General features: G+C 51.4%; 5 protein-coding genes, 1 long non-coding RNA gene, 2 other non-coding genes and 1 pseudogene across 24 annotated transcripts; 4 read left to right on the top strand and 5 right to left on the bottom strand.

Moving 5' to 3' along the window:
- Positions 1-44,701: 44,701 nt before the first annotated feature.
- Positions 44,702-54,228, top strand: ANKRD9 (ankyrin repeat domain 9). Of its 4 annotated transcripts, none has more exons than XR_007153269.1 (4): positions 45,226-45,362; positions 48,533-48,604; positions 49,066-51,235; positions 53,549-54,228. XR_007153269.1 is itself a non-coding variant. In XM_047864008.1 (3 exons), exons 1-3 carry the CDS (start codon positions 45,326-45,328, stop codon positions 50,091-50,093), a joined length of 1,137 nt encoding a protein of 378 aa, XP_047719964.1. In that variant the 5' UTR covers positions 44,702-45,325; the 3' UTR covers positions 50,094-50,191. The 4 variants fall into 4 exon arrangements, 2 of the variants coding, with proteins under 2 accessions (XP_047719964.1, XP_047719965.1); XR_007153268.1 differs by having other exon boundaries at positions 53,546-54,228; XM_047864008.1 differs by lacking the exon at positions 53,549-54,228 and having other exon boundaries at positions 44,702-45,362; positions 49,066-50,191.
- Positions 54,229-56,008: 1,780 nt separating this feature from the next.
- TECPR2 (tectonin beta-propeller repeat containing 2) lies at positions 56,009-164,266 on the bottom strand. Of its 8 annotated transcripts, none has more exons than XM_047864000.1 (20): positions 164,135-164,266; positions 149,743-150,033; positions 134,443-134,571; positions 133,929-134,060; positions 130,587-130,744; positions 121,023-121,335; positions 119,086-119,218; positions 115,822-116,136; positions 114,064-115,046; positions 112,318-112,501; positions 109,329-109,502; positions 107,003-107,183; positions 105,719-105,860; positions 102,868-103,108; positions 102,049-102,138; positions 100,261-100,494; positions 92,196-92,344; positions 58,708-58,849; positions 58,153-58,302; positions 56,009-57,827 (listed from the first exon to the last, which is right to left on the bottom strand). In XM_047864000.1, the coding sequence occupies exons 2-20, from the start codon at positions 149,959-149,961 to the stop codon at positions 57,676-57,678; spliced, it is 4,221 nt and encodes a 1,406-aa protein (XP_047719956.1). In that variant the 5' UTR covers positions 149,962-150,033; positions 164,135-164,266; the 3' UTR covers positions 56,009-57,675. The 8 variants fall into 8 exon arrangements, with proteins under 8 accessions (XP_047719956.1, XP_047719955.1, XP_047719957.1 ...); XM_047863999.1 differs by lacking the exon at positions 164,135-164,266 and adding an exon at positions 163,603-163,714; XM_047864001.1 differs by lacking the exon at positions 164,135-164,266 and adding an exon at positions 151,651-151,745.
- Positions 61,583-62,590, top strand: LOC125168728 (uncharacterized). The gene is made up of 3 exons (XR_007153270.1): positions 61,583-61,635; positions 61,809-61,879; positions 62,509-62,590. It is a non-coding gene; the product is annotated as an uncharacterized LOC125168728 (long non-coding RNA).
- TRNAQ-CUG (transfer RNA glutamine (anticodon CUG)) lies at positions 90,101-90,173 on the bottom strand. Its single transcript has one exon. It is a non-coding gene; the product is annotated as a tRNA-Gln (tRNA).
- On the top strand, positions 164,243-187,618 carry CINP (cyclin dependent kinase 2 interacting protein). Its single transcript, XM_047864010.1, has 5 exons — positions 164,243-164,397; positions 175,381-175,549; positions 178,441-178,570; positions 185,584-185,713; positions 187,134-187,618. The coding sequence occupies exons 1-5, from the start codon at positions 164,391-164,393 to the stop codon at positions 187,334-187,336; spliced, it is 639 nt and encodes a 212-aa protein (XP_047719966.1). The 5' UTR covers positions 164,243-164,390; the 3' UTR covers positions 187,337-187,618.
- Positions 187,619-191,304: 3,686 nt separating this feature from the next.
- ZNF839 (zinc finger protein 839) lies at positions 191,305-208,268 on the bottom strand. The gene is made up of 8 exons (XM_047864160.1): positions 207,920-208,268; positions 201,531-202,334; positions 198,615-198,854; positions 196,847-196,939; positions 196,047-196,196; positions 193,194-193,340; positions 192,964-193,057; positions 191,305-192,271 (listed from the first exon to the last, which is right to left on the bottom strand). The coding sequence occupies exons 1-8, from the start codon at positions 208,220-208,222 to the stop codon at positions 191,403-191,405; spliced, it is 2,700 nt and encodes an 899-aa protein (XP_047720116.1). The 5' UTR covers positions 208,223-208,268; the 3' UTR covers positions 191,305-191,402.
- Positions 208,269-211,550: 3,282 nt separating this feature from the next.
- Positions 211,551-211,624, bottom strand: TRNAI-AAU (transfer RNA isoleucine (anticodon AAU)). Its single transcript has one exon. It is a non-coding gene; the product is annotated as a tRNA-Ile (tRNA).
- Positions 211,625-219,968: 8,344 nt separating this feature from the next.
- Positions 219,969-221,656, bottom strand: LOC125168806 (60S ribosomal protein L26-like; annotated as a pseudogene).
- Positions 221,657-221,826: 170 nt separating this feature from the next.
- Positions 221,827-282,523, top strand: MOK (MOK protein kinase). Of its 7 annotated transcripts, XM_047864180.1 has the most exons (12): positions 221,827-221,998; positions 245,449-245,563; positions 258,651-258,740; positions 260,291-260,361; positions 269,870-269,948; positions 270,075-270,123; positions 276,676-276,854; positions 278,380-278,481; positions 279,469-279,642; positions 280,165-280,279; positions 281,687-281,887; positions 281,972-282,523. In XM_047864180.1, the coding sequence occupies exons 1-12, from the start codon at positions 221,992-221,994 to the stop codon at positions 282,050-282,052; spliced, it is 1,263 nt and encodes a 420-aa protein (XP_047720136.1). In that variant the 5' UTR covers positions 221,827-221,991; the 3' UTR covers positions 282,053-282,523. The 7 variants fall into 7 exon arrangements, with proteins under 7 accessions (XP_047720136.1, XP_047720140.1, XP_047720137.1 ...); XM_047864181.1 differs by lacking the exon at positions 221,827-221,998 and having other exon boundaries at positions 245,479-245,563; positions 258,626-258,740; XM_047864182.1 differs by lacking the exons at positions 221,827-221,998; positions 260,291-260,361 and having other exon boundaries at positions 245,479-245,563; positions 258,626-258,740.
- Positions 282,524-283,000: the final 477 nt, after the last annotated feature.

The raw sequence follows: 283,000 nt of genomic DNA, 5'->3' as shown, positions 1-283,000 counted from the left end.
CTCTAGGAGAAAAGAGTTCTCCAGTTGAGTAAGTCTGGGCTGCTCTGTCTGCTGCATCCCACTCCCCCCCCCAGAACGGGACAGTGAACCACAGCACAGTAAAGGCACTGAGAAGTCCTGCAGGAAAGAACATCATTTCACTCCTATGAGTCATTAAGAGTGTTTACTCCTTGCAGACACATGGGAGGATTGCACATGTCCTTGGAGCTAGGTAGGCTGGGAGACTCCTTTTGCCACTGAAACGTGAGTGGAAGTGACACGCATCATCTCTGGGTGGAGCTCTAAGAGCAGGTGACTTAACCCTTCCTCTTTCTCTCCCCCCTTGCATGGCAACCAGTGAAGCCACATCCGCCTGAATCCTGGAGTAAGAGGAGAGACCCAGCCATGGTAGACACAGAGCGAGAGCAAGAAAATGACCCTTAGTTATTTCACCATTAAAAAATGCATGGTAACGGGGCGCCTGGGTGGCTCAGTCGGTTGAGTGTCCGACTTCAGCTCAGGTCATGATCTCACAGTTCATGGGTTCAAGCCCCGCGTCGGGCTCTGTGCTGACAGCTCGGAGCCTGGAGCCTGCTTCGGATTTTGTGTTCCCCTCTCTCTCTGCCCCTCCCCCGCTCATGCTCTGTCTCTGTCTCTCAAAAATAAATAAACATTGAAAAAAAAATTTTTTTTAAGTGATGGGTTGGGGAGGGGCACTGGGCTGGCTCAGTTGGTGGAGAGTGTGCCTCTTTTTTTAAATTTTTTTTTTAATGTTTATTTATTTCTGAGAGAGACAGAGACAGAACGCAAGCGGGTTGGGGCAGAGAGAGAGGAAGGCATAGAATCCGAAGCAGGCTCCACCTCTGAGCTGCCAGCACAGAGCCTGACGCGGGGCTCGAACCCACAAGCCGCGAGATCATGACCTGAGCCGAGGTCGGACGCTCAACTGACTGCAGCGCCCAGGCGTCCCGAGAGTGTGACTCTTGATCTCCGGGTTGTGAGTTCACACCCCATGTTGGATGCAGAGATTACTTAAAAATAAAATCTTAAAAAAAAAAAAAAAAAGCATATGCCACAATCTATTTTTTTTAACACGGGCACCTGGGTGCCTCAGTTGAGCATCTGACTCTTGATTTTGGCTCAGGTCATGATCCCAGGCTTATGGGATTGAGCCCTACACCCAGGTCAGTGCTGAGCATGGAGCCTGCTTAGAAATTTCCCCCCCACCTTCTCTCTCTTTGCCCCTTTCCCCTGTTCTGTCTCATAAGCGCACTCTCTCTCTCTCTCTCTCTCTAAAAAGAAATCTTAAAAAAAAAAGTGAAACAGAGTTACCATAAGACCCAGAAATTTTCCTCCTAGGTATACCCTCTAGAGGAATGAAAACATGTCCAGGGGCGCCTGGGGGGGGGGGGGGGGGCTCAGTCCGTTAAAGGACTGACACTTGGTTTTGGCTCAGGTCATGATGTCATGATTCGTGGGTTCAAGCCCCGCATCGGACTCTGTGCTGACAGTGCAGAGCCTGTTTGGGATTCTCTCTCTCTGCCCCTCCCCCGCTTGATCTCTCTCTCTCTCTCTCTCTCTCTCTCTCTCTCAAAATAAATTAATAAATTACAAAAAAAAAAAGGAAACTCGGGCGCCTGGGTAGTTCAGTCGGTTAAGCGTCCAACTTTGGCTCAGGTCATGATCTCCTGGTTTGTGAGTTCAAGCCAGGCATCGGGCTGTGGTAACAGCTCAGAGCCTAGAGACTGCTTCGGATTCTGTGTCTCCCTCTCTCTCTGCCCCTCCTCAGTTTGCGCTCTGTCTCTTTCTCTCAAAAATAAATAAACATTAAAAAAAAAAGAAACTCAGAATCTATTTTAAAAAAGAGAGAAGACATATGTTCACATAACATTTATATGTGTTTACACTGTATATATGTGTGTATGTAACTTGTATGCAAATAGTCATAACAGCATTTTTCATAATAACTAAAAAATAGAAATAACTGAATGTGCCTCAACTCACAAATGGATGAAGACAATGTGGTCTATTCATATGATGGCACATCATTCGATCATGAAAAGAGACAAAGCATTGATACAGGCTATAGAGTGGTTGAACTTGAAAACATTACACTAAGGAAGTCAGTCAGAGGAAGACAAATATTGTATGATTTCACTCAGGTGGAATTTAAGAAACAAAACACATGAACATAGGGGAAGGGAAGGAAAAATAAGATTAAAAGAGAGAGGGAGACAAACCATAAGAGACTCTTAAATACGGAGAACAAACTGAGGGTTGCTGGAGGGGAGGTGGGGGGGGGCTGGGCTAAGTGGGTGCCGGGCACCAAGGAGGGCACCTGTTGGGATGCAAGTGATGAATCACTGGGTTCTATTCCGAGACCAATACTACACTATATGCTAACTAACTTGGATTTAAATAAAATTAAAAACAAACAAATTAATTAATTAATTAAAAAAATTTTTAAATAAAACATTATGCTAAGGGAAAGCGTTTAGTCACAAACAGCCATGTATGATTGCATTTATATGAAGTGTCCAGAATAGACAAATCTATACAGGCAGGAGGACTGGTGCTTGCTGGGGGCTGGGGGAGTAGGGAAAATAGACAGTGATTGCTAATGGGTACAACGATTCTTTCTGATGATGAAAATGTTCTCAAATGGTGATGGCTGCCCAGCCACTGGATCATACATTTTATTTATTTATTTATTTTTAATTTATTTTTAATGCTTATTCATATTTGAGAGACAGAAAGAAACAGAGTGTGAGTGGGGGAGGGGCAGAGAGAGAGGGGGACACAGAATCCCAAGCAGGCTCCAGGCTCCCAGCTGTCAGCACAGAGCCCGACGCGGGGCTCGAACCCACGAACCGTGAGATCATGACCTGAGCCGAAGTCAGACCCTTAACCGCCTGAGCCACCCAGATGCTCCTGTATCATACATTTTAAACGGGTGGATTTTATGGTATGTAAATTATATCTCAATAAAGCTATTATATAAAAAAAAAAATCTGTAGGCAATAGTTTAAAAACAGATTCTGGGGGCACCTGGCTGGCTCAGTCAGTAGAGCATGGAACTCTTTTTTTATTTTATTATAAACCAGATTCGTTATTTCTTTTTTCTTTTTCTTTTTTTAATACATTGAAGTTGGTTAACATACAGTGTAGTCTTGGTTTTAGCAACTCTGGATTTCAGGGTTGTAAGTTTGAACCCCACACTGGGTATAGAGATTACTTAAAAATAAAATCTTAAAAAAAAAAAAAAAAGATTCTGAGCCTGTTACTGTCACGTATCCTAGCCCAGGCTACGTGACGTTACTTAGAAAGAGGAAGTGCTTGCCCAGACCACACAGATCACAGGGAGCAGGGCTGGCCGCTGGTCCCTGGCCTCATTCCCCGCTTGGTGGGTCCTGGGCCCCGAGTTGCCCAGTGCTCTGAGAGAGCTTCCGAGTGAGTGGGCAGGCAGCCCCCCTGTACCCCACCTGTCCCTCCCTGGAGGACAGCTGTGGCTTCTGAGAGAAACTGCCTGGCAGTTGCTACGCAGGGGACAGCTGAATCCCTAAACACAATTGCAGCCTTGATCGAATCCAGATGATCTCCCAGTGGACCAAAGACACGGAGCCCCCCTCCCTCAGGCTGTGGGAATCTGGGGCTGTGGGAATCTGAGCCCCACCCCCAGAGCCCCTCCTGAGGCACTTTCGCCGGGACAGGTGGGCCCACCTCCCTGGTGGCCCCAGTCCTGAGCTCAGGCCTCCTGCTCTCTTCCATTCGTTCACTCGTCCATTCATTTGTTCCTTCATCAAGTGGCTGCTCCGTGCAATCCCGGGCTGGGGGCCGGGGCCAGCGCTGCATTGACCCGCAAACCCGCTGGTCCCGGAGGCCCCTGCGCCACTCACTCACCTTCCAGCAGACCCTCCAGTCCAGCCCCCAAGTTAGGCGACAAGGGTCCACCTCCGCTCCCAACATTCCATGACTCGGACTCCCGGCCACTTCTAGACTCCTCTGCCGGACACTGGAGGCCCCGCCGGGTTCTCCTACGTGCGCCTGGAGCTCCTGAAAAAGGAACCTGATCCCAATTGTTCCCAGAACGGGCCCTGCACCAGCCCACACAGTCCTGTCTCTTTTTGGGTTCACTGCATTCCCCCAGCTAGTCCTGCTGGTTGGTCCAAGCCCTGACTGCTGGGGGGTAGGCAAGGGTGGGGAGGGGAGAGCAGAGAGGCCCCTGGCTCTGCCTCTGCCTCTGCCTCTGCCTCTGCCTCTGCCTCTGCCTCTGCCTCTGCCTCTGCCTCTGCCTCTGCCTCTGGCTGGGGCGGGGCGGGCTGAGAGGAAGTCAAGGTGGTAACCAAGGCTCTCCAGGCGGAGGGGCCCGCCCAGCTGAGCACTTGCTAAGTGCTTCCATGGATAACCCACTGAGCCCATGGGGCATCACCCGGGCCTGACCGGCTTTGTGCAGAGGAGTGACCTGAACCCAGAGGGAGAAGTGACCCGCTTAGGGTCCCAGGGTGACAAAGCGGCAGAGCAGGGACTCGAACCTAGGGCGCCAAGACCCTAGAGCTGCCCTACTGACTCTCAGAACCACCCTCCCTCACCTGGGGGACCGCTCCGGCTGAGGCCCCAGCTCTGGTGGCACCAGAGGCCTCGGGACCCATCATTTACCACCGCAGGGCCTCAGTCTCCCCTGTGCACAACGGGGAGGATGAACTTGGGCTTTTTTCTATGCAGACGACCCTCCCTATTGATTGTTCTGCAAATATGCCAGGCCAGGGTCACCTGTGCCAGCCAGCCTGAGCATTGGGACCTAGGACACAGACACAGTTCCCAACCAGAATGTCCTCTACAGGCTGTCGGGGGAAACAGACCAGTAAAGAGACAGTGCCAGTGAGGCGGGTAAGGGTGCTGTTGGTCAGCACAGGGACTGGAGGAGGGGACAAGTGAACTGAAAGGTAAAGCACAACTAGAGGTTTGCCAGACAGATGAGAGGGAAGGGCATTCCAGGCGCTGGAAGAGCGTGCGCAAAGCCTCTGGCCTCGGACACCCTGCAGCAGAGAGAGGCACGCCCACTCTCGGTCTCCAGGGCAGCATTGCCAATGACCTGCCGGTGGGTTCCTGAGTTCCTGAGACCCGGAAGAGCCGGGTTAGCCTGGGCACAGAGGTCCAACTGGACACCCTGGGATCACACAGCAGGCAGGGCCCCGCAGGTGTCCGCCCAGCTCACAGCTGTTTCTAATCTGTTCCCAGCAGTCCTTCCACGGAAAACACGTGCTGCCTGAGGTTTAGAACACAAGTTCATTAGAGGGCTTCTTCCTGGGAATAAGTGTGAGTCTCCTAATTGCCCGACATACTCCCCTGGATCGGCCCATTCTCCTTTTATGCCTTGCCTGCCGGGAGACTCATAGCTACTTCTGAGGCCCAGTTACCTATCATTAATGCCCAGGGATTGGTAAACGCATGTCTCCCCACATTCTTGATTGTTCAATATTATCTATTCCAATTGTTACGAGTTGATTGCTTCTGACTTTCTGTAGGTTGTTGCTAATTCTCTCTGGAAGAGAGAGTGGTTTAAATCACAGATTAGGCAGAAGGGAAACCCAGCATATACTTGACCCCTGTGAACGGATCCTGGGAGGTGTGGCTGCGCAGGAAGGAGGGGGTGCTGGAGGCCCCCCGCCACCCTTGCCATCGTCCCGTTGAGTCCGCCGGCCTCAGTCCTGGGAACTTAGCAAAGTCTGTCTCGGGGAGACCTATCTCCCTGCCACTGGCGAGAGGTGGAGGCCCGCTTGCTGGGCCTGTGCTCCTGGCTGGGTGCCCTCCTGCTGCTTCAATCCTGGCTGGAGAACACTCTCACCACAGAGCCCTCCCCGACCACCAGGGCCTAGTGTGAGCGGGGCGGGCAGGGCCGCACTGTGGGTATGTCCTGAACGTCCACAGTGATTCCAAAGCGAGGTCTCCTTCACAACTGGCACCAGAGCGTGTGGACCTTTTAGCCTCGGTACGTGCAGGGCAGCTGGCCTTACTGGTAGGGCAGGGCTTGGGGGCCCAGGGCTGCCCCCAGTGAGGAAGAGAACCCCCATCCCAGGAAAATCGGGCTAAGGATCTCTGAACTGTAAGGAGGGGTTGGCTGGAGCACATTGCAGGGCCCTCCTCTTCCCCAGCAGGCCCTGCCCCCCGCCCCCACACGCACCCCATGCGCTGGGTGAGGCTCTTTGATGAGCTGACCCATCCCTGGCAGGGCTGCCCCCAAAGCCCCCCGCGCCTCCTGCCCCTGGGTTGGGCGGGAGTGTGGCGTCCAAGGGGCCCCCAGAGCCTCACAGTCAGCTCCTCGCACATTGCAAGCAGCGTTCGGGGCGGGATAGGATGTGAAGGAACTTGGAACGACAAGCCAGGACGCAGGGGGCCCGAGGGCTGCGAGCTGGGGGGCATCGAAGGGCAGGAGGGCACTCGCCGTCCAACACAGTTTGTCTACATCTTGGGCCGCTACAGCTGGCTGTGCTTCCTGGGCAGAGCATACAGCCTGGGCAGGACCTAGCTCAGGTCGCTCGCAGGGAGGACGTCACCTCTGGCAGAGCGCCCGGTGCTCTCGCTGAGCCCATCCGTTCCCTGAGCAGGGCTGGCTGGGCCTTCGTTATCACCCCCAAGTGACCGGTCACTTTTCCCTACCCTGTTAGGAACGGCCTCTCCTCTCCCCTTCGGTCCCCATCCCCCTCACTCAGAATCCCCACACACTGGGAGGAGATGGGATCGCCCCTGAGTGTCTGTCCAGTAAGGAGATCACTCCCTGGGGAGCTGGCTGACCCTGGACCTGGCTTGCTTTTCTTGGTCCTGGGACTGTGGGCTCTGGGGTCCCAACCCTCACGGTGACCTGGCCCCTGCCTTGGAGTCTGGCCCAACGAGGCTGAGCACAGAAGGACAGTACTTTCCACCTGCAGACACTCCTCAGGTACCTGAGGCACAGCCCCAGGGGGGACCCAGGGTCCCATGGCACCTCCGACCAGGTGACGGTGGCTGGACCGACGTCTTGGAGATCCTAGGGCTGGGGGAGGCTGGAGTCTAAACCTCTGTTCATCCTCTTTTACAGATGGGGAAACTGAGGCCAAGCTTGTGGTAGAGGGATGACGGTGTCCCCCAGCCTGTGACTGCAGATGAACCGGGCTCTTGGGAAGGAGGTGGGTGGCCAGGCAGGGCCTTGCCTACCCACCAGGAGGGGAGGGCAGTGAGGGCTTCTTCCACCATGACTTTATCGCCTGGTCCTGTCGGGGACGCTTGGGTTGTGGCAGATCCCAGAAGCAGAGCCAGACCAAGAGAGGGGCATCATCCCCGTCACTCCCCAGCGCGCCCCCCCCCCCCCGAAGCCTGGCCCCAACCTGGAAGGGGCCACCCTGGGCCTCAGCAGGTGCCAGGTGACCCTCCCACCCTTCCCCATCAGCCAGGCCTTTGTCTGGAGGGAGGAGCCTGGGCCCCTCAGAAGTCAGCACACGCCCCAGGCCCCCCACTTGCTAGGACCTTCAGATCTATTTTTGCTGAGAGAAGAGGAGAAAGGAAAGAAAAGAACAGGCACACCCAGCAAGAAATCAAGAAGCTATTGCAGCTCCTGGGACCCTGCCCCATTGTCCAGATAAGGAAACTGAGGCCCAGAGAGAGAGAGGGCCAAGGCCACCGGAAGGCCAGGGCTCACAGTGAGGCTTCCATGGGGTCCCTCCCCAGGCTACTTTGCCGGTGTCCTTTGTCTCCCATGGTCACCATGGCTACAGCTCCCTGCTGGTGCTGATGGTGGAATTCTGGGAGGGATTTCTCCGCTGGGCAGCAAGGCAGGTGGGAAGTCGCTGCCAGCAGAGTGAGAGCGTCCGTTCTAAGGTCACCTGCAGGCCAGGCTCAGTCTCCCAGCCAGGCAAATGGGCACACTGCAAAGGAACAGCTGAGAATGTACCTCGGGTGGAGATCCCTGGTGGGGGTGAGAACAGGACTCAGGCCCAGGTGGCTGAGTGTCCTTGGGCTGGGCCGTCCCCCGCCTTTCCCCACCCCATTCCCCCGCCCAGGGCACGGGAGTGTGATTCCAACTACTTGCTAGCGACTGTCATTATTCTGAATAAAACGTGGTGACGTGGTTTGAGTTGATTCATTCATCCGATGCCCCAGGAGCGGGTGTGTGGGGGGCAGGCCGGGGCAGGGCCAGGCCGAGGTCCGACTAGACTAGACAGAGGCGGCCCACCCCAGCTGAGCTTGTAGGAAGCTGCTGGAAGAACATTTCCCGCCCACCCCCACCGAGCAGCATGGTGGGGGGGGCGTCTGGAGGCCAGGAGTCTGGCACCCTCTGCCTGGCTGAGAGAAAGCCCTCTCTCAGGATGACCCTGCAGAGCAGCCCAGCCGCGGGCCGGGCTGCAGCCTCCAGGAAGCCCACCGGCCTCGGTTTAATGCTCCGCTGTTGCCAACGTGAAATTACTAATTTTTTTTTTAATTTTTTTTTTTAATGTTTATTTATTTTTGAGGCAGAGAGAGACAGAGCATGAACGGGGGAGGGTCAGAGAGAGAGGGAGACACAGAATCGGAAACAGGCTCCAGGCTCTGAGCTGTCAGCACAGAGCTCGACGCGGGGCTCGAACTCATGGACCGCGAGATCGTGACCTGAGCCGAAGTCGGACGCTTAACTGACTGAGCCACCCAGGCGCCCCTGAAATTACTAATTTTTAAAAATGTTTATTTTGAAAGAGAGAGAGAGAGAGAGAGAGAGAGTACAGGCATGTGAGTGGGCAGGAGCAGGGGGAGGGGGAGAGGGAGGGGGAGGGGGAGCTGAAGAGGGACAGGGACAGGGCCAGGGGGAGGGACAGGGGGAGGGAGAGGGAATCCCAAGCAGGCTTTGTGCTGACAGTCCCTCCCCCAACACGGGCTCCAACTCAGGAACCCTGAGATCCTGACCTGAACGGAAATCAAGAGTCCCACGCTTAACTGACTGAGCTACCCGGGAGCCCCAATTCCTCACTTCTGGACAAGGAGACCTGAAATTTCATCTTACGTTGGGCCCCACAAATTATGTAGCTGGGCCTGCCACAGAGCAACACAGGGTTTGTTGCTTAATCCTGTTTTTGGGTTGTGTTAAAAATATACATAAAATTTACCATTTTATTATTTGTTTTTAATTTTAAGTTTTATTTATTTATTTTGAGAAAGACACAGACAGCTTGAGCAGGGGAGGGGCAGAGAGAGAGAGGGAGAGAGAGAGAATCCCAAGCAGGCTCCACGCTGCCAGCACGGAGCCAGACTCAGAGCTCGAACCCGTGAACCGTGAGATCATGACCTGAGCCGAAGTTGGCTGCTTCACCGCCTGAGCCACCCAGGCACCCCATTTATTTATTTATTTGAGCCCTGATTCGGGGCTTAAACTCAGAAGCCGAGACCATGACCTGAGCCAAAGTCAGACACAACCCACTGAGCCACCCAGGCGCCCCTGACATTCTCTCCTCTTAAACAGCAACTCCCCAGCTCCCTCACCCCCAGCCCTCGGTACCCATCACTCCACTTTCTGTCTTTAAGAATTTGACCACTCCAGCGATCACACATTTGTCCTTTTGCGACTGGCTTATTTCAATTAGTGTAATATCCTTAAGGCCCATCCATGTAGTAGCACCTGTCAGAATTCCCTTCTTTGTTAAGGCTGAATAGATTCCACCGTGTGGATAGACCACATGTTGTTTATCCAATGATGTGTCGATGGACATTTGGGTTGTTTCCATCTTGAGGCTGCTGTGAATAATGCTATGAACACGGGTGTGCAAACACCTGTTCATGTCCCTGCTTTCAATTCTTTTGGGTGCATACCCAGAAACGGGATTTCTGGGTCATACAGGTTTCTAACGGAAGGAGGGTTTTCTGTAGAGAATGCTTTGGTCCGATGGGGCAGTCAAGACACTCGCTGGCTGGGTGGCCCCATAGTTGGAGCAGGGACTGGGGACGGAAGTCCAGCTGTGAACTCAGGCCTGCCACGTGCTGGCTTCAGACTGGGGAGCCATCACTCAGTACTTCGTGACCTCAGGTGTAAATGGGGACGACTGTACCAGAACTCGCACACTAACTAGTGTGCCAGACCCTGGGGCAGTGCACGGTAAGGGTGCAATGGTCGTTATTGTTAGCCCTGGAGAGGCGCCTTCGGGAAAGAGACGCTGCAGCCTTGAGGAGCTCGCGCGCTCGGAACCGGGAAGCGGCTGCCGGGTGGTCCTCCATCGGGAAGGGGATGGGGCCTCCCCTCCCCCAACCCCCAAGCCCTCTCCCCTTCCAGGCTCACCTAGCGCAGTGCCCGCTCGGGGAGCTCTCTCTCTCTGGCCCACGTAAGCACTCGGTTTTCAAAACTGGGGACACCTGCAAGCATCCCCTCAACACCTCCCTCCAGAATCCGGCATGAAAAGCTGCTGGGGACACGGCTGATGCACAAGGGGGTGGCAGATCGGGGGGTACAGCAGCGCTGCCCCCTCTTGCAGAACCAGAAAGCAAAACTGTGAGCACAGGGTTAACAGGCGGTTGGGGGGGGGGGGGGAGGGTGGCTGTTGGGTGCCACGTGGGCGGCGGTGGCCCCTCAGTGCCAGGCCCGTGAGTTTTATTTGCTCCACTCTGCTTTCTGCATATGGAAGACCTCACAGCCGTTCACGATGTCCACTCCGCTCAAGGGGAGATGGGGGCAGGAGGAGACGGCTGCAGAGGTGGCCGTGGGAGTGACCTCAGCTCCAGGACGAGGGAGCCTTCATTGAACGAGTCAGGAACAGGGCGTCAGCCAATCAGCGGGAAGGATTTCTGAGCCCACCGATGGGATCAGGAGACTCCCCAGCGCGCTTCTGGGCAGTTCTGGCCCTTCCAGACTTGCTCAGGAGGGCTTTTCCGGGAGAAAGCCAGCGGACTACCCTTCACAGCCTGGAGCCCAGCCCCAGCCTCAGCTGACACTACCCTCCCTTGCCCTCAGCATTAATTCTTCTCACTCATTCATTCAGTGGAAATCTACGAGGCGTCAGGCATGGGGGTACATCACGGAACAAGACGGGTGGGCAAAGAGCTCACCTCCAGAGGCACTCAGGCCACAAGGGCCCCAGTTCTCCCGGAGCACCTCATGACCCTCCTACCTGAGTCCTTGCTCCTGGAATTGTCTCCCTCACCTCTTTTGTTACCTTCTGTCACCCTCACCACCAAACTTCCGCAAAGCGGTCTCCCCGCCTCGCCAGCGTGGTGGGGTTCTCTTTGCAGACATCTGTATTTTCCTGCCCCTCTTCTCCACAGATGTGAGCACAGTCAGGATAGTGGGCCGCTGATTCACTAAGTAGGCCGCGAAATCAATTGTTGGAACAACCGGCATTTTCTTCCCTTTGTGCAAAATTAGCAGGCAGCGCGACGCCCCCACTTAGAGTATCTGGTTCTATACGTTTTGACCAACGCACGCCTCAGTCACCACATAGAGCATTTCCGTGGCTCCCAAATGTGCCTGAGGCCCCTCCCTGTCAGTCCCCCCCGCTGCAGGCAACCGCCGATTCGCTTTCTGTCGCCAGAGATTAACTCCGCCTGTTCTAGGACTTCGCGTAAATGGAATCATCCGGTGTGCCTTGGTTGAACGCGGATCCTGTCACTCCGTGTGCTGTCTCTGAAGTTCATGCCCGGTGCCGTGCGTGTCTGTAGCCTGTGCATTTTCACTGCATGGCGGGTTCCCTCTTACAAATGCAGCCCACGTGAAAAAAAAAATTAAAAAAAAAAGAAAACTGACTTCAGCCAGGTCACGATCTCGAGGTCCATGAGTTCGAGCCCCGCGTCGGGCTCTGGGCTGATGGCTCAGAGCCTGGAGCCTGTTTCCGATTCTGTGTCTCCCTCTCTCTCTGCCCCTCCCCCGTTCATGCTCTGTCTCTCTCTGTCCCAAAAATAAATAAACGTTGAAAAAAAAAATTTTTTTAAAAACAAATGCAGCCCACGTGTTTATCCAGTCACCAGGTGTTGGCCGATCGGGTTGTTTCCAGCTGGGGGCAATCACGAAGGAGGCAACCAGCGCCTTAAAAAATGAAATAAGTTACTCTAGACTGTGGTGTTTTTCTTTTAATTTTACTTGTATTTGAGAGAGAGAGAGAGAGAGAAAGAGAGAGAGCACACACACACGTACCCACGAGCGGGGGAGGGGCAGAGAGAGAGGGAGAAAACGCTAAGTAGGTCCCAAGCCCAGCGTGGAGTCCGATGTGGGGCTCGATCTCACGACAGTGAGACCATGACCTCAGCTGAAACCAAGAGTCAGACACGTAGCCGACTGAGTCACCCAGGCGCCCCCAGACCGTGGTATTTTGTAAGAGGAAGCGCTATTCGTGTTGTAATTGAATGTGTGTATCCAGGATGCCAGACAGAATGCAGTCCTTCCCGACGCCCCGGTGGGCATGCTCCGGGAGGCCAGGGGTACCAGGTGACGCTGGTCTAGGGTGTGTGGGGATCTGCACGAGAGCCCAGCTGGCCAAGAGTGGGAGTGGGTATGGTGGTCCATGCCTAGAAAGAGACACGATCTCACAGTTTGTGAATTCGAGCCCCCCATCGGGCTCTGCGCTGACAGCAAGGAGCCTGCTTGGGATTCTCTCTCCCCCTCTCTCTGTGCCTCCCTGCCCCCTCAAAATAAATAATAAAAAAAATTTTTAACAAACTTAAAAAAAAAAAAAACGAAAGGAAGAGGTGAAGGGCTCCAGGAAGGAGCCCAGATACCCACTAAGGCATCAGACTTGGTGTCACCCCTTGTCCCTGGAAACACACCCGTGTCAAAATCAGGTTCCCCAACAGAATAGCAAACGGGACGTCCCCAAGAAGAGGAGAGGGCACTTGGCCTGGGCCATCCCAGAGCTGAGGAAGCTCCCAGGCATGCAAGGCAGGAATGAGCCAAGTTATTAGTTAACAGCCATGTCCCTCCAAAGTGGGGGCTGCCAGGCCCATTATTTGGTTGAGGAAACTGAGGCTTGGAGGTCAGGCCCTGCCACAGGAGGGGCTGGAGCCACGGGGTAGGCAGCCCAGACCCAAATTTTGCCCCACACCCCCCTCTGCTTCCCTTCATAGTCCAGCGTAGTCACCCCTCCTCTGGGAGGGCCCCCAACTGCTCTGTCCTCCCCAGCTGTCCCCTGCCCCCTCTCCTGTGATAGGTGGGCTGAAGTCAGCTCCATATTGCAGATAAGGAAACTGAGGCCCAGAGGGGTTAAACAAGTTGCCCAAGGCCACTTAAAAAAAATTTTTTTTAATGTTTCTTTACTTTTGAGAGAAAGAGGGACAGAGTGTGAGCAGGGGAGGGGCAGCAAGAGAGAGGGAGACACAGAATCCCAAGCAGGCTCCAGGCTCTAAGCTGTCAGCACAGAGCCTGACGCGGGGCTCGAACTCACGGACCGCGAGATCCTGACCTGAGCCGAAGTCGGACACTTCACTGACTGAGCCCCTCAGGTGCCCCGGGCCACTCTAAAGTATGTGCAAGGAGGAAGTGGTAAAGCCAGAGTCACCCTCCAGCCTCTGTGCTCTAGGCAGTGTCTCGTCCGGTGCCCAGCCCCAGACGCAGCCCTGCCCTTAGTGGTTGCCAAGCACTGAGGAACCCCCAGAAATCCTTTCTACCCCCACCCCTCACTGCCCGTCCTCTTCCCCACCTCCCTCCACTACACCCTCCTCAAGCATTCGGGCCACTCTCCTGCTGGGCCTGGGACTCTAGCCTGTGACAGGCGTTCCTAGCTGGACCCGGGCTCCCAGGGCAGGCTCCTCCCCGACAAGGGGGGCACAAGAAAGCCTGGCACGGTGCGCAGAGGTGTCCCATCTGCAGCTGAGCTAATAAGAGCAAAACCCTACACCCAGTCTGGACACCCACCCCTGGGTACCGGGGGCACCCAGTGGGGCTGTCCAGGCACCGCTGGGCCTCCTGGGAAAGGAGTCAGATGGCTCTCCCTGCGTGCCTCGGCCAAGGAAAGAGGGCCCAGACAGGTGCCTAAGTGAATGAAGCAGGATGCAGACCTTGGGTCTGGAGTGAGAGAGACCTCTGTGTGGGAGAGATGGAGGGGGCCGGACGGGGGAGGAGCCAGGTCAACAGGGGCCAGAAGGACAGGAGCAGAGGTCGCTGTTGCTGGGTGATGCTTTCCCAAGACATCTCATGCCTCCACCCCAGCCCCGTTTTTACCAGAAGCATTTATTCCTCAGATAAAAACAAATTCTACAAAATCTCCTGAATTTAAAACCAAACCAGACCGCCCTGAAGCCTTCAGCATCTTTCCAAGCCACGTCTCTGGAGAGGTGGGGTAGGGGGCATCTCTCACGGGCCTGTGGTTCCTCCCCCATCCCTCAGCTGGGATCCCGAACCCCCCCCCCAAACCAGGGTCTTCCTCAATCCTCCCTGCCCCTCCAGTTCTGGGCTTCCGCATCCCCAACAGTCACCTGTTACTGGATTCTCCCTGGGCAGCTCTGGTTACCACATTCCCTCCTCAGTGGGTGTTCCCCCCTGGATCCCTGGGGCCCCTTCCCCCAGGGTAAGGAGAGGCTCAGGAGAGCTCAGGACCCAGGGGACTTCGCTCTTCACTCTTAGGGATTTTTTTCCCCCTCCACCCTTATCTCCTTCTCTTTTCATTAATTAATGTGCATTTTTATCCAAGCAACTTAACAGTACCAAGTATATGCACATGATATGCACAGAACTTGAAAAGATAAACAGGCCTAATAAAGATCGGCAGCCCCTCCCCAACAGCCCCACGCCCCGTCCTCCCCCCCAACAACCACACTCAACTCTTCTGGCTTTTTCTGGATTTTATCTCCATGTTTATAAACAACGCGCTTGTGCTGCTGTTACTTGATTTACCAGTTTGAACCATTATCTCTTGACTCCCTTTTACAGAAGATAAGGGTGTAGCTCTCTCAGAGCCCTCCCTGCAAGGCACCCACAAGCATGCTCTCCCTGTGTCCCCTCCCATTACCAACGTGTAACAATTGGCGAAACCGGTATTGAGTTGTCTCATATAACGATTATGTAAATATCATTTGCTACTAAGCCGAGTAATGTACTGCGGTATGTTTCCTTTCTCGTTTAACTTTTAGTTTTTCGTGAAGTTAATAATTAGCTTTCTTTAAGCCACTTCAAAAATAGCCCCCAAAGATCCCACCATCACGTGCTCACACCCTTTTGTAGCCACACTGGGGGTGGTCTCTGCTGAGAGGCCCACGTGGCAAGGAGGACACGTGGCCTCTGGTAGCTGGGGGCAGCCACTGGTCAATAGTCAGCAAGAAACTGAAGACAGCAGTTGACTGCAGTCCCAGACTGAAGTCCCAGGCAGCAGGGATCTGAATTCCAGCAACAATTTCAGTGAGCTTGGATATAGCTCCTTCCCCAGTCGAGCCTCAGATAAGACTGCAGTCCCAGCAGGCACCCAGCAGGCACCCAGCAGCCTTGTGAGATCCTAAACGGAGGACCCAGAGAAGTCATGCCCAGACTCCTGGCCCACACAAACTGTAAGATAAATTAATCAGCAATAGATAATTAATAGCTTTCTTTGTATCCATCTCTAAGATCTCCCAGGGCTTCAACAATCTCCAGGTGCTGTCGACCGCTCATCCCAGAATCTGTCCTCACCCCTGTCCCAAGGCTTCCTCCCCAGGAACCCCCCTCCCGCAGCAATCCATGCTGGGACATTCTCTGGGGCCTGCAACACAGCTAGTGTTGACCTGGGTTTCCCCTTTGCCTCTTTCTTCCATCGGATCCCCATCTCCAGGATCCCACGTCTTTCTCTTTCTCAGTTTCCTTGTTTTGCTAGGGAACGTCCTCCGGCAGCTTGGTGCCTGGAAGATTGATGGGTACAATCTCTGCACACCTGAAAAGCTCTTCATCCAACCTCATGTTTTGTGATGGCTTAGTTAGGTACAGAATTTCAAGTTGCACGCGGCCTTTCACACCTCTCCTCCCAGGACCCCTGGACTTGCACTGTAGCACTCCTGGGCTCATCCTCTACGTGGGTTGGTTTCTTCTTTTCCTGTCTTCTATTTCTTTGTCATTCAAGTCTCCTCTTCAGGGGATTTCCCCCTTTTTCCCCCACCCTTTATTTTGACTATCAACTTTTACATTTCACAAGCTCTTTGCTCCATTAAAACAAATATCATTCTAGGGGCACCAGGGTGACTCAATGGGTTAAGCATCCGAGTCTTGATTTCAGCTCAGGTTGTGATCTCACAGTTCGTGGGTCTGAGTCCCGTGTTGGGCTCTGTGTTGACAGCACAAAGCCTGCTTGGGATTCTGTCCCTCTCTGCCTCTCTCTCTCTCTCTCTCAGAAATCAATAAATAAACATTCTATATATATATATATATATATATATATATATACACACACACACATATACTTCTGGCATGTATATATATATTTTTGAATGTTTATTTTACGTGTGTGTGTGTGTGTGTGTGTGTGCGCGCATGTGTGTGTGTGTGTAAAATTCTGGTTTAATGTCCTCTCTGAGGAATTGGGGTTTATTTGACATTTGCTGCTGCTCCCAGAATCAGCTTTTTTCATCCCACTTCTTTTTCTCTTTGTTTTGGTCTCTGTCCTTCCCACTGGAGGGGTTTCTCTCCTGCTTGGTGAGCCTTGGCTGCCACTAACACCAGAGTGGGGCATTGGACAGGCCAGTCGGAATTCCTGTGTGTGAAAGAACTCCCTGTTGAGTTGTCAGGCATCCAGGCAGCTTTTCTGATGGGTGTACCAGTCAGCTTTGCTAAATTATGCTGCAGTAACAAACAGCCCCCAAATCCCAGGGGCACGCACAACAAAGGCTTATTTTCACTTGTTATATGATGTCTGCAGGCATCTCCGGCTCTGCTCCGTGTGCCATTTGTGTCCTGGGACGTAGGCTCAAAGAAGTGCCTGCATCCAGGACGCACTCTTCTGAGGCAGAGGGAAAAGGGTAAAGGTGGGGCCACATGTCACTTCCACTCTATTTTCATTCGCCAAAGGAAGTTACGTGGCCTTTACAGCCGGGGGTAGTGAGTCATCTGGAAACTTCCAAGGGTGATGCTATTGGGTCTTCCTAGAAGTCCCATCCAGTCTTTTGCCTGGGGATGCGTGAGTGGTTCTTGGAGCAGGAGTGTTCCAGGAGCAGGGCAGGGAAGAGATGGGTTACTCCAGCACCTTTTCCTGCCCCACACTCATGCCTGCCTCTGCCATACCTGATGCCCTGATTCTGGAATCTCACAACAGGAGGATGGGTGGAAACAGGAAGCAGATGACCTACCCGGCTGAGCAGCTGGAGGACTGGGGAGCGTATTCGTTCTCTATGCTGTATAACAAATCACCCCAAATCAGGCACCCTAAAACAGCACACACTTATTATTTCATAGTCCAACTGAGATGGTCCTCAGTTCGGGGTCTCACGTGGCTGGGGTCAAGGTGCCATCACATGCTCATCTGGAGGGTCAGCCGGGGAAAAATCTGCATCTAACCTCATTTGGCTGCTGGAGCAGGATTTATGTCCCCGTGGCTGTGTGACCGAGGGCCCTGGCTTCTTGCCAACAGGAGACTCTCAGTCGTATCTTAGACAGAGGCATGACAGCTCATCACCTGTGCCATATTCTGTTGGTTGAAGACAAATCCCAGGTCCTGCCTACACTCGGGGGGAGGGATTCACGTGTGCGTGTGCGTGTGTGTGTGAACATCGAAGGCAGGAAATCACTGAGGTTACCTTGGGGTCTGGCTACCACGGGGGCTGTCTTCTGACCCCACCTGGCCTCCCACAGTGTCCAGCCCCAGCCCCATCGGTTTCCGCTGGTACGTGGGTGTTTTTCTCGCGCCCGGGGAGGCCCAGCGCTGCTTCCTCTCCTCTGCTGAGTCCGGCCAGTTTCTGTCTTCCTCATCCATGGTCATCTCTTCTCTCATTGATGCCTCTTTTTATTCTTTGCCATCATTTTTATGAAGTTTCCAGAGGAAACAGACATAAGCCCAAGGTTGATTCGCCTCTTTTAACCTCTCACTCTGTCCCCCCCCCCCCCCCCCGCCCCAGCTAGCCCACCCCGCACCCCTGCCAACAGCCTCAGCTTTGATGTGGTCTTCCCTGCCCCTCCCCCGCCCATCCTCCACCCTCGCCTCCTGCAACCACCACGTACACGCAAACACTGGAGCCTCTCTGCTCCTCGTCTGCACCTTAGCAGGCTCAGAGAGAGACAGACAGACAGATGGGCAGACAGACTCCAGATTCTCTATACTCAAGTTCTGATCAGGGGATCCCAGGCACACTGTGCTCTTTCCTGACTCTGTGCCTTTGCACATGCTGTTCCCTCTCTCTCTGAAACTCCTCCAGCCCCCAGCCCTGCCTCCTGGCATGTTCTCTGGCGGTGCCTACTCCTCTGCAGCCTGGGAGCCCTCCCCTGGGAAGCCCCGTCTAAGTGGTACAGGCAGAACTGGTGCCCTTTGTCCCGTTCTGTCCGCCACAGCCAGGATCTTACTGCCGTCTACAAACATCTGCAAAATGGGTGTTGCACCGGTTCCCCTCACCAGCGTCCCCTCGCGTCCCCAAAGCCACACCGGGCTGCGAAGGCATCCTTGAAGTGTTGCAGGATGAAGCAAAAAACTCTTTCCTTCCCAAGCTGGCAGAGCCCTGGGAAGGCACCGAGGTCAGAGGGATCCGCTAAAATCCTAATGGCCACACTTTTCCCCCAGCTTAAAACCCATGCATGGCTGCTCAGTGCTGCTGGGCTAAAATCCAAAGGCCTGCGTGACCCACAATGCTCCGTGGGACTCAGTCTCTGCTCTAGGCCCCCACCTCATTCTTCTTTCAAGGGAGCCAGAGTCTCCCCGGCGTCCAGACTAATTGCTTAGCACGCTTTTCTTTCTCTCCACCTGCAGCCCCTTCACATATCCTGGCACCTCGCAGGTCTGTCAGTGGCTCCTTCTCAGGGACTCTCTGTGATATGCCCCTCCCCTGAGTTCTGTGGCACGGATCACCTCTGTGAGGTATGTCATCCCTCGCGGGGCAGGGCTGTGTCTGTGTCATCCCAGGACATGTCCTGAGGCTATCTCAGAGAATAGGTGCTGAATGAATGAAGGACTCTGAAAACTGTGATGGCAGTACCCACCCTTCAGGTTTAGGGTAAACAGACAAACTGAGTCAGGTGAGGACCTGACGACCCTAACCAGCCAGAAGCCAAAAAGCCAAGGGGAGATAAGTCAAGTAAGGACCCAGCCTCAGACCCAACCCCGGGACTGTGACACCAGGCTGCTCACCCCTCCCTTTTCCATCCCCCGCCCCCCCCCCCCATGAGCTCCCGGACAGAGGCAGCTGCAGGGTCATCAGGACCCCTTCCCCCCCACTGCTGGGCGGAGTGCTTTCCCCAAACCAGTAGAGGAGATGCTGATTTCCAGGCTCAGAGCGGGGAGAATAATGGACCACTCACCGCGCGGGAAGCCTGCAGGGTGGCTGGGTGGGTTCCCCTCCCGGGAAACCAGGCCCCTCCTATCTGAAGACGGGTGGAAGTGGGCAGAGGAGGCCTCGGGATGAACCCAGTGGAGCAGGAGAAGCCCTCGGGCCCGGGAGGTCCAGGCCCGGAGAGCTCTCACAGGCCACTGAGCCCGGAGCGCGGGTGCCAAAGAAATCGAGGCTGCAGGCCTGCCGTGCTCCACGCCCCTCAGTGGTCCAGCCCAGGCAGCGGGGCTGGGGACCCGGAGAATGGAGCGGTCAGGAGTAGGCCCTCCCCATCGTGTGGCCAGGGCATTGAACAGAGGACCCACTCCCGGCTGGGCGGTGAGTCACTAAGAGGAGAGAAGGTTTCCGGAGAAGGTGGGCCTCTCGACCCCCAAGAGTGTGTGGGGAGGGAGGGCGGGAGAGGAGGGGAACCACATGCACAGGAAACGACACTGGAAGTCAGGCTCCTGGTCGTGGCACTGCCTGACCCCATTTGCCGCCCGTTGAATGGGCCAACAGTCCTCCTCCCCAACTGGCCAGGGGGCAGTTGCAGGAAGAGTTGGAGGCCAGCCAGAGAGAGGGGGCGGGCAGCCTGGCTGCGGGAGGAGTTTACAGGGCGAGGCCAGGGTTTGAAAAGCAATCGGATTAATCCTCTCCATCAGGGTTCAGGGGCAGGGTTCAAAGTTCCCACTTAATCTCCTGGGGTGGGAGGAGGTGGGGGGGGCGCACGCTCAATGGGCTGGGGGAGCCCGATGCCCGCGGGTCCCCGAAGGCGCAGAGCCTTAAGTCCACAGACTGCGCCTGCGCACACGACACCCTCACCCGCAAGCCAAGGGGGCGTCGAAACCGGCAGCCCGGTCCCTCGGCTGTGCGGCATTGTCCCCCAGGCCAGGCTGGAGCAGGTGACGCGATGGCGGGCGTCCTTACGGAGGAAAACCCCTTGGGGGGAGGGCGACCGAGGGCCCCCGGGCCTGGGTTCGAAGACCTCGGAGGCCGCTGAGCCGCGCTGAGCCTCCCTCCCTTGGAGGAGACCCGGGACGATGATGACACCTGCTGCGCCCGGCCCCGCGGTAGTGGCTCTGGGGGTGGAGTCCAGGCTCCAGAAATCTTTGGGGATTTGTCTCGGTCCGTTTGGTTGTGTTTTCTGAGTTTTCCCCGCGACTGCGTAGCTGTTACTATGGGACCACAGAGCGCCCTCGCCAGGCCCGCGGCCGGGACTCGGCCCGCGGGCGCCGCGATCGGCCCATTTCCCCGACGCCAGAACCGAGGCTCGCGGAGGGGGGAGGGGGGCGGGGCTCGGCTGCGCGCCCGCTGCGCAGTGGGGACCCCCGTGGCGGGGAGGGAGCCCCGCGGCTTCCGATTTCTCTCCGCCCCCTTCCCCCAGCGCCGCGCAGACGTTCTCCCGCGGGGTCTCCCGGGCCTAGTTTCAGGGGCCCTTGGCGGGTTCCAGGGAGCCGGCATGGGCCGCCCGCGGCGCCGTCAGCACCCGGCGAGGTTAGCGAGCAGCGGGCCGGGCTGGGCGGATGGGCCAGGAGGGCCTCGAGGCTCGGTGGGGAGAGGGGGGGGCTTATGCCAGGCGCCCCTACAGGCCGCGCCTCTGCCCTCCTCCCAGCCCCCGCCGCAAAGCACAGAGCCGCTTCCTGTTCCAACCCGGGAAACTGAGGCCCAGAGAGGTTACGTTGCTTTTTCAAGCCCAGCAAGCAGGCTTTGAGCCGAGCCTTGAAAGCTGGGAGAGACGTGGGCATTTGGAAGAGGGGAGGGCTGCTTGGTGGGCAGGGGAACGACTTGGGCATGGCCTGGAGGTGGCCAGGGTGCAGGGGGTGCAGGGGGCTGCGCAGTGAGCGGGGTCCGGCCGGATGGTGAGGGCCCAGCAGACGATTCCATCTGCCCAAGGGTCCTGGAGATTTAGCCGAGCCTCTGGATCGCTGGATGGTCAGGTGGAATCGAGGAGAGCAGCGAGGAGGATGCCCAGTGTTTGCTGGAGATTTTGAGGCTGGTCAGGAGGCGCCGGGAGGACCCCCCGGGAGGAGGCCAGGCCTCCCGGAGGCCGCGGCGCCTGGCGAGTGCTGGGAAGTGGGTTTGGGGGAGAAATGAAATATCTGTATTTGATGGGGGCGGGGGAGGGGAGCTGGATTCTTGCAGCTGTGTCTGCACAAATCCCTCAACGGCGCGCTCGAAAGGGCTGGGAATGGTTAGGAGGCGTGGTGGGCTCCCTGCAGGAGGAGGTGACTGGCAGGGTGACAGCGCGGCCTGAGGGGCTGGGTCGCTCCCCGGAAGCCGGGCGGCAGGGGCTCAGGACTGAGGACCGCCAGCAGGACGCCGGGCAAACGGGTTGGACCGGCCGAGGAGGGGACACAGCCCCTGGGTGTGGCAAGCTTGAGGAGCTCCGGACTCGCCGCCTCGGGGCTGGTGACCTGGGAGGCCACATCCGGGGCGTCAGCCTGGGCGGGGTCTGGGGCGGTGCCGGCCCCCGCTGGGAGGGCAGGGGGCGTGGCCACAGCCGGGCCCCGGGCCCCACCCCACCCCCCACCCAGCCGTCCCAAAAGGAAACCTTGGCCCCCTCCGTCAGCCTTTGTCCCCACGCCCCCTCAACAACTGTCCCGTCCCCTCTGCCTTTCCACAGCCGCGCTGCTCCCCAGCGATGCCCCCCCCCCGTCCCCGCGGCAGCCTCTCTTGGGGGGTCTCCCTCATCCTCACTCTGCCCTCTCCTCCCGTGCTTCCCCACCGCCCCAATGAAGCAGAGGCCACCGTGGCCACGTTGGCCACCCTTAGCCACCCTTGCACAGAGCCCTCTGTCTGCAGCCACTGTTCCTGGAGGTGAGCTCCCCTCCCCATGATTCATCAGTGCCCTCCCCATGCCAGGCGAAGGGCACCCAGAGTGCCGGTTCTGACCCCTCTGCTTCCTGAACTTCAGCCCCAAACCTCCGCTGCGGGGGGGGGGGGGGGGGGGGGGGAGGGGCTTGTTGCCTACGTCTTGCGGCTCCTCTGGCACACGGTGCCCAACCCAGATGCCCAGCCCCGCCTCCTCCTTGGGCTCAAACCATGTGGATTTGAATCCCAGCCAGCTCCAGCTCTTACTGGCTGTGGGATTTGAGAATAACCTACTTTCCCTCGACGTGCCCCATAAAGTGGGGATAATAGCAGTGCCCACCTCCTAGGGTGGCATTGAGTCAACGGACAGTTCTTGGAACGGTGCCTGGCACAGCGTCAGCGTTCAGCCACCAGTGTGTTTCATTCTAAGGAGAAGACCCCTTCCTTCCCCGGCTCAATCCCGGCGTCCCTGGGAGGTGGCGGTAGGCAGGCTCCAAGGAGGCCCTCCGCCGCCCCTGCCATCCCACCTCCGGTATTCACACCCTGGTGTGATCCGTGCCCTTTGAGTGTGGCTGGGAAGTGATATCTGTGGCTGGTGGACAGAAAACGGCTGCAGCGATGGAACTGTCACTTCTAAGACTAGGTTATAAAAAGACGGGCATGGGGGGGGGGGCTCGCTGTCCCTCTCGCTCTGGTTCTGGGGAGAGCCAGCCATGCCCTGAGCAGCCCTACGGAGAGGACCTGAGGCCACCAGCAGCCGGTGGGTGAGCATGGAGGCATATCTGAGCTTCAGGAGCCTTCCGGAATGTTCCGTGTTTCCCTGAGTCTACAATCGTCTCGTCTATACTAAACTCAACAGCAATTTTTCGAATGGATTTACTTTTAACAAACATTTCCAAAACCTCAACTTAGTGTTCATGGACACGGTGACCATCTGGCACTCATATTTTGGCAGTTTGTGTACTAGTCAGTTAAAGGACCCCCATTAATATGTTTGACGATATAAAGAGGTTGGGGAACAAGCAATGGGTAGAGCAGAAGCCAGCAGGCATGGTTGGGGGGGGTTCCTGGCTTGGAGTGAGGTGGAGGAGAGGCTTAAAGGTTCCAGGAGCTCCTTGAAAGTGTACCCACTTTGGTGTGCCTGGGTGGCTCAGTCTGTTGAGCCTCTGACTCTTGATCTCAGCTCAGGTCATGATCTCAGGGTTTGTAGGTTTGAGCACCCCCCCCCCCCCCCCCCCCGGTCAGGCTGCGTCTGGCAGCGCAGAGCCTGCTTGAGATTCTCTCCCTCCCTCTCTCTGTCCCTCCCCTGCTCCCTCTGTCTCTTAAAATAAATAAACCTAAGAAAGAAAGAAAAGAAGGAAGAAAAGGAAGGAAGGAAGGAAGGGAAAGAGAAGAAAGAAAGAAAGGAAGAAAGAAAAGAGTATCCCCTCCATTGGCACGGATGGGTACGTCTGGGTTGTGCAAAGGGTCAGTAGCACCTGTCGGACATTTTCCCATGTGCTTTACAGATTGCATGGAGTGGCCTTGATCAGTGGTCCCATAAGTACCACTGGGCTAAGAAAGCTTCTGCTGCACTGTCAGTGTTTAACTACCTACAGGTGCTATGGTCTTTCCAGTTTCGGGGCCTTTAATGGCTAAATGTGGAGACTATCCCTGCCAACCCCACCCCACCCCCTTTGCCTCCTCTCCCATCAGTCACCAAGTCTCCTCGGCTGTGCCTCCTAGATGTCTCCTGGGTCCCTTCCCCCCCCCCCCCACGCCCCCAGGAGCTCTGTGCCTCCCAGCTCTGCTCCTGTGGGAAGGCCAGCCCGAAGTGGACTGTCCCTACCCCCTGGGCAGCCGGAGAGTGTCTCCTGCTCCCCCTCTCCATGCACCCCTGCCCCCCACTTCTCACCAAAAAGCCCCCTCCTGCCCTTTGAAGTCCCACCTTCCCACCTCACCTGGGCCCCCCCCACCTCCGGGTGCCTTTCCAAGCCAGGCCCTTGCTTGCCACCTGCTCCCTATCAGTCAGACCGCTCAGAGCCCGGGGCTCTGCTCCTACCAGTCAGACCGCTCGCTCGTCCTCTGCGTCCTCTTGTCCTAGTTGTAGAAAGGGGACAGCGATGGCTGTCCTTGCCCTGCCCTGGATTGTTGGCAGGATCGGAGAAGAGAGATGAAAGGACTGTGTGATGAACTCATCATCTTTGTTATTATTTATTATCGTTGTTGTTATAACCACTTAGAAACAGGATGCTCAGGACCACAGAATGGCTATTAAGAGAGGCCAGAAATGGGCAAAAAGTCACCTGGCCCTTCTCCAGAGTGGCAGGGAGGGGTGCAGTGGCCTGGGGTTCAAGGCCCTGCCGGTCAGCTTCCGGTGGGAGGAGGCTGCGGGGCCAACTCTCCCTTCTCAGACCCAGCAGACACAGTGCCTAAGGCCACCATACTTTTAGAGGCCCGTGAAATGCTTCCATTTTGTTTAAAATCAGGAAGAAATGGAAATTTTAGGGTGAAGAAAATGTTTTATTCATCTTTATACCAATGCGATCATAAAATAAAACTTTCATACATTAAGAAAAACTTTTTTTAATGTTTATTTATTTTTGAGAGAGACACAGCATGAGCAGGGGAGGGGAGGAAGAGAGACACAGAATCTGAAGCAGGCTCCAGGCTCAGAGCCTGATGCGAGGCTCACGAACTCACAAACTCACGAACAGTGAGATCATGACCTGAGCTGAAGTCGGACGCTTAACCGACTGAGCCACCCAGGCGCCCCTCACACATTTTTTAAAGTTTGTTTATTTTGAGAGAGAAAGAGCGAGCCTGTGGGCGTGTGAACACAGAAGGGGGGAGGAGCAGAGAGAGAGAGAGAGAGAGATAATCCCAAGCAGGCTCCACGGTATCAGTGCAGAGCCTGACTCGGGGCTGGATCTCATGGCGATGAGATCATGATCTGAGCTGAAATCAAGAGTTGGATGCTTAGCCGACTGAGCCACCCAGATGCCCCAGGACTTTTGTATTTTTCATGGAGGAAGGAGCCCAGGAAGGTAAAATGCCTTGGGCACATGAAAGTCAAATGCAGCCCGGGTCCTGGGTCCTTGGTCCTGGGTTCCAGACAAGGTTTTCATATTGTGAGCCTCAGTTTGCTCACCGCCAGAGTGGGTGTGATTATACAAGCCATGTGAGAATCGGTGAGCGGATGAAGGCTGGGTGCTGGGCTCGGGGTTCCTCCATCCATTGTCTAGTGGGGTCTCTGTTCTGCACTTGAGACAGCATAAGAGAGGCAGGCAAGGTCTAGGCCTCGTGCAGCTTAAAGGGGGCAAAAGGAACGTAGGGTGAGAGGCAGCCGATACAAGGAAACGTTTGAAGAAGACAAGACTGGCTGAAGACACCCTTTTCTTCCTTTTCCGCTGGGGAAACAGAAGTTGGGGAGCTCCGGCGCCCCCAGTGGGGCAAGCTGCCCAGGAAGGAGCAGAGAGGGGCGAGGGAGAGGAGCCTCCCCAAATCCTATCAGCAGCCCCGCGGCCTGGGCTGAGCGCTTTCCCTGCATCTCTGTGATGTGGGGGCAGGTAACCCACCTGCCTTGGGTGGAGTGGGGGGGGGGGGGGGAGCTGGCGCCCAGAGAGGGAAGGTGGTGGGTGAGGGGCTCCATGCGAGGACTGCCTTCCAGGCTGGGACGCGGCCCCTCCCTCTCAGGGCGTGTGTGGCTCCACCCGGAAGATGCTCGGAGGAATTTCAGACACCCTGATGAAAGGGGCGTGGGGATATTAGGAGCAGGTTTCCAGGTATCCTGGTGTGTGTGTGTGTGTGTGTGTGTGTGAGTGACAGAGATTTTTTCATCCAGGGGAACATCTCCAGCTCACGCCCTGCCCTCCCCACCCCCCCCCTCACGCCCCAGACAGATGCACAAATACGCCCTAGCAGTTGTCACCCAAGACGACCCACCGACATGCGGGCATACACTTAGGCCCCGCCCGGTGACACGCGTACACGACCCGTGGACAGACGCATGGCCGGTGGAACGAATGCTCCAACCCTCTCGTTTTTGGCCTCCTCCATTCTGAATTCGGACACCACCCGCCTGAGCGCCGCAGCCACCCCCAGCCCCCAGTCCCTCCTCAGTGCAGCCTGGGAGTGTGCAGGGGACAGGACCTTCGGGGCAGCCCTGCACCCCTCTGGGCCCTAGCGCCCTTCCTAGTCTGTGGGGAGAGTCGTGGTATGGATGGTGGGGGGGGGTGAGAGGTGGGCCGAGGGGGCATTAGGAGGGAGCACCGGTGACCTCCGAGGAGGACGGGACCCCGGCCAACCACCGCTGCGGGCTCCCTTCACGCTAATGGTTGAAAAGAAGGTGGCGGGGAGACCTTGCTGAAGTACAGTCTCCAAAGTGTGTCTGGAAACTCTTTCAGGCCCTCAGATGCCAGGGGTGCGGAGTGGGGGCGGGGGGGGGGGCGGCTGAATGCCTCTGGGCCTCAGTTTCTCCCAGGAAGACAGGCCAGAGGAGCTTTGAGGACGAGGGTGGGGTCAGGCGTGTGCTTCCCTGCCTGGCCCCTGGGCTGTGGGCGTTCTTGGCAGGAGCCGTGGCTCTGGAGGAGGAGCCAGATGGGGGAGGGAAGCAGCCAGCTCGGGGGAAGGAGGAGAACCAGCCCATCCTCCCAACGCAGGGAGGCCGGACCCACGTGGAGCCTGCTCATCACTGATGGAAGAGGGAATGGGGTGGTCTCAGGTCTCGGGTGGTGGCCTACCCCTCTCTGGCCTCCGTGGCCCCTCCTGGGACAGATCGCCCCCCATCTCTCAAAGGCCTGGGCCTGTCTCCACTTCAGTAAATGGAGGGGCTTCTGATCCCACCCACCAGCTGGGGGCACTTGGGTCCACTGGTCTCCAGAGGCCGCCCCTCCAGCCACTACTCTCACCTCCTCCCCGGGTCGCCAGAGGGGTTGCCAAGACCCTGGACCCGGCAAGGCCAGGCGGAAGGGAGCATCTTCCCAAGGAATCTTGGGTTTCCTTCCCTGGGACCTCCCAGTCTCCAGCCCTGGGTGAGTCCTGCCATCCGCGGGGGCTGAACCCCATCCTGGAGTCTCCTTTCGTTGCCTTGTGACGTCACCAGGAGGGAGGGACGTCCCCATCTATGGATGAGGAAATGGAGCCCCACAAGCTCACCCACCCAGCCGTCTCAGAACAGGACGGTAGACTCCTTGGGGATACCCGGGCCTGGGGCCCCATGAATCGTCTGCCCCAGGCGGAGGCAGGCAGGGTCCTTGGCGGCCCAGGACCCAGGCCTCTGGGGCTGCCCTGGGTCCGGTTTGCTCACTGCTCCAGCCCCCTCATGCTCAGTGGCTGCTGAGGCCGATGGAAGGAGACATCCCCACCCCCACCCCTCTGGGCTGTGTGAGAAGCCGGGCCAGGAACCCTGTACACACCTCGGCTGGGGCACCTGGGGAACTGGCACATGCCCAGCCTCCAGACAGCCACGGTCACGGGCAATAGCACACGCCCAGGGCCCGTGCCGGGCCAGAGCGGGTGCTGCACCCCAGATGTCTCTGTAGGCCCTGGGAGGAGCTTCCTTGACTAGAGCGTTGTGATATCCTAACTGATCCTGGACCCCACAGAGCCTCGATGAGCCCCAAATTGGGGCTGAGGCCCGTCCCAGAGGAGGGGATCTGAGCCCCCAGGGACGGGCCTCACTAGGCTGGAGTAGTCCCACCCTGGGGCCTGGGGGTCTACACGACATAAGATTGGGGAACCGAGGAAGCCCCAGCATTTTACAAGTCCCCAAGGCCCAGTCTCCAGACTATGTTGGGGACCAGCTGACACCAGCCTGGTGTGTGTGGCCTGCCCAGGCCCTCCTTCCCCGCAGAGGCCAGGTGGCCTTGGGAGTGTGGAGGAGAGAATTTGGCTGGAGCCAAGAAATTCAAAGGGGTGGGGCTGGAGGCTGGCATTTAAACATCTGGAACCTTCTGCAAAATCGAGCTCCACTGGTGCACCGGGCTCTGGGAACTAGCCCTCCCACCCCCAGTGGCCGGACCCGAGGGCAGGTCCTGCCCATGGCCTGTTTCTTCATGGGTGTCCTGAGGGCTCCACATTGGCCCGGATGGCCCAAGGTCGCCCTGGACCCCACCTGACCTCCTGGGCCAGTCCCTCCCCACAGCCCATTCCTCCGGGCCCAGACTCCTTCTGTCCCCCCCACCAGCCAGGTCCTGCACACCGCCCCACCTCCACGTATTCACACGTCCTGGCTTCGTGGGGGCTCTGCCGGCTGCCAGCCAGCAAGGCTCTGCCTCCCCGTCCTGCCCCCCACCCCCATCCGTCCTTCAGATTTCCTCCCACATTACGGCCTGGTATCCATAGCAGCCAGAGCTATGGGTCCCGACCGCCTGTCACCTGCCATCTCCCCCACTGAAGCGGGCACCCCCTGAGGGCCAGGCAGGCCCTAGAAGCTCCCCTCTGGGAGCTGAGGACGTGGCACCAGGGGCTGCCCAGCGAGTGCTTGTGGAAAGCAGGAAAGCCTGAACGGACAGAAACACACAAATCAACAGATGTCATTCACAGCCTCACAAGAATCCCAGTTATCCCCGGTTTACCGATGAAGTGAGCTCAGAAAGGGTGAGTGACTTGTCCAAAGCTGCACAGCCTGGAAATGGCAGAACTGATTTGAAGCCCGGTCGATGGGCCTTGAGCCCTGGGCCTCCCTCCGTGGACCCCCTGGGGCCCTGACAAGATGCAGGTGGAGACACTGTGGCCCTCACAGCCAGCCTGACACAGAGAGGAACAGAGAGACGCCGGGTCCTGCCCTGGGAGGAGGGCAGCCGGGCTGCTTCCTCTCCCGCCTGAGGGAGGAAGTCGTCCTCATCAGGAACCCATGGAGAGAGGGGTTCAGATACCAAGAGAGCAGACTGGGCCTGGGCCTGGGCGCGCTGAGACCGTGGAGGCCCCTGAGGGTCTCGGTCCGGGGCCGGCCGGGGGCAGGAGTGGACGGTGGCCCCAGGCCTGGCAGCCCCAAGAGGAGGACTGTGTTGGCTTCCCGGTGCTCGTGCCCCAAGCAGCGCCCTGAGGCGTTCCAGTGTTTACTCCGGCCCTGGAGGCTCTCCACAGCAGTTGAGGCTTCAGGGATCAGAGGGACCCCAGAAGCCTGGGGCCAGCCCCGCCCCCCTCAGGGCTTGGGCTCGGTACCGGTACCACGGGGAGGGTGGGGGGGATGCCAGAGGGCAGGAAGGCCGGGCGGGGCCTTCTAAACAAGCCTCACCACCCCACCCTCTGCCGTCTCTGCCTCGCCAGGAGAAGCCAAGGCTGTCTGCCCTGTGGCCCGTGCCCTCAGCCATAAAGCAAGAATCCCTCATATTTCCTGTCATTGTCACTGATCATACTCAGTGCCGATCACACTGATCGCCTTCACTGAGCACTTACTTCGGCTGCCCTGAGGCCTGTTATAAAGCCTCTCGCTTCACCTCACAACTCCTGGTTTTGCAGATAAGGAATATGAGGCCCAGAGAGGTTATGCGACGCGTTGGTGGTCACACAGCTGGTAGGTGTGAGACTCGGATTTGAGCAAAGCTTGTCTGACCCAGAATCCTGCGCTTCACCACTAAGGACACATGTGTTTTGTATGAAACAGCTTGAGCCCCATCTCGAAATAGACTGTCCTTCTTGCCCCCTGGCTCAGTCCTCCAGTAAAAGCAGGCCCCCCATGGGGGCTTCCTCAGGCCGGGAGAAAGACGGGGAAATCCGCTCTGTCACAGGCACACACTTCCCTGCTGCCTGACTGCTGGGGCCACTTCACAGAGGTGGGGGCCGAAGGGACAGGAAGGGAGCGGGGTGGGGACCTCACGTGCTGACTGCCTGTATATGCCCTTTGCTTCCAGACACGTTCCCCCGCGCCCAGCCCCAGGCCTGGATCACAGCAGGGAAAAGAAAGCCATAGAAGGAGTTTCGAGGAAAAGCAACATGCTATCCTCTCCTCCCTGTCCCTGTCCCTCTCCACCAGGCCTCCATGTCCCTTCCCCATAGAATCCACCCCCGGTTTGGGTGCCCTATCCTTGCCACCTCTGTGGCCTTTGTGTCTGTCGCCTCAGCTGCCTCTCGTCTCAGAGGACCTGGGCCACCCCCTGCAGGCCCCTGTCACCTCGTCCTCCTCCCAGCCCGCCCACCCTGTCTCCGGGACTGCTTCTCTTCTTTGTCTGTTAGGTTCCAGGCACATTCCAGCTCATCTTGTGGACACTTCCAGGCTGTGACAGTCAGCTTGCAGGTGGAAAATCAATCATCACGTCGAACGCTCGTGGCGATCTGTAAACCTGGGAACCAGCAACTTTAAAACAGGATCATCTTCTGTCCTTGGTTTTAGCCTCCCTGGGCTCCCTGCTGCAAGGTCACAAAATGTCCGGGCACGGAGACATGCCTTCCTGTACCCCCATGGGAGACACCACCCTACACCCCCAGACAGGAGCTCAGAGAGGTGAAGGGACTTGCCCAAGGGCACACAGCTCGTTGGTGGTTGTAGCAGAGACTGCTCACTGTCCTCCAGGTTCCTGTCCCCCCCCCCACCACCTCCCGTGGTCCAAGGGATTAGAACCCCTGCTACGTTACCTGGGCATTTGCTGCTTGGAATCAAGATACCTCCCAGTCTCCATTATACTTAGGTGTGACCATGTGACTAAATTTTGGCCTGGATGTAAAAATAGTGTTTGACATTAGGAAAGGTTCTTAAAGGGCAAGACACACCCTACTCCCCTTTCTCCTTCTGCTGCCTGTAATGCAGATCTAATGGCAGGAGCGTTAGCAGCCATTTTGGACCATGAGGTGATGATGTTGGAAATGAAGACTGCACAGCAGAGCCACAGTATACAAGGAGCTCAGGGTCCTGGCACCGTGACACTGCTTGCCGCACGAGCCCCGGCCACCTGTAAACGTCTTGAGAGTGCAAGAAAACGAAACTTTCATCTTTCTCAGCCACTGTTGTTTGGGGTTTTCTTCCGGGTCTGTTTGACTTAGTCCAATGCTCTTCTGTCTCAAGGGGCCTTCTGTAAGGAGGCCCAAAGAGGAACGATTAGGTCTTGGTGCAGTGCAGCCCTGGGGGTCATGACTGGACACCTCATGGGGGGGGGCCTCAAATGGTTTTTAGTAGCTTAATCGCTCGTCAGGGGGAGTCTTACTGAGGAGCCCAACAACAGCCCTCCTTAGAGAAGAAGGGAGTCCCACCTGCTCAGCCTCCCCTGTGGGTCCTAGAGCCCCTGAGCACACAGAGCGTCTGCCAGGGCTATGCTCTCAGAAGCACCTTCCTGTCCCCCTCACCCTGGGGTGGCCGGGTCCCCGTGTGTCAGATGGACAGACTGATGGAAGGGTGCAGGGACTCAGCCTGGGAGGCACAAAGGACCACTACCCCCAGGGGCCGGGGCGGTGCCTCTGTCATCCCTGGGGCGCCCCAGGCTCCAGCGCCTCAGGGTGCTGCTGCACCCCTCTTTAGGCCCTCTCCCCGCCGGGGCAAGTGAGAGAAGCAGCGGGCGTTCTCTCTCCCAGACACTGCCTGGTGATGGCTAGGTGGCCGGGATCAGGGTCAAGTCCAGAGAAGCAGGAGGCGCCGGGGCCACAGGGCACCCCCCCTTAATGCAGGCTGGCTGGGTCTGAGGACCCAGAGGGGGTCTCACGGAACCAAACAAGAGGGTTTGATGTCACAGGAGTGACATCAAATTCGGGCCAGCAGGTGAGAGTGGAGTTTCTTGCAGACACAGAGTGCAGGGACAGACCGTGTCTGGGAGACTCGGAAAGGAGAGAGAGTCTTTGCTTGGACTCTGGGGTTTTTACTGAGGACTGTGGTCCTGTGCACGTCTTCTCAGGCATCCAGGAACAAAGGCGAGTGTTTAGAGGTCCTCTGTAAGGCACTAATGCCCCGGAGCCAGGGGTCTCGGTGGCTCAGTGGTCTTGGGAATGATGCCCAACCTGGTCACTCCTTAGATGTTATCTGTTGTGCTGGAAAATTCCAAAGAAATCATTAACTCCTTGACCTTTCTAAGGAAGACCTATATTATCTGTCCTAAAAGGCATGTATAAGGCAGGGTGTGGGTCCCAGCCAGAATAGAGGCAGCAAAGGGCGTCTGGGTGGCTCAGTCGGTTAAGCATCTGACTCTTAGATATCTCAGTGTAAGTCTTGATCTCAGTGTTGTGAATCCAAGCCGCGCGTTGGGCTCTGCAGTGGGCGTGAAGTATACCTAAAAAATGGAGGCACAAAAAAGCAGTCTTTTCGGGGGTCTCTTCACTTTTCCTGTGTCACACTTACTACTTCCCCCCTTTTCGTTCTGTGCATACGGGCCCCTGGCCTCTCTGGGCTTCAGCTCTGCCTCTGCCACGTGGGCACACGGCTCCCTGCCCTGCCTGCCCCCTCCCACCCTGCTGTGACTCAGATAACAAATGAGCGGGACCTTGGGGCGTTCATATTGCCAACCTGGGGGGCTTGGGAGGCAGCCACAGAGGACACGCGTGCCGACCTGTTCCAGCGGACTTATCCTTTCATTTGGTGAGTCGTCGTGAAGCACGTCACAAGATGGGGTGGTACTTTCTCCCCAAAGTGGCAGATGGAACATAACCTTCTCGAACTTTTCCACCAGTGTTTCCTTAATTGTGGGGGCCAGGGAACTCAGAAGATGGGACGGATGCCAGCCCGAAGTCCCTGGGTTTACTGAAGAATCCATACGGGTGTTGTGCTCTGCCCCTTTACTATGGGGATGAGGTAATGAAGTTGAGTAATGAAGACGTAAGATTTTATCCATTGGCTTGCTTCCCCACCTCCCACCCCAGATGTCTGAGTAAACCTAATGCTCTGGGGGCTGATCCACGTCTGTCTTGGGGCTCCTCTCCACACACTCACTCACCCACTCCTAGTTGAGAAACACAGTTGTAGGAGAGTGTGAGTTTTGTGGTCAGAGTGACTGGTTTCCGGTCCTGGCTCTGAGGTTATCAGCTGTGTGACCCTGAGCATGTCACTTAACCTCTCTGAGCCTCCTTTTCCTTTCTGCTTTCACTCTCTAGTGAGGCCACGGTGGGGATGGGGTAGGGCCAGTGGTCGGGATGCTGTGTCCTCCCCTGGGACAGAGCAGACCCCCCAAGAACCTTAAAGAGGATCTGTTGGAGGGCTTTGCACTGCACAGGGGCACCGTGTCTGTCCGAAGCCGTCTCGGGCAGACTTGGGAATCTGGAAAAGCAGCGTCACTGTGGCTACAGTGAACAGCCCCTGCCCTCTACTCCCTGCTTCCGGGAAGAGGAGCCTCTGGGAGGCCACTAGGAGGGGGTACTGCCCGGCTGTGAGGCTTCTCTCCAGGAGGCCATGGAACATTCAGGTCCTCTCCCCACCTCCTGTGGCCCTGAATTCCAAGCCCGTAACGCCCCGCAGGACAGTTTGCCCGGCCACTCGAGTCTTGAGCGTTCCCACTGGCCACTGTGATGTCTCTTTGCAGGTAAGTGAAGTGCCCAGATTTCACTCACTGGCCTCAAGGCCCAGCTGCATGAGGCTATTCTGGCCAGGCCCACGCAAGCCCGCCCAGGAGACAAATACTTCTGGTCGGAAGGTGCAGGGGCCTTCCAGGTAGTCTTGGTGTGTAGATCCCCGTGCAGGATGAGCTCTTGGGTGCATGGAGGCATTTCGGTTTTCTTTTTGTTTTTTGTTTTTTTAAATCGTGGCAAAATGCACAAACATAAAATTTACCATTCAGCCATTTTTAGGTGCACAGTTCTGTGGTATTCATTACATTCACGCTGTCGTGCAACCACCTCCAACACTTTTTCATCCTCCCAAACCGAAAGTCCGTCCTCATTAAATAAGAACTCGGCTGTCCCCCTCCCCCCAGCCCTTCCCCCCCCCCCCCAACCCATTCTGCTTTGTGTCTCTGAATTTGACGATCTCCTATGAGTGAATGACACGGTACTTGTCCTTCTGTGACTGGCCGGTTGCACTCAGCATCCTGTCCTCGAGGCCCTTGCTGTAGCAGGTGTCAGCGTTTTCTTCCTTGTTAAGACTGAGTGATGTTCCACTGTATGGACAGACCACGTTTTGTTTGCTGATGGACCCCTGGGTTTTCCACCTTCTGCCAGGAACGTGAGTGTGCAGATGAGGACCACGATCTTGATGGCGGAGACTTCAGGTTACACGGACTGGAGCAAACAGCGCGTGCACCACCACACGTCACGAGCGTCTGTGCTCAGTGCGCAGCGGAAGTGATACGGGCGACACCGGTCCAGGTGGACGGTGGACGGCCGTGTGGGTTTGAGAAAGTCTGAACCGGGTCAGGTGGACGCCCGCGCCAGGCCTCCCTCCCGGCCTCTCCCCCTCCCAGGCCCGGGGGCCTCATCCCGGCTCGCCCTCCTCCGGGTCCCCAGCCAGGGCTGCCGGAAGCCAGCCCACGCAAGGCCCAGTGTGGCATCTGACTGGCTCCGTTCTCACCAGGCCATTCCTGATTGGTCTCTGCTCAGCCTATGGATGGGCTCAGCTTGGTCAGGTGTCCATACGTGGTCCAATCAGCGTCGGGGAGGCCAGGCCTTCCCTGGGCGGGGGCTGTGGCTCTCCCTGGAGTTCAACCGGTGTCCTGGGGCTTTTCCAGGTGGAACCTGGGCACCTGCTGCTTTAACAACCTACGCTAGTGTTGTGTTAGGGGCTGCCGGGAGGGGCCTGGAGGATGAAGGTCAAGGTCTGAGCCGACTGACCTTTGAACCCCAAGCTTGAGTCTAACCAACGGGCGTCGGTGTGGCGGCGGAGCAGTCCCGTCCCTGGGCCGAGCCCCACAGGCGTCCCGTCCAACAAGGCATCTGAGTCTTGGCGCTCGCGGAGTTGGTTGGTGTGGGATGGGAGTGGGGGTGTGTTTTGGGGGGTCCCAGGAGCTCCCCAGGCTCTGCTCTTCTGCTGGGCAGCCTGTGCCCTCCTGCCAGCGCCTCTTTTCTCAGGGATTCCCGACAGTGAGGACTACAGCTCCTGTGCTTCTTTTGACCTCTGGTCAAAAGAGGGGTGTCCTCTTTGGGGTCTAGGACTCTCTGCACCGACTCTTCGGTGAGTGTCTGCGAACAGGGGCCTGTGTTTGCTTCCAGGCTCAAGTCGGTGCGACCCTGTCCCCACACGGGGCGGGGGAGGAGGGAGAGGGGGCGGGGCCTGGGGAGGCCGTTCCCGCCCCACCCCCAGGCCCACAGTCTGCCTACCTCTCCCAGCCGGATCTTCCCTCCCCCGAAGTGTGTGCCAGGGGGCTGAGCCCCCACCCCAGAAGAGGAGCGGCCCCTAATTGTGCATGACTAATTGCCCGCTTCACCTGTGCAGCTGGGCGGCCCCCCCCTCCCCTGGGCCCTGAGCTTGTTGGTGGAAGGAAAACGGATTTCCCCAGTTCGGCAGACTTGGGGGGGGGAGTGAACCTACTGTGGTTTGGAGCATTTATCATTCACAACAGGCCTCATTCCCTCAAGGAGGGTTTTCGGTGAACAACTCAGAAGACACTCCTCCTACTCAGCCGGGGCTCCTGCCCTAAGGGAAGCAGCTACACTGGGCCCCAGGGTTTGGGGCAGAAACCTGGAAAGGCTCAGGTCGCCTGCCCCCAGCACCAGCAGGCGCTCAGCTGAGCCACAGGCCACTCCCTAGGCCCAGCCAGCCCTCCATCCTTTTTCTAAGAACTATATTGGCGTATAATTCATACACCATGAAATCCCCCCAGGTGTAAGGGCACATCTCAGTGCTTTTCAGTAAGTTTATGGACTTGGGCTCCCCCACCCACCCCAGCACAATCCAGGTGTAGACCATTTCCATCAGCCGCACAAAACTCCTTGTGCCTCTTTGAGGTCAGTCCCTGCTCCCATCTCCAGCCCCAGGCAACCACCCATCTATTCTCCTTGCTTGTAGATTTGCTTTCCATACACTTCCTGTCAATGGAACCTTACAACATGTAGTCTTTTGTGTTTGGTTTCTTGCTTCTTAAAAAACTTGATTTTGGGGCGCCTGGGTGGCGCAGTCAGTTAAGCCTCCGACTTCAGCCAGGTCACGATCTCGCGGTCCGTGAGTTCGAGCCCCGCGTCGGGCTCTGGGCTGATGGCTCAGAGCCTGGAGCCTGTTTCCGATTCTGTGTCTCCCTCTCTCTCTGCCCCTCCCCCGTTCATGCTCTGTCTCTCTCTGTCCCAAAAATCAATAAACGTTGAAAAAAAAATTAAAAAAACAACAACAACTTGATTTTATGGTCATAAGAACACCCCCTTAACACAATTTTCCGTGTAAGATGCATTATTGCGGACTATAGGTGCGTTTGGTTTCTTTTCCTTCCCATCATGTTCCTGAGGTTTCTCTACGTGGCACGGATCAGTCGCTCGTTCCTTTTTATTGCTGACTAATTTTTCATTGTGTGGACGGGCCACAGTTTATTGATCGGTTCAACGTGAACGTGTGTTTCCATTTTTTTTTTTTTTTCTCTTAAGACTACTGCTGCTATGAATGTGTACAGATCTGTGTGTGGGCCTGTTTTCATTTCTCTCGGGCGGATACGCAGCAGTGGGACTGCCGTGTCTTACAGTAGTAAGTGTGAGAAACTGCTTTCCAGCGTGGCCACACCATTTACAGTCCCACCTACGGTGTGTGAGCGGCCCGTGCTCCACCTCCCCGCCACTGATTGGGTGTGGTCGGTCTTTTTATTGTTGGACTCCCTCATAGGTGTGTGGTGGTGTTTCATTGTGGCTTTAACTTGCATTTCCTAACGACCGGAGCCTCCTTTCATGTTGGCCTGTTGGTCTTCTGTGTATCTTCCTTGGTGATGTGTCTTTTCAAATCTTTTCCCCTTTTAAAAAATTGGGTCATGGGGGCGCCTGGCTGGCTCAGTCAGTAGAGCGTGTGGTTCTTGATCTTGGTGTCATGAGTTCGAGCCCCCATTGGGTGTAGAGATTACTTAAAAATAAAATATTGGTGTTCCTGGATGGCTCAGTTGGTTGAGCATTCAACTCTTGATTATGGCCCGGGTCATGATCTCACAGTTTGTGAGTTCGAGCCCCGAGTTGGGGTCTGCACTGACAGCATGGCACCCGCTTGGGGTTCTCTCTCTCCCTCTCTCTCTCTCTGCCCCTCCCCTCTCTCTCTCTCTAAGTAAATAAACATTTAAACAAATAAACAAGATCTTAAAAAAAAAATGGGTCTTGTGTCTCATTAAGTTCCAAGAATTCTTGATATATTCTGGATAAATAGATGATTTGCAACTGTTCTATTCAGTTTGTGGTATCATCAATGGTATCTTTTGAAGTGCAAATGTTTCAATTTTTATAAAGTCCCATTTGTCAGTTTTTTTCTTTTATAGAAAAATAAGACCTCTTTGCCTACCACCAAAGTCATGGAGATGGTCTCCCAAATTCCTGACTTTCCCTTAGTTTCCCTCTCTCCCCTCCCCTTGCTTCTTAGGTCTGACAATGCCACTTCCTTGGTTTTTTCCTCTCCCTCTCAGGCACCCCCCTTTCGTCCCCCTCTCACCCCGCTTCGTCCCCTTTTAGCAGTGTTTTGTTTTGCTTGTTAATTCTTAAATCAGGTCATACTCCCCAAGGACAGGGATGTTTCTCTGTTCATTGCGGAGTCCCAAGTGCCTAGAACGGTGCCTGGCATACGGTAGGTACTCAGTAGATCGATGTAGGATTCAGTCATATTGTTCCTCGGGAGAAAAGTCCAACCGTATTGTCCAGGCCTAGAAGGCCCAACGTGACCTGGCCCTGTGCCCCCTGCCCCCCCCCCCCCAGTCTTCTCTCTAATCCTCAAGTGTGCCAAGCTCACTCCCAAATCAAGGCCTCTGCTACAATTGTTCCCTCTGCCTGGAATTCATTTCCCTCTGCCTTCCTCAAGGCTGACTCCTTCTGTCCATCAGAGGTCAGCCTAAATGTCACCTTCTCTGAGAAGTCCTCCCTGACCACCTCATCTAAAGCAGCTGCCCCATCTGCCACGTTGCATCACACTATCCCATCACCCTGCTTTCATTGTCCACGGAGCATCATCTCCAACGAAACAATTTCCCAGTTACTATTTTTACATAGTGGTTGGTTATTCTCCAGTCTCTGTGGGTCCCAGGACAGAAGCAGGGAGGAGAACAGAGTTCCTGCCCTGTTTTGGTCAAGCCCTTCCTCCTCCGGGATCCTTACTTGGTTATTCTGGCCCCTGAAGGTTCACTGCCTCCTGTGTCTTCACTATGTTCCCACTGGTGACTTTGGTGGCCCCTTGCAACATCTCATTCCACATTAACTCTGGGCTTGGCCATGTCACTTGTTCCGGCCAATGAAATGTTAGCAGCTGTGATGGAAGTAGAGGGTGGATAAGTCTTGCATGTTGGGGCTTGTTCTCTGTGGAACCTAGTTGCCATGATGTGAGGAAGGCTATGATAGCCACGTGGAGTGGCCAAGTAGAGGAGAGCCAAAGAATCTGGGAGGACAGCCCACGCTGGCAGCAAGCTGAGCTCCTAGCCGACAGCTCACATCAGCTGCAGCCATGTAGGTGAAGCCACCTTGGATGTTTTGCCCAAGTTGAGCCTCCAGCTAATTGTAGCTGTATAAACGACTCAGCTGATGGCACATAAAGCAAAAGAACGATCCAGTCAGAGAATTGTGAGAAACAAGAAATCATTGTTGTTTCAAGCCACTGTTGTGGGATTGTTTGTTACACAGCAGTAGATAGCTGATACACTTGTGCAAGTCTCATTTGTCTCTCAGGGTTCACTGGCCTAACTGCAGCCCACTCTCCTTCCCCACCCCCAGTCCATCATTCTTGGAGACGGGCCGTTCTCCCAATCACCTCCCTCTTTGGGGCCAGGAAGCCCCTCCCAGATATTACTGAGCTGTCACCTCACCAGTCCAGTTCTGTGTTCCCTCCATAATGGGCATCAAGAAAAGCCTAGGGCTTTAGTGACACTTGGCAAGGCCCTCCCCACTCTCAGGGACTGCAGCTTCCCATTGGGCAAAGGGTGGCAGAGTAAGGGAAGACTCCCTGGGGATCCCTGATCTCCCCGTGCAGACAGCACTAGACCCTCAGTGGGCTCCCCCCAGTCGTGTCCTTGGGGGGGGGGGAGGGTCCCCGCAGTGGGATCAGAGAACAGGCTTGGGGCACAGTGACATGAGGGGTGGCCCACCAGCGGATGGCTGGGTTCCCTGCCAGCGGCTTCCCAGCTGTGCGTCCTGTGGCCAGGGACTCAGACCTCTCTGGTCTCGGTGTGTGCATCTATCACAGGGGCCGGGTATGTTGAACCCTGGGCCGGTCTGGCACTCGGGAGACCCATAAAAGTGCACCTGGGAAGGGCAGGGAAAGGGGCCAGGGACGGGAATCGCGGGAGCCCCTGGAGGGCGTAGTCCGGCCGCTGGCTAGGTGGACGACATTCCCGGTGGAGGGAACAGCCAATGCGAAGGTGTGTTCCCTGCGGGGCAGGTGAGGCTGTGCCTGCAGGCCGCAGGAGCTCAGAAGCCGGGCTGAGGACCTCGAGGCTGTCTCCCGGGAGGGAAAGGGGGCAGGGGGCAGGGGACAGCGCTCGTCCCCACTCCCCAGACCCGGAAACCGCAGCGCCGCCCGGCCTCTTCCGCTCCGGGAGGGCCGCCCTCCTCACGCGGCCCCCCGCGGGGTCCACGGGCTCCAGGCTGGGGGAGGCGCGGGGAGAGGAAACCGGCCCGCCCCACCCCCCGCCCAGCCGCTTCTGGCCCCTCCTCTCCCGATCCGCCCCGCCCCCCACGCCCCGGGACTTCCGATTGGCGGGTCAGGGCACCCTCCCCCCCGAGCCCCGCCCTGCAGGGGCTACCCTGAAGGGCGGGGCGGGGCAGCCGCGCGGGCGCCCGAGGGGCAGCTCCGGGTGTGGAGTGGGCAGGATCGCGGCTATTTTACGGCGAAGACTGAGGCCCAGAATGGAAAGAGGCTTGCGGAGGCCACATAGCGAATGGCGAGCGGGGTGAGGTGTCGGGGGTGGAGACCCAAGCCCGTGGACCCCGCCGCCGGGTAAGGGCGCTCAGACGTCCTTGCGCCCGGGCGACCTGGCCCCACACCCTGGCTGGGCCTGGACCGGCTTCAGGCTGCGAAGACGCGCGCGGCCGCCAGGGGACGGTGTCGGCCCGCGCTGGGCGCTGGGGGGCGCCGGTAGGGCGGGACCGCACCGGGGCCTGCTCTGGTCCCCTGCTCCGACAGGGAAACTGAGGCGGAGCCCACACTGGCTCCGGCTGGTGCCTGGCCCCCTCCTCAGGGCCGCAGAGCGGGGTCCGGTGGGGGACTCACCTTTTCAAGCTCTGCGGCCAGTGGGTGCAGCGAAACAAGTCACCGTCCCCTCCCTCCATACACCTGCTTTGGCGCCTTGCCGAGTGGCTCCGCTTCCCCGAATTTGTTTCCTTTTCGAGGCACCGGAGAGAAAAGGTTTCTTTGGACGGATCCAGGCCCCCACGGCTGGAGGGGTCTTGGGAAGGTGGGGAGTGTTCCCAGGCTCTGCTGGCACACAAGGGCCGCTGTTAAGACAGCTGTGTGACCTGGGCCAGGCCTGGCGCTGGGGCCTCAGTATCCCCTTCTCCCTCACTTCACTGCAAGCCAGAACTCTTTTTATTATTATTATTATTATTATTTTAATGTTTGTTTTTGAGACGGAGACAGAATGTGAGCAGGGGGCAGGGGCAGAGAGAGAGGGAGACACAGAATCCGAAGCAGGCTCCGGGCTCCATGCTCTCAGCACAGAGCCCCACGCTGGGCTCAAACCCATAGACGGAGAGATCATGACCTGAGCCAAAGTCAGATGCTTAACTGACTGAACCACTCAGGTGCCCCCCCCCCCCCTTTTAATGTTCTATGGGGAGGGGCAGAGAGAGAGAGAGAGAATCCCAGAATCCCAAGCCGGCTCCACACCATCAGAGCAAAACCCCGTCACGAGGGGCTGGATCCCACCAACCATGAAATCATGACCTGAGCTGAAACCATGAGCCAAAACCAAGAGTCAGACACTTAACCCACTGAGCCAACCAGGCACCCCGCAAGCCAGAACTCTCTACCCAAGAGGGATGGTGGGGGGGCTGTCTTAGCCTGGTCCACTTTGGCTGTGCTTGTCCCCATGGCCCTGGGTGTTCAGCTTGCTGCCACTTCCCAGGGCGGCCCAGAGGGCTTAGCCACATACTTCTTGGCCCTTAGGGGGCACTGTCGCTTCCCAAGGTCACACAGCCTGGCAGCTGTCCTGTGCCCTTGCACTGGCGGGGGAGGGAGGACAAGCTTGGCCTTCTGCCTTCCCCACTGCTTTCTGTGCCTGCCAACCTCCCCTCCTGCCACTTTTGCTGTCCCCAGGGCAGCTGGAGGAGGCCTCCATCTGAGGAGCGTGGTCTGTGTCCCACGGTCTGCACTTGGGCTGGGCCTCTCTGTTGAGTCTCCCCCTTGTGCTTAGGGCTTCCTAGTGGCCAGGACTCTGGTGCAGCCCAGATGAATCACGGACTTCCTGCTCCCAGCCCTCCAGGGCACCTCAGGCATCACTCCCCACAGCCAACCAGGCTAGGCTCCCACCCCTGCCTGCTCCCCCCACTGTGGGGTGTCCTGACCTCATCCACCCACCTAACTCCTTCTCCACTTAGTCATCAGCATTTATGGGGCACCCACCGCCCTCCTGCAGGGGCAGGCGGGCCCCTCCCTGTGGTCTGACAGAGGAGAAGCCCCCAGGAGTGCAGGACAGTGAGGTAGGCACCCAAAGAGGCTGGGGGGGGGGGGCTCCTTTAGTCAGGTGACACCTGAAATGGGTCCACATGGACTTCTGGGGACTGGCCATCCAGGCCAGAGGGAACAGCATGAGCAAGGGCTGGAGTTGGGACTGCAGCCTGGAGTGGGGTGGGCAGCCTGACCTGGGAGGTGGGCTGGAGCAGTGCAGACGCATGGGGTCAGAGTGGACACCGGCCCTTGGGACTTGACTGATGACGCAAGAGGGTACAGGTGACTCCTCCCGGAAGCCTCTCCTGCCCACTCACGTCTGGTCCTCAGAACAGGCTCTAAGGGCCCGTTTGTTGGATAAACTAATGAGTGAAGCTGCTTAGAAGTGCTGGCTGACTGCCCGACTCCCCTGGCCAGGGATGGAGGGCCCCTGACCCACCACCCCAACCTGCATCTGAGGCCTCCCATTCTGTGAGTGGGAGAGACTTCTAGGAGGAGGGGGCCGCAGCCTCATCAGCCTGGAACTCATGAAACCAAAGCCTTCTCTTCTTGGGACAACACAAAGCTTATAGGTTCCATCTCTGTGGGCAAAGCTCTGTCCCCTTGAGCCTCAGTTTCCCCACCTGCAAAGTGGGCTGCTGATCCAACCTACCTTGCTGGGTAAGTCAATGAGATAATGGCCATGAGATAGCAGTTTGCCAATGGAAACTGCCTCTCTAAAAACTTAGCTTGGGGTGCCTGGCTAGCCCAGCCAGTAGAGTGTGTGACTCTGGACCTCAGGGTTGTGAGTTCAAGCCCCTCGTTGGGCTTAGAGGATATTTAAAGAAATTAAATAAATAAATAAATAAATAAATAAATAAATAAATAAAACTTACCTTAATTGCACAAATGATATCTGAATATGTGCCCCTCATGAAAGATTCAAACCACAAAGAAGGTCCTGAGAATAAGAACTAAAAGGGTCCCTTCCTCCTTCTTGCCGATTCTCTCCCCAAGAGACACTACTGGCAAGAGATCAATGTGTGGCTTCCAGCACTTTCCAAACAATATGTATGCTTTTTCTTTTAACATTTTTGTGTTGAAATATTTACAAAGGAATCCTAACAGCTCAGTTTTGGAGGCTAACTCGGTGCCAGGCAGAGCTGTGTCCTATGAGAGCTCCATACCCCTCAGGACGGCTCTCTGTGGCAGATTCTCTCCACTTGACGAATGAGGAGCTCAGGCTCTTTGCTCTTGACTGTGGCTGCGTGGTACTGACATGTGCATTAGTCATATGGTAGCCGTGTGATTAACCTTCGAAACCAGGACCTGTTGACAGAGAAGGCGACACTTATAATTATGCTGGTATGACAGCTACTGTCCCAGGTAAGTAAAGAGTCAGGACTTTCTCAAGTGCTGGGCCCTGCCTCCAACTGGCCTGTGCCAAAGAGAGAATTTACCAGCTCATTTAATGTGAAAGCTCAAAATCCAGCATGGCCAGATCCAGAGATCCTACAAAGACCCAGGGATGCCACAGAAACTGTCTCCCTGGGGATGGAGAGAGGAAGAGTGAAGTCTGGGGCATGTGAGGGAGTTGGTCCCTAGGCCCCAGGCTCACACAATCCTTTCCACAAGCCCAGCAGAAGAGCAGGGACCAGCTGCTGTGTGGCAGAAACCAGAGCTGGGAAGGGTACATCATGATTATTTTAGCCATTCCCTTTTGGACACTTAGGTGTTTTCCAGGTTTTCATTGTTAAAAATGCAGCAGGCACCCTACCTTCTTGTTACTTGGTAGTCACCTGTATTCTCTCCCAAGATGTACCTCTGAAATAGACATAAGATATAAAATTAAGGCTAAATTCTTTCATAAGACTTTAAAGAAGTAAGCAAGTGAACAAAACCCACAGTAGTGGAACTTGTTGGCGTGTGGGCAAGTACTTACCTGGGATAAGATAGCTAACCAAAAGATTGCTGGACCCAAGTGCCTTTGGAGTGCCCTCCCCACCTCTGCATGAGAGTGAAGGCCTGATTCTTCACCCTGACAATATAGGCTGTTACTGGCCACTTCAGTTTTGGCCAGTAGGCATTACAAGAGGTTGTACCTTTGCTGATTTCTTACAGAACTGAGTATCTTCATGTGTTTGTTGGCCAGCATGTGAATTGCCTATTCATACTGCTTGCCCATTTTCCTCCTGGGTTAACCTTTCTCACTGGGTTGCAGGAGATCTTTACACATTCTGAATGTCACTCCTTTGCCATGTATGTTGGACTCTTTGGTTCCCAGGGTATCACTTGTCTTCGCTTAGTTGTATCCTGTCTTTGGTCTGTACTGGCATCTCATGTTGAGCCTTGAAAGACTGGTTGGATGGGGTGGAGAGCTCTGTGGGCGACCTTGAATGCCAGGGCAGGTGGGGACAAGCCCAGCTGTCCAAGGGGAGAAGCTGGAGGGGGAGGAGCAAGCACCCATGGAACAGGCCCCTGGAGACTAGGTGGGCTTTGGCCCAGCACAGCTAATTGAAGTCAGGAGAGGACCCAGGGGTGGTGGTGGCAGGGGGTAGGGTCTCCCTATCCTCTTTCCTGGTCCTGGCCACTTCCCATACTTCCCTCTGCTTTCTCAAGGTCCTGGCCCTTGCCCAATCCTGCCCCTTGGAACAGCTTCCTTTTGAGATCTGAAAATCCACCTGACTCATTTCACAGATAAGAAACTGGAGCTCAGACAGGTGGAGTTACTCAGCCTATGGTCCCACAGTTGGTGAATAGCTGATTAGAAGCCAGCGTGCTTACGGGCGCCTGTGTGGCTCAGTGGGTGAAGCGGCTGGCTTCGGCTCAGGTCGTGATCTCGCGGTCTGTGAGTTTGAGCCCCACGTCGGGCTCTGTGCTGACAGCCTGGACCCTGCTTCGGATTCTGTGTCTCCCTCTTTCTGCCCTTCCCCTGCTCGTACTCTGTCTGACTCTCGAAAATCAATAAACATTAAAAAAACAAAAAACAGCCAGCATGTTTGGCACCAACCTCCTCCTCCAGGGAGCACTCCCTACCTTCCTCCCTCTACCTGTAACACACACCCTGAACGGCTCTCCTCACTACCTGGGCACACCCAGATGCCTGTCTTGTGGGACAAGTTCTTCCAGGACAGAGGGGAGTGGGGCTTGGGATGGGTTCCAGAGGAAACAGTACAGTGTTAAAAGTCAAACCCCATACCAAGACAGCTGTGCTGGTGAGCACTCCCGCTCCCTGCTGAGGGCATCCAGGACTGGGCAGGGTAGCCCCTCTCCACCCCAGGCCTCCGTCTCTTCATCTTCCATCCACTCCCCTCTGCCCCAGCCGCCCTCCGCCCCCTCCAAGTCCATCCTCCCTTCCTGAGGGAAGCTGCCCCTCTGCACCCTGTTCGAACTGTTCCTGAAGCAGCCTTATAGGGCAGCCGAGCACCTGGCATTAAAAGGCTGACGTGGAGGGGCACGCCCTGTCCCTGCGTCCAGGCCCCAGCACGGTCCCCAAGTAGACATAGGCAGGATGTTCACAGCCAGAAGCTCTGCGAGACCACACGTGTGCCAGGCACAGGGGACAGCTCCCACCAGCAGAAGATGCCTCGGCGACCCAGAGCAGCATGTACCCCAGAGGGTGAGTCTGAAAGTAACCTTGGGAGGAGAGAGCAAGGCGCTGGCAGCGAGGGCTGATTGGTGCCATGATGGACGGCGTTACAATGTCAGCTCCCACCGTGGGAAAGACCCGGGGCTGGCAGGGGGTGGGCAGGATGGGCACACGGGCCTTCAGAGTTACCCACCTGTTATTTCTTCAAATGGACCGTGGTTCCCAGGCATTCATTATGATTATTTTCATATGCCTGAAATAATTCACTAACCAACTGACCTCCAAACCCTTTCTGCCGTCACTTCCAAATCCTCCGGACAAACCCAAGCTACCTGCCCCAGCATTCAAGGACATATGTACCTTGGCCCCTCCTGACTGACATCTCCAGCCTTCTTCAGCCACTCCCAGACCTTTGCTCCAACTGTTCCTCAGCGGGGGAATGCCTTTCCTCTGCCCACCCGGTCTTTCTGGCTAATCATGTGGACAGGAAGCTTCTAAGTGGTGGAGATATGGGGTCAGACATGACCTTTTAGAAAGAGGCCTTTAGGAACCCCAGTGAAGAAGCCAAGTTGAAGGGAAAGGCAAGGAGGGCAGCCAGGGCTGGAGAGAGACTTGCCCTGAGGCCAGCTGCACACCCTGGCACCTGCGGCCGATGCCCTTACAACCTCACTCCACTGGTAGTCCTGGAGATGGCATGAGCTCTCAACTCCAGCCCTGAAAAAGGATGAGGACGAGGAAGCAAGGGGCCCAAGCTCTGAGCCACAGGTAGTTCACCTCGGGCACCACTTCCCTAGGAAGCTCTCACTCCCAGGGTCTGAGGCCTCCAGAGGGCAAACAGTCAACCCCAGGATCTCCATTCACTTTGCCCCTCCCCCCATCATACTCAGAGACGTCCAGAATGGGAAAGCTGGGAGAAAATGCAGGGAAACTGAGGGCCTAGAGAGAGGAGCAGGGGAAAGCCTAGGCGAGGCAGGTGGATCCCACATTCCCGGGTCAATGACCTACTTTCTCTAAATCTGGTGGTCGCCCTGGACCCCAAGAGCTTCACTGCGGGCCTATGAGATCACACCCCCCCTAGGTGGGGCAGTGCTTCAGATGGGGGCATCTGGTGGGGTCTCAGCATGACCTTGGGTGCCCGCATGTGTGGCACCCCAAACCTTGGACCCTTCGTGGAGAGTCTGGGGCAGCTGGGGCCCAATCCACCACCATGTCTGAAGAAAAGTAGGCGAAGCACCTGGTTTCCCTTCTGGCTGCTCCTCACTTGGGAGGCCACCTCCCTGCGAGCCTCAATTTCCTGGCCTGTGAATGGGGGGGGTCATAGTTTCCACCGCTACCGATTGTGAAAATGAAGTGAAATCAAGTATGTTTAGCACTGAGATTGGCACACAGTCCGCGCTCATTCATAGCTGCCTGCATCCATTGGACCGTCCCCTGGGAACGTCAGCCTAGAGCAGGGGCTCCCGATGCCCCGACCCTGGCCTGGCAGAACGCAGTTGGGTCCCTTAGGAGGAGTCAGAGCTCCTGCCCTTTGACCCCTCAAAGGGGACTGATGGGAAACAGCTCCGGAGGTCTCCCTCAAGGTCACAGAGGGTTACTGGGGAGGTGGAATAGGACTTCTGGGGTGACGAGGGAAGTCACACTCCAGGGAGCCGGAGCGCCTACGCGCGCGCCGGGACCCACCCCGCAAATCGGCCCAATTATCCTCCCGTTCCCGGGCCGCCGGGGGGCCTTTCCTCGCCCGCAGCTCGGGTTTCCGGGAGCCCCGCCCCGCATCGGCCTGTGCCAGCCCCGCCCCCCCGCGCGCCCGCAAGTTTCTCCCAACTTTTCCGCGGGTCTGGCCGGGCGCCCCGCCCACCGGCTGGTGACGTAACAATGGTGCAGCGTGGCGACCAATGGGCGGCGGCGGGGGCCGGCAGTGCGGGCCAATGGCTGCGGAGGACGGTCCCGCGGTCCTACCGGGCTCCGACCGCACTGCGCCGCCCGCCGCCCGCCCGCCGCCGGCGCCGCCGCCCAGCGATCCGGCCGCGGCGGCTCAGACCGCGGCTGCGGCGGGCGCGGGCGGCGGCGGCTTCCTCTCGCCCGCCCGTCTTGGGACCTTTGCCTGCGCGCCTACCCTCGGGGTAACAGCGCGCGCTTCGGCCCTCAGCGGGACGGGGACTGGGACGTCAGGCCCAAGGGCCTGCTGTCCCCCACGGTGAGTCCCCCGCCTACCCCCGGCCCGCTCGGCGCGCAGCCCCAGCCCCGGGTGCTCTCCCCTGGCCGCCGCCCCCTTGTGTCCCCTGGGCATATGCACACGCAGGTGCAGCTCTCGCTGCTCTGGCCACCGGTCGGCAAACACCCTGGCCTCGACCCCCGCGACCCGCGGCCGCCAGGAGGGGACGGGGAGGAGCTGGCGGGCGGCCCCGGGCGTACAGCCCTGCCTTCGGTGGCCCAACCCCCCCATTCACGGAGCCGCGGCTGTGACTCGCTGCCCAGTGACGTGGGGCGGCCCAACTTTACGTAACCCGCCTGGCGCCCCACGGGTATCCACACAGGGGTACATACACCTGGGACGCAGAGTCCCAGGCTTGAGGGGGGGGTGTGTTTCGGGCATGGTGCCCCCCAAAGAGCACTGCGGCTGTAGCCCACTCTCCAGAGTGTTCGTCTCTGTAACTTAGTTACCCAGTGTGTGTGGACGCGGCCTGTGCGCTGACCCAGGCCCCTTGTGACCAACAGCTTACCCTTGAGAGAAAGCAGTGGGGAGCTTGGACCAGGGTCAGGAGTCAGACCAGGGCTCAGTTTGGGGCCGGGGGCTCAGCGGGCAAGGTCAGGCAGGGCTCAAGCTGGGCTCCCTGTGGGTTGGGGGCTCCCCCCCCCCATTTCTGGAATGAGCCCAAAATGGGAGGCAGGAAATCTTGGTTCTAGGCTTGGCTGTACCATGACTTGCTGACTGACCTTGGACAAGCTTGTCTCTTGCTGGAAAATGGAATGACAGTACCTGCTTCATCTAGTAGTTGGGAAGATCAAGAGAAGTTGCAGACCTGGAGGGGATTTGCTGTAAAGCGTTGTGCATACCCGTTTCTAGGTTGATTTCGTTGCGGCCTCCTCCCAGCAGCTAGGGTTGATGATATCCAGTAAACATCATGTTTGGGTGGAAGGCTCCACCCCAGCTCACCCAGCTGGGGCTCACAACTTCATTTCTCCCACCCCCTTTTTTACAGATGAGGAAGTTGAGGCTCAGAGAAAGAGAGTGATATATACTCAACGTCCTGTGATCAGAGTGCAGGAACCAGGTAGGTCTGGGTCTAGAACTCTGTCCCTGTCTGGGACGGGGGGAGGCCCTAGGGGCTCCCACCTGTGGTCAGGGGTCAGAGGATAGGGTCATGGTTAGGTGGAGCTTGGCTCAGCTGGAGAGGTGGGCTCCAACTTTCCTGCCCCCCAACCTGGTCTTTTCTGTTTGGGGTTGGATGCACCTGGTGAGCCTAGTCAGCCAGGTCACCAGGTCTCTGGGCTGAAAGAGGTGGGGAGGTGGGTTTTCGGCGTGGCCTTGATGGCGGGTGGGGCTCTGAGGGTAGGGGGAATGGAAGGGCATCTCTAGCAGAGGTGCCGGAGAACAAGACACTTTAAGGGAGGGAGAGCAGAGGCATCTAGATCAAGGATGCGGGAGGTGGGTCGGGACCTAGCAGAGAAGGGCCCCTCCTAAGCAGCAGGCAACCTCGAGCTTTGGAGCCTCACCGCGATCCCCTCCCCGCAGGTGCAGGTGGTCAGCTGCCGCCGGGCCCATGCCGTGAGGCCGGGAGGCCGGCGTCCGCCACCAGCATGCCGTGGGACGCGCGGCGGCCCGGGGGCGGCGCGGACGGCGGGCCGGAGGGCGCAGGCGCGGCGCGCTCACGGGCGCAGAAGCAGTGTCGCAAGTCGTCATTCGCCTTCTACCAGGCCGTCCGCGACCTGCTGCCGGTGTGGCTGCTCGAGGACATGCGCGCCAGCGAGGCCTTCCACTGGGACGAGCGCGGCCGCGCCGCCGCTTACTCGCCCTCCGAGGCGCTGCTCTACGCGCTCGTGCACGACCACCAGGCGTACGCGCACTACCTGCTGGCCACGTTCCCGCGGCGCGCGCTCGCGCCGCCCAGCGCCGGCTTCCGCTGCTGCGCGGCTCCCGGGCCGCACGTGGCGCTGGCCGTGCGCTACAACCGCGTGGGCATCCTGCGCCGCATCCTGCGCACCGTGCGCGACTTCCCGCCCGAGGAGCGCGCGCGCGTGCTCGACCGGCGCGGCTGCAGCCGCGTGGAGGGTGGTGGCACGGCGCTGCACGCGGCCTGCGAGCTGGCGCGCCCCGAGTGCCTCTTCCTGCTGCTTGGCCACGGCGCGTCACCCGGCCTGCGCGACGGCGGCGGCCTCACGCCTCTTGAGCTGCTGCTGCGCCAGCTGGGCCGCGACGCCGGGGCCCCCAGTGCCGCCGCTGCCGCCGCCGGGGCTCCCGCCTCTGCGCCCGGGGAGCCGCGCCAGCGCCGCCTGCTGCTGCTCGACCTGCTGGCGCTGTACACGCCCGCGGGCGCCGCCGGCCCTGCCCGCCGGGAGCTGCTGGGCGACCGGCCGCGCTGGCAGCGGCTGCTGGGCGAGGACAAGTTCCAGTGGCTGGCGGGCCTGGCGCCGCCCTCGCTCTTCGTGCGCGCCATGCAGGTGCTGGTCACCGCCATCTCGCCTGGACGCTTCCCCGAGGCCCTGGACGAGCTGCCGCTGCCGCCCTTCCTGCAGCCGCTGGACCTCACGGGCAAGGGCTAGACCTCGGCGGGGAGGGGGGTGGGGCTGGTCGTTGGATTTTTGGAAATACTATTTTTCAGAGCGTTGTACCCAGCACTTTACATATATTGATCTCTGTATAGGAGAATCTCTGCTTCGTATGTTGCACGCGCTGCAGGCTGGGCCTTGATGGTCACGTGGGCCCCCGGCTGCGGGTTTCTGGGGTCCGGCTGAGCCCAGCTCCCCGCCTCCCTCCCTTTTTGCAAGGGTACAGGAGTCACGTGACTCCTAGAGCCAGGCCCTACCCTCTGCTCACTGTCCAGCCCCTGAAGCTTTCGATGTTGATGTAGAGCCTCCAGGACCAAGTGTCCCAGAGGGAGTGACAGCTGAGCTGAGCAGGAATTGGGCAGGGGCTGTGGGTGTGGACCGACGTGCCTGAGCTGGGGACAGCATGTTCGAGGGCCTAGAGGCCAAGAGAGCAGGTCCTGTGAGGTTCTGGGAAAGAGGTCCTCTGTGCAGTGGGCATATAGGGCCTTGCGAACTCCTGTGTGGGGCAGAGGAGGATGGGAAGGCTTGCTGTGCTGGCGTGGGGGGAGGCGTGATCCAGGCTGTGCTCCCGCTTCTCCCGCGTCCCCTCCTTGGATATCCTTGTGACACCTCCCCCCAGAACTGGCGTATCCGGGCCTGGGCTTGTCCGTCTTCCCTGATGAGTAGCAGGCACCAAGTCCCCCGCTCCTGCTTTCCTCTCCTCTGCCAGGAAGCCTCCGGTGCCTCAAGCCCCTGTTCCCCGCCTCCCTCCACCCTGTCTTCTGGTGGTGTTAGATGTGCCTTCCTCCGGGCCTGACCTGGGTCCGGCCCTTGGCGTGGGATCCCAGGTGTTCCCCTGGCCCAGTCCCCAGAGGGTGACTGGGTGGCTGTGGCTCCCAGTGGGGCAAGCGCTCTTGCCGCAGCTAATGGAGCTGGCTTCTGTAGGAAGGTTCTGAAGAAGATTGTTAACGGATGTGCCGCCATCCTTCAGGACAAATGGACTGATGGACAAGCCTGGTCCGTGCCCTAAGGAGCGTCGAGGCCAGGGAGGATGGCCAGGCCGTTCGGCCCCGGGGAGTTCCGCTGGGCTATGAAATCCAAGCTGCGTGGCTCGGGCTGGAGGGCCACGATGTCCTGCCAGGAGGAGACGGCTAAAGGTCTGCCGGATGGCGGGGAGGAGGGGAGAAGGGAGGGGTGCACAGCCCAGGGGCTGATCCTAGATGGCAGGTGGGAGTGAGGGCTCCTCCCTTCCTGCTGTGTGTCCTGGGGGTCAGTTCAGTAGTTTCTCTGAAGGTTGACACTTAGGGGCAGTGGATACTAATATCTCTCCCAGCTCAGAACCGGGGGCATCAGGAACCCCTGGCTCTAGGTGGTCCCAGGTCCTCCCACCAGGGATGCCATTGTGGGGGAGAGTGCATTGCCTTTGGGGGGCGCATGAAGGTGGAGACTAGGGTGGCCCAGAGGAGCAGGTCGCAGTGGCTTCCGGGCGGCGGGCCTGTGGAGGCGTTGGGGCGATTCTTGGTGCCCGGATGCCCCAGCAGCTTCTAGAAGGCCTAGGCACCTGAAAGGGAAAGGTTTGCAGCCTTCTCCCCCGTCTCCCCAGGCCCAGCTCTATCTTCTGTGGGGTGAGCCCTCCTGGGCCCCTCTTGCCTTACACACTATATTACGGCTGCCCTTTTGAGGTCCCTGGGCTAGGACTGGGGTGAGGCAGAGGTGGGGGAGCTGCCTTGCCTCAGGACTCCCCGGGAGGCCATGGAAGGGGCACCCCACAGAACCCGTTGTCAGGCATGCAGGAGGCGCGACCTGGGCTCGTTCTGGAGTGGGTGGCGGGATCATCATGGGCCCTGCCGCCTGGGGGCCCAGCCTGAGCACGCGTGTTCAGGGGAAGTTCTGGGGCCCACGGGGAGTGGTTTGCTTTGAAGGTGACCAGCAGGCAGCTCTTGGTGGGACTGAGCGGCAGCTGTGGGGACCTTCCATCACTTGCGGGGTGACTTTGGGGCCCACCGGAGGCCCCTTATGCCCTGGAGGGCTGAGATGGCAGGAGGAGGGTATCCCAGGGCGTTAGCCCTTGGTGTCCTCACCGTGGGTGGGCGGGACGGGGTCCGGGAGGGTAATGGAGTTGACACTGCTTGGAGCCGCAGGGAACGCTGAGGGAGTCGAGGTCAGCCAGCGTCCCAGCCGTGTGGCAGCAGTGGGGCCTGATTGCCGGCACAGCTGCCCCTGTGGCGCCGGGGACGCCTGGCTCGGGGCACGGCAGGCATCACTGAGCAGAGGCCCCAGAGAGGTGGTGGAGGGTGATAAGGAGAGCCTCGGGGCTATCTGGTGGCCGCCGCTGGCCAGAGGGAGGGCAGGAGGCTGGGCAGGAAGTCCCTAGTGTTGGGCTTATCAGTCCCTGGGACCCTCCAGCCCTAGCAAGGACAGCCAGGTCGGTGGGGGCCATGTGCACCGAGCGCTGGGGAGGGCCAGAGTCCGTCAGGCCCCGCCCAGGTGTCCCTTGGCAGACGGGGACTCTGCTCGGTCTTGGCACGTTGCCTTGATGGCTTCTCTGAAGCAACTGCTCTGCCCAGAACAAGGCCCACTTTTCTCTGGGGTGAAGCACACTGGTTCGTTTGGCCCACTCATTCCGGTCTAAGGAGGTTTGACTGTGGCCAGTCCTGCCCCCGACCATGCCCACCCATCGGCCCAGTGACTCCCAATCTGGTGGAGCTCAGGGGCCAGAATCTTTACCCCAGACGCCTGCCAGGGAGGACACAGGAGGCTGGGCCACGAACCGGAAAGGCACACCGTGGGACCGCCCTGCTGTCGGGGTGGCCTGGGGGAGGCGGCTGTGAGGGCAGCGAGGGCCTTGCTCTGCCCCTCCTCTGGCTGTGGGGACGTGACTCCACGCAAGGGCCGCGCCACATGCGGACTCCATCCTGGTATTACCTCGATGCAGATTACTCTGGTGTCCCTTCCTCTCCATGCCTCACCAACTGTCAGCTACTGTACTGGGAAGAGTTTCCTGAATTCCCGCCGGTCCTGTTCAGAACAGGGATGCTTCCCGGGGAGCCGGGAAGGAAGGAAACCCTCGTGGTCAGGGACGGCCACATGCAGTGTTTGCACCTGTTCCCGCCCTGGCCCCACTGTGCTTGTGTCCTGCTACCTTTTCTTTCTTTCTTTTTTTTTTTTTAAAAGGAAAGAGCTTCCCACTTATTTTTTTTTTTAAGTTTATTTAGAGAGAGAGACAGGGAGAGAGAATCCCAAGCAGACCTCACACTGTCAGCAAGGAGCCCGATGTGGGGCTCGAACTCACAAACTGCGAGATCATGACCTGAGCTGAAGTCGGACGCTTAACTGACAGCCACCAGGATCCCCTTGTCCTGCTACATTTTTAAATGGAGCATGACTGACAGATGATAGATGCACAGAGTTTATTTTTTCTTAAAGATGAAAAGAGGCCTTTTCTTTTTCTTTTTTTTCTTTTTAAGTAGGCTCTACGCCCAATGTGGGGCTTGAACTCACGACCTCGAGATCAAGAGTCTCATGCTCTTCCCGCCGAGCCGGCCAGGTGCCCTGAGACGCACAGACTTTAAATGTATAGTCTGAGGAGTTCTGACAGAGGTCTACACATGTAACCACCACCTTGATCAGGACAGAGGTGAAGACCGAGATTTCTGTCTTAAGTGATTTTTAAAAAGAATTTCTGCTTATAGAACTCACACTGGAGGCAGAACACTGGGACTGCAGAGAAATCCAGGGCAGGGCCCGGCAGGGTTTCCTCACGGAAACATTGTCCTGCTCGCCCTCCATTGTCTGGCTGCCAAAAAAGGGGGCCAGCTGCCTGCCACCAGCCCACCGACCAACCACTACGAGCATGTGGGTGTATTTTCTTCCAGTCTTTTCTATGCATGTATATAAATATATTAAAATTATTTTCTATGCATATTTTTTACATACATGACATCAGATCGCTTAAATAATTAAGTACCTTTAAACTTACTGTAGTCTAAGCACTTTCCTATATTGTAAAATGCTTTGTAAATGACTTCTCAGGAGCCTTTGGTGTTTACTTGGTGATATTTGATTCAGCTAGTGTTGACAGCATAAGGAGTTAATGTTGGCACTTTTTAAAATGTGAATTTTATTTATTTTGAAATAAATAATACATTTACATGGCTTGAAATTCAAAAGATACAAACCCACCAAAGGTTAGAAGGGTGCGAATACCTGTGCGTTGTATTATTTCCCTCTCCCTTCTCTCTCTCTCCCCCCATGTATCTGCAACACCACGTTATTACACACGGAAGACCGGTGGCATCGATGTGGCCAAGCCCTGGCCCGTTTCCTCCGGGACACGTGCCTCTAACAGCCACACAGGAGGCCGCGCTGGAAGCTGCCCCTGGAGGTCAGCGGTTCGCATCACGCAATGATAAAATGGCCTGTGTTATACACTTCCCCCCAATTTAGGATTTGGTCCCGAGGACAGGATTCCGGAAGTGGAGTTTGTGGGTTTGCAAGTTGGAAGATTGCTCCGCGTGTGCCCCGCCTGGGTGCCAGGGGTTAAGCTAAGCGACACGCTTTCATCTGGGTCCATACGAGAGCCATAGGTCCTCCGACTGGCGTGTACAAGTGTTTAAGGTACATCGTCATCGTCTGATGCCACAATTGTTTCCCCTTTTAATCTTTTGTGGGGTTTTAAATTTATCACATTTTAATATTTTGAGGAAATCAAATCTGTATACTTACTTCTCCTCTGTGGCTTTTCCCATCACGTTGGAGTCTAGAAAGCCTTTGCCATCCAGAAATCGGATACTGTTTTCACCCTAGCTTTAAGATTCGTTAATCCATTTAATGGCTATTTTGTCCAGATAATGAGGCAGTGGTCCACATCAGCGGTGACCGCACCCGCCTGTCCCCTCTTCTACGACGTGCCCCCACCGTGCCAACTCCTGGCGGGCCTGGGCAGCTGTGTCCCTGGCCTGCCCTCCCACGCCACGCTTACACCGCCTGCTGCTGTCATCGCTCTTGGCAGCCCCCACCTATTTCTTCCCCCGACAGTGAGGCGGCCTCATGCAGCACTGGTCTGGGGTTCCACAGAGCTGGGCTCCGATCCCAGCGGCCCCTGTGTGACCTCCAGCAAGTCAAGGAACCCGAGTGTCCCTGAGACTGACGGTATCTCTCTCAGGGGGCTCTGGTGGGACACGAAGCGGCTCAGGGGCCCCCGGGCGCACGTCTGGCAGTCGGGGACCCTTGTGGGCACAGACACTGTTCTGGGACTTCCTCCCTGCCTCCCTCCAGCAGAACACGCCAGGGAGGGTTCTGACAGCCTGACTTAAGCCCACCAGTTCCTTTGGAGAGGACGCCTGTCTTTGCACGATGTACTTAGTCTTCCATCGGAAGGGTCGGCCGAGTCTTCCTTCATTCAAGCTTTGTTTGACATCCGTGAAGCGTGACATTCCCTGACACGAGTCCGACATTTCCTGTTCAGGTCTTTCCCGGCACACCATGTGTCCTGCTGCCGTTACGAACGTGCTCTCTTCCCATGTGCGGGCTCCCGGCAGCGCACTGCGGCAATTTGCTATTGTTTCTTGGATGGAGGCTCGGGAGCCCCTCCAGAGCCTGGCCACAGCAGCCCGGCCTCAGCGGGCCTCCGTGCGGAGACAGCCCCGCGCTCCGCCTCCCCTGAGGGTGTCCTTCCCAGGGGCTGCCGGGGGTACGTGTACCTCTGGAGCGACGGTTCGGTCAGGACGGCCGCCCCGGGGAACCTGGTACGCATTTGCACACCAAGCAGGCCACGCGATGGCATCCGCCACGCTCTCCTGGCAGGGGGGGCTGGGCTGGCGAACGCCGTCCGTCCGTCGGCAGAGGCTTCCGGCACCCGTGGGCGGGTCACCCCCGTGAGTGCCCACCAGGGGTCCCTTCTCACGGCTCAAACACCAGACTCGACCACATTTGGAAAAAGTCTAGTTTATTGCACTGTCTCAAAGCACAACTAAAATTTAAACCGGAAAGAAAAACCGTACAAAGCACTGAAGCTAAAAGTAGTTTCAAAGTATCAAACTAGACTCGGGTTTAATTGCACTAAAGTCCCGTGGGCTTAGGAGAGCTCTGCCATCTGAGAGGAGCCGGACAAGGCACAACAGACACACAGGAGCCGCAGCCAGCCTGGGCCGGCCTCTGCCGTCCCCCAACCTTTCCGTTTAAAGTAAGGGTTCTATAAAAGTGAAGTGGGATCTGGGATTTCAGCCTCCTGCCCTCGTTTAGACCTGGAACGCCTCCATCTTCGCGGCTGGCTGGTCCTGTCAGGGAACGTATTTTATCGCTCTTCACCTGTGGCCTGGGGCTCCCGGACACACTTGCTTAGTAGAAAACAGGCATCGAGTAACTGGGCCCTGGGCCAAAGGCAAGCTAAAAACAGCAGCGAGGCTGGAGGCCCGCTCCCGGGCTGGGTCTGGGAGGGGGAGGGGGAGGGGGTGGGGGTGGGGAGGGGAGGGGGAGGGGGGGCTCGGGGCGGGGCGCACGGCCGGGCCCCAAGCCCTGTGGCCCAGCGGCCGGCGGGCAGAGGGGGCCCCGTAGGCGGAGCCCACAGACCGACGGGCGGCGCGGCCACGGTGGGCCCGGTTTGAACCTTCCGGGGTGATCAACCCGATGCCCGCCTCTCGGGGCCAGCCGGCGGGTCCCGTGACGGCCCTGCGCGTTGAGGACACGCGGAGGGGGACGCCCGCTCTCTGTGACGCTGCAGCTGGGGACAGCGCGGGCTCAGGCAAACCACGCAAAGGAACGAAGGGCCCTTCCAGTGGTTTCAGAAAAGACGTTTCTCCTCTAAATTTGTCAGAGTTGATCTCAAATGAGGTATCTTATGCAGGTTTGTAATACAACGAACGAAAAAGGCAATAATTAGTAGACTCATCCCGTGAGGATGCTTCTGGTCTTTACGATGCCCGCCAGCAGCATTAGTTAAATACGAGTCTAGAGACGTTTCTCGGTTACTAACGTGGCTGGGCTCCCCCACGTCCGGCCGCCCCTACCTGGGCCTCCGCTGCCTTGGAAACACGCGCACCTCTCCCGCCCCGTCTTGTCCACCCGCCTTTACCGTTTGGGCTGAAGCGTGTTCTCCAGGAGGCGGCCGGGGGGGCGTGGGCGGCGTGCGCGCGCGCGTGCGCGTGCCGCATCCGGGCACAGCCCAGCACCCCGCCTCTCTCAGACGCGGCCCCGGTGCCCCAAGCGGGGCGTCCGGCGCGGAGCGTGTGCCGGAGCCCACGTCCCCGTGGTGGCAACGAAGCGGTCGCCAGGCCACCCCCCCCCCACCCCCCCGCGGTCAGAGAGTGCCGACCTCCGGCTCCGTTTCGCACTGGGCCCGCCGCGGCCGGAGGAGGACAGAGCAAGAGCTCAGAGGCGCTGCCGCTCTGGCCACGGCTCCGGGCCGCTCGGCTGAGGCCGTGGCTTCTGGAACAAGACGGAAACAAACACGGACGAGAGCAAGCGTGGGCCGTCCGACCCGGCCCCACCTGGCCGGCCGAGAGCCGGTGAGGCGCGGCCGAGAGCGAGCGCCACCACCGCACCGCGTCCGCTGCGCGTGCCGCCTTCCTCCCTCCTGAGCGGCCCCGTCCCCGCTCCTTCAGATGACCTCCCACTCGTCCTCCAGGTCCTCGGGGTGGGGGGTGGGGGCGTGGCCGCCGTGGGCGCCGTGGGCGTGGCTGAAGGTCTTGGTCAGCCGCTGGAGGAGGTAGCCTGGGGGGCCCACTGCCCACAGCTCGTCCGACGAGGTCACTGCAGGGGACGAGAGCCGGCCACACGCTCGTCAGTCAGCGGGCCTGGGTGGGGGACACACGCGGAGAGGGGGCCGCTCCGCCATCCCGACCCGTGCCCCGGTTTCCTCAGCTCGAAAGCGGGCGGCCCAGCACCCTGTGCTCCTCCTGGGAGACTCTGGCCAGCCAGGTGCCAGGCGCCCTCCCCCTGGTGTGACCCCCGGCCCTCTGGAGAGCGAGCCCGGCGGGGGCAGCCTCTGGTGGGGCCCCTGCTGACACTGCCCGCGGGAGCCTCGGACCCAGGGAGAGCCGCGCAGCCCCGAGCCCCGCGGAGCCCGGGCACCTGCCTGTGAAACACGACACGTTTCCGGGAATCTTCTTCCAGTAGTCTCCGGCAGGGTTTTTGTCGGTGACGCCGTACCGCCGGGCGAGATCGCCGTTGGGGCAGCGGGCCCACACGGTCCTGGTGCTCAGGGCCAGCTGGCAGGCTTGCAGCCCTGCAGGCCAACAGCGTGTCCATCTGTCCGCATCCCTGCTGTGACAGGACAGACCGCCCCCTCCCCCCACTGGGCCCCGTGGAGCAGGGCGGCCCCGCGGTGACCGTGCCCGGCGCCTGCCGAGGGAGAGCAGCCCCACCGGCAGAGCCCGCGGAGCTGCTGGGAGCCCGGGGCCACAGGACAGAAGGGTCCAGGCCGGGCGGAAACGATCCTCCCGGACAGGACTCGGCGGTGAGGGGGCTGGCCGGGTCCCTCAAACAAGGAATGTTCCGCTAGTGGCTTGCCGGTCACCTGCCTCAGCACAGCAGCGGAGAGGAGACAAAGTTGCTGCGTGGGGGGCAGCCTGCCGGGCGGACCAGGGGCCCGTGTGAGGGGACGGCCGGGACCCCCCTGCCTCGTCTCTACCTGGCACGTGCTCCCAGTCGGTCCCCACCGGCATCTCTTCGGTGATCCCCGCCCGGACGTGGACGTTCCACCTGCTGTCGAGTGCCCACAGCATCTGGTCGTTGGGGCTGGAGTGCAGGCTCACCAGCGTGACCCCAGCAGGCTGCAGGCAGGAAGGGGCTTTCCTCAGGGAAGGAGGCCGCGGGACATGTTATTTTTGGAGCCGGGCCGGGAGGTTTGGAGCCTGACGCGGGGCAGGAGGTGCAGGGGAAGCCGAGCGGGCCCCGTCCTGCCTCGGAGCACGGCCTCACGGGGAGAGGCGCCAGCCCCGCCACGGCAGGCGAGCCCACGCCGAGGGACCGCCCACCCGACCAGGAGCCCCAGCTCGTCAGCACAGCAGGTCCCGAGGGACAGAGAGGCAGGAGAAGGAAGGGCCGTAGGCAGCGCACACGGGGACCTGGGCTGGGATGGTGGCAACAGAAGAGCACCGTGTCGCCCCCGTCCACATCCCTGCCCGACAGCAGGTGACGCGGGGGAAGGAAGGCCAGCTCTGGGGAAATGCGTGCTGAAGGATCCGGGCCTGCGAGGGCCCTCCAAGGGCGCGCGCTCGGGCACACGCGCACAGCTTCGTGCTCAGAGGTGAGGCGACCGTGGCAAAGTGCTCACGGTGGCTGAATCTGGACTGAAGGGTCTTTGGGACTTTATTGAAATATGCCTGCAGGGCTTCTCTTGGCCTGAAGATTTTTCAAGGTAAAAAGTTTAATTAAAAAAATTATACAAACAAGAACACCAAAATACGCCATTGCTGCCGTGGGCACGACAGAGGTGCGTGGGGAGGAGGCCCCAGGATGGGCCCAGGGTCTCCCCACTCCCTGAGCCCTTGCTTCTGCTCTGCTTTTTGTCCGGACGGGACACGAGGAGGGCGAGGCTGACGGTGACACAGCTGCCGTTAGCGTCCCAGGAAATGGGGACTGGCAGGCAAGGCCAGTGACCCTGTCCCCTCACCCCTGCCGCTCTGACGTGGGAAGATGAGACCCTTCTCGTCAGGCTCTCTCAAGGTCACACTAGACACTGGGTCGAGAGCCGGCACAGGCCCGGCCCTCGGTGGCCTCATGACCAGTGTCAGCTGAGAACAGGCCATCATTTAATCCCTGCTGTCTCTTCTGTAAGCCCCATGCCTGCTAAGGGCCCATCCAGAGCCACCCACCTGGCCTGGTCCAGGCGCAGCCCTGGGTCCTGACGAGCGACAGGAGGGCTCCTCTTGGCGCCAGCTGTCCTCTGATGTGTCCCCTCAGGCAGTGACGTCCCTGGCCTAGCTGGTTTCTCGTCTGAGTGGACACGATGCCGGCCTGCCCTACCCCTCGGTCAACCTGTGTCCATATGCCACATCTCCTGGTCCCTTGTCCACTTTTCATGGGACAAGAGTAAGTCCCCTCAGCGTCCTGTTTACCACCCACTGATCTGCTCTGGTTCGTCCCGGGGCTGCCCACCCCTCAGCTAGATGCCTCTCTGCCTGTGAGGACACAGCTGTCTGTGTCCACGGAGAGGCCACAGAGAGCCACGGAGAGGCTGTAGGGTCCCAGCCTCTCATCACTGGTGAGGACCAAACCCTAGGGTCTGGCTGTTGTCCCTCTACCAACCCGACACTGCCCATTTTCCTGGACCTCTTGGTGGTCCCTGCTCTCTCCCTTGGTCTTAAGCCTGCCTTCCTGGTCAGCCTCGACTGGAACCGAATCACTGATCCAGGGGACACTCACAGCCTCTTCTGCTTTGTGCTTCCCCCCTCCTGGCTGTGGTGACCCCACTATGCCTCACGCCCAAGCCTCACCCACACGGTGGGCTTCCCGCTGTCACGCTGACATCACATAGCTGCCAATCCAGCCGGCAGGCGCCCTCGGGGCATGTGGGCAGAGGGGGCTCGCCTTGCTCCCCTTGCCCCATCGAGGTGGTCGGGGGGCTCCAGGCCTCTGCCATCACTCACCACCCTGCCGTACTCTCGGCTCCCGCAGCTCTGGGCAGGAACTTCCTAACCCCTGGATTAAGGAATGGATGAAACACCGTCCAAAGACGCAGGGGCACCAGGTCCCCAGTGGCTCAGCTCCTGGGAGGCCAGGGACACACGGAGGACGGCAAAGAGGGGGGCACAGCAGCCACTCTCTAGAGAGCCACCCGCCACCGGGAGCCCCGGCACCTGCCCTGCCTGCTGCTGGGCCCCCGGGAGAACACCCAGGGCTTGCAGAATTGGGGGTCCTGCAGCTGCTGTGGGCGCGCTTCGAGAGACGGGGAACCTCCCACCTCCCCTCAACCGGGACCCGACTCTGGCCACTCCAGACTCTCTCACATGGAGCCCACAGGCGCACGAACAACCACTCGCTCCAGCCTTGCACCAGGGGCCATCTGTCCACTGGGAGCGTTCCAGGGAGAACGGGCATTAGTCGTAAGACTCCTATTAGCAAAGGGCTCCCTCTTCGGCCGCATGCGAGGGAACCCTGGCTCAGCTTGTCAGGCCTGAGGACACGGGCCTGGGGAATCTCGGGTAGCAGGGCAGACTGGGCCGACTGTGCAGGGGAAGGGAATCAGGCAGGAAACATAAAAGGCTCTGGAGGCTAGTTTCAGATAAGGACAGGTGCCATCAAGAAGCAGAAGGCACAGAGGTGCCTGGGTGGCTCAGCCAGTTAAGCATGTGACATCAGCTCAGGTCTGATCTCATGGTTCATGAGTTTGAGCCCCGAGTCGGGCTCTGTGCTGACAGCTCGGAGCCCGGAGTCGGTTTCGGATTCTGTTTCCTTCTCTGTCTGCCCCTCCCCAGCTTGCGCTCTGTCTCTCTCTCTCAAAAATAAACATTAAAAAAAATTTTTTTTAACTTTCCCTCAAAAAAAAAAAAAAAAAAAAGAAGAAATAAAAGGAGCACTGTGATGGGGGAGGTGGCCCCATGACTGTGATGGCCAGGTAAGGAGGTAGCCTGAAGGTCACACACAAGCTGAGGGCCAAGGGGCCAGCATGTGAGGCTCGGGGGGGGGGGGGGGGGGGGAAGTGTGTGGGGGGTGGGGGTGGGGAGGGTGGTTTGTGCAATTTACTCTACAAGCTTTTAGTGACTGTGCTAACCAAACCGGTCCCTGCAGCAGGCCAGGTGGCCGAGATGTCACTGGGCAGGCACAACCCCAGACAACAGTCACCAGCGTAAATACGAGAGGTACGTAAAACCCCGAGTCACCTCCAAATGCCAAGCCCGAGATGCACGGGTGAGCTGAGAGGGACCCCCCCCCCCATTTCCCGTGCCTACTGGAAAGCCGGGAGGGGCCGGCGGGGCTGTGGGCTGGGGCTGGACCCCTGGGACCACACACAATGCCACAGAGCGTGCCCAGGCCTGCCCTGCTCCGGGCTCTGCAAGTGCTGTGTGTACGAGAGTCCAGTGCGCTTGGGCATTTATACCAGGTTACCCCTGCCCCCCGGGCAGCACAGACACCTGTCTGCTCAGCGTGGTTGGATCCACATTTTTTTGCCATGAAACCCCCTTTTACCTACAACATCTATTTCCATCCCATGATCTGGGCTTCCCTTTGGGAAGTGTTGCTCTAGGCCAAGCCCCATCCTGCCCCCATTCCACGGAGAACGAAGGCACTCCAGGGAGGGGAGGGAGAGGCAGGGGCCAAGCGGAGGGAACAGGACTGTGTCCTCATAGCATTTGTAGAGGCACCGCACACAGCCCCACCCACGTCCCGAGTCGTGGCCCCACTGAGACACAGGGTCTGTCCCCTCTCCTGGAATCTGGCCTGTGACTTCTTTAACCAATAAGACATGGCAGAAGCAACTCGATGGCAGGTCTGAACCAGGTCCGGGAGCAGCGACCTAGTGGCTCTTCCCACAAGAGCCCCGTGGTGTGAGAAGCGGGCTATGCAGAGGCCGCACAGAGGCGGAGGCGAGCACGGGCCCCCCAGGCCCAGCCCTGGTGGCACCCAGAGGAGCCGTCCCCGCAGACCGCCTGCTTCTGAGGCGTAACAATAATAAACGACTGTTAAAAGCCCCTAACTTTTGGGGTGGTGTCTGTGGACAAGCAGAATGGAAGACAGAGAAGGCTGTGATGGGCCAGGGAACAGGGAAGAAAGAAGCGGGGTGTCACGACGGGGAAAGAACAAGAGAGGGTGGGTGGAGAGGCCCCCGGGAAAGAGGCAGGAGGGCGAGGACAAGGAGAAAGGCCACACGAAGGCCAGGCTTTGCATCGTCTCTCCCTCCGACTCGGGCTCTGCGATCTCTCACACGTCTTTGGGGGCCCTCAGCTCCCCCTGCTCCAGGGCCTGGCCGTCGACAGCTCTCCCTCCTGCCTCTACCCTGCGCCTGCACCCTCCCTGTCCATCCTTCTGGGGTCCTGCGGGCCCGCCCGCCTTCCTGCATTTCTCCCACAGAATGCACTGGGGGTTCCCCTCGTGGCCCAGGCTCAGCCTGAGTCCGCACCCCTCTGCGCCCCGTCATCACCCCCTTCCCGCCCACTCTCCCTCCGCACACCCTCCTTCACCTGGCAAGCCCTGAGCCTCACAGCCCGGCCTGGTGACGTCCACCTGCCTGAAGGTGCGTGCTGCTCCCTGCCTGCCGCTGAAACGCCATCCGAGCCAAGCTCTTGGCTTGCTCTCATCCAATAAAGGGACAACTTTTTATCGAAGGACCACACGCACCCAAAAAAGCACACAAATCCTAAGTGTGTAGCTCGATGGGTTTTCATAATCTGAGCACAGCCGGGTAACCACACCCAGATCTGGAAGCAGAACACGAGTCTGAGTGTCTATCCAGTCACCACCCTCCCTGCTCTGCAGACCCCACACGGGACTTGAACCTCCCATGGAGCGGGTGGCTCAGAAGCTGCATGTGAAAAAGGTAATGGCACTCCCCAGCTGGCCCCCCCCCACCCCCCGAAGGTGGAGGCCTTCCCACAGGGCAGCCCAGGGAGGCCATGGGGAGAGGGAGGGACGTAGGCCAGTTCTCAAGGGCAGAGGAGCGTAAGTGGGCAGAATAAAGCACACACGGATGCCGGGAACTGCACATTGAAAGAGGAAGGGCAACCCATCCCTATGCACATACCCTGTGAAGTCAACCATCCTGCAGCATTTCCCACACTGGGTCCCACGGAACACCCCGCCACCCCCGCCGGATGCTCATGCTGCCTGAGGTCTCGGATCAGCTGTCTCCTGCACACCTCCATCTGGGGCCACACAGTCATTTGTTCCAAAAACAGCACCTTCAGTGCACTGGGCCCTGTGTTAGGCACTGGGGAAACCTCAAGTACAGACAAATTACACACCCCTGGCCCCAGGAGCTTCCATTTTACTAGGAGGGCTGGGCAAGGCATAACTCACCAATGCAGTAACAGAGGGGGTGGCGAGGAGAGCCCTGGGGCGTGAGGGGTGGGTGACCAGGAAGGTTCCCTGAGCCGGTCACCCCGGGAAGGCGGGCCAGGCAGGCCCGGCAAGCGCAGAGCCTGGAGGGGAGCAGGAGGTGAGGTGGCTGGAGTCCAGGGACGGAGCAGGAAGAGGTCAGAGGGCGTCAGGGCCGTGGGCTGAGGGAGGAAGTGGACTTTGTGCTGAGTGAGGTGAGAAGCCACTAGAAAGTTCGGAAAACGGGAGTAACATGAGGTGACCCTGGCTGACCTGGAACCCGGGTGAGAGATGGCCGGGCCCAGGGACGGTGGTGGGGGCCTCAGAGCAGGCCTGGAAGGCACAGGCCACAGAGTCTGCTGGAGGACGGGCCGTGTCATGCTGGGACGGGGCCGCTCCGCTTATCTGGGCCCCGTCAGAGCAGGAGCAGGGCCACCGTGCGTTGATAGACATAAACATGAACACACGTGGCTGCTGAGTCAGAGACAGAAGACAGGGAGAGGCATCGAGTGAAAGAAGCTGACGGCCCTTTCCCAGAGAGGAAAGCAAAGGCTTGAGACGCTGGCGGGATGGGGGGACGGCCCGTGGGCTGCTGAGCACGAGTGCCTGCGAGGGCTGCACGGACAAGCAGGACAAGCAGGACGCATGCTAGTGCCACAGCCAGCGCACATCCCTGGGACGAAAGAAAATGACTTCACTCTCTCTGGGGGAGATGGTTTCGGACAGGTAGTTCCCAGGGGGAACCAGTGCAGGGTCCCGGGAGCTGGGGCGCCCGTGTCTTCCCGCCCAACGAGCCGTAGCCCGCTCCCCTGCGGCTGGCCCACGGCGTCTCGCCTCGTCACCCACTTCAGCAGGCTCCCTGGACCTTTGCCGGATTTACTTTATGGGCTCAGTTTTGTTTTTTGTTTTTTGTTTTTTTAAGTAATTGTTACCTTTGGGTTTGTTCTTTTTTTTTTTTTTAATTTTTAAATATTTATTTTTGGGGGGGGAGAGAGAGAGAGAGAGAGAGAGAGGGAGAGAGGGAGAGAGGGAGAGAGAGGGAGGATGAGCGGGGGAGGGGCAGAGAGAGAAGGAGACACAGAATCCAAAGCAGGCTCCAGGTTCTGAGCCGTCAGCACAGAGCCCGATGCGGGGCTGGAACTCAAGAACCACGAGATCATGACCTGAGCTGAAGTTGCTTAACCACCTGAGCCACCCAGGCGCCCCAGGTTTGTTCGTTTGCTGACTGTTTCAATCTTTTTAAATTGAAGTATAATTAACATACTGACAATGTCACATTAGTTTCAGGTGCACAGCATACTGATTCAACAACTCCATACACCCCCCAGTGCTCCCGACGCCAAGTACAGTCACCATCTGTCACCAAACAGCACGATTACAACATTGTCGACTATACTCCCTATGCTGTGCTTTTCGTCTCTGAGACTTATACTGTTCATTTCTTTGAAAAGCACTGATGAAAGCGGGGCGCCCACACCCGGGTGGCTGGAGTGCGTGCCTCTTGGGCCTTCCTCTCGAGGCTTCTGGCTGAGCCTGGGCCCTCGGTTCACTGGCTGCGTCGCTGTGAGAGGGACTCACAGCACCCTCCGGTCGGCACCGCAAAATCCGGGACTAAGTGAGCCCGCACCCATGAATGGACAAAACCGAGCACACGGGAGGCTTTCGGACAGAGCGGGCATTGCTCAGGGCCCCTGCCACCACCCAGTGAAGAAAACAAACTCCCAACCACTAGGCCATACCCTCCCACAGGCTCCTAAGAGAGATGCGGAAAACAAGTAAAAAGGACTTGTAAAAAGCGATCGAGGACACTTAATTGTTAATACTTAGATATATTTTTAGCTTTTTTCCCCATGTAAAGCTCTCTATTTAAAAACAGTTTTTTTAACGTTTATTATTGAGAGACAGAGAGAGACAGAGCATGAGCAGGGGAGGGGGAGACACAGAATCCAAAGCAGGCTCCAGGTTCCAGGCTCTCTGTCAAGCACGGAGCCTGAAGTGGGGCTGGAACTCACAAACCACGAGATCATGACCTAAGCTGAAGTTGGACGCTCAACCGACTGAGCCACCCAGGCGCCCCTAGCTCTTTATTTTAAAGAAAAATCTGGCTTATGTTATTTTGTGTTCTGCTTTTGGCTCAGTTCACAATATAAGATGCCTTTCCCCAGGGCCGCCACCGCTGTGACTCCAACAGCTGTCACCTGGGGCGGTGGGGGGGGGGGGGGTGCTTCTTGAAAACCAAGGCTGAACATCACTGAGGTGCTCTCAGGAGCATCTGTAACTGAGTCCTTCTGGTGCCCAGTCTGGGTGGGGGTGGGAGTGGGGATGAGGGCTCCAGGGAAACTTCTGTAACTGCCAGGATGATAAAGAAGTGGTCAGCAGGAAGGGCTGGGCACTGGTATTAAGCATGACTCAGGGATCAGGAGGAATACAGAGTGAGGTCATTAGCAGTCCCCAGAGACCTGGCAGGGGACTGGGAGTGGCCTGGGGCCCTAGAACCAGACTGCAAAGGGGTACGAAGTGAGAAGAGGACTAAGCCTGTGACAGAGGGCCTGGAAGGCACAGGAGGAAGCAGAGGGCAGGGGAGAGGGCTGCTGAGCCTCCAGGAGGGGAAGGGAGAGGGGATGAGGAAGACCAAGTGATGTCCTGGAGTCACTGGAGGAGGGGGAGGGCTCAGGGCATGGGCCCAGTCCAATCCTAGAGTCTCCTCAGTGGAGGACCTCTTCCTTTAGCACGGGCCTGGTCACAGGGAGGGAGGGGACCGTGCGGAAGAACCGCCAGGCCCCCATCCCCCCCAGCCGCACGGGCCCCCACCATCTTCTACGACACTGGGGCCGTGGCCCTGACAAGGTACGCCTTTTTTTCCTGAAGGACGAACAGAAGAATGTCTGTGGAAGTGGACAGAAAGGAGGTTCTGGAAACTCACTAATCGGCACCGGCCAGGCTGCCAGCCAGGCACTCAGCCCCCTACCCATCCATCTAACCCGTCGTCCACCTATCACCACGCGCCCACCTAGCCCTCATGTCTCCACCACACTCGTGCCAATCACCAGCCCACTCACCACCCAGCCTCCACCCAGCCTCCAGCAGAGATTCGCCCGGACATATCTACCACGTGCCAGGCACTGTGCTTGGTGCTAGGGATTAATTTTCTTGGCTCCGGGATATTAAAGTCTGGTGAGAGACACATCAGTAACCAAACAGTCCCACAAAAACACATAAGACCGCAACCGTGAGGGGTTCTGAGAACATACGACGTGGTCAGGCGGAGGCCAGGAGGGCAGGGGAGAGCGTGCCCGGCGGAGTGAGAGCACAGGGAAGGAAGGCGCGAGGGGGCGGACGCTGGACCAGGCGGCTGGAGTCGGAAAGGCGGGGCGGCACCACACAGGGCCGGTCTCACAAATTGCAGGGAGGTCTGCTGGCACCCGGGGCTCGCAGACTGAAGGTGTTCGGAGAGAGAAGGCAGAAGATGTGCCTGCGGGCAGATGGTAAGAAATAAGACGCACCTACAAAAGTTTTCCCAGCTGCACGGAGGACTCCAAGGGGGGGCACAGCATCCTGGCCTCTTCGTGAGAAGGGCGAAGGTGGGGGCAGGACGGAAAAGACAGGCGCCTGCCTAGGGTGACACGGGGGGCAGAGGGTTCCACAGACGTCGCCTGCCCTCTGCCACCACTCCGAGAGCTCCTGAATACGGCCCGAGACATGCGGTTTCACAAAAGGCAACCGGGACGAGCCCCAACAACCCTCCTCCCCGTGGGAGAGCAGGACCAAAATGCCAGGATGGGGGTGAACAGGAAGCGGCACAGGCCATTTTGAAACCAGGAAACTTGTTTCTGCTGAACCCAAGTCCTCCAGAGGGAAGGTGAGGAAGGCCAGGCCTCGTGGTTCTTAAACCTTACAGTCTCCAGGATTTGTGTGTGGGGCTTATTAAATGGCACATTCCTTACTACTCAGCCATAAAAAAGAATGAAATCTTGCCATTTGCAACGACATGGATGGAGCTGGAGAGTATTATGCTAAGCAAAATAAGTCAGTCAGAGAAAGACATATGATCTCACTCGTGTGTGGAATTTAAGAAGCAAAACAAATGAGTAAAGGGGGAAAAAAAAGAGAGGCAAACCAAGAAACAGACTCTCAACTACAGAGAACACACTGACGGTTACCAGAGGGGAGGTGGGGGGACGGGTGAAACGGGACGGGGGTGAAGGAGGGCACCTGTGACGAGCCCTGGGTGACGCATGGAAGGGTGCCGAATCACAATATTGTACACGTGAAACCAGTATAACGTTGTGTGTTAACTATACTGGAATTAAAACTAAAACTTAATCAAATGAATGAATAAATGAATGAACGGACAAATGAATGAACGAACAAATAAACAAACGTCATGTTCCTGGGCTTGGGGCCAGCCTTTCCGCATGAGACCTTGGGTCTAGGGCTCAGAAATGACCTTAACAAAAAACGTTTTTTAAATGTTTATTCATTTTTGAGAGACAGAGACAGAGACAGAGCTTGAGTGGGGGAGGGGCAGAGAGAGAGGGAGACCCAGAATTGGAAGCAGGCTCCAGGCTCTGAGCTGTCAGCACAGAGCCCGACGTGGGGCTCGAACTCACGAACCGCGGGATCGTGACCTGAGCCGAAGTCGGACGCTCAACCGACTGAGCCACCCAGGCGCCCCAGAAATGACCTTTTAAACCAGCACCCCAGGTAATTCTGTTCAGGGTATCTGTGGGTTACCTTCTACGATGCTCTGCACTCTGTCAAGAAGAAGGCAAGACTACACTACCCAGAGTGGTCTGCAGATTTTACTGCGATCTCTGTCAAAATCTCAGCTGTTATTTCGGCAGGAATGGAAAAGCTGTTCCTAAAATTCATACAGAATTGTGAGGGACCCCGAACAGTTAAAATCATCTTGAAAAAGACAATTTTGGAAGACTCACACTCCCTGATTTCAAAACTATGATGAAGCCGCAGTATTCAAAGTGTGGTCCCGGCCGAAGGACGGGCATATACACGCGTCAGTGGAGCAGAACTGCGAGTTCAGAAAACAGTCCACGCAGTCAAGTGATTTTCGCCAAGACCGCCAACATCATTCAACGAGAGCACAGCCCTTTCAACAAATGGTGCCGACACAACCGGACTGAACACATTCAAAAGAAGGAGGCCGGACCTGACCTCACGTCACATACAAAATGATCTTCAAGGGGCTCAGAAATAAATGTAAGAGCTAAACGTGGCAATCGTTTCTTAGAGATGACACCAAAGGCACGAGCAACAAAAAGAGAAAAGGCAAAATGGACCTCATTAAAATTAAGAACTTTTGTCTATCAAAGGACACCATTAAGAAAGTGAAAAGACAGCCCACACGATGGGAGAAATATCTGCAAGTCCCATGTCTGATAAGGGTCTAGTGTCCAGAATAAAGAAAGAGCTCTTCAACCAACAACAAGAACACAAACAACCCCATTCAACAGGCAAAGGACTTGAACAACGTTTCTCTGAAGAAATACAAATGGCCCACGAGAACACGAAAAGATGACCGGCGTTAGTCATTAGGGAAACGCGAACCGCAATTGCGCAGCACCATGCCACACGCACCAGGATGGCGAGAAAGGAAAATGGAAAAGAGCGAGAGGCGCCGATGTGGAGAAACGCCCCCTGCGGGAGGGAATGCCAAGTGGTGCAGCCACCGGGGAGAACAGTTTGGCAGGTTAACCTCCAAAGCTTAAACAGAGTTACCCTATGAGCCGGAAATCCCATTCCCAGATACGTGCCAAAGAGCTGGGTCGGGCGTTCAAACGAAAACCACACGAATGGCCAGAGCAACCGTCACGACAGCCACGGAAGCTGGAAGCCACCCAGGCGTCCGCCGCCCGACGAGTGGACAAACGGAATGTGGTCTAGCCATACCGTGGAGTGTCACTGAGCCGTGAAAGGGCGGAGGCACCGGTGACGTGGATGCACCTTGAAAACACGATGCTCTGGGAAAGAAGGCAATTGCAAAAGGCCGCTTATCATGTTAAGCCCCTCGCTATGAGATGTCTAGAAGAGGAAAATCCATACGGGGAGAAAGCAGATGAGTGGTCGCCAGGGGCTAGGGGAAGGGGGGCTGGAGAGTGGCCGCTCCCGGGTAGAGGGTTTCCTCAAAACCTGATGAAAACCTTCTGGAACTAGACGTTGATGAAGGTTGCACAACATTATGAATGTGCTAAATGCCACTAATGGTAACTTTCACGTTATGTGCAGTTTACCACATTTTTTTTTTTTAAAGCAAAAGCTGGGGTGCCTGGGTGGCTCAGTTGACGTCCAACTTCGGCTCAGGTCACGATCTCATGGTTTGTGCGTCTGAGCCCTGCTTTGGGCTCTGTGCTGACAGCTCAGAGCCCGGAGCCTGCTTTGGATTCCGTGTCTCCCCATCTCTCTGCCCCTCTCTGCTCACACTCTGTCTCTCTCTCTCAAAAATAAACATTAAGGAAAAGAAAAAAAGAAAAAGTTGACAAGCCTCGGTTTTGCTGATGTACTATGGTTTTGCAAAACATTATCCCTGGGGAAGCTGGGGAAATGGTACTCGGATCTCTATTATTTCTTACAAAAGCATGTGAATCTGCAATTATCTCAATAAAAATTTCAGTTAAAAAAAAGAAGTAGGCAAGCTAAAATGCTGGCTTATTCATATTCAAAACTTCATAAAAATGAAAAAAAAATAAAGATTGCAAATATAAAATGGAGTAAATAAGGAATTTAAGATTTAAGAATCATTTGGAAATGCTAAAGAATATATATAGCTTCGGTGTCCTTCCAAAGGCTGTGAGTGTGTGAGTATGCGTCCCTGCTCCTGCTTATTTTTGTCTTCTAGAGAGGAGTTACAGGACAGGCGTGGGGAGAGAGCCGCACCCCCTTACTGGAAGTACCCAGGGATTTAATTACAGCCACCAACAGGCTTTGATACTGACAAATCAAAGGGCTGCTCGGGGCCGTAAAGTTTCCCTTGAACAAGACCTCACAGGAAAAAAGAAAACGAGCTGCTGTCCTACGTTCTCAAAGGATAAACGCCCCTTACTAATTATTAGGAGTAAGAACGCATTTTATTTATTCCATGCCACCAGCGTTACAGAATAAACCACTGCCCTTTCCCAGTAGTCGAGAAATCCTACAGGCAGAACTTGCTATATGCACTGAGACCCTGGCCAGGCCCTCGGTGCAAGTGGAGGAGCCATTTTCGTGTGACGGACCATCCCGCCCTCCCGGGGCCCACAGGGACTGTTCTCAGGTTAAGGGCTTCACCTTAGTAGTCAAGTGCAAAGAAATACTTCTCAGCTTAGGGGCGCCGGGGTGGCTCAGTCGGCTGAACGTCCGACTCTCGATTTCAGTTCAAGTCATGATCTCACGGTTCATGGGTTCGAGCTCCCACATCAGGCTCTGTGCTGACAGCACAGCACCTGCTTCAGATTCTGTCTCCCTTTCTCCCTGCCCCTTCTCCGCTTGCGCACACACACTCTCTCTCAAAAATAAACATTAAAAAAAATTCAAAAAAATAAAATAAATACTTCTCAGCTTAGATAGTGTGAGCTAGAAGAAATGAGACAGGTTCTGTGCTTCCTGGAACAGACACAAGCTTGTTTTTGAGTTATATACAGTATTTGTTAGCTCTGATCCGAACTTTCTCATCTGGTACATTCCCCCAAGAACTGGGACTCCAGCCACTGGATTCTCCCAAGAACTGGCACTCTAGACCACAGTCCTGGGAGAAATGGCTCTGGTGACCAGAGACAGTGTTAAGACTGCAGCCCATGATTCTGTTGCCCGCTGCCTGTACCTCTGCCAGTGGAAGCCAACGGCAGGGATAAGTGTGACCCAGGAGGCATCCACGCTCTCACCCGGCAACTCGCTGCAGAGTTGGGTTTCCATCCAATTTTATGGGTCCGTGAGCTCCCTGAAGGCGGGACCGTGCCTGCCTGCCCGGTGCCCGGGCTCAGTGCCTGGCACACAGGAGCCTCCTTCCGAGCAGTCGTTCTTTGTGTGAAGGCACCCGGCCCCAGCCCCATGGTGCGCTGCCTAGCCTGCTCCCGGGGCCTCCTCGGGGGGCTGTGTGCACCCTCACCAGCAGGCAGCACCCCCCTGGCCCCACACCACTGGGGCTACGTCACCCCCCTTCTCAGCCTGCCCACATGACCTTACCCGGCCCCCACCGGGAGTGTGCATCAGAGCCCTCCCTGCTCTGCAAAGCCCAGCCTGCAAACTGCCTGCTGCAAGAACCTTCTGACAGACGGCCCGCCCCATCGGCCAGCCCTAAGGGGCCCCCATCCAACACGCCCCCCACACTTCACTCCTCTGGCCTGGGCAGGTGCAGAGGGAACTGGACAAGCTTTCCTCTTCACAGCCTACAGAGCTCCACACGTCACCGCGTGTCACAGAGCCCCTGCCCAGGAACTGTTCATGAACTTGGCATTCTGGGGACAGCAAGCCCCTGGCAGAGGGGGAGGGCAGTGCAGCTAACTCCAGGCTCCACAGAAACAATGCCTCTTGCTAACAAAGACTCTGGCTTTTCTGTTTAAGGGCTCACTCCAACGATTTTGGGCTGGAAGGGACCTGGGAGGCCAGTGTAACCTCATATTCTGGGCAAGCAAACTGATAATGAAATCCGTGCTGAAGGTCAGGGTGAGGGCCTACGGCGGAGCTGCTCCCAGAGCGCAGGGGTCTGGGGCTCAGGTCAGGGTTCTCTACGCTTCTGGCAGGTGTGCCTCTACCCTAAGGAGTGCTCACACGTGTGTGCACATGCCACACACACACACACAGCCGCTCGCACACGCGTGCTTGCACGTGCGCCCGCACCCGTCCCTCAGCCAGAATGGAAATAAACCCAGGGTAAGAGGAAAAAAACCTGAAAGTTTCACAGCCAAAGGAAGTATTCTTCTAGACAGATCACTTAGGTGCGGGCCTTATGAGGACCCGGATAAAATTCAGCGGGGACGTTTCGGGAACACGGAGGCGCACTGATCAGAGAGCCAGCACGGCAGTGGCCCACCGGAAGACGCCCCGAGAGGGCACAAACCCTGCCACCACACCATCCAGACATCCCTTCGCTTCCCGACACCCGTCTCAGCGAGCCGCGTCTGCGCTGTGCGGGTGGACCCCACTCTTCCTGGGGCCCGCACTGCTGCAGTGAGGCCGTTGGGCCCGTCTGCTCCCCAGCCGCGCGGCTCCCGCGGTCTTGCTCTGACTTGTGTGCTTGCTTTCGGTCTTCTGCGTCCTCCCCTGTTGCAGATTCTCTCCCTGCGTCTGGTCTGTTCCTTCTAAGCTCAGATAGGCTTGAAAACCAGACACCGATGTTAACAGGCCCCGATTTAAAGCACCAGCAGACTCTCGAGGCGGCTGAGGGCCGGAGCCTGCTGTCTTTTGCCTCGGACTCCGCTGTGACCCAGGACCGATCCCCCTGCCCCTCGGGCTCTGGGTCCTCAGCCGGAGAGGGAGCCATGCGAGCTGCCACGCTCCTGACTCTGGGTTTGCGAGCTCTGAGGCCGGGGCACAGCTGACTCGGGCTGCCGTGGGGCCCGCTGTGCTGAGCCCTCTGTCCTCACTGCCTCAGGGACGTGAGATCTTCCACCCGAGGCCTGCAGAGCCCACGCATCACGGGCAGTTTCACGGGAGCAGCTCTGCTGCTATTTGTTGCACAAATCGGGCTTAAGTGTAAGATTTTATTTGAAGAATGAGTTCCACTGCTAAAAATGCTTGGAAACTGCTGTCCTAGCTAAGTGAGGCTACCAGAGGCTGGTTCTGAGTTCCGGACGGGAGAAGAGCTCCCCTGATCCTCTCTTCTGGCCGGCCGACTGCAAAGCCAGAGGCCCTCTCCCCCGTGACTCCTGCACCGGCTCCAGCGACTTCCCACACCCCCTCTGCATCCGGTTGGAAGTGTGGCTTGGAGTTCAGTAAACCCAGCATCCGCTGGCAGCAGGGGGATGTGCAAATGAATCCAAAGCGCTCGGGGACAGGCATCCTGGACAGGGCTCATGTTCTGTTCCTCCTGGGAGGGGGCTGGTGACACCGACCGTGGCTGCTCTTCCTATCCACCACTCGAAGCCCTGTCAGACACCAGCCTGACGACTGTGCTGTGGTAAGCATCAAGGCCTCCAAGCCGTAGTAACGCAAGAAGGCTGTGGGAACTTGATTCCAGCTGCACGGGTCCCCACGTGTCTCTGAGAGCTGACGTCCCGGCAGCCACTCAAAGGAATGCCCGGTCCCGCGTAGCAGCTTCCGGGCCCAGCCCTCCGGAGGAGTGATGCCGGGACGGGAAAGGTCCCTGGAGGCCCTTCCTGATGCTCACAGCTGTATGGGGCACACGCCTGTCAGGCTGGGACATGGGAAACGGTCCCTGGGTCCGTGTTTTCACCAGCAGTCACATGTATGTTGGAGACGGACAAGGGGGCTGTCGCGGGTCCGGGCCGCCCACGGTACCTGGCAGTCCTTTATGGGGAATCGCAGCCTTCCAGAATGAGAAAGGCTGAGACTTGGCTATCCCAGAGAACAGTAACATTTCTTAGCAACGGTGTTTGAGGAGGGGAGCTCAAACACAAGTCCTGTTCAAAGGAGCTACGGGAGCAAGGACAACATGGAGGAGAAAAGAAAGAAAGTGGCCCAAAATTTAGTCTTTCTCAAACTGGGGCTGTTGTGTCCAACGGCATGGGACACCATGAGTGGAGGCCTCCCGCCTGCACTTGTGGGCGGCTCTGCTGAGTCCCCCCCCCGCCAAGCCGGGACGTATAAAGGGAGCCCCACCCACCCCTGAGCACCACTCAGATTTCTGAGGGCTCAGGAGAGGGGACGGGGGACGTGGGCATCCCGAGGGCTGGAGCAGAGCAGAGAACCTCCCCCCGGGTTCTCAGCAGCAGGTATGTGAGAATCCGCCTCGGAGCTTCAAAACCCACAGCCTCCTGGGCCGTGGCAGCAGGGTGAACGCACTCCCTCTGCAACACACGGGGCAGGCGGCCTGTCACCCTGGAGTTAGGAACGTGTGCAGGGAGCAGGAACGACCTTAGTGGGGCAGGAAGGCCGACAGCAACTGACCGCGGAGACCCCCGGCAAAACAGCCGAGCCAGGCCACCATGCGGGGCGGGGCGCCCAGGGAACAAGCTCCTGGCGCGCTCGCAGGGCGCCCAGCGGCGTGTGCCCCGCTCTCAGAACCAAGACCGCCAGCATCTAAGGCAAGCCTCTGCCATGGAGAAGACGAGACAGACGCAGAGAACAGGCAACTCTGGGGCATGGAGACCACAGAGGAGAGGAAACTTCAAAAACCTCCTCGGAGGGGAGCGAAAGCAGGCTCGACAGCAGGAAACAGCGACAGGGACTTCCAGGAACTGAAAATGAGACCACAACATCATCCGACGGACAGACTGCAGGCTAGAGCTGAGGATGTCTTCTAGAAAGTAGGACAAAAGTGTAGGAAGAAAAAACGGGAGAGAAAGGGAAGAAAAGTGGGGCCAGTTTAGGAAAGCCCCCGGCACGTAAGCAGGAACCCCAGAGAGCACAGAGAATGAGACAGGCAGAGGCAGGAAGCCGATGGCCAGAGGGCAGCAGGTCGCAAACTCCAGGCTCATTAGCACAGAGGCTGAACTAGGCCCTCCCCGGGGCATATCACTATCTGTTCTGGGAACACTGGGAACAAAGAGATCTTACAAACTTCTAGAGAGAAAGGCAGGTCAGGTATCAAGGATCAGGGATCAAAACGGCTCAGACTTCTCAACAGCAATGCTGGACAGCAGGAGATGCTGGAGGAAACCCTTCGAAATTCTGCAAGAAGACAGTTTCCAACCCAGGCTGCTCTGCTCAGCCAAGGCCAACTGCCAGTTGGGCCAAAGACTTTCAAGTTATGTACCATGAGCCATTCTCAGGAACTGACGGGAGGATGAAGCTCACCAAAACAAAGGAAGAGGAAGACAGGGGGTCCAGGAGAGAGAGGACCCGACATGGAAGGCAGGGTCGAAGGGCAATCCCAGGTGGACTGGGTGGCCAGGCCAGACGGGGGCCGGCCAACGCCTCCAGGGGACATCTCTCCCAGAGGAGGAACTGGGCGGCACCTGATGTGCCCTCGAGCACGGACAGTGCGGATAACCGGCAGAGCCTGGGGCTGGATATGTAAAACCAAGATGGAAAATCATGACCATGAGCAAGCCCAGGGACAAGAGAGTCGTCCAGACAGGAAACGTAGTGGAGGCTCCTTGTGAGGAGCACATCCCCTTCCCCAGGCACTGTGCGGATGCTGGCACTGTGGCAGGCAGGCGGGCGGGGGCGCTAGATCATGAACTGCTCTGCATCCTCCTCTCCCAGCAGGGAGTCAACTGAAAACAGAACTAGAAGGATCCAGAAACCGCTCCCTAGGCAGTCATTCAGGGATATGAAGCTACAAGAAAGCGGCTCCCAGAGAGGGGAGAGTGGGTGGGGAGGCGTGTTTCTTGTAGCACACCCTGTGGGCCCAGCTGACGCGTTAACTTCTGCACTTATGTGTGTGATGTTGATTAAAAGCAACCAACTGAGGGGCGCCTGGGTGGCGCAGTCGGTTAAGCGTCCGACTTCAGCCAGGTCACGATCTCGCGGTCCGTGAGTTCGAGCCCCGCGTCAGGCTCTGGGCTGATGACTCGGAGCCTGGAGCCGGTTTCAGATTCTGTGTCTCCCTCTCTCTCTGTCCCCCACCTCCTGCTCATGCTCTCTCTTTCAAAAATAAACATTAAAAAAATTTTTTTTAATTCTTAAAACTCAGTATCAAAAAAACCAATCCCATTTTTTTAAGTGGGCAGAAAACCTGAATAGACAGCTTTCCAAGACATACGGATGGCCAACAGACACACGAAAAGCAGCTCACCGGCGCTAACCGTCAGGGAAATGCCGATCCAAACCACAACGAGGTGTCAGCTCGCACCTGTCAGAATGGCTTTTAAAGTCAACCACAGGGGCGCCTGGGTGGCGCAGTCGGTTAAGCGTCCGACTTCAGCCAGGTCACGATCTCGCGGTCCGTGAGTTCGAGCCCCGCGTCGGGCTCTGGGCTGATGGCTCAGAGCCTGGAGCCTGTTTCCGATTCTGTGTCTCCCTCTCTCTCTGCCCCTCCCCCATTCATGCTCTGTCTCTCTCTGTCCCAAAAATAAATAAACGTTGGGAAAAAAAAATTAGAAAAAAAAAAAAAAGCAACCAACTGAGACGTCTGAGCCCCACTCCAGACCTGCTGCGTTCACCTCCAGGGGAGGTACCTATGTGTGGACCTCTGAATACATGCCTCCAGATGGTCCTCAGGGGGAGAGGACTCTCCACTTTACTGGTCATGAAATGAAGGGCCAGTGAGTTTGGGCAACTCTCCCAAGGTCAGTTGGTCTCATGGAAAAAAAGAAGTATTCGTTCAGGTTCGTTTGATTTCAGGAACCGGGCTCTGGCTCTGGTGGGGACGGTCCTGGCTGGCGGGGCTCTGGCGGCTTCCCGCCCTGTCTGTCCAAGGCACTCGTGTGCCCGCCAGCTGGGAGCGAAGGCCCCTGCAGCACGGCGGACACAGCACTGCTGGCTCGGCAGGACCTGAGCGGGGTCACCACCAGGGCCAGCAGGTACACGCAGGGGGTGCCGATCCAGTCACCGAGGGAACGCCCGGACCGCGACGTCGCTCGGCTTCCTTTACCCAAAAACACTGGTGTCAGGAGCTCCACCTGTATTCTGCCTCAGCCTTGGATCGCACGGTGCGCACAGCAGACCCACCAACGGACCACAGAACTTCCACGGCTCACGACTCCCTTTCCTCATTCGGCTCCTGCCCAAACCTGGGCCAGTGGACGTCCCGAGCCCTCCCTTTACGTGATACCTTTCCTGCCTCGTATGCTCCCAGGTCTCATTTGGGTGATACCAGTATTTGGTGCTGAGAAGCACAAGACAAACGGTCCCCAACCACGAACTGTCCTGTGCGAAGCTTTTCCCTCCTCAGAGACACCAGGCCAAACCCGTGACTGGTCGGTCACTGGAAATGCCCACCATCTCAGGGCCCAGTTCGAAGACTGCACCGTCCACGGGAACCACGGATGGCGACCGTGGGTGATCGGTGTTTCGTGGTCGCTCTCATAACCTGTGGCACCCTCTTTTTTTGGCCATTTATCGCCGATCTCACCAGCAGAGACATCTCCATGCACGTTCGTTCCCCCTGCAACACCCAACACAACGTAGTGACTGCCTTCCTGTTTGTTTGTTTCCTTACTGTTCGACACAGTTTTTGGACAGCTCACAGAGGTATGACGGACACACATAAAATGCACACATTTAAAGTGTCCAACCTGAAAAGTGACATTTGTGTGCACTCAAGAGACCATCCCCACGCTGCTTGACCCTCCCAACCAAGCCCGCAGCCCTCACCAATCCCCAAGCAACCACTGCTCTCTGCTACAAAAGTCCGCATTCTCTAAGTTTTAAATAAATTAATCATATAACATGCACTCTTTTCTGTCTAGCTTCTTCCCTCAACAAAATTATTTCATCAGATCTGGAAACCCTTTGGCCGTATTTCTTCTGGTATTTTTCCTGTCACCCTCGTCCCTCTTTCGCCTCAGGACTGGGCTGCATTTGAACCAGGCCACATGAGGCTGTCCCATGCTCAGTTGGCTCCGAGTTTTTTCCCAGTCTTTTTTTCTCTCTGTGACGTAGTTTGGATTTTTTTGAAAAAAATGTTAATGATTATTTTTGAGGCGGGGGGAGAGAGGGAGGAGAGGACCAGAGAGAGAGGAAGACACAGAATCCAAAGCAGGCTCCAGGCTCTGAGCTGTCAGCACAGAGCCTGACATGGGGCTTGAACCCACGAACCGTGAGATCGTGACCTGAGCAGAAGTCGGATGTTTACCCAACTGAGCCACCCAGGTGCCCACCCCCTCCTTGAAAAAAAATTTTTTTTTTTTTTGAATTGGATGGTTTTATTCCTGTGTCTTTGAGTTCCTCAATCTTTTCTTCTGCAATGTCTACACAGTCACTAATGTCATACAGGGTATTTTAAATCTCAGACATTATAATTTTTATCCCTGCAAGTTTGATCTAGGTCTTTTTTTTATAGTTCCCCTTTTTCTACTTAATGTATGCAATCTTTCCCCCAGTTTCTGGAACATAAAGAGTAAAATTATAACACCTGTTTTAATCCCTGCCTATGAATTTTATCATCTGTATCCTTTCTGGGTCAGTTTCCATTGGTAGATTTACCTCCCTTCACTGTAGGCGATATTTTCCTGTTTCTCTGCCTGCCTGGTGAGTTCTGATTGGATTTAAGATCATATGAATTTTACCTTGTTGGTGCTGGATGTTTTCATGATTTATAAATACTCTTGAGCTTTGTTCTGGGATGCTGCTAATTTACTTAGAAACAGTTTGATCCTTCTAGATCTTGGTTTTTTAATTTTATTTTATTTGAGAGAAAGAGAAAGAGAGCGAGTAAGTGAGAAGGCTGGAGAGAGAGAGAGAGAGCTAGAGAATCCCAAGCAGGCTTCATGCTCAGCACGGAGCCCAACTCGGGGCTCGATCCCACAACCCTGGGATCATGCCCCAAGCCAAAATCAAGAGTCGGATGCTCAATGGAGTTACCCAGGCACCCCTAGGTCTTGCTTTTAAGCTCTGGTCACCAGTATTAGAATTATATTCAGTACAGGGCTGATTTTGCCCCATCACTGGGGCCACGTGCTCTTGGGATATGACCCAATTAAGGATAGCTAGGGCTCAGGAGGTTTTGCACTTGGGATGGTGAGATCAGGAACTACTCCTGCCTCTGCCGAGTTCCCAGGCATGTCCCCTCTGATGTTTACAGGTGGCTCTCTTGCTGGCCCCGCGTTGTTTCCTCACACATGTGTTTCTGCGCATGAGCCCCTGTGGGGCCTCTGCAGCTCTCTAGTCCTCCCCCAAGTTCCCGCCTCCTCGGCCTCTCACCTTCCCAGAGCTATGCCCTCAACTCAAGGGGCAGGCTGCGCTCTGCTAGCCCCTACCTGGGGTCCCCCTGCCCATGCAACAGCCTGGCAACTATAGGGGTCACCTCGTTTGTTTCCTATTTGTCAGGGACCACTGTTCTTTGTTGTCTGATGTCCAATGTCTTGAAAACCACTGTTTCAATATAATTTGTCTGGAATTTTTGTTGTTTCAGGCAGGAGGGTAAACCTGGTTCCTATTACTCTGTTTTGATTGGAAGCAGAAGTCCACGTAACTGGTCTAAAGCTTCCTATTTCACTTCCAAGTGATGACTCCTGTGGTTACGTGGCCTGTGCCTACCGTGTGCACGCACTGTGCAAGGTATTTTAACTCAAGAGGGCTGTGTCAGCTGTCTGTCTTGCTAGAAGATGAGCATTTGAAAGACAATATTCTAGAGCTCATTCAGTCTTCACAGAGGTCAGACCACGTGTGAGGCAGCAGGTGTCTGAGACAGCGTGAGCACGTAGGTGGAAGGACGTGAGAGGGAGATCATGCTCCCTGCTGGGACGAAACAGGGACTTCAGAGGGAGGCAATATTACTCATTATTATGCCCACATAACTTGGGTCCCCTGAGTCCCTACTCTGGGAGGTAAGTATTTCCTCCACACAGAGAAGTATTTTGAAGGACTGTTTTAGGTTTGTTTGTTTTTTTTTTTGCTATCCTGATTCTGTTGGAAAGTAAAGGAGATGAATTACCAGTTACTTCATACACGGGATCAAATCTCCCCTACCCAAGCATTATTATGGCAATTTTGGAACGTACAAAAAACCCAAAAGACTTCTACAGGAAACACCCCCACGCTCACTACCAGTAACACTTCACCGTGCGTGCCTCTTCATGTGTCCACCTGTCTATCTACCCAGCAAACCATCTTGTTCTGGATGTGCTTCAAAGAGAGCTGCAGACATCAGCAGTTTCCCCTGGATACTTCAACATGCAAATCATCAACTAAAGCCAGTATTTGTTTACAGCTTTCTCTTGAGGTAAAGTTAACACACAGCAGGTGTACGAACCATAGTTTGACAATGGTCATCCCTGGGGAAGCAGCCTCAAGCCGCTGGCAGCCATCCACCCTCCCACCCCGGCCCCCCAGGCAACCACGGATGCGATTCCTGCCATCGAGATCCATCTGTCCGACCCGTCCCAGGACTTCATACAACTGGAGCCATATAGGAGGTACCGTCTGTCATTGGCCCGTCGCTCAAGACAACAGCGATGGGGTGGGCTCCTCTGCGATCACTCCTTTTTATCCTGTCACCCAGTTCCAGCCGGTGCTGCGGTCCCCACCACCACCCTACAGTGCAGGGCTGTGGACCGAGGGCCCTGGTTCAGGCTTCACAGCAGGTTGTCCGGTGCTGCAGCCTGTGCGTCCCCTCCCTGCAAAGCATCTGCGCCGTGAGAGGGTCTGATGGAGGGTGACTGCCTGCTTGGGACCGGGTCCCCCATTCCAGCTTCTCTTCCATCCCTGCCTTTGGCCACGGCCTGACTCATACTAAATCTTTCCTGCCAGGAGCGGAGGTGTCTGGTGGAAATTTTAGGAACATGCCAACCTGTTTCCCAAATGAGGCCCACAGTCCTGGGATCCAGGCCAGCACTGCAGGTGGGACCTGGGCCCTGGGCCCCAGGGCTGACCATCACTCAAGGCACCAGGCATGAATGCGGAGATAGGGCCTGGTGACTGCCGGCACCCTTTCCCCTGCCCTTGACATCCAAGCTCCCAGGGAGTGGAGGGGAGCCCTGCCCCACCCCAGGGGTGCTGTCTCCCCCTTGCTGACCAGGCCCATCTGACTTCTGCGACGCACACCCCCCCCCCCCCCCCGCCATTATGCTGCAGCCTTGCAACCACACCGTCGCAGGGAACTGTGGCACCGCCTCGAGCAGGCTCCTTCCTGAAACAGCCTGACCAGGCCACTCAGCCTGGCCCTAAGCTCTGTGGTGGCCAGGCATGGGGACAGGCCCCCTCTGGTCCAGCGCAACGGTGCCTCTCTGGTCACGCTCACGTGTCACGATTCATTCGGCGGGCAACCCCTTCTGTCCAGTCTGCCAGCCCCGGTCACGTCCTCGCACCAGCACTGTCTCTGTGAGAGGCTCCTGGCCACCTTGGAGCTGGCCGCCCCCTCCTCCCAGCTCACGCAAGCTCTGTGAGCACAGGGCTGGCGTCCTGCATGAGGACAAGGCTGAGGAGTCTGGGCAGAGTCACTGAGCCCCCGAGCCCTGGGACCTTACTTCGTCCGGCTTGTCCTCTCCTCACCTGCAGAATGGGGAGGCTGGGCTATGAGTCTTCCAGGCCCCAAATCCTTTGTGTGTGGGTGCGGGGGTGGGGGTGGGGGGTGGAAAGATCCCCAGGGATGCAGATTTATATGGGCCAGCGATGTCTGCGGGGGCGTCCTGGAGCAGAGGGGCTGCGCCTGACTCACAAAGTCTGGGTCCCTCTGTAAAATACCCCTATTCTCTCCGACTACAAAACAGATTTCCTGCCCGTCAGAGGAAAATACAGACAACAGAGAAAACTATTATCATCACTCATAATCTCTGGATCAAAAAGAGCAATCCCTGCTGTAGTTTTTTTCTAGGTATTTAGTGGGATTTTATCATTTTGTGTTTTTGTTTCTTACCAAATCGGTACCGCACGGCCTTTCTGAGCCTTGTGAGCACAGCAGACACAGACCTCAGTCCGTGGGTGTGTGTGAGGGGCCCTGGGTGCTGCTGCCGGGAGGGGCAGGGCACCCTCGGGGCCACACAGGGGGCACAGCACAGGAAGCTGGACACCACCTCTGGGAAGCGGCGAAGACCAGCTCCAAAGCCGCTAGGGCCACGGCTCCACCTGGAATGATTCTCCTTAGCGGTACCTGCCAGAACATGATTTTAAATGGCCTTTCAAAGTACATCCTTGATTGTTTATAATAACCGTCACTGGCATAATTTGCTAAGTGGGCTCTTTTACCACAAGGCCGGTGCCGCACCCGCTTCACCCACCGTTCACAGCTTCGCCGTGTGAACAGAACACAGTCAAGTTCACGCTGACCGCTAGAGATGGTGTTAACAACCGGTAGCTTTGGGAACATGTTTGATTGTTTCCCAAGACTGAGCCTTATTCAGACTATTCAGAGTTGTGAAGTACTCACTCCAGAAGTAGGACACGTTCATCGCCAGATTTTCAGCAAAGGGAAGGAAAAACTCAGTCATGATAGCGCGCTACACCCAGACGTCACCATTTCCTCCGCTGTGCCTTTGCAGAGATTTCAGTGTACGCATCATCGTTGTTTCAACTTCAACAGAACCACTGAACGTGTCTGTAACTGACATTTTACTCAGCAACGTGCTAGGATATGAGCATTTCTTGGTGGGAATAAAAGCTCTTCTGTGAAGCGACGTGGAAGACTTGTGGCAGATTTCCCTGAATAAACGCATCGCAGTTCAGCTCCGCTCCGTCACAGCAAATCTCACAGAGCAGAGACCTCCTGGACACGAAGCACGTAACTGGCAATGTCTTTTCTTCTCCTTATCGAACACAGGGGCTCCGCGTGCTGGCCTGGCGTGTGGAGCTCTGTGCCCTTGTCCCAGAGCGCAGAGCATGACCGCTCTCATTGCCATGGGGGCGGTGGGGGGACAGGCCGTGCTGCGGAGGCCCCAGCTGGGGGTGGGGCTAACTTGCTGAATGGTCTTGTGTTAGCACCAGACGGGGCCAAATCCCCCGCCTCCCAAATGAGATGACAGGGACCTGGTTTCATTATCCCCAAGGCCTCCTAACAATTTTATTTCAGGAGACATCGGCCATCGATCAGAACACCCCAAAACTCTTAGGAGCAGGTGCTCAGCTGTACCCACAGAGCTTGGCTTTGGGGCGTGGATGTCCCCCTTCTCCCACCATCCGTCCCCGGCTGAGTGACCTGTACCAGGTCGGTGGGTGTCACCAGATGGTGAAAGGGGTGAGAGTGTCATCGGGGCTACTTAGCCGTGCCTTCAGTCAGGGGTCAGGACGACGAAAACTCCTCTAACTGCTCTCCACTCTGCTGTCCTGAACTGACATTTCTTCTTTTTTTTTTAAGTCTGTTTATTGATTTTGAGAGAGAGAGCACACGTGTGTGTGTGCACGAGCTGGGGAGGGGCATAGAGCAAGCGGGACAGAGGACCCAAAGCGGGGTCTGCACCGTCAGCACAGAGCCCGATGTGGGGCTTAAACCCACAAACCATGAGATCACGGCATGAGGCGAAATCAAGAGCCAGACGCTCAACCGACTGAGCCACCCAGGCGCCCCTAATGCTAACCTTTCTCGAATGAAAGTCTTCCTGTTGTCAGGTGTGAACTTGCCGGTGCGTAAGTTCTCGGCGCTTAAGGTTACACGCAGTTACACATCCCCACTGGCAGCTTGTGGGCAGAGAATCCTTAGGAGTATTATCTGTATCATGCTTGTATACTTATTTTATGTTTTTGTTGTTCATACAGACAAAAATACCTGAAGCAGCTGAATTTAAAATAAAAGTTTTAAAAGTTACTCTGGCCATTGGCCAGACCTATCAGTCTTGGTTTCCCAAGTCTCTCTCTTTTCCTGGCGGAGTAAATGACCCCTGCAAACGGGTGAGCAGTCCACACAGGAAGGGTGGGCTGGGCGGGCCTAAGCCCCCACGTGAGGCTGGGGACCCCAGGTCAGTGAAGGGTGGAGTCTGCTCAGGAGGCAGAGGCGACCTGGGGGTGGAGGGGAGCGAGTGATGCAGTAAAGAAGACTGGCCTGAAAGAAGAGGCGGGGCCAAACTAGGGTGGGGACAGCAGGATGCTGCCCTTCCTTTACCAGGGCCGTCGGTGCCCACGGTACCGCGAAATGTCACATCACCCACTGAGCTTGGTTTAGTGCTCCCTCTACCTTGGACAGAACATTCTCCAACTAAAGCAAAAATGCTAAAAAAAAAAAAAAAAAAAAAAAATCCTAAAAACAACTATAAATATTTTCTCCAAATCCTTCCATATGTTAGTAAGTCTGAACACTGAGTCATTTGTTTTGAGCACTTTGTTAAACTTCACCCCAAAACTACTACAGCAGGGAGGCTTTTACCAGAGACGAAAGCGGGAAGCAAATAGCATAAGTGCTGCTGATCTCAGAGGATTTCCGTTGCTTCACTTCATCGTGTCCTTTAGCAGCTATTACCTGTCCCCCCCCCACCGTTTCCACTGCAAACACATCCTACATGCAGACCAAGAAGGTCAAGTGGAGGAACAAACTGAAGAAAAAAAAATACAGTAGGAAGAGGCTGACTATGATCTAAATACGTAAACTCCATTTATACTCCAATACTGGGATTCAACCAAATTGTCCTCTTTTTTTTTTTTTAATTTTTACTGTTTATTTTTGAGAGAGAGAGTGAGTGCATGAGTGGGGGAGGGGCCGAAAGGGAGGGAGACACGGAATCCAAAGCAGGCTCCAGGCTCTGAGCTGTCAGCACAGAGCCTGACGTGGGGCTCGAACCCACGAACTGTGAGATTGGGCTTAACAACTGAGCCCCCCCACGTGCCCCATTTTCCTGACTTTCCAAACCCTGTTAGTGAAGCCTCACCTCCCTACTGCCACACTCATCTCCTCAGGACCTCTACAGCTGCAGGACGCGGGGGCCTTCGTCTGGAAACACCGCCTGTGAGGTCACAGAGCCTCAGGCACACCACCGCGATCGCGGCTCTGGGCCCAGGCTCGGTCCCCACACCGAGTTGGGGTGACACACACCTGGATTCCAGCTCTGCCACAGGAGAGCCGTGAGGCCTCCGGCAACTTTCTGCTCCTCCCTGAGCCGGGGTTTCCCACACGGGCACACGAACGATCACGGGGATGTTGTGAGGACGGGTGGCCCGAGGTGAGCACCCAGCAACGGGGCTCGTGGTCACCTCGATCTCTGTAGCTGAGCGGTCGGTCGGTCCCAGCTGCCCGGGGGAAGCAGTCCCTGCAGGCTGTAACAGCACGGCGGGCCTGGGTCCCCGTGGAGACTTGGTCACTTGCTAGGGTTGGGGGCCACACAGTCACTCAACTGTCCCGAGTACATGCGTCCTCTGCCAAGGGGCGGGGACTGCTCCTGACTTGTACGTCCCGCACTAAAGACAGGACTCCGGCAAGTCAGGGCTGGAAAGGGCGTTGAATAAAAGCCTGCGCAGATGTAAAGTCTGATTTTTTTTCCCACAGGAACCAATCTGAAAAGCATTTTGTATCTTCCAATTCCACAGAAAGCGAATCTTTTCCCCAGCACTTAAAGCTAACTGAGTCAGAAAATGTGGCTCCGTTCAGCGGAACCACTTGGAATAGTTAGTGTTTCGCAGCCCATTTAGCAATCACTACTTTATTCAGAGCACGGCTTTGAGGCCCTTTCATGTGAATTTGCTCCATTTGGCCATTTTCCTGGGTACAGCTGTTGATCACTTTCGTCAATAGAGCACTCCAAGTACAGCTTTCTCTCCCCAATTTGAGCTCTGCTTCCCAGAGGCTGTTCTAGAATCTAGACGGAGAAAGAAAGGACAATGTGCAGGTTCCCACAGTCTTTGATGTAACTCAGCCAGGTACCCGAGTGGCCCATGATGGCTGCAGACAGGTGCCCAGCTGGGGGCCAGGCTGGCTGGAGCCTACCACTGTCAGCAGCTCACTGCCTGGCCCTGCTCTCTAACATCCCGGCCTATGGCTTGATGGGAGAAGTCTGAGGCAAGGCACAAGTGTGCTCCGACCGGCTCGACACCGTCCTCCACCACCACACGTCCCACAGACCTCGCTCTGCCCCTCAGCAGCCCTTTGCTGACCCTGGCGTGGCTCCGTGCTGGGACTCTGCAAACCTATGCCTTCTCCAGGCACACAATAAATGTGACAAATAACGCTTGGAAATCTCAAAAGAATATCACTAGCAAGCAAAACACTGTGCACAACAAGCTGTAGGAGAACAAAGATTAGAGTGAAAACAGATGAAGTAAAGAACAGAAAAACAAAAGAGAAAACTCAACAAAACTGAAAGATTTTTTTTTTTTTTGAGAAAGAGGGAAAGAGAGAGGGTGCAATTGAGTGAGGGGCAGAAAGAGAGGGAGAGAAGCGGGGCACACCTGAAGTAGGACTGAAACTCACGAACCGTGAGATCATGACCTGAGCTGAAGGAAGTCAGACACTTAACAGCTGAGCCACCCAGGCGCCCCCAAAAGATGTTTTTTGAAAAGACCAACAAAGTTGACAAACTTTGAGCTATACTAACAAAAAAAGAGGGAAGACTCAAACTACTAAAATCAGAAATGAAAGAGGAGACAGAACTACCAACCTTAGAGAAATAGAAATGATGATACGGGACTGCTATCAACAACTGGGCACCAATAAAGTAGGTAATGTAGATGAAATGAACAAATTTCTAGAAAGGCAGAAACTACTCAAACTGAATCAAGAAGAAACAAAATCCTGAATAGACTTAAAACAAGTAAAGAGACTGAATTAGTAATCAAAACACATCTCACAAAGAAAAGCCCAAGCTTACAATGAGGAGCTGTAAGAATGCTTTAAGAATAATCAGGACTAACCCTTCAGGAACTCTTCCAAAATATAGAAGAGGAAGAAACACTTCTCAACTCATTCTAAGAGGCCAGCATTACCCTAATAGCGAAACCAGACAAACACATGACAAGAAAAGAAAACCAAAGACCAATCTCTCTCATGAATAAGGACACAAAAATCCCTGACAAAATACTAGCAGACCAAATACAGCAACATATACAAGAGATTACATATCATGACCAACTGGGATTTATCCCAGAAACAAAAGGTTCAACATACAAAAGTCAGTCAATATAACATATCATATTAATAAAGGAGAAAACACACATGATCATCTCAATAGATACAGAAAAGGCACTTGACAATAACCAACATTCTTTCGTGGAAAAAAAAAAAAAACATTCAACAAACTAGGAATAAAGGGAACTTACTCAGTCTGAAAAGGGCATCTGTAAAAAATGTGCAGTTCATATCATTAGTTAACAGTGAAAGACTAGATGCTTCCCCCCTATGATCAGGAACACAACGAGCGTGTCTACTCCCGCCACTTTTACTCAACATCGTACAGAAGGTTCTAGTCAGGGTAATTAAGCAAGAAAAGAAATATGGGGCGCCTGGGTAGCTCAGTTGGTTAAACGTCCAACTTTGGCTCACGTCATGATCTCACTGTGTGGATTCAAGCCCCATGTCAGGCTCTGTGCTGACAACTCACAGCCTGGAGCCTGCTTTGGATTCTGTGTCTCCCTCTCTCTCTCTGCCCCTGCCCTGCTTGTGCTCTGTCTCTCTCTCAAAAATAAATAAGCATTGAAGGAAGGAAGGAAGGAAGGAAGGAAGGAAGGAAGGAAGGAAGAAAAGGCATCCAGATAGGAAAAGAAGTAAAATTATCTCTCTTTGTAGATGACATGATTTTGTACCTAAGAAATCCTAAGGAATCCACAAAAAAGTTATTAGAACTAAAATAAGTTTAGCAAGGTTTCCAGATACAAAATCAATATACAGAAACTTATACTAGCAATGAACAAACTGAAAATGGAATTAAGAAAACAATTCCGGGGTGCCTGGGTGGCTTAGTCAGTTAAGCATCTGACTTCGGCTCAGGTCACGATCTTGTGATTTGTGAGTTTGAGCCCCACATCAGGATCTGTGCTGACAGCTCAGAGCCTGGAGCCTGCTTTGGATTCTGTGTGTGTCTCTCTCTCTCTGCCCCTCCCCAGCTTGTGCACTCCTGCACACACACACTCTCTCTCTCTCTCTCTCAAAAATAAATAAGCATTAAAAAAATTCCATTTATAGTAGTATTAAAAAGAGTAAATGACTTAGAAATACATTTAACAAAAGTAGTTAAAAACACATACTCTGAAAACCACAAAACTGCTGAAAGAAATTAAAGAAGATCTAAATAAACGAAAAGACAGCCCATGTTCATGGATTGGAAGATTTAATACTATGAAGATGGCAATGCTTCCCCAAGTGATCTACAGATTCAACACAATTCCTATAAAAATGTTAGCATTTTTTTTTTTTTGCAGAAATTGGCAAACTGATCCTAAAATTCATATGGATGTGCAAAGGACCAGAGTAGAAAAAAAACAGTATTTTTAAAAAAGTTTATATTATTTATTTATTTTGAGAGAGATAAACAGAGAAAGTGGGAGAGGGCGGAGAGAGAAGGAGAGAGAGAGACCCAAGCAGGCTCCACACTGCCAGTGTAGAGCCCAAGGCAGGGCTCAAACCCACGAACTGTGAAATCATGACCTGAGCTGAAATCAAGAGTTGGATGCTTAACTGCTGAGCCACCCAGGTACCCCCAAAACAATCTTGAAAAAGAAAAATCACTTCCTGATTTCAAAATGTACAACAAAGCTAAGTAATCAGGACAATGTGGTACCGGCCTGATGACGGACATACAGATCACTGAAATAGAATTAAAGTAAAAAAGTCCTTCCATTTATGATGAATTGATTTTGACAGCCCTTCATGATAATTGAATCAAAAAGAACAAATGGTGCTGGTATAATTGGATATTCATGTGTATAGGAATGAATTTGGACACCCACCTTGTACCCTATATGAAAATTAACTGAAAATAAATCAAACATCTAAATGTAAGGGCTAGAACTGTAAGATGTCTAAAAGAAAATACAGATGCAAATCTTCAAGACCTTGGATCAGGCAACAGTTAGCACATAACTCACCGAAAGCATATGTAAATCATGTATCTCATAAGGGTCTAGAACCCAGAATACCTACAGAACTCTTATAACTCAAGAATTTAAAGATAAATAGCTCAGTTGACAAATAAACAAAGAATCTGAATACACAGTTCTCCAAAGAAGATATACAAAGGACCAGTAAGTGCGTGAAAAGATCTTCAACATCATTAGTCATTTAGGGAAATGCAAGTCAAAACCACGAGATGCCATTTTTACGCCTACTAGGATGGCTAGAAGAAAAACATCGGGCAAGAAAAACTTTTTGGCAAGGATGTGGAGAAATGAGAACTCTAATACATTACTGGTGGAAGGCAAAATGACGCAGTCACTGTGGAAATCAGCTCGTCCGTTTATTCAATTTTATTTTTAAGTAATCTCTACGCCCAATGTGGGGCTCGAACCCACAATCCCGAGATCCAGAGACACATGCTCTACCGACTGAGCCAGCCAGGTGCCCCAGTTCCTTAAACATTTAAATGTACATTCACCATCTGACCCTGCAATTCCCTTTAAAGGTATCCACACGTTCTATTGAATGGAAAATGTAAGTCCACACAAACACTCGTACATGAAGTATTATTCACGGCAGCCCACACGTGGGAACACCCTAAGCGTCCACCAACCGATGAACAGATAAACTACACATCTATCCACATGACGAAATATTAGTCACAAAAGGGAACGAAGCACTGATACATGCTACAATGTGCTACAGTACTTGAAAACACGACGCTAAGCGAAAGATGGCAGAGAAGGCCACTTATCGTACGATTCCATTATATGAACAGACAGATCCAGAATAGGCAAAGGCATAAAAATAGAAGGGAGATTAGTGGCTGAGGGGGTGGGGGTTCCAGAAGAGGATATGGGCTACCTACCCACCCTACCATTACTACTCATGGGTATGTGCTTTCTTTTTGGGGTGATGAGAAAGTTCTGGAACAGGGTAGTAGTAAGTGTTGCTCAACTTCCTGAATATACTAAAACCCCCTGAATTTCACACTATGAAAGGGTGAACTTTAACTCTTAAAAGAAATAATATAAAGCTCTTAGAAAAAAAAAGGAATGTGCTAACAGCGACGTACCAAAGGGCTCAGGCAACAAGAGAGTGCCTTGCGTAAAGAGAATTTCAGAACGCCAACGAAGCGAGCCGCACGCTGGCTTGTCTCTGCTCATCACTGTGCACAGGCAGCGCTCAGCAAGGCCAGTGATGACAAACTCCCCTCTGCCGGATGACCTGCTCCCGCTGCGCCACTGCGTGCAGAGAAGTGAGCCCGCATCCTCGTTCATCATATGTCACCTCACGTCTGCACAGCGCTTTCTGATTCACAAGGTGCCATCGGACATTATTCTACCCACCCTCCCCTTAACTCCATGAGGGAGGAACATCTACCAGTGGGGACGCGGGGCCTCTGTGGCCAGGACCTCGAACTCCAACACGACCTCTGGTCCAACCATAGGGCCTCCCGGCACATGCCCCGTGTCTCCTGGGAGGACTGGAGGTCCTCAGAGATGGCCCTGCAACTTGCCCCTCGACTTCTGTCACTCTGTCCCTGGGGGTTGATGATGCACAAAACATAGATAGTCATGAACGCGGGCCTTTACCCAAACACCTGATTTCCTGCCTGTCCCCATTTAAGCACTCTTCTGTTTAAGGACTAACCACTGTCCCGTTGCTGCCTCTGCAAATGGCAACATCATGTTTTTTCCAACAAATTCACAAAATAGGGCCTAGCAGGAGTTGGAGCAGATAAGTCACGAAATCACAGACCTCTAAGTATACATTTTAACAGAAATAAACCTAGTATAGCAACCAGGCCCGTTAGATCTTTAAAGGTAATTAAATAGTGCACTAAAATCAGACCCCTGCTTCTGCTATCAATGGTGGAAGAGTCAAGTAGAAAAGAAAAACACTGGGAACATACGGTAAGCTGAAATGCCGTGGGGGTGGTGACGGGACACAGAACTCAACAAGCCAGGAGAGGTACTCACAAGGTGCTGACAAGACCTGAGTGGCTTTTATTTTCTTTGCCGTACTTCTGGGTACTGCTTGATTTTATTCTATTTATTTATATATTTATTAGTAATCTCTACATCCAACTTGGGGCTTGAACTCATGATCTCGAGATGAAGGGCTGCATACTCACTGGACTGAGCCAGCCAGACGCCCCTGATTTTATTTTTTTTAAAACACAACGTTCGTTTTGTAAAAAGTCAAAATATTTTTATTTTGAGAAGAAAAAAACCTGAAGTGTTGGCTCAGATCATCTCTAACGACGCATTCGGCTCTAAATTCCGCGCCTGGGAGAGACGGGTGAGCGCGGGCTGGGGGCGCGCCTTGCTCCCTGGACATGTGCCTCCGCCCCCGCTTGCTGGGGCGTGCACACAGGCAGGGGTGGTCCCCTCCCCGGCACAGCGATCCGGCAGCTCCCGGCTTTACGAGGGGCAGCCTGGTGTCAGTTAGGGTTGGCTTACCTGGACAGGCGGCTCAATCATTATCCAGGCCGGAAGCATCAGACTGGGATTGAGAGGCTGGGTTCCTACTCGGAAGTAAACTCCGCCCCTGGAATCACAGGCCCAGATGTGCTGATTTCCACACGCCAGGCTTGTCAGTTTTATAGGTCCTGCAGGCAAATGAAGGAAAAGGCCACACGCTAATTGCTTTTGTAAAATGACGAATCCTTCACTTAAACCTATGGACTTTGATTTATCCTTCAAAGAAAGAGGTGAGGCTGCTCTTGCGGCTGACCCTGTGGTCTGAGAACGCCACAGCTCAGGGGCATTTCTGAGGCCTCTGGCCGCCCTGCCACCGGCCAGGCGCCACTCCGCAGGCTCTCTGGCACCGGGCGGGGCAGTCAGCATGCTGCCGGCACCGGGCCCCGGGCCGATAAGCGCAGGGTTAGTCCCTGCGTGGGCCCCGTCGCTAGCTTCATCACATCCGTGCACAGCACCAGCAAATTCTGCATCTGGGGAGAGGGCGCCCCTCTTTATCAGGACATCTGGACCCGAATGAGAATTAATAACAAACTAAGCCCCCTAGAATCTTCATTTTTCTTTCTACATTTCTCCTTATTGATTAAACCAATTTTAAGAGGAAGGGAAATGGGAGGAGGCTCTCAAGAGAAATTACACTTGATTGATGGTCTATGTGGCCAAAAGCACAGCCTGGTTACAGCCTTGGGACAAGGTGCGGCTAAGTGCGGGATGCCTCAATCCAAAGCCTGCAATGGAGCAGTGGCACGCAGTGATTATCGGCTCAGTCTCAGGAGGCCGTCAGGACTCAGACACAGAGACATTTGCCCAAGGTCCCAGGGTGAGACTGTGGCTAAGCCGGGAGGCAAAGGTCTGAACCCAGGCCAGCTCAACTCCTCCACACCAGCTACCCGACCGCGGGGACTCTGGTGAGCCCACAGATCTGACGTGTTCTGATCCGTCGGTTTTGACGGATGAACATACCCAGGTAACCGTGTCTTGTCGAGTTAGAGCACATTTTCATCCCCCAGAAAGTTCCCTTGGGCCCCTTCGAGTCAGTCCCCTCCCTTGAGGCACCCACGGGTTACTAGTCTGGTCTAGAGGTCCATAAAAACAACCACAGGTATGCGGTCTCTGGGGTCTGGCCTCTTTGACTCAGTGAACCGTGGGCAGGATTCACACGCAGTGTCGCTTCTCAGGTTGCTGAATGTTGCTCGGCTGCCTGTCGACAACAAGGTTTACCCGGCCACCCAGCCACCCGGCCACCCAGTGAGCACACTCGGGCCACGCCCACTTCTTGCTATCAGGAGTAAAGTCGCTATGGAAGACTTTTTGTGGACGCGTTGTTTTTCTTGAATGGTACCTAGGAGTGGAAGTGCAAGGTTGTGGGGTAGGCTTTCATTTGCCATTCTTTTTTTAAATTTTTTAATGTTTACTTTTGAGAGAGACAGAGTACAAGTGGGGAACGGGCAGAGAGAGAGGGAGACACAGAATCTGGAGCAGGCTCCAGGCTCTGAGCTGTCAGCACAGAGCCCGACGTGGGGATCGAACTCACAGACTGAGAGATCATGACCTGAGCCGAAGGTGGATGCTTAACCGAATGAACCACCCAGGCGCCCCTCCATTTGCCATTCTGCACGCCCACCAGCAGTGCAGGCCGGCTGCCCACACCCTCACCAGCACTTGGTGTTGGCACCCTTTCCATGTTGGCCATTCTGGGTGTGAAGAGGTCATTTGTCATGGTTTTAATTTGCATTTCCCTGATAACTAATGATGCTGAGACTCTTCTAATGTGCTTATGGGGTATATCTTCTTTTGAGAAGTACCCGTTCGAGTCTTTTGCTCATTTTTCAAATTTAATGGTTTGTCTTTTGATGACCGAGTTAGAGGATTTCCTTGTTTATTCTGGATACGAGTCTTTTGTCAGATATACGCATTAGGAGTCTTTTCTCCCAGTCTGTGGCTTGCCTTCTCATTTTCTTGACAGTGTTTTTTGCTGAGTTTTTAAATCTGATGGGTCATCTTGGCTTTAAAGCAGGGGGAAAAGGTGGTGCAGCTACGTTCAGTGGCAGGGCTCCTGTCGGTCAGCTCATAGCTGTCCCTGGTATCAGATGGCAGACCATGTTTCTGCACTAAAACATACGGCACCGATCCTGCGTGTGGACATCTTGTCGGGTGGCTTCAGCTATGACACCAGCTTAAAAGTATGAACTGACCACTACACGAAAAAGTCTCAGTATTCCTTTGTGCATATCCTACAGATGGTTTTTCTTATACTGAGATAAACTTTATTTCTTCCTTCCTTAATCTTTTATGGAATGTCTTACCAGGGAGTTCAGATAGACTCCCTAGGGCTCTAACATTACATGGTGAAAGATTCGTACCGATCAAAATAAAGTACCTTCAGCAGTAAATTACAGAAATAGCTGAGAAACGAAGGCTAATTTTAAAATGCTAAATGTGGGGCACCTGGGTGGCGCAGTCGGTTAAACGTCCGACTTCAGCCAGGTCACGATCTCGCGGTCCGTGAGTTCCAGCCCCGCGTTGGGCTCTGGGCTGACGGCTCGGAGCCTGGAGCCTGTTTCCGATTCTGTGTCTCCCTCTCTCTCTGCCCCTCCCCCATTCATGCTCTGTCTCTCTCTGTCCCAAAAATAAATAAAAAACGTTGAAAAAAAAATTTTTTTAATGCTAAATGAAAATTGATTTTATGCCGGAGTCTTCAACCTACCCTAATAGGAAGTCAAGGCAGTAGCTGATGGTGACAACGGTTACACGGTGACAAAGCCGCACCGGGCCAGCAGCTCAGTTAGCAGTGACTATCAACACCGCCAACAGAACACGCAGTTCACACGTTAGGAATATTCTTTCAGAACAAAAGTAAAGGCTGCTAGAATATACATGTCAGTAAATACAATGGCTTATCCTGAAGACACAGGTCAAAGAAGAAAACGTTTAACAGAAGGCTTTTCTGCAGTTTTCTACCTCACAGAGGGTCCCCCAGGCTGCCTGAATACAGAAGGTTTAGGAGACTGCTCTGCAGAGAAGGTCAGGACAGGTGGTGGGGACTACGGCCCTCCCAAACACTCCATGGTTCCCCTGCAGGCCCTTCCAGTTGGGCAGGACCTCATCGTTAGCATGGACAGCGGGCTGTGGGCAGAAGCCGTCCCCTGCTGTAGTGACCATGACGGCGAGGCCACAGCCCTCACTGCAGCAGAGGACACAGTCCTAGAGACTGAGAGCCAACTTTGTGGTGGCAGGAAAGCAACATTCACGGTGTTAAGTTGCTGATACCTCGGGACTGTTATTACACTAGCAGCCTGATGAACACAGACACGCTATCATTTTCTTGCCTTTCCCCGCTTTGTTTTTTCTTGCATTTAAAATAAGTTTGAATTACTTTCTTCAACAGAGGAGACATTTTCCCTTTAGGATTACTTTTAAACATATATTTTAGAACAAAAAGTGGCATTCATTTGGTGTTTTACTATTTATAAAATGCTTTTCTGCATAAACTACTGCCTACCATAATCCTATTTGTAACCTAAAGGCAAAAACTGACACTAAATATTTCCTCATTAAATGCTATGCCCAGATGAATCAAATTACAAGTTGCATTAGTTTGCTGACATTCCAGTGCCCGACATAATGCATATTTATGTGTACTGAGAAATGAAATGTTGTGAACATCTTAAATACCTGCTAAATGATGCAAATTTTCTTCCCCAAACTAGGATTGTAATAAATTGCAAAATTGCATTTTCAGTCTCTAAAACTGGGTTCAGTAGCCAGACATCTAAGAATTCTCTTAATTCAATCTCAAAGTAGCAACTGACCTGGTAATTTGAATAGGGGCAGAAGAGTGATGTTATGTCTTTAGAAAGAAATTAAAGGTAGGAATCACATTCATGACTTGATACTTTGCTAAAGTCATCCTTGAAACTGAAATTTCTGCTTCCAGTGTCACGGCTGGTTACGTTCTAGACTTTACAAAAAGCTGGTGCTGCCGGTGTGAGGAGGGCTGGATCACACTGTCAGCACTGGGAAGACGGGCTTTCACTTTCCATGTTCGTAATGTCAGAATACTTATAAAGAAGAGGCCAAAACTGAAGAGAGGGACACAGATAAATCGCAGCCTGACCAAGCTGGTGGCAGCTTGGAGGTGGATGAACTCATTAACGGTGAGGAAGGACATCTTTGTACCTGGCTGTTAGGCAGTTTTGCGATGATCAGTATCAAGGCCAAAGACAGGATCCAAACTCATATCCCAGAATTACTCAGAAATGGGGCTTACCAGTAATAACCACTTTCCCTGGCGCCCTAATTTCCTGCTGTGCACGGATGTGGCCAAGCACACGGTCCTCCTCTGTGTGCAAACGCCACAGGGTCAGGCTACAAAGGCCACCATCCAGAGCAGGCGCAGAGCGTTCAGGGTGTGCAGTGGGAAAGCATCCTGAGGGGAGCACTGACTGAAGAAAGCTTGGGGCAGGGCGGGGGACAGTCTCGGGCCCGAAGCAGAGGCAGAGGAAGGAAAGAGCAGGGAGGACATTCTAGGCCGTGGCAAGACAAGCATGGCCCGTGCACCAAGGGACAATGACTGGTGGCTGGAGGGACCACTGCACGGGGCCCGTGCAAGGAAGGCTGGGCCAGGCTGCGATGGCCCCCAGTGCCACCCTGACGCCGGGGCAGTGTGGAGCTGTTTGGTGTTGAGGGTCCACCCCTGGAGCTGTCTGGGGAAGACGGATCTGGCAAGCGAGGGGGGGTGGGGTGGGCGCGGTTCCTGCAGGAGAACAGGCGTTGAGGAGGGGCCTCTGACCCTGACAGTGCTGGGAGAGAAGCAAGGATCAGGGCCTAGGAGACCCTCTGAGGTAGACGGAAGAGACACTGCTGATGTGCTGGCCGCAGACAGCCACAGAGGAGTCTGCCTTTTCCAGAAGAATTTAATGGGAGCAGAGGAGTGAAATCAGGAAAAAGGGTACATTGGGGAGAGAGGAGTTTCATCCTCAGACAAAGTCCTCACACGCAGTCATACTCCTGCAGAGGCTGTGCTTCCTTTCATTGCTGTGAGCACCCGCCACGGCCAACTTGTAAAGGAACAATCCAGGCGAGCAATTCAAGGCAGGACTGGTACCCAGATCACCACACTTTCTATTTCCTACTATTCCATGCGTGCTGCCCAATGACAGCCTTCCAAGGACACTCGCACGTCAGGCTCAGGGCAGGGAGCACACACTTGAACTCGAAATCTGCATCCCGCTGTTTAAATGATAAACCGCCTGACTCACCTGTTTGTCCCACAGGCTACGCAGACTACACCTGGAGAGAGCCCAGTAACACAGCACCTGGTGGTCTGTGCCAACCTTTCACCGCCCCCTACCCCCCACCCCCTCACCTTGGCACAGCAGGAGGCCGGCACCACTCCCACATCATCATGCCCACCTCCCCTGCCCCAACACGCCGTCTACCAATTCAGGACTGCATTCTCCTACGTTCAAAAAATGATAAAAGGATTCTCTGTCCATCATTTCAGTGTCTGCTGGCAACCCAGATGAAGAAACAAAATCTAGAGCTCAGACCAAGAAAGGCACCAGGCACCAGGCACATGGCTGGACTCCCCCCCACCAGCCTACGGCGTGACGCAGCTAACGTTGGCTCGACAAGGACCCTGTGCAGGACACCTGCCCGAGAAGCTCACATTTATGCAGGATGCTTCCCCACATCACCTGTCTGTGGTGGGGACGGCTGTTCCCATTAGGGAGGGGAGGAATCGAGGTCCAAAGGGAACCCATCAGTTCGCCCAGGGTCCCAGAGCCTGCTCAGGGCGAGTTCTCTTAAACTGAGCCTCAATCCCTGCAAAGCTGAGCTTCTCCTCTCTGGAAAGAATGGCCGCCGCCCCAGCGAAGCTCACATGGGCACCTCAGAGACCTGCGATGGTGCAGCTGGTGCCAGGAGGACTGCACTGCCCCGGAAGGGAGGCGGGAGCTGTGGGTGCCTGGCGGCCTCGGGCAGAGCCAGTCCCGCCAGCACAGCCTGGCACAGTGCCATCCGCCCCACATTCACTCCAGCGTGACGGCATCCTCTGAGGGACTCGGGGTGGGGGTGGGGGGATGCTGTGGGGAGACAGCTCTGCCCTCACCTGGCCTGTGCAGAAGAGCAAGGCCTCCCACAGTCTTCGGGATCCAGTGGTGGCAGGACACAAATCGTGCCCTGGCCTCCTCCAGAAGGAGCTGGTAGCATCTCCCAGACTGGTCTGGCCGGGGCTGCTAGAGAAAGGCTCAGGCCAGTAGGATCTCTGAACAGCAGCAAGGTTTCTGAGGGCAGGTAGGAGGGCCACCCGTCACCAGCACTCAGGGCCATAAGCAGCCACAGCCTGGTCTGGTCAGTCACCGTCGGTAATGGTGGCTGGCAAACTCCCAAAAGCTGGAAGGTGACGGCCCCGGTGCTGGGATTAGGTTCAAACGACAGGGTATGAGGCCAAAAGCATAAGTCATCAAAATGACCCTGGAACATTCCTATTTTTAGTATACATGCTGCTGAAGGGAGCATGACCCTGGAAAATTCTTAGCTTTAGAACAGAGTTTGCTTCCTCAATTGAGAGCCAACCTGCCTCTTTAGTTGACGTGGATGGTATTTGGGGGTCTTGTTGGACAGAAGAATAATGACCCCTCTATATGGCACCTTGCAGGGGCCACTCGGGCTGAGACCAGTGGAGGCCCAGCCTGTTTCATGGGAGGGTGAGAGGCCCCCGGCGGCCGGAGACACAGCGGGGGGCTGCTGGGGAGGCAGGCAGGCAATGGGGCCTCCCTTGCTTTTTTCTTCTTTCTCCTTCTCTTTGCATATGTATTATACATATATATATACACAAACTGTATTATATATTTTATTATATATAATATATAGATTTTAACATCAAATACATATCAAATACATATTATATGTATAATATACAAACATATCTCAATGTATATTTTTTAATGTAAGATATTATATATATTATATATATATGTAATATATATATATATAATATATATAATATAAATATACTTTAAGCAAACTCTAAGCCCAACGTGGGCTTGAACTTATGACTTGGAGACACAGTCGATGCTCTACCAACTGAGTCGGCCAGGCACCCCTCTCCTTTTTTTTGTAATGAGTACATGTGGTTGAATTCTCAAATATTAAATGCCGGTACAATTCAAGTTTACCACCTACCAAACAAAAAATGCTGGTTGTCTGTTGACCAAGATGGGAAAGCGTATGGTGGGCGAGTGTCCCTAAGGCTCATGTGGACCTTCTGGGGGAGCAGCCTCCACCTTCAGACAAGTCTCTACTGTCAGACGAGCCACACGTAAGCTGCTGGTCGATCAAGAAGATGCCTGGAGAATAACCTAATGTTGTGGGCTCACTCTATCATCTTGCTTCTTGGAATACAAATGACTTATTTATAAACGGCATCATGCGCCCCGCAGCCCTCGAGGGGAGGCTGAAGAGAAGAGCCACAGTCAGGAGACGCACGTCATCCCCTCAGTCTGCCCGAGAAAGAAAGGACACCCGCTCGTGGGACACCATTCTAGCTGCAGAAGAGACAGGCACACGGGTGCTGACCCAAGACCTGAAGGACACAAAGCCACGCGCCATGCTGAGTGGGAGCGCCAAGTTCTGGTGGCAAAACCCGCTCTGAGTAGGCGCTCCTTCTGGGCTCTGCAAGCACCGCAAAGCTGGAAGGGGTGAGGAGGCTCCCTGTAAAAGGACGAGGCCCATTTAATCTGCACGAGGGGCTAATCAATGTCCTAAAATCCAGCAACTTACACAATGTCCTATAAGAATTCACACAAACTGAGAGGTGCCTGTGTGGCTCAGTCGGTTAAGCGTCTAACTCGATTTTGGCTCAGGTCGTGATCTCAGGGTTTGTGGCATCGAGCCCTGCGTCAGGATCTGCGCTGATAGCGTGGAGCCTGCTTGGGACTCTCCCTCTCCTTCCCCCACCTGTCTGTCCTTCCCCGGCTTTCTGTCTCCAGTAAGTAAACATTAAAAGCCAAAGAATTCCCACAAGTTGACCACGGGGGCCTACCTAGCTGGGAAAGGTCCAGCCTCGTCCAGTGCATGCCTGTGGGGCAGCTCTTGGACAGCGTCCGGATGAACACCTGGCCGAGGCTGTCCAGGGCCCACAGGGCGTCCTGGCAGGCGGCGTAAGCCCTCATCTCGGCGTCGGGAGGCAGCTGCACCGTGGAGGGGCGGGACTGAGCGTTCTGGGCGCTGACGCTGCACAGGTCCTTGCTGCTCTGGCACAGCCACAAGGAACTTCCTGCGGAAAAGGTTCATGTTCGTCACTGGAGAAACGCACAAGGCACCCCGGCCTCTGGGCAGGCGACACCCGACAGCTCCCAGCGCGGCTGCGCAGCAGGCTCGCTCTGTGTGCTCTACATCAGAGGTCAGAGGCGCACCCCGTGGCCAGCCAGTTAAGAGACAAGCCTGAGATGTTCTAAAGGGAGGAAAGAAAGCAGGGCTTATGAGATCTGATAAAGGCTACAAAGTGGGCTCAGTGGCTCCGACCTCGGACGTTCTGTAAGGGCCGGAGAGTCTTTGATTTGGCTGTGCCTGGCGCTCTGGAGGGAGGGACGGCAGCGATTCCTCAGAAGGACGCAACCAAAGCTCCCCTAGTCTTGTCTTGGTGGAGGGGGTGGGCGGGCAGGGAGGCTTGGGAAGCCGGAGGGCCTCCTCTCCTCCCCAGCCTCTCCTCAAAAATTCACCCTCTCTTCCTCCCCACCATTTGTACAGTCCTTCAGGCTTAACAGGTTCAGTTTAAAATGCAGACAACCTCTGGGAAAGTCAGAACCTCCATGAGAACATATTGTCTAAAACCTGTGGCCAGATAGGTTTAAGAATTCAAGTATTTTTGGGTTTTGAATACCTAAGGTGTTGGGCATGCCACAAATTTACGTAATAGCCTCAGGGAGCCAGGCAGCCACGAAACGCAGTACTGTTCCTGCCACAGGCCTAATTGGTGGCAGAAATAAGCAGCCTCACGTCGGGTTCAGGTCAGGTTTTGTTGCCAAATGAATTTGTGCCAATCTCAGGAGAGAACCCATGCTTTTCGGAGCTTACAGATTTCAGAACTGTGGTCAGAGTGATCAGGCAAGAAAACATTTTACTGTACAGACAAGTTAGCCAAATCCTAGTGGGACTAACGGCTTGACTACCCAGCTGTCTTGTCTGGACCACAGGCTTCTCGGCATCTGCCCGTCCCGCCCCCGGGGCGATCCTAGAAGGAGCCTTCTGCCACTTCCCAGCGGGGCTACCTGACTGCCCGGGCTCTCAGCTCCCTGGGCAGCTGCACTGCCTCTCCCACCTCCAAACCCCGCGCTCTGGGAGGGAGGGGAGCCCTGAGTGGAGTTGCAGGAGGTCTGCCTCTGCAGGGGAGGCCTGCCCTAACACGGCACAACTAGCCGGAGGCTGAAAACCAGACTGAAAGAGGTTACCGGGAGGTGACGGAAGACTTCCCAAGGGGAAACGGGAAGACACCCAGAGAACCCTGGTGCCCGCTGGCTGCAGTGCTCTGGACCCTGACATGTCGCTGGGAGTCTCCAGCTGTGGCTCTGGTGGGACACCAATTGCTTCTCTCCTTTGAAATGGCGTTTTGCCTGTGGACTCACTCGATATCCCCACACTAGACCCTCTCTCCTGGTCAGGCCTATCCAGCTTCGGGGGCCTTGGCTCAGCTGACAAGGGATGCTTGTCCGTGAAGCCACTGTACCATCTCTGAGGCCTACCCAGCCACACGCCATTGCAGCAAGGCCATGGTCAGACCATGGCTTTCACCTTGCAACAGCCAACCCATGCACTACATTTCTCAACCAACCTTCCTTTGTGGGAGCAGTGGAAGCCAGCACAAAGGCCCATTTTGTTGCAGAAGCTGTCCCTCGGGGAACAACATTATTCCAGTAAGTGCCTAGAAGGAATACGAAGTGTGTTAAAGAAAGAAGAAAACACACACACACACACACACCAAAGCTCTGGTTCGGGACAACTGGTTTTCAAACCTCTTACAGCTAATTCTAGAGTGCCCTTAGATTAGGAGGTCCACACCAGTGCTGTGAGGCCAGTCCCTTGTTTTCCTTTCTATGCTGACAAGCAGAGCCCAGTCCTGCCAGGGTCAGGTGGGTGGGCGGGCAGGTGAGATGTGTAGAGGGAGGTGAGCTGGAAAAAATGCACAAAGCTGGGCTTCACTCATAGAAACGAAGTCCTCGTGGGTACACGTGGATTCTTAACGACACTCACAGATCTCATCAGAGCCTTCATTCCCTACAGTGAAAGAACTTTTCCTCTAGTAAATGGACTATTCTGTCTTACTGAGCACTGTAGTTTGGGTGCGCTTTTTCATTTGAATGTGAAATTATGAACATAAAAATGAGCTCCATCTGCCGTTTCTATATCATCACAGATTCCCAGTAGAAACTGATCACACACCAGCCAAATGCTGGTACCCAAGTTGCAGGAACGACAGGTTAAAAAAAAAGGAAACTGATACAAAGCATAAAGAACGCCTCCGTTACAAACACTTCACACACTGGCACCAAATTATCTTCTGAAGTTGAGATCTTAAAGCTTTTGTTTCAATGCTGGCTTTAAAGTGAAGCTGCCAATCAAGTCAACGTAAAAAGACAAGTAATTCACCCACCGATGAGATTTCCTTTAGCGACATGGAATTCGTTCTTGCCTGAGGAGATCCAGACGCCACTGTTGTTGACCCCGAGAAGGCTTGGCTGGCACTGAAGCTGCTGAGACCAAAAGGCCATGCGCAGTTTATCCGCCACCTTTTCGACGGGCACCTGGGCTGCGGTGGCCACCGAGTGCGTGGCATGGATTATGGTCTGGAATAAGCTGCACTGGTCGAACACCACGTAGTCTGTGATGCTCACCTGGAGGGGACGGAAAGACACCCTGCTCTCAGCGGTCACAAGCGCCCTCCCCCTGTGCACGGACAGTGAGGCTCGGCCCTCGTGCGGCAATACCTGACACACGTGTGCACGTGTCCACTGTGTCAGCACCGAAGCAAGGCCGGCAGGACGCGACCAGACCACCAGCTGTAGCTAATTCTGAGGGTCGGATTTAGAGGGATGGCAGAAAACGTCCCCTTCTGTTTTCTACGTTTTCATAGGATATGGACCGTCACAACAGCATGTATTACTATTGTGATTACCTGTGGCCCCCTCAGGCCCCCAAAGCCTTTTATTCTAATCAGTGAGAATGGGTGATTTTGCTTTCAAAGTTAGGTATTTCCAACAGACAACAGTGTGCGGTCCTCAGAATCACAACACGGGTTAAATGAGGTATTGTAAGTAGGGTTACGGTCTAAACTAGGACTGTCAGTTATTACACCAGTTCAACAGCACGAGCTGGGACTGCCCTGGACGTGAAGGGCACACCCTGGTTCACGTGTGCAAGCTGCTTCTCTGACATTCCCGAAAGACACTCTCCAGGGCGCCTCTGGGGAGAGCCTCTCCCTGTTCGGCAGCTCTGGTTGTGAGAAAGTTCTTTCTAAGATGGTCAAAATCTGATTCCGTGTGACTCTCATGTATACGTCTGCCCCCGTCGGGCTGGATTATAGAGAATGTCCTACTCCTAGGACAGCCTTGTGCAGGCCACGTTCCCAGGTCACACACAATCGAGTGAAAGGGATGTCATTTATCATAGGGAACTTAATTTATAATAAACAAAACCAAACAAAAAGGGAATTACCACAACACTCGGTACTTAAGTGTACAAATCTGTTTTTTTTTAAATCCATGAAAGGATGAGCCGCCGCCCTAACTGAAGTTTAAGTGAACATCAGACCACATCAGGACCCCGCGGCCCCACTTCCTACTGTCGGTAAGCGCTCCGCCGGCCTGGCTGGGTGGTCTCCATCGCAGCCCACAGAACGCTGGGCACCCAGCTCCGGGGTTCACGACACACACTGCTGTGTGCCGGCCCAGCGAGCTCTGTTCTTCCTTGGGAGTGCACACGCCAAGGCCACGCAGCAAGTCGGTGACAGACTGCCTTAGCACCCCACGCTTGCAGATAAGCAAGATGCATATTAAAAAAAAGAAAGGTTTAGCAGCCAAACATAAAGCTGGCTCTAGAGCTACAGAGAAATCAGTCTTACGGTAATTAGAATAACTACGCTTCCAAATACCTCATAGAGGATTCTGTCAAATTAAAGTTCTCTAAAGATAAGGTTCTCAATATTATGGTAAATGGTATCTAACTTTCTTTAGGTTATTTAAAAATGGAATTGGGTACATACATACATGAGAGACAGAGAGTGTGTGTGTGTGTGTGTGTGTGTGTGTGTGTGTGTGTGTATAACCATACAATACAGTTACAAGCATGGAGAGGATATTTTGAAATCATTTGTACGACCTCTCAGGTAGTATCTGGCATATCAAATTAGAGACATACGTACACATACGCTTATTCATTAAATAGCAAACACAACTTATTTTTCATATTCTCATTCAAAAGACCTAAGCGCCACTAATGAAAGAACTGCCTTCAACACAGCAAGTCTGAGGCAACAATAAAACCTGAACCTGGTTTTATTTTGCAACCTGACTGGGTGGCTCAGTCGGTTAAGCGTCTGACTTTGGCTCGGGTCATGATCTCGCACTTCGTGGGATCGGGTCTCATGTCGAGGTCTGTGCTGACAGCTCAGAGCCTGGATCCTCTGCTTCAGATTCTGGGTCTCCCTCTCTCTCTGCCCCTCCCCTGCTCATGTTCTGGCTTGCTCGCTCTCTCTCAAAAAATTAAATAAACATTAAAAAAATTTTTTTAAACCTGAACCAGTGGAGACAAACACTGAAGAGACATTGCTTATTTTTCAACTGCTGAGGGTCAGAACAACCTTGCCGATGGGAGCAGGAGGCGGGGGGAGCGGGGGAGAGGGCAGCTACAGTTACACTGAACGGTACCAAAGAGGGGAAGGGACAACTTCTTTGAAAATACGTTCTAGGCCACTCTGGCTGTGACTGAGTCACAAAAAGTTAGCTTGCTTATACCCTACTATGACGCAGAGTGTTTCCTTTTCTGGGAACACGTGGGAACATTCTCCTTTCTTTGTTGAAACACTGCCTGCTTAGAGGCCTTGAGAGCAACCGGAGAGAGATGAATTCGAATTGCAGCTTGGGTTTCCAAACCCACCGTCTAGCTCTTCCTAAACATCATCATTACCTAGGTCTTCCCTGGGCTTGTTTAGCACGTGAGGATAAATTGCTAAGCAACACCGAAACAAAAAAAGAAACAATAAACAAAGCCTGTAAATTTAAGCGAAGAGAGCTTTGTAAGTTATCTCCTACAACGAAAAGCCCTTGATATTTCTAATGTGTTCAAATGCAGTGAAGTTTAACTCATCAAGGAGTAAAGAGTGAGTGTTCTTAATTCGGTCCAACCTTCCCAGTCTCTTTACGGAGAAGACAAGGGCTATAAACGGGGAGCAGAGCTCCCAACCCGGGGAGACACTCTGGCCAGTGGCCCTGGAGCTGAGTACCTACTTGCCACCAATGGTCATCATCTCCCTGAGGCTTCTTGGAAACGATGCCGGTCCTGAACCACAGGTTTCCTCGGATGTCCAGGGCCCACAGAGTCTGCTGGTCCCCGAGGGTTATACAGACAGGTTCCAAAGCCTGCCTTTCACTGGGAACGGGAGAGAACACGGCAGTCAGCACCCACACTCCAAGCGCCCAGCGTGACTAGGAACGTGGCAATCAAGTGTCTCCTGGCTGGGTCTGGACCCCACCCACAAGTTCCGAGGACAGAAGGTCCGGTTTTGAGTCACATTACTGTGCAGTGTATGTTGTTTAAATGTGTGGCAGCTTCTGAAAGACATACTGAAGACCCGGCCTGGCAGGGACGAGAAAATACCCTACAAGAAAAGAATGCAGGCACCTAAGGGACGCGAGGCCTGGAGCCCCACACCCTCCACTGCTCCTTCCTGCACAATCTAGCGAGCGGAGGCGCCCCCCCATGTGCCAGGCTGTGCTGGGCGGCAGCAGCTGGGCACACGCCGTCTCGCTGCAGGCGGTGCCCTTCTCCCTCGTGCCCCTCTGGTGAAGCCCTCACCAGCTTCGAGGCTCAGCCGGGCTGCACTCCCGGTTTAGGACCATCTACGCTAACTGGCATCAGTCGGTTACGTGGCTCCCCAGGAGCAGGAGCCCTGGGAGGGGAGGGCTCGGGGCAGACCCCCTCGAGCGCCCAGCCCAGCCCGAGGGAGGCTCCCAAGAGCTACCTGCTCAAGTTTACTGGGCTGCTAGGTTCAAACCAAGGGCATCCTAGTCTCATTTTTCTAATCAGCAACACGATTTGATGGTCTGCAAATAAAATTTTGAGTGGTACAAGTGACCCAACGAATTAAAATTCAGAGACTGATTACCACGGACTAGGATGATAATAAAGAAAAACATCTGGCCCTAAACCGTTGAGATTGTAAACAGAAACCACCCGACAGCCCTGGGCGGTGCCGAACAGGGACTGTCATGAGAGACTTGGGATGCCGTGACGCTCGGGGTTACACAAGAGGGCAGCAGCATTTCAAAAAACCGAGCTCTGACCCGACGCCCAGTCTGCCAGGCAGCGGCAGGCACAGGGCGTCTCCAAGGTCAGGCTGCCGACACTGGCTCCTGAGAATTCCAGAGAATGCTATCCCCGCAGAGAGCTCCAGAGAAGCAGCCTTGGCCAGGACGGGCTCACATGGGTGCCTCAAGGGGAGTCGAGCAGACAAAGAACCGAGGGTGCGACAAGCGAGCCGATGGAGAGGCCTCTGCTCTTCCTGCGGATACCTGACGATGTCACATTTCCACTGCTCCCCTTCAGGACAGAAGCTGCTCACGCCCTCCCGATACAGGAGGGCCCTCTGCTCTGTCAGCGCCCACACCACGCTGTTTCGGGCTGTGATCTGGGACAGTGGGTATGGACAGTCGACCTTCACGGCTCTGGCACAGGGGCGATCCACACTGAGACCTGCCAGGGAGACAGACAGGAAGCCCCCCAACACACAATCAGGATTTCACACCTCATTTGTATTCTGTCGCCTGCTTCTTTTCCTTTCTTCGGTATTTTGCCTGTTCTTTTGTAATAAGTACTTTGTCTTTCTAAGGGTCAGTCAACAAAAAATGGCGAAATTGTGCTTAAGTATGGCGTCTCTCTGAAGTGTTTGCAGATGCGCTTTGAAAACTGAAGCGGGGGGGGGGGGGGGCGCCTGGGTGGCTCAGTCGGTTGAGCGTCCGACTTCGGCTCAGGTTATGATCTCACAGTCCATGGTTTAGAGCCCTGAGTCGGGCTCTGTGCTGACAGCTTAGAGCCTGGAGCCTGTTTCTTCAGATTCTGTGTCTCCCTCTCTCTCTGCCCCTCCGCTGTTCATGCTCTGGCGCTCTCTCTCTCAAAAATAAATAAACATTAAAAAAAAAAAAAAAAGAAAACTGAAGGAATAACAGCTCGGAATCCCGGCGTCCCAAAGTATCTTACGAAGTCTGGAAAGAACAAGAAGGCCCAGAGCAGGAGAGCGGCCAGAGGCTGAGCCAGGAGGCCCGGGCCCGGAGCAGCACCGCTCCCGAGGCCCTCCCATGCTTTGCGGCCATGCCCCTCAGAGCATCTGGGTGAGCGAGCTGCTCTGGCAGCCGCTGGCGACGGCGGGGCTCCGAGGCCTCCGCCCCTCCTCTGACCCTCCGCGGAGCAGCTCTGACAAGGCAGTGGCCCTCTCCCTGCTCTCACCTAGTTGGCGGGAGTGGGGGTGGGGGGACCCTAGATGGAAGGCAAGGCCACGGCAGGGACAGAGCTCAGGGTCCCTGACTCCCCGGCCGGGGCTCTTGCTCCCACCTCCTTGTAGCCTGTCTCACGAGCCTGGAGCCCGTCCTCAGGAGCTGGCAGAGCAGCTGGTAACCAAAAGCCCATCCTCCGTGGCGTCGGCCTGCGATGAGTTCTCGCTGCTTGAGGGTGCGCCCCGCCTAATCGCAGAAGCACCCCGTGTACCACGTCCCTGGCAGCACGTCTCGTCCTTGACCAGGAGAGTCACCTACGGGTCTTCCTACACCACAGACACTCAGGCCAGCCGCAGGGACTAATGCGGTAGGTCTGGTCCGCCACTCCCAACCCCAGGCCACAAGCACTCCGTTCCCCACCAGGAACGAAACTCAAATGCCCTTGGAAACTGGATACGCCTTTGCCTTTCCAGAGCTCTCTGCACTTGAAGGGAGACACAGGAACTAGGATGGAGAGAGCGGGACCGGCAGGTGGCCCAGAAGCTGGCAAGGCTGACCACCAGGGCTCAGGCAGCAGCTTCTCGGGGATGCTGGCCCTCCCACATGCGACAGAGAGCCACAGGTGCAAAGGCTTTCAATCTCAGAGAGTCATCCCTGGCTGACGGCTCACAGCAGATTAAAACATTCTCTCCAAATCAGCAATATTAAATGGTCAGAAGACCGATCTTTACGTAAATCCACTATGGCCTCCTGACGACCAAAAAAGAGCTCCGTGCCCCATATCCTTTGCAGATGCCGGCAAATCACACTGCCTTTGGAAACTCACAGACCGTTTTGCTGACAGGACACCAACACTCACTCTTGTTACACTTGGTGTTTAATAAGCAAGTCTCCCTGTGTCTCCTGCAGCAGCTCAAGGTTCCCGCAGGGCAGTTTATTAGGACGAAGTTGAACTGCTACTTTGATCAAATTCTCTCTCAGTGTTTCTTCCAGACCCACATGTGAACAAGTATACAGAAGCAGGCCTTGACCTGGCTGAAAAAAATCCAGCCATAACCTAAAGGAAAAAAGGACTGTAATGTCATTTTCCTTCCCGCTAAGATTCGATATTGTAGCACGTGTGACAGGCAACGCTTGGCCAGAAGGAGAAAAATCTGTTTCTGTATCTCACTAATTAATCCTATTAATCTTTGCCTTAAATTTGTCCTGGGCTGAATGTGAGTCAATAGCGGGAAATTGCTAATTTATTCCAATGACAAATACTGTCTTTCCACAAATGCTTTAATTTACCTTGATTTTTAGCTCCTTAGTCATTGCGACCGTTCTAAGCATGTCCCTAACAAAGTGAAGGACGGCAGGAAGCAATTACCCCCAAGCCGCCGGGTGCTGGAGCACAGCCTCCAGTTACCTGTCTGCAGGTATAGGTCTCCGTTCGTCCTGATGATCCAGGCCGTGTCATCGCTCAGGGCCACAAAAACAGCCTGGGGCAGCGCTTCGTACCAGTGCCGCTTTCCCTTGATGGTCACTTTTCCACAAGCAAAAGCTCGGTTAGATTTCTGTTCAATCTTCCAGAGGAGGGCACCTGCGGAAATACAAATGCTATTCACTATCCAGTAAATGTTGTGACTCACACAAAAAACTTCACTCTGGTTGTGTCAGGAGAGAGATTTCTAAAACCGCTCTCTCCCTTCTGCTTCTACCCCAACTGGGGAAAGGGCCCGCAGCGCCAAGGATGAGCCTTTGGCCACCACCCACCAGCCACGTGGCTTCGGGCATTGAGTCGCCTGGCGCCCCTGTGCCTCATTTTCTCATCCATTCCTTACGGGGCTGCTAGGGAGACTGGAGGTGAGAACATATCGATGACACGGCAGAGCTGGGCAGTGGTAGTGCTGACGCGGTTACCTTAGGAGGCACAACTGGTGGCACAACCAGAGGTTGTGCCAGAGGTTGAAAAGTCCCACAGGGACACAAAGGAGGCATTTCTGGATCAGCTAAGGGGATAAGATGCACGGAAAAGAAGCATTTGAGCTGGGCTATCCTTTTTCACTCAGAAAGGGATTCTGAGACACAGAGGTGAAGAAGGCCCTTGGGTGGCTTAGTTGGTTCAACGTCCGACTTCGGCTCAGGTCGTGATCTTGTGGTTCATGGGTTGGAGTCCCGCATCGGGATCTCTGCTGTCAGTGCAGAGCCTGCTTGAGATCCTCTGTCCCTCTCTCTCTCCCTCTCTCTCTCTCCCTCTCTCCCTCTCTCTCTCGCTCTCTCTCTCTCTCTCTCTCTCCCTCTCTCACACACACACACTGGAATATTATTTGCCAATCAAAAAGAAAGAAATCTTGCCATTTGTGACAATGTGGATGGAGCTAGAATGTATTCGCTAAGCAAAATCAGTTAGAGAGACAAAAGTATATGATTTCACTCATATATGAAACTCAAGAAACAAAACAGATGGACATAGGGGAAGGGAAGGAAAAATAAGATAAAAACAGAGAGGGAGACAGACAGTAAGAGACTCAACTACACAGAACAAACTGAGGGTGGGGATGGGCATTAAGGAGGACACTTGTGGGGATGAGCACTGGGTGTTACATGTAAGTGATGAATCATTCAAGTTTATTCCTGAAATACAATTGAAAGAAAAGAAAAGAAAAAGAGAAGACATGAAGAAGGGGAGGGAAGAAGGAAGGTGTTCTATGTGGACGGAGGGTGTAGCACAGGCCAGGCAGCCACGTGTAAGAAACCACCAGGGAATCAGCAGAGCACAGCCAGGCCAGACCAGAGGGTCTGACAGTAAGAGCTGAGGTAAGAGCAGAAAAGCAGGACAGACGGCCGAGCCCGGAGCACACCCTGGACGCCACGGGGCTCGGTGCCCCCTGAAGACTGCAGGGCCCCTCACTCCAGACACTGAGCTGGTGGAGACAGAACTCTCCCTAGGTCAACGAGGGCCTGAACGCTTTGGAAACACAAAGTAGTCGACCGAATCAGGACAGGACCAAAGCTTTTAGATGGCTGGGGAGATGAACCCAGAAGTGAGTGACAGAGAAAGAATGAAAATGCACAGTTATATAAGGCCCGCTAACGAAATACACTATTGTCTCAGCCACTAAGGAAAAATAATTTTCAAATAAGCAAAGAGCTAAAAGAAAGCAACCTTGAACAAACTAGTATTTTAAACAGTGACCTGGAAAGGGTCAAAGGAAATCCAGCTGAAAGCATACTAAAGTTACAGAGGAGGAGTCAAAGGCCACGGAGTACGTTTTGTCTGATTTCTATTCTACTGTCTCACTTCTCCTCCTCCTCCTCCTCCTCCTCCTTCTTTTTTTTTTTTTTTTAAATAGGCTTCATGCCCAGCACAGTGCTCAATGTGGGGCTCCAACTCACAACCCTGAGATCAAGACCTGAGCTGACAGGTCATTATCTCACGGTTCGTGGGTTCAGGCCCTGCTTCGGGCTCTGTGCTGACAATGCAGAGCCTGCTTGGGATTCTCCCTCTCTCTGCCTCTCCCCCGCTCATGAACACTCTCTCTCAAAATAAACAAACATTAAAAAAAAAAAAAAAAAAAAAGACCTGAACTGAAATCAAGGGTCAGACACTTAACAGACTGAGCCACCCAGGCATCCCTCCAATGTCTGACTTCTATTCCAATGTCCCAACAATAAGTTCGTTACTATGAGGCAAATGCATAGAAATACTTCTATTCTACCTACCTACCCCCTAATAGGTGAAGTGGCCAACATTATGACGCAACAGATGAGCAAATGATTCTAGACAGGTAGGGGAGGTACAGGCTGAAAGTCTGGTCGAACCTCATTCAGGAAGCGTCTGCTATGGTTCACTAAAAATGGTTAGCCTAAGTACGGCTTGTGAGAATGAACACATTTTTCTTCTACAGCCAGGGAGTAGATTATTTGGCTAAAGCATACACATCGCTCATTAAAAAATAATTTCTAGGAAGGAAACCAAATGATCTGAACATATCCAACACATCCACAGGCCCACCTTCATTAGTTCAGTTGCGTTAAAGCAACAATAGGAAACACATTTTATTTTTCAATCAGCCCAAAGCCCTTCATTTTTGAAACATATTTTCTTTTTATAAGAGGTATGTTAATCTCTCAAAAATACTCCCCAAATTCAAGCTATTTGTATAGCTTATAAAAACAATTTCATGTGTCACCATTGCAATTAATAAACAAAACAAAAATTCAAACTAGACATCCATTTACTCTATTTGTTAACTGATGTCAAATGGAGTGACCCCTGTTCTGCGGGAGAAAACCCCCCAAACCTGCAGGAACGGGAGGAACGGGACGGTCTGCCGAAGGGATGGGGCCGCTGCAGGGCCCACTGTGTGCGAGGCGGGCTGCAGGGGTGCCAGCAGGGAGCCGGGGAGGCCGACCTGAGGGTGAGACTGCCACCTGCTGGACAGCGTCTTCGAACTTCTGCCAGCGTAGCCCGGCGCCCGGCAGCGCGCTGCAGAACAGGCCGCCTTTGTAGTCCAGGCACCAGATGTACTTCTCGGAGACCGCCAGGCTGAGTATGCCGTAGCCGGGGCCAGAGTACCCCATCCAGCTCTCTGCAAACTGACAAGGACAGAGCCTGGTGAGTTCTGTGGCAGAGGACAGAGCGGCGCTGTCGTGCTCTCATCAGCAGGCCAAGCATGCAGGGCGTCCTTCAGCTCGCAGGGCCGAGGAGCTCCGAGAAGACAGGCGGGGACCCGCTGTCTTTGGGCCGTGCTCGAAGAGAGGCAAGCGCTCTGAAATGGGAGTTGCCGTCCCCTACTGGGACCCCACAGCGTCCCCGGTTAACACCGTGTCATCCGAGAACACCTTCCTAACGCGGTGCTTTGCGCACAAGCGTACCGCGCTTTATACAACGTGCGTGCAAATTGCTATTTCGTGCCTCCGATCCTTGCAGATACGCTACCTAGTGTTTTAAATACGGTCCCCATCGCTGGACATGGGGCACACCGTGTGGCTGATGGAAATCTGGCCAAGATGCTCAGCCTGGCAGAATTTTGTAGACCAATAGTTTGGCTGCTTGGATTCTTTTTAAAAATCAAAGCTAAATGAAGTCGTTGTAGTTTGACAGTTTTCTGAAACTGCAGAAGAAATCGATGTACCTGCACAATCACTTGAATATGCAAGTCAACTGCTTCACAGAGAATGGCGCCCGACCCTTGCCAATCTGGCCCTGCGCCCCGTGACAAGTCTTTCTCAACCTCCTCCCCAACGTGCCACAAAATTTCTGGGCTTTTCCAGCTACTGGGATGGGGGGAAGACTGTCAGCAGGTGGGGGAGAAGTCCTCCGAGTGCCAGGTTCCCGATCACCCAGGGGAGGGCTTTTCTAGAGTTCTGGCCTAGAATCCCAACAGCCTGCCCTCCCAGGACGTCGTCTGCCTGGCTGGCGCCTCGCAGCCTCCCAGAGCCCCGCCCTGTGCTCTCCTCCATCGGCCCAGAGTCTCGCTCAGCTGAGACGATCGGCATGTACGTCTGCCTCCTCAAGACTCTGAGATCCCAAGTGGCCGTCCACGTGCCGCGGGGCCTGCAGCCGAGGGCTCTCATGAGGGGGTGGGCGCAGGCGGGACCGAGGGGAAGGTCTAACCTTTCGGCATTGGTCTCAGAGCAAGCAAGCGGGACATTTCATTCTGAAGGTGGGACGGCACAGAGGCTGGGAGACGTCCCGGGGCCAGCCCTGCGCTCCACTTGCTATGGGACCCGTGCAAGCCGTTTAACCGAGTTGCGGTTCCCTCCGCTGTAAAACGGGGACCACGGCAGCGCCAACTTCACGGCTTGTTTCGTTTTTAGAGTAAACGAGGTGGACTCATAAAGTGCTTAACGGTGCCCAGCAGGCGGCGAGAGCCGCCCAAACGATACACATATCGGCATCGAGGGAATCCAGTGGTACATCTGGGGAAAGCACACCTAAGTTCACACTCGTAATCTGTGCCTCACAACTACTCAGCAGGAAAAGCCACAATACGTGGTTAGTTTTGAAACCAAATACATTGAATAGGAATCATCTGCTAAGAAAAGCAAGCACTTTAAAGAAATCTCCTTATGTAGGATGACCGAGAGTCCCCCTCCTTAACCGCGTGCATCGTCGGGTGGACCCACAGGAAACTGGCCACCACAAACCCACATACCTGATCTGACTTTAGCAGCCCGGTGTCTTCTGTGCCGGGCTGGCTCAGGTCCTGCAGGGAGCGACTACCCCCGAGCTCAGTCACGCTCGTCTCCGAAGAAGATGAAGGCAACCCTTGGGCATAGATGTCCTCCTCGTCGCTGGACGTTAACACCTGGTCCCGGGAAGGCTGCTCCAGCCGCGGCTCACGGGTGCGAGTCGCCAGGGCAGAGACCGGGGGAGTCCGCCGTCCTCCCGCACTCCCCAGGTCACGTTCCGAGGCCGCCATTTCCTTTAGGCCTGTGTCACTGTCAGTGACAGCGTGCCAGGGAGATGAGCCGAGGTGGCCGGGGGCCTCCACGTGCGTTAGGAAGCCCTGCCCCTTGCCGGGCCCCTCGGCACCGCCTTCGCCAACTCTGGTCCCCGGCAGCCGCTGCTCCGCCTGGGGGGCCCAGCTGAGGCTTGAAGGCACCGGGGGTGAGTCTAGGAAAGGGGCTTCAGAAAAAGTGCTTTGGGGGTCATCGGGCTCCATGTCCCCTGCTTCCCGGGCCTGTTCTCGCCAGGGTGACTGTCTGCTATTCAGTCCCTCGTCTGTGGGGCAAGGCTCCTCTCTGAGGTCGATAACATCACTGCCTTCCACAGCCTCTCTCAGCTCCAAGAGTGAAGTCCACACTCCCCTGTGTGGCTCCGTCTCGTCTGCATGGTTCCATCGTGGGCTTTCAGGTCTAATGTCACGCCCTTCATTCAGTACGTCAGGGGCAGGCTCAGGCACCTCCAGGACACTGAACGCTTCGGGGTCATTATTCTCCTGCAGGACACCATTCACCTCTCCGCTGAGGTTACTCTCCCGGTCAGGAGACTCTGTGCTCGAGCGATCCACAATGCTGCCCAAACTTGAGGTCACGGACAGCAGGTCTGTGCTCAAGGACTGGGGACTGTCACCCGGAAACTCACAGCAGGGAGTTGACTCAAGGGAACTGTGGCAGGCACTCCGGCTTCCACCTTCTAATTTAAAATAAGAACGTTTAAGATGACGGATGACTCTGCATAAATGGTAAGAGACTAAAAAACAAAATTTTGGCTCAAGAAAAAATGCATCTTAAACGACGGATACCTAAGTGAAGTACGAGTTATCCTAACGCAGAGGTGTTTTAAATGGACGCAACTGTCAGACAGGCTGATGGGCTCTGAGGCCTCGCTTAAGAAATGTTAAGGGGAAAAAACAAAGGAACAGATGGACTGCAGATCAACTGTTTAAAATGATGAAAACGCTCAGCAGTCCGATACCTGTCCTTCGATACTGCAGTATCTGTAGCTGGGGAGGCCTAACAGGAACCAAGGAGCACAGAGTTAAACGAGTTCTCTGTTAGATCGCACGTCTGTAACACAGCCAACCCCAAACGTAGTGATCCCTCTGCCTCCATGACTTTCCTTCCACCCGGGTTCACAGACTCTGGTCTAACACATGGCATGTGTAGATAGATCCAAATTTTTACCTGAATATTGAGAAGTGGAACCCCAGGGCCAGCAAGCAGGGCGGTAAGTACGCAGGTGCACGTTACAGGATTTAAACCTCGCGGAAGCGCTTTAGTGTGCGTGGCGCTCTTTTGCAACTTATGAAATACTTCACGGCAAAGCCCCTCCACAGAGGGGGACACGTGATGGCCGCAGACCCTCCCTGCCTCCCCTCACCCGAGTGGGCAGGCGCTCGCTCCGTGAGGGCAGCACCCCCTACGTGAGCAGGAGCAGGAGTCAGTGCGTGCGGTGCCACAGGCCGTACCTGACTTCTTCTTCCTCTTCTTTCTCACTTTCAGCGGCTTCACCACGAGCTCCTGCTCAAACTCTTCTGAGCTGATCACGCTGAATCTCTGTGAGGCGGGCTGGCCACCCCTCCCCGGCTCTGGCGCCGCCTGGAGCCCGGAGCCACTGTCGGTGGAGTTGAGAGAACTGCTCCTGCTCCGTGGCTCGCTGGCCACGGAGCTGGCCACGGAAGAGCCCCTGAGCCTCGTCTCAGAAACCGTGGCCCCCGACGGCTTCTCCGCGCGCTGCCCGGACACCTGCTCTGCGCACCCGGACGTCTCCAGGCTGTCTCGCGCTGGGAAAGGAGGGGTGGGTTTTACTACTGGTTACAAGAAAGTCGACGTGCTCTCGTTCAGGTGTGCTAACCCTGCTGAACACCAGCCTGCCGAAGTCTGAGAAACTAACGAAACTAAAAGAATCGCACGGAAGATTCCAACAAACGGTTCTGGGCTCCAGGAAGCGCACGTACCCAAATCAGGAAAAGGATTCCCCACAGCTGCCTTTTGTAAATAACTCAAGAGTCCGGGAACGCCACTAAGTATACAGCATTCCTCACATCAATTCACAAAGAATTTATAAAGAAGAGAAATGGGCTTAGTGATATCCCATACTTAGACCACGCCCTAATATACTACTACTCGAGAGGCACTTGAAAAACACACGTGTACCTCTAATCCTATTTCTTAACCGACTGAGCCACCCAGGTGCCCTCCTCTAATCCTATTTCTTGAAATTCAAGGAGTGAAGGTGATTTCCTGCTAGCACCAAGTCAGGATGGAGAAGTACGTTAACAAGGCAGCGTCCAGAGCAAGCAGAGAGCAGCATCCTTCTCAACACGACACCAGAGTCACTGTGGCCAGAAGGGTTCCAGCCACACGACTAGGGACCACTTTACCCGTTCAGCCACCTGTTTGTGACCGAGTACGCACGATGTGCCCGACACCGTTCTGGGGCCATCAACCAGACAGACGGGAATCCCCGTCCTCTTGTGAGGGTCGTCGGGGGCAGACTGTCGGCTGTGGCGTGCACACTGGGGGCTGACAGGGAGGGTTCTGCTCCGCGTGAAGCCCGGGCAGGGAAGCGACTTGTCAAAGAGCACGCAGGTTGATGGCAGGTCTGGGTCCAGAGTTCCCCTGTCAATACAGCGGCCACTGCCACATGCAGCTATTTCCCGTCAAAGCCAAATAAAATTTAAAATTCTGTGGCACTCACGTGTGGGCAGCGGCCACCTACCGGTCAGCGCGGATACAGACCATGTTCATCGCTGTGAGAGAGTCCTGCCGGAAGGCAGTGGTCTAGAGCTTACTTGTCCCCAGGGGCCACGCTGCCCCTGACGACACTGACGACGCCAGCTCAGAAACTCAAAAGTCAGAACTTACGCACTTTCCACGACTAGAATTTGGAGTATTTATGCCGACTCACCCTCTGACTTAAGAGGTAATTCACTTGCCGCCCCAGCCCCACCCAGCCATCTCTTAAGAGATGGTTAATTTGGGGCCAAGACAGCCCTTATGACACTCATCTTTTCGAGAGGTAAATATGTGGCTAATGAGACACCGTTTGGTACAATTTCCTACTCGCTACAGTTTGTACTCTAAACATTACGAAAAGAGATGACGCTGGAGTAAGGCTTCAGCCAGGCCTGCCAGCATGGGGTCCAGTGGCCTGCCCCCCGGGGCTCCTCTTCCCCCCCTTGCTCCGCTCTGGAAGGCCTGGGGTTTGCGACCCGCCCACCCGCTTCGGTCCAGGACCTCCACTCCCTCGCTTGCAGGGACTCAGATGTGAGCTCATGTGAGCTCATGCTGGCGAGAGAAGTAACAGCAAAGATGCCCCTGAGGCCAGGACACCGCAAGGCCGTGGCTACAGCAAAGGGGCCCCATTTCTGACCAGCGCGCAAGGCAGGAGGAAGAGGAGAAACGCTGGCAGAAGCAGAAATCAGAAGACATGCTGATTGGCTTGGGGCTTGTCACTTAGCCCCCTAGTCCTTGGTTTTCTAATCTGTGAAATGGGGACACCACGAATTAACAAATACTCAGGGTCTTCTTTCTACGTGCCATGTGCTGTGCAGGCCCACAAAGCGCAGTCACAAGATCCTTGCAACCAAAAAGTTTACTATTTTGTGGGGTAAGGTACACAGTAAGTGAACGGCTCCATGGTCAGAAGGGCAGGAGGGAGCTCCCTGGGCACTCAAGTGAAGAGAGGGCTGACTTAACTGAAGCACTCGGGGAAAGTTTCAAAAATGCAGGAATCCCTGACCTGGGTCTTCAATAAGGAGTGGGGAGAGTGCAGGGAGCACCATCCTGTCAGAAGCGGGCCACGTCCTGGAGCACCACACACCTAGCGTTCGGGCCTGCTAAGTGCCGGGTGAGTGGGAGAGGGCAAGTCTCGGAGAGGGCTGGCAGCTGGAGGACGGGGTGCCCTGCAGGCCACCTCATCAACGGTGGCCACAGGAGTGCGGTGAGCAAGGAGGGGACGAGGCCGCTCCAACCCCGGGGAGGAAGGGGGCCTGGCTGGGGAGGGGGAACTGCATCTTCCTAAGTCCCAGTCTCCTCGTCTATGAAACCAGTACCTTCCATGTTGTTCTCAGGACCTTATAAGGCCAGGAATGCTGTGTGCTTAGCGGTCTCTGGAACACAGGGAGAACAAGGCGAGTGACAGAGACAGGACAAGGACAGAGAGGAGAGCAGAGTGGAGGAAGGGGGGGGTGGGGCCCACACCACTGTCGTCACCGTCAGGAACAAGCTTGCTGATGAGCCCCAAACCAGCGAAGTGTGTGTGAGAACGTGTGTGACAATTCACTCGTTAGAACCTGGGCTTGTATGAACTACAGAAAAAGGTCAAAAGCAGAGAGAATAATCAAGGCGATAAGAAGAACTGTGTTAAGGGCAAAGGATATGTCCCAGATAACAGATTTAAATGTTCTAAAATCTTGGCAAATCCCTATCTTCTGAAGTACTAATCCCACACGCCGTCCAAACACCAGAGAGCAGTCATGTGGGTGCTGTGCTCTCCCTCCTCGCCCAGCCTCCTACCCTCCAGACCCACGGAGCCACTCTACCAAACGGGAGGCTGTGTGACGGGAGCCTTGAAATAGGTAAGCTTCAAGGAAAGTCTCGTAAACCGTATTTTAAGAAGCACAGGAAACCCTCCAAATACCTGTTTAGAAAAAGCGAAGTGATGGGAGGGTTTGTAAATTGTAAACTACAATTACGTACACACAGTACATTTTATGACAAATACAAACCTATTGATGCCAGTCCTTCAGGTCTGCTTGAAATTCTTATAATGTTCCTATCTCCCTTTAAGAAAAATATTTCATTTTCTGTGCAGGAAACAGACACGATATCACCAGATCCTTCCAAACCAGCAATTGTAGCCTGTCCAAAAAAGGAAAGAAAAGAAAAGAAAAGAAAATCACACAACCAGGCAACAGTAATAGCTGAAAACACACAAACATGTGCAGGAGTCCTACGAAGTCAAATGACAACTGTGCTTTGTTATGGCCACTTTCTGAAACTTCTGAAGAGTAATTCGAAGCAGGGGCCCCTGGCTGGCTCTGTCAGGGGAGCTCAGGACTCTGGGTCTCAGGGTGGTAAGTTCAAACCCCACGTTGGGTGTAGAGATTAAATTAAAAAAAGAGTAATTCAGGGGCGCCTGGGTGGCTCAGTCGGTTAAGCGTCCAACTTCAGCTCAGGTCACGATCTCACGGTCCGTGGGTTCGAGCCCCGCGTCGGGCTCTGGGCTGATGGCTCAGAGCCTGGAGCCTGCTTCTGATTCTGTGTCTCCCTCTCTCTCTGCCCCTCCCCTGTTCATGCTCTGTCTCTCTCTGTCTCAAAAATAAATAAACATTAAAAAAAATTTAAAAAAAAAAAAAAAGAGTAATTCAGAGCCAAAGTAGGTAATATCTGACAGGTACGTGACAGTCACCTTGCCGGTAAACTCACGAGACCGAGCGGGTTGTCTGCCCCACCTCTCAGCCACTCGGAACCGCGTCCCACCTGCACCCGACCCCCTTGGACGTGGAGCTCAGCCTCCTTGGCTGGACCTGCCCGTCAGCCTCCCACAACTGCCCTGGGCTGTGGTACAGGGGCCCCGAGTGGAACGGGCCAGTCCAAACCCCAGCCTTGTTCCTCCATGACACCATGGCCTCTGCTCAGACTCCTTTCCTGACTCTTGTTCCCTGGGAGAGTTCCAACTCGATTCAGACACCACCTCCTTGGGTAACGGACCCCGGCGAGCTCAGCCTCAGTGGCCCTGCCCTGCCCAGGACTCATCACAGCTCACAGCACTCTGGACAAACGTCCACGGGCACGTCACTCCTGGGCTGCAGTGATGAGCTGCCTGGGCTAGACCCCTACTGTGTGTGCTCCTGTGGGAGAGACTCATGTGCACTGCACTTCACAGCTCTGGACGAACGGGGGGCGGGGAGAGGCCCTGATGCCACCTGGGATGTCCAGAGCCTGCAATAAGTTTTAAAAATTCTCTTTTCAGCCAACAATATAAACAAGAGGCCATTCAGTGTAGAGAGAAAAGCGTCTAAATTCTTTGTTAACGTTTAATAACCCTGAGGAATAGCTAAAAACGTGCCCTTAGTTTGAAAGACTCTGACGGCAGCCATAACGCGCACACAGACAGACCCTTTGTCTCTGTTTCTCTACGTCTAAAATGAAGTTAACTGCACCTGTTGGAAAAAGCACCGGCGGGGAGGGCTCAGAAGAAAGGAACTGATGTGTAATCACCAAACGTTTCGACCCCACTAACTACCAAGTGTGTATCAAGTTCCTAGAGTACCCGGAGAAAGAAGAAAACTGAAGTTGTCTGTACGTAAAGAATACAAAAATGCCTTTCAAAGTGCTCCTTAGGAAGAGAAACCAACTCAGGGCAAAAAGGCAGCTTGGTGGCCCCAACCCAACTAACTCTGCCCTGAAGTTCCAGGTGAGGAAGTTCCAGGTAGGGCAGACAAGACTCCTGCTTAGAGGCAGAACAGCTAGAAGGTTCTACCAAAACCAAACATTTCTTCAAATCTACAAAATAATCAGACCATCACTTGATTTCCTTAACTGACTCAATGGAAAAAAGTAAAGCATTAGGATCAATATTGTTCCTTCTATCATCCTGAGAGACAGTCTGTGGATGAACATCCTACAGACACCAAAGCTGTGGTGCGATCACGTCACTCACCTGGTTGACGGTGTCTAGAAGGTAAATGCTATATTCATTCCAACTCAACACCCAGCCTTCTTGGAAGAAACATGAAACGAGCCCCAGATGCTTCTCAGGTAAGCTGCAACTTCCCCTGTTGGAGGATTCCAGACGCGGGTACAGTTCGAAAGGCTTGACTCCTCCGGCAAAGACATCTTTTAAGATAAACGTGGCTTGAACAGTCCCATGGATGTCTGCCTTCCAGAGCCGGAGCCCAGGCCGTGACGCATACAAAGTCAGATCACTTTGCTTACAGAGCCCTGGTATAAAACAAGCTCCAAATTTCCCAGTGCTGAAATTACAAGAAAAAAAAAAAAAAACAGAAAAAAAACAAATATGAACTGATTTAAAGCCATGGTTGTCAACCCTTGATATCAACTGTAATAAGAATTTTTTGGCTAAGCCCAAACAAGATTAATGTCTTTTCAGAACCTCTTCTATGTTTTGTTGTTGTTGTTGTTGTTTTTGTTTTGTTGTTGTTAATGGAACCATATTGTCATCTCTGCCCACAGAGGACAAGGTTTCTGTATCATACTTCCTGCAACCCCCTCAGAACTGTGTACCCAGTACTGTTAAGCCAGTATCCCGATTCATGGCGACTATTATGGTGCCAGGCCCCAGGCTCTGTCTCCACCCTCTGGCTCAATCCTCACCACGGCCCCGTGTGGTGAACAGTACAGCTCCTGTGTCCGAGAAAAGGAAACTGAAGCAGATGCGGACAAATCCAGGTCTGACTATCCTCCCCTTGTTCGGAAATTCTGTTCCTTTCAATGTCTGATTGCTGTACTCACTCCCACATCCCAATGAATGAGCATCACGCCTACAACTGAGTCTAAACCCATCATAGGAACCTGCTTCTCTTCTGGTCCCCAGGCATGGTATTTTTTCTCTATTTTTAAAATTATGGGGGCACCTGGGTGGCTCAGTTGGTGAAGCATCCAACTTTGGCTCAGGTCATGATCTCACAGCTCGTGGGTTCGAGCCCACATCAGGCCCTGTGCTGACAGCCCGGAGCCTGGAGCCTGTTTTGGATCCTGTGTCTCCTTCTCCCCCTGCCCCTTCCCCACTCATGCTCTGTCTCTCTCTCTCAAAAATAAATAAACATTAAAAAAATTTTTTTAGGGGCGCCTGGGTGGTTCAGTCGGTTAAGTGTCCGACTTCAGCCAGGTCACGATCTCGCGGTCCGTGAGTTCTAGCCCCGCGTCAGGCTCTGGGCTGATGGCTCAGAGCCTGGAGCCTGTTTCTGATTCTGTGTCTCCCTCTCTCTCTGCCCCTCCCCCGTTCATGCTCTGTCTCTCTCTGACCCAAAAATAAATAAACGTTGGAAAAAAAAAATTTTTAATTATGAAATACCTAACAGAAAAGAATATATGCTTTATATATGTTTTATTGTATATATCATATATATAAATTATATATATATATACTGTATTACATATATGTATTTATAGGTACATAAAAGTTATGAAGTCTAATAAATGAAGTGCACACCTGGGAATTTATCCCTCAACTTCAGAAATAAATCATCAGCGATGTTCTCTCATGTTCCTAAAAAAGTTCCTGCCCCTCTGTTCCCCAGGTATGACCACTAGACTGAATTTTGTGTTTATTATTCCCTTACTTTTACTGACAGTTTAACCACATACCTATGTATTCCTAAACACTATGAAATTTACAATTTCATTTGTATAAAAAAAGTATGATGCCATTTGTATACTTTTGCAACTTGCTTTTTTTTTAAGTTTATTTATTTATTTTGAAACAGAGAGAGAGAGAGAGAGAGAGGGCACAAATGAGTAGAAGAGGGGCAGAGAGAAGGAGAGAGACAATCCCAAGCAGGTTCTGTGCTGTCAGCACAGAGCCCCATGTGGGGCTCAATCACACAACCTGGGATCATGATCTGAGCGGAAATCACGAGGTGGATGCTCAACCGACTGAGCCACCCAGGAGCCCCTTAACATTATATTTTTAAGGTTTATCTTTACTGATAAAAAAGCTACACCTCATTCATTCTGACTGCTACACAGTAGTCCGCAAGTTATTTATTCACTTTCTTGCTGATGAGCATTTGCATTATTTCTACATTTTTATTTTAAACAGTAGTGCCCTGAGCATTTTCGCACAGACCTCCTAGTGCACAGGTATAAGAGTCCGTCAAGGACCTTTCAGAGATGGAACCACTGCTCTGTTGGGTAACTGCTGGGTTTCTGGATAAGAACAAATTCAGGTTTGGAAGACAATTTCAAACTTTTTTCAACGTGATTATACCAACCTATGTTTCCACCAGTAATCCTGAAGTTCTTTTTTTTTTTTTTTTTTTTTAAAAGATCCTATTTTTTAAGTAATCTCTATACTGAACGTGGGGCTCAAACTCACAACCCTGGGATCAAGAGTTATACGCTTCCCTAATTGGGCCACCCAGGCACCCCTCTTGAGTTCTCACTGTCCCTCGACTTTGCCTGATCTCAGGCTCCTGCCAGACCTGAAAGTTTAAGAGTTTCAGTCCAGGGGCGCTGCGTGGCTCAGTCAGTTGAGCGTCCAACTCCTGATTTTGGCTCAGGTCATGATCCCAGGTTTGTGAGGTTGAGCTCTGTGTCAGGCTCTGTGCTGACCATGGAGTGTGCTTGGGATTCTGTCTCCCTCCCTCTGCCCCTCTCCCCCACTCATTCTCTCTCTCTCTAAAAGAAATAACAAATTTAAAAAAAAGTTTCAGGGGCACCTGGGTGGCTCAGTCGGTTAAGCATCCAACTTCGGCTCAGGTCATGATCTGACAACTTGTGGGTTCGAGCCCCGCGTCAGGCTCTGTGCTGACAGCTCAGAGCCTGGTGCCTGCTTCGGATTCTGTGTCCCCCTCTCTCTCTCTCTGCTCTTCCTCCACCTGTGTGCTCATGCGCTCTTTCTCTGAAAAATGAATAACCATTACAAAGAAAAAAAAAGTTTCAGTCCAGCCCTGAGTCCTGCTGATCCTCTCTCCAAAACGCTTCCAATTTTTTTTTTAACATTTATTTATTTTGAGAGCGAGAGGGCGTGCACATACAGGAGGGAGAGAGAATCCTAAGCAGGCTCTGTGCTGTCAGCAAGGAGCCTGACCCGGGGCTCGAACTCATAAACCGTGAGACCATGACCTGAGCCGAAAGAAATCAAGAGTTGGATGTTTAACCTACTAAGCCACCCAGGCGCCCTTGTACGTCTCTGATTTTCAACAGGAGAAAGAGCACTGGCTCTAGATTGACAGCTGGGCTCAATTTCTAGCCCTGACATAGGATTGCCATGTGGTTGCAACCTTCCTGGCTCTCAGTTTCCTAATCTGTAAACCAGGGGTCATTCCCCCCATCTCAAAGGTTAAGTGAGGATTAAGTGACACAATCTCTGAAGGCACAAAAGCACTGCTGGTGACACTCTGTCTCACCAATGCTCACCAGCCACCCACAGGGCTACAGGGACCCACAGCCGGGAGCTACCTGTGGGTCCATCCGTGTCCCCACTGCGTGCTCCCTACCTATGTGCTCCCTACGCTCTCCTCACCCTCCCTGCACACAGCAGAGCCCTGTGGGGTGCCACCGTGTGGCCCTCCTGAGGGGCTGTCCCCAGAGCGCATCCCACACAGCCACACAGATAAACCTATCTGGACATTTCTCTGCACTTCAGTATCCCCCTAGGTCCCTCTGGCTCCGGTAACTCAATCCTTCTGGACGAGGTCCAAGGAGGACATCGAATATCAAGTTTACTTTGAAACAAAGATTGTTAGATTAGCCAAGAGTGTTCTACCCTGTAGATCATTCATGGACAGCGCTAAAATCGGCATCGTGCTCGATTACTGCCTTTGGTGGATCTGTTCTGGAAAGATTCACTAAATAGACCCAAACGAGTTCTACGGAACATCCCGTAATGTCTTCCTCTTGCCCTTCCCGTCAAATCAATTTCTACTTGGTGATCCAACTGTTAACTGTTTTCCTTCTATTTATAGGTCCTCTGAAAAATCTCTTGTCACTCCCATTTTGATTTGCTCACCTTAGGTCACTCATGCACTCATTTTAACAAACGCGTGGGGAGTTCCTGCGTTACGTAAGACCCAGTGCTGGGGGCAACATGAAAGGCGAAGGAGGCGAGACCCTGCCCGTGTCTGCGAACACGCCGTGGCAGACGGGCACGTGTGCAGGAACTGCCGTGCGGGCACCTGGCTGGCGCTGTATCCGAGTGAGGCTCAAAGGGCAGCCCCACAGTCCAGATGGGACGTGACCTGCCCGGGGCACGAGAGGGCCAAACCCCGGACTACCACCCGGCTGAGGGGCGGGCGGGCCCTCTGGGGGAAGGAACATGCTGACGGGGTCCTGGTGGGCGGCTGGCTGGCTCTGAGGAACTGCTACATGTGGTGAGTGAGCCGAGGGAAGGCAGTGAAGTTGGAGACAACCGGCTAGAGGGAGGGGAGAGTCGTCCTAAACCGCTGGCTTGGCCGCCATCTACCCACTCGTGGTTCCGATTCTGCAGCACCTGATGTCATTCTGGATGGGTCCCTCAGACTCCAACCTTTAAGGTCTAGGCATCGCGGGGTTCTAAAATCATAACTAAGTTAACCTACCTACTTAATTCTGGTGGAGGTCATTTCTAGAAAAATCACTGATGACTTTAAAAACCACTTTAATTCCCTTTATGAGCCACATTAATATGAAAAGGGTGTTTTTTATGTTTTTTTAAGTTTATTTATTTTGAGAGAGAGTATGCATGAGTGGGGGAGGGGCAAGGAGAAAGACAGAGAGAGAATCCCCCGCGGTCTCCACCCTGTCGGCACAGAGCCCGACGCGGGGCTAAAACCCACGAACCGTGAGATCGTGACCTGAGCCGGAATCAAGAGTCGGACACCCAACAGAGCCCCCCCAGGCACCCCTGAAAGGAGTGTTCTCTAACGTGATGTATAATTTATGGTGCCAGAGACCTGAAATGCTGAGCGTGGACAGAGGACCTGACACAGGACAAAGAAAATCTAAGATGGGTGACACAAGGCTCCGTGGCCAACTGCCCACAGACCGTCACACGGGCACGAGGGTGGGGACCCTGCTCCAGAACTTGATGCTGGCTCTGCAGGGGCACGCACTCCACGTGACTGCAACGTGCAGGGGCCCCGACGACCGGACGGTCCCCGTGTGAAACAGTGCAACACAGACCTGGAGATAAACCCTGAGGACAGCAGAGACACAACACGCTCGGGGCCGACTGGGGTCTCTGAGATCTTCTGGGCGTAACATGTGTCTTACCTGGTCTGGTCTGAGGGGGGTCGCCACCTCCATCCGAAGAGCACAACCCCACCCCCGCTGAGGTTCCCTGCCTGTAAGCGTACCTGTGCCCACGCCCTGCTCCCTGCCGAGAACACCCGGCCCCATCCAAGCCCCGCGCCCTCTGGGGTGGCCCGCCAGCGGGCTCCAGGGAGGCCACGACAGGTGCCAACATCTCAACCTCCGTGCCGGCCTGTGCCAGCCACCCGGCACCGGCCTCATGGTCCATCTCTACAAACCTCCCACCAGACCCGCTCCCCACCAGGCGCCCCTTACGCCGTGTGTGTTCCCTCTGACAAAAACCAGCTGTCTCCGCACACGGCTATCCTGGTCCCTCCGGGCCCTCCAGCCCCTCCAGGCCCCGGCCTCTCTCATAAGCAAGGCCGCGTGCAGCCACCAGGCTGCCAAATCCGAAGGTCTGTCTCAGGCCATCTCTCGGGCTGTCAGCAGCTCTGACGGCCCCGTGACACTCCCCCCGCGTAGCCCCCAACTTCTCCCTCCCCTGACTGCCCTCCTCCAGTTGTCATCACGCTGGGGGGGGGGGGGGGCTCTAACTGCCGCCCTCATGCTACGGGCTCCCAAGCGTGCGCCTGCCCTCCACCTGCCCCTCCGGCTCTCCACAGGGAGGAAGACTGTGCCACCTCGTCCACAACACTGTTCTGGCCTCTCCCCCAGGCCCCGCCCCCCACCCCCCACCCGACCCACGGCTCAGGCCGCAGCCTCTGGCTGATCTCTTTCTCTCACTCTCTCACTCCCCCCCCCCCCCCCCCGGGTCAGCTCTGCCCTGCGAGCATTCCCAGCACCCCGCCCTGGCCTGAGCCCCGGACTGCTGCCCCCCTGAGCCGCCACTCTTGCCCCTCCCAGGACAGCGCGGGTGACTTGTCCTGGTCGGAGCCAGCCGTTCACAGGGGCCAGCGTGCCGGAAGAAAGCGGCCCCCTGGTGAGGCCGCAAAGCCTGCCGCATGGGGTCCCGCCCGGGCCCCTCCTCTGCTCCACACACACCTGGCCTTGCTGCTCCCCAAACCCTCGGGTGCCTGGCGCGTGCACTGCTCCTGCTTCTCGCCGAGGTCCTCTCGTGAGTCCTCCTGCCCTTCCTTCAGGAGTCTGCCCCGGTCCCCACCACCCCTGCTGCGTATCCACAGCACATGGCCGTGTCCCCTGCTCCCTCCTCTCTGGCCCATATGCTCTAGTCCAAATCTAGTCCGATTTATTACTACGAACATTCTAGAACACATTTAATGTCAGCCTCCCACCCCAGGAACGGGAGCCCCGAGAGTAGAGCCTTTCCCTGTTCACAACTGTCTCCTCAGACCGAGAAAGGTGCTGGCCACAGCAGAGACTTCGTAAGGATTTTTTAATGTCACGTGAACACACAATGTCCCTACGTAAACACCCGATGTCAGAGGTCTCGGTGTCACCTGTAGGTAATGACTGAATTTTTGTCTCTGGCTGAGACCCGTATATATCCCTCCTCACCGTGACTCCCACTTGGCGACCTAACAAGCACCTCCAACTCAACAGAATGGAAGTCTAGACTGCAAGCCCAGGCTCCCCGCGGTGCGCCCACCGCCGCTGCCTCACTGCCGTAGCCAGAAGCACAGAAATCTTTTCTTCCCCTTGCTCCTCTACCCAATCCACTGTCCAGCCCCGTGCTTCCTATCTCCGAATTACGGCTCCCCGCTGACGGCCACCATCAGGGGCCAGCCTCCACGCCTGCTCCTCACCGTCCCCCTCCTGCCCATCTCCGATGAAGTCTCCACACAGAACCAGGGTGAGCTCCGAGAGGTTGCTCAGGTTGCTAATGTCCTGCCTAAAGCACTTCAATGGCTTTCTGTCATGCCCAGAATAACTCGGGCGACAGCATGTGGTCCCTCCGGCCCCCGAGCTGGCTCAGGGCCTCCTTTGCCATCTCATTTTACACCTGCACCTCTCCACGGTCACCCCGGGCCCCCCCGGCTCCACAAACATTGCTCCCTGGCCCAATCCGAGGCCTCGGCATGTTCCGCTCCCTGAGACCAGAATGCTCTTCCACCGGCCCTTCCCACGCTTGACGCTTCGGCTCCAATGGCGCTTCTCCACAGAAGCCCTTCCCGACTGTTCTAAAGAGCGTGCCACCCCCACCCGTGATGCTTCACCCTGACTGATCCACAATGTCCACAGTGTGCATTGTAGCCTACACATCCGTCCTGCTGGAGGGGGGACACGTGTCCCCTCATTCACATTCATCCTGCCGGGGCGTGGCGACATGTCTGTCCCCTGGCTCGCTGCCGTCCACCGCACGCTGCTGCCCGGCAGGCACGCACCCAACACCTGCTGACTGAAACCCTGCTTCCGGAGGGTAGACACAGCAGATGCCCTTTCTGGACTACAATCTAAAATAGCACCCAACAGGGGCACCTGGGTGGCTCAGTCGGTTGAGCGTCAGACTTCAGCTCAGGTCACGATCTCATGGTTTGTGGGTTCGAGCCCCGCATCAGGATCTGTGCTGACAGCTCAGAGCCTGGAGCCTGCTTCAGGTTCTGTGTCTCCCTCTCTCTCTGCCCCTCTCCTGCTCATTCTCTCTCTCTTAAAAATAAAACATTAAAAAATTAAAAAGAACACTAACTTAAAAAAAAAAAAAAGCTTAAGAAAATAATAAAATAGCACACAACAGAAAAACAAGCCTGTAAACAGCTTTTCCATTTATTCTGTGTTATCCCCACTTCTCTAAGGCTCAGGGAAATATACTTCCCCGAGAGAAAAGGAACACATTTGTTGGTGTCTGCAGCCTGGGACAGGGCCTGGCCCAGGCCAGAAGACCTGACTACTCACAGGCACCAGGAGGGGCTCATGGAGAGTGGCTTGTGTTTCCACACAAGAGGCTAGAAGGCCAGGTTTTAGGAGAAACACTATTGGCTTATCCATGTGAAAAGTGACTGGTCTTTATCTCTCTTTATACTCCACTACCCTTCCAAAAAGACACGATAAAGTAGGACCCTGATGATGAACCAGGACAGGACGCGAAGCAGAAGAGGGGGACGCTGGCAGAGGGAAAGGCAAGATGAAGACGTGCACAACCACGGGGCCCAAGCTCCAAATTCTACTGTGCTTACGCTTCCAGGGGCTGTTAACAGGGACATTATGGTTACAGAAAGGGCAAACTGTTGACAGAATCGAGCGGGTATTCAGCACAGAAAACAGAAGCCAAAGGAAGGCATGACCAGATCTTTTATGAGCTAAGGGCTATCATGCTCCAACCGTCCGACCTCCCCTTCTCCGGGCCATCGTCACCAGCACAGCTGTCACCACCAGCCTCCGTGGGCCCTCCCTCGAGGGCACGGCCAATGCCACCACGTCTCCTCGTCAGCCTGCTCTCCATACTCCCCAGCCCACCTGCCACCCTGCCCCTCTGATTCTCAGATAGCAACAGTGCCCCTTTACCAGGACCATCTCCAAATCCTGCCACCCGATTTATAAGCTGCCGGCCCCCGCCCCCTCCTGCTGCCCCCACTCGGCTCTCCGTCCCTCTCTACTCAGAATGAGGGGGTGGCCCCACCACTCTATCCAGCCCCTCCTCACTGACCCCACCGCCACACAAACCAGGCCCCGAGCTCTACAAGCGTGTTTCCGGCAGGGAGGTCACCCATGCGCTCGGCTGCCTCTTCCCGCACGGCTGGTAGGCGGCTGGACTTGGCCTAGCCCTTCTCCCCCTGTCCTTCCAGGTGGCAGGTAAACGGGGGGGACGAGCTCTCAGCCTGGCAGCCTCCCCTCCAGAGCCTCCCCACTCCTCTTGGCCAGTTCCACTCCTCCCTCGCTCACTCCCTCAGGAAGTCTGCTGTCACCCCCAGGCCCGGGAGGAGCTTGACAGCACCCCTCACAGCTCCACAGTAGGTGACACCGCTGCTAACAACTTTCCCGCTGAGTTTCTCAAGCATCCGTGACGGCGGGCTCACATCCGCCTCGTCTACCAGTTACCCCCGACCCGGCACAGCCCATACAGTGCAGAGGGGACCGTCACCCCTCCTGTGGCGGACCCAGAGCAGACCACCTCGGAGACTTTCCGGATTCTGGCGCTCGAGGCAGAGTGGCCATGCCTGCAGGTCCCTGCAGCAGATGAGAGGGATGAGCTTTCCCCATCTGATGCTGGCACAGGCGGCCAAGCAGGTTAGGGACCCGTCGGGGGACCCCAGGCTTAGAGCCACTGTGGGCTTGCCTAGGGTAACCTAGGCAAGGTGAACTAGGAAAACTTAAGGCCCCTCTGTAACCGCCACGCTGGGGCATGTGTGACGCTCACCTTTTCCTTGGTTGTGTTCCAATCTGCTTGACAGACTTCTCTTCCGTGTAAAAAAGCAGGCTTCTTTGTAGTGTAGACACGAGCAGAACTTTCTGGCTATAATCCAGCTGCACAATTGACGATGGCTCTTCTAACACCAAATGGGAGTTACAGACGCCCTGTGGGAGAGGTCAGTTAAACCCAACTCAATGTGGAGTCAATTTACACCTTAAAATGTATGCTGTTCATTCCCAACAGATTCAATGTCAACCCACTATGATGAAATTATTTGGAAAAGTTCTTACTAATGAGAAAACAATGTCAACACCTACCTCAGGTTCCATCAAGTTTGACAAGAAACATTTAAAGATTTTGTATCATTTCTTTTAAAATGTTTTCAGGGGAGCATTCAAAGAAGAGTCCATAAAGGCCAAAGCGGAAACGTATTGCACTAGGACTATTGTTTACACTAATAGAATACAACAGGACTTTCCATAAGATTATTTGTGACAACTATCACCTAAGGTCACAAGACACTCATCCCCCCAAAGAGCTCAAAGCAATTTTGGGGACATTATATCCTTGCCAACTGAAAGGGTCATAAAAAACAGAAGAAACTGAAATGGTGGTAAATATATTGAAGAACAAAGTAAAATTTTAGAAGGCATTTTACTGCTAACACAAACTCTAATTCTTGGTGTCAAAAGTCTGTTTCTATATGTTACTTTTCTCCTGAACCAGTTTCTTCAATTGAGTAAGAAAAACTGATGCTCTATCGCAGAACTTTTGGGGGCGGGAGAGAAAAGCAGCAATCAGATTTACTGGTATAATTTACATACAATAAAATTTACCTGCTCAAGATACACAATCCTATGGATTTTGGCAAACACATACAGTCCTATAACCACCGACACCATAACGATAGAGAGATTCTCATTCTCCCCGGACACTGAGTGCTTTTAAAGCAGATTTTCCGGGCGCCTGGGTGGCTCAGTCGGTTGAGCGACTGATTTCTGCTCAGGTCATGATCTCATGGTTTGTGAGTTCAAGCCCCGCGTTGGGCTCTGTGCTGATAGAACCTGGAGCCTGCTTCAGATTCTGTGTCTCCCTCTCTCTCTGCCCCTCCCCCTCTGTCTCTCTCTGTCTCAGAAATAAATAAACATTAAAAAAAAAGCAGATTTTCCTCTACATTTGTCGTTACATAAACTGTAGCTTTTCAGTTTTTGATTTATGATGGAACTCAATTCATTGTATTAATTTTGCAAAATCGCACACACTCCCATACCTATTTATGTAAATCTCTTTGTACTTTATCTTAAAAAAAAAAACAAAAAAAAACTACCAGAACCTATCAATAAAGCTGGGGAAAAAAGTTCTCAGTGTGACAAGGATACTGTTTTCTGCATGTGGCTTTCTCTCTACTTCCTGAAATGCAGGCTCACGAGCTGTGCTGCCTGAAAGCCTCAACAGAAGGGAGGTACGACACAGGGACCCTTAATAACCTAAGGCTTTCCTGCAGAACAGGTTCTCAAAGTATGGTCTGCAGTCCTCAAGGGTCCCTAAGACCCTTTCAAAGGGTCTGCAAGGTCAACATTATCTTCATTATAACGCTAGGTTGCATCTGTCTTTTTCATTGAGCTGACATTTGCTCTGACACAAAAGCCACGGTGGGCAGAACGGGGCACTGAGCCCACTATCTGTCACTGTGCCCTCCACCACCACGCACTCATGACAAAAACGCGCGTTTCACTGAAGACGGGCTCTGTGGCAGAACAATTATAACTGCACCACATCCTTGCTCGTGGGTACGCACGGCTTTGTATTTTGTGTGACAGAGTGGCCCGGCTGCTGCATCCTGAGGTTCTCTGGTTCTCTCAAGGAAAAGCACTTGTTCGACTCTAAAAGCTGTGAGCTCAACCAGGGGCTTCCCCCACCCCACCCCCACAGGACACCATTTTACCGGACATACTAGAATTACTCAAACTTGGGTATTTGGCAGACATTTTCAAGATGGACCAAACGGAGCTTGTCACTTTAATGACAATGAGTAATAGTGTGCGTTACTGACAATAAATATCAAGTTTTCAACTGAGGATTAGAATTGAAAACTTTAGGGGTGCCTGGGTGGCTCAGTCGGTTAAGCGTCCGACTTTGGCTCAGGTCACGATCTCATGGTCCGTGAGTTCGAGCCCCGCGTCGGGCTCTGGGCTGATGGCTCAGAGCCTGGAGCCTGCTTCCGATTCGGTGTCTCCCTCTCTCTCTACCCCTCCCCCGTTCATGCTCTGTCTCTGTCTCAAAAATAAATAAAAACGTTAAAAAAAAAAATTAAAAAAAAAAAAAAAAAGAATTGAAAACTTTATCCACACTTGTGAACTTGACCAATTCCCAGTAGCTAAAGACTTTTCTGATCAGGATGATCATGATATTAACAAAGATGCCTTCTCTGATATTATATAATCAAAATGGACACATTTGAAAAGATCTGCGTCCCTCAGTAGATCAACTGACTGAGCCACCCAGACGCCCCTGGGGTCCTCCTTTTAAGCGTGTAGAAGGGTCCTGAGACCAAAAACTTCAAGAACTACTGCTAGAGAAAACTTGTAACAGGGCAGTCTTGGATCAGAGGGACTAAACGCCAGTTGGCCAGTAATTGCTAAATTTCTGCAATGCGCGAGGAACGCCCAGTCTCGCGGGGCCCGGTCTGTGTCCCTCGCGTGACGAGGTGAAGCACAGGGGCGCACAGAGCCACACACGCGGCGGGAAAGGCGTGGGCTTTAGAGCAGAAACTCAGTGTGGAACCCGCGGGGGACCCAGGGCTGGTGACTGGGTCAAGGAGCCTGGGGGGGTCTTCCTCTCCTGACCGGAGCCGAGCACACACGGCTCAGGATGAAACAAAACAGCAGACACGCGGGCTGGGCCCTCCTCCTCCTCTGCCACGCCCTCCCACGTGAGGGGCGGGGCCCGGGCGGGGCTTGGCCGGGGGCGGAGCTCTCCACCCAGAAAGCACTGACCTCTGTCCAGTCCACAGTTATGATTACGCAATGCTTCCCGCGGCTCCTACACACCCTTCTGGGAGACCAGAATGACATGGCGTCTTTTTCTCAGGACCCTTCCACATGCTTAGACACAGGAGGATGAACACTGTGAAGGAAGGCTCCAGTGGAGACAAAGGCCAACCCTTTAGTCACAGGAGGGGAAGCTTAGAAAAGTGGGAGACGTCCTTGAAGGCAAACGTTACAAAATAATCGTTGACATTATGAAGGGGCAATGACTGAGGATGCAAACTGTTTGACTAAAATGTAATTATGGATATAATTTCTCCGAATATAAGAAGGCCAAAAATATTTCTGGAAACAATTTTACCTGGTCTAGATCCAGAGAAGAATAGACAATTTTCCCTTTGTCATCTCCAGAGAACAATTTCATTCCATTGGGGCTCCAAGCCAGAGCTGTTATGCTATTTTTGTGAATACCGGTGACATCAAATCTCCGAAGCTAGGAACGAACGATAAAAATGCGCACAAGAAAGAAAAGATGTGAGATGGGGCTCGTGGCCAAGGGATTATACAGTCCCTCCTACCTATGGAGAAGCTGGTTTTCCCAACCTTGTTTTCCACGCAAAACCCTGCACAAGGTTCCATCTGGGTATTTATTTTAAAACTGATAGAGGATGGCCAGAGAATATTAAGCAAAATTTAAATTACCCAAATGTGCATTCTGCCAAGCATCCTATCAAGAACAAAAATGGTATCTGATTATAAAGAGCATAGGGTTAAGCTTTTCTGAGCGTGTGTTTTCTGGGCAGATGAGTTTTCATTTTAAAATCCACGAGGAACTGGCCAAGAAGTTAAGAAATGCTAAAGTGACTCGTACTTACTTGTTTATTTCTCCCTGGCAAGGAAGACACAAGCTGAAAAACAGCAACTCTCCCAGAGGCTGTGCCCGCGGCCACGAGGTCGTCGAAGCAGGCCAGCAACTTCACCACTGTGATGGGTTCCGTTTTCCCCTAAGAGAGCAAATGTTAAAGACAAATGGACCTGTAACCAGGCTGGCTTCCGAAACGCCAACATTACCCGTGAAGGCAGAAGGAGGCGGAAGCTTCATCAGGCTACAGCCTATACAAAGTCCTGATTGAAAATGTGTACAACTCAGAAAAACAATGACATCTGTTAAACCCTCCTTTTTGTTTCTAGATCTTTATTACTTTTTAAGTTTATTTATTTTGAGAGAGAGAGAAAAAAAAAAGCAAGAGCAGGGGAGGGGCAGAGAGAGAAAGAGAACGAGAATCCCAAGCAGGCTCTTTGCTGACAGCTGTGGGCCCGATGTGAGACTTGAACTCCACGTACCATGAGATCATGACCTGAGCCAGAGTTGGACACTTAAATAACTGAGCCACCCAGGTGCCCCTCTAGGTTTTTAATCTTTGAAATGACAAATTAAAAAACTACATTTCTAACGAAGGAAATGCTGATCAATTGAGTGTGAATATTCTAAGTACTGATCAAGAGAGTACCAGGGGCTTGGAGAGCTGTTTCCTGCCCAGAACAGGAATCTGGAGTAAGAAGAGGTTATCTACCCCAGATCCAAGCTCTGCTTTCTTCTCTTAACATGGACAAGTCATTCAATCACTGCAGTTGACGGTCTGCCTGCAGCACAGGCTTGCTGCACGGATCCAGGAGGCGATGCATCTGAAATTTGTTCTTAGATCAATAATCAAATTAAGTAACGCTAACTCAAACTTAATACATTGCTATACTTAAAAGCACATGTACAAGGGGCGCCTGGGTGGCTCAGTCGGTTAAGCGTCTGACTTCAGTTCAGGTCATGATCTCGCAGTTCGGGAGTTCGAGCCCTGCATTGGGCTCTGTGCTGACAGCTCGGAGCCTGGAGCCTGGAGCCTGCTTTGGATTCTGTGTCTCCCTCTCTCTCTCTCTCCCCCAAATAAATAACAAAAAATTAACAAAAAAAGCACACGTACAAGCACTGCACACAGATACTCAAGGCTTCCAGGCCCACTGAGTGAAACCATTCATTCAGAAAACTCACGCAACCATTTGACCCCGCTAAGATATACGGCAAGAGCCCAATAAAACACTTTGATCCCTATATTTGGATGCAGTAATTTACATGGTATTCAATCTATCAAATGTGGAGGTATACCCTCCACATTCAGGGTACGGAGTCAGCTGCTATGGTAACATAAACTGAAGTAGGTCGCAGTCCCGCCCTCTCAAAGCTGAGCTGTGGCAATGAGCCGGGCACATGAAAAGCCGCCTACAGCCAGTGGGGGTGGTGATGACTGCGCTCGCTTTCATCTGGTACTTTACAGCTTTCAGGGTATTCTCAGGGGCTCTAAATATATCTGATGAGATCGTGATGTAGGGGAAGGGCTTTGGATCTTAAGCTATAGGAAGGCAAAGGGGAGCCCAGGAAGATTCCTGACTTTGCCAGTGTATGGTCAGAAGTGTTTCTGACAACCCTGATCGGGTGTAGCACAGAAGGAGGAGGAAGTGCGACCAGGCGGCGAGAGCAGCCAGGGGCCTTTTGCCATAGTTCGGGCCGGAGGCCGGAGGTCATATGGGCCTCGTGGAGAGAAGTGGCAAGCTGAACGGGCAGGAAGGCAGTAAACCCTGATGGAGAAAGAAGACTCTGTTAAGACCTGTTTGCCATGATGCCAGCAACAAGGAGAATAGCACAGCGGCTCTGAGCATTCTGAGCCAGGCGACCCGGTAAGCGCTTCGCGTGCATTACCTCCTTGATTCCTCACGCATCCGTGAGGGCAGGTGCTGTGGTTTTCTTCGTTTGACAAAGGTTAAGTGGTTTGTGTAAGGACACAGCACCGGAGGAGCCAAGAGTTGGGATTCACGCCTAAGTGTGACCGGAGGCCCTGCCTCGCTGCTCTCTGCGCTGAGTGGGAATCCGCAGGCCCCGCAGATGGGAGGCTCGGGAGGCTTGGCAGCCTTGTGGAGAAGAAGGAAAATAAGGGGACTTTATCATCTGCGGCGTGGAAAACACGAGTGCTGATGCCGTGAGCAGAATCCACTGGCGCTGCTCTGAGGGAAGACAGTGCCAGAACATGCTTTAGACGTGGGCAGTATTGACATGGCAGCAGGCTGGTGAAGAGAATGCTGTCCTGCGAATTTGTAATTATTAGCACTGCCACCACATCAGGAATCAAGATCCCTTACTGGAGATCTTGCCGTGTCATAGCACAAAGCGGTGGTGTAATTTTTCTGAATGAGTGGTTTCAAAATAAAAATCATCGTTCAGATGGACTGGAAGCCTGAGTATCTATGTGCGATGCATGTACACATGCTTTTTAATAAACTAACATTGTGACTTAACACTATTTAATACGATCGTTAGTAAGTGTTACAGTTCTTAAGAACCAAAACATCGCAAGAATCAGAATATCAATACTTAGCTATACTTTAGATAGAAACAAAATACGAGGCTTCAACTTCCTATGGTATGAGTGTAGCTATTCTGAAAAACGTTCCTCTCCAAACATCTAGAAATGCTGAGTAAGATACACAAAACACCCTTTTAAATGCATAGCTGATCTCTAGGAAGTAAAAATCAACAGAGGCCAAAGCCGATAAGAATACGGTCAAACCAGAACAGAAGGCAGCCCTGAAGCTACGGGCTGCCTCAGAACTGTCTGACCAACACCAAGAGCCTTGGTTTCCTGAGCTGAACAGGGCTAAAGGCGGACAAGGCTTCAGGCCAGATGAGGTGGGAGCTGGAACGGCCATCCCCTGCAAAAGCCCCTGAAGACCCCCTGAAGGCCTAACCATCAAAGTGTAAACTAGGGAAAAATCAATTTGCTGGCAAATGGAGCTGACAAGGAACTCTGTCTTCTCTCAGACATTGGCTAGAGTGAATAAAAGAGAAGAATGTTCCCCAAGAATCTGTCACCACCAGCCTGCCCTATTCAGCATCTGAGTTTGAATTTATCTTCTGTTTCCACTCAAAAAGAGCTCCATGCCAGGCAGTTGACCTGAAGCGCATCTATGTTAGCTGCACGCCAAGAGGCCTGGCAGAGGGAGTCTAAACCCCATCTGTGGGACACAGTCTCGACCCAGGTCCCTCAGATTCACACGTATTAGGACCAGTCACAGAGCTTCTAATTAGAAACCACCATGGGAAAAAGGCCCCATGAAGAAGAATCAACTAAAAAAACACAGTAACAGGGACTCCTGGGTGGCTCAGTCGGTTAAGCGTCTGACTTCGGCTCAGGTCATGGTCTCACGGTTTGTGAGTTTGAGCCCCATGTTGGGCTCTGTGCTGACACCTTGGAGCCCGGAGCCTGCTTCGGATTCTGGGTCTCCCTCTCTCTCTCTCTCTGCCCCGCCCCTGCGCTCTCTCTCTCTCTTTCTCTCAAAAGTAAATAAACATGAAAAAAATAATTTTTTAACACAATAACAGAATTGTACAACCTTTTGCTTCCACCCAAGTACAGCATTTAGATCAAAGAGACCCAGAGCATAAAAGAAATATGCTTAACATTTTAAAGAAATATATACAGAACTTAAAACATAATAGTAACCTACTATCGGAAATAGAAATGAAAGAGTCAAAAGAATTTAAAATCTTAATGGGTGATTAAATAGCAGATTAGTCAGAGCTGAAAGAAAATTATTGAACTAGATGACAGATCTGTGCCACGTAGAGAGAGGAAAAGATAAGAAACATGAAAGAGCAGAGTCCTAGGGGACAGAATCCAAAGATCCATCTAATTCGGATGCCAGAAGAAAAGACGATAACAGAAGGCAACATCTTCAGAGATAAGGGCTAAAAGTTACCCAGAATTGATGAAAGACCTGTGTCCTCAGGAGCACAAGCCTTGAAAAAGTTTAACAGAAAGAAATCCACATATACACACTGTGTAGTGAAACGCTAAAACCTCAGATGCTGAGAAGATATTAATATGTCAGAAAAAAGGGCAAATGACCAGATATGAGTAATTATTAAAAACCAAACTTCTCGGGGCACCTGGCTGGCTCAGTTGGTAGAGTGTGTGACTCTCGATTTTGGGGTTGTGAGTTCAAGCCCCATGTTGGGTGTAGAGAGTGCTTGAAAATAAAATGTTTAGGGGCACCTGGGTGGTTCAGTTGGTTAAGCGTCTGACTCTCGGTTTTGGTTCAGGTCATGGTCTCCTGGTGGTGAGATCGAGCCCCTCATTGGGCTCCACGCTGTGCATGCAGCCTGCTTAAGATCCTCCTTCTCCCTCTCGTCCTGCCCCTCCCCTGCACACGTACATGCACGTGCATGCTCACTCTCAAAAAAAAAAAGAAAATTCTTTAAAAAAAACAAAACTTCTCAACAGAAACAATGGAGACCAGAAGACAATGGAAGATCATCTTCAAAGTGCTAAGATAGAAAAACTGTTAGCTTTGAATAGAGATCTGTTTAAACAACTTAGAGACACAGAGACATTCAGACAAGCAAAAAATCAAGAGTACGAGACATTTACGTTTAGATGAGAAAGGCCAGAGACATCTAAGAAAACTAAAGGCCAAAAACAAAACAAAACAAAACAAAACCTTATAGGCTAATATCCCTCATGAATATAGATACAAAAAAAAAAAAAACCGTAATAAAATATTACCGAAAGGAAGATAGCAAGATTTTAAAAAGGATAATACATCATTACACAGTGGGGTTTACAGAAGTAATACACATTTGGATTAACAATCAAACTCAATACATATAATATGCCATATTAATAGAATAAAAAAGAAAATCATGTTATCATCTCAACAGATTCAGAAAAAATATGACAAACTTCCATACTCATTCATGACTAAAAAACCCTTGGAAAACTAGGAACGGAATTAAGTAGAAACAAAAAGCATCTATGAGGAATCTACAGCTAATGCACGTACACGCCAAGGCAAAGATGTCCATTCTTACTGTGGACATTGTACTGGAGGTCCCAGCCAGTGCAGTCACTCAAGTAAAAAAAAAAAAAAAAGCAAAGGCATACACATTAGCAAAAATGAAGTAAAATGCTTCCTGCACAGGCAGAAGTGATCACCTATGTAGAAAACGCTAAGAAATCTATAAAATACGATGGAAGTAAAATACACATTAATCAATTCTATTTCCATATGTCGGCGACACAAAATCTGCAAGTAAAATAAACTGTTGAATAGTTCTTATGTTATTTGTGAAGTGATGTTACATTACTTGAGGGTAGACGGAGAGAAGTTAAAGGACACATGTTGTAAATCCTAGAAAAACTGCTAAGAAAGAAAAGCGGGAGGGCCTAACAAGCCATAGTGGACATAAAATAGAAATATGAAAAAATAATTAGTCTGAAAGACAGCAGGAAAAGAAAATAAACAAAACAAGATAATAAAGAACAGGTGGGATAAGCAGAACACAATTACCAAGATGGTAGACCTAACTGATGGCTCTCAACCGGGGACAAGTCTGTCCCCCAGCCTGTCCATGGGACATGTGACAGTTTCTGGAGGTTGCTGCAATTGGAGGTGATACAAACGCCATCTGGTAGGCAGAAAGCAGGGATGTTGCTAAACACCTACAATACCCAGGAGAGCACCCCAGACCAAGGTGTCAGTAGCTGTCAGGCCGAGAAACTGACTTAAACCCAACCATATCAATAATTACATTCAATATAAATGGCCTAAATATGCCAATTATCAGGCCGTCTGGCTGGCTCAGTCGGTAGGGCTTGCGACTCTCAATCTCAGGGTCGTGAGCTCAATCCTCATGCTGGGCATAAAGATTACTTAAAAAGAAAAAAAAAAAAAGCAGGGGCGCCTGGGTGGCTTAGTTGGTTAAACATCTGGCTTCAGCTCGGGTCATGATCTCGCAGTTCATGAGTTTGAGCCTCACATCTGCACTGTAAGCACAGAGCCTGCTTGGGATTCTCTCTCTCTCTCTCTCTCTCGCTCTCGCTCTCGCTCTCGCTCTCCCTCTCCCTCTCCCCACCCTCCTCTCTGCCCCTCCCCTACTTGTGTATGCACTCTCTCTCTCTCTCTCTCTCTCTCAAAATAAATAAACTTAAAAGAAACTAGAGATTGTTAAACTGAATAAAAAAGTAAGACCTGACTTCATGTTATCTTCAAGAAATGCACTTTAGTTATAAAGGCACAGATAAACTAAAGGTAAGAATGGAAAAAGATATACCAGGCAAACTCTGATTGTAAGCAAGCAGAAGAGGCTATACCACCACCCAAGTAGACAAGGAATATCACCAGAGATAAAAAAAAGAGATACTGCATAGTGATAAAAGGATCTATTCAATAAATAGACAACAATCCTAAATGTATAAGTACCAAACAATAGAGCTTTAAAAAAAATTTTTTTTCAACTTTTATTTATTTTTGGGACAGAGAGAGACAGAGCATGAACGGGGGAGGGGCAGAGAGAGAGGGAGACACAGAATCGGAAACAGGCTCCAGGCTCTGAGCCATCAGCCCAGAGCCTGACGCGGGGCTCGAACCCACGGACCGCGAGATCATGACCTGGCTGAAGTCGGACGCTTAACCGACTGCGCCACCCAGGCGCCCCAACAATAGAGCTTTAAAATGCACGAAACAACACAACAACCTGACTATATTGAATACCACTGAACTATATACACTTAAAAATGGAAAAATGATAAATTTTATGTTCTGTATGTTTTGCCACAATTTTTAAAAATACGTGAAGCAGAAACGGACAGAAAGACAAATGCACTATTTCTGTGGATGGATTCAACCCTCCCGTCATGGTAACTGACGGAAGCAGGCTATCGAAGGCCCGGAAGACCGAACCACACCGTTGCGTTAGCAAGAGTCTGCCAAAAAGCAGGACCTGCCAGCAGAAGCAGACACGCGCGACATCTGGGCAAACCCAGCCGGAAGAGGCGGCGAGAACTGTCAACTCACAGTGCAGGTCTGCGACCGAGATGGAGACAAGGGAAGGAAGGGGAGTTGCACAGGCTAATCTCCAACTGCAGTGCAGTTCTAGAAAGTTGTGGCCTTGCCATCAGGAACCCCCAAGCCAGAGTCACTTGTCAGGAGTCACCAGCTTCATGGGCGTAGGTGTGCCTTGTGTCCCAGCTGCACCCAGTCACAGGCCGGGAGCGCCAGTGGGAAGCGTGGCTCTGGGTGGGCACAGCGGCAGGCTCAGGGCTCCCCAGTTACATACACCCCCGCAGGGAGAGAGGGTAATTGAGATGAGGCTATCACCAAGTGCCACACAGAATAAAAAGACACAAGTGGAGAAAATATTCGAGGCTTATTTTTTAGGACTGGATCAGGATACACAAAACCTGTTTTAGAAAACGGAAGGCACAAAGCCACCATCCATCTTTTTAAACAGTATTTCTATTTCATAAAGCCAATCCTTCATTTAAGATATTATTTAAAAATGGGATTTTTACAGGGGCGCCTGCGTGGCTCAGTCGGTTAAGCGTCCAGCTTCGGCTGGGGTCATGATCTTGCAGTTTGTGAGTTCGAGCCCCACGTCAGGCTCTGTGCTGACAGCTCAGAGCCTGGAGTCTGCTTCGGATTCTGTGTCTCCCCCTCTCTCTCTGCCCCTCCCCCACTCACGCTCTGTCTCTCTCTCTCTCGAAATAAACATTAAAAAATAAAATAAATAAATGCATTGCTGATTTACAATGAGATGCACGCTGAAGATTAAGCAATCGTGTTTACTGATGGCTTCACTGTGCTTGTCGTGTGGACACGAACAACGTGTCCCTTTCAGGGGCTCTCACGGTCCAGGAAAAGGACAAGACCCATCAACACATACAGGAATCAAGCATTACTGTCACTGACACACAGGTACGGGGGGGGTCACAGGAAGGACATGGTCAGCTCCGACGGGTATGAGGGGCAGGGCGGACACGATTGCTGCCTTCACGATGCCAGTTGGCTGAATCCCAAGTGCCTCGTGGCATGGGAGTCTCTCGTTTCCATTTCTACAATGATGAAATATGTTCACATATACAAGACTACATACGACATGACTGTAGACAACTGCTTAGATGGTCATAAAATGAACATCCATGGAGTCCCGACCCCGCCTGGAAAAGGGAACGTCGAGGGCACCTTTGAAGCCCTCTGGGCCCTTCTCCCTACCTGCATACCCTCATGCCACCAAAACCACTATCCTGGAATGGGAATTTATCCCCTTGCTTTTCACAGCTTCATCACATGTGCACGTGCCCTTACGCACTACGGTGCACACACGTGCCCAACACAGACTCAGACTGGTGAGCCAGCACGTGGAGGTTCTGGCCCTCAACCTTCCTGACTCAGAAACTCAGTTTTTTCAGTGTCCTATTGTGTTCAGTGCCCAGGGTGGTTGTCTTGTGGGCATCTCATGCACAAGAAGTTAAAGTTTAAGCCAAAAAGCCAGTTTATTACTTTATAAAGAACTAACGGTCACACAAACCAGAATGCTCACGTACGTAGGACCTGTACATTCTTCCCCACTGGCTGATGCGCATGGGCAGCAAGTCTCAGTCAAAAGCTGCTTGGCTAGCAGGGAGCAATTTCTGAGCAAGCCATGGTAAGCGTTAGGGCCGGCCATGCCAAGGGGGTCTCAGCTCTCAAAGGGACTCCCAACTGCACGGGTAATTCGGCCCGATTTTTCCCAAGTTACCCAGCAGACTATACGCTCTCTTCCTGCCGTCACATCCTCTTTTCTTCTTCTTTTTTTTAAGTTTATTTATTTTGAGAGAGAGAGGATGAGCAGAGGAGGGGCGGGGTGGGGGGGGTGGGCAGAGGATCTGAAACGGGCTCCGTGCTGACGGCACAGAGCCCAATGCGGGGCTGACCTGGGTCAAAGTCGGACGCTTAAGCGACTGAGCCACTCAGGTACCCCTCCTTTTTTCTTTTGATGTAGGGACAGTTCAGCTTTATTCTGGCCTGGGAGTCACTCTTCTGTCTCTTTAAGGAGACTCTGTCCATTTCAGGGCTCATCTATTGCATGCTGAGCTGACTCTTACATTTCCCTCCTTTCCAACTTCCCAGGAGCACTTCTTGTTGCCTTGTGGCAACTTAACCCCCCTCAAAATGGAAATCTAGCGATAAAAAAATTTAAGAAGAGACTGATTTGAAAGAAGCCAGTGATGATTTTCTGAACACACACTTCACCACCAGGGTAGCATTCCACCAACCTCCTCAGGCTCCTTGGCAGGCGGTTTTCCCTTCATACACAGGACAAAACTGTACGAAGGGGAAGCGTTCTTTGCGAGTGAGCTCATGGGAGCTGTGAAATGTGACAAGGCTTTCTTCATGAGTGTCTCTCGATACGCCAAAGCTTAACCTTTAGGAGAAACTGCTAGCATATCAAATAATAGATCGAAAATACCTAGAAACATTTAAGAAGACTCTAGTAAGATATTCATCAAATTCAAAAGAATTGTTTCACTTTTATCCTTCTTTACTAACACAGAACCACAGTTTAAAGTTTAAATATTTCCATAACTATTTGATGATCCAAAAGTTAAATCAAAGCATCCCCTTTTCTGGAATAATTTCCTTAATTCCATAGGGCAAATTGGAGTAGGGAACATCCACTGGACTTGAAGGAAGTCCCTAGGGCCCGGGACACCACCACTAGAGAAATCTTAGAGACAGAAGGCAGATTACCTACAAAGGAAAACAATTCGACGGCCAGCAGGGGTCCCAGCAGTGGAGATGATGATATAATACCTTTAAAGTGTTGAGACAAAATAAACATCTGAAGTGAGGTAGGGATCCAGTTTCACTTTCCCCCAAATACTCATATCCAAATGTCCCACACCATTTAGTAGAACAACCTTGTAACAGCATCTTTGCAAAACCTCAAGCGATCATATAGGCATGGATTTTCTGGGTTCTCTGTTCTATTCTTTTCGATCTGATCTCTTTATCTATTCTTGTGCTAACAACCACAATCAGCTTAATTACTGAAGGTTTATAAGCCTTGCTAACCCAGTAGAGCAACCCCTCCCATCTTGTTCTTTTGCCATTAGTATCTTGACTCTTCTTGAGTCATTACAATTGCAAATACAATTTTAAATTACCATTAGTTAATGAGTTGAAGCAATCCATGCTGAGGATACCAGTGAAACCCTATACCGCAATGCTACTGACATGCCAGAATTTAGATCATAGGATCCTAATTAGTCAGTTAAGCATCCAACTCTTGATTTCAGCTCAGGTCATGATCTCAAGGTCTGTGGGATCGAGTCCCAAGTCGGGCTCTGTGCGGGGCATGGAGTCTGCCTAAGATCCTCTCTCCCTCTCCTTCTGCCCCTACCCTGTTTTCTCTCACGTGCATGAACTCATGCACTCTCTCCGTTGAAATAAATGAGTAAACTTAAAAAATATATATATATATGTATGTATGTATGTATGTATGTATATACATATATATACACACACACATACTTGGTAAAAGTCAAGGAAACATTCATAACATTCTGAAGCATGAGTTTCCTGACTGGAAAACATCACAGACATGTTCCCATGCTCAGGCCTCTCCTTCCTTCCACTGGGAATATTCTGCCCCCGCTGTAACAGCACGTCCATCATGCTGCTCACTGTCTTTGGGTCTCCATTCAGCTGTCACCGGTCAGCGAGCCCTTCCCTGAACTTCCTATTTAAAATTGCAACGCCCCGCCCTGCAGCTCCTCACCCCCTCCTCTGCTTTATTCTCCCCTCAGACCCCCTTCTTGTTCGTCTGTGTGTTGGCGGCTCTGGCTCCCCACTAGACTCCGAGTCCCCTGAGGGCAGGGGCCTTGCCTGCCCTGTTCTGTGCCTCTCCAGGACCTCAAGCGGGCCTAGCACACGGTGAGCACTGGGTACTTTTTTCTTTTTTAATGTTTATTTATTTTTGAAGGAGAAAGAAACAGAGTGTGTGTGTTGGGGGGGTGGGGGAGGGGAGCGGTGCAGACAGAGAGGGAGACAAAGAATCCAAAGCAGGCTCCAGGCTCCGAGCTGTCGGCACAGAGCCTGATGCAGGACTCGAACTCACACACTGCGAGATCATGACCTGAGCCGAAGTCGGACACTCAACCGACGGAGCCACCCAGGTGTCCCCGCACTGGGTACTTATTGAATGAACTCCTGGACACCCAAGTGCAGACAAGCTGCAGAAGTGAGAACCAGGTAGTGCAGAGACTGCTCCGGGGGCGAATCCGTGGAATTTCCGCCATTCACCGAATGCTAAGAAGAGAGGTTATACAATTACTTTCCAAAGAGAAAATCAGAAGCTCAGGTCAACTTATCGTTCCGGTCTGTTCTTACATATTTCACACCCGTACATTTAACAAGTTTATAACATTTTTATACTCGTTATTAGCTCCTCACAGTTTCTTGTGTTTTGGCACGAGCTAGAAGAACTTCTTGTGTCTCCATCTGCCCTCTCCCACTAACTCGTGTAGGAAAAAAGGTTTCCAAAAGTATTATTCTTGAGAACACACGACAGGCTGTATTTAGCACATATAAGGTCTGCTTTCCTTCTTTAGAAACATCATCTTTCATCCATGCCATACGTGGGTTCATGAGAGGGTAGACTAACTTTTATTTTTATTTACCTTCCTATAAAATCTTAGATTTCCCCTAAATGAAACTAGTTGATGCGTCTCTCAATTTTCACTTGGAAATTCCAGAGACTCTGAATCTGGTTTCCACTGTCTTCCAAATCCAGACTTTTGTGGAGGCCCTGTCTTCTCTCATAGGAAGTGAGTGTAATGGTCAGGCAACCAGCTGTGTGGCGTGGAGCGGGAATCTTACCATTTCTTTATTTGAAAAACATGGGAATCGTGCCAAATTATTCTAAGACCTAGCCAGCTCTGAAGACAAAAATGACCAGAACAACAAAACAGTTCATCCATCCCTAGGATCACGTAGCTAAGAACCGACAGCCAACACTCAAAACAGAGCTTTGTGTTGTTGTGTTGATGCAAGTAAATACGGGGGCGCCTGGGTGGCTCGGTCAGTTGAGCGTCCAACTCTTGCTTTTGGCTCAGGAGGTCGTGCTCTCACAGTTTGTGAGGTAGAGCCCCACGTTGGGCTCCGTGCTGACAGCGCACAGCCTACTCGGGATTCTCTCTCTCCCCCTCTCTCTGCCCGTCCCTCGCTCACTCTGTCTCTCTGTCGAAAATAAACTTCAAAAACATTAAAAAAAAAAAAAACCCAAAACAAGGAAATAGGAAAACATTCTTGTTACCAAAAAATTCGAATGATTCCACCGCATTTAAAGAAAACAAAAAGATACTTCTTCACACCCCCTCCCTTAGCCTACCTCATTCTCAGGCCCCACAGAGATTTAGAGAATCATGATGGAGAGTCAGGAGTGCTCCTGCAGACCTTTTCCCGTATGTTTTACAGACGGATATTTAGCTTTCTTTTCCCACCCCAGTATTCTGATTCCAAATTCCGTGTTCTTTCCAAAACGGAATTTTTACTTTGCACTTCCTTTGTGATTTTCCACAATTGAGGGTTTGTATTCTATACCAAATGGGTGCTTGAAAAATGTTTTGGATACTTGGGGCTGTCAAGTTTGGATTTTGGCCCCAGTAAAATACATTTTTTTCTGATCCCTCCATCAGAGAAAGCCAGCGGACGTATACATATAATATATGACTTTTCCTGGAGTCCCCTCTTCATCTGCTGGTTCCAAGAATTTGTACTTGATTCTCCCAAACTCTGGGCACCCCTGGTGCTAGGACATCACCTTCCTTCAAAGCTCATGGGGCTCATCATAGGATAAAGAGAAAGCTAATTCTAGGTAAAACTATAAAACTGGCGGTCAAGGGTAACTGTAGTTTCATTCCGGGGAACATTACACTCGCTTTTCTCTAAGTTTTTGTGAGTTTGGTGGTGAACTTTAAAAAACAGTCATATAATTATATTTTAAAAAGGACAATACAATGGTATCAATAAGCCACATGTGTTTTATAACAGAGAACCGGGTTGAAATGCAACCCGAGTAAAGGGTCTGAATTCACACTTGGCCCCTAGCCCACACAGCCCACAAGGGTCCCAGAGCTGACCCTGCCCCAGAAGCAGGTTCCAGCCTACAGTCCCATGTGCGAGGCCCCACCCGCCTTTCTGGCCTTAACCCACGCTGCTCCATATCCTTGCCCTGTGTTCCACTTCCATCCAAATACACTTTCTGGAACACACACTCACACGCGCGCGCGCGCTCCAACCCTACACCTTAATGCCAAAGATGACCTAGCAGTGAATTAAAACCTAAGGGGCTAGCAAATGTACCCTGCAGTGTTAGAGGTCAGAAGAGCAGGCACCTGCGAGAGGAGTACTGACTGGCAGCCAGCGCTGGGAGTCTACTGGACTGCTGAAGACCTTCTGCATCTTGATCTAGGGATCACACGGCTGTACAACTAGGCTAATTCACCAAGTTGTACATTTGAAATTTGTACGCTTTATGTCAAGTACACTTCAACTAAAAAGTGAGAAAACAGAGTGAAACAGAGAACCAAAGTCTGCTCTACTTTAAACTTGTTGAGACACGTTTTATGACCCAGAATATGGTCTCAGTGAATGTTCCACGTTTACTTACGAGGAACACACCCTCATCTGCTGTTGGGTGGAACGTTCTGTAAATGTCAATGAGACAATGTCAGCTGATGGTGTCACTCAGCTCTTCTATATTTCTATATCCTTGAGAGACGAGTGCTGAAGTCTCCAACTAGAATTGTGGATTTCTTGGTTTTTCAGTTATGAGACTTTTTGCTCCGTCTATTGTGGAGTTTGCTTGTTAAGGTACATACATTTAAGGCTGCTGTGTCTTTTCCAACGGAATGGCTCTCTTTAACCCGTTATTTCTTTGCTCAGACTACTTTGATATTCACATCGCCACTCCAACTTTCTTTTAATTAGCATTTACATGACATACCTTTTTCCATCCTTTTAATTTTGTTTAATGTTTATTCATTTCTGAACAACAGAGAGAGAGACAGAGCACAAGCAGGGGTGGGGCGGAGAGAGAGGGGGACACAGAATCTGAAGCAGGCTCCAGGCTCTGAGCTGTCAGCGCAGAGCCCAACGCAGAGCTTGAACTCACGGACCACAAGATCGTGACCTGAGCTGAAGTCGGACGCTTAACAGACTGAGCCACCCAGGTGCCCCCATCCTTTTAATTTTTAATTGAGTTTCTTATGAACAATATATAGTTGGTTCATAATTTTTTCCTCCATTCCAGTAACTTCTTTTAATTGATAAGTACAGATCATTTCCACTTTTTAATCAGGTCTATCATTTTGTTTTCTTTTTTCTTTTTTTACTGTTTATTTCTTTTGAGAGAGAGAGAGACAGAGTATGAGTGGGAAAGGGGCAGAGAGAGAGGGAGACACAGAACCTGAAGCAGGCTCCAGGCTCCGAGCTGTCAGCACAGAGCCTGACGCAGGACTCGAACCCACGAAATGTAAGATCATGACCTGAGCCGAAGTTGGACGCCCAACTGACTGAGCCACCCAGGCACTCATAAACACAAAAGTCTTGTCTAAAGATGTCCATAAAAGCCCACTAACTACAGGAATAGTAGAGCCACACCAGGACATGAGGGAGAAGCCATAACTCAGTCACCTTGGGAGTCTCTCACAAAAGCCACGTACTCAATAAACCACAGATATCGACTAAGTAGGTGAATTTGACGATGATGTGTCAATATTTATTTAGTGCCTACCAGCATCTACAATACACAGACATGCAATGCCTGAAGTCAACCAACACAGAACAGAGGTTGGCTGAGATTCTAACAGCAATGTTCTATAAGGAGAGATCTTATTTCAGATGTACCTGTTTGGGTAGCTAGCCAATACTGATACTAGTCCTTTCTTCATAATAATTTCAGCACAATAACTAGAGATCATTTAACCGAGTCAGTCAAGGTACCCTGAGAAACAAAAATATGTAGAAGAAAGTACCAACTTCCAAAGTTTTCTATTACATATTAACACTAAAATGTTCTCTTTTAAAGTGGTGCTAAACTTCTAGAGGCAGGGGGAAAAAAGTAAAAACAAAAACAAACCAACGTCTTTAGTTATATTCCACTTCAATTAAAGATGGTTTTCAAGTAGTGTTTGGGTGAGATACTAAGGCCAAATCGGAAGTCAATTACCCCATCCTAGGAGACACGAGCGTGTCCAACGTCGGCCATGCCTCTTGCATACTAAGGAGTAAAGAAAAGCAAGACTCACCTCAAAGTTGTACTTCTTCATCTGGTTGAAGTGTCTGCAGTACAGATAGAGCATGCCGATGCTGCTGCCCACCGCGATGTAGTCCCCATTGGTGTCGAGAGCTGTGAGGTAGACCACGACGGACCGGAAACCCTTCTGGACCTTTGTGGGAATGGCATTGAGGAGATAGTACAAAGGGCAGAACTCTCTGAAGGTAACCGGTTCTGATACTGATGCCATGGCCGAGGTTTCCGCAGATGATCTTCAGGGAGGAAAAGGAACGTTTGATTGGCATCTGGGGAAACCTGGGGGCTAAAGAACAAGGCGTTGTAATTCTTTCAACGTCTGGTCACGCCAAAGAGAAGTCATGTTTAACGGTGGGCGCGAGGAACTTGCAGGTGGGGAAAAATTACAGCTGCGGCTTATTTCAACGGAGAAAGTAAACCAGGTGTCATTAAGATCACTTCGAGCATTGGGGCGCCTGGGTGGCTCAGTCGGTTAAGCCACCGACTTCGGCTCAGGTCATGATCTCGCAGTCCGTGAGTTCAAGCCCCGCGTCGGGCTCTGTGCTGACAGCTCAGAGCCTGGAGCCTATTTCAGATTCTGTGTCTCCCTCTCTCTGACCCTCCCCCGTTCATGCTCTGTCTCTCTCTGTCTCAAAAATAAATAAACGTTAAAAAAAAAAAAGATCACTTCGAGCACTTTAATTCAATGTGCACGTCAATATGTACTGGCCTCTATAATTTATACTGTGATAATAAATACCACGGAGAAACAGAAAGAATATTAGAAACAGTTCTTATTCTCGAGCAGTTTATGATCTAGCCAGGCAGGCAAAAGAAACAGTGAAGACACACAAAACCACATGTGATTGGGTGCGAAGCTGTAGGTCTTGATAAGAGGGACAGAGTAGTGGGAAAGGCTTCACTGGAAACATCCTGAAGTACAAAGCTCATGAGGATGGACAGAACATGAAGAGAAAGAGGAAAGCCATTGTCCCAGGAGGACAACGAACAAGTCCTGGTGTGGAAATACACTCGCTGTGCCCAGACAGCAGAGAAGCACGTCCCCCAGCTGGATGCCTGCAGCCCCCTCGATGCTCAGAGCCTCCGCGATGCACCTGCTCCACCCTGACACCCGTACCTCTTGGCACTCTGAGTTCAAAGCCTCCCGCAATAAAGAGACTCAGTCCTTACACAGTGTGTTGTCATTTATGAAGGGTTCAGCCCCTCATTTACTCCTTGTCCCACCTGTGAGATCAGTGGCGTCACCTCCAACTTTGAGGAGAAGGGCCTGAGGACCCAAGAGTCACAAGACTTGCCCGTGACCACAAAGCCGAGACCTGAGTCCAGGTGTTCTCGCTCCAGGTCCTGAGTCTTTCCAGTTGCGCCATCACAGCTCTGACAGACAAGCAGCAGCTACAGGCGGTGCCCGATCCTGATTAGAGCTGGAGGGGCATATTCTAGTCCTTCAGTTCTACGGAGACTTTAAGCCCTCTAGGAAGAACTTGTTAGGATGCCGGATTTGCGGTCTGCTGAACTGTGGCTTTTTGATTTCTATAAAGCTGACTGACCAACTTCAAGTTCTCTTATAACGAAACTCACACCCAACTCATTCTCACCCAGGGGCCCCAACACTGGGCTGTCCCTCCCACCTGGAATGCTCTTTCTCCAGGTGTCACTCAGATTTTGCTTCTTCTCAGCATATGGGTGTCTGCTAAAATGTCCCCTTATCCACGAGGTCCCACCTGACCACCCCCTACAGTGTGCTTCCTACCACCACCACCAAGCCCTCTCTGGTCCCCTCTCTCTGCTTTACTTGCTCACACTTCTTCTGCCTTCTCTTTTGACTGGCCGTCTCTGCCTGACCCCCTCTACCATCACTGGTCTGTAAGGCCCACAAGAGCAGGGCCACATCTGCCTCACTCACCTCTGTAGCCCCCAGCACCTCGAACAGGATCAGGCATATCAGAGGCACTCAGTAAGTATTTACTGAATGGATGAATGAGTTGTGTACGAGGAAAATCTGCAAGGAAGGAAGGAGTGACAAGAGTGGAAGACCAACAAAATAATCACTTTTTCTCCAATCTTGCCTCAACTCACTGCAGGAATAATACCCCCCTGGATCTCTATGGCATACCAGTGATCCAAGCATTTTCAGATTCCTGTTTCATTTGATAATCACAATAGTCAATACGAAGAAGCAAGCAGTGTAATTTGTGAGAGCTCCCCTAATGGTAATAATAAGAATCACATCCCTCTGTGATGGTTAAGAAAATTGACTGGGGCCCCTGGGTGGCTCAGTTGGTTGAGCAGCTGACTCTTGATTTGGCTCAGGTCATGATCCCAGGGTTATGGGATCGAGCTCCATGTTGGACTCTGCGCTAAGCATGGAGCCTGCTCGAGATATTCTCTCTCTCTCTCTCTGGGCACCTGGGTGGCTCAGCCAGCTAAGCATCTGACTCTTGATTTTGGCTCAGGTCATGATCTCACAGTTCGTGGGTTGGAGCCCTGAGTTGGGCTCTGTGCCGACAGAGTGAAGCCTGCTTGGGATTGTTTCCCTCTCTCTCTCTCAAAATAAACAAACATTAAATATAAATATAAATATATATATATATATATATATATATATATATATTCTCTCTCTCTGCCCCTCTCCCCCTCTCGTGCGTGCTCTGTCCCTCTCTAAATTTCCTTTCTAATCTTAAAAAAAAAGAAAGAAAATTGACTGATACATCCCTTTGTAGCAGAGGTTGAAGCTCTGGGAGGTTCTGAAACGTGCCCAAGCTCACATAGCTTCAGTGCATGTGCCGCTGAAGTGAGCACACACATAGCTTTAAATGGCTGACGCAACAGGCATCTGGATGGTGAATGCTGTGCCGTCCATACAGCAGCACGGTTCATAAACCTATAACCAGGCAAGGGCAAGACTAATCCTTGATTTATGCAAGTACTCCAGAAAGGTGGGCGAGACTCAGATGATGCAGGAATCAAATGAAAATGAAATGGCCTCATGCACTCAAGTGAAAACAGTTGCTGACAGATACCACGGGAAAGGAGGTAGATCGCTTAAGGACATGGGACAATAATCCAAAATGCAAAGAATGACAATAGCAATAGCACTAATCGCTAATGCTATTACTTCATAGAAACTATCCTTAGCACACTAACCCATTAAATCCTCGCCAAATCAGGACCACTGTTATCTCCATTGTACAGATGAGGACACTGTTGCTATTTCAACAATCTTTCCATCTTCAAGCGTAAGGCAGCATAGGAGCAGTTAAAGGCTTTGTTTCCTTGATGGGCGTGTACATGCGAACACACTGAGAAGCCATAATTTATACAAAGTTTTTAAAATGAAATTTTTTTTTTAAACAGTTATAAATGTTCACCATCAAAAAATTGAGGGGTGCCTAAGTGGCTCAGTCAGTTCAGTGTCCAACTCTTGACTTTGGCTCAGGTCAGGATCCCACAGTGGTGGGATTGAGCCCCACGTTGGGCTCTGTGCTGAAGGTGGAGCCTACTTAAGATTCTTCTCTCTCTCTTTCTCTCTCTCTGTCCCTCTCATCTCCCCACCCCCAGCTCGAAGGCACGCACACTCTATCTCAAAGTAACAAAAAAAATTGAGGGGCGCCCGGGTGGCTCAGTCGGTTAAGTGTCCAACTCTTCGTTTCAGCTCAGGCCATGATCTCATGGTTCATGGGTTCGAGCCCCGCATCGGGCTCTGCGCTGACAGCGCAGAACCTGCTTGGGATTCTCTGTCTCCCTCTCGGCCCCTCCCCCCTTCTCTCAAAACAAACTTTAACATTTTTGAAGTATGGAAAATTACAAAGAACTAAATAAATGGCATTACTAATCCCATTGTACGGGGGTGCCCAGGTGGCTCAGTCGGTTGAGTGTCGACTTTGGCTCAGGTCATGATCTCACGGCTGGTGAGTTGAGTCCCGCGTCGGGGAGTCCGTGCTGACAGCTCAGAGCCTGGAACCTGCTTGGGATTCTGTGTGTCCCTCTCTCTCTGCCCCTCCCCCGCTCATGCTCTGTCTCTCTCTCTCTCTCAAAAATAAATAATAAAACATTAAAAAAAAATAATCCCATCGTACAGAGACATGCTATATCTACAGGTAGTGACAGACACACATGTGCAGACACACACAGTTTTTCACTTTATAAACCAGAAGCATTTGCCATTTCATTAAATATTCCGCCAGAACACGATTTTTAATCTGTACAGAAAAGCTGCAGCGAACACACTACATGCATAAACCAAAATTTTCCGAACCAAAATGTTCTAATTTCTGCTTTAGCGGACGAGACCTCCTCGGAAGCAAGTGGAAGGACTAAGCACTTCACAAACGTCAGCTAGTACTATTTCCTCCTTTCAAAGCCATTTTCCTCAAAGCAGCTCTGTCAAATTTAAAAATTCATTCCCTTGATCTGATACCATTCACTTGTCAGCTCCGTAATCTCCATACGAAGGGATCTGAGACTGCGGCCTGGTTAGAAGGGGCCGGAGGATTTGCCTCGAAACTCATCTGCAGGGCAGGTACACTATTCTAGCTGGGATTATACGTTTACTTGCGGTGGCTTAGGAGGTATTCGTGGAAGGACAGAGTCCCCGGAATCATCACTTTGGCGCAATCAACGATAACACTATCAACTTCAAAAATGTGTAAGGATCCCTTCACTTGCAGGCCCCGGCACAGATTAAAAATTATCACAATTCTGTGCCAGATAATGGGCAGTATAATCAAATTTGGAATCAATTTTGGGGGCTGAAATCCTAGCATTCGTGCCTGACTTCTCCCTCTCCTTCACCCCCAGAGCAACCCCTCAACTCTACTGCCTAACCTACCTCACACCTGGCCCCTTCTCACCAGCTGTGGCCATGCCCAGGAGGAAGCCATCACGTGTCTCACCTGGGCCTCTGCGACATTCTTCTAATGCCTGCTCTCCTGCTCCCACAGCTGCCCTCTAGAACCTAAGCTCACACACAGCAGTGGGAACGAACTCTGTGACTTCATCGGAACTAAAAACGTTCGTGCTCCAAAAAACACCGCCAAGACACTGAAAAGACTACTCACAGAATTAGGAAAAATATTTGTTAATCACATATCTCATAATGTATTTGTATCCAGAACATATAGAGAACTCTTAAAAATCAATAACAAAAAAGACAATTCTTAAATGGACAAAGGATCTGAATACATGTTTCTCCAAAGAAGACATAAAAGTGGCCAATAATTTGGGGCACCTGGGGGGCTCAGTCAGTTGAGCATCTGACTTCAGCTCAGGTCATGATCTCACAGTTTGTGAGTTCAAGTCCCGTGTTGGGCTCTCTGCTGTCAGCCCAGAACCCGCTTCGGATCCTCTGTCCCCCTCTCTCTGCATCTACCCTGGTTGCACTCTCTCTCTCTCTAAAATAAATAAACATTTAAAAAGTGGCCAAGAAGCACAACAAAGATGCTCACCATCATTAATCATCAGGGAAATGCAAAATGAAACCACAATGAAACATCACTTTAAACACTAGGATGGCTATAATAATAATAAAAAAAGATATGTGTTAATAAGAATGTGAAGAAACTGAAACCCTCATACGTTGCTGGTAGAAAATAAAATGATGCAGCCACTATGAAAGGCTCTAGCAGCTCTTCAAAGGTTAAACAGAGTTACCACATGACCCAGCAATTCTACTCCTAGTTGTATATCCAGGAGAAATGAAAACATATGTCTACCAAAAATTTGTCCACAAATGTTCATAATATTACCTTCATAATAGTAAAAATTTAAAACAACACCAATTGTCCATCAAAACAACAGTATATCCACACCATGGAATATTATTCAGCAATAAAAAGGAATGAAGTTCTGATCCATGCATAACATGATGAACCTTGAAAACATGATGCTAAGTGAAAGAAGCCAGACACACAAGACCACATATTGATTCCACTTATATGAAATGCCCAGAATAAGCAAACCTAAAGAGACAGAAAGTAAATCAGTGACAGCCTAGGGCTGGAAGAAGATGGGAATGTGGGTGGAGGTGACCGTTAAATGGTATGGGGTTTCTTTTTAGAATGACGACAAAACTCTACAACTGGTTGTAGTGATGATTCCATATCTCCACGAATACACTAAAAACCACTGAACTATATACTTTATTTTTTAAATACTTTGCACAAATTTTTCTTAAAGTTTATTATTTTGTGAGAGAGAGAGCAAGCGGGGAAGGGGCAGAGAGAGAAGGAGAGACAGGATCTCAAGGAGGCTCCACACTGTCCACACAGAGTCCCATGTGGGGCTCAAACCCACGAACCGTGAGATCATGACCTGAGCCAAAACCAAGAGTCAGATGCTTAACCAACTGAGCCACCCAGGCACCCCAACTTGTACACTTTAAACGGGTAAATTATATGGCATGTAAATTATACCTCAATAAAATTATTGCAAAAAAGAAGAAAAAGAAGGAACAGCTCTCCAACACCTATTCATCCTAAAAACTTCAGTAAACTAGGAATAGAGAGAAATTTCCTCAAGTGGACAAGGAATACCTATAAAAAAACAACAGCTAATAGCACACTTAACGGTGAGAAACTCAAAGCTTCCCCACTGTGATCAGGTGCAAGGGAAGGAGCTCCCTATCTCACCACTCCTTTTCAACATCACATTGGAAGTCCTAGCCAATGCAATAAGACAAGAAAAAGACATAAAAGATAGAGTAGAAAAGAATAATACTGTCTTTGCAGATGACATAATCATCTATGTAGAAAGCCTGAAAGAATCAACAAAAAACTGAAACTAATAAGCAATCATAGCAAGGTGATGATACAAGCTTAACATACAAAAGCCAACTGCTTTCCTATATACCAGCAATGAACAAGTGGAATTTGAAATTAAAAACACAATTCCATTTATATTAGCATTCCCCCAAATGAAATACTTATGCCTAAATCTAACAAAATACATATAAGATCAATATGAAGAAAACTACAAAACTCTCACGAACAAAATCAGAGAACCAAATAAATGGAAAGATACCCCATGTTCATGGGTAGGAAGATTTGAAACTGTCCAGATGTCAACTCTTCCCAGCTTGATTTACAGTTGGGAATGCAATCTAAATCAAAGTCCAGGCAAATTATGTTGTGGTTATCGACAAAACTATTTTAAATTTACACGGAGAAGCAAAGAACCAGAATAGCCACGAGCCAACACAATACTGAAGGAGAAGAACAAAGCTAGAGGACGATACTCCCTGGCTGCCAAACATACTCTAGAGCTATAGTAATCAAGGCAGTGTGGTATTGGCAGAACAAATAAATCAACAGAACAAAATACAGAGCCCAGAAACAGACCTGCCCGAATATAATTAACTGATCCCTGACAAAGGAGCCAAGGCAATGCAATGGGGCACATGTTGTCTTTTCAACAAACAGCGCTGGAACAAGCAGACGTCCACATGCAAAAAACAAAGAAAGAAGGAAGGAAGGAAGGAAGGAAGGAAGGAAGGAAGGAGAAAAAGAAAGAAAGAGAAAAAGAAAGAAAAAAAGAAAAAAAGCAATATAGATACAGAGCTTATACCCTTCACAAAAATTAACTCAAAATGGATCACAGGCTTAAATGTAAAACACAAAACTATAGGGGCACCTGGGTGGCTCAGTCGGTTAAGCAACTGACTTTGGCTCAGGTCATGATCTCACGGTTTGTGGGTTCAAGCCCCGTGTCGGGCTCTGTGCTGACAGCTCGGAGCCCAGAGCCTGCTTCCGATTCTGTGTCTCCCTCTCTCTCTGCTCCTCCCCCGCTCACACGCTGTCTCTCTCTCAAAAATAAATGAAGATTAAAAAAAAAATTTTTTTTTAAACACAAAACTATAAAACTCCTACAAAATAACACAGGACAAAACCTGGACGACGCTGAGTATGGTGATGACATTTTATTTTATTTTACTTCACTTTAAGTAGGCTCCATGCCCAGTGTGGAGCCCCATGCAGGGCTTGAGTTCATGACCCTTGAGATCAAGACCTGAGCTGACATCAAGAGTTGGACGCTGAACTGATTGAGCTACCCAGGCATCCCATGGTGATGACATTTTTAGATACAACACTAAAGGTATGATCCAAGGAAGAAATAACTGATAAGCTAGACTTCATTAAAACTAAAAAATTCTGCAAAAGAAAATGTCAAGAGAATGAGAAGACAAACCACAGACTGGAAGAAAAGATTTGCAAAAGACACATTTGATAAAGGACTGTTACCCAAACCATATGAAGAACTCTTAAAACTCAACAATAAGAAAACAAACAACCAGGTTAAAAAATGGACCAAAGACCTAATAAGACACCTCACCAAAGAAGATCTACAGATGGCAAACAGGCACATGAAAAGATGTTCCACATCATATGTCATCAGGGAAATGCAAATTAAAATAAGATACACGTGGGGCACCTGGGTGGCTCAGTCGGTTGAGCTTCTGACTCTCGATTTTGGCCCAGGTCATAATCACAGACAGGGTTCTAGGATCAGGCTCCACACTGACTGCTTAAGAGTCACTCACTCGCTCTCTCCCTCTGCCCCTCTCCCCCACTCGTGCACTCTCTAAAATAAAGAAAAAATTTTTAATTAAAAAAAAAAGAGATGCACGCCTATTAGAACAGCTAAAATCCAGAACACTGACAACACCAGATACTGGTGAGGATGGTCCAACAGGGACTCTCATTCATTGCTGGTGGGAATGCGAAATGGTACAATCACTCTGGAAGACCATCTGGTGGTTTTTTTACAAAACTAAACATAACCTGGGGCACCTAGCTGGCTCAATCCATACGGCATGCAATTCTTGCTCTTGGGATCGTGAGTTTGAGCCCCATGTTAGGCATAGAACCTACTTTTAAAAAAAAACTAAACATAATCTTATGATATGATCCAGCACTTAGATACCTTGGTATTCACCTAAAGGAGCTGAAAACTTACGTTCACACACAGACCTTTACTCAGATATCTATGGCAGCTTTACTCATAATTGTCAAAAGTTGCAAGCAGCTAAGATGTCCTTTAGTAGGTGCATGTATAAATCAATTGTGGTCCATTCAGAAGACAGAATGTTATTCGGCGCTAAAAATACATGGGCTATTAAATCATGAAAAGACAGAAAGGAACCTTAAATGCGTATTAATGAAAGAAGCCAATCTGAAAAGGCCACATCCTCTATTATTCCAACTATGTAACATTCTGGAAAAGGCAAAACACTATGGAGACAGTTAGAAGATCAGTGGTTGTCAGGGGTGGCGGGGGAGGGGATGAAAAAACAAAAGCACAAGATTTTTAGGGCAGTGAAAATACTGATACCATAAGGGCAGATACGTGCCATTTTACATTTGTCCAAACCCACAGAATGTACACCACCAAAAGGGAGTCCTAAAGTAAACTACGGACTCTGGCTGATTATGATGTGTCCGCGGAGTTTCATCAATTGTAACGAACGTCCCACTCTGGTGGGGGATGCTGACAACGGGGGAGGCGGTGTGAGCACAGGGACAGGGGTATATAAAGTATTTCTGTACCTTCTCTTCAACTCTGCTGTGAACCTGAAACTGCTCTGAAAAAATAAAGTCTTTCTTTTTTTAATGTTTATTTATTTATCTTGAGAGAAAGAGCATGTGCACGAGCGGGAGGGGGATCAAGAGTTGGAAGACACCCAGGTGCGCCCCCCCTTTCAAGTTTCTTTTTTTTTTTTTGACATTTTATTTATTTTTGGGAGAGAGAGAGTGTGTGTGTGTGTGATTGGAGAGGGGCAGAGAGAGAGGGAGACACAGAATCTGAAGCAGGCTCCAGGCTCTGAACTGTCGGCACAGACCCTGACGCGGGGCTCGAACCCACGAACCACGAGATCATGACCTGAGCCGAAGTCGGCCGCTTAACCGACTGAGCCACCGAGGCACCCCAACGCCCCCCTTTTTAAAAAGAGTTCTCTGAAAGAGAAGTGGGTGCATCTCATACAACCCATCCCATTCAAAATCCTTCAGGGGTCCCCCAAGGCTCAAATAACCAAATGCCTTTCGGTGGCCTCATCAGGCTCTGTACCGCCAGCCTTCCTGGCTCCCCCATCACATCCCCATCCCTCCCCACCTGGCCACCAAGCTCTTGCGGCACTGGCCCCCTCTGTCCCTCCTCAGGCCTCTATCCCCTCTACTCCAATGTTCCTTTATCTGACCCCACAAACCTGCCTTCGCAAAGGCCCTCCCTGGGCAGATGGCTTGTAGTCCCTCCACCCCTCTTCCCTGTCCTGTCACCTTGTGTACGTCCTTCGTGATTCTCATCGCAACCTTCAGTCACTTTACCTGCTAAGCAGTTCAATGATCTCTCATGAAAATATACGCAACAAATGTAAACCCCAGTACCTAACAATATCTTTGGCACAGAGCAGATATTCAGTAAAGATTTGCTGATTGAATAAATAAGACGTTAATTTCAGGTCTTACTGCAAAATAATATTCTCAATCCAATCTTTTTTTTTTTTTAATGTTTACTTTTTGAGAGAGAGAGAGACAGAGAATGAGCAAGGGAGGGCAAAGAAAGAGAGGGAGACACAGAATCCGAAGCAGGCTCCAGGCTCCAAGCTGTCAGCATAGAGCCTGACGCCAGGCTCGAACTCACAGACCGTGAGATCATGACCCGAGCTGAAGTCGGACGCTTCACTGACTGAGCCATCCAGGCGCCCCTTAACCCAATCTTTAAAATCAATAATGCTTCCTTGGTCACAAATATTTCCATTAAAAGTACAAACCATCACTCTACAACATTCTTCCAGTGAGGATGCTTCTCCCCACAATGGCACCTACCATCAACCCCATACACTGGAAGGGTGTCAGGCGCTCTCCATGCTGACTGACAGCAAGCACCCTGATGCCACCTTGGTGGGCCACTTTTCAAAACTGGAGCAAGGACTACAATGTACAGTCTACACCATTCACTCAGTACAGGAACCCTGCACTGCCAGAGCACTCCACAACTCAGATGCTTTAAAGACTGTCTCCAAAATCTCCAGGAAGACAATTAGTATCCCTGTTGTACAATCTATTTTTGAAGTCTGGCTACAGCATCCATCACTCCTTCAAGTGTTAAAATCTCATGGCTTTCTGTGTCTCCCTCTCTCTCTGCCCCTCCCCTGTTCATGCTCTGTCTCTCTCTGTCCCAAAAATAAATAAACGTTGAAAAAAAAATTTAAAAAAAAAAAAATCTCATGGCTGAGCACAATGGGAATGAAGTCATTTATCTCCCAGACGAATGTCACTGCCCCGCTGCCGTGCCTGTTGGCTGGCTGGCCGGTGCACACAGGCTATAGCCTCACGGAAGCGTGGAAGGAGAACATTTTTTTTAAAATTTTTTTTTAACGTTTATTTATTTTTGAGACAGAGAGAGACACAGCATGAACGGGGGAGGGGCAGAGAGAGAGGGAGACACAGAATCGGAAGCAGGCTCCAGGCTCTGAGCCATCATCCCAGAGCCTGACGCGGGGCTCGAACTCACGGACCGCAAGATCGTGACCTGGCTGAAGTCAGACGCTTAACAGACTGCGCCACCCAGGCGCCCCTACATTTATTTATTTTTGAGAGACAGAGTGCAAGCAGGGAGGGGCAGAGAGAGAAGGAGACAGAGAACCCGAAGGAGGCTCCAGGCTCTGAGCTGTCAGCAGAGAGCCTGACAAGGGGCTCAAACCCACCACCAACTGTGAGATCACGACCTGGGCCGAAGTCAGATGCTCAACATACTGAGCCACCCAGGCACCCCCAAGCATGCTTACTTACTTACTTACTTACTTATTTATTTATTTAATTTTTTTTTCAATGTTTATTTATTTTTGAGACAGAGAGAGACAGAGTATGAACGGGGGAGGGGCAGAGAGAGAGGGAGACACAGAATCGGAAACAGGCTCCAGGCTCCGAGCCATCAGCCCAGAGGCTGACGCGGGGCTCGAACTCACGGACCGCGAGATCGTGACCTGGCTGAAGTCGGACGCTTAACAGACTGAGCCACCCAGGCGCCCTGAACATTTTTTTACAAAGATGTGTATCTAGCCTGGTGCCAGGCTTCCCTTCCTTCCACACACTCTACCCCGCAGCTGCAATGAGCTTCCCAGCACAGGCCCTGAACACACCAGGACCTGTTCGTCTTTGCAAAGGCCTCTTCCTCCCTTCCCACCCCCCCCCACACCCCCCACACACACACCCTGTAAGAACTCGTTCTCCCCTGGGAAACCTTCACAGCCTCTAACAGTTGGTCTTTCTCTGCTTTCGGAGAACACTGAGCACCTCGTCATCACACGGCACCTCATCTTTAGTTGTCTAGCTTCTTTCCTGGATTCTTTCTTCAGCCACATCCTTCTAGTCTACACACCTTGTGGTGCTTCGAAAGACCACTGGCGCATGGTACAATCAGCACTCGACACCTATTTGTAAACTAAGCTCTCAGAGCCCGAAGCCAGGATCCCCTAAGCATGATATTCCAAAACATAAGACCATTCTACCTCAGCGACACCCACCATCATGCAAAAACTCGTTGGTCTCTGAAGTCCAGGTCTTAGTGAACCCGACTACACACGTCGAACAACAGCTCACGTCTACCTCGGCAGAGCTGGGAACTCTTCCCTCCTGATTCTACCAAGCTCCTTGCGCTTCACTGTATCTAGAAATCTCTCCAGGATTGACACCAAAGCTCGTTTTCCTTATGTGTATAACTGTTACCTGATCGGCCCTTCACTTTTCCAAGTTCAATCGACTGCTCCTCCTGACGCCTGCTACCTTCCTTTTTTCCCCACGAAGTTCCAGTAGCCATTCTGTCTAAACTACACGGAAGCTAATATAAAATAACCTTCCTCAAACCTGAAGTGTTACCTTTCTAAAATGGAAAACAGATCCAGAAGAAGACAATCTTCTATTGAAAATGACGATGTGGCTACAAAATAACTTAAACCCAACAGAAGCTACTGGCTAGTCACTCCTCCAGGAGGACTATCCTTATCCCAACTTCCCCACCATGGTCTCAGGTAAAGCAGTCCCTATACCCGCACCTGCTGGTTCTCCAACTAGAAAGCTCCCTGAGGGTAGGGACTAGAACCACAGCATCCCTAGAGCCTGGTACGTGGCAGGCATACAAGGGACTCAAATAATACCTGCTGAATGAACCAACAAGGGATGTAAGTTGGGTTATCCAAAAAAAAACCAAAAACAAAAACAAAACCCCACAAGGTCAGAGGCTTATCGAGGTGCACTCTGCTGGGTGTAAGAAAATACAAACAGCCTTGCAGCTTAGGAGACCGGGAGACACTGGTGACGACACAGAATACAGGGGCTTTCCTCCCAGGTTCTGCTCCCAGTGGGTTTACAGGAAGGGAGCCAACCCCAAGTGCAACTCATCCCTCCAGCAGGTAAGGCAAATGTGCACCCAGGCTGGGAACCCACATTCTGCCAACAGATGGAATAGAAGGAACGGGATAAAATTCCTGAATCTCAGCGGGAAAGTGAGGAAGAAAGGGCAGGAAAGAGAAACGGGAGGACAGCATGTGGGTAACTCAGCAGGGGCTACCCTTTACTGAAATGTATCAGGTGCCAGCCAGGCTCCGTGCTTAGCGCTTACCCGAACGGACCCGCTGGATCCTCCCACCGAGACAGAGGTAGAAACTATTATCATCTCCGTTTTACAGATGATGAAACTGCAGCCTAGCGAGGTGGTATCACTTGCCCCGAGCACACAGCTAGGAAGGGGCAGTGCTGTGACCTGAACCCGGGTCTCACTCCACGGTACCCCATTCTTTACGTCGCAGGACCTATTCTGCCTCCCAGACCCTCAAAGAGGACTGAGGGAGGAGTCCTTCATTTACCCATTTAACGAACACCTACTGAGCACCTAGTAGGTGTGTGCCAAGGTCTGTGCCGGCAGTGCTGGCGCGCGGAGGAAGGCACCGGACTGACAGGGTCGGGGGACAGAACGCAACGTCAATCACGAGACAGCGGCGCTGGGAGCCGCGGGCCGGCAGGCAGAGGGACGAGGGACGAGGGACGAGGGTGCGGCAGAGGGAGGGAAGGCGCGGAGTGGGAGGAGCGAGGGCCCGGGGATGGGGCCGGCCGGCCAGCGGGGCCGAGGACGTGTGGGCGACCACCGCTCCCCTCCGGGGACCGCTGGCTTCTGCCAGACCAGCCTGGCGCCTCGAGTGTTGTGGCATTCGGGCTCGGCCACCCGCCGGGGCGACGCGGGGGCCGGGAACGGGGGCGAGATGGGCAATGCGACCCTGAGGCGCCGAGGCGAGCGAAGGGAGGCCTGGGGGAGGTGTGAGCGGCGGCGGGGAGGCCGAGGAAGGGGCGCGGGCCGGGAGGCGGGGGCAGTGGGGCCCACGGCGGCGTCGCCGGACTCACCTCCCGCGACGGCCCCTCCGGACTCGTCGGTCCGGCTCGGCCGGAGGAGGCGGGGACGGACTCCGGGCCGCGGGGGCTGCCGGGAGCCCGTTCCCTGGGCAACCGGGCCGACACTGCCGAGCGACAGCCGGAAGCTGAGCGGCGGAGCCACAAGTGGCAGCAGGCCAGCTAGCTGAACGCGGCGGAAGAGACGTCGGCGCGCTTCCGGCGGGCGTGGGCGGGGCTTCGGGCTCCTTCCCGGGATATCTGCGGACGCATGGCAGGTGCGTGCGATGGGCCAGCTCCCCGGGACAAGGGAGGGTGTGAGAGTCACGGCTTGGCCCGCGGCCTGGGCCGGAGGCTGGGAGCTTCCCGGCCTGAATGGGGGTCCCTGCCTTGGCCCAGCCCAGCCCAGCCCGCTGGCCCCGCGCAGGCTCCGCGGTCGGCCCGGGAGCCCGTCAGTTTTGCCGCGCCTCAGTTTTGTCACACGTGGAACTACTTGATGTATGCAAAGGAGTGTCGGCTGATCCAGATACCAAATTGTGATTCTCATTACAAACTAGAATTAGCGGAGCACATTGGGTGTCAAGCCTTGCATGCCCAGCTGCTCCCAAAACCTTCCCCTGAATTCCCCTCAGGATTACCGGTCACAGAGCTTTTTTGCTCATAATAAAAGCTGTCATTCAGCGAGTGCTCACCATGTGCCAAGTCGTGTCCTTAGTGCTTTATGGGGGTCAGCTCATTTGAGCCTTACAGCGATCCCATGTAGTAATGTGAACAGATTGGGAGCTGAGGCCCTGGAGGGATAAGTGAGGCAGCCACTGTGCTTTATCTCACTCTGCTCTGTGCTGTGACTCTGATTACTGGTCTCTTTACCTACTAGCCTGAGTTTCTTGAAGTTAGAACTTTGTCTTAGGTTCCTAAATCTGTGCTGGTGTGGAGCAGAGAATGAATCAGATGTCCTCACCCTCAAAGAGTCCCTACTGGAGAAGAGTAACCCTTAGCAGATTAAAGTACAGGTGGTAAAAACTATTTCCCCATTTAACACAGGCTATTCAGCACCTACTATGTGCCGGGGTTCTGAGAGGGAACAAGACGCAGTCACTATCCAGTGTGCTTACAGTCTAGCAGGGAACATAGATATCACACAAGCAAATATACCACACTAGTGAGTGCCGGTGATAACGAAGAATAGGTTGTTTTCAGACATCTAGTGCAATGACTCCTGGAGGCAACCCAACCTGGGAGATCCAGAAAGATTTCTTTGTGGAAGGAGGGACTTTCTGGAAGCCTAAATCAGATCATGTCACTTTCCTACTCCCAAGTTTATTGTTTACTTTCCACTGCCTTGGAATACACCTAAACTCTATCTTGGTCTGTAAGGTTCCAGTTGCTTGACTGCCCCCTCACCTACCAGCCCCCCCCACGCCATTCCATTCTAGGTGATGTGGGGTGATCAAGTACAACAGTCGAGAAAGAATCTTGAGATGTTGTATGGTGCAATTGTAAGTTTATGTAAGTAACATGGGGTCAGGACCCCTGGGGCGGAAAGGGCTGCGCTTTTTGCTGTATGAAGCTGGTAGTTGGTCAAGGGGGAGGAGACATGGAGGGAGTGTTTTGTCCTAAGTGTTTCTTTGAATTTCTACTCATAAAACTGCTTTCACAAGATTTCTCTGGCGTTTCTTAGTTTGATACTGTCAGTGAGATTTACAGGCAGTCATGAGATGCTTTAAGAAGGTAGCAGCCAGCGCATATTGGATCCTTGATGAACTATCCTTGCTGGTTAGCCTTCTGGGCTAAAGGTGAACATTTTTCTGCTTCCATTTCTCATCATAGCCACACTGCTCTTTCTCAATTTTTCAGACTCACCAGGCTCATTCTCAGATAGGACCCTTGCTGTTGACCTCTCATCATTCAGATCCCAGCCTAAATGACACCTCTTCAAGGGCTCACCCTAACACAAGACCCCATTTTCTTTTCCTTTTTTTTTTTTTAAGTTTATTTATTTATTTTGAGAGAGTGAGCGAGAATAAGCAGGGAAGGGGCAGAGAGAAGGAGAGACAGGATCCCAAGCAGGATCCGTGCCATCAGGGTGGCCGATGTGGGGCTCAGACTCACAAACTGTGAGATCAGGAGCCAAGATCGAGAGGCAGTTGCTTAACTGACTGAGCCACCCAAACACCACCGATTCCCCATTTTCTTTTCCATATGACACTCACCATGGTCTAAATTGATCATGGTCATCTAGTTGTCTATTATCCACTTCCTGCTTGGAAAGTAAGTTCCATGAAAATAGTCCTGGTAGGTCTCATTCAGTCACTTCATCCCCCATGTTTGGCATATTGTTGGTACTCACTGTTGGTTAGTCATATAAGTAAAAAATAAAAGAAAAACCAGTATGATATTTAAATAAGCAGAGGATTGGGGCGTCTGGGTGGCTCAGTCGGTTCAGCGTCCAACTCTTGATCTCAGCACAGGTCATGATCTCACAGTTTATGAGATCAAACCCCACATTGGGCTCCACACTGGGCATGGAGTCTGCTTAAGATTCTCTCTCTCCCTCTCTCTCTCTCAAAAAAAAAAAGAAAGAAAGAAAGAAAGAAAGAAAAAGAAAGAAAGAAAGAAAGAAAGAAAGAAAGAAAGAAAGAAAGAAAGAAAAATAAGCAGAGCCTTCGGGATACTAAGCCAAGGGTATGGGGACACACACAGACAGGAAAAATATTCTAGGTCAACTTCAGAACTTGCACAGAGCTAGCACTGAGGCATAGAGAGCAAGCAGGAAGAAGCTGGAGAAGTCGTAGACAGGACTTGCGTAACAAGCTGTGCTATTGTGGTTTATAATAAGTAAATATTTGGTCTTTGTCCTGTTCTTGGCACAGAGCTAAAACCCTTGGCATCACCGAAAGTGTGAGAGTGATGTTTTTTGTCATGTTAATGCCGTGACTTTTGGAAAGCCCCTAGGTGACCTTCGGTTGGGGGCTGCTTGCCCCAGCCCACCCCTGTGAACTGGTCTTGTGATTAAAAGGTTGGAACTTTCGGGCCCCTCTCTCTCCCCTGCCCACCCCGTAGGGAAGAGGGTCAACACCCAATGATTTAATCAGCCATGCCTATGTAATGAAGCCTCCATAACAGCCCAAAAGGATGGGATTGGGGGCAACTCCAGGTTGGTGAACATGGTGAGTACTGTGCTTGGAGAGCATGGAAGCTTTCCACATACCTTGCCCTATTCATCTCTTCCATCTGGCTATTTCTTTCTTTTTTTCTTTTTTTTTTTAATGTTTATTTACTTTTGAGAGAGAGAGACAGAGCAGGAGTGGAGGGGGAGAGCAGAGAGAGAGGGAGATCCAGAATCCCGAAGCAGGCTCCAGGCTCTGAGCTGTCAACACAGAGCCTGATGCCCGGGCCCACAAACTGAGTCAAAGTCAGCTACTTAACCAATTGAGCCACCCAGGCGCCCCTCATCTGACTATTTCTGATGGAAGAAAATATAGATATAAATTTGCCCTTCAACTAAGACCATAAATGTGTTCCCTTTAAACAAAACAAAGAGCAATTTTATTTAAGTTAAAAAAAAAAAGAATTTAGTCAGCCATAGCAAAGGAATTACAGTTTGGGACAGGCCAGCTATGGCGAACTATAGGCAAGTTCAAAGAGACAAAGGGAAGGTCAGCTTTCATTAGGTTTTAGGAGGAAATTGAGGAGAGTTGTTGTAAACCAAAGTTTATAGGACAACAAGAGTTGGCAGCTGTGGTCGTTTCTGCACCGTGGTTTTGCTCTTGGCTACAGGCAGTGGTTAGTGCATTATTGCTAGGGCAGGGAGGGATCTTCCTTCCTTTTCTTAAAAGCAGGAGACAAATTTCCTATGTGAAATATGCCCTCCCTTGTTGAGATCATTCTTATCTTCCTTGTTCCTGCTGGTTGTGCAGGTTGCAGCAAGTGGTGCCCCCTCTCCAGGGCTTCCTGACCCCATTTTAAATGAGGTTTCCTGGGGCATCTGGGTAGCTCAGTCAGTAGAGCATATGTCTCTTGATCTAGGGGTCATGGGTTCAAACCCCCCACATTGGGTGTAGACCTTACTTTCAAAAAAAGAATCTTATCACTAAATGAGGTTTCCTTTATTTTCACACTTCCCCCTTTTGATCAAGATCTTTGTTCAGTAGCATCACTTATCGAGAATCAGGTTTTCTTAGATGCCTGGATGGTTCTGTCAGTTAAACATCCAACTCCTTTTTTTTAAATTGTCTTTTATTTTTTTAATTTATTAAAAAAAATTTTTTTTAATGTTTATTTATCACTGAGAGACAAAGAGAGAGCATGAGCATGCGAGGGGCAGAGAGAGGGGAAGACACAGAATCTGAAGCAGGTTCCAGGATCCGAGCTGTCAGCACAGAGCCTGACGCGGGGCTCAAACTCAGAAACCGTGAGATCATGACCTAAGCCCAAGTCGGATGCCTAACTGACTGAGCCACCCAGGTGCCCCTTTAATTTATTTTTTAATATTTATTTTTGAGACAGAAAGAGTACAAGTGGAGGAGGGGCAGAGAGAGGGAGACACAGAAATCTGAAGCAGGCTTCAGGCTCTGAGCTGTCAGTATAGAGCCTGATGTGGGGCCCGAACCCACCAACTGTGAGATCATGACCTGAGCCGAAGTCAGGGTACCCAACCAACTGAGCCACTCAGGCACCCCTAAACATCCAACTCTTGATTTCACCTCAGGTCATGATCCCAGGGTTGTGGGATCCAGCCCCAAGTCGGGCTCTGTGCTGAGCTTAGAGCCTGCTTAAGATTCTCTCTCTCTCTTCCTCTGCCCCTACCCTACTCTTGAACACACACTCTCTCTTTCAAAAATAAATAAATAAATTTTAAAAAATAAAAATAAAATAAAATGACTACTGGCAGTGCCTTTGGCCAACATGGTTAGAGGGCCTGTGCAGATTTTGCCAATTACATGTTTATGATGCCAGTTCAACTAGCCCTGTGGATTGAGAGTGGTAAGCATAGTGAAAGTGTTGTAAAACCAGACGAATAGCACAGACTGGTCGCATCACCCGACCAGTGAAATGAGATCCTTAGTCACTATGAAGTTCAAGGGTGGGTCTCCAGGTAAGGATGATCTTTTCTTATAGAATTTTAGCTGCTGGGGTGCCTGGGTGGCTCAGTCAGTTAAGCATCTGACTTCAGCTCAGGTCATGATCCCATGGCTCATGGGTTCGAGCCCTGCGTCGGGCTCCGTGCTGACATCTTGGAGCCTGGAGCCTGGTTCGGATTCTGTGTCTCCGTCTCTCTCTGCTCCTTTCCCGCCTGTGCTCTCTCTCTAAATAAATAATTTTTTTTTTAAAGAATTTTAACTGCAGAAGAGGCAGTATGCTGCCTACAAGGAAAAACCTCAGTCCAGTAAGAAAACATACAACCCGTGGCTAAAACATTTGTATCTTTGAGACTGGGGGGTTGGGGGGGGGGGAAGCTGAATAAAATCCACTTGCCAAACCTCGGATGGTCCATTGGGCAATTAAAATGCCCAGGGGCGGTGTGGACAGGTTGTCCAGCATTGCAATTTGGTGCAGGTGGGACGAGCAGAGCAGGTGCTTTATGGCCTTATCACCTTGCCCATAGTATTGATTTACAGAGGTCATTTTATCAGCGCAGCAATGGCTGCACACACAGCGGTCAGTAATGGGAATTTTAGAGTCTCTGGCAGGACTGGATTGCTGTTCGGCCCAAACTCTAGTTTGCACAGGGAAGGCAACAGGGGTCCCGGGACTGTCTCCTCACTGGCCTGAGCCAAAAGGGTGGTGATAGGAATGGCTCTGTGGCAAGGGGCAGAGCCTGGTGCCACATGGCCTGTTGGCCGGAATGCCCTGTGGAGTCGATGGTGGTCCCTGTGTTGGGGGTGAGTCCCCCAAGGGAATTCCCTTCCTTTTCATATATAAATGGAAAAAAGGGAAGTGGATAATTGGGATGTCCAAGAGCAGGATGTTTATTGGGGTTTCTTTTAAGGTATTAAAAGCCAAGTCATCCTGGGGTGCGTGGGTGGCTCAGTCAGTTAAGCGTCAGACTTCAGCTCAGGTCATGATCTCGCAGTTCGAGAGTTCGAGCCCCACGTTGGGCTCTGTGCTGCCAGCTCAGAGCCTGGAGCCTGCTTCGGATTCTGTGTCTCCGTCTCTCTCTGACCCTTCCCCACTTGCATTCTTTCTCTCTCTGTCTCTCTCTCTCTCTCTCTCTCTCTCTCTCAAAAATAAATAACATTTAAAAAAGCCAAGTCATCCTGACCTTCCCAAATAATGGGGTCAGGGATCCAGTTCTAATAATAGCCAGTCAACCTGAGAAAACCCCATTAACACGCTTAGTTTTAGGTTTTGGGAAGCTCAGAATGCAGTGAAGGCTACCTAAATCCAAATGTGGACCTTGTTTCAACTTCAGATGCCCTAAATATTGAACCTGGGTTTGAACTAACTGCAATTTTCCCTTTAAGACTGCATGTTCTTTTAAGGCTAAAGGTTTCAACAGGTGGATGCTGTCCTCCTGTGGGGAGGCTTGGGAAAAGGCGGAGGAAGCACGTCCCGTAGATATTGTCACAAGACGGCGCCTCCAGAAAACCTCGTGTCATCTAAGTCAGCTCTCGGGGTTCGTGAAGAACCCTGGGTTGTGACTGTCCTGGTGTCCTGCTGTCCCACCCAGGCGAAGCAGAGAGATTGGCTGGCCTTATCCACAGACATGCTGAAGAAGGTGCTCTGTAAACTGGTCACCGTGAAAAATTTGCTTTCGGTAGGGATAGAGGCTAATAAGAGTGTGGGGATTAGGACAAGAGGGTGGTGAGGGAGGTCAGTGTTATTTATGGCTTGGGGTTCTTGGACAGACCTCCCTCCTCAGTCACTGGGTCTTCTTACAGGTAAAATAGGGGTGTCGCCAGCCTTACTACAGGGGATAATGAGACCCCGAGCCTCCCGATGTTCCGTTAACATCTAAGTGCCCTCAGAGTGTCTTTGTTTACAGCGCTTCCGTTAATTCCAGGGAGAGGCTCTGAGGGGTCTGTTGGGATCTTAATGGGAGGCGTGCTGTGGATCCTGCCGGGAGCAGTGGAGGATTTTGCCCATACGGAGGGCGGTAGTTGGTCCAGGAGGGTCATACGGCTCGTGTCCTCGGAATCGGCTCCAGTGCGGTCGGCGACTGAGCAAATAAAAGATGTTGAAGGGTCACGGGATTCACCAGGTTGGCTATTTTGGTTGCCGCTGTCGGATTCTAGAATTCTTTCCCCCTTCCGGGAGAAAGAGATCCCAGCGTACTTCTCTACGAAATTTGGGCCCGGTGAGTGTACAGTGGCCGAGGAACTAAGGAGAAAAGGTGGGCATCTCTTAGAGGGCCTGGGCAAGAGAGACCAGGTTCAGAGACGGGACCCTTTCGAGGTTTACTAGAGACCCTCCCCTCCCACTTGAAGGGTGTTAGCACTCCGAGGCAGGGGCTGCTTGCCAGTAGCGGGGTTGAGCACTGAGTGTAGCTCTCGCGTCCGTAAGGGCAGAGAGACCTTCATTCCCAAGGATCTGGAAAGGCTAGTCAGAGGGTGGAAGGCGGCTGGAGCTCTTAAGTGTCCAGCGGTCTTTTTCCAATGGCCTGGCTTTTTACAATATCGGTAAAGATCGGGACGCTTTTAGTTTGCTTAGGGGCCTCCATTTGTCGGAGTTGAAAATTATGGACCACACGGTTCTTCGTTTTTGTTGAATCACCCAGGGTGCAGGCGAGCCGGCTGGCTACTTTAACTGGGTCTGCAGTGGACAAGCTTCCCATTCCGTCCCGGCCCTCTTAACTAGAAAGGGAAGATCCCAGCTCGGCCCATTAATGAACACAGAGTTAAAAACTGCCCAAGTGGATTCAATGTTTAAAGGAAGACCAGAATTTTCTTTAAAAACAATTTGGAGCCAGCTATTATAATCCTCCATAGACAGGTTCATTGGGCTTTTGGATATAAGCCTGAATCTTACCATATTCAGCAGTTTGGGGGAAAGTCCTAGGAATTAACTCGGAAAGTCATTTAGCAACCGCAGGAGCTCAATCATATAGCAAGGCCAGGGATAGTACCCCATCTGTGCTTCTAGACTCTCTCTGTGTAGCTGGGGCACAGAGGTGCACGAACACCTGCCTCCAGGGCTTGACCGCTCCCTGCGGGGTTCGACCACTCCCTGCTGACAAAATCCAAAGACCCGAGAAAGGAGTGGTGAGGACACAAGACAGGAGTGTATTTCTCAGCAAAGCCAATGCCAGGAAGACAGCAGTCTAATGTCTCAAAGACTGTCTCCCAAGTGCTGAAAATACTTGCAGGTTTATATAAGGAAAGTGTGGGGCAGGGGGTCGGTGGGTGTGAGCAGGTGGGCAGTGAAGGTCAGGTCCGTCATTGTCGTGGGATCAGTCATGAGGGGTCTTGCTGGCTTGGGGCAATCCTCATTGCTTGAGGGGCAAGTTCTGGTTCCCATCGCCGGGTACTTTGTCAGCTGGCTCTTTTGCCTGAGTTAAGAGATAAGCTGGAAAGAATTTAATCATTTAGGAAGTAAAAGACTGAAGTCAGATTGGAGGTAATCCTCATTCATCAGGATTATCCCAATGGGCAGTGTTCATCCAGGGCTCGGACTGGCCCTCAACAAGTGTGTGAAATAGTTGATATGAATCTGAGAAACTGGGTTGATAACTTTGAATAACCGTATTAAATAACTCAGCGAATCTATGAGGATCTGTGAAGATTGTCAGCAAATCTGAGATTCCCAACTCTCACTTTGAGAAAGTCTTTTTTATTTTTTCTCAGAGAGAGAAGAGAGAGAGGGAACACGAGCAGGGGAGAGCAGCAGAGGGGGAGAGAGAGAGGGAGAGAGAGAGAGAGAGAGAGAGAGAGAGAGAGAGAATCTTAAGCAGGCTCCACGCTCAGCAGTGGGCCCAATGTGGGGCTCGATCCCACGACCCTGGGATTGTGACCTGAGCTGAAATCAAGAGTGGGATGCTCAACCAACTGAGCCACCAGGCGCCCAAGAAAGTCTTTGACTGTGGGTCGTAATTCAGCTTTTGTCCAGGGAACATGAGAAATTGGGAATTTAGCATTTGGATCCTCAGAGGGTCTGACTTTCATGGGCAGATTTTAGTAAGTTTGGGAGAGGAAGAAATGGGGAGAGGTCCAGAGAGAAAGGGAGGAGGTTCAGACAGAGGATTGAATGAGGAAGTGGAGGGTATAAAGGAGGGGGGGCCATGTTGGAGGGAAAGAGGAAGGTGGCTGTTGGCTTTGCTTACGTAAGATGGCCATCATGTGCTCTGAGACTAAGAGGCCTCAAAAGACTTTTGCCTTCTTTCAATTGTTTGTTCCACTTGGTTAATTTGGGATTGGTATTTTATAAAGAGGCGACTTGAGAGTCCTGAATATGTTTATAAACCTTCAGGTACTCATTAAAATAGGCATCCCTCGTAGGCTGCTTAATCTTAGACTGAGAGCTTTCTAATTAGGTTCTGAGAAAAGTTGGGGAGATCAAGAGGTCGCCATCATGGCCAGTGAAGTTTTAACTTCTCATGGGGCGCCTGGGTGGCTCATCTGGTTAAGTGCCTGACTCTTGATCTCAGCTTGGGTCTTGATCTCAGGGTTATGAGCTCAAGTCCCGCATTGGGCCTCATGCTGGGCGTGAAGCCTACTTAAAAAAAAAATAGTACCCAGCGTGATGAGCACCGAGTGATGTGTGGAATTGTTCAGTCATTATCTTGTACACCTCCAACTAATATAACACTGTTAATATATTTGAGAATAAATAAGGGGCGCCTGGGTGTCTCAGTCGGTTAAGCATCCGACTTTAGCTCAGGTCCTGATCTCGCAGTTCGTGAGTTCTAGCCCCATGTTGGGCTCTATGCTGACAGCTCAGAGCCCGGAACCTGCTTTGGATTCTGTGTCTCCCTCTCTCTTTGCCCCTCCCCTGCTCATGCTCTCTCTCTCAAAAATTAAAATAAACACTAAAAAAATTAAATTAAATTAAATTAAATTAAATTAATGAATAAGCACACGAAGAGGGAAGAGCTTTAAACATAAGATCAGCTGGGGTCCCACAGGGAGGACCCTTCTGAGAGAATGTAGAGAATCAAGATCCCATTACTCAAAATCTGAGGTTTGGAAAATGAGCGAGTACTTTAAACAGATCCCGAATTAAGTGGAAAGCTCCACCAAAGGGAGAGACTCAAAATCTGAGAGACTCTGAAGGAGTTAGCACAATGGTGCCCTGCAGATGACTCCCTGCAGCCTGAGGGTGATCGTCCCCTGGGGTCATCTCCTTTGGCCCCCAGTGTAACCACAAAGCAATGTTAACTTTAAACAGAGCAAAGAATCACTTTTTGTAAAAAAAAAAAAAAAAAAGAAGAAAGGAAAGGAAAGGAATTGCAATTCGGGACAAGCAAGCTATGGTGAATAGTGGGCAAGTCGGAAGAGATCAGGTTGCTTTTTTTTTTTTTTTAATTTTTTTGAATCATTAAAAAAAATTTTTTTAATGTTTATTTTTGAGAGAGACGGAGCATGAGTTGGGGAGGGGCAGAAAGAGAGGGAAACACAGAATTCGAAGCAGGATCCAGGCTCCAAGCTGTCAGCACAGAGCCGGACGCAGGGCTCAAACCCACGAGCTGTGAGATCGTGACCTGAGTGGAAGTCTCATGCTTAACCAACTGAGCCACCCAGGCGCCCCTTAATTTTTTTTTTTGATGTTTACTTTTGAGAGAGAGAGAGAGAGAGAGAGACAGAGCATGAGGAGGGGACGGGCAGAGAGAGAGGGAGACACAGAATCTGAAGCAGGCTCTAGTCTCCGAGCTGTCAGCACAGACCCCACGCAGGACTCAAACCCTCAGGCCATGAGATCATGACCTGAGCCGAAGTCGAAGTCGGATGCTTACCCGCATGAGCCCCCCCGGAAAGGTCAGCTTTAATTAGGTTTTAGGGGGAAGTGGGGGAGTGTGGAACACAAGTTCCTTGGAGAAAAACACGTGTTTGAGGTTCTCATTGGCTGCAAGTGGTGGTTGGGGCACTGTTGCTGAACGGGGAGGGATCTTTCTCTCGAAAGCAGATAATGAGATTCCTATGCGGAAAATACCCTCCCTCGTCATAATAATTCTTGCCTTCCTTCTTCCTGCTGGCTGGCCTGCAGCTAGTCATGTACGCACGACAGCTCACCTTTCAGGGCCTCCCGACCCCGTTTTAAATGAGGTTCATTTTATTTCTTTTCACAGATTTCATGATAATTATGTTTCTTTTACTCCCCATCAGGAGATGCTCTCGGGAGTATAACGCCCAGAAAACCTGTCTTATCTGTCAGTGCAAGAAAAATTAAGGACAATGCAGCTGATTGGCATAACTTGATCCTGAAATGGGAAAACCTCAATGACACAGGTTTTGCTACTGCAAATAATATTGCCAACCTGAAAATCAGTTTATGGTAAGTGCATCCAGAGCTCCTCATGCTCTAAGTGCTTCACCCTGGGACTCTTTTTTTTTTTTTTTTCTTTATGTCTATTTTATTTTGAGAGACAGCGTATGCACGCACAAGTTGGGGGAGGAGCAGGGGAAGAGAGAGAGAGCGCGCGCGCGCGCGAGAGAGAGAGAGAGAGAGAGAGAGAGAGAGAGAGAGAATCCCAAGCAGGCTCTGCACTGTCAGCACAGAGCCTGACATGGGACTCGTTCCGACAAACTATGAGATCGTCACCTGAGCCGAAATCGAGTTGGATGCTTAGTCAACTGAGCCACTGAGGTGCCTCCCACCCTAGGAGTCTTTTTTTTTTCTTTTTTTTTTTTATGTTTGTTTATTTTTGAGAGAGCATGAACTGGAAAGGTGCAGAGAGAGAGGGAGACACAGAATCCGAAGCAGGCTCCAGGCTCCAAGCTGTCAGCACAGAGCCTGACGAGGGGCTCAAACCCATGAACCATGAGATCATGATGTGAAGTGAGGTCGATGCTCAACCGACTGAGCCACCCAGGCGGCCCCCTCGAGTCTCTTAGGGTTGCAAATGTAGTCTTTATCAACATGCATAAATAAATTATTTTAAGAAAAAGAGCAAGGAGCAAAATGACATATGCACGTATAAACTGTATATGTCCATTTTAAGTACAAAATTATGCTACATATTATTCATGGTTATGTCCGTATATAAAAGTATAAAAACGGATTGGAAGGACACAGGCCCAGTCATGAAGCTCACACCTTCTAAGATGAATGAGCGTTGGGTGGGAGATCAGTAGAACTTTGACTTCATAACAATGCACTTTGTTTCTGTGATGTTGTGATTTATAGTAAGACATATCTGTTCGGTCTCCGTCCCTGTTCCTGGCACGTGGCTCCTAAAACCCTGCTGATTCCCTAACGGGTGAGAGCTTTTGTCCTCCAGAATGATCCAGGTGGAAGGAATGTCCTGTTATTCCTAACGCGTTCTTCCCAACCCCCTGAGTTAATGTTAGGGAGGTGACTTCCGGAAAGCCCCCTGGGAACCAACCAGGGGATCAGAGGGCATGACTTTTCAGCTCCACTCAGGGAGGGGCGAGGGACTGGAGGTTAAGTCAGTTGCCAGCGGCCGATGATTTAATCAATCGTGCCCACGTAACGAATCTTCCATAAAACCCCAAAAAGACAGAGGTTTGGAGAGCTTCTGGTTTGGTGAATAGTAACACTTCCGCGTGCCAGAAGGGTGGTACCCAGGCTCCGCGGGGACCGAAGCCTCGTGCTCAGGACCCTTCTGGACCTCACCCCATAAACCTCTTCATCGGGCTGTTCCTTCATATCCTTCAATATCCTTTGTAATAACCCAGCAACCTAGTAAGTAAACCGTTTTCCTGAGTTCTGTGAGCTGCTCCAGCAAATCCTAAAGATCCAAGGGGGCGGGTCATGGGAACCTCTTACTTATAACCCATTGGTCAGAAGCACAAGTAACAAACAACATGGACTTGTAATTGGTGTCTGAAGTCGAGCAGGGACAGTCTTGTGGGGCCGAGCGTTGACCTGTGGGGGTCGGAGGCTGTCTCCAGGTAGATAGTGTCTAAATGGAGTTAAATTGTGGGGAGCCCCGCTGGTGTGGAGCACCCCACTCCCCACCTTTGGTGACCATGTGTCAGAAGTCAGCTGGAGGATGGGGAGTAGAGGAGACACAGGAGTGTATTTTTCCTTAGCAGTTTTTTTCTTTTCTTTTTCATAAGTTTATTATTTTGAGAACGAGTTGGGGTGGGGCAGAGAGAGAGAGAGGGAGAGAATCCCAAGCAGGCTCCACGCTGTCAGCATGGAGCCCGCCATGGGGCCCGAACCCGCAAACTATGAGATCATGACCTGAGCCAAAATCAAAAGTTGGACACTTAACTGACGGAGCCACCCAGGCCCCCTCCTTAGCAATTCCTTTAAAAAAGACAGGAGTCGTTGGGGTGCCTGGGTGGCGCAGTCGGTTAAGCGTCCGACTTCAGCCAGGTCACGATCTCGCGGTCCGTGAGTTCGAGCCCTGCGTCAGGCTCTGGGCGGATGGCTCGGAGCCTGGAGCCTGTTTCCGATTCTGTGCCTCCCTCTCTCTCTGCCCCTCCCCCGTTCATGCTCTGTCTCTCTCTGTCCCAAAAATAAATAAAAACGTTGAAGAAAAAAAAAAAAAAAAGACAGGAGTCATGAAAAAAAAAAATGCTGGCAGTTACCACTTCCAACTGGGAGATTAGTTTCATTATTTTCTCCTACATGTATATTTTTTATTTCTCAGAGTTAGGATTCTCTGTTCCTCTGTCATCATCCACGGACCAGAGTTGAGAGTCTCTGGGCCCGGCCTGTCCCCCTGGCTCTCGCCAGTCCCCGGCGCACGTCATGCGCCCTGGCCCTCCGCTGCCTTCCCCCCTCTTCCTGCCGAGGTCCACTCAGCAAGAACCAGCGGTTCACCTTCCTGCATAAGGTGCTCTCTGATATTGTCTCTTCTAGTTTCGTGTTTAGTTTTTTCCTGGAAGTGTGGTGACCCCACGAGCTAATTTCATGCCCCATAGGCCACAGCATTCAGTTTACCAAACGATTTCCAGACAGCGAACTCTGGGAAAACGGTCATGTCTCTTTTGTCCGTGTACATCGAGCACGGACTCCCCTGGGCCAAGCGTACCACGGGGCTGCATTCAGCCGACTTACTCCAGTGCAAAACTGGTGGACGTGTTCCTCGTGGACAACAGTGATAAGTAAACATACGTCACAATGACACGAAATAACACCTGTACCAAATGCCTGACACAGTTGCGTGGATATAGCACTTTTTGGGTTTGCCGTAATGAGATGAGGTGCCTTTCAGAGAGTACCGTGTTCCCCCTCTTTTCCATCTTGTCCAGGAGTGAGGACAAGACAGAGCTACAGAGCAGCAGCCCGGCTTGCGGGGAAAAGGCAGGAAGGACGCTTCCGGAATATAGCAAGGAGCTAGAGATGCTGTGTGAGGAGCTGCAGACCACCTTCAACGCTTTGGTGAGATCCAGAACCCCTGACCACCTGTGCTCACAGTCCCCGAATCCCAGGGGTGTATCTCGGAAGGTGTGGACGCTGTGGGAGATGCTCTCCTCTAGACACTTGCTTTTTCCTCCTCAGCCTTCTCCATTGGTGTCTTCTTCCTGCCCCCTAAATCTCGACGCTCCCCAAGGTGCTGTCCTTGACCTTCATTCTTTCAGCCCTGTGTGATGTCCTCTGGCTCTTTTGCCTGAGTTAGGAGATAAACTCGAAAGAAGAACATAATTGTTCAGAAAGTACAGACTGAGGTCAGAATGGAGGTAGTTGAAGTCTGTCAGCATGGCCGTGTTCCAATAAAACTTTATTTATGGACACTGAAACTTTAATATATCCTTTTCGTGTATCATAGAATATTCTTTTTACATTTTATTTCAACCGTTTGAAACTATAAAACCCATTCTTAGCTCTTGGACCGCATGAAAGTAGGGTGTGGGCTGGATTTGGCCCGTGAACCCTAGTTTAACACATGAGAAATGTTCTTTAATGTCTGTTTAATGAATTAATGCCTGAGTTCCCGTGCCCACCGTACCTGCCCCCAAATGTACACAGCTCCCATCTCCATACTGGAACTGGAGTAACTAGAACTTACCTACGAACATAGAAAATCGTTATGTATGAACCGTATTTGATGGAGGTGTTTCTGATACGTAACGTGATTCCTTGCCCGTTAAACAGGAATATGTGGGGTATAATTGTCTTTCCTTGAGATACCGCTTGTTCAGATTTAGGGTTCCAACTATTATAAAGCTATCAGTTTAGAAGAATTTCTCAGGAAAGAAACACTATCCTCTCATATCAAATCAATTGCAAGATGCGTTACGGTTTCAGAAGCAGTGAAATGAGAAAATAATGGTAAGTTGAGGACACTTTGGCAAGGTGGTCTTTTCTTTGTGATTGAAATCAGTACTGTCTTCGGGATATTTAGGATGCTTATGGGGCTACATAGCAAACAGTCTCCTAAAGGATTCGGTTTTTGTAACTGTCCTGTTTGCCTTCTCTTCGCCGTGGGGTGGTGCTGTGGTGAGAAGCAGATAACCAGACAGGCGTCAGCGACTTGGTGTTGACCCCCACTCACAGGAAGGCGGGAGGATAAGGGCTGTGGGCTCTGTGAGATCTGCTTTCTTCATCGTATCCGCGCTGTGTCTCTGGCAGACGAGGTCTCGACGCAGCTCCAGGGCCAGTGGGGAATTAACCCAGGCAGAATGAGCCATCGAAACCTAAAAGTAGTAAGTTATGCAAAACCGCCCACTTATTTTGTTTGTTTTTTCCCAAATTAACCCATTTGATCATGGCAAATATTTTTGCTGGAACAAAAAAGCAGGTGCACATATTGTCCCTGAAAGAGAAGGAACCGCGTGGCTGAGTTCTGGTGTTGAAATCATTTCAACAGCCAAAGAGCTAGATGCGTAATGCTTGGTTAGGTGCACTTCAGCCCCGATGGCCTCGTGGTCTGTCGTTTCGATGCACCCCCACCTCGCTCCATAGCCTCCTCATCCCTCGTTCCCTCCCTGAGATGTCACAGGATCTCAAAGCTATGTTAGAATGAGAAACACTTCCAACACTTACTAATGTGACTTTTATAAAATGTAAAACGATCTGAAAAGATTTTGTTTTTAAATTTTTTTTTTTTAACGTTTATTTATTTTTGAGACAGAGAGAGACAGAGCATGAACGGGGGAGGGTCAGAGAGAGAGGGAGACACAGAATCGGAAGCAGGCTCCAGGCTCCGAGCCATCCGCCCAGAGCCTGACGCGGGGCTCGAACTCCCGGACCGCGAGATCGTGACCTGAGTTGAAGTCGGACGCTCAACCGACTGAGCCACCCAGGCGCCCCAAGGATTTTGTTTTTAAATGCCACTTGGGTCTTGTTAGCGCACATTCTCATTTAGAACTGTATCCAGAAGCACATTAGGAAAAAGTTTGGGAAGGGGAGGGTGTGATTGGTTTTGTTTATCCGTCCTTGGTTCTCCCCATTCTTCTTTTTTTTTTATGTTAATTTTTATTTTTGAGAGAGACAGAGCGTGAGCGGGGGAGGGGCAGGGAGAGAGGGAGAGACAGAATCCGAAGCAGGCTCCAGGCTCTGAGCCGTCAGCACAGAGCCCGACACAGGGCTCGAACTCGGGAACCACAAGATCATGACCTGAGCCAAAGTCGGCTGCTCAACCGACTGAGCCACCCAGGCACACTTGGTTCTCTGCATTCTTAAGGGGCAGGCTGGTGCCCCGGGACCCCTTCTTCAGCCCCACTCACCTGCACTGAGGAGAGACTGGGAAGACATTAGCAGGGAGAGTTAAGGTCCAGAAAACCCAGCCAGCAGGCTCGATGGACGGAGCAGCAGCAGATGAGACGTGGAGAGCCTTGCCCTTGGTCCCCGGGACCTGCGGCACGGGTCCGCGTGAAAGTAGCCGCTGGGTTATAGGTGAGCGCATGCGCGTGGTCAGCCAAGTTCCCGAGATCTTCAGAGGAAGGCTGGGCTGTGTCTGTGACAGCCAGGAAAATGATGGGCCCACCCGTCCACGTGGACCGAGAGACCATGGATGTGCGTTCAGAGCGTCCTGATGGGGATCTGAGCGGCGTGGGCCTCGTCAGACAGGAGTAATTGGAGGAATTGGAGTTTTCACCCACAAAAGGAGGAACCCGTAGACTAAACAGCTGCCATGAAAGCCAGAAGCCACCCCAAGGGAAGGAAGCCGTACGCTGGTTTCCTGAGGCCTCTAAGGGGACCGGGGAGACCCCCCTGGGATTGGCAGAAGCTTTGGCTCCCACCAGAGAACAATATGGCAGGTCCTGTCCAGAGCTGGGGGTGCTGTGTCCCGTCACTGGAAATGAGCCCCTCAAAGGCTGTATGATTACAAGGACCATGGAGGAATTAACCCCTGGGTGGAACTAGATCCGTGTACGCACGTGTCCTCCATTCTCACGTCTGCGTCACAGTTTGTATCAACCCCATGCTCTTTAGTTACTTAACATTTGCTTATAATACAATCAAAATCATGTTAAAAAGACATTAGCTGAATATGGCTTCCCCATCAAAGTCTTTGAGCCTGGGGCTTACCTTCTTTTTCCTAAAAAAGGAAGGATTATTTCCATAGAAGGCAAGTGTGAGTGACGGGGAGGGTCATCCTGGCCCAAGCCAGTCACCAGAACAGGAAGACCGGCCTCGTGGTGCAGGGTCATGAATGCCACAGCTGGGCGAGTGGCCTTGGGAAGAGCTAGGCCCCTGGTCTCTATGGTCTCCCCAAGCCACAGGGTCCTGAGACGGTGAATTTATTCTATATGTTTTTTATTAACACTTTAACTTTTAGGACAGTTTCAGATTTACAGAAAGCTTGAGCAGATAGTAGGGAGAGTTCCCATAAACGATCCCCTGCCTGCACCCTGTTTCATACATTACTGTCCTGCGTTTCACAAATTTCATTTGTATGCTACCTACGTTGTAGTTCATGAGCCAGGATTGAACGTTGTTAGTCAATGAAGGCTGTAGTCTATTCACATTTCTTTTGTTTTTTCCCTAACGTTCTCTTTCCATCCTGGGAGCCCTTCCCGGACGCCACAGTAAATGGAGTCATCATGTCTCTTTAGACTCCTCTTGGCTGTGACAGTCTCACAGACTTCCCTGTTTTTTATTATTTTTTAATTTATTTTGAGAGAGAGAGAGAGAGAGAGAGAGAGAGAGAGCGAGCACAAGCCGGGGAGGGGCAGAGAGAGAGGGAGAGAGAGAGAATCCCAAGCAGGCTCTGCACCGTCAGCCCAGAACCCGATGCAGGGCCCAAACTCACGAATTGTAAGATCGTGACCTGAGCTGAGATCAAGAGTGAGAGGCTCAACGGATTGAGCCAGCCAGGCTCCCCTTCCCTTGTTTTTTATAACATTGACAGTTTTGAGGAGTACTGGTCAGGTGTGTTACAGCTGGACTTCAGTTAGAATCCGTCTGATGTCTTTCTCACGGTTTGATCAGGGTTGTGGGTTCTTTGGAAGAAACCGCAGAGATGAGGTTCTGTTCTCACCGCATCCTGTCAAGGGCATGGACGGCGACCATGACGCAGCACGATGGGTGTTGACCTTGATTAGCTGTCTGGGGTGTGGTCAGGTTTCTCCTCGGTAAAACTAAGTCCTCCCTCCCCCCCCCCCCCCCCCCCCCCCACTGTCCTCTCTAGAAGGAAGTCACTGCAGCCCACGCTTGAGGAATGAGAAATTCTGCCTCACCTCCTCAAGGGTGGAACATGTGCATGGATTATGTGGGCATTGGAGAGTTGTCTGTTGTCCCCCACCTGCTAATTACTGGATCACTTGTTTCTGGCAGTGTGGACTCGTGTTCATTTGCTTTCCACTTGGGGCTGTAGCACGGAAGCACCGCTTTCCTTTGTGCCTTGAGTTGTTCCTGCTTTGGCCACCAGGGGTTCAGTTGGCTCCTGTGTCCCTTTGACATGCTTCCATCGTTGTGAGTTTTCGGTTTTGGTCTTTTTGAACACTTCCTTACTCTCCGGCCTTCCAGGATGTTCTGGGCCCATCTCATGTATTTCCTGCCTCGGTCCCAGGATCAGCCATTTCTCCAAGGAGCCCTGGTGCCTCCCACTGGAGGAACCAAGATCGGGGCGCTGGCGTCAGGCACTGAAATTCTCTGCTCCGGTGAATTTATTCTAGTTTGAAGTGGTTTGGAAATAAGTTCTCATTCTATGTCCAAAAGCAAAAAGCTGGTGTCATAAGGGTGATAATGTTATTTTTCCTGCTCTACTCCAGCTTTTTAGAATGTTTTCCCAGACTCGGCTTTTAAGTGTCTTTAAGGAATCTGACCTCGGTGGGGGACTTTGAGACACCCCTTGTCCTAAGCTGGATGAACATTCTGGAGTTTGGTCTGTGGGAGGAGGTGGACTGAGGTGGAGCTGGGGGGATGGGCCGCCACTCATGCCCTGGAGGCTCAGGGCTGCCCACCGCACATCTCCCTTGACTCTGTCAATGACCGAGCTGAGCGTGGGCACCGCCGACCTAGCGTCAGACCCCCAGGATTGTCCTCGCCCGCTCTCCTGATCATGTATAAGCTTTTCTTTGAACTGGGTGGCAACAGGGAGCTGCTGAAGGACACAGAGACCACGGGATGGCATGTCAGGAGACGGGGGGGGGGGGGGGGGGGGGGGAGGCGTGGCTTGAGGTGCTGGCTTTGACCTTCTCTAGTTCGGCAACCCTGAGAATTGTCCCTTCTGTAATGCAGAAGTGCTGAGTCCTACCGCTTGGGGTTGGGCCAGGTCAAATACCGGACCTCAAAAGATTGGGGAAAGGCGTGCAGTCCTTTAAGAACGAACGGTAGCAGAGCTCGGTGCACGTCACTTCGGGTGTGACTGGAGGGCAGCTGCAGGGCCAAGTGCAAGGAATTACGATTTTGATGGTTTACGTATCTGTTCGTATTTACGCGCGTACATAAAGATAAGCGTACGTAGGAATTAGAAATGTGGTCTTAAATCTGAAGTCTTAGTTACTTCGCCCCTTACCTAACAGAGCCTTCGATAGCCCCAACTGGGTGCTTCACACACACTAACTTAGTCCTCCTAACCGCCACGTGAGAGCAGGCACTTCGTCAGAGCGCTCTGTGCTGGCTCAGCTGAGCAGTGGTGACGGGCCCGTGTCCTCGGCCACTGCCCTGCACACGACGCAGTGAGGGAGCTTCCCGCAGAGCCCCTCCACCCCACCCCGAGGCACCATCAATGTCAAGTCCTCCCCATTTCCTTCCCGTGTGAAGCGTGCAGCTCTGTGATGATGGTTTTATAAGCAAGGAAACAGCCTCAAGCTTTCAGTATACTCAAAGGCAGTTAATAAAAGTCAGAAATATGGGAATGCAAGCTGGTGCAGCCACTCTGGAAAACAGTATGGAGGTTCCTCAAAAAACTAAAAATAGAACTGCCCTACGACCCAGCAATGGCACTACTAGGCATTTATCCACGGGATACGGGTGTGCTGTTTCGAAGGGGCACACGCACCCCCATGTTTATAGCAGCCCTATCGACAATAGCCAAAGTCTGGAAAGAGCCCAAATGTCCATCGACGGATGAATGGATAAAGAAGATGTGGTATACACACACACACACACACACACACACACACACACACACACACACACACAGTGGAGTATTACTCGGCAATCAAAAAGAATGAAATCTTGCCATTTGCAACTATGTGGATGGAACTGGAGGGTATTATGCTAAGTGAAATGAGTCAGTCAGAGAAAGACAAAAATCGTATGACTTCACTCATATGAGGACTTTAAGAGACAAAACCGATCAACATAAGGGAAGGGAAGCAAAAATAATATAAAAACAGGGAGGGGGACAAAACATCAGAGACTCATAAATATGGAGAACAAACTGAGGGTTACAGGAGGGGTTGTGGGAGGGGTTGTGGGAGGGGGATGGGCTAAATGGGTCAGGGGCACTAAGGAATCTACTCCTGAAATCATTGTTGCACTAGATGCTAACTAATTGGGATGTAAATTTTTAAAAATAAAAAATAAAATTTAAAAAAAATCACAAAAGTGACCTTAAAAAAATAAATTTCAAAATGACCCCTAAAAAAAATTAATTGATTAATTAAGTAAAATAAATAAAAGTCAGAAATAAACTCATTTACTGCCTTTTGTCCTCTCAGCCCATAAAGGCAGAACCTGACTTGAGATTCCTCCAGGTCTTTGGTGCAAAAACATTCGTGCCTTCGGAAATCTCGGTGAAGTGGGACACAGCAAGCTGTCTCTTTCCGGCACCAGAAACCCAGGGTTTATTTTGAAGTCGTCCAACTGAATGAAATCGTAGCAACTGCCTACCTCCATATCTCTCCCTGGAAATTTGCTGCACGTGGAGTTTCCAGTGTTGAGTTACTGGACTTTGGGTCTCACCAGACTTACACTTCTTAGCTTGGAAATCTTATGGAATCAGAGACTAGAGTAGATTTCAAATAATGTTCTCATATTCCCAATTAATATCTTTTCAGGCCAAAATACAGACGAAAATGGAAAAGCTGTCTTCAACTACCAAGGGAATTTGTGAACTAGAAAACTACCATTATGGACACGAGAGGCAGCGCCCCCTCCTGTTTCACACGTGGCCCACAGCCCAGTTTTGTAAGTAGTTCTTTCTGAGTTGATTCTCAGGAGTTGAAATTAGGAGAGTATCTGTGTTATTTATTTTTTTAACATGTATTTTTGAGAGAGACAGAGTGTGAGTGGGGGAATGGGCAGAGAGGGGGAGACACAGAATCCGAAGCAGGATCCAGGCTCTGAGCTGTCAGCACAGAACCCGACGTGAGGCTAGAACTCGGGACTGACGGGATCATGACCTCGGCCGAAGTCAGATGCCCGACCAACTGAGCCACCCAGGCACCCTGAGAGTATCTGTGTTATTTCAATCTGGTACTTGAAGAGGCTGACAGGCTTTGAAATTCAATTCGAGAGTGTCCATTGGAAGGGAAGGAGGTTGGGGGCATCTTAAAATGGGCTTCTTGGCTCTAATAATCAGCAAAGAATGTTAAACATAATTAGAGACACATGAAGCCAGTTACCCTTATTAGCCCCTTAAAGCCAATGGGTCGAGGCACTCAGCTGGCTCAGTCAGAGCATGAGACACTTTGATCTCAGAGTCGTGAGATCAAGCTCCATGTTGGGCATAGAGATTACTTAAAAAAAATAACCTCAACAACAACAACAACAAAATGGGTGGAATCAATTCCACCTCCTCTGCAGAGGCAGAATTTTCTTCCTTTTGAAGAAGGAAAGAGCTTTTTGGGTTTTAAGTTAAAACATAAGTTGAGGGGCACCTGGGTAGCTCAGTTAATTGAACGTCCAACTATTGATTTCAGCTCAGGTCATGATCTCATGCTTTGACACATTGAGCCCCGTGTCAGACTCTGTGCTGGCAGCATGGAGCCTGCTTAGGATTCTCTCTCCCTCCCTCCCTCCCTTCCTCACTGCCCCTCCTATGCTTGTGCGTGCTCCCCCCCCCTCTCTCTCTCTCAAAAATGAATAAACTTAAATTAAAATAAAATAAAAGATAAATTGAGGTCAGTTCAGCCAGCCCCATGGAAGAAAAGTAGTGGGAGCATGGAATCCATTACTTAAATAAGTTCCATGAGATCACGATTACCTTTAGCTTTGCTGGTTCAAAACAAGGGCCTAGCCATGTGATGCCGATCTGAGACCTCACTTTCAAATGAGGAAGAAAAGGGTAAAACCATTGACCTGTGATGTGTTACTGGAATATTACCAGTTTGAGGTGAACCTCCTGTTCATAATCCTCGCAGGAAGTGAAGAGTTGAGCAGAAAAGGTTATACTTGTTAATTTCATGAACCTTCTCGCGCTATTTGATCCTGCTAGTCTGCACGAGCCAGAGTGATAAATACCCACAGGTTCCTTCTTTATCTCGGGGCTCCTGCCGAGGCTGGCATTCGAGGAGGAGCTTTCCAGAGCAGTGCCTCCCCCACCCCCACCCCGGGCAGGAGCACTGCCGCGCGTTTCTCTTCTAAAGGAGACAGACGTTCGTTTCAGACGAGGTTTCCCGCAAGCTGTCCGACATGTACCGGAAGGAGCTCCTCCTGAAACGCACCATCACCGAAGAGCTTGCGCACGCCGTGGACCGCGACCTCACCCTGAGCTACCTGTCAATGTGGCTGCACCAGCCCTACGTGGAGACCGACAGCGGGCTGCTTCTGGAAAGCATGCTGCTCGAAACGGGGCACCGAGCACTGTGACCTGCCGACACGGCCCGGCCCGAGCCTCCGGGCTCCGGGCCCCTGGCCGCTTCTGTGGCCGCCACGGCGGACGGTCTTTCACGGGAGGCCCCGTGCTGCACCCCGGGAGCTTGCCCTGTGCGGTGCTGTGGCCGCCCGGCGACCCTAGGGTCTCCAGGTCGGACCATCTCTGCAGCTCCCGGTGGCCTCTCCAGACACTCTCCAGACACGCTCAACGCGTGCCTACTGGGAATCTGGCACCCGAGAGGATTCTACAGGAAATAAATGAGTTCCTCAAGACGATTGAGTGATCTTGTTTTTGTAACTTAGGTGTATTTCACATACCATTTAGATAGAAAACCCCTCGTTTAGTATTCTCGGTACCTCTCTGTATTACTTAAATTTTGATGACGTTGCATTCGTTTTGTAATTACAACCAATGTTTAGAATACCATAGAGGTGGGGCGCCTGGGTGGCTCAGTCGGTTAAACGTCTGACTTCGGCTCAGGTCATAATCTAGCGGTCTGCGAGTTCGAGCCCCACATCGGGCTCTATGCTGACAGCTGGAGCCTGGAGCCCGCTTCTAGTTCTGCGTCTCCTTCTGGCCCTGACCCTCCCCTACTCACACTCTGTCTCTGTCTCTCTCAAAAATAAACATTTAAAAAGCCATTTTTAGAATACCATAGAATTAACTGAGTAAAGACGGCATCAGCAAAACTACCTACAAAAAAAGTTGCCTGAAAAATAAAACGCATTGCCTGTATTTGCATACTGAGGATGTGACAGGCCACTCGGTTCCTCGGGCACAAGTTCTAGAGTCTGACAACATTACAACATGTGCAACCAAATACGGGGGGCTCCATCCTACCATCTGCTTCCCAGAAACAAATGGAAGAAGCTTCACGCTACGGCGTGGATGTGACACATGATCTGGGGTGTATCCTCATCTGACTGATGCCCCCACGCCCCAGAAACAAGTGCTTCCCAGGGACAGAGAAAATACCGGGGACAGGGACTTAGTTTGGGAGAAAGTGGGGCTACCTGGCTGTGCAAACTGACACATCAAGAGCGCTGAAAGGCAACGTTCCTGGGGTGCCCCGGGGGGCTCGGTCGGCTAAGCCTCTGACTTGGCTTCAGGTCATGATCTCGTGTTTCATGGGTTCGAGCCCTGCACCGGGCTCCCCCTCGTCGGGCTCTGTGCTGACACCTCGGGGCCTGGAGCCTCCTTCAGGTTCTGTGTCTCCCTCTCTCTCTGCCCCTCCCCCACTCGCTCTCTCAAAATAAATAAACTTTTAAAAATAAATAAGTAAAAAATAAGAAATAGCAAAAAAAAGAAAAAGAAAAAAAGAAAGCCAAGCAAATGAAAAAACCCAAGGCCGTTCTCTCTAGGGAAAATGAAAGCTGCCGGCAAAGTCCATGTCATCCTAGCGCGTCACCAGACTCAGCAGTGAGCGGCATCTATCCTTCAACGTGAGCATTAAATTCTGACTGAATGCTTGTGACATACGGACACTAGTGGGGGGGAGCGGGGGAGGCGTGCGAGCCCTGTCCCGTGTCTCACAAGGAAATAGCCCATGGATACCATCGACCGCGAATAAATCAAGAAAGCGGAGAGAGAGACGTAATTTAGACACACGGAGGGGAATCACCAGAAAGGAGAAGGTGCTGGTCTTGGCTGAAGGGGCAGAGGGCTGAGGCCGGGCCAGCAGTGCTTGGCACGGGCCTTCCGGTAGCTTCCGGCATTTCAAGCTACGTGCTTACTATTCCCCAGATGAAAATAGACATTCTTCTTTAAAATGTAGACCTCAGAGGACATCGAGGTCCGGCTCGTCCTCGGCCCCTCTTCTGATTCAACGCTCCCCACTCCCCCCACTCCCATGACCCCTGGGGAGGCCGAGGCAGAAGAGCCTGACTGGGGTGGGGGCGGGGGGAGGGGAGGTGGCTGCAGGGCCCTCATGTCGTCCAGGGAACAGAGAAAAAAGGAACTTTGCTTCATTGCATTTAGTAGTGACAACAGTTGAACAGGAACTTGTAGGTGTAAGTGCTGAAAACACGTCCTCACTGAGGGTCCACACCAGCCCCCGGGGGAGTCGCTTGGGTGGTATCTGTCCCTGAGTCTGTGATCTGACACCTCTTCACTCCTGCCCCTAATCTGAGCATCTCGAGTTACAAGTACTGTGTATGCAGAAGAAAATTCTTTACGAGAAAAGAAAATGTCCATTTGTTTTCTATGTAATAAAGTTAGGTCTGCTGAGGTGGCGCTGTGATGTAGAAGCTGTTTTACACATCTGCCCGCTCGGGGACCTCGTGAGCGCTGCCCTGGCGGGTACAGCACAGGTATCCCAGAGCAAAGGCCTGTCGGCCCCTCAATGGAGCACGACCAGCAGGTCAAATTAATGTCAAATTAATGAGCATCCAATGAGAAAGAATGAAATATGGCCTTTTGGAGCAATGTGGATGGAACTGGAGAGTGTGATGCTAAGTGAAATAAGCCATACAGAGAAAGACAGATACCATATGGTTTCACGCTTATGTGGATCCTGAGAAACTTAACAGGAACCCATGGGGGAGGGGAAGGAAAAAAAAAAAAAAAAAAGAGGTTAGAGTGCGAGAGAGCCAAAGCACAAGAGACTGTTAAAAACTGAGAACAAACTGAGGGTTGATGGAGGGTGGGAGGGAGGGGAGGGTGGGTGATGGGTATTGAGGAGGGCACCTTTTGGGATGAGCACTGGGTGTTGTATGGAAACCAATTTGACAATAAATTTCATATATTGAAAAAAAAATTAATGAGCATCCTGGGGGACCTGGGGGGCTCAGGTCATGACCTGGAGGTCCGTGGGTTCAAGCCCCGCATCGGGCTCGCTGCTGACAGCACACAGCCTGCTTCAGATCCTCGGTCTCCCTCTCCCTCTGCCTCCTCCCTCTCCCACTGCCCGGTTTTCTCTCAAAATAAACTTAAAAAAAAAATTAATGAGCATACTGCCAGGGCCCCTGTGTTTCCAGCTCTGTTCAGCAGAATGAGGATGTTTAACTCCATTAGTTAAATTTACCATCCACTTATAGTAGCACATCCACAATGGTGAAATTAAGATGTGCTGGGATGTTCCGTAATATCCTATAAATTGAAACTAAATTTGTATTTAAAGGGCCTGGGTCCAGACCACGGACCACGGGGCCAGGTTGGACTCAGTCTGTTGCATTAGGTGCCTGACGAGGGTTCTGAACGATCCCCAGGCAGGAGGCTCGGTCCCCACTCCAGGGCCCCAGGACGGGACTCGCTCCGGGCTCCTGAGAAACGCTCGAGGCCGCAGGACATACCGTGGCTTGCTCTTTGCTGGCTGCTGTGTCCTGGGACACCGCCCTTCTCTGTCAAACCGGCTCTGAGATCAAGCGAGAAGACAGGAAGATGGCTGGGGACGAGGCCCGCGTCTGCACAGCAGGGCCCGGGGGTGGGGGATAGCCCGGATCCCCGGCACTGCCTGCTCGGGGTCCCTCCTGACAGTCTCCCTGGGGGAGAGGACACCTGTGCTGTCTGAAGGTGGACAAATCACCTTCCTTTTTCGCTCCGCAGAACAAAGCCAAGGAAAACATTCAAAAGAGAAGAGACCTTAACAGGTGACTTTGTGAGCGAGACCCCAGAGGACTGGGGCTCTGACCTCAGCTGCCCCCTGCGGTGGGCCCCTCATGCATTAAGTACAAGCAGAAACGATTTTCTTTCCTACTTCCCGGGGGTGGGGGCAGGATGGCGAACTTAGTTCCTTAATAAACCCAGATGTGGCGGGAAAGCAGCACATCACCCAGGAGAGAAGGGGACATGGTTCTGGGGGAGCAAGGTGGCAAGTAACAGTGTCGTGGTGCTAACTGTGGGTCGTCTCTAAGGCTGGCTGCGTCAGGGGACCGCTCTGCCATCAGCACGAAGGCAAGCAAGATACAGAAGGTAGACAGACAGTCAAGTAAAAAGACATCATTCTTTATAAATAAGATGTTCATTTGTGTCTGTATTCACAGTAGAAAAATACACATTACTTCACATAGACCTTCTTTGGATAAAACACACACACGTCCAGGACTGAGGTCCGGCTCTGCTTCACTGTGAGGGCTCTGCCTCCGTGGTTTCTAGAGGGACCCCTTCCGGGGGGGCTGTCTGCAGGGCAGGCCCCTCCATACCGGCCACTATGACAACATCTTCCTCCCCGGACACCACGGAACCCGGATGGGACAAGATCAAGCCATCGGAAGTCTGAATAAATATCTGTTCCTGTCCCTGAGACAAAAATTCATGGCACCCATTGGTGATTTCAAAAGCCACGGCTTCTCCAGCAGCAACAATGCTCTCCAGTTCTCTCTGGTCAGCGTGCGCCTCAGGCCCCGCGGGGAAGTGGTCCACACCCCCTGCATGGCTTCCCTGGCCACCATCGGTGGGCAGCGACCCAGCCTGGGCCGGCTGAGGCCCCGGCTCGGGCACGGTCCTGGGGACGCAGTCAGCTGGCCCCACGTCCACAGACAAAACCCTCTCCAGCAGAGGGCCGGCAGCCTCTGGAAACAGGACATCGCTGGGGCCAGACCGTGGGCCTTTCCAGAGGCAGCCATGCCTCTCAAGGTCTCCAGACCCGGAAGGCGGCAGGGATGCCACCCCTCCAGGGAACATCAGGGTCCTGCAGAGATCCCCGCTGCCCAGGCTGTTTCCAGTTCCGTTCCAGTCTGCGGAGCGTTCCTGAGCATTCTCTCCAGGGAGGGCTGGCCCGCACCCCTGTGTGTGCGTCCCGGGCTCTCCTGACTGAGGACACAGACTCAGCCCACTGATGTTCTCGCACGAGAGAGCAGGAGCCCCACACCCGCTCTTGGCCTCGGGGTCAGCAAATGCCTGCAGCTGCCGGCCCGCTCGACCAGACACCGGCGCCGTGTGGCTTCCTTCCGGACGGTGAGGGGCGTTCCCGCTCGCTGGAGGGGCAGGACCTAAACAGTTCAAGAGAAACAGGTAAGCGTCCACGTGCCGTGACACGGCCTGCTCACTGCGCTCGCTATCCAAGACCAGCAGGTCCAGATTAACTTCCTGGCAGAACGCGTGGACACGTAAACTCTCCTTGCTACTCGGGACTGGCAGCTTCCAAGTGTGGGTGAAGTTCAGAGGCGATACTGATTAGTCAGGTGAGGGGAGCCGTGTGGCCAACAGGGGCCCGGGTTTCCACTGCTCTCCCTGAATAAAGCTGCCCTCCCCTGCAGCAGAATTCAGTCGTAAGTTCTAAAGAGCAGAATGCCTCTTTCCATTGGAGACTTGAGGGTCAAGCAGGGTATCGGGCAGTTTTAGGAAGCAGCAGAACCATTCTCAGTGCGCTGTAGGCTCGGGGTCTGGTTGAGAGGTTCTGGTTCGAACAGAATAAAGACCAGAGGAGGGCTTGTTTCCAGGGTTAAACCTCAGCCGGCACTTACAGCCAGGCCCCAGACATGGGCTCTTCGTTTCAATAAGGGATTCGAGAGAGCCTCACAGACCTCGAGAGTTACAGGGAACGAGAGAGAACCACAGGACCCCGGGAGGTGGGGATAAGACTTGAGAGAAACCAGGTTCTCTTCAATCCGGCCACAGGGGCACCCGGGAGTGAGAAGCAGGCCTGGGAGGCGCGGGGCGCACACCACGGGGAGTGCTTTACCCTGGTTGGCGGCTGGGGCTCCGCCGTCAGTGGTGTCCTGGGGCAGAGGGTCTCTTCTGGTCTTCTTCACCCAGGCCGGCGCCCCGTCCGCAGTCTGCGAAGAGGACACCCAGGGAGCTGAGCCTAGGAGGGAGCGGGCAGGCTCGCACCGCTCCTCCCCGGAAGACAGCGCCGTGGGCTGCAGTCAAAGCGCCGAAACTCGGCACCGCACCCCCTTCGACGGCACCCACCTCGTTTCCCCGCTTCTGCTGGCCGGCCTCCTCCAGCTCGGCCCGGGGGTCCCGGCCCGTGTCCCCGCTGGTGCGCTGCGCTGGGACGCACTCTGTGCGCGCTTCCCGCCTCCTCAGGAATTCTGTGATTCCTAAAGACTCGGCCACCTGAGGAGGGAGGGCGACAGAGAGGAGCTGCGCTCAGCAGCACGTCGACAGTAATGGCAGGGCCGAGGCGCGTCCGAGAGGGGCCGCCCGAACGACGGGAGAAACAAAGACACGTGAGAAGTTCCGTGGAACAGCTGGGGAGAAAACGGGTCCTATCAGAACCAGAAGGTTCTGTGTTAGCACGGTGCAGAGCAGACACCAAAGGGGTTTTTCTTTTTTAATTCACTACGCTGTCCTCAGTGTCGTCGGCAGTCAGACGGCATCGGACACCGGAGTGACTGCTCGCCTCCTGTTCTCCTGTTTTTGATTTCCACTGGAACCGGCAGAAAACAATCCCACCCATTCCAGAACAATATCTCCTCTTGCAGGCAGTGGACAGGGTGAGGGTCTGGGAGTCTGAGGGTCATGTTGGGCCCCGGCTTCTGTGCTCCCGGAATCTTCCTGGTCCTGTGAGGGGGCTGCAGCTGCCCTGGGGGCATTCTGTGAAGCAACAGCTGTCACTGTTTACACGTGAACACAGGAAGGGACCACGGAGCAGGAGGGGAGGAGGCAGGGAAGGAGGGGCAGCAGATCAAGGTCTGAGCAGAGGACAGGCAGCCCCTCGAGTTCAGTGCCTCCCAGCCTGTCTGTGTCCCCTTGCAAGCTAAGCCACGGTCTGTGCCCCTAGGAGGCCGTGGCTCGGCCTGAACTGCCTGCGAGTGTGGGTCCTGACAGGCGTGCACAGCAGCTGTGTGTGTCCAGTCCGCCCTGTGACAGGAGGACACCCACACCTGCCGAGCTCACAGTTTAAAAAACACGTGACTCTTAGGGCGCCTGGATGGCTCAGTCGGTTATGCATCCGACTCTTGATTTCGGCCCAGGTCCCGAGCTCACAGTTGGTGGGTTCGAGCCTCACGTCGGGCTCTGCACTGACAGCACGGAACCCACCTGCGATTCTCTCTCTCCCTCTCTCTGCCCCTCCTCTGCCAGCACATACTCTGTCTCTCTCTCTAAATAAATACATAAGCTTTAATAAATAAATGTTGCATTTGTATAAAACTAATGACCAAACCCCTCCCCCCCCCCAAAAAAAGAACAAAAACAAAACAACCCTCATTCTGTCAGAGTGTGGATCAAGACTTCTTGCTACGGAAGTAACCTAGTCTGCGTGACGCTAACCCTAAGAACAGGGGAAGGGGGGCAGACCCATGACCAGGTCAATGAAATCTTAAGAGCAGCTGAAGCAACACGGCCCAAGTGTTCCTTATAGTTGTGAAAGAGGGCTGTGGCTGCCCCTTCCTGCCCTCAGACGCACTAGTGGGGCTCTCCTTTCCAGGGTCCCCTGGCTCAGGCAGCAGACCCTGAGGGCAAAGCGTACCCTGATGGGAACCGAAACTACCCCCTCCAGCAGTAAGGACTGCACTGACCCAGAAAGACCCCTCCCATGATTGACCCCAACACAATGATCCATTTAACCTTCACCGCCCACCAGCAGGTTCCCGCCCCCGCTGCCCCACATTTTCCTTCTCTAAACCTACAAGTATTTTCAGTAGTTTAGAGACAGTCTCTGAGACACGAGTGTGCCCCAGCTACCATTGTACAAGTATGCTTTTAAATAAACAAGCATTACTTAAAAGCATGGCATCACTCAGTGCTCCATTTCAAGGTGGGCCTGAGACCTGGGGACCTGGCCGGCACGGACCCCTGAATGATGTGGCCACGTGGGGCATGCTAAGCCCAGCAAAGGGTTTTATCCAAAACAAGTAAAACCACATCAGTTCAAACCAGATTTCTACCCAGGACCCAGGACCCAGTACAGCCAGAGGCAACTTGATGGAGACAATGACAGGGGAATGAGAACTGTGTCTAAACAGCCACGGACGGGATCTATGGTCACCGTCCCCCAGCCCGCAGTAAGCACTGCAGTCACCACTGAGTGAGACTGTTCCGGACCTTTCAAGGTTCAGTCAGCCCGTCCGCATTCCTGAGTTTTCTGAAACAAGCACCGTTTGCTTTTATATTAAAAAAAATGTGGGGGGAGGGGGGGTGCCTGAGTGGTTCAGTCAGTTAAGTGGCCGACTTCAGCTCAGGTCATGATCTCACTGTTTATGAGTTCGAGCTCTGTGTCGGGCTTGTACTGACAGCTCAGAGCCTAGAGCCTGGAGCCTGCTTCAGATTCTGTGTCTCCCTCTCTCTCTGTTCCTCCCCTACTCACACTCTGTCTCTCTCAAAAAATAAACATTAAAAAAAATGTCGGGCGCCCAGCAGCCTCAGTTGGTTAAGCTTCCAACTCTTGATTTCAGCTCAGGTCATGATGTCATGGTTCATGAGTTCGAGCCCCGCATTTGGCTTAGGATTCTCTTTCTCTCTCTCTCTCTCTCTCTCTCTCTCTCTCTCTCTCTGCCCCTCCCACACGCGCGCTCTCTCTCTCTCTCTCAAAATAAATAAACTAAAATAAAACAGTCATTTGGTGGGAAAAAGAGCTGAAAAGCAGTGGACTATGAAGATGTCACTACTGAAAACAGGCTCCTCAGGGGTGCCTGTCTGGCTCAGTCAGTGGAGCAAGCGACTCCCGACCTCGGGGTCATGAGTTCCAGCCCCACGTTGGGCATAGAGGTTCCTTAAAAAAAATAAATAAGTAAAAATAACAACATTCTCCTCTTTACACGGATATCCTTCTTTTAGCAAATCTAAAGGCAAAACTTTTTTCCCAGGTGAGACTGTTACCTTGTCGTTGCTTATTTCCAGAGGCTCCTGGGAACACAGACCAGAACCACTGAGGTAATCTTGGCACATTTTCTTAACCCTTTTATGCAACTCTTCAAATTCCTTATACACAGCTGGGAACAAAGGTTTTGCTAGATGACCTGTCTCAACCTTTGTGAAGATAAAGGTGACAAGAAATGTTTAAACCAGAGGCAACGAAATGACAAATACAGGGGCTTGGAGGCGGGAAGGATACGAGCTTGTCAGGCCGGCCGTGGACCATCATCTCCTCCGCTCGCCAGTGACAGCCCACATGTGCCCGGCCCCGGACGGGGTCACAGAGCAGACCACCTCCAGGGTGACAGCCGCAGGGGGACTGTGGGCCGGAGCCCCGAAGAAGGGGTCGCAGGGGGAGCAGGAAGGGGAGATGGAAAGGTCCTGGGGACCGGCTGGCAGGCAGGAGGGGCCCGGGCCTTCACTCCTCCCGGGAGCTGTGCTGGCGCCTCTCCGAGTCAGAGCGGGCTCACCAGGGAGGAGGTGCCCGAGAGGAAGGTGACGGGGGCTGGGGGCCGGCCCTGCTTTGCCGCCACCACTTTCTTGCCTCCCACATGAGGTTAAAACAGGCAAGGGGGTCCTTGAGCAGCCTCTGGGAGACCTGGCCGAGCAGGCACCAGTGGGGCCGGCAGGCTCCCCTCAGCTCTGTCCCGGAGGAGGGACACGATTCCAAACGGCCCGGCTCGTTCTAAAACAAATGCGAAGGATGTCTTTCAAAATAACTTCAAATCGGCCGTGCGTCCTCTAGACACGCTCAGGAGACTCACCTTCATCAGAAGAAACTCGTACACGGTCACCACCTGAGCCAGCTGAGGCAGCACCAGGTCCACGAGAGCCTCTCGGTCACACTGCTGGAGAAACTGCCAGAAGAAAGCATTTAACAGCTTCAAAAGCCCCGAAATAATCCCCAGCAGCCAAAAAGTTGGCGCCGAAGAGTATAAAAGACCTAAAGTTCCCCCAAATCGCAGTGATTAAGCGACTCTCTAACATTCTGTTTGTTAACGATCTCACTCGTTGATCCGTTAACAAAGTCTGTGACCAATTCTGGAATCAAAGTTTGACTCCCCTGGGACGGCTGAGCTTAGAGGGGGTACCAGGTGCTGGAGAAGGAACGGTGTTCCCTGCTCTCCGGGGGCACCAACTAGTGCCAGAGATGAAAATGCAAACAAGCGTGGGGCAGCCTGCGGTTGGGAGACCACCGCCAAAGGACAGGCCAAAGAAGAGGAGGCCCCGAGGTGAATGCAGGGGTGGGGGGTGTGGGGAGAGGGGTGTGGGGAGAGGGATGTGGGGAGGGCACAGTCCTCAGGACTAGGGGAGGAGCATGAATGACTGTGGGTTCCCAGTTGGGTGCAGGGCAGACCCCCGGGCAAGTTAGACAGGAAGCGGGCTTGGGGGCTCCCCTTGGAAGGGGAGGGCGGGGGAGGTACAGGCCGGGCCGCCCCGTGGGAGCGCTGAGGCTCAGGAGCCAAGTGAATTAGCAGGTACAGAAAGTACGTGGTGTCCGCGAGGGAGGATGGCCTGAGAAACCAGACGGAGGAGGTCACCCAGGGCGGCAATGACGTGGGCGGGGAAGGGACCAGTCTCAGAGACAGGAAGTCTTAAGAGGCACAGGGAGCTCACGAACCATTCGGGTTCATCGTCTATTAGGTGGAGATAATGATTATGGAACCAATGAAATGAAGTAAACCTGGAACTTAGCACGGGGGCAGGGCGGGGAGCGTGGCCGAGCTGCTGTGCACAGTGCTCAATAGATGGCGGTATTTCAAGTGTTAATGACTGAATCCAGTCGAGGACCACCTTCCCTCCTGCTCCTAAAATCTGTCATCCAGGATCAATCGACAAGCCCAATGAGAGGAAAGCGAAGTCACTGGGTTTAAACTTCCAGCTAGAATATGTAAGCTCATGACGCTTTCTAGGAAAGCTTCCTCACCGAGAACCTCTCGTCCCCTTGTGTGTGACTCTGGAGGCCCTGGTTCCCTGGTGGCCACTCTGAGAGCAGCTGTCTCGCTCACTCACTACTTCACACTCTCTTTGCTCCTGTTCACTTCTTTAAGACACGCAGCTGGCCGTTACCAGGCAAATAAATGCCTCCGAGCCAAAGACAGTCGGGATGAATTTAGGGTCCCACTTTTCTAAATCAGTCCCCTTAAGTTCACCAAGCTTACTTTCAAGGGACTGGAATGGAGATTCCAGGGTTCAAAACCTGAAACATGATTTTGTACCTTAAAATTTTGTACAGGAAAATAGAAACTGCCTGTCTCCTCAACTGCTTATATGAAAACATAGCTTACGATCATTCCCAAACGTGTAACGGCAGGCAGCCCGAAAGCCCTCTTGTTATTCCAAACCGGTAAACCTAGAATTATTTCAGGTAACACTGTTCCTGAAGTTATTACACACTTCGTCCAAATACGTTTCAGGCGAACTATTTCGTTGCTCTGGGTGTTTTACTTTTGACTCAGAAACCTACCAGCGGATTGCCACACGCCATGCCAAAGACACGGGTTTCGAGAACAGGGTCTAAGAGCCACGCACCTCCTTGAGCCGGGCTCTGGCCACCGAGGCGCTCTGTGCACCTGCCACACAGGCACCGGCGTGCCCACGCGGGTGAGCGGCTCCGCCTCGCCCAAGGACGGCCTCGCTGGCCTCTGCAGGGGCTGCTGCGAACTCGATTCGTCTAGGGCCTGGGTGTCTCTCTGATCCCACGAAGGCCGAATAATTTCCATCTTCTGGTTCAGACACCAAGGCGTCTTCGACTTCTACAGACTGGCTATTCTAGAGAGCGTTACGCGCCCAAAACAGAAATGAAAGAATCATACTTTATACGCCATAGTGACAACCCGAGAGCCAAACAGTGTCACGTCAAAAGCAAAGAACTTGAGAAATTATTTCTTCTCTGCATTATCAAGACACATTAACTATAATCGACGCACCTTAAACTTTCCCAACAGAGTTCCTTGTTGCGACATCTGGTATTAGCCAGCCGGTAAGTCTGGGTTGGCCAGCCATAACCCTGGATGTTGCCCAAAATGAAACAGGAGACTTCTCTGACACCACCGTCATCTTAAAACTGAACCTGAAGTTCGGTCATTCATACCTTACGCGTGACTTTTAAAAATTTTATTATTTTTTATCAGGTATATTTCGAATACCATGACCCTCATACTTTGAACATCTATAGTTCAGATTTTCATGCACTGACACGGGTGTGTAACCATCACCACCATCTAATCCCAAAACATGTTCATACTCCCCCCTGCAAAAGAACCCCTGTACCCGTCAGCATCATTCATTCTTCCCTGCCCCCCGGCCCTGGGAGCTGCTAGTCTACTCTCTGTCTCGTGGATTTGCACGGCTTTTGGACAGACTCTTGGATCTGACGCCAGCTACTTCCTCACTCGGTGCCAACTCCCCCTCTGAAAACGGGAACAGTGCACCTGCATCTCCCAGGACTGCTGGAAGCTTAAATGGACTCAAGGAACACACTTCACGTGGCAGCCGGCACAAAGTAAGTCCCCTGAACTCTTACAGAAGTTTCCCTCTACGTCTTCACTAGTGGAGCTGCAGGAGCAACGCCAGGTCTGTCTGTGGCCCTAGGTGCCGTGAGTCTGCTCACGGGGAAGGACAGGAGAGACACAGGCCTGCGTGTCCCTCCCCACCGCAGCAGCTGGAGGCACCCCTCCCACGCAGTCTGGACAGCCACCATGCCCGAGGCCAGGCCTGCACTCGGGGACTCTGGAATCTACACGCTGCTTCTGCCGTGGGGTCGCATTTCATCACTGGAGGAAGTAGGACGTGCCGGTCAACCCGAGACACTCCCGCACACACCTGTTGTCCCTTGGAATTGTAAATAGTGCCCCTCTCACTCTCAGAATGTCCTGGTTTGGATGATGAACTATAAATCACCGTGGTCCCATTGCAACTTCAGAAAGTAGAGAGAGAGGGGCACCTGGGTGGCTCAGTCGGTTGAGCGTCTGACGCTTGATTTCGGCTCAAGTCACGATCTCAGTTCGTGAGTTTGAGCCCCGAGTCAGTATCTGCACTGACAGTGAGGAGCCTGCTTGCAATTCTCCCTCTCTCTCTCTCTCCCCCTCCCTGCTCACACGTTCTCTCTCTTTCTCTCAAAAATAAATAAATATTAAAAAGAAAAAAGAAAGGTAGAGAGGTTTCTCAAAAATTGGGGTTTTACCAGCCATGAGGAGTGCAGAACCTTCCCCAACAAGGCAGCCTACAGTGTGGGCTTTGAAGTCAGAAGACCCCAACCTCAGTCTCGTTCCCACCTGGCAGAGTCCTAGGTGTGCCCCGACGGGATGCCCACCATCCTCTGAGCCCCATGCACTTGTCTTGCACCTGACTTTCGGGGCTCTCACAGGATGGAGAAGACTTACAACCCTCCCGCCTCAAGGAGGCGTGCAATCAACAGTATATTGTTGGTGTCCGTGTTACTAGTACTCAGGCTAACGCTACAGGGGAGAGAGTACTTTTGAATCCTCACACGGGGCTGTTCCGTGGTTCTTGCCACTAGACCTCAGTACAGATAAGCCGGGCCCAGACAAGATCTGTTCAGGCCCCAAGGAACCCATCTGTAAGCCAAAGCGGCCACCAGCCTCACCCCTCCTTCAGGAACCCCCATCCCGCTGCAGGGAATGAGGTGGCCGGAGCAGACAGGCTCTCGTTAACAACATCTTCCGAGTCACTAAAATCACAAACTCCCAGCGACGGCCGAGTCAGTTCCAGTGCTGGTTTGTCTAACATTTCAGGAACTGCAAATACAATTGCCTAGCCAGAAGCACAGACACAAATAAAAGCCAACACAAGTCAAAGGAGAAGGAAGCAGGGAGGTTCAAGCGAAGCAGGTGAGGGTGACCACAGAGGTCTGCCGTTCGTTCAAGTGATCCGTCCGCATTTCGTAAATACCTGACCGCTCGTATGCGGCACACGAGGGCACAGGACACGTTTAGGAACCTGAAATTGCTGTCCCTCAACTGTGGCGTGGTGGTGCAAAGTCAGAGTGGCTTCGACCTGCCTTGTCTGCTTGTGAGTTTCCAAAGGGGCAAGACGCGAAGACGGCATGTCGCTGCTGACACTCCAGGAAGCGCCCCGGGGACCACCGCTCCCAACTGAGACCTTTCTCAGGGCCCGCTGTGACTTCAGCAGCAAGACAGGAGTGCTCTGCGGCTCGCGTCGCTGACCAGAGCTAGAGAATTTGCGGCTATGTTCCCCTCGAACACGCCCAATGAGGCTGGCGAGTACCCCACACAGAGGGTGCACGGTGCCTTGCTGGTCGGGCGGCCGTACAGACCGGGGGCGGGGGGGGGGGGGGCGGGGGTGTCTCAGAGCCCCTGCCGTGACCTTGGACCTACTTGAGCCTTCACCTGAACCCCCATCAGATACCATAAAGCCTCACTTCGGGATGGGCAGGAAGGACACGGTCACCAGTAGAAACATTACCTGCAGGCCACACGGTGGTGACTGGGCCCCTTCCTCACCCAGAAGAGCTGACGTGGGCAGCCCCGGGGACGGTAGGCTAGCCGTCCTGCCCTCGGCGCAGCCTCGGGTCGTGCTCCCGTTGGCCTTCTCAGACAGAGACACCTCCGGTTCTGGGTGGCCGTGGCCTGGATTGAGTTTAAGATGCCGGGCCAGGCCCCCTTTTCCTATGTAGGACTTCTCACACGTCTGACACTTGAAAGTCTTGGGCCTCAGGGAACAGCTCGACAGGTCAAACAGCGCCCGCTTTCCCCTCTGGTCGTCGTCGTCTTCCACACTCAGCTCTGAGTAATCGTCAGAATCTGACAAGCGACCGTCAGCCAGGTCCTCCGTCTTGATGAACTTATAATCTTTGACTTTATACTTGGGCGGTCGAGATATCCGTCCAGAACGCGTCTTCACTTTTAAAGATTTTTTTAGCTTCTCCGTGTGTTTTGTGTGCAAGCTGGAAATAAAGAAATTCGCTGAACCGGGTGAAACAGATGTCACCGCCGGTGGGTCAGACGCTGACGGAGGGGCCGGCGTGGCGCCCGGTCCTTGCGGAGCCACCAGCTGCAGGGCGGGCAGTGGCCTCTGTACAAACACCCGAATCGGAGGGGAGTTACTCGGGAAGCGCGGCTGTGCCCGGAGCCCCAGCACGCCGGGCGCCCCCCTGGGCGGCTGGCTCAGCCCGGCTGTCCTGGGCTGGAGGGTGGCCAGTGGGGGCGTCGGCCTTTCCTGGTCTGTCATTTCTGCAGATATTACCTTGACACAAATGGCTTCCAGTTGCTTAAGGAGAGAAAGAGAAAAGCGTTAGGCTTATCAACGGTTCTACAATTTTGCTCTCATCTTAACTGTATTATCACACGTGTTTCTAAATTATAAAATCCATCTTATATGTGAGTCTATTTAACGTACCTGTACTGTTTCTAGTGATACACTTGACATCACATCCATATGTGCATGTGGAAATATTTGCATAAACAAATTAAAAGTTCATGAAACCACTTAACATATCTATACAAATGCCTTCTGATAGGATTTATCCTACGTTGTTTTTTAATGTTTATTTATTTTTGAGACAGAGAGAGACAGAGCATGAACAGGGGAGGGGCAGAGAGAGGGAGACACCGAATCCAAAATGGGCTCCAGGCTCTGAGCTGTCAGCATAGGGCCCGACGCAGGGCTCGAACCCACAGACCGTGAGATCATGACCTGAGCGAAGTCAGCCGCTTAACCGACTGAGCCACCCAGGCGCCCCTCCTACGTTGTTTTTTAAAAAAATACTAGTCAAGGGGCCCCTGGGTGGCTCAGTTAAGTGTCTGACTTTGGCTCAGATCATGACCTCCTGGTTCATGAGTTTGAGCCCTCTATTGGGCCCTGTGCTGATAGCACAGAGCCTGCTTTGGATACTTTGTCTATCCCCCCCCCCCCCAAAAATAAACATTTAAAAAATAAACACAGGGGTGCCTGGGTGGCTCAGTCTGTTGGGCATCCTACTTCAGCTCAGGTCATGATCTCGCAGTTCATGGGTTTGAGCCCTGCATGGGGGTCTGTGCTGACAGCTCAGAGCCTGGAGTCTGTTCAGATTCTGTGTTTCCCTCTCTCTCTGACCCTCCTCTGCTTGCTCATGGGCTCTCTCTCTCTCTCTCTCAAAAATAAACATTTAATAAATAAATAAATAACTAAATAAATGTAGTCACAATCTACTAAATTGATTTCATGAACTAATAAGAAATATCCTTCTTTACAGTAAATTTGTATTTACTTGGAATTCTTAGTACTCTAACCCGGATTCAGTTTAATACATATGCTCTTTTTTTTTTCTTTTTCAATTTTTCATGAAATCCTAGAAACAAAAAAGCCATAAGGAGCAATGTAACACAGGTTCCCACCACCTGCCTTAAAACATGCAGCACTTCCCTCTCAGGTGAAGCTCTGTGCTGTTCTCCCAGCCTGCGTGCCTTCCTGAGGGCTATTTGTCATTCACACGCATTTTTATATTATCTACGGAGCTACCCCCCAAAATATGCACTTCGGTTTTGGCGTGTTTTTAAACTTCACGTAAGCGTACATGACCTGCTGCAAGCGGGTGCAGCGTTTTCAGGTGTGTTACTTCCTGTCCGGCTTGTGAAATTCATCCACACCGCGGTGTGTAGCTCTCATTTCCTCTGCAGTCTGAGAACACTCTCCCGTTGACGGGCAAGTGTCCCTAACCTCGCGCTCTTGTCTGCGTGTAACCTTCGCGGGTGTCTGTGTGCACGTGTGTGAGTTTCTCCAGGGCACATACCTGGGAGCGGGATGCTATCTTCAACAACTTTTTAACATCTAAGAAAGCGTTCAGTGCATGGACTTCCTGATGTGGCAATTCTGCTTCTTGGGTTCCATAAGAAACACTGGCATAGGTACAAAGATGTAGGTCTTGGGAGGGTCAAGGCAGCACGGTCTGCAAGAGCTAACCGCCCACCGAAGGGGAGGGCTGCCCTCGACAATATTCCACAGATAATGACTGAGCAGTTACTATGTGCCAGACACAATGTTAGGTATACACCTGTCATGGGCTCAGGGGAGGCAGCAAGACACAAGGCTCATGGCCTCACGCTGCAAAAACGATCAGCATCAGGGAGCCTGGGCGGCTCAGTCAGTTGAGCGTCCAACTTTGGCTTAGGTCATGATCTCATGGATTGTGGGTTCGAACCCCGCGTCGGGCTCTGTGCTGACAGCTCAGAGCCTGGAACCTGCTTCGGATTCTGTGTCTCCCTCTCTCTCTGCCCCTCCCCCACTTGTGCTCTCTCTAAAAAATAAATTAAAATTTTAAAAAATTAAAGAAAGAAAGAAAGAAAGAAAGAAAGAAAGAAAGAAAGAAAGAAAGAATCAGTATCCTTCTCCAGAGAGGAAAGAAAGATGAACCTCATCATCCAGAGCAGGTTTTCCCAGCCTGGGCACAAGTGACATTTCAGACCATTAATTCTTTATTGTGGTGGCCATCCTGTGACTGCAGGATGTTGAGCAGTGTCCCTGCCTCCACCTACTAGATGCCGGTAGCACGCCCTCTCTTGGGACAAAAATGTCTCCAGACACTGCCAAGTGCCCCCAGCCGAGAACCACTGATTTGGGGCCACCAACAGGCCCTCTTTGGACTCGACCCCACACCAAGTGGGGGGTCAATACAAGCGTCACACGGAGCAGAATGAAAACTCCCACCGAAACCACGCGGGAGTACATGTGTCTGTGTGTGTGTTCCACATGTACCACAAACAGCAGACACAATCCACTAGGTACACAGCTGGTGCCCTGAGGCCCCTGAGGGCCAGTCCTGGGCCACCTGTGAATCAAATGACAACTATCTTTTAATAATCACAGTTGTTTCACTTACTACCATTTAGAATGTCTAAGCTCTTAGGATATGACCAGATAATGCCGTTAAACACACACACACACACACACACACACACACACACACACCCCAAATCCTACTGTTTTAGGAATACTTCAGTGGCAAAACTGGTCTAATTTTTAAATCGGCTCCCCACGAGTTTACCAGGTGGGTATCATGCTTGATACTTTGGTATATGTTTATTTCACTCAGCAAACTTGTACAAGGTATCTCCGTGTGCCAACACCTACACAGAAGCAGGCCAATGTGGGTGAGGGGGTGGGTGACATAGGTGAAGGGGATTAAGAGGTATAAACTTCCAGTTATAAAATAAGTAAGTCATGGAGGTGAAGAGCACAGCGTAGGAAGTGTAGTCGATAACGTTGTAATCACATTGTACGGTGCCAGATGGTGACTGCACTTACTGTGGTAAACACTGAATAATGCCCAGGCTTCTGGAATCGCGACCTTGTACACCTGAAGCTAATATAATACTGTATGTCAACTATACTTCAGTTAGAAAAAAAAAAAAAAAAAAAAACATTAGCCAAGTCCTAGCCTCACTGAGGAAGAGGGCAGTCCCGTCCCCCCCCCCCATGCCTCAGTCACCTGCAGACCTGCCGAGTCAGGACCTCCCACCCCGCAATCTGTACTTTGAAAAGCTCCACTGCTGATCTGGAAGGCAGACTAGGTTCCCTAAGGAATGCAGACAGGAAACAATGACACCACGGGGCAGCAGGTGCGATACGAGAGGCAGGAGGCAGGAACAGCCTGGTGGGTGGGTGGGGGAGGGTCTGGCTTCCCAGAAGAGACCCGAGAAGGCCGGAGGGAATTTTGGCCAGGTGGACAGGTAGTCTGACGTGCAAGGAAAAAACGAGCGAATGCACAGACGCATGAAAAAGGGCACAGCATATTGGAAGAAATTGGGAGTGTTTCTGTGGTGCAGGAACGGGGAGCATGGGAGGGATGCGAGCCCAAATCCGACCCACGGGAGTGCGTCCACTGGGTCTGTGCCTTCCGATCCGCACCACCCTCCCCGCAGAGAACCACGAGACCGGGGTCCTCTAAATGCACACTCCGCCCTCCCCCCAACACTGCCTGTCCCCTTCCATATTTTCAACTGGGACCCACACTTCCATCTCTTCAACTAAGTCATTTCTGATCCCCTCAGCCCAAAATCAGTTCTCCCTTTCTCTAAGTGCATCGGTCCTTTATCTCTAGTTTTCCGACCTCGATGAGAAGTTACCTGAGTCACGTTTTCCCTCATTGGTTAGATCATAACCTCCTTGGGTGCAAGGAACACACGTGGTTTGCCTCGGTGGCCCCCGTGGCACAGCTGGGGCTGACTCGACAGCCAACTTACATTATTGTGAGTGCGGGCAGAATTTATGTCATCCCAATTAGATCAGCCACAGAATACGGTCGTGCTGCTTAATGCTGATTAAGGTCGCTTGCATTTGACGGGAAATGTCACTTTTGGACTCTTCAAGCTGCCACACCAAACCCAAAGAGCTGGGGTCACCTTCAACAGGTGCTGGAGTGGGAGAACCCTGGGCAAAGCCACCCCGCCTCTCGGAGCTTGTTCCTTATCTGTAAAGTGCTGATACGAACACTTCTGTGCACTTGCCCGGAAGTAAGCCCCCTGTGGTGCCAGGCATGGAGTAGACGCTCTGTACACAGCAGCCACCATCACCCGTCTCTCTCTTTTTTTAATGTTTCTTTATTTGGGGGGAGGAGCAGGCAGAGAGAGAGGGAGACACAGAATCTGAAGCAGGCTCCAGGCTCCGGGCTGTGGAACTCAACGACCGGGAGATCATGACCTGAGCGGAAGCCGGACACTTAACAGACTGAGCCACCCAAACAGCAGCCACCGTCGCCCTTCTGACTCCGCCTGTGTGGGAGTCCGAGCTAGAAAGCTCATCCAATGTGAATAAGGGAACCAAAGCCCAAAGAGGTTGGGTTACTCAAGGTCACACCTCTAGGAAGGAGTTTGGGCAGATTCATAGCTGTCTTCTCAAACTTTGGCGAGACACCTGTCCAGTCCTGACCCCCAACCCGGTACAACTCCCGGCGGCCAAAATCACTCGGTTAAGAAAACAAAACAAAACAAACAAAAAACAACGAAGACTGTTGATTCTATCCTCTCTCTCTGTCTCCTAGTGGAAGCGGCATCTCTCTGGCAACTCTGGGCCGAGAAGCGCTAGTGTCACGTGCAACCCCAGTTCTGAAAGGGGATGTGGCTTTACAGACGACAGGAAGGACCTCTGGCTGCAGGAGCTCCCCCTGACCCCCTGGGCTTGGATGAGCAGGCTCTGGTCTCCACTCCCCCAGTAACCAAGAGCTGCGGGCCCCAGGAGGTAGTAACGCGGACAAATGACGGGGTGTCGCATGCGGAGTGCTCTCACGTATCTCCCTCGTTCAGCGCGCGGCAGGCGCCGTGCCGGGCACCGGCTACAAATCCGGGCACGACCCCCCAGGGTGCCAAGTCCCGCCCCAGACCGCTCTACTGTGTGCTCAGTTCTGCCCCAAGCCCCCGAGTTGGCAGTCGCCGCCCTCCCCACTGGTTCCTTTTCATCCGTCCACGCCTCGGCTCCGGCGTCAGGCCTGAGGGCTCCTCGCTCTAAAGCAGCGTCCCCCGCCCCCGCCGCGTCCCTCCCCGAGTCTGCCTCTCGCCCTGCACGGAGGGTGTGCGAGGCCGCGCTTGCGCCGAGGCCAGCGCCTGGAACCCAGCGAGCGCTCGACGGACGCCGAGTGAACGGACGCAGGCCTGCGCGAGGGGCCGGGCGGCACGGAGGCCGCGGGCAGCGCTCGAAGGCGGGACCGCGGCCCAGCAGGCGCGTCGCAGGAGCTGCAGACGCTGGCGCGGTGACCGCTCAGTGTGGGCCGCCCGGAGCTCTCGGGCGCGAGACGCCGAGGAGAGGACGCCGCCTCTCCTGCCGCGCCGCTGCCCGGCCCCGCTCCGGGCCTCGGTTTCCCCACGTCCCTCCCGGCGCCTCACCTGGGGCGGCAGCAGGCGCGGCGGGCGCGGGGGCTGGGCGCCGGGGCCCCGCTGCAAGGCGGCCTGCTGCGCCGCGTCCCGCAGCCGTCGCGCCGCGTCCTGCGGGACGAAGGGCGGCGGCGGCGGCGGCCGTTCGGCCGGCGGCTGCGCCTTCGTCACCTGCTCCAGGACCCGCCGCAGCTGCTCGGGGTCCAGCGGGGCCACGCGCGAGGCGCTGCCGCCGGGGCCGGGGGGAGCCTGGCCGCCCCCGCCGCCGCCCCCATCCTCGCTGCCGTCCTCGGCCTCCGGCTCCGCGTCCGCCATGGCCGCCGAGACCGGGACTCGAACCCGCGTCGCCGAGCGACGGCGGCTCAAATGTGCGTCACCTGGGAAGAGCGGGGGACTACGAGTGCCCCGCAGGCCAAGACACCTTGGAAGGCGACCGCAACTGGTCGAGCCGGGCGGTGGGCGGGGCCTGGGTTGGCTCCGCCCCGTCGCCGCTTCGCCAAGGACAGAATGGGCCTTATTTTCCTCTCCCTTGTCACTGATGTATTTAATTTTCAGGTGTCGCTCCTCCAGGAGCTATCCAGGGCCTCCCAGGCGGAGGTCTCCGGAGTTCCAGAGCCCCTTAGCCTGTCCAAAAGTTCACACTATCCAAAAGTTCTCGACGTCATGTGCACTAGAGTGCATTAGTCCCACGTTCTGCTTAATATAGATCCAGCAGGGGATCCAAAATGTGCTCCCCTTTTTTAAAATAATTAGTTTTATTTTATTTTTAAATGTTTATTTATTTTGAGACAGAAAGAGGGCGGGGGAGGGGCAGAGAGAGGGGGAGAGACGATCCCAAGCAGGCTCTGGGCTGTCAGCGTGAAGAACCAGAGGCAGGTCTCAATCTCCTGAATCCTGAGATCGTGACCTGAGCGGATAACGACTGAGCCACCCAGGCGCCCGTATTTTATTTTTTTTAAATAGGCTCCACACCCAACCTGGGGCTTGACCTCACCGCCCTAAGATCAAGAGTCGCAGCTCCACCACCCGAGCCAGCCAGGCGCCCCTGAGGTGCGCATTTTTAACAAATGTGCGCCCTAAATTGTTCCCAGGTCGATACATCCACCCATACTGGATGCACCTTAGGGGCCAAGATGATGTATTACACAGTGCTCAGCACAAGCGCCAGCTCAGATCAGGGAATGAATGATGCATAGATGAATGTGACCGAAGGAAGGAAGGAAGAAGGAAGGAAGGAAGGAAGGAAGGAAGGAAGGAAGGAAGGAAGGAAGGACCTCCCCACCCCCACACTTCAGTCCCAGCCATCATAGCTCTACCACTCCCTCTTCTTCAGCCCAACCTTTCCATTCCCCCTCCTCTTCACTCTACTGGCTCTTTGCATCCTTCCCATCCAGTCTTGTAGCTGCTCGTGTATGTGTGTTTCTCAGCTCCCCTCCCCAGAGAGGACAGTAGGGCCATTGGTCAACAGTTATTAAGCATCTGCTGGGTAAGTCACCGTGCTTGCCTTGGGACCGTCCTGCCCTCTGCATACGGTCCAGGCAGCAGCAGGAGGAGGAGGAAACTGGCGTTTACGGTATAATATGATGAGTGCCTTGATGCCCATAAAAGGGGGGAGCCTGGGGAGCCAGGCTGATGTCCGCGAAGGTTCTGGTAGACTTTCTGATCATTTTTCTCTCCACGCGGTCATCATCATCATAGTCAATACTCACGCTGGATTCACTAAGCTCCCAACAGTGTTCTAACAATTCATTAATAGCCTCACTAAGGAGTGGCCAGAGGAGAGATCAAATTTGTGGAATTTGTTTCAATTCCTTAATCCTTCTTTCTTTAACTTTGAAATAAGACCTTCTCATTCTCACATCCTCAGATGTCAGAAAGGTCCTCTCTGACCCCTAAGCCAAGAACTGCCCTCTTCATTTAGAACAGAGTACTCCATTTCATCATGTTTTTGAGCCTGTTGGGGGAGAGGAGATTTTTCTTCTATGCTCTTAGGTTCAGTCCTTAGGGGCCTGTGAATTAAGGTGACAAAAGACGGATTAACAAAAGAAAAGACAAAATTTAATCATGCATTTTTATTAATGTACCTACGGAATTCACATAAAAATGTGACTCATAGAGAAAGTTAGACGTGGGACCTATATACCATCTTAATAGGAGAAGAGAAGCGGGGGAAGGGCACTCGTGGAAAAACGAATGCCTTTTAAGAAAGATAAATGGACCCTTACCAGAGTAGATGGGAGATATGACAGCTTTGTGACAATGCCTGTATGGGTGTGATTCCAACTGCTCTCCTGTGACAAGAATCCACCTTTCCTGATCGGTCCCAGGGAAGGGAATTTATGACAAATGAATCCTTCTGAATTTTTTGGGAAGGCTCTACTTTTAGGCAGATAAGACTTTTCAGTTCAAATGCCTCCTGCTCAAAATAATTTTTATGCCACACAGGTGTATTCTGGACCCCTTCCAGCCTTGTTTGGGACAGTGTGCTGCTCTGAGGACAGCAATCTCAGCTGGCTCCTCTTCTGCCAGGTCCCTGCATCTAACAAGGTACCCAACACAGATATCCAAGGTGTGACGTCCAAACGGTCTATACTCAGTGTCAAGAGCCCCAGGTTCTCCTTCCTCTTTGGAAGAACAAGGGTCCCATCGCTGGCATTTAATGAGTGGTTTCACTACACACTGAGCACTTGCCAAGGGCTTTATGACTCTGGTCTACGGACTTGAGCTGTTACTGAGTTATACCAGAGCTTAACACATATGTGAGAAAAAGAGTGAATGTTTAGCAGATGTTCTCATTGGATACTTTTCAAACATGGCTAGAGCTCCTACTAGACCCTGATATAAGATGGCATTAGCCCTAAAATAACTGGCTTTTGTGTTAAACCACACATGCCTGAATACTCGCGGAGACTTGAACCACAAGTGACAAATTCACCCGGTTGCCTTCTGGCTGCAAATGGCAGAACCAAGAGGAAAAAATATGGAGCCTAAGAGCTCTCTGAAAAGGAAGAAAGTAGCAAGAGAAGGTTTCCAGATGCTTCCACAACTGTGTCTCACTAAAGACATGACAGGTGTTGGCTGGTCATTGGCTCCATGGGGGTTGGGGTTTGTGTCTTCTACTGTTCTGCTTCTAGAATGGCGAAGGGCCTGCAGTAGGAAGGCGCTCCCTAAGCATTTGTGGAATGAATTAAGTCCAGACCCCGATTTTCAATTCTAAGAACTCCATGAAAATCGGGGACCCCACCGACAGTCCTCAGAAGCTCTGCATTAGGAAACAACTGGCAGCGGCATCTGAGAGCATCCTAAACAAACAAACAAACAAACAAACAAACAAACCAAGGACAGCTGCTGGTGCGCACAGCGGGCGGGGACTTGGAGGGACGAACTTGCGCGGGATCCTGCCCCTTTCTCCCCAGTGGCTGCCTGCGCCAACTTCGGTGCCGAATCCAGAACGATTCTGCGGCTCTTCGCTCACAGCCCTGGAAAGCCATGTTTAAACAAACAAAAAATAATAACAATAAATAAAATGAAGTAAAAAAAAAAAAAAGGGAAAGCCATGTTTAAACAAACAAAAAATAATAACAATAAATAAAATGAAGTAAAAAAAAAAAGGGGGGGGAAGCGGAGAAAAAGCTCCTTTCTGTGGCCCGTACGGGGATCGAACCCGCGACCTTGGCGTTATTAGCACCACGCTCTAACCAACTGAGCTAACCGGCCACTTGGCGTTTGGGCGCCTCCGTCAAGTCTATGAGGTTTCTACGCCTGCGCGGGGCTGCCGGCGGACTTCGAGCCTTCAACTCTCTCTGCAACTGTCGTCATTCCCGCTGTCATCCCTATTGGCCAGAAGAAAACACAGAGCCTCTTTAAAGAGAATAAAGTGGCTCCTTACCACGAATCGAAGGTTTTCACGGGGGGAATGCAAATTATACATGGGATGCTTGGCTCAGGAGTAGGATTTTCAAACACTGCAACTCAATGCTTTTTTTATGTATCTCGAGAATCCTTCCGGCGTGGAAACTTCGTGTATCAAGAGCTTTGGTGTGGCTAAATAAAGCTTAGAGAATGCAGAAAACCAGACAGAGAACAAAAGAACCACCGAATCCCCCACCGCCCCAAAACAACGGCAGCGTTGCTCGGTATCGTTCCTGACAATCCTTTTTCACTGCACTGGCTTATTTAAAAGTATATATTTGGCATTCAGTTCGACCTTGTTAAAAAAGAATATGATCTTTTATCTTACTTTTTTGTACTTAATATTCTATCATTATCATACCCCTAAGCAATTGCAAATGCCATTTTTTAAATGTTTCCTTAGGTGGATACGCCATTGTTTTCCACCTCACGCCCCCCGCCCTTTTTTCGATGTCTGGCAAATGTCTTCATTTTGCCCTCTCTTGTTAACTAGCACATGATTAAATCATGAAGCAGTTGCTGGGTGGGCAACCGGTAGTACCCACTCCAAAGGGTTAGTGTCTGAAAAGATACTGTCCCCCGGGGCGCTTTTTGGTCTCTGAGTCCCTGACCTCCTGTGCTCTGGGAATAGGAGAAGGGAGCCCCAACTTTTCACATTGTCCCTCTGGTCTGATTACTCAAAAAAAAAAAAAAAAAAAAAGGCGGATTATCATCAACATCCCTTCTTGCAAACAGCGGAAGCCCAGTCTAGCTGATCTTAACAGAACAGATGTTATTAAAAGGGAGGTGTTGAGTCAGGTTTAGTCAACACCTACTCATTAAGCCTGGCAGTGCCCTAACCACAGGGAATCAGCTGTAAGCCAAGCAGACCTGATCCTGTCCTCACCAAGCCCACAGTTTAGCAAAGACAGGTGCTAAGTTAGTATGGGTGGAGACACTTAGCCATCTCGCTGAGTGTAGGTAAACAGTGCCGGGGGTGGAAGTTTGGGGCAGGTTTTTGAAGACTGGGAAACTTGACTGCATTCTGAAGGCCAAGGATGGGCAAGCATAGGCCCAAACAGGTAGAGCGCTCCGGGCAAAGTGAAGTGTCTGCAACCCTGTCCATTTTGCTTGTCGCTGAATGTCCCGCGCCTAGCACACTCTCTGGAATAATAGGAGTGTAATTAATAGGAGTCAGGGGCGCCTGGCTGGCTCAGTCAGGAGGGCATGTGACTCTTGATCTTGGGGTCATGAGCTTGAGCCCTGCATGCGGGGTAGATTATACTTAAATAATAATAATAAATAGGAGTCAGATGAATGAATGAGCTAATTGCAAAATCACATTTTAAAACATATCAGATCAAGTACTTTCTCTGTTCAAACCCTCCCCTCCTGGCCCAGCCCTGCTCGGGCTGCCAGATTTAGCAGCCCTAAATAATTTAGTGTATGTCCCAGACAATATGTAGTTGTTTATCTCCATAAACACCTTAAGTTCACCTTTAACTGCCCATCCTGTGCCTACGTGGCAACCCCACACGCAGAATAACACCCATCCGAAAGACCCCGACCTAACCTGCTCCCCTTCCCGGTGCCCCCTGACACAGCCCCATCACCCTCCTTCCTGGATCTTGCTCACCAGGCCACGCTCCTGCCCTGGGGCTTCTACACTTCTGTTCCCTCTTCCTGGACCCTCTTCCCCCAGACACTGCCAAGGCTCTCTCCCTCGTGTCCTCATGTCTATGCGTAAATGTCACATATTCAGCGAGGCTTCCCTGACCCCCCTGTTTAAAATCGCAACCCTCATTCAGAATTCCCTGCTTTTTCCTGCTTCATATTTCGTCCGGAGCTTTCTTAATTCCGTGACTGCAGGAGGGCAGCAACTTGTATTTTGCACCTGCAGCACCTAGAAGTGACTGGCACATAGTAGATGGTCGATCCAGGTTTGTCGAAGTTGACAGATCATCCCTTAGAGGTCTAGCCCTGACACAAGCCAGGCAGAATTGAAGGCTCGTTTCCTGAGAGGGAGGGCTCCAATACCCCGGGGCAGAGGGAGCCGGCGTGCCCACGGTGGGGGAGACGCAGTGACTGAACGCAGACGGTAGGGGGCACCCGAGACCTAGGCGTCCGCTGAGCACCTGGCCGCCAGCGCGCCTCCTACCCCGGGTGTGTGCGGACTCTGGATGTCTCCTGCCAATTCGGACTCCATCTTACAGTTCCTGCAAGACAAACAGGTCCTAGTTTTGATTCTTTGAGTTAGGAAAATGCAGACTCATACATGACCAGCACCAGGTGATGCTGGGTTATTATTCAGGTTTTTCAGTGTCTGAGGGGTGCTTTTGTGCATGCAGCTTGGATTCTAAATAGTCCATTTGCTTTAAACCCAACTGGTAAAATTCGTCATTGTTTATAAATTGGAAACTTCGGTATGAACATAAAGACATACTGTATTCGTTTCCCAGGGTTGCATCAATAAAACACAAACTGGGTGACTTAAGAGAAACGTATTCTCTCAAGTTCTGGAAGCCAGAAGTCCAAGACCAAGGTGTCCTCAGTGTTGGTTCCTTCCAAGGGCTCTGAGGAAGAATCTGTTCCGTGCCTCTCTCTCCTCTCTCTCCCAGCTTCTGGTGGTTTGTTAGCAATCTTCGGTGTTCTTTTGCTCCTGGAAACCACACTCTGATCTTGGCCTCCATCACCACATTCGTGGATCTCAAGTTCCCGGAAGAGTGCCTGGTGCAAGGTCAATTTGTTGAATTAACGTTAAATTCATTGTGTGTTAAGTTCATTCTGTTAGACCTTTTGATTCAGAAACATGCCCTTCCATTCTTTTTTTAAATGTTTATTATTTGAGAGAGAGAGAGAGAGAGAGACAGAGCACGAGTGGGGGAGGGGCAGAGAGAGAGGGAGACACAGAATCCGAAGCAGGCTCCAGGCTCCGAGCTGTCAGCACAGAGCCCGACACGGGGCTTGAACTCACAGACTGTGAGGTCATGACCTGAGCTGAAGTCGGCTGCCCAACCGACTGAGCCACCCAGGTGCCCCATGCCCTTCCATTCTTGGCAACATTTCAGAGGAAGAATGTTTCCAAGGGAGATTTGATAATTTCCTCTTACGTTTTTCTGGAACACCATTCTTCAGAGGTCAAAACTTCGGGGTTGAATCTCTAACTTTCTTCTCTTTTCTTTGGTCCAGGCCTAGGTCTCTTGTCTATTTCCTGAACAATTTCCTTGAACTGTCTTCCAACCTTCTTTTTATAGTTTTTATTTTGACTTGGAGCCCTGGAGCACACAGACAAGGACAGAGCAAAACACTTTGAATGTTGAAGCTGAATTCTTGCCAATCAATTCGGGAAAAAAAGAAAGCAAGCAAGCAGGGGCAGGGTGGGGAGGCAGGAATAAAATGCTTCATTGTACAATATGTACTATGTCAAAACTGTTAGACCACACAAAGGAAAAATAGACAAACATAAGGATTTTTCAGATGTTGCTTCTAATTTGCTACAACAAATTAGTTGGTTCCAGAGACTTTTTAAAACTGTCCTTTCTTAAAGCATGTACATTAATTGCAAAGCTTTAAAAAAGGTCTCTTTTAGATGCAAGGGAGCTATAGAAGCACAGGGAGTTGGAAGTTACAGATCTGGGTCTGAGCCCAGGATGGCCACTGGCGAGTGGGTGACTTTGGCAAAGGTCTCTCTGGGTCTCCACCAACAGGCCACCTGGGTTTCTACAACCTCATCAGGCTACCTGCTTAATTCCTCCCCATCAACGGTTAAAGTTTGTCCTGGATGTTCAACAATCATTGAAAATCAGGCTCGCCCTTGTCAGAAAAGGAGTGACAGTAGGTGACAGTGGATGATGCCTTTTGATTAGTCAACATTTACTGAGCATGTGGGCAAAAATCAAGCAGTATCATAGAGTGTCACAGACATCTGACTTCATCTGCACAACCGCCCTTTGGAGTGGGTACTTTTAACCCCATGCTACAGAAATGAGAAAACGGTGGTCCAGTGATTGGACTGGGGTTCCCTGGTGTGATTTTCCTCTCTATGACTTTAAGGGCTGAATTTTACTTCTTTCTGTTCTCCTCTTAGGAAACCTCTTCTTAAGCTTTATAAGATATCTGTTGTTCCAAATGCCTTCTTCTCAGAGATGTGCATAGACTCTCTGAGTCGAAAGTTTATCTATTTTTGTGTTCACATCACACATTACACCGTGACCTTATTTATGGTGCTTGGTTAGTTACCATTCTTCGTGTTAATTTGAGTGGCCAATATTCTTGTGCTCTTTATTTCATATCCCTGTTAGCTTCGTTTCCTCTGAGATATATTTATTATTTTCTAAAATGAATCTAATTTCTAATATCTTCAGGTGGATTTGCATCTGCCCACCTTACCAGTGTTAACACATTGGACATTTCCATCATCTCTAATTTTTCTAACTTCTGCCTATTTCCTGGTTGGAACACTTATTAAGATGCTCAGCAGAAGAACACATATCTTTTATTAAAATTATTTTTTAATTTTTAATGTTTATTTTTGAGAGAGAAAGAAAGAGAGAGAGAGAGAGAGACACCGGGTGTGGGGGGGTGGCAGAGAGAGGGAGACACATTATCCGAAGCAGGCTTCAGGCTCTGAGCTGTCAACACAGAGCCTGATGTGGGGCTCAAACCCACAAACCGGGAGATCATGACCTGAGCCATAGTCAGACGCTTAACCGACTGAGCCCCCCAGGCGCCCCAGGGCACATAACTTTTAAACACAGCCTCATGGCTGAATCTCTTGACATTGGAAAATAGGGAAAAGCTAATGCCAGGATACGGGCTGAACTGTGCAAGGAACAGTTTTAGAATGAACCAAAAAGCTCCAGTGGCTGTCATTAGGTAGTGTTCGAGCAGTTTCCAAGGTGGAGCTCTAAGGTACAGGGTGGTTCCATTTTGCAAGCATCCTTTGAGTATGTCGTAGAGCCTGGCTGCTGTCTCTGTGTGCTGGACAGGTGAAGGGCTCGTGACCCATTGTTTCTTAGCGGTCAATTCTTCTCCTTGTCATTTAGGGCACGAGTGCTCCAGGGAAGCAGGTGACCAGGCCACACAGACATAAACCAAGAAGACCGACGCCCAGGTGTGGTGTTTGAGAATGTTTCAATAGGGAGACATGGGTCCACAGCAATTGCTTTTTTTGAAGTAGCATTTCCTAGTCTGTTTAGAATTTAAAAAGAGCGAGGAATTATCTAGGCCAGTGGTTCTCAAACTATGGTCACTGGTGCAGCAGCAGCATCACCTGGGATCCTGTTAGAGATGCAAATTATTGAGCCCCACCCCAGAATTACAGGCGAGAAATTTTGGGAGCGGGGCGTGGCAACCTGGGTTCAACAAATCACAATCACCTGAAGGCAGGTGATTTTGGGTGCCGCTAAAGCTTAAGAACCACTGCTCTAGGCAAAACCTTTCACAAGTCCCCCTTCTGTAAACTTCCTGCTAAGGTACCCCATTTGTATCCTTTGATCTTTCATTCTGGAGGCCCTTTCCCTCCTCTCCCGGGCGTTCACACACCAGGTGCAGGCTGCATGCCAGGGTGGTGGGCTGGACCAGCTGGTGAGGGTTGAAGTCCAGCCGCCCCTGCGTGCCTGGGTAAGCACACTGGTCTTTACAGTGTCACTACCCAGAGCCACTTGTCCATGATGAAAATGAGCAGAAGATCCCGCGGCCATGGCAATCAGAAACAATAGGGCTGGGGCTCACCTGCCAAAATGCATTCACCTGTTCATCTATTTAACAGGAACTCAGTGAATATCTGGTATCATCCTTTGCGGGGAAGATAAAAGGTGGGCGGCCCAAGGAGCTTAGAACCTAAGGGGCAGAAGAAGCATACGAAAAGAGGGGCGCCTGGGTGGCTCAGCTGGTTAAGTGTCTGCCTTTGGCTCAGGTCATGATCCCCCAGGCTGTGGGTTCAAGCCTTTCGTCGGGTTCTGTGCTGACAGCTCAAAGCCTGGAGCCCACTTCGGATTCTGTGCCTCCCTCTCTCTGCCCCTCCCCTGCTTGCACCTTCTCTCTCTGAAAAAAATAAACATTAAAAAGAAAAAAAAAGAAGCGTATGAAAGAGACAGAAAGATAAATGTGACAAAGTCCCAAGATAAAGGGAAAGGCCACAAGGAGACAGGGAGAGATCAAATCCCAGTGCCTACAGGAATTAGATGTGGGTTTTCAGAGCTAACAAAGATAGCACCATTAACAGCAGCACCAGCAAAAAGCACCCTTCGTGGTTTTTTCAATTTATTTTGAGATAAAATTCACATACCATTCTTTTTTTTAAAGTGTATTTATTTGAGAGAGACAGAGAGAGCATGAGCAGGGGAGGGGCAGACACAGAGAATCCCAAGCAGAATCGAGAATCCCCTCGACATCAGCACAGAGCCCAAGGTGAGGCTCAGCCCCACAAACCGTGAGATCACGAGCTGACCTGAGATCAAGAGTCCAATGCTCAACTGACTAAAGCACCCAGGTGCCCCCACCTATCATTCTTAACCATTTAATATGTACAATTCAGTAATTATTACAACATTGTGCAACCATCACCACAGTCGAACTCCAGAACATTGTCATCACCACAGAAAGAAACCCTGTCTCCATGAGCAGTCCTTCCCCTCTCCCTCCCCCAGCCCTTGGGCAACCACTAATCTACTTTCTGTCTCTACGGGCTTTGCCTATTCTGGACGTTTCCGATAAATGGAATCATACAATACACACGTGGCTTTTAGTGTGTGGCTTCTTTCACTTAGCATCATGTGGCTGCTTAACGGGAGCAGGGCTTCCTTCTGGGGTGATGAGGCTATTTCCGAACTAGATAGAGGTGATGGTTGCACAACACCGTGAGTGTACTAAATGTCGCACCTTAAAGCGGTTAATTCTATGTCATGTGAACTTGACTCAGCTTTTTAAAAAGAAGTTAAAGGGGCGCCTGGGTGGCTCAGTCGGTTAAGCTTCCGACTTCAGCTCAGGTCACGATCTCACGGTCCGTGAGTTCGAGCCCCGCGTCGGGCTCTGGGCTGATGGCTCAGAGCCTGGAGCCTGCTTCTGATTCTGTGTCTCCCTCTCTCTCTGACCCTCCCCCGTTCATGCTCTGTCTCTCTCTGTCTCAAAAATAAATAAACGTTAAAAAAAAATTAAAAAAAAAAATAAGAAGTTAAAGATTTCAGAGTAGATGCCCTTGACCCCAAAGCTCCACTTTAGGACTTTCTCCTCTGGGTACACATGGACATATAGGAAATTATGTATTTACAGGGTTGATCACTGCAGCAGTGTTTGAAAGATGGGGCTAATAATAATATATTAATGTAAATTATAATTTTGTTAATTAAATATATGTCAAGTATATTTAAAACGTTATTTGAGGAAGAAGAAATAACTTTCTAAACCAAAATGATTTCAGGCCCAAAGACGTGAAAGGAAGATAGGATGGGCAAAGGTGTGGGCCTGAAGATTTCAGGTGGGGGGAGATTGTGTATGGGGTGAGAAATGTGGATTTATCTTACAAATGACAGGCACCTGTAGAGACTTGGTCAGCCTAGGGCTGGAAGGAGGCTGGAACCGGCGAAAGGTAAGGTGGGTAGAAAAAGGAGCAGGGGTGTGCAGGAAACTGAGGTGTCTTGCGGGGCGGGGAGGAAGAGAATATTGAGGGTAGAGTGCACCCGGGCAGGTGGTTTGCCCCCTGCTGAGGTGGGATCCAGAGGGCAGGGGGCAGGTGAAAGTGGCCTAGGCCAACAGTGGAAGCATTCGGGGCTCACGTGCAGTGGCTTAGAGAGGAGAAAGCTGCCAGCCAATGGAGAAGAGATTATGTCCTCAGGGGAGGACAGCAGAAAAGGATTGGGAACCATAAAGAAGTTAAAAATTGCACATTGTTATGTATTGATCTTTTCCTGAGTGGCTTCTTTTTTTTTTTTTCCATTGTAACAGTTTGTGGGTTTTTTTTTTTTTTAATGTTTATTTATTCTTGAGAGACAGAGAGAGAGCACAAGTTGGGGAGGGGCAGAGAGAGAGGGGGACACAGAATCCGAAGCAGGCTCCAGGCTCTGAGCTGTCAGCACAGAGCCCGATGCAGGGCTTGAACGCACAAACTGTGAGATCATGACCTCAGCCAAAGTCGGAGGCTTAACCGACTGAGCCACCCAGGCGCCCCCATAACAGTTTTTATTAAATGTCGTATATAAGATTACTTTGTTCCTGTGTCTTTTTCATTGTTTCTTCCTTATATCTGCCCCTTTCCTTTCCAACTTGGTGAGACGTGGCTTTGCATTCAAGGGTATTTTTGGGTCTTTGTCCAGTTTCAGTCTAGTGATGACCACCTCGCTGGGTGGATGCCCACGTGGACAGTCGTGCCATTTGCCTTCTCTCGCTGTACTAGTTCAGTGTAGATGACGTGAATTTCTTCCTGTAAGCCTGGACGACTTTGCCAATTTGCCGACCTTTGTCGTGTCCTCACCCAACCTGTACTTCATCATCCTTCCGGATGGGCATGGATCCAACGTAGTACTTCTGTCTCAGTTCTTTGGAAAGAGGGGAAGACATAAATTTCCTGCGAATGTGGGAAGGTGCGCTGAAATGCCGGGTATGGTTCTTGCTCCGGTCAGAAGTCACGAACGGATTGAACTTCATTTTGGTTGCAGTCGGCAGGCCAAAGCTCGCCTGCTGCAGTTCCAGCGATGGTAGCAAAGGGGAAGAGATGAATGGCTTCTTAATCTTTGTAGACATCCTGTGTCCATGCAAGTGTGGGGGGCGGGGGAGGGAATTCAGGTATAGATCTTTCTGTGTTGGCACAGTATTTTTGGAGAATTATTTCACATCAGTCCACAATTAAATTATCGATGCCTTATGACCTATCAACTCCAACAGAAACAGGCATATGTGTGCTCAAAGATACACACAAGGGTATTTTCTGAAGTATTGTTCGTAATAGTAAAAATAAGAAACATAAATAGGGAAATGGTTAAAAAATGAGAGTATATCCATACTGTGGAATATTGTGCATCAGTTAAAAAAGCACAGGGGAGCTCTCCATGTCCTAATATTAAAAGATGACTACGGTTTATTAAGTGGGGGAAATAAAAGCAAATTATAGAAGGATACCCATGATTTTCAATTGTGGGGAAAGTCTGTCCAAATTCATGCACAGAAATTCCCAAAAGATGCCACTCAACTGTTGCCAGTGGTTAATTCTGGGGAGGATGGGGAGTGAGAAGGATGTAAATGCTTGGAAGGGATTATTTCAAATTTTACTTGATATATTTCTGTATTTTGGTTCCCTCCCCCCCAAAGGACACGTTTTACTTCTTCAATTTCAAAAAGTAATTGGAAAAAATAGGAATACCTGACCTAAGGGAGTAATTGTGGGGATGAAAAAAGCAAATACATGACAATGAGCTTCATAAAGCGCTACACCGGTACACACAGTTGTTATTTTTAGCGCACTGTGAGTTTCCGGAGGGCTAGTCACCTTTCGGTTATCAAGTCACCCTATTTGCACAGAGTTTATTCACATATTCATTCCTTCAACTTTACACTGCAATATAAGTGTCAGGAAGTCAGGGACCCTGTCCACACTGCCCTCCTTTATAGTCCCAAAGCTTGCAACAGTACCCTGGGCTCAATAAACGCTTGCTGAATAAAAAGAAAAACTTACAAATGAACCTCTGTGTTCCAGACTAGATAGCAGATGATCAAGCGCAGGATGAGACGGCAAGGAACAGGTATCAACTGACAGTTATTTAGCGCGTCCCCAGCCCAGTTCCAGCAATAGGTATCACATGGCTAAATTCTCAGGCAGGCTGGGAATAGCGATCCCGGAAGGTCGCCTACACTCAGAGGCGGAGAATTGCTTACCAAAAGCGGCGAGGGAGGTTGCTTAGCAACCAGACTAAGGAGGCGGGCCGCACTGCGCACGCGTACACTTTGGACCGACCCATGCGGACGTGGTGTTTTGCGCACGCGCGGGAGGCGGCCTCGGGGCGTCCGGGGCCTGATGGTTGCTAGGGTGACAGCGATACAACATGGCGGCCGGATCCTAACGCTCTCTGTCGAGGAGCCAGCGCGGAGGTCCTGGTTCGGGACCCTGCCCCAGAGGAGTGGAAGCCAGGGGGCCTCCCTTTCTGCCCCTTTCTTCTCCGCCCAGTGTCGGCAAGGGCTTGTCGTCGGCTTCCGCATCCAGGATGAAGAGTGAGAGGGGCCGGGGAGGGGCGGGGACGCGAGGGCGAACGGCGGGGGTCGGGGGCTTGGGAGGGCACGAAGGGGCAGGGTCTGGTCACCAGGATGGTGGGTCCACTCGGCAGGCCGGGAAGGCGCAGCGTGTGGGGACCCCGAACCTCCCTGGGCTGTCAGAAGCCGGCGCCCCCGGGGGTTCGAGGCGGGCTTGGGGGCGGTGGGGTCTCAGAGCGATCCCCCCCCCCCCCCCACCAGCCCTCCCAGGCATATTTTGGTGTGGAGGTTATGTAACAAGTTTTGAAGGTTTTGTTGTTGTTGCACGCTGGACTGAAACTGGGATTCTTGAACATTCGGCAGTAAGGTAGTGAGCGGTTACTGTGTGGCTTTCTGCCCTTTAATGACATCGGTTTAGGGGAAAATGAGAGGAAAGATGGGCTATTTTATTTTTTGGGTCAAACAGTAGTGTTTTTACTGGAACTATTTTTATAGGGATTTTGAAACAACCTTTTGGGGAAAGTGTTACTGGAAGTTGGAAAATGAAGTGGTCGTCCTAGAAAATGTAACGGTGAAAATTTTACCTATGCTTGGATTTGTGGATTATGAGTAACTGAACTGCAACCAACTTGGATGGGCTTTTTTTTTTTTTTTTTTTTTTTTACACATTACTGTACAGATCTGTATTTCTGCTAGAGGTATGGAAAAATTCGGACCTCCTTTGCCGTGAAAAGATTTAATTACGTATACTTGCAATGTGAAATTTGCATTGTACCCTAAGTGTCCATTGGTAATTGATTATGGCATAAATTGTGAAACAAAGATATTTAAAATAATTTACCCCATTCATACTTTACAAGACATTCTTATTTTCTTTGGGGCTATTGTTCACAGGTTTTTCTTTTTCATTAATGCACCTAAAGCTGTAGTTAGAACACAAGGCCTACAAAAGGCTTTATTTACATTTTATAGTGTGGACTCATATACACATATTTGTTTCCTTTTTTCCTTCCCAACTATTTACTGTCAGAATTTTGAATCTGTATGAAAGTTGCAAGAATAATTCATTGACTGTTTATAAATCTATCACCTAAATGCACCATTTTGCCTTTTGTGTGCCTGCTTACTTGCACACTCTAAATTATGTACAGTGTTTATTTCGCTGAGCATTTTGAGTTAGTGCACATCAGTCCTTTTCACCACTAATAATTCAGCGGGTATCTACTAAGAACAGTGACATTTTACATAATCACAGTACAAACAGCATCTTGGTATATATAGTACTCTTATCCAATATGCAGCCTATATTTCAAATTTTCCCAGTTATCCCAATAACATCCATTATAGGTGTTTTATTTTTTCTGGCATCTAATCAAAAAGCACAAATCGCATTTTGTTGTCATATCTCTTTGGCCTCCTTTAAACTGGCACACTGTTCTGCCTTCTGTGTCTTTCATGAGATTTTTTTAAGAATTCAGGCCATGGAGTTTGCAGAATGTCCTTCAATTTGGATTTATCTGATTGTTTCCTCATGATTAGCTTTAGCTTAAATATTTTGGTCAAAAATACGTCAGAGGTGAGGTTGTGTCTCTGTCAGTGTGTCTCCAGTTTTGTTGAAGTTAGGTTTGATCATTTGATCATTCCATTTATTCACTTTGGCCTCTTAGACCTTTCCTGCCCCGGTGCTAGAGGTTACCACTCTTACAGTTTCACTTAAGTCTCTCTATGTCTGTTTATATAAATGTGTACCTGTATATGTAATGTAATCTGTATCAGCATATGTAAATGTGTCCATCCCCCCCTTTTGCTTATTTTTAATAAGAATTTATTCTTTTCAAAGTTATTTATTTTGAGAGAGAGAGAGAGCACGCACACAAGTGGGCAAGGGGGACAGATGATCCAAAGCGGGCTCTGTGCTGACAGCAGAGAGCCTGATGCGGGGCTCAAACTCACGAAGCAAACTGTGAGATCATGACCTGAGCCGGGGTCACACACGTAACCAACTGAGACACCCAGGTGCTCTAAGATTTTAGTTTTAAGTAATCTCTATACCCAACGTGGGGCTTGAACTCACAACCCTGAGAACTTACAACCCTGAGTCACAGGCCCTACTGACTGAGCCAGCCAGGTGCCCCTATCCCCCCTTTTTAACGTTAATGCTGGCCTTATATATTGTATACTCTAACAATAAATAACACATATTATACATAAAACATTTTATTTATTTAGTTTTTAAAGTTTATTTATTTTTGAGAGAGAGAGAGAGAGCGAGCACCGGCAGAGAAAGAGAAGGAAGGAGAGAATCCCAAGCAAGCTTCGCACCATCAGTGCAGAGCCTGACACAGGACTTGAACTCACAAACTGTGAGATCATGACCTGGGCTGAAATCAGGAGTTGGATGCTTAACTGACTGAGCCACGCAGGTGCCCCTCATATAAACATTTTATGTATGTAAATACTTGCATTTTTTAAATGTCCTTTAAACCTTTGGGTGTTTGGGGCGCCTGGGTGGCGCAGTCGGTTAAGCGTCCGACTTCAGCCAGGTCACGATCTCACGGTCCGTGAGTTCGAGCCCCGCGTCGGGCTCTGGGCTGATGGCTCAGAGCCTGGAGCCTGTTTCCGATTCTGTGTCTCCCTCTCTCTCTGCCCCTCCCCCGTTCATGCTCTGTCTCTCTCTGTCCCAAAAATAAATAAACGTTGAAAAAAAAAAATTTAATAAAAAAAAAAAAACCTTTGGGTGTTTGTTTTTTGTCTTTTTTTTTTTTTTTTAGTGTAGTGGGTATTATTTGATACGTTCTTTTATTTTTTTTAAATTTTTTTTTCAACGTTTTTTTATTTATTTTTGGGACAGAGAGAGACAGAGCATGAACGGGGGAGGGGCAGAGAGAGAGGGAGACACAGAATCGGAAACAGGCTCCAGGCTCTGAGCCATCAGCCCAGAGCCCGACACGGGGCTCGAACCCACGGACCGCGAGATCGTGACCTGGCTGAAGTCGGACGCTTAACCGACTGCGCCACCCAGGCGCCCCAATACGTTCTTTTAAATGGCCATGTTGGTAGTGTTCAATTAGTTGGTTTAGTGTTACATCTTTATTCTTCTACTTTAAAATCCAGTCTGAGTACTGGTGAAACCTGTTGTCACGTGGGTGTACATCCTGATCAATTCAATGCTTGACAAATATGTAACGATGGAGAAAAAAGATTCCAGAACAGGAAGTCACAGAGACAGAGTCATGGAAGTAGAATGAATAGGAAAAGTGAGTAATGGTGAAATTGGACTCCTAGCCTGGGGTCAGAGTGGGGCCAGGAACGCTAGGTCATCATGTTGGTCTTCATTTTATGGCTTTCTACGTGTATTTTCTACCTTGTTTTCTAGGCAAGGCCCACGTGTTTAGGGATGTATTATTGAGCATTCTGGGAAAGTGGCCTTCTTATTGTTTTGCATCATGTGCAGTTGTAGGGAGCAGGGAGTAACACAGGAAAGTTGTTATGAGCATGGGCTTAAGAGCCAGGCAGACATGGCGGTCTCCCGCAGGTTACTGACCTTTCTTTCTTCATTATTCTGGTTATTTGTTGCTTCCTGACAAATCACCCCAACTCGGTGGCTGGCGATACCAACAAACTCATCTCTCGTGGTCCTGTGGGTGGCCTGGGCTCAGCTAGGCGGGCCTCACTTGGGTCCTCTCCTGCAGCCGCAGCTGGATTGTGGCTGGGGCTGGAGTCCTCTCCGAAGTTTGCCACTCTCGTGTCTGGCGGCTGACGCTGGCTGTCCCCTGGGACCTTCCCGTGGCCTGTCAGCCGGAACGCTACCGCCTCCACGTGCCTTGACCTTCCTCGCGGGGTGGCACTTGGGTTCTGAGGATCAGCGTCCCAAGGGCGCGAGGTGGGAGCAGCATGACCTTCTCTGACCTAGCCTCGGGAATGTCATAGCGTCCCCTCCGCATCCCCTAGAGTTGAGCGTAGAGAACGCAGATCGCACCTCTTGATGGAGGAGTGGCATAGGTACGTACTAAGACGAGCTTGTGGCATGCGCTATCTAGAAGCTCCCACCTTTGGAAAATAAAATCCTCCACACTTAGATGGATAGATTGATGTAGAAGACTTGCATTTTTTTTTTTAATTTTTTTTTTCAACGTTTATTTATTTTTGGGACAGAGAGAGACAGAGCATGAACGGGGGAGGGGCAGAGAGAGAGGGAGACACAGAATCGGAAACAGGCTCCAGGCTCTGAGCCATCAGCCCAGAGCCCGACGCGGGGCTCGAACTCACGGACCGTGAGATCGTGACCTGGCTGAAGTCGGACGCTCAACCGACTGCGCCACCCAGGAGCCCCGAAGACTTGCATTTTAAGTAATCTCTACACCCCGCGTGGGGCTTGAGTTCACGACCCGGAGATCAAGAGTCGTGCACTCCACCCACTGAGCCAACCAGGCGCTCCTCCACACTCCGTCTAGCCTGGTTAGTATAAACCTGTTTGTGCCTGTTTAGCATAAGAATACCTATTTTATAGGGTCATTTCAAAGATTAAATGAGATGGGCTGTGTGAAGCTCACAGCGTAGTGTCTGGTAAGTGATAATTGTAAGTGAGTTCTTATTTGCTCTCCCGGTGGATGAAAGCAGGGGTGTAGAAGAGGAAAGAATGACAGATCCTTGCTTGGAAGGAATTTACTGTTATCTAACGTAGTGCAAGTGCCCATTTTTTTTACTGTCTGAACGTTTCAATGGATTATTCAAAACATACCTATAAAAGGAGAAAAAACCCTATGTGTTCTGAAGGCAGTCACCATTTTCCTACTATATCACAGAGAATTTTTAAAATTATCTGTTGTTATTGCAGACGCTTCGGCTTCGTGTCCCTCATAAATGTATTTTTATAGAACCAAAGTCGCAGGAAACCTCAAATACTCTTGTGTCACTCTCCCTTCCTAGTGCGCCTCTCTAAATAGATGCATCAACTAGGGGCGCCTGGGTGGCTCGGTCGGTTAGGCGTCCGACTTTTGGCTCAGGTCATGATCTCACGGTCCGTGGGTTCGAGCCCCGCGTCGGGCTCTGTGCTGACAGCTCGGAGCCTGGAGCCTGTTTCAGATTCTGTGTCTCCCTCTCTCTGTGACCCTCCCCCGTTCATGCTCTGTCTCTCTCTGTCTCAAAAATAAATAAACGTTAAAATAGATGCATCAACTAGCAACTTTTTATTTATTTTTTCTCTTTAAATTAAAACAAAATTAAGTAAAAGTAATACTGGCTTTGTGATACACCGAAACAGTGAAAGGTTTGAAGTTAGTCTTGGGACCCTCCTCTGCTTGACAGAGTCAGTCCTGGTTAACATTTCCCCAGATGTACTTCCATAAATCTTTGCATATTGTGTGTGTGTGTGTGTGTGTGTGTACATATACAGATACATAGGTGTAAATACATAGATGTATGTATCTGTATATGTATGTGTGAATATGTGTGTGTCTCTTAAACAGATGCCTCACACTATATGGGATTGTAGTAAATATGTTTCAGTGTAGCTTTCTAGGATGATTCTTCAATGACGATGTTTGAACATTGTTTTTTGTTTTTTTTTTGTAATTCTTCATGTTTACCAGTGGCATACATTCCTAGCAGTCGACTTACTGGGTTAAAGGCTGCAATTTGAGTGAAAAATTTTTATGGGTTTATGAATAATTTTATGTCCTTTTGTGTTTTCGTGATGTTCGGTAATTCAGGTCACAGTTTTCTTTACTACACCAAGTAATTAATTGGGTACAGCCCTCTTCCTTGATTCCTGACCTTGTTTTAGTAATTTGGCTTGAGTTACTTAATCTCTCAAAGAGAGTGGAAATTAGAAGCCGAACCCCCTTCCTTCCAACTCTAGTTGAGAGTTGTGCTCCGTAATTAACCTTCCCCAATTCTTTTCATCCCTCCACTGGCGAAGCCCCGTAGCTGATGCCTATCACCTGCCTTGATTAAGATCTTTAGAAGCAGTGCTTAAAATACAAATGTTTGGATTTGAGCATGATGAGTGTCCCTTTTCACAAAAAGTGAATTTGACCTCCACTTTCATGCGTTAAATAGGCTTAAATTCCACTTAAACAAACAAGACTTGGTTTAATAAAAATGAATAGAATCTTAATTAATGCCAACAGCCTCATCTACCTTCCTCTTTCTGCCCTTTCAGGCAGCTATATCAGGTAATTCCTCTTTGTCCTTGAGGCCGGGTGGTTTTGGGGGTTTTTTGGTGACTGTTTATTTTGTCTATTCCCCTTAATGTGGGGCAGGATTTTTTGGTTTTTTTTTTGTTTTTTTTCCTAGCACAGCCCGGTGTTGGGCTTTGTGTATTCTTAATGTCCCTCATCTAAATTAAAGGCCTGTGAAAATACGCCAGATCCTGCTGGAGAGAATAGGAAGATACGTTTCCTAGGTTTTCTTTATTTATTTATTTTTTTCCATAAAGGTGGTTCTCTTTTTTCTCTCCTCTGCGTTTCATTCTTGATTTACACCCAGCCTTTCTATTGAAGGGGTCGTGGGGGAAATAAGTGACCTTTTATCCCCCATGGCCATCTCCGGAGCCTGGATTCTGCTTATCACCTGCTCATCGTGATGGGCTGGAGCCGGCTTGGGATGTTGGCACACGTTCCGAGTTTGTACTTAAGCCACTTTCAAGCAAACAGTTGACTGGTTTTGTTCTGTTCTGTTCTGTTTTAAGTAAGTCTATTTAACCTGTCCGTGATGAAATACAAACTGGAGTTTATCGTGTAAAACTTCCCTTCCCTTCTCAAATCGAATACCTCAGCCTGACTTTAAAGTCACTGGTTTTCTTCCTCCCTCCCGGAAGCTTCCCGTCTGTCTCCCTTTAAACTGCTACTGTAGTCTCAAGACAGTTCGTTTTGAGCTCGTGTTTCTTTTGGCGGTTAGCCGAGTTCCCTGATTTCTGAAAGTTCTCGAGAATGCCCATGCCCGTACACACTTAAATATATATTCACTGTGAACATTGAAAAATATAGAAAAGAATAATGAGGAGAATTAAAGTCATCACTGATCCCACCCAGACACAGGTGCTTTAAAATAGTTGACATATTTATATCCGTTCTTTTTCTTGCATGTATGTGTGTATTTGCACGATGGTTACCATCCTTTCTTCACTTGACACTAAATTATGCCTGAACATTTCCCTATATCATTAAATGTTAGTTGAAAGCATCATTTCTTTTAATGGTTATTTTTGAGAGAGAGAGCATAAGCGGGGGAGGGGCAGAGAGAGAGAGAGGGAGACAGAATCAGAAGCAGGCTCCAGGCTCTGAGGGGTCAGCGCAGAGCCAGACGCGGGGCTCGAACTCATGACCTGAGAGATCATCGCCTGAGCCAGAGTCAAATGCTTAGCTAACTGAGCCACCCAGGCAACCCCAAAGCATCATTTTAGCTTGTGGCTGAAAGTATTATTAGATCATTCCTTGATATTAGATATTTAAGTTTTTAGCATTCTTACTGGTGTGGCACCATGAAGAACATCTCTGTCTATAAATTTTGTGTCTCTGTTGGTACCTTGGGGTAGAATCTGGAAGTGGAATTGCTGAGCCAAAGGATATGGGCTCTTTTCTAATATCTTTTTCCTACTTAAGTAATTTGTGTTTACTGCAGGATATTCACACATACGGAACGATTCCTCAGAAAGTGAGAGTCTGCCACACACCCTTTCCCCAGGAAGCCCGTCGTCTCTGGGCAAGGTAGCAGATGTTCTCGGTGGTCTTGCTGTTCGCATTCCCTTCCCCATTAGTTGTGCCGTCACATGGCCACTGCCCCACCACAGCCTTGTCCCCTGTGTGGAATACACATGTTGCGGACCTCTGCCAGTTTGACAGATGGAACGGTCTCTTATTTAAAAAGGGGGGGTGGGCTCCTGGGGAGTTCAGTCGGTTGGACGTCCGACTCTTGATTTCGGCTCGGGTCATGATCCCAGGGTGTGAGGTCGAGCCCTGCGTCGGGCTCTGCACTGCGCGTGGAGCCTGCTTGAGATTCTCTTTCTCTCTCCCTCTGCCCCTCCCCTGCTCGCTCGCTCGCTGTCTCTGTCTCTCTTTCAAAAAAAAAAAAAAAGGCAGCTCTTTTTGTTTTCCTCTAAGTGTCAATAGTTTTCCCTACTGGCTACTTTTATCCTTTTTTTTTTTTTAATTAAAAAAATTTTTAAATGTATGTTTATTTTTGAGAGAGAGAGAAGGGGAGGGGCAGAGAGAGAGAGAGGGAGACACAGAATCTGAAGCAGGCTCCAGTCTCTGAGCTGTCAGCACAGGGCCCGACTCTGGGCTCAAACTCAAGAACCGCGAGATCATGACCTGAGCCGAAGTTGGACTCTTAACCCACTGAGCCACCGAGGCACCCCGAGCCACTTTTATCTTTTAAGTGAATCATCTTATGCTCTTTTGCCCATTTTCTTTGAAAGATACTAGTATTTTTTTGTAACTTGTCTTTACAATTAAATATATTAGCTATTCTCATATTTGTTGCACGTATTTTCTCAGATCACGGTTTGCCTTTACATTTTGTTAAGTTTTTGACGTAAACGTGTTAAAACATGTGGCTAGGTTCACCTCTATATCTTCCTTCTTTGTCAGTTCATTGAACTTCTGTGTGAAAGTCCCTCCCCTTCTGGAGGGCTGGTAAATACACAGATGCATTTTTTTTTAAGTTTATTTATTTTTGAGAGAGACAGAGCATGAGCGGACGAGGGGCAGAGAGGGGGAGAATCCTGAGCAGTCTCTGCGTGGTCGGTGCGCAGAGCCCAACGTGGGGCTCAAACCCATGAGACCGCGATCTATGTATGACCTGAGCTGAAACCAAGAGTCCGACACTCAACCAACTGAGCCGCCCAGGTGCCCCACAAATGCTTGCTTGCTTGCTTGCTTTTTCTTTCTTTCTGAGAGAGAGCAAGCGAGCACGAGCGGGGAAGAGAGACAGAGGGAGAGAGATGGCCATACCATTTTTCATCCCCATTATCCGCATATGAGAGATCTGTTGAGTCCCCATCTTCATGTGGCACTTGGCACTTCCAGCCTTTTTAATTTTAGCCATTCTGGTGGATGTGCTTGAACAGGTTTTAAGAGCTAGTTGTTGGAGCACCTGGGTGGCTCAGTCTGTGGAGCGGCCAGCTCTTGATTTCAGCTCAGGTCATGAGCTTAAGCCCCCAGTTGGGCTCAGCGTGGAACACGCAGCCTGCCTGGGATTCCTTCTCTCTCTGCCCCTCCCCTGCTTGTGCACGCAACGCTTTCTCTCTCAAACTTAAAACAGAAAAAAAAAAAAAAAAGGAAAAAAAACCCTAGTTATTCCCACTTTGTAAAACAAGCATCTAACGTTGTAAAAGGCACGAAGCTACTGCTCAGTGCAGGTGACACCAGGGAATACCGAGTGACCAGATTGCCTGATGGACTGACTGTATCGGAAATTTGAAAGTTACCAGACGGTACTCGGTGGTTGTGAGGGTTATGGCACTCACAGCTGGAGTTCGTGCTTTCGCTGCCCCTCACACCAAGATTGTGTCCCTATATCATTGGCACCGGGGCTCCCAGACTCTGCCTTTCTCATGGACCTTGTTAGCCAAGCCAGTTATTCTGAAAATGAGCTCTTGCCAAGGTCAGTGCTCTTGTAAGTGCATCAGAGTGACTTCGTCGGCACCTTGTGATAGTGTTCTGCTCATGGGAGACAGCAGGGGCAGTGTGGTCAGGAAAGGGCTTCTGGAGTCAGACTCCCCGGGTTGAAAGCCCTGCCCTACCGCTTACTGATGTGACTTCGGGCAGGCTGCTTGACCTCATTTGTAAGATAGGGCTAATGGGGTGCCCTATTGCGTGGGATTGTTGAGATGATTTCGTGTAAAATGGTGTCTGGCACCTGGTGCTCAGATTTGGTGTTTAATAAACATGAATAAATACCATTCCGTAAAAGGCATCGAGGCTTCTTGGAGAAATGGCTAGTCCTAGGACTGAGACAGGGAGCACGCAAGATTCCGTAGTACCAGAAAGTAAGAAAATACTCAAAAACAAACGGATCCTTTGTTGATGGGGGCGTGTCAAAGGGACCCAGGAACCAGCCGGATGGGCACCCGGTGGTCAAAGCTGGAGCATCTTGAGCAACACAATAAATAGTTTTGGATTCTCCCAAAGTATGAAATAAGTGTTTGTGGGTCCATACTGATATCAAGTATTACCTAAGTAAATGACAACAGACAAGCTCCCATGTGGAAGAAATCCAAATGACTTATGTGGGCGCTCCACCCTCAAGAAGGGGAGCATTATTTCTCACTCAAAGTGTAGGATCTCACGGTGACTTTTCCCAAAGAGTACAGTACAGAGGGGGTGGGGAGAAAGTCACTTTGCCGCGGAGTAACGGACAGACACTACCCCGGCCTGGTGATCCGGGTCAACATCACCGGTGACAGGCCGTGTTGCTAGCATGGGCCCTAGATTGATGTGCTCAAATGGACCACAGCACTTCGATCTTCTTCCCCAAACCCATAACCCAAGTCTAATCAGAAGAAAACAGCAAATTCCGGTGGAAGGTCATGTTACAAAATACCTGACCAGTACTCTTCAAAACTGTCGATGTCACAAGACAAGAAGAGCCTGAGGAACTGTCACAGCCACCAGGGGTCTAAGGAGATACAACTGATGTAAAGTGCTGTCCTAGATGGGATCCTGGACAGAAAGAGGATATGGGGTAAAAGCTAAGGAAATCTGAATAAAGCATGACCTTTAGTTAATCATAATGTATCAATACGGGTTTATTAATTGTGCCAAATGTAAGATGTTAATTATAGGGAAACCGGACATGAAGAATATGGGAATTCTCTTTATCATCTTTACAATTTTTCCATAAATCTAAAATTACTCTGAAGTTAAAAGTTTATTTTTTAAAAGCGGTGCTTGCCATATGGTCAGTGCCACGACCAACATTAGCTATGATCACCTAGCTTGGTTTTGTTTGTTTTTTACGTTTTCTGGGACCTGGTTGTGGGTAAGGCTGAATTTACCTTACGCATCATTCCTTGGCATGTAAGTGGGAGAAACATATTGTAAAAGACAGCTTATTTGAGGACTGTGAAACTTTTAGAAGGTAGTTGAAGGAGCCTTCCGGCCACCTTATCCTTATCTTTTTAATCTCACTGGTGCATGTATACGGATGGCCTGACTTGGGAAAGGAGGTAACCTAAGGGACATCGGGTCTCTCTAAGCGTGATTGCAGATACCTGGCATTTAAAGATGGAGGTGGATAGAAAAGGATTGGTTGACAATTAGCCAATAGTAGTAATTTTGTGATTCGCTGGTCAGTGAAGTTCCCCCTGCAGAGTGTGTCCAGGGGACTCTAGAAATAGTAGATTAAGAGGCATATGAACAGGCATTGTCTCTGTTCATTTGTTGAGTATGTGTAGGGCACAAAGAGAATAGATTGTGGACCTTGCCTTTAAGGAGTCTATGGCCTTCCTGGGAGAAGGTGCAAAGTGGAACATGAGTTCTGGAAGAGAGGACAGGGTGCATACAGAAGGAGGGAAAGACATTTGCTTTGAGGCCCTCCGGGTGGGTCCTGGGAGATCAGAATCTAAAGTACTACGTACTCAATACTATGCACATGTACTTACTAATCTGACCTTTAATATTATCTAAATGTAGGGGTGGCTCTTCCTCTCTCCCTCTCTTTTATAAAAGAAAAGGCCTCAAAATTAGGGACATGGGGGCGTACTGTAAGTCCACAAGGTGAGGGATTGTGTCTTATCGATCTTTGTGTCTGCAGTGCATGGCTGGTGCTAATAAGTCTTGGTTGACATCCACAATGATTTAGTCATACTACCAGGGATGTTTAACTCATTTAGGCCGAAGTGTGGCATACATGGCTTTGGGGCAGGGGGTTCCCAAACCACCCTTAGGTTCTGTGATTTGCTAGGAGGACTCACGGACTCAGGATCTAGTTTTACTCATGGCTGTGATTTCCTGCAACGGGAGGCTATAGAACAAGATTGACAAAGGAAAGAGGGGCATGTGGCAAAGTCTAGAGGAAACAAGGCACAAGCTTCCAAGAGTCCTCTCCTGGTGGAGTCACACAGAACTCGCTTAATCCTCCAGCAGCATGCCGTGACAACAGATGTGAAACATTTTCTATCAAGGAAGCTCATTAGAGACCTAGGGTTTTTACTGGGAGCTGATAATGTAGGCATCCTCTTCCCAGCGCATAACAAAATTCCAGACTCCCAGAAGGAAAGCAGATTCAGCATAAACCAAGTTCATGAACAGTTGAGGCACAGTGAGCCATCGTTTAGAGGCATATCGTTTAGAGAATGTGGGAACTCTCCCGAAATCCAGGTTCCCAGATGGCAGCCAAGGGCCAGCCTTACAAGCAGACCTTTTCTCTTTTTTTTTTCTTTAAGTTTTTAAGTCCGGTTAGTTAAGTGTAATATTAGTTTCAGGTGTACAATATGGTGATTCAACACTTTCATACATCACCTGTGCTCATCACAGGTGCACTCCTTAATCCCCATTCCGTTTTACCCATTCCCCGGCACCCACCTCCCCTCTGATAACCATCAATTTGTTCTCTATAGAGAAGGGTCTGTTTCTTGGTTTGTCTTTCTCTCTTTTCCTTTTGTTCATTTGTTTCTTAAATTCCACCTATGAGTGAAATCATGTGGTATTTATCTATCTCTGAGTGACTTATTTCACTTAGCGTTATATTCTCTAGCTCCATCCACATTGTTGCAAATGACAACATTTCATTCTGTCTTATGGCTGAATAATATTCTGTTACATGTATATATCACCTCTTCTTTATCCTAAATTCATCAATCCGTGGACACTTGGGCCGCTTCCATATCTCGGCTATGGTAAATCATGCTGCTGTAAGCATAGGGGTGCATGTATCCTTTTATTTATTTATTTATTTATTTAAAATGTTTATTTTTGAGAGAGAGAGAGAGAGAGATCAGAAGTGAGGCAGAGAGGGAGACAGAGTATCCTAAGCAGGGTACACAGTGCAAAGCCATGAGATCATGACCTGAGCTGAAATCAAGACTCGGACACTTAGCCATCTGAGCCACCCAGGCTCCCTTCCTTTTAAATTTGTGTTTTTGTATTCTTTGGGTGAACACTCAATAGTGTGATTGCTGGATCGTAGGGTAGCTCTATTTTTAACTTTTTGAGGAACCTGCACACTGTTTTCTAGAGTGGCTGTACCAGTTTGCCTTCCCACCAACAGTGCAGCAGGGTTCCTTTTTCTCCACATCTCCAACACCTGTTGTTTCTTGTGTTGTTGAGTTTAACCATTCTGCCAGGTGTAAAGTGATGTCTCATTGTGGCTTTGATTTATATTTCCCTGGTGATGAATGATGATGAGCATCTTTTCATGTGTCTGTTGGCCATCTGTATGTCTTCTTTGACAAAGTGTCTGTTCATGTCTTCTGCCCATTTTTGTTTTTACTTTTTAAAATATTTATTTATTTTTAAGAAAGAGAAAGGCAGGGAGGGGCAAAGAGAGGTAGACAGAGATTCCCAGGCAGGCCCCACACTGTCAGCACAGAGCTGGATGCGGGGCTCCAACTCACAAATGGTGAGATCATGACCTGAGCCGAAATCAAGAGTCAGATGCTTAGCCAACTGAGCCACCCAGGCACCCGTCTTCTGCCCATTTTTAAATTGAATTATTTGTGTTTTGGGTATTGAATTTTATAAGTCCTTTATATATTTTGGATGTTAACCCATTATTGGATATGTCATTTGCACGTATCTTCAACCCGTTCTGTACATTGCCTTTTCGTTGTTGATTGTTTCCTTTGCTCTGCAGGGCAAGCAAACCTTTCTGAGGAGAGTAATTGTAGGCCTGCCATGTGAATTCTTTTCTGCCCAATAATAGACTGTGTTTCCTTTTAGGGAAATTTATGGGCGTTATGGCCTAGTCTGTCTAAGAGAAAGATTGTGTTCTTAAGCAGCACCTGTTCCTTGACTAGTAAAAGTGGGGCTAGGTAGGTCAGGATGGGCTCTTCCTGCAGGCAGAAGGACGTATTACTCAATGAAAGGATCGGACTGGTTGAATTTTACCACAAAGTTTGGAGGCTCCTCAAGAGATTTGTCAAATTGTTCATATAAAGTTCCAAACTTGGACACAGTAGAGGTAAGCTTACAGGGTCTGTATTTGGGTCAGTTTGCTCTGAAGGAGCTTCTCAGGAGATACTTTTTTTGTCTGGTTCCAGGACTTCGTGGGCAGGTCCCTGTTTCAGAGGGGCCCTGGGGATTAGTTAAGCTGTGGCTGTCCAGCAAGTTACAGCTTCTGTTTTTTGTTGGGAGGAATCTGACACCTCTGTCCTGAAGACTCCACTGGGGACAGTCCCCTGTCTTTTTTTTTTTTAAAGTAGGCTCCACACCCAATGTGGGGCTCGAACTCACAACCCTAACGTCAAGAGTCACATGCTCTACTGACTGAGCCAGCCAGGTGCCCCTGTCCTCTTTCTTTAGCCAACTTCTCTTAGAAGGGCAGTGGGAAGAACTGTAAAAACTGGCAGAATGGTTTTGAAATCCTGCCTTGCTGGGAGCTAGATCAGTTAGTGTTTTTTGTTCAAGGAAGACTTGGACAAAAGGAATTCTAATAACTTAGTTTACAGATCTTCAGTTTGGGGATCTTGAGCAGCCTTAGGGCTGTTAACTGGCATGCTTTGGACATAAACCTGGTTATGTACCCCACCTCCCCTCCCCACTGCCCTTCCTTACCCTGGAGACTCCCCATGTATTTAAGGAATCCTGCAGTCAAACATGGTTCTCCTTACTTAACCCCGCATTTCCTAACTTTCATTGCTCATGAAACCTTCTTTTATGGAATACCCATTAGGATTTGAGAGGTACTCATGTTTTGTGGAACTCAGTTTGGAAAATGCTAGTCTAAAGACAATATCCTCAGGTATTTCTCCCTGCTGTTATGCAGGGAGGCTCTTTGTGGTCTGGTGGCCCACCCTTTTCTTTCTTGTAACGCAGGCCAGTTGTGAGACTTGGCTTCTGTCATGGTCTTTTGCTGCACATTGGCTTTTCGTGTGCAGATTTCCTTATCTACTAATGGAATAGTCTTAATACTAAAATAATAATAGTCCATTGCCCGAAGCTTGCTTTATTTTTGCTGTCGTTTGTTTGTTTCTGCCTTGGTGTAATATAATGCCAGGACCAAGTTGACCCTTGAACTACACAGGTTTGAACTGTGTGGATCCACTTACATATATGAAGTGAACATGCCCATGTAACCTGTGCCAAGATCAGAAACAGCATTACCAGGATCCTGAGAGCTCCCTTGGGTCCATTCCAATCACACCGCCTCCCAAGGGTAACTGCTGTTCTGACTTCTAATGCCACGGATTTGTTTTAACATTTTTATTGAGATATAAAATACATACTATAAAGTTCACACATTTAAAGTGTACAATTCAGGGATGCCTAGGTGGCGCAGTTGGTTAAGTGTCCAACTCTAACTCAAGTCACGATTTCACAGATCACGAGTTCAAGCCCTGCATCGGGCTCTCTGCTGTCAGCACAGAGCCTGCTTCGGATCTTCTGTCCCTCCTGTGTGCACGCATGTGCTTATGTGCTCTCACTCTCTCGAAAATAAATAAATGTTAAAAAAAATAATAAAGGGGCGCCTGGGTGGCGCAGTCGGTTAAGCATCCGACTTCAGCCAGGTCACGATCTCGCGGTCCGTGAGTTCGAGCCCCGCGTCAGGCTCTGGGCTGATGGGTCAGAGCCCGGAGCCTGTTTCTGATTCTGTGTCTCCCTCTCTCTCTGCCCCTCCCCCATTCATGCTCTGTCTCTCTCTGTCCCAAAAATAAATAAACGTTGAAAAAAAAATAAAAAAAATAATAAAGCATACAGTTCGGTGATTTTAGGTTTTTTGTTTTTTACTGAGTTGTGCAACACCCAACATAATAATCTGTTAAAACGTTTTCATCCCCCACCCAAATCTGTACCCTGTGTCTGTGGATTTGTGTATTCTGGCCACTTCATGTAAACGGCCTTTTGTGTCTGGCTTCTCTTATCATATCGTTTTCTAGGTTCGTCCATGATGTAGCTTGTGGCAGGATGTCGTGCCTTTCTGTGGCTGGATCATATTCCGCTGTGTGCATAGATCATATTTTGTGTATCCGTTCTTTAGCCGACAGACATACGAGTGGCTTGCATCTTTGGCTATCACGAACAAGGCTTCCGTGGACATTTGCGTACAGGTTATTATTTGGACCGAATTGTCCATTTCTCTTGAGTGTGAGAATTGCTGGGTCGTGGGGTAACTGTGTAACACCTTGAAGAATTGCCAGCCTGTTTTCCACAGTGCTGAACTGTCCTCCACGGCGGCCGCACCCTTTGACGTTTCCACCAGCAGCGTACCAGAGCTCTGCCTTCTCCACATCCTGACCAACGCTCGTCATTATCTTGCTTTTTGATTCTAGCCATTCTGATGGGTGTGGAATGGCATCTTATGTTCTGTTATGTTGAATTTCCTTGTAAATTTTATTTCGTAGATTGCCATTTGCTTTAAGAGTGTATTAAATAAATGCTTGGTTTTTAATTTATCTATCTATTTATCTATCTATCTATCTATCTATCTGTTTATTTTTAATCTATCGTCCTTAAAGGAACCATGAGGAAAATACAGCATTATCCCTTGAATTATTTTTACAAGCAGAATACAAATAAAGTATAATGTAAAAAGCGTAGGTGGTTCTACAGTGAAAGGTGAGTCTCCTTTCTCCTCCTATCCTCCAGCCGTCTAGACTTCCTCCCCTGTGAGGTCACCACTTGGCACTTTCTTATGTTCCTTCTAGTTCCTTCTATGTATAGATGAGCATCAATATGTCTGCGTGTTTTAGTTTTTCATTGCTGCTGTAACAAACTATCACAAACTCAGTGGCTTAAAACAACACAAATTTATGAGGGTCTGGAGGCCGGAAGTCTGAAGTGAGTCTCACTGAACTAAAATCAAGCTTCTGGAGGCTCTGAAGGAGCACCCGTTTCCTGGCCTTTTCTAGCTTCTAGAGACCACCTGTGTTCCTCAACTCGTCGCCTCTTCCACTTCTTCAAAGTCAGCACTGTCACACCTTCTAGTCTCTGACTCTGTCCCCGTGCCTCCTCCAGCTCACCGCGCTTGTGACTACATTGGGCCCACCTGAGAAGTTTAGGAACCTTTCCTTAAGGTCGGCTCACTGGCAACCTTAACAATTCCTTCTGCAATCTTTAAAATTTTTGTTAAAGTTTATTTATTTTGAGAGAGAGAGCGTGCACACACAGGTGAGAGAGGGGCAGAGAGAGGGAGAGAGAGAATCCCAAGTAGGCGCCACTCTGTCAGCACAGAGCCCAATGTGGGATCGATCCCGAGAACCGTGAGATCGTGACCTGGGCCGAAACCGAGAGCCAGACGCTCAGCGGATGAGCCCCCTCCCCCGCCCGGCGCCCCTCCTCCCGCAACCTGAGCTCCCTCCTGCCACGCAGACCGACGTTCACGGGTCCCAGGGCCACGGACACTGTTGGGGAGCCATTCTGCTGGCACCGTGCGAATACTTCCCTTTCTTTCATTTTGGTTTTTTTTGCAAACGTTAACACAGTTGACGTGTTGTTCCATAATCTGTCTTTTCGTTGACACTCCATCTCCAAAGGTTCTTCCCCGTCACAAGCTACAGAGCTACCTCACTCCTGTTGTCTGCTGTATAACATTCCTGTGTGTGGCTTTTTCGTAATTCATTTAACCATTAAAAAGAGCATTTCCTCAGGTTTTACGTTTTTATGTAGTCAAACATATGCGTCTCTTCAGAGTGACCGCTTACATTGTTATGCTTAGAAAACGTCTTTCCTTTAATGGAAAAAAAACGTTTTCCTTAGATTGAAAAAATATCAGTGTCACCTCACCTGTGTACTCTGGGGCTGCCGCAACAAATTACTGCCAGTTGGGTGGCGTCAATCCAGCAGGAATGTCTTCTCTCCCAGTTCTGGAGCCGGAAGTCTGAAATCAAGGTGTCGGCAGGACCGTGCATCCTCGGGAGGCTGCAGGGGCGGGTCCTCCCTGGCCCCTTCTGGCAGCTTCCAGCAGCTTCCAGAGCTCTGGCTCCGTCTTCGCATGGCCTCCCCTTTTGTGTCTATGTGTGTGTGTGTGTCTCTCTCTCTCTCTCTTTTTTTTATTGTGGTGAAAACAACGACATGAGCTCTACTTTCTTAACACCCTTTTATGTTTATGGTGCTGCAAACTGTGCACCCATTGTTACACAACAATCTCCAGAACCTTTTTATCTTGCATGACTCTGACTCTGTACCCATTGAGTCACAATTCCCCGTTTCTGCCTCCCTCCCGCGCCTGGCCACCACCATTCCGCTCTCTCTGTGTGTCTCTTACAAGTACACTTGCCATTGGATTCAGGGTCCATGTGGATATCCAGGATGTTCCCACGTCAAGACCCTTAACTTAATTACACCTGCAGAGACTTTCCTGTTACTGAGCTAACAGTCGGGGATGGCAGGGGTTGGGATGAGGGCGTGTCTTTCGGGGTCCACCATTCAACTCACTTTGTACTCTTCGTGCTTTGTATCTCCTTCCCTAGAAATCATCTTTGGAAAAGAAATCTTTGTGAGAAGCTTTCGCAGCTGTCTCTTCGGTCGTTCCCTTCAGGAGTTGTTGACCGTCTAACATGCGCACAGGAGTTCTAGGTTCTTATTTCTTCCCGTGGCTGTCAACTACCGTGCAGTATGTGGTAGTTTGAATGGGAATAACATGGTTAGGTGCTGTTCTTGGGGAAAGGCATTTTTTTCCAATTTCTGCAACTATGTAATTACAAATAGGATTTTCTCATTTTGCATGACCTGAAGCTAAGATACTTGAAAACGTACACTGAAATTAATATTTGGAGTAAGATTGAAAAGTAGCATTAAAATCAATATTGCATATATATGAATAATTATACGTAGGAATAATACCACACCAGATACTGCGTATCAGTAAAACCAGTTGTTTATAACAACACTCTAATGAACTGTGAGGCAAAACAGTTTGCCAGCTCCCTGAGCTTCCCAAAAGTTCTTGCAAGACTTATCCATCCTGTGTCTGCTTGTTCAAAAAGTGCTGGGCCAGGGGCGCCTGGGGGGCTCAGTCGGTTGAGTGTCCGACTCTTGATTTCACTCAGGTCATGGTCTCACAGTTTGTGAGTTCGAGCCCTGCATCGGGCTCTGTGCTGCCAGCATGGGGGCTGCTTGGGATTCTCTCCCTCCCTCTTTCTCTCCTTCTCTCTGTCCCTTCCCTGCTTGTTCTCTCTCTCTCTTTCTCTCTCTCCCTCCCTCCCTCTCTCAAAATAAATAAATTAAAAAAGAAAAAAGTGCTTGGCCATTGGCCTGGTTCCTCTCCTGTAAAGCAGCCCATTGCTGTGCAGGTGTCCTCTGGGCCCATCAGGTCACCGCCATGAGACTTCGGGGCAGGGAAACCAACATAAATATGCTGATGCTCCCCTGCCTCGTTGCACCATGAGTCATAAGGTCCTTTGTCTCTGATCCCAAAAGCTGTGTCTTTTGCCAGCACTCGTGACAGTCACAGGCTAACTTCGTAACTTGTGAGTAGGTAAAATCTCAGACAGATACGAACTTGTTCTGAAAATTTGGTGTAGGTTGAATTTTTGTAACTAAAGTCATTGAATATTTATTTAAAAGGTGATTTTTTAAAAAAGTAGTCTCTACACCCAACGTGGGGCTTGAACTCACTACCCCGAGATCAGGAGTTGCAGGCTCTACTGACTAGGCCGGCCAGATGCTCCAAAGAGATGATTTTTTAAGGTGAAATTTCACAAATACAAACTCTCAAGAGTCTATTGTTCTCTTTGTTTTATAAATTGTGATATTTATATATCAAGTATGTTAGGGCAATACTTACTAGGTGCTGTCATGGATAAATAAAAACCCCCAGATCTCAGGGGCTTTATATAAGAAAGTTGTGTTTCCTGTTCATGCGAAGTCCTGTGTGGGTGTTCCCCGTTGGGAGTCTTTCCTGGGGGCTTTTCCATCATCTTTATCTGCTGAGGTTTCCGGGGATCATTTCTGTCCTGGCTAGTCAGGGGCATGAACCTGCCAGGCCACATGGGGGAGGTCTTCTTTTTCCTTTCTTCCCCCTCCCGACTCTCTTTGTGGCACCGCTGCAGCGACCACCACTGCCTCTTTCATACTTTTTTTTTTTTTTTTAGATTTTATTTTTTTTTAAATAATCTCTACATTCAATGCGGTGCTCGAACCCACAGCCCAGAGATCAAGAGTCGCTTGCTCCACTGACTGAGCCAGCCAGGCACTCCTGTTTTCACTTTTTTATTTTTTAATTTTATCTCACTTGTTTATTTCGAGAGAGCCCATGAGTGGGGGAGAGGGGCACAGGGGAGAAACAGAATCTCAAGCAGACTTCACGCTCGGTGCAGAGCCCCACTTGGGGCTCGATCTCACGACCCTGGGATCATGACCTGAGCCGAAATCAGGAGTCGGACACTCAACCACCTGGGCGCCCCTTTGTTTTTTTATTCTCACTTTTTATTATGGAAAATTTCAAGCATGCCAGGAGTAGAGGAAATAATATAGTGAACCCTCATGTGTATCTGTCACCTAGTTTCAACAGTGATAATATTTTGCTGTTGTTACCCCCACCACTTTTTTTTTTTTTCTGGAGCTTTTAGTTTTTATTATTGCTTTTTAATAAAATGGTGCTCTCATTATGGAAAATATCTAACTTAGTGAGACACTTGTAACCTTTCCCCTGAGAGAGAGAGCGAGCCATTAAGTGTATTGTCTTTAAGGAAATCATCTGTGTCATTCTTTTAAATATATTCCGTTGTATGGATAAACTACACGTAAGTTATCTAGTTCTACATTGGGGGGCATCAGTTTTTCCCTGTGAAATAATGTTGAACTAACATCCTCGGATACATACATACTTGAACAAGTATTTCTTCCAGGGTAGGTTCTATAGTAGCAGTTGCTGTGTCAAAGGGTATGAATGTCATATGGATTTAATACATGTTGTCAAATTGCACTCTGAATGACCGTCCCAGTGTACATTTGCAGCAGTGGCAAATGGGAATGTGTAGGAGCATTTTCCTTTTAAAAAATTTTTTAACGTTTATTTTTCAGAGGGGAGAGAGTGCGCGCATGAGCCGGGGAAGGGCAGAGAGAGGGAGACAGAGGATCCGAAGCCAACAGCACAGAGCCCAATGGGGGGCTCAAACGCGTGAACCGTGAGATCATGACCTGAGCCAAAGTTGAATGCTTAACCGGCTGAGCCACCCAGGCGCCCCCCATGTTTCTTTTTTTTTTTTTTTAAAGTAGATTCCGTGCCCATCGTGAGCCCAATGTGGGGCTTGAACTCATGACCCCGAGATCACAAGTGGGACGCTTAACCGACTGAGCCCTGAGCCACCCCAGCACCCCCCACTTTTTTTTCCAGGAGCATTTTTTTTTAAATTTTTTTTTCAACCTTTATTTTTGGGACAGAGAGAGACAGAGCATGAACAGGGGAGGGGCAGAGAGAGAGAGGGAGACACAGAATCGGAAACAGGCTCCAGGCTCTGAGCCATCAGCCCAGAGCCCGACGCGGGGCTCGAACTCACGGACCGCGAGATCGTGACCTGGCTGAAGTCGGACGCTTAACCGACTGCGCCACCCAGGCGCCCCGTCCAGGAGCATTTTAAAGTAATCCCAGGCCTCTTACCATTTCACCTAGCAACACTACAGTATTTCTTGTTAACAAGTAAGGACTTTTTTCCTTTGTAAACGCATAATTTCTGAAAAACACCACTTCTAAAAAAAAGAGTGTCTTTTGTTGTTGGTTTTGAACAAACCAGAATTCACACAGGCATTACGAAGAGAGGCATTGAGGATGGCCTTCTTTGGAGTTGTGCTGTGTTAAAAGCCTGCTCTGTGCTTAGGTAGGTTTGGGACCCAGAGGGGACAGACAGGCTTCTTTTGGCCCAGGTCTGTTGAATAGGTTTCTGATCTGTTTGCTTCCGGTCAGCTCCACACTGAAGGTTGTTTTCGAGACGTAGTTCCAAAGCTTGCCCTATTTCTTCTTGGCCCCACTTTCTGCATCTCTGCCTCCGTCTCCGGGACCTCCCTCGAGGCTCTCTGAAACCAGGGCCCGGCTGAGATGTCAGCACAAGGAAGAACCATTTGTGTGACCGGGCAGTCTCAACATGACTGTACAATGTTATTCTCCTATTATTTGGGCTGCAGAAGCTTTTCATCCCAGTTAGACTTTGCCTTTCTGGGTTTTTCTCATTCCTTCCATTGCTTCTTGAAAAGTAGCGTTTCTCTCCTGAGCTCATTGTTGTCTGGAAGGAATGTGCTCAGGCAGTCAGTGGTATCCAACACAGCCCACAGCCCTGCCCCTTCCACCTTCCAGAGGCCTGCGGGCCCGGGGGACCCTGCTCTGGCGCCAGGCTCTCCAGCGCCCCAGCCTGCTGCCTGCCGCCGGACTGCATTTCGTTTTTAGATTTTTGTTCCCAGCAGCACCTCATCTCAAGATCCTTATTTCTGCGTCTGTCAGAGTTCAGCCAGGAAAACAGAAACTGTTCTGGGTCTTTCAGATACTGTGGGATTTTACATAGTGAAACAGAGGCTGTGCCGAGGTGATGGTGGGTGGCAGGGGGCAGCCGGGCCGGGAAGCTGCTGTCAGATTTCAGGAAATCGGGCCGTGCCGCAGATCAGCTGGGCCTCCTGTGGGCTGGGAGGCTGATTTTCAGGAGGATGCTCGGAGGCTGCCCGGAGGCTGCCCAGAGCCCGCCCGCACCCGTGCCCAGGTGCACCTGCTAGAGAGCCCGCCTCCGCTGCTCCGGCTGTCTGTCTGTCCAGTTCTTGCAGGGTGGCCCGGCATCTCGCCACGGGCTCCAGAGTACAGGGGCAGCGGTACTCAGGGCCCACACGTAGCCTAGCTTCTTTTTTGTTTCTCAGCATGAGAAAATCCTGTTTATTCTTGTCCCCCGTTTTATTGAGAAAGAATTGGCACACAGCTTAAGGCGCACAGCACAGTGGTTTGATTTACGGATGTTGTGAAATGATTACCATGATGAGTTCAGCTAACATCCATCTTCTCGTATTAGATACGATAAAAAGAGAAAGGGAAACAGCTTTCTCCTTGTGACCAGGACTCTCCGGACCTAATCTCTTAACGACTCTCCTGTGTGGCAGACGGCAGTGTTGGCTGTAGTCAGTGATCGTGTCACATGTTCCGTCCCTGGCACCTATTTATCTCATAACTGGACGTTTGCACCTCTTGGTCGTCATCTCCAGTCCCCGCCCCTGCCGGCTTCCCTGGAACCGAGGGGAGCACTGAACGCTGGACACCATGAAAGAACCGTGCTCAGCCTGTCGTTGTTGGGTTATCGTGTGGGTTAAAAAAAAAAAAAAAGACCGCTGTCTGGAAGTTGAGTACACAATACATGCATAAATACGTTTTCTTTGTGTGATTCTTTTTATTTGTAGACTATAAAGCAATTGGCAAAATAGGAGAGGGAACGTTTTCCGAAGTTACAAAGCTGCAAAGCCTGAGAGACGGAAGCTACTACGCGTGTAAGCAAATGAAACAGCGCTTTGAAAGGTAGGCGGTCAGAGACCTGTTTAAGACTAAATACAGCTCTGGATTCCGCAGTGGGGGGCTGGTACTCACGCAGTGACAGGTAAGAGACGATCAGCTTTCTTTGGGCAGAGGATTACGGGCTAACTTGAGGTTTATGACACTAGGTTTTATTCGTGTCCGGCCTTGCTGTAACACCAGTGACCAGGGGTCACAGAACATTTAAATTGTAAAAGCGTGCCTCACTTTCAACAGCCTCTGTGTTCCTGAAAGTCGTATGTTGGACTTTTATAAATGAAACCTGTCACGACATCGTAGAGGCACTTGTGGTTTCATTAGTCCTGAGTTCGTTAACCTATTGAGAAACAATTTCCAGATCAGGTTGGGGAACTCTGTTCCCTGACACTGATCCATTGCTGCTCATGGAGAGGGGAGCTGGCTTGTTCTGGGTTCATCACTTGGGGGACTGCTGTGGCTTTGCCCTCAGAGCGGTCTCTCGAATCCCTCAAGTTTGCAGCTTCTAACGGGTCAGACGCCAGGTGTGATTAGGAAGCTCTGTTGGGACAGTGAAGCCGATGCCGCCTCACTGCAGCTGTGGAACTTTCAGTGAAGAGGTTCGAAGCTCAGTCTTTTTTTTTTTTTTTTTTTAATATATCAAAGGAATCGAAGTCTCTAAATATTAAAAGCAAGTTGAAAAGGGGCGCCTGGGTGGCTCAGTCGGTTGCACGTCCGACTTCGGCTCAGGTCATGATCTCACAGTCCGTGAGTTCGAGCCCCGTGTCAGGCTCTGTGCTGACGGCTCCGAGCCTGGAGCCTGTTTCGGATTCTGTGTCTGCCCCTCCCCTGCTCATGCTCTCTCTCTGCCCTAAAAATAAATATAAAAACATTAAAATTTTTTTTAAATAAATAAATAAAAGCAAGATGTAAAAAAAGAGTCCTTCCCCCACATTGACACAGAGCCTTCTGAAGTGTTTCAGGGTATCAACCTTGATTTCGAACTCTTGGCATAAAAAATTACTTCTCAGATCAGAAAGGAGTACAGGGCAGTTCGCCATGTCAGAAGGTCTGAGAACAGTATTGTAATCTTCACGACATCCGCACGGGGCGTGTGGGACCGTCCCTGGTTTGCGAGCACACGAGGAGAGGTGCTTAGAGATCGGAAGTAGCTTGACAGCTGTCACTCTAGGTCACTAGGTGGGCAGAGGCATATTTGAATCCAGATCTTACGAAGCCAAACTCCTCCTTCTCCCCTGCCCGAAGCATGCGGTCATTTACCTGCTGCTGTTGAGACTCTGAAGTCACTGGGTCTCCAGCCCTTCCTCTGTGTGTTCTGCATCCTCTGGGTCTCTTGATCTTTTCCCTCCTCCGTCTTTACCTGTGAACGACTCGTGATGGGAATTTGATGTGCAGCGTACTGATTATCCCACATGTAAAGAGCAGACTTCCTTAAACAGCCAGCTTTCAGAGATGCCACAAACACAGAGTAGCAGAGAAAGGACTTTGAGCAGCGGGACGTGACACGTGCACCTTAGGAGAGGCCTGGAGTCCCCATCGGGTTCCGCTGTCAGGCTCGGGGTGGATGTGTACTTGCAACAGGGCTCGCTCGCCCCTGTCTTGTGAGGAGGTAGATATGAAACGTGGACCAGACAGACAGCCTGCTGACCTGAGGCCTTCCTGCGACCGTTGCTGCGTCGGGGTGACGTGCTGGCCGTCAGGAGGAATCACAGCCAGTCACGGGTGTGCCTTCACGAGAGTCGAGAGATCTCTGTAACGCATCGTAGAAAGGTTGCATCAAAGAACAGGGACGTGGTTTCCTGGCGGTGAAGCGCAGTCTGGATCCACCACCTACCAGGTCCCTGGCACACCGAGTGCCTCGTCCACTGAACCTTGGCCTCCTTGTCGTGAGGTGCTTGACGACTAAATGAGGGAATGAAGGGAAAGTTGGGAGCAAAGCGGGGGCACGCGGCAAATGTTCGATAGATGGTAGCCTTCCTTACTGTATGTGCGGTCATTTGTTGGATTTCAGAAACAATTAATGCTCTTTGTCTTAACTTTAAAAGTGGTTGATGGGGCACCTGGGTGGCTCAGTCGGTTGAGCGCCCGACTTTGGCTCAGGTCACGATCTCACGGTTGGTGAGTTCGAGCTCCACGTCGGGCTCGCTGCTGTCAGCACGGAGCCCGCTTTGGATCCTCTGTCTCCCTCTCTCTCTGCCCCTCCCCCACTTGCGCTCTCTCAAAAGTAAATAAAACATTTAAAAAAATTAAGAAAGTAAAAGTGGTTTATTGGAACATATATTCTTTTAAAAACTCATAAAAGTAAAGGTTTTTAATACAATGCCACTGAGTCAGTGTTACTTTTTAAATTTTGTTTTGTTTTACTTGTTTGTTTGTTTAGTAATCTTTACACTTAATGTGGGGCTTGAACTCACAAACCCAAGATCAAGAGTCCTATGCTCCACTGACCGAGCCAACCAGGCACCCCGGAGTTACTTTCTGTAAAGTTTGTGTACGTATAGGGGATTACGAACAGGCTTTAGTGTATTATTTTTTTAAATATTTATTTATTTTGAAAGGGAGGGTGGGGAAGCATGAGTGGGGAAGGGGCAGAGAGAGAGGGAGACAGCGAATCCCAAGCAGGCTCCGCGCTGTCAGCACAGACCCTGACGGGGCTCAATCTCACAAACCATGAGGTCATGACCTGGGGAACAGGCTTTAGTTTCTGTTGTATAAATAACAATTTCACATATTGGCTTTATTTAAAAGGAAGTACATTTACTCCGGCTAGTGGTATTTTGTCGCTGTTTGAGGTACGGAATCCGTGATAGAGTCTCAGGCTAGTTTTGATAGGTATCTGCCAGCCTGTGTAATTCAAACCTAAGAGGAAGTGGACTCTGGGTTTATTCACGTGAGTTCTGATTTGCTCTTGATACATAGGTTCAAACCTATAGAAGATTATAATCCAATACTGTCATTATTTATCTAATAATTGTTCCTGCTTAGATTCTTCCAGCTGCGGCTCTGGGGAGCTCCTTCAGGTTGGCGCCTATGTTCTTTTGACATGCCCCATCCTTTTTATCTTTTTTCCTTTTTTAACACTTTCATTTCTTCAGATCCTGAAGGCTCATCTTGTATTTTTCCTCCCCTAGAATCATCCATTTCTCCAAGGAGCCCTGGTTCCTTTCATTGGAGAAAGGTATTTATTTTTTAAAAAAAAATTTTTTTTTTCAACGTTTATTTATTTTTGGGACAGAGAGAGACAGAGCATGAATGGGGGAGGGGCAGAGAGAGAGGGAGACACAGAATCGGAAACAGGCTCCAGGCTCCGAGCCATCAGCCCAGAGCCCGACGCGGGGCTCGAACTCACGGACCGCGAGATCGTGACCTGGCTGAAGTCGGACGCTCAACCGACTGTGCCACCCAGGCGCCCCCTGAGAAAGGTATTTAGAAAACGAGATCTTGGCACCAGGCCAAGTAGGCTCATTCCTACTGGGAAGTCAGTCCCCCTAGACTCAGCAGACAGACCTAGTATGTGCGTGTATGATCCATATGTACACACATCTCTCTTTTTCTCTCTCCACCCTCTCATCTGTCTCATCGGGTAAGCATGAGTCCATACCGATAAATGAGTGAATAAATAAATTGGGATGAGGGGACAATTCTTTACAGAAGGATTCCAGTTAATAAATATAGAAGGAATGAGGGAAATAGAAAATCCTCATTAGAATAACAGTGGTAATTTCTACAGGCAAGATAAACTGAGGAACCCTGAAATTAGTAGGTGAAGCTTGGAAGAGAACAGGGTTTCTGCAGAGCCTCCAGTGGTTCCCCCTAACTATTAATTAACGTGGTGGTTCTAGCATATGTCCATACATTATTTGATATCCCTTCCTTCAGGAGGTGGGGCTTACTTTCCTTGCCTTTGAGTGTGGGCTGCACTTGTTCCTAAAGTACAGAAAATAGGAAGGGAAAGTTAGTAACTTTACAATGAGAAACCCGGAAGATACCACCTTAACTAAATGATTAACACCATCAGTAATAAGCCAGATAGGTGTCATGTACTTTCTGATACAATGGGATTGAAAAAGCACACATATCACCTCCATCGTGTTCTTTCCTGAAGATCCATAATCTCCGCTTACTTATGAGAATACATCAGCCCAGCCCAAATTAAGGGGCATTCTGCAGAATACCTGCTTGCTACTCCTTAAAACTGTGAAGGTAATGAAAAACAAAGACACGAACCGTCACAGACTAGAGGGTGAGTAAGGGAACATGACATCTTAATTGCAATGAGGTATCCTTCACCCTGGGAGAGAAAAAGACATTCCCGGGGAAACTGGGGAAATCCAAATAAAGTGTCTAATTAATAGAACTGTACCAATGTTAATTTTTTAGTTTTGATAAATGTTGTGTAAGGTGTTAACATGAAAAGAAGCTGGGTTACAATAGAGAGCTGTACTATCTTGATAACCCTTGTTAGTCTAAAATGATTTGAGGATGCCCAGGTGGCTCTGTCAGTTAAGCATCCGACTTGATATTGGCTCAGGTCATGATCTCACGCTTCATGGGACTGAGTCCTACATTGGGCTCCTCGCTGAACACAAAGCCTGCTTGGGATTCTCTCCCTCTCTGCCCTTCCCCCACTTGCACGTGCATTCTCTCTTTCTCTCTCTCTCAAAACAAATAAATAAACTTAATAAAATGATTATGGGGCACCTGGGTGGCTCGGTGGGTTGAGCTTCCAACTTTGGCTCAGGTCGTGATCTCACAGTTCGTGGGTTCGAGCCCCACATCAGGATCTATGCTGACAGCTCAGAGCCTGGAACCTGCTTTGGGTTCTGTGTCTCCCTCTCTCTCTGCCCCTCCCTCGCTCACACTCTGTTTCCCTCTCAAAAGTAAAATAAAACACTTAAAAAATGAAGCAAAAAATCAAACAAAAATAACCATAAGTGACCTGGAATGACTCATATTGTTCCTAAGCTCCCTCCATTCTTATTTCTGACTTATAGGAAGAAATGACTCTATAGTTTCTAGAAGAAAGACAGCTGCTTTTGGGGTCGTTTCTAGGAAGGAGATTGCTAATAATTTGTTGGATGTTCCAGGGTCGCTGATACTTGGTCCACAAGTTTAATGTTGTTCTTCTGTTTTTTAACCATGAAAATCATATTTCTAGCTTTTGGAGTTCTGGAATATCTATCACCATTATTAAACAGCTTAATCTTATTCAGTTGAAGAAGAATTTTAGGTTCTTTAAAATCCATTTCTGCTCATGTATCACTGTCTAAGTAAATCCTCAAAGTCACCTCGCACAGTCGTGTGGGTGGCATGAGAAACGAGAAGCGGTAACAGGAAAATCAGGCTGAGTCACACGGGCAGAGTGAGGCTGGTATTTGGAGCTGCTGACTCCCACCTCTTCCAAGTTTTACTTCCTTTCCCTCTTACTGAAATAGAAACGGACAGCGTTTGCAGTAATAGTGGCTAGTGTGAAGTGCAGGTAGGGTCACACAAGCCGGTTCTTTAGTGCCGTGGCAGGAAGGGTCCTTTCGGCTCATGAGGACGGTTTTCCTCCAGAGTCACTCAAAGCCTCGGTTCGGGGATAGCGAGTTACTGGCCAGAGGCCTGCGGTGCGGCCCAGGCCTCCCGATCCCTGTTTTGGTCTGTCTTCCCAGTGGTCCCCACCTGCACTCACAAGCACAACAGTTCATTAGAGCCCTCCCCCACCCCCCACCCCCCACCCCCACCCCCACTTTCTTTTTCTTTTTGCTACGATTGTACTCTGTATTCTGCGCATAGAAACACTGTAAAGAAATGGAATGAGTCTCTTTTAAAAAGAAATTCCATCTTGAGCTGTGTAGGCTCTTGCTTTGTATCCTGAAGGAGTAAGACTGACACATACGTGCTACTCGTGGTCAGCACAGGGTCAGGGCCCAGGCTCTGAAGGTAGAACAGCTCTCCCACGGTTAGTTCTGTGACCTGGGATGGTTCCTCACTCCCTCGGTGCCTCAGTTGCTTTGTACCAAGTAGATGCCTCCCCGGGCTCGACCTCACGGGAGCCTCGCGAGGGTTGACCTGAGGCAGGTGGGCACCCCGCACAGTGCTGGTGCCGCGATCCAGCCATCGACCAACCTGCCATACGACAGTGCGGGTGAGCGGGGCTTGAAACCTTCTGAAAACCGAAGTGGGGTGCTAACGGCAATCCTGATGAAGAGGACAGCGGCCAGTCACCACGTGTCTGGCGCCATGCCCAGCCCTGGGTGAGCTGCGGACGTGCGGCATTTAATCCTCGCGGCAGCCCTGCGAGAAAGATGCTGTTGTTGCCTTCTTTCAGACGAGGGAAGCGCGGCTGGAGAGCCGAGTTCTCTCACCTGCCCGGTGTCACCCAGCTGGCCAGCAGTAGGGCCCAGCGTGGGACCCGGGTCTGTGCGGGGCCAAGGCCTGCGTTCTCTCCAGTGCTCTTAATGCCGTGCGGCCGTCCGGTCTTGACTTGGTACGTGGTTTTTCTCAAGTCCCATCACTGCCTGGTCTTCAAATTACTTTTACCAAAATAAAGTCTGCTTTGTGAGGTTATAAATAAAGGCAAAGGCAAGCAATCCATGAGTCACTTTAAGAGCTTTTAGTTAATAATATAATCATAGAAAATCTTAACAAAGTAAACGGAACAGTGTGATGAGCCCCAGGTACCCCGCAGCCGGAATCAACAGGCCTGTGATTTTGATTCGTGTGCACGTTTACCCGGTCCTTCCCCACTTGCTTGTTAGCATATGGGGCTTTTTCTTGAAAGGCAAAATTTGCATCCGTTACAACGCACATTTCTTTACTGTCTAATATTCTGGAAAACAGATGTTCTCGTGTAATTAAGAGATGGAACACTTCTGTCACCTAGGAAGCTCCTTTGTGACAGTTCTCCACCCCCATCCCAGGCTGCCACTATTGCGGGTTTTTTCCTTTGTCCTCTTTAGAAATTCGTCTTAAATGGAATCTTGGAATGTGGTCCCGAGACCAGCTCTGTCGGGTCAGCGTGGACTCTCGGAGGTTCATCTGCACTGTTGCACCCACAGTCGATACCTTTTTACGGCTGAGCCGCACGCACTGTGACCTCAGCACCCTTTGCGTGTCCATTCTCCCGGTGACGGGCTTTGCTGTCGTTTTGGTTTGGGGCTGCTGGCGGTAAAGCTGCCGTGAGAACTCATGCACAAGCCTGCCTGGGATGTGTGTCTTCGTTCTTCCTTAGGCAATCGCCTAGAACAGCATCTCTGGATCAGAGGGTGGGTGTATGTTTAAAAGAAACTGCCAAGCCTTTTCTCGAAGCGATTACACCTGTTTGCATCCCCACCAGCAGGGAAGGAGAGTTCCAGGTGCTCTGTACCCCCACCAGCGTGCGGTGGCGTCCGTGTTAAGTTGAAGCCGTCCTGGTGAACGCCGTGGCCTCTTCCTGTGGTTAGTTTGCTCTTTCCTGACAGCCGGTGGCGAAGAATGCTGACTCGTGTGCTTATCGGCCATTCGTGTACCTTCTTTCTTGAAACGTGTCAGAGTATTTCTTTCCTAAACATTTGAAATCATTCACCTGTGAAATCTCTGGGCCTAGAAGGTTTCTTCGTGGGGGGGCCCCCCTCCACCCCCCCCCCCTCCGGCCGCATAACATTGGTCACAGCGTCACTTGTAGTGGCGACGAGCTGGAAACGGAACGAAGGAGTGGGGCAGGTGGGGCGTCATGGTACGTCTGCACCGTGGGATGTTGAAGAATCAGAACCATGCCAAATGATACAGGGTCCTCGTAGGTTTTTTTTATTTATTTTATTTTTTTTTAAATTTTTTTTTTTTTAACGTTTATTTTCGAGACAGGGAGAGACAGAACATGAACAGGGGAGGGTCAGAGAGAGGGAGACACAGAATATGAAGCAGGCTTCAGGCTCTGAGCTGTCAGCACAGAGCCCGACGCGGGGCTAGAACTCACGGACCGCGAGATCATGATCTGAGCCCAAGTCGGCCGCCTAACCGACTGAGCCACCCAGGTGCCCCTTCGTAGGTTTTTTTAAAGCTCCATTGAGATGTAATTTACATGTCATCAAATCCACCCATGGTAGGAGCAGTTTAGGAAATTTATGCAGGTGTCCAGCTGCCGCCACGATCCCATCTAAGAGCACTTCCGTCAGCCGTGAGGAGGCCCTTGGTAACAAATTCCATTTCTTTGGGAAACATGCGGCTATTTTGGTTTTCAGGTTTGTGTCACATTTGGTAATTGTGTTTCTCAAGGACTTTGTCTATTTAAGTTGTCATATTTCTTGGCATACAGTTGTTCGTGTTACCCCCTTTCGGCTTTTTAACATCTAACTGTAGTTATATCGTCTCTTTCACTCCTGATATCGGTTGGCAGTGTTGGTGTTTTATGTCATTTTTTCCTCCATTGGTCTTGCCAGGGGTTTATCAGTTTTATGAATCTTTTCAAAGAATCGTTGTTAATTTCCTCTGTTGTTTGTTTGTTTTCTGTGCCATTGATTTCTGTTCTTCCATTATTGCTTTTCTTCTACTTTGGTTTAATTTAGTGTTCTTATTCTGCTGTCTAAAGGTGAAAACTTGGATAATTGGTTTGTAACTATTTCTTCCTTTCCAACATAAGCATTTAAAGCCATAAATACACTTCTAAGCCCTGTTTTCCTGCATCCTATACATTTTGATATGTTGTGCTTTCTTGTTGTTTGGCTTAAATGTTTTCTAACTTCCCTTGTGATTTCTTCTTTACCCGTGGTTTATTTACAAGTGTGTTGCTTAATTTGCAGGTGTTTGGGATTTTTCTAGCTAACTTACTATCATTGATTTCTAGTTTACGCCCATTGTAGTCAGAGAACAACATGTTCTGGAAGTCTTTGTATTTGGAAATTTATCGAGATTTATCTTTGGGTCCAGATATTCATCTGAGTGGAGAGCATATTCTAGCTCTAGGTGTTAAGTAATAGGTGTTATGTAAAAGCTCGTTAGGTCAAGGTGGTTAACAGTGCTGTTAGGATCTTGGATCTCTTTACTGGTTTTCTGAATGACTGTTGTGTCATTCAGTTGTGTCTCAGTTGTGTCTCAGTTGTGTAGAGAGTATTGAAACTTCCAACCCTTTCTTCTTTCTTCTGTCAGTTTTCACTTGTGTATTGAAGCTTTCTTTTTTTTTTTTTTTTTTTTTTTTAATTTTTTTTAACGTTTATTTATTTTTGAGACAGAGAGAGACAGAGCATGAAGGGGGGAGGGGCAGAGAGAGAAGGAGACACAGAATCGGAAGCAGGCTCCAGGCTCCGAGCCATCAGCCCGGAGCCCGACGCGGGGCTCGAACTCACGGACCGCAAGATCGTGACCTGAGCTGAAGTCGGACGCTTAACCGACTGCGCCACCCAGGTGCCCCTTGAAGCTTTCTTACTTAGCACACACACGTTTGTAACTGTCATGCCTTTTTGATGTATTGTCCCATCACTATGAAAGCATTATAGATAGTAATCATCTTTTTTTAGGGGCACCTGGGTGACTCATTCGGTGAAGCGTCCGACTTCAGCCCAGGTCATGATCTCGCGGTCCGTGAGTTCGAGCCCCGTGTCGGGCTCTGGGCTGACGGCTCAGAGCCTGGAGCCTGCTTCCGATTCCGTGTCTCCCTCTCTCTCTGCCCCTCCCCCATTCATGCTCTGTCTCTCTCTGTCTCAAAAATAAACGCTAAAAAAAATTAAAGAAGTAATAATCTTTGTTTTGAAGTCTAGTTTGTCTAATATTAATATACCCACTTCTTCCCCTTCAGCTTAGGGACTTTCTTCCTGCAGACTGGATTGGTTAGATAAACTTTTCTGTAAAACCCTTCCAATAAAATGAAGTGTTGACATTGGAAAATTAATATTTTTTATTCTTTAAAGACTTGGACCCGGTAATATCATTTTTCCAGTTGTGGAAAAACGCACGTATGGGGGATCTTGTCTCTTCCTTTTGGAGCAGAGGCTGCCTGCACTCCTCTGTGTCCAGGTCCTCGATCGCTTCGGTCTCCAGCAGGACAGTGAAAACGAACAAAACCCTGAATGTCACCTGACCACAAAATTCGAAGCAACTTCAAGGCGCAGAAAAGTGGTTAATTCCAATTGTTAGATATTTTTCATGATTTTTAAAAGAACAGGGTTTATTTGTATTTTAGTAAAACGAAATATTGTTGGGGCACCTGGGTGGCTCAGTCAGTTGAGCGTCTGACTCTTGATTTCAGCTCAGGCCATGGTCCCAGGATCGTGGGATCAAGCCCTGTGTTGCGCTCTGCTCTGAGTGTGGAGCCTGCTTGAGATATTCTCTCTCTCTCTCTCTCTCTCTCTCTCTCCCTCCCTCCCTCCCTCCCTCCCTCTCTTTTCCCCCCCTCCCCCCAATAAAATTTAATAAAATATTGTTATTTGAACAAAGCTAGTGATACTTAGATGAAAATGTCTTTTTAAATGTATTAGTTCATTATTTCTGAGAGAAATGTCTGTGGAGACACGAAAGAATTATGTCTGCAATAAGCAATCATGTGTTTCAGGGTATGAGAACAGGTTTTCATATTAAAGCTGAGCAGAGTGGATACTTGTTCGTCTCAATGCCCAGGCTGTTTGACCCTCCAGTTCGGAAAACTTATTTTTTTCCTATAGGGTGTTCGGAAATCAGAGCTGTTGCCGGCTCCACTGGGTTTCCCAGCCTTGGTACTGCTGACATTCGGGCCCAGGTTATTACTTATTGTGGGGCCTGTCCTGGGCCCCGTGGGATACTGAGCATCAACCCCGGCTGCTGCCACTGAATGCCAAATGGAACAGTATGTTACAGAACCTGTGACAGCTAACGGCGTCCCAGACATTGTCAAACATCCCCTGGGGGGCAAGGTCCCTCCCCCATGAGAGCCACTGACCTACGTCATGCCAGGGGTAGAGGCATGACAGGCACAGGCATCGGGTGGAGGTGGGGTCTCCAGCAACCTAGCCCTGAGTCAGGAGACCCCCCCACAAGGTGCGGGACCTCGAAGAGGGGCTCAGTGGTCTCCTCCAGTGCAGACCCCAGGGAGAGGGATTAAACGAGGCTCTTCCATCGGTTGCCCATGTGCCCCCACAAGAGTGTTTCACTTGATCTTTCTTTCTTCCTATTGCCTGATTGGTATCTTTGTTCACCTCCCCTGTCCGAAGGAAAAAAGGTATTCCTATCATGCCACTCAAAGGATGGTCTGGAGCGGTGTGTTCTCTGGAACCCTCGTTCTAAGGGTTGGTGACTAGATAGTTTGTAAGAAGTGATCCTAGGGCAAAAAAGTTTGGGAAATGTTGGTTTCAATAAAGGTAAACTTCTATGGGATTTTTTAACGTATATTTATTTTTGAGAGAGAGAGAGAGAGAGAGAGAGAGCAAGCATGAGTGGGGGAGGGGCAGAGAGAGAGGGAGACACAGAAATCGAAGCAGGCGCCAGGCTCCGAGCTGTCAGCGCAGAGCCCGACGCGGGGCTCGACCTTACAAACCGCGAGATCGTGACCTGAGCCGAAGTCGAACACAAACCGACTGAGCCTCCCAGGCGCCCCAATTTGTAGGATCTTTGAAAACTTTTCAACAGTAAAATCAACAGTAGTTTATGGCTTTCCAAAAGGAGCTGGAGTGGGCCTATCTCAAACTTTCTGAGCGTGAAGTTTCTTGATAAAGCATTTTCTAGAGGAAGAATGTTCTATGGGACATATTTGGGAAGCATTGTTCTAAAGGCATCTAGGGGAGGCCGTGATGCTGGCGAGGAGCAGGTGGTGGGGTAGGCACTAAGCTGACAGAGTGGAGAGCGTCATGATCTGGTCTCTGCACACGCCAGGCCGAACATGGCCTGGAACAGCGAAAGACTCCTACTCTGGGTAGTAACCGGCTATCCTGAGCCTCTTGAGTGCTGACCCTTCCCACCTTCACCCTACACCTGGCCCTTGGCCGGCACTCCCCAGACCTCTCCTCTCTCCAGAGCTAAAAGGTTAGTACCTGGTTCAACAGGGGCCCCCTCTGTAGGACCTTGTGCCAGCACGGTGGGCTCTGTCTTTTCTGGTTGGTTGTTGACTGTGATGCACAAGTTGCTAACATTTTGCACATGTCGTCCTGGGTGTGAGGGAAGCAACAGGGGAAAGTAAATGAAAACGAGTCTAAAACTTGTAGTCAGAAATATCCTTACACTCAGACTATTCAGGCTTTTCTCATATACCAGGCTCCCATTTGTTGGCTGGCACGAGACTTAACATATTCACACTGATTTAAGACAGTAATAATACACTATTGGGTATAACTGCTCTTTGAAGAACCAGACAAAATGCTGAGCTTTACACTGTATATTAAAAGTTGGCAGAACAGAGTTTTGGCAGTTCAAAGGAAGAAGACTATTCCCACAGTTAGTTCCTTTCAGAGCCGAGGCCATGGAAGTCTCTGGTGGATCTAGTCATTTGATTGGACGTGACCACGACCACGACCGTGACCGTGGGCCCGTCCGGGGGGGTTATCTCTTGGAAGCGGTCTCTGGAGTGTGGTGACAGCCAGCCCATCCCCATCTGCTTCCGTCCCACTCACATTGGCGAGGTTTGGGATGTAAACGGCGTCTGGCAGACCCGTCTTCGTAAAGAAGAGCTGGCGGTAGGTAAGTCACACCTGCCGAGGGAACGCCAGCCGCCAGCAACGAAAGTGAGAAAATATACGAAAGTGAGAAAATATACGGCTTTCATGAAAGATAACGAAGATTAGTGTGTTCGTGGAAATTTGAGATGGGTATTTTCAGGGGGTATTTCTGTTGCTCAATTGGTTAGTTCCCATAAACTGATTAATAGGAAATTCTAATGTTTGTTTCCATGTTTACTAATTATAAAAGAAACCACTAAGGTATTCTTTCAGGAGCTTCGATGGGAAAATTTGCATAAATGTCCAAAGCCATAAGAACCTTGTTTTTTATCAGATGATGCAGAACGAGACATGTTGAACGTCACCTGCTGGCGGGAGAAATAATGAGTCGATGAACTTGCTTGAAATATGTGTGAGGTTCTCAGTTGTGATCATGGGTAATAAATAATGATTGAATAACCCCAATCTGAGGCTGACTTGAATTATGAATTAGTTATTTATTTTTACCCACGCAATAGTATCGAGCAAGTGAACAGTCTACGGGAGATACAAGCACTGAGGCGCCTGAACCCACACCCGAACATCCTCACGTTGCACGAAGTGGTTTTGTAAGTATTCCTGGGGCTTTACAATGATCTGCATTTGATGACAATGATCAAATCTCTTTTTAAGGAAGAAAACTGTGGGAGACATTTGAAATATTTGCTTCGTAGCTCAGGGAGTAATGATTCTCATTTTATCTTAAGTCACGTATTTATGTGGACAAATGTGTGTCTGATTCCTAATGTGGAAATACCTTCGTTTAGGTGATTCCCTATCATAAAAGTGGACAGAATTCAAACGATTCCTCTCCCGTAGCTCAGTGAGGCTTCCTTGTGGGCAGTGGCCTGTGCATCCGAGGCCTCGAGTGTGAGTTATGGGCAAATGGGAAAGCACTGTGGTCCTACATCAGGGATTGTCATGTGTCAGGGATTGTCCCTGCCGGCTGTCATGTCTGCACCGTGTCAGGTAGCATGACCCCCCCCCCGCACCTTACTATGGTTGCTGTAATTTGGGGGACTTGTCACTTGTGTTCTAATTATAGATTAGTCTCCTTACGTGAGGCTCACCTACCCATCAGGAAGGCAGGGCACACCTCACCTGCGGGTGCCGGCAGTTCCGCACTGCCCTTCTGGACTCTGAGCCGGGAACTCGGACCCAGGGTTCTGGAACTTGCCTTTCTGTGCGCCCTGAGAAGGTGCACGCTCCGTGAAGCTCTCCGCGGCGCTCCAGGCCGCTTTAAAACCAGCCGGGACACTACGGTCTCTGACGAAGCGCAGTGGGTTTTCATCAGGGAAGAGAGCAGTTTGAAACTCAAAGTGGAATGTCTTGTCATAGCCGCGTGGCCTCCTGGCCTGGAGCCCGCAGTGCGCACTGGTCACAACACCGCCCACTGCACGCCGCGTCCTGGGCACTCTCCGGGCCTGTGTGTGCGCCCCCCTCCAGGCAGCCCCTCTGGAGGCAACCTGACTAGTAGGGTCTGGAGTGACACGTGCTCCTCTGCCGAGGGCTCAGGGGCCTTCAAACAGGGCAGTGTGAGCTCCAGAGAAGCTGGCAGCCCGGCCAGAGGCCTCGGTCCCCACCCCGTGCAAGGCCTGGACCCCACCTGGGCTTGGGGTGACCCGTCTTCCTCCCTTTTCCCCTGACTGGTTTGTGGATTTTTGTCTCCCCGTCATAATTTATCCCAGGTACATGGAAGAATCTAGGTAAGTTAGAACTAAGTTTGCAGTCACGGAGCATGAATTAAATTCTTTCTCCTCTGTTTTGCTTAGCCGACTCTCGACCTCCTTTCTCCTTTCTGCCAGTAGTTAGTTCTATATTTTTAAGACACATCTCATTAAAAAGGGGGGAAGCATTTGGAATTTTTGCTTAAAGTGGGATTTTACTGTTATTTTATTATATTTTATTTTATTTTTACTGTTATTTTAAATTAATTTTAAATTAATTGACTGAAATAATTGACTGAAAATCGCAACTTCTGTTTCAGTCACTATGCCCCAGGCTTTGAGGCGGGAGGGCTTTATGTTTACCAGAAATGTGCACAAATGAATTAAATATTTGATGATAGTTTCTGATTAAGACAAGAAAAACATTTTTAAAAACCTGATTTCTTCTTCAGCGACAGAAAATCTGGTTCTCTTGCACTAATATGTGAACTTATGGACATGAATATTTATGAGCTAATACGAGGTACGTAGAATAATTTGCAAGCTAATCTAAGATCTTCTTCTAAAGCCTGTCGTCCACGTATGCTTTGTTTTAGTTCTGAAAACCCTCAGTCACCTCTTGGGAGGTATTTTTCTGGCAGTCTCGTCTCCTCAACACAGGGCGGTCAGGGAGAAGTAAAGCCATCTAGGTCCAGGCTGGCAGGTGACACGGGTGCTCAGGCCTTCCTCACCTCAGGTCCCTGCAGGGGGCGCTGTGCCGCTCCAGAGGTCACTCTGGTGGCTCTGCTCAAAATAAGGCAAGGCTTGTCCTCCAAGAGCCTCCCTCGGCCGAGAGGCGACCCCCTTCCATTCAGATCCTTATAACGTCTTTCTGCTCATCACTTTCCTCTGAACGGCAGAGCTCCGTTCGGGAAAGCACGGCGCCCGAGCCGGCCTCAGTCAGGGCCGGTTTGGGCGGCTGATAGAGGGCACCTGAAGGAACACGGAGGCGATGGTTGGTCCGCGTTCAGCAAATATCCCTGGGGGTCTGACTGCACAGTCGCGTTAGATGTCAGGACAAATGAGCCTCGTGGCTGTCCCTGAGAGAGCACAGAAAGCGTGGCATCTTAACGACCGATCACGCGGTGCCGATCGGACGAATGAGAGCAGATTTGCCTTGCGTTATGTGAGTGACTGTTTGTGGCTTGAAAGAACCATTTAAAAAGTGCCGTATCATCCTAAACGAGTCAGGCCAGCCCAAAGGTGGTATGGAAAGCGGCAGGTAGCATTTTTGAGATCAGGAAGCTATTTTTGCGATGAGGGCGACCCTGGTGTGGAAGAAACACACGAAGAGTCGGAATAAAACGGTGATGAAGTCAGAATGTGGGGAAAAGCGTTGTCATCAAATTAGTAGGTCCTCTATGCGATTTGACATGTGTGCTTTAGTAGCTCACTAACAAAATAAATAGTAGCAATAGGCAAGCTTTCCTACACCCACAGAAGTTGATGAAGAGCTTTTGGATCTTTTCGAGAAAGTGGGAGATCGCCTTTTGTCCGGGCATGTGTGGTATTTCCTGTGTTACAAACCTGGTGTATTTTATTCATAGGTAAGCCTATCCCCTCGGGGACCTGTTTCATTGCGTTTTGAGTACAATGCTAACAAGGTTGCCAGGTTTCTCAGTATAGAACCCATTCGGAATAGAGCCATTGGCTGGAAGGAGCTTCTAGAATTCGGCCCACCAGCAGTAACGGGAAGCGACAGGCGACAGTCCTACAATGCGGGATGAAACTGAAAATATAAAACGGGAGGACAACGACAGCAGCGCCCCCGCGGCTGAGCGCAGTCTGGGCAGCCGGAAGACCCCAGACGCCCCAAGACGGGTTAGAGAACGCGCAGCCGCGGGCTGGACTGCGGTAAGCCTACCGCGCCGGTAAACGTGATGGAAACAGCAGGGAAAGTGAAGAAAAGATTTAAAAAAGCTTCCCAGGTAAAGGATCACAATAGAGCAGAGTTTCACTTTCAAAGAGTAAACCTTATTGATCTGGAAACTCCGCTTGTTAAGCATCGATTCCAAATAGTCTGGATCCACGAGGTGGTGCTCAGGATTACATTTTCTCCTGCGTCCTGTGGGACGTGGATTGTCCACTCTGCTCCTCCCCGTACATCTGTCTGCCAGAGTGTCAGGACGGGGTCCCCAGTACAGTCAAGACAAACAACCACCAAACTTCATTATTTCGTTATGTGAGCCAACATTTTGCTTTTTTTTCTCATTAAAAAAATTTTTTTTAATGTTTATTTTTGAGAGAGTGAGAGAGAGACACAGTGCGAGCGGGGGAGGGGCAGAGAGAGAGGGAGACACAGAATCCAAAGCAGGCTCCAGGCTCTGAGCTGTCAGCACAGAGGCCAACACAGGGCTTGAACTCATGGACTGCAAGATCATGACCTGAGCGGAAGTCGGAGGCTTAACCGACTGAGCCTCCCAGGTGCCCCTGATTATCCCCATTTTAAAGATGGAGAAATGGAGGCACGGGGAGATAAGTACCTTGTCCGAGGTTATGGACACGTGGTAGACACGGAGTTTGGACTCAGCCTGTTCCAGAGTGCGTGTTCTCAGCCACCACACATCCAGCCTCTTGACAACCCTCTTTGGTTGGCGCTGTTATCATCTACACTTTACGGACAAGGAGACCGAGGTTTCAAGGATTAAGTGGTAACCACCACACCCCACTGCTCCTCTGGGTCTCTACTGCTGGCCCCAGCTCAGTGCCTCAAATGAATGGGCGCCTGCTAACAATTTGTTGTTATTGATGGTCACAGTGGTTTATTGAAACCTGAGTCGGTCACGAAAGCTTTTTCTACTAGAGTGACAATTCATTTTACTGAAGTGACTGCTCTCCTGGATGATGAGAATGTTGAGTAGCACCGTCAGACGCGGAAGAACCAGCTAATGGCACAAGAGAAGGATCGCCCAGTCTTGGCTGGATTGTCTGCTTATATGCACGGCAGCGTGCAAGGTCGGGCAGAGGTAGAGGAGAAGAACAGAAGATGCTTTTTTGATAAACAGTGTAGAGTCTGTTGAAGAGAGAAGAGAAACTATATGAAGGTCAAAATCATTAGAGGCGAATTGCTGGGGAAATTTTCTCTTTACCCAGTGGGTGTCAGATGAGGCGGAGATGACTGGGCTTTACCCGGAAGACTGGGGGGAGTAGGCAAATGCAGGCGAGGGTGTCTCATTCACTGCTACATGCTATGCACTGCTCTGGAGGTGGACCCAGTGGGGAACACGACAGACACGGTCCCATCCACGTGGGCTCACGCTCAGGAAGACGGAGACACTGAACAAGTAAAGAAATGATCAAGAAGGAGATCAAGACAGGATAAGTGTTACGAGTGAATAAAACAGGTCCCGTGTGAGATTGATGGGGACAGAGTGTTCCAGACAGAGACGAGTAGTGCAAAGGTCCTGAGGCCACTGTGAGGTTAGGAGGCCAGTGTGGCTGGAGCACTAGGAAGGAAGTTAGAAATGAGGTAGGTAGGGGCCAGGAGGCAGGGAGGGCCGGGGTAAGAATTCACGTCATTCTAAGTTCAGTGGGAAGCTTTAGTGGGTTTTAAGTGTTTATTTAATTTTGAGAGAGAGCAAGCAAGCACGAGAGGGGCAGAGAGAGGGGGAGAGAGAATCCCAAGCAGTGTCCATGCTATCAGCGCAGAGCCGACAATGGGCTCAATCCCACGAACTGCGAGATCATGACTTGAGCCAAAATCAATAGCCGGACACTCAATCGACCGAGCCACCTCGGCGTCCCACATTGATGGGTTTTAAAGCAGGGAAGAAGCATCTTTTTTTTTTTTTAATTTTTTTTTTAACGTTTTATTTATTTTTGAGACAGAGAGAGACAGAGCATGAATGGGGGAGGGGCAGAGAGAGAGGGAGACACAGAATCGGAAACAGGCTCCAGGCTCTGAGCCATCAGCCCAGAGCCTGACGTGGGGCTCGAACTCACGGACCGCGAGATTGTGACCTGAGCCAAAGTCGGACGTTTAACCGACTGAGCCACCCAGGCGCCCCAAATAGGGAAGAAGCATCTTTTGATTGGGGTTTAGACCAGTGTTTCTAAAACTATAGTCGAAGACCGGTTGTTTGTTCGTTTGCTTTTTCCCAGTGTGTTGTGGACCGGACTTTTGTAAAATACATAAAAATTAATTACCAGAAAAACAGTCATGTGCTTGGATGTCACAGCGGCGTTGAATTGCTGTACAAGTTTCTGGTCACTCTTAGTTTTTGCCGTCTCCTCCTAAACCAGAGACAAACAGCCCCGGACTGGTATCAGTTCACAGACTGTGCTTTTTAGAAGCACTTTTCTGGATTCTGTTTAAAGAATGAACAGGCCACCGGAGGATGTACCTTCCCATTGCAGACAGCAGCCTCTGTTCTGGCCAGTGTAACCCCAGGGGACCCAAGTGACACGGATGGCTTGCCGGGAGGACTGAAGAAACGCTTGGGGCGTGGCCTCCAGGGAGGAGCTCCCAAAAAATGACTCTGCAGGATTGGGCTGCCCCGGGTGCTGCTGCCTCTGCCACAGACAGGATGCCCCAAACGAAGGAGCCACTGCTGCTGCTCCGGGCTCTAGAACCAGGCCACCTTTGCCCGGGCAGGAGGCGCCCTCCGCCAAGATCCGCACTCAGAGCGGATGCTCTCCCTCCTCTCGTCTGTCCCTGGAACTCGGGCCTGAGTCCTGTTTCTCGAGCGGTCTGGTCCGACGGACGCAGAAGCCAGTCACATCTGGAAGTCCCAGCCACGAGCGTGCTTGGCCCGCGAGGTGGCGGTTGGGATGGGTCTGTGTTGTGGTGGGGAGACAGGCAAAGAGATGGCAAAGGTATTGTGCCCGCTGCTCCCTTGGGAAGAACTGTCACGGAGCTGTCCACGCGGGGAGGGCGTGGCTGGCGCCCCGGGGCACCAGCCACACCGCCGGCGATCCTGCCGTCCTGGCCGGTTTATTCGGGCGCACTGTGCTTACGGCGCCGGACATCTGCCACCTGCAGCAGGGGAGGGCTGTCTTGGAGTTTATAAGGAAAGACTGGATAAGACTGTAACCTGGTTATGGAGGCATCTTTTATTTTGTTAGTTTTTTAAGTTTTTATTTATTTAGCTCATCTCTGCACCCACGTGGGGCTCGAACTCACAGCCCCAAGATCAAGAGCGGCATGCTTTTCTGCCCGAGCCAGCCAGGCGCCTGTAGGGGCATCTAGTATTTTAATGCATTGTATCTGATTCTGTTCTTGTTCTTCTCCTTCTTTTTTAAACTGTTTGAAGTTAAATGACCGTGCTTTTGTGAGTGGCTACCGCCCTCCGGTGCCGGCCTGGAGCCGTGGGTGGCTGCTCCTTCACCTCGCCTTGCCCCCTCTGTCGCAGCTCCCTCCTGTCTCCTTGATCTCCCACGTGACGCCTGACATGCGTCCGCTCCCCTGGTGCTTGTCCGACTGTCCGCCGGGGCATTTGCTCTCTGGCGGTGGGGCCCTTGCCGGCTCCGTCACGGGTGTCCTCTCAGTGCCCGGCCCTGCTTCCGGTGTGGCTCGGTGTGTCGTCCACCTGGGTGACGTTCACAGGCACTGAGTGTCATAGGTTGTTGTTATTGCCAGGAGCACGTGCCGTGCAGCTCGTGTGCGGCTCGTTCACACACAGAAGAGATGGTTTATTGTAAAACCTCGGATTTCCTGCAGGAAGCTCAGTCAGGCCTCTTGGGAGGTGGGGCCAGGAAAGGTCCGGCTGCCAAGGCCACCACTGACCGTCTCGGAGCCACGTGGTCCTCTGCCCCTCCTCCTCTGCGTGTCCCTCTCCTCTTGGCAGACTTGGCCACTCAGACCCTGAGACCCTCCACTGGCGGCAGACGGGCCAGGCCCAGAAAGCCGAGTCATTGGCCACCTCCTGGAGTGCCGGCTGTTCCAGGTCCGGTGAGCTGGCCTTGTCCCCTTAGGGTTATGCCTTTTATTTTTTAATTTTTTTTCTTAACATTTATTTATTTTTGAGAGAGAGAGAGAGACAGCACGAGCAGGGGAAGGGAAAAGAGAGAGGGAGGCACAGAATCCGAAGCAAGCTCCATCCGAGCTGTCAGCACAGAGCCCGACGCGGGGCTCAAGCTCACGAGCTGTGAGATCATGACCTGGGCCGAAGTTGGACGCTCAACCGACTGAGCCACCCACGCGCCCCAGGGTTATACCTTGTAGAGGCTGTGGGTGGGGCAGGGACCTTGAAATAAATCCGTGACGTTGGGGAATGAACCAAGTGGGAAAGAGCAAGGCAGGTTCGATTTGACTGCAAACATAGCATCACAGTTCCACGAACAGCTTGGGCGGTGTGCCTTATTACGATTCTTATTAAGAACTACTTTGCCTGACATTACAGTGTCAGATCAATTCACTTGTATTTTTATACTTCATCGATCTGACCCACTGATTGTAAGATGCAGAATTTGTAGAGGAAACGTTGCCTACCAACTGTGACACGTAGCTTTCTTATCTACTCAGAGCAGTTTTAGTTCTGTGCTTACTAAAAGAGCTCTTGGGATCTATTTAGACTTTCCCGCGTATATAAAAAGGAAAGTTGAAGTGAAGTAGATCTGTTTTGGCATTCCTAACACTTCTTGAAACATTCTGACACCGTGATCGACGCCTTTGTTTTCCTTAAGCTCTCGGTCTCTATGCCATTCAGACAGGGTGTGAGTGATACCGCATTTTTGTCTCCTGAATTTTCTTCCAAGCCCATGTCACCATCCTGTTAGTTGTGATGCTGTTGCTTCTGGGGAACGTGGCTCCAGTTGTGGCTGTGCGGACACAGCACAGGTGTCCCCTGTCCCGTGTATTTAACGATGGTGGGTCCAGGTCAGGCCCGTGAGCCTCGGTCCTTGTCTGTGAAATGGGAATAAACCTAGTGTCTCTTGGGATTGTTGTGAGGAGCAGATAAGATAATGTGCCGCGTTTAGGGCAGGGGCCACTGCACAGTCTTCAGTAAACACGGATCGCCGTCATCCGCGTCGTCAACGATCACGTTAGCAGCGCGAAGGGTGCATGCATCTGACCCTCCCACCCCAGGCGCTTGCCTCCCTTGTAGAGGCGAGGAGGTGGGATTCCACAGAAGTTCCAGCACTTGCTTAAGATGAGCCGGGCAGAACTAGGGGGCTCATCCTTGTGTTTTGCCAGGGACGGTTCGGGCTCCGCCGAGTCCAACATCCCACCTGCTACCTGCTGCATTTGCCCGTGCCCTGCTGGGCCCCGCTACGTGCCTCCAAGCCTGGCCGGGATAGCCAGGCACAGGCCGGCGGATGGGGTCTCTTGTGGGACGGGGCGCGTGCGGCATGTCCTGTTACGATGTGGACCACCCTGGTGGCCGTGTCCCTTCCACTCGTACCGGCAGCGAATGCCAGAGTTCGTTATTGTGCTCACAGAAACATTTTCTACAGTATTGATATAGTATATGACACTCTTTAGAATCTTTTGTTAGAGTTTGTTTTGAGAGAGAGAGAATCTGAAATGGGCTCTGTGCTATTAGTGGGGCTTGAACTCACGAACTGCGAGATCATGACCTGAACCAAAATCAGCTGCTTAACCGACTGAGCCATCCCGGCGCCCCATTTAGAATCTTCTTAATGAGGCTATTTGGATAAAAAAAAAAAAAAAAAAAAAAAAAAACAGCTGGCAAAAATGAACTCGGTCGGGACGGCGCGGTGTGTTTGTTGGTGGTCAGTAAGGCTCCCACGGGAACTTCCGAGTGGTTTATTAATTGTACCATCTCCGTTTGTTTCAAGATGTTTGAGAACAAGAATCTGTTAGGAACCCAATACAGTCTCGGGCCGGGAAGGTTTAGGATCTTGTTTTTGAAAAACCGTTGTAGAGAACGGATAGTCAGCCTGCTCCTGGTCAAGGGGGTGGACTCCGATGGTTCCGAGCACCATCCCACTCCCACGGTTCACGCTGCGCCTCCCTCCCTCAGGAGGCCCCTTAGGTAGGTGGGGATTCTCATAGCGGGGTGGGGGGCAGGGCTATGAACAGTGGTGGCCGGGGGACAACGAGGAAAGGGAGGGTGAGCCCCTAAAGAGGGCTCTTCTGCTGGGGGCTGAGGGCAGCCGAGAAATGCAGATTCCTGGCCCATGTCTCTGGTTTTGAGATTCATCAGGTCTGGGTTTGGAGCTGTGAGTCGCCATTTTAAAGCATCCCTAGGTGATTATGAAGATGCGGTGGGTTAGACTTTCCCCAAAAGATTCCACTTTGCTGAGGGCGAGTTCGGATAACTGTCCTGACAAGTTTATGCCGGAAGATCTGGGCGTGTGGGCGAGGCTGGAAGGGAGCTCCCGGGAATAGAACCGCATGAGCGCAGGCGTGTAGCAGGAGAGTGAGGCAGGGACACAAGCATCTGCAGGTGAATTTGGCTGGCTGGGGCGTTCGGCAAGCGAGAGGGGTGTGGTGGAGTGTGGTTCCCGAAGTGAGGACCCAGGCCTGGCAGCTGCACCTGGGAGCATGTTCAGAAGGCAGTTTTGGGGGGCCCCACCACCCACCTGCTGAGCCTAGGGGTGGGGTGGGGGGCATTCTGTGTCTTCACAGGCCCCTGGGGTATTCAGATCCTCCTGAAGCCTGGGGGCCCCTGGTTGGGAGGGTAGGGGGTCCTGAGTGCCGAGCTAATTCAGCGGGCTGTGAGAGCCGCCCCCCCCCCCAGGACGAGAACTAAATTTCAGGAAGCTTCGTCCAGTAGCACATGTGATGAAGAACGGAAATGTTGCTTTCTTTTCATCTTCATACAGCTGAGAATTTAATATAAAGTTACAGAATTACTCAAGCTAGGGGAAGACGACCAAGTCTTAGTTTAATTCTTTTAAACTCTAGAAAGTGGGTGATAAATTATGTGAAACAGAATAAAAAGGTTACAATATTATATGAAAGAATTAATTGTACTTAGACATTTTGTAATTTAAATTACTTTCTATTAGCATAAACATTTTTGTCTAGTTATGAGAGAAACAGAATAAATTTATTTGACATTAGAAATGGCAAACTTAAGACCAAAAATGTCAAATGGGATGTGTGCTCACAGAGGGAAAGTGGTTTTCTGGATTGTTAGGCCAGAACAGTCGTGTTTCAGATTTAAAACTTAACGAGGGGCGCCTGGATGGCTTGGTCTTAAGAGTCTGACTCCTCATTTTGGCTCAGGTCATGATCTCAGGGTTCTTGAGTTCGAGCCCTGCATCAGGCTCTGTGCCTGCTTGGGATATTCTCTCTCTCTCCCCCAAAATAAATAAATATTAAAAAAAAAAAAAACTTAAAACATACACTTTTGAAATTGAAATCAAGTAAAATGTGACATCCTCTGGACCAAGGATAACTGATGCTGGCGTGCGTGTGGTATTAAGAGTTGTAGAACATAAAACCTGCCGGCAGGCCTGGTGAGCAGGTGCGTGGACGGCCTGAGCGGGCTGGGGCCACACCGCAGGCCTGGTGAGCAGGTGCGTGGATGGCCGAGCGGGCTGGGGCAGCGGAGCTGTGCCAGGAGACGCCAGATGATGGCTGCTCTTTGTCAGAGAAGAGTGCGCTATGAAATTCAAAGCAGTCGTGGGTCTTGGATTAAAAACGCGCTTCTGTTGAACTGAGGTCTCTCCCCCTATAAAATGGAAATCTCCGTTCAGACCGGAAGCCGAGGAAAACACTGGAGTTTCAAGCGACCCCTGACACCTCACAGTCGGCATGGGGGAGAGCGTGTCCTGGAAGGCCCACCCGGGAGGCTCGGCCCCAGGGGTATCAGACCAAACTACTCTGCTGCTTATGGCTTGGTTCTGTTCTTGCGGTAACCAGAATGCGCGCATGCGGGGTTTCCCCTGAAATCATGCCCGCGAGTAGAATTTTGAGCGGTGCGTTTCATATGTATGCTCTGTACTTCTGGAAATTACTTCAGGTTATTTGTTGGATTCTCATACATCATTGAATAAAATGGTGGGATTCTATTTTTGTCTTCAAGAAGTGAGGTATGTACCGTTGGTAACTGTCTTTGGCTACTTCCTTGGCCGCACAGGGAGAAGACACCCATTACCGGAGAAGAGAATTACATGCTATATGTACCAGTTATGTAAATCCCTTGATCACATGCACAGGTACGCTCTTGGGGACTTGGCAGCTCTCAGATTAAGGAAATGTATCAACATTCATTTAAAAGCACCATGTAAAAGAATTTGAATGAGGTGCAACTAATTCTGTCCTTCCTTTTATATTGCATGCAGAAATGGAATATTTCACAGAGATGTGAAACCAGAAAATATATTAATAAAGGTAAGAACTTCTATATGAAAAACTGATCTCAGAATAAACGTAGAATGTGAAACCTTTTTACTAGATAGGCTTTCAGCCCCAGATACCTGGGCACCATGTTATGTTTTGTTTTGTTTTGTTTTGCTCCCAGTTTGGAAAAAATGGTTTATTTAATAAGTGCCATCAATGTAACCATACATCTGGAAGGAAGAAATCTTAGGCACTCTTAGTATATGCAAAAATAAACCTCCAGGGGCCCCCGGCTGGCTCAGTCGGTAGAACATGGGACTCTCGATCTCAGAGTCGTGAATTCGAGCCCCACGTTGGGCGTAGAGATTACTTAAAAAAATAGGACCACCAACCAGGCATGTCATAGTCAAATTCACAAAATACTCAGGCAAGGAAAGAATCATGAAAGCAGCAAGGGAAAAACGTCCTTAACCTACACGGAAAGACAGAGCAGGTTCACAGCAGACCTATCCACAGAAACTTGGCAGGCCAGAGAGGAGTGGCAGGATATATTCAGTGTACTGAATTGGAAAAATATGCAGCCAAGAATTCTTTATCCAGCAAGGCTGTCATTCAAAATAGGAGAGGGGCACCTGGGTGGCTCAGTCGGTTAAGCGTCCGACTTCGGCTCAGGTCATGATCTTGCGGTCTGTGAGTTCGAGCCCCGCGTCGGGCTCTGTGCAGACAGCTCAGAGCCTGGAGCCTGTTTCAGATTCTGTGTCTCCCTCTTTCTCTGCCCTTCCCCTGCTCATGCTCTATGTCTCTCTGTCTCAGAAATAAATAAACATTAAAAAAAAAATAAAAAAAAAAGAGATTAAAAGTTTCCCAGACAAACAAAAATTAAAGGAGTTCATGACCACTAAACCAGCCCTGCAAAAATTTTAAAGGGGACTCTCTGAGGGGAGAAAAGACACATACATACATACATACATACATACATACATACCAAAAGCAACAAAGACTAGAAAGGACCAGAGAACACCACCAGAAACTCCCAACTATACAAGCAACATAATGGCAATAAATTCATATCTTTCAGTACTCACTCCAAACGTTAGTGGACTCAATGCCCCAATCAAAAGACATAGGGTAACAATGGATAAGAAAACAAGATCCATCTATATGCTGTTTACAAGAGACCCACTTTAGACCTAAAGACACCTTCAGATTGAAAATAAGGGGATGGAGAACCATCTATCATGCTAATAGTTGACAAAAGAAAGCCAGAGTAGCCATACTTATATCAGACAATCTAGACTTTAAAATAAAGACTGTATCAAGAGATGCAGAAGGGCATTATATCATAATCAAGGGGTCTATCCACCAAGAAGACCTAACGGTTGTAAACATTTATGCACCAAATGTGAGAGCACCCAAATATATAAATCAATTAATTAATCACAAACATAAAGAAACTCATCGATAATAATACCATAATAGTGGGAGACTTCAACACCCCACTCAAGGCAATGGACAGATCATCTAATCAAAAAATCAACAAGGAAACAATGGCTTTGAATGACACACTGGACCAGATGGACTTAACAGATATATTCAGAACATTTCATCCTAAAGCAGCGGACTATACATTCTTCTCCAGTGCACATGGAACGTTCTCCAGAATAGACCACATACTGGGACACAGATCAGCCCTCAACAAGTACAAAAAGATCGAGATCATACTGTGCATATTTTCAGACCACGACGCTATGAAACTCAAAATCAACCACAAGAAAAAATTTGGAAAGGTAACAAATACTTGGAGACTAAAGAGCATCCTACTAAAGAATGAATGGGCTAACCAAGAAGTTAAAGAGGAAGTTAAAAAGTATATGGAAGTCAATGAAAATGATAACACCACAGCCCCAAACCTCTGGGATGCAGCAAAGGTGGTCATAAGAGGAAAGTATATAGCAATCCAGGCCTTCCTAAAGAAGGAAGAAAGATCTCAGATACACAACCTAACCTTACACCTTAAGGAGATGGAAAAAAAAAAAAAACAACCCAGCAAATAAAAGCCAAAACCAGCAGAAGACAGGAAATAATAAAGATTGGAGCAGAAATCAATGCTATTGAAACAAACAAACAAACAAAAAAACCAGTAGAACAGATCAATGAAACCAGAAGCTGGTTCTTTGAAAGAATTAACAAAATGGATAAATCCCTACCCAGTTTGATCAAAAAGAAAAAGGATAGGACCCAAATAAATAAAATCAAGAATGAAAGAGGAGAGATCACAACCAGCACAGCAGAAATAAAAACAATAATAAAAGAATATTATGAGCAATCATATGCTAATAAAATGGGCAATCCGGAAGAAATGGACAAATTCCTAGAAACATACACTGCCAAAACTGAAACAGGAAGAAATAGAAAATTTGAACAGACCCATAACCAGTAAGGAAATTGAATTAGTAATCAAAAATCTCCCAAAAAACCAGAGTCCAGGGCCAGATGGCTTTCCAGGGGAATTCTACCAAACATTTAAGGAAGAGTTACCACCTATTCTCTTGAAGCCATTCCAAAAAATAGAAATGGAAGGAAAACTTCCAAACTCTTTCTATGAAGCCAGCATTACCTTGATTCAAAAACCAGACAAAGATCCCACTAAAAAGAAGAACTATAGACCAATTTCCATGATGTACATGGATGCAAAAATCCTCAACAAGGTATTAGCTAACTGGATCCAACAATACATTAAAAAAATTATTCACCGCGACCAAGTGGGATTTATACCTTGGATGCAGGGCTGGTTCAGTATCCACAAAACAATCAATGTAATTCATCACATCAATAAAAGAAAGGACAAGAACCACATGATCCTCTCAATAGATGCAGAGAAAGCATTTGACAAAATACAGTATCCTTTCTTGATGAAAACCCTCAAGAAAGTAAGGATAGAAAGATCATACCTCGACATCGTAAAAGCCACAAATGAGAGACACAATGCTAATATCATCCTCAATGGGGAGAAACTGAGAACTTCCCCCCTAAGGTCAGGAGTAAGACCGGGATGTCCACTCTCGCTGCTGTTATTCAACATAGTATTGGAAAGCTTAGCCTCAGCAGGCAACACAAAGAAATAAAAGGCATCCAGATAGGCCAGGAAGAGGTCAAACTTTCACTCTTTGCAGATGACATGATACTCTATATAGAAAACCCAAAGGATTCCACCAAAAAACTGCTAGAATTGATTGATGAATTCAGCAAAGTTGCAGGATATAAAATCAACGCACAGAAATTGGTTGTATTCCTGTACACCAACAATGAAGCAACAGAAAGAGAAATCAAGGAATCAGTCCCATTTACAACTGCACCAAAAACCATAAAGTACCTAGGAATAAACCTAACCAAAGCGGTGAAAAATCTATACCCTGAAAACTATAGAAAGCTTATAAAAGAAATTGAAGAAGACACAACAAAATCGAAAAATATTCCATGCTCCTGGATACGAAGAACAAATATTGTTAAAATGTCAATACTACCCAAAGCAGTCTGTGCAGTCTACATATTCAGTGCAATACCTATCAAAATAACACCAGCATTCTTCACAGAACTAGAACAAACAATCCTAAAATGTGTATGGAACCAGAAAAGACCCCGAATAGCCAAAGCAATCTTGAAAAAGGAAACCAAAGCAGGAGGCATCACGATCCCGGACTTCAAGCTGTATTATAAAGCTGTAATCATCAAGACAGTATGGTACTGGCACAAAAACAGACACTCAGATCAATGGAACAGAGTAGAGAACCCAGAAATGGACCCACAAATGTATGGCCAACTAATCTTTGACAAAGCAGGAAAGAATATCCAGTGGAATAAAGACAGTCTCCTTAGCAAATGGTGTTGGGAAAACTGGATAGTGACATGCAGAAGAATGAACCTGGACCGCTTTTTTACACCAGACGCAAAAATAACCTCAAAATGGATGAATGACCTAAATGTAAGACAGGAAGACATCAAAATCCTCAAGGAGAAAGCAGGCAAAAACCTCTTTGACCTCCGCCGCAGCAACTTCTTACTCAACACGTCTCCAGGGGAAAGGGAGACAAAAGCAAAAATGAACTATTGGGACCTCATCAAAATAAAAAGCTTCTGCACTGCGAAGGAAACAATCAGCAAAACTAAAAGGCAACTGACGGAATGGGAGAAGATATTTGCAAATGACACATCAGATAAAGGGTTAGTATCCAAAATCTATAAAAAACTTATCAAACTCAACACCCAAAAAACAATCCAGTGAAGAAATGGGCAGAAGACATGAATAGACACTTCTCCAAAGAAGACATCCAGATGGCCAACCGGCACGAGAAACACTGCTCAACATCACTCATCATCAGGGAAATACCAATCCAAATCACAAGGAGATACCACCTCACACCTGTCAGGATGGCTAACATGAACAGCTCAGGCAACAACAGATGTTGGCGAGGATGCAGAGAAAGAGGATCTCTTTTGCACCGCTGGTGGGAATGCCAGCTGGTGTAGCCACTCTGGAAAACAGTGTGGAGGTTCCTCAAAAAGTTAAGAATAGAACTCTGTGACCCAGCAACTGCACTACTAGGTATTTATCCACGGGATACAGGTGTGCTGTTTCAAAGGGGCACATGCACCCCCATGTTTATAGCAGCCCTATCGACAATAGGCAAAGTCTGGAAAGAGCCCAAATGTCCACCTATGGATAAATGGATAAAGAAGATGTGGTATATATATATATACACGATGGAGTATTACTTGGCAATCAAAAAGAATGAAATCTGGCCATTTGCAACTACGTGGATGGAACTGGAGGGTATTATGCTAAGCGAAATTAGCCAGTCGGAGAAAGACAAGTATCATATGACCTCACTCGTATGAGGACTTTAAGACACAGAACAGATGAACGTAAGGGAAGGGAAGCAAAAATAATATAAAAACAGGGAGGGGGACAAAGCATAAGAGACTCCTAAATATGGAGAACAGAGGATTGCTAGAGGGGTTGTGGGAGGGGGGATGGGCTGAATGGGGGAGGGGCAGGAAGGAATCTACTCCTGAAATCCTTGTTGCACTGTATGCTAACTAATTTGGATGTAAATTAAAAAGAAAAAAATAAACTGCATTGAGATGATCACTCCAAACACCGTGCGTGTAAAAGAAGAGGCAGGATCCACGCTCGGGTCTGTCTCAGTCCATAGCCACTTCGACCACACGTATTTAAAGGGTACGGCCTGGGAAGTCTGGGCAGACGTGTGCACCCGTGAAGCCATCATCACAGTCAAGCTAGCAAACAGATCTCTTGCCCCTAAAAGTTTCCTCATGCCCCTTGGTCATCCCTCCTGTCCTTTGTCCCCAGGCAAAGACTTTTTGTCATAATAAATTAGTTTGCACTTTCTAGAATGTTCTCTAAGTGGAATTGTATAGTATGTGCTCTTTTCTGACCTGGATTTTCCCCTCAGCATCGCCATTTTGGAGTCCGTCCGTGCTGTGGTACCAGTGCCACGGTTCCAGGCACTTTTGAAACGGTCCCGTGGTTCTTGGCTGTTCTTTTCTGGTTTTGCCATTGTTTTCTCTCTTTGCATTTCAGTTTGGAAAGTTTCTGTTGGCATATCTTCTGGCTCCCTGCTTCTTTCCTTGGCTGTCTAGTCTATTGAGCTTGTAAGTCACTTTTTATTTGTTAACGGTGTTTTTTATTTCTAGTACTTCCTTTTGATTCTTTCTTAGAGTTTCCATCTCTCTGCTTGCATTTCCCATCTGAGCTTGCATGTTGTCTGCTTTTTCCACTAGAGCCCTTAACAGATTACTCATAGTGATTTTAAATTCCCTGATTGGTAATTCTAAAATCCTTAAATCTGTGCTCTCTCTGAAACTGGTTCTGACGCTTGCTTTCTCTCTTCAGACTGTTTTCTCTTGCTTCTTAACATGCCTTACGATTTTTGTTGGAAGTCCAACATGATCCACTGGGGAATGGGATCAGTTGAAAGGCCGCCGGAACGAGGTTTCGTGGTAACCTGGGTAGGAAACGTGCCCGCATTTAATGTTTGCCGGAGGTTTGTAGGTACCAGAGGCTCCAAGTGCATTACCAGCCTCTAGTTTATCAGCTGAACGTGTGAGGGGTAAGCAGAATGGAAGAGGTGTCCCGAAAAGGGTCTACCCAGTCTGTCTGACCTGCTCCCAAGAGCTCTTCGCTCCAGAGAATTGGCCCCAACCCTGCTCCCCTCCCCCTCCCCCAACAGGGAAAAAAAGCTGCCAGCAGGGCTAACTTCGCAGCTAGAGTCACGATCGGGTGACACGATATGGTGTTTAATTCATTTGTAGACTCGCGCGGTGACTTAACGTTTCCCCAAACCTGTAGACGTCCGGAAATAGTCGTCAGACACAGGTAGGATGTCTGGAAACGCGTCCCACTGAGCAGAGACCCCACTCTCTTATCTGTCACAGGCACTCTCAGGTGCTTATAAAGTAATTTCTTTTCACGAGCTAGTTGCAATGCTGGTAATTTTCCTGTTGGTGCATAAACACTTGAAATGGTCTGTGGTACAGCAGCGGCTTGAGATGTCACTTGTCCCCGCCTTTCTCCCCTTGCAGCAGGACGTCCTGAAATTAGGGGACTTTGGGTCCTGCCGGAGCGTCTACTCCAAGCAGCCGTATACCGAGTACATCTCCACGCGCTGGTACCGCGCCCCGGAGTGCCTCCTCACCGACGGCTTCTACACCTACAAGATGGATCTGTGGAGCGCAGGCTGTGTGCTCTACGAGATCGCCAGGTAGGCCCGAGGCCCGCCTCGCGTCTGAGGACTCCCGCCCCGTGCCCCCCCCCCCCCCCCCCCCCCCCGCTCCGAGTGAACCTTCCCGAACAGGTTGCCTGGCGAGGACCGGCCAGCCCAATGGCGTCATGCCGGTGCCTTCCCTTACCAAACAGATTTTGCAGTCATCCTGCTCACGTGACTGGTGTTAACCTGACGGAAAACGTCGCAGGCTTTCCTTTCACTTTGCGGCAAATACTCTCCTCGTCTGCTTCTCACAAAGTACAAACTACCGTCAGTCAGCTCTTCCCTGAGGTCGGTGGGCCTCCTGACTCGGCCTCATCGTGGAATGACTGACGTTCAGAAGCAGAGTGGAGGGCGCTTCCTGCCAGCTGGCGGGGCCTGCCGTGTGGGCAGCAGCCCTGCTCCCGGGGCCTTCCCTGAGAGAGACAGTCCACCGAGTAGGATGCTCTGGCCGCAAGCGTGAGGGTGGGCCGCTTTGCGGCACGGCTGGATTCCAGAAAGCCCCGTCCTCACCATCCTCCCCGGCCTCCCCGGCCTCCTCTCCCCCAGCCTCGGGGCCTCACCGCTGGATGGAGCAGCGGCCCGGGGGAAGGGAAGGGGCTGGTCTCCCCCAGAGGTGAGGAGGGTGTGGGGTTGAAGAGGCCCAGGGAGGGGCAGGGTGGTGCCCACGTGCTCCGAGCGGATCGCGAAGGACGAGCAGGTGCGTTTAAGGTCGGGTGACGTGCATCATAGGCGGGGACCCGAGTCATCGGTTGCCGCCTGCCCAGCTGACCACTTGGTGAATACAGACACACACGTCCTTCAGGATGTACCTGTTGATAATCGGCTTGGTGGTTTTGGAAAGCCGAGTGGCGATTTCACTGATGCTAAAAGTACTGACGGTCCTTTCCGCTGTGCTGAGATCCCTTGAATTAATCCGAAAGGATGTTGAGGGACTTCGGTGTCGAGAACGTGACGGCTGCTCATCCGCCGAGCGAGGGGCAGCCCGTGGGGAGACCGCCGTTCTGCCTCCCGCCCCATCTCAGAGCCACCTGCCCGCGCAGAAGTGGCCCCGGTGCCCAAGCCGCGCTAGTAAACCCTCCGCCGCGGCCCGTCCTGCGAACTGAACTCACTTAGAGAAGCCTAAATTCTTTCATCCGCGATTCCCAAATCCATAAAATCGCTGAAAACCAAAACGTTTCTTGGACTTCATCTGTCAACAAAACCGGACCTGACCCACCATGAATTTTTGTCGAGAAAGCCCCTGGGACGCGAGACTTGAGGTTAGGTGTCCCGGTGTGAACATTCCTGTTTCGCTGCAGAGATCCCAGGGGTACGGAGAGGAACGTGGCCGTGTCTTAAGAGTGTCACCCGCTCACTGTAAAGGAGAAACAGGCCGGAGCAGTCCCATGCACAGGGTGCCATGCGGCTTTCATGTCCTCGGGTTTCTGTGGGAGCTGGCCGCCCCACAAAGGGGGTCGCTGGGATGAGGTGGCCCCGGCCCGTCCTGACCGCAGCTCCGCCCTGCCTCCCCCTCCCCCAGCCTTCAGCCCCTCTTCCCCGGAGCCAACGAGCTGGACCAGATCTCAAAAATCCACGACATCATTGGCACACCTGCGGAGAAGACTCTCACCAAGTTCAAACAGTAAGTGCGTGTGCGCCCCGGGGCCCCAAGTGGACCTGCCCCCTGCGGGGGCTGCCGGGGGGAGCCAGTGGGGTGGGGGGGCGGACCGGGCCCCACCTCTGCTGCCCTCGTGGCTCCTCCGTCCGCCTGGGTCCCCGCAGCCGCTGAAGGGGCCCCAGGTCGGGCTGGTGTGAGCACCGAGCCGCTCGGAGCCGTCTCCCCCCACCCCGGGGGTCCCGCCAGGGTGCCCCTCCCTAGGTGCCGCGGGAGATGCTCCTGGCCTCGCTGAGGACCTGGCCATCAGGTCCCGTCCTCTGAATGTTGACCCAGGACCCAGGGACCTCTGGGTGGAGAGGGATGCCACGTGCAGGCGGTGCGCAGTGAGCACTCTGTGACCGTCACCCAGAGCTGCCAGCCACACTGACGCCCACGCCGGCACTGGTTGCTGAATCCGGGGAGCCGGGGGCCTCCGAGGGGGAGCCCTGTGGGCTGAGGGGGTGGGCAGCTCCTGGGCCCTTGGAAGGCGAGGAGGTGACAACTAGTTTGAATTCTTCCTTTTTCTGCTTATAAACTTTACGTCATTTTTCTCAGGTGGGCACGTGCTCTGAGTCTTTTGGGGGGAAAGTCGTTTTCTCACACTGATAGCATAACAGATTTCACAACCCCTGCCCTGTTTTTAAAAAGGTAGACTTGACTTTTGTAGAGCGGTTTTAGGTTGGCCGCAGAACTTAGCGGAAGGTACAGAGAGTTCCCTTGCACCCTGCTGGGGCACACGCGGCTTCCCCCTGCGCAAACCTCAGCCAGAGTCCATAAGCCTCCGGTGACACATCATTGTCGCCTCCACAGCTCGTGTGAGGGGCCCCTGGGCTGTTGCACTTTCTCTGGGTTTGGACCATGGTTCGGTCCCGCCCCCTTCTCCGTGCGGGTCCCTGTAGGATCATGACGACGGCTGGCCAGGTGCTCTACATAATGGCATGATCGTTTATTGTCATTGGGCTTTCAATACAGGTCGAGAGCTATGAGTTTTGATTTTCCTTTTAAAAAGGGATCAGGAATACCTCTACTGACAGCCAATTTGTCCCCGAAATGCCTCTCCCTCCTGCACGCAATGGTGGCCTACGACCCCGACGAGAGAATCGCTGCCCATCAGGCCCTGCAGCACCCCTACTTCCAGGACCAGAGGTGGGCTTCCGTGGGCCTCCGTGTGGTAGGAGGAGCTGGCTGTGGAGACCTGGGGGGCACGTGGTGGGGCAGCTGGGTCCGGGAACAGCTCCGTCCTGAACTCGGGGGCCCCGGGAACATACCCCTCGACCTTTTCTGGAACGGCCTCAGCGACTCCACAGCAGGGTCTAAGGGGGGCGGTTCTGTGGCTGCGCTGTGGCTGGTGCCCGGGCTCCGGGAGGGGCCCGGTGCACGTCGGTGTCGCCCGGGGGATCTCGCCGTAAGGCTTGGGGGTGCTGGCACTGGAGTACCTGCCCGAGGGCGTCCAACTCTGCTCCTCCCTGTGCTCCCTGACCCAGACCTCCCGGGGGGCAGGGCCCACGCGCACGGGGCCCTCTCCTCTCCCAGCCCAGAGACCGGCAGGCCGACACAGAGGACGGAAAAGGCTCCCGGAACGGTTGACGTGGAAGAGGCGGTGACGAGGCAGAATGGTCGTGCTGCGCACGTGCTCAGGGGCCACTCCCCTCTCTTCCTTCCCCACAGGGCAGCGGAGAAGCAGGCTCTGGCCAGCCACAGGAAGTCCGTCTTCTCAGAGTGCCCCGTGGCTCCGGAACTACTCCTTAACGGCTGGCAGATTTCAAAGGAGGGCAGGAAACAGGTACTAAGTGAAGTCGGGGAGCTGGAAATGGTCTCGGTAGCTGGGACCCGATGCCCTCAGGTGGCCTGCGTCCCCGCGGAAGACACCGCCCTCGGCAGGTGCAGGGAGCCGGGCTCCGGTCGTGCCTGCCCTTTCCGTCCCGCTGGCCGAGGGGAGACGGCGGGTGCGGCACCCCGTGTGCACAGGCCTGGCGAGGTGGGACTGTCCCACGCGTGGGTGCCAGGTTCTCTGCCCATGCACTCTGCCGCTGTCATCTGCCTGTGCCCCCTGACCAGCACAGGGCACAGGCCACACTGACCCAGGTGACCCAGCTGGCGAGTGACCGGCCCCAGCCACCACGCGGCCTCAGACGTCCACGCGGGTGCAGCGGGTCCGGGTGAGCACCGGTCTGGGCCCGGATCGGTCGCTTTAGAAACGGCACCTTCCTCTTGCAGTCTTGTCGTCCTCAGGTGCCCCACGTGGCCCCAGCTCTCGGCTCCCTGGTCCCACGTTCTGGGCTGGCCCTGCGCTTCGTGAGGACTGTGCCCTCCGTCGCTCACCCCAGCATTTACTGAGCGTCGGTACGTGCGAGGAGCTGAGGCCACGGGTGTGGCTGCCGCCAGGAGGCTTTCTGGAATTCTAGGCTGCTGCCTGATGCTCCCCCGTGGTGCACGGGCCGAGTTGTTCAGACCCGGTCTCCCGGTCTTTCCCCCAGACCTGCTTTTCTCCCCGCGCCTTCCCTTTACGTGGGGGAGGCATCCCCCTCTCGGCAGCCCCCCCCCCCCACCTGAGCCTCCCTCATTTCACCTGCCAGCTGCTGTCCCTGCTCTGCCCTTCCCTCCTGGCCAGACACCTGTCGGCACTCCCGAGGGCTGCGCGTGTCTACAGGGGCCGTGCGGTAATAAGCCTTCCCAGCTTTGTGGGCCGTAAGGCCCTGTCACAACCGCCCTCTTTTCTCTGGTGCCGTGGATGATCCGTAAATGAACGGTGGGGCTGTGTTCCAATAGGACAATCTCCACTGAGACGGGAATTTCCTATAGTTGTGACATGCCGTGAAGTTGTTTTCAGCTTTTGAAAAATGTAAAAAAAATTCTTAGCACGTGAGCCACACGAAAGCAAGGCCGCGGGGCAGATGTGGTCATCGTCAGGGAGTTGGAGTGGGGACCCTGGAGCTGCGTCACCAGCTCAGCCCAGGTTAGCGCAGGGCCGGCCGGCCTTGACGACTCGGCGCGGAGGCCCTGCCGCCCCCTGCTGGGCACGGTGACCAGCCCTGTCACTTGGGGGGCTGGGGGTCTAGTCATCCCGTGGTCAAACCTCTGGGTCAAGTTAGATTAGGCCAAAGTCGTGCAAAAGAGCCCCTGTTGTATTTCCCGATTTCCATAAGGGGGACACCATTGCACGTTCAACGGGCCTGTGTTTTGTTTCAAGAAACCGTCCCTAAAGTCAGAGGAGGACCCTCCCACGAGACAGGGACCCGCCTGCCTGATGCAACTGCCCAAACTGAAGCTTTCGGGAGTGACCGAACTGGCCTCGTACCCCAGCCCCGCGCTGCACTCCGTGTTCGGACCCGGAGCGAACAGCAGAGTCCCGGTGCCGAGGCCCCTGAAGTTTGTCGGCACAAACCAGAAGGTAGCCCGTCTCGCTAGCGTCCCGCCGCTCGCCGCCCCGGGCCCGTCCCGGCCTCCGCTCAGCGTCTGCCCTTTCCTCTGACAGGCAGACCCGCAGAAGGACGTGAAGCCTAACCTGAAACAGTGTCGTCTGCCCTCGATAGGGAGGAGAGGCGGCCGCTACTGAGCAGTGCGCGCCGGTGGCCTGCCGGGGGCGCGGAACCAGGTGCGGCCGGGCCGCGGCGATCGCCTCTGAGCCTTGGGTGGAGGGCTCCGGGGAGAGCCCCGTCCCCCTCGCGGAGCCTGGCGCCCCGAGAGCGATGCCCCGCTGGCCAGCCGGAGCCCGGGATCTGCACCCCGAGAGCGGCTGTGCTGTGTTCCTGCCGAATGCGTTCGTCAGACCACCTCATTCGGGGCTTTGGTTTCATTCTCGTAACGTAAGAACTGGGGGTGGAGAGTATTTTGTAATTTTTTATCTGAATCCGAAGAGAAATCCGAATTTGTATTATGTATTTAGGCTCGGTGTCGCCGTGGCTGTGTGCGCGGCGCCTCCAGGACATCGCCGACGGCGCCGGGCGCGTGACGGCGTTACAGACTGTGCTGTCGGAGCTTTATTAAAAAATAAGTGTTACGACATTTGAACACTTCCTGACTTTAACACGTGTCCTGACCAGCTGTCTCTCTGCTTTAGGTTTTGTGAGCATATTTGGGGAATTTATTTTGTTGGCAAGACCGGTACGGCTTAATTTTGTTGCGCTTGAAAAGCCCGTAAGGAGTAAACGCAGGCCTGGCCTGGGTGCCGAGGCAGGGAGGCCGCCCAGCAGGAGGCTCGTCGGCGCAGGCTTCACGGCTTCCTCCCGTGAGTAGAGCGCGCTGCTCCCCTGTGGGAACGATGCCTTCTTTCTTCGTCCCCACAGACTTACGACGTTAAAAAAAAAAAAAAGAGCAAATTTCCCAGGTTAGTTTCAGTCTTCTTGTTCCCTCTTTTGAGACAAGTCTGTGACAGGCTGGTCATCGTCAGGGAGGTAGAGTGGGGAGTGGGGACCCTGGAGCTGCGTCACCGGCTCAGCCCAGGCTAGCGCAGGGCCAGCCGGCCTTGACGACGGAGGCCCTGCCGCCCCCTGCTGGGCACGGT

The sequence above is a fragment of the Prionailurus viverrinus genome, chromosome B3, assembly GCF_022837055.1.
Source record: "Prionailurus viverrinus isolate Anna chromosome B3, UM_Priviv_1.0, whole genome shotgun sequence".
Classification (NCBI taxonomy): Eukaryota; Metazoa; Chordata; class Mammalia; order Carnivora; family Felidae; genus Prionailurus; species Prionailurus viverrinus.
This window is presented reverse-complemented; position numbering and strand designations above follow the sequence as displayed.

Bases quoted from the DNA above. Each gene is read 5' to 3' on its own strand.
- CINP (XM_047864010.1), top strand. The intron at 175,550-178,440 runs GTAAGTGCATCC...CATCTTGTCCAG, and splicing joins AACCTGAAAATCAGTTTATG to GAGTGAGGACAAGACAGAGC. The intron at 178,571-185,583 runs GTGAGATCCAGA...ATATCTTTTCAG, and splicing joins AGACCACCTTCAACGCTTTG to GCCAAAATACAGACGAAAAT.
- TECPR2 (XM_047864000.1), bottom strand. From the start codon at position 149,961: ATGGCATCAGTATCAGAACCGGTTACCTTCAGAGAGTTCTGCCCTTTG. The intron at 121,336-130,586 runs GTGAGCGTCACA...TTGTAATTTCAG, and splicing joins GGAACACAACCAAGGAAAAG to CACTGGGAAATTTGGAGCTT. The intron at 116,137-119,085 runs GTTTGTATTTGT...CTCCTTTCCCAG, and splicing joins TGAAGGACTGGCATCAATAG to CGCGAGACAGCCTGGAGACG.
- ANKRD9 (XM_047864008.1), top strand. From the start codon at position 45,326: ATGCCTCGGCGACCCAGAGCAGCATGTACCCCAGAGG. The intron at 45,363-48,532 runs GTGAGTCTGAAA...CCTTTTTTACAG, and splicing joins AGCAGCATGTACCCCAGAGG to ATGAGGAAGTTGAGGCTCAG. The intron at 48,605-49,065 runs GTAGGTCTGGGT...CCCTCCCCGCAG, and splicing joins GATCAGAGTGCAGGAACCAG to GTGCAGGTGGTCAGCTGCCG.
- MOK (XM_047864180.1), top strand. The intron at 245,564-258,650 runs GTAGGCGGTCAG...CCCACGCAATAG, and splicing joins ATGAAACAGCGCTTTGAAAG to TATCGAGCAAGTGAACAGTC. The intron at 270,124-276,675 runs GTAAGAACTTCT...CTCCCCTTGCAG, and splicing joins CAGAAAATATATTAATAAAG to CAGGACGTCCTGAAATTAGG.
- ZNF839 (XM_047864160.1), bottom strand. From the start codon at position 208,222: ATGGCGGACGCGGAGCCGGAGGCCGAGGACGGCAGCGAGGATGGGGGC. The intron at 193,341-196,046 runs GTAACAGTCTCA...CTCCCTCCTCAG, and splicing joins TGGAAATAAGCAACGACAAG to GTGGCCGAGTCTTTAGGAAT. The intron at 192,272-192,963 runs GTAAAGCACTCC...TGAACTGTTTAG, and splicing joins AGCCCCAGCCGCCAACCAGG to GTCCTGCCCCTCCAGCGAGC.